The following is a 288,358-nucleotide window of genomic DNA, read 5'->3' as shown; positions in this document are numbered from 1 at the left end:
AAATAATAATAATAAAAATAGAAGAATTGAGAGCCCCAAAATAAACTCACATGTATATGGGCAAATAAGTTTTGAAAAAGCCAAAAAGCATACAAAAGAGAAAAGAGAGCCTCTTCAATAAATGGTGCTGGGAAAATTAAAAAGACATATGCAAAAGAATAAAACTAGTTTGCTATTTGTTATCATACACAAAAATTGAACTCAAAATGGACCAAGGACCTAAATATAAGACCTGAAACAATAAATTACATAGAAGAAAACATAGGTACTAAATGTATGGACCTTGGTCTTAGAGAATATCTTATGAATTTGACCTCAAAGGCAAGTGTTGCTCAGTGGGTTGGAGTGTCATCCTATAGACCAAAGGGCCATGGTTCAATTCCCACTCAGGGCATAAGCCTAGGTTGTGGGTTTGGTCCCTGGTCGGGGTGTGTGCAAGAGGCAACTGATCAATGTTTCTCTCTCACATCGACATTTCTCTCCCTTTCTTTCTCCCTACCTTCCCTTCTCTCTAGAATTGATAGGAATGTCCTTCAGTGAGCATTAGGAAAAAAGGCAAGGGAAATCAAAGCAGAAATAAATTAATGGGACTACATCAGACTAAAAATCAGAAAAAAATCATCCACAAAACAAAAAGGCAACCAACTGAATAGCAGAAGATATTTTCAAACAGCACCTTTGATAAGGGGCTAATATCCAAAATATACAAATAACTCCTACAACTGAATAAAAAACAAACAATCCAATTAAAAAAATTGGCAGAGGACATAAATGGACACTTCTCCCAAGAAGACATACAAATGGCTAACAGATATGAATAGATGATTTTCACTAGCTATTGGAGAAATGCAAATCAAACTACAATGAAATACCACCCCACACCTGTTAGCTTAGCTATTATCAACATGACAAGTTAATAACAAGTGTTGGAGAGGTTGTGGAGAAAAAGGAACTGTCATTCACTGCTAGTGGGAATGTAAACTGGTGCAGCCACTATGGAAAACAGTATGGAGATTCCTCAAAAAATTAAGAATAGAGTTATCATATGACCCAGCAGTTCTTCTTCTGGGTATCAACCCCCCAATATTGAAAACATTAATTCATAAAGATATATGTACTTCTATGTTCATTGCAGCATTATTCACAGTGGCCAAGACATGGAAAAAACTGAGGTGTCGTTCAATAGATGATTGGATAGAGAAGATGTGGGACATATATACAATGGGAAACTACTCAGCCATAAGAAAAGAAGGAATACTGCCATTTGTGACAACATGGGTGGATCTTGAGAACATCATACTAAATGAAATAAGTCAGATGTAAAAACTCAATAACCATATGATTTCATTCACATGTGGGATACAAAACTGAAAGCTACAAATAAATAAAAAGATAAACAAAAACTCATAGATGCAGACAAGGGTATGGTGGTTACCAGAGGAAAAGGGGGTTGGGTGTGAGGTAATAAAGGGTAAAGGGGGTCAAATATATGGTGATAAAAGAATATTTGGCTGGGTGGTGAACACACAATACAATATACAGATGATGTATTATAGAATTGCACACTTGAAACATATATAATTTTATTAACTAATGTCACCCCAATAAATTTAGTTATAAATACTATTTGTAATTATTGAGCATATAGTTGTAAACAAATTTTAACTAAGTTTCTACTGAGACACTGAGATGGGCTACATATCAGAAAACAAGTGAGTTGGGAGATAAACTATTCTCTAGAAATTTCAAAGCAGGTGCTTAAGGATAGGTTAGATTATTTAAATTCTTCACTTCTGTCAGAGATGCAAGAGTTAGGATGGAGAAGATCCAGTGAGAGGACTTTGGAGACAGTTACTAATGTTTGTAAGTCTCCTACCTCCACCTCCAGCCCCAGAGTACCTTTCTTTTACCTGAAATCTATCTAGCAAGGTCTCTCTTCTGCCGAGAAAATCTAGAGTGAGGATTGAGGTGAACTTTTATTCATGGGCAAGCTGAAGGCAGGTTTGAGTAACCTGTACTCCTGCATGGTGTCAGGGTAGAGGTTCTGTGATGGTTCTCATTATGCACAGGTGGGTCACACATGATTCAAAGTCAGTGTGGGGTCAGCTTTGCCCTTCCATGGTTGAGAAAGGAAGGAATCAGGAAAAGCAGTTAGTAAGATGGGGCAAGAAGGAGCAAAAAAGAGAGAAACTAGGCTATACTTTCCTTCCTGATTTTTTGGTTCTTATCTTGCAGCAGTCCCTGGGGTGTGGGTTGGGGATGGGGGTGTTGGTGTTTGGGGGGTCTTTGTTTTGAATAGGGTTTGGAGTGTTGGTTACTATAAGGACTGGAAATTTTGTATTACTGGATCAAAATTGTATTTCTCTTTTTTTGTTTATTTTATTTTATTAATTTTTGATCAATATTGTATTTTGCAACAAAGTAACCATAAAACCTTATATGAACTAAAAGTGGTCAAAATGATTTTGAGATAGCCTCACATTTGAGATTGCCAGGAGCAGAAGAATTAGCCCAATTAGATAAATTCAAACAAATAATGGAAGAAAAAAATAAAATTTATTTTTAAACATAACTGCATGATATAATGTATAAATTGCAGATGAGCAACAAAATCAGAATACTGTAGGTGAAGGAGTTCTCATGAAAGATTTCATAAAACATTTGGAAAGTCAAACCTGAGGAACAAGGAAGCCAGGCAACCATGTGGCTTGGGACTAAAGCACTGAATCTTTACATTTGAAATGTTAAAGATCTACACCATCTCCAAAGCAGAAGTTGACATTTTTTTGTTGTGCTTTGCAGTTAAGAGTTGGTTACCCCAAGTGTAACTATCCTTATTACATATAAATCAAGGTTGTTATTCCAATTTATGATTGATGGGACTCGGATTTTGTAAGAAAATTTGCAAACACAGAAATATGTGTAAGTTAAATTTAAAGGTGCTTTCTGCACTATTCTGCACAAAGGGTGCACTGCTAATCCACTGTTGGTGGATGGGCATTTTGAATTTCCAGCACTAAATTTATGTTGCATTCTCCACTTTCCCTTGCCTTGTCCTCTTTGTGAGTAAAAGCAGAAGTTTCTCTATCAGCTCAAAGGAGAGAATTTTTTTTGTATGTGTAAGTCTGGCCTATGTGGCAATCAAGTCAATGTTATATGACTCACCCTTTCCAGGCTTATGTTTAAGACCTTAAATGAAAATGAATTTCACAGAAATTCACTTGCTCTATGAAAAAAAACAAAAAGCTTAAAAAAAAAGTTTTAAGAATAATATGCCATTTAAAAATATAATTCCTTTTTTTCCTTTAAATTTAGATAATCCTCTGAAAGTTGAAATTTGACAACTTGAAACATTTGAGTTTTAGGACACAGCTGTAGAAATTTTCTTCAAATTGGTAGGTTGGTAGAGTGGTGGAGAGTGATTTTCTTCTGTTAAGAACCGCAGTGTAGGGATCCAAGATGGCGAAGGAGTAAGTGGAAGCTACACTAACCTCCTCCCAGGACCAGTCTGGACTTACAACTTAATTGTGGAGAAATCATCTGGAATAACCAATTGAACACTAGCTGGAGAGAAGTCTTATAACCACAGAGAGACAGAAAAGGCTGCTTCATCAAAATGTGACTGGTAGCAAGTGCGGAGACACAAAAAGGCTGGCTGGGCCCCCACGGGTGGCAGCTGAAGGGACTGAGAAACAGCTCAGCAGCTGGAGGTTCCCCCTGAGAAGGGCAGGGTCTAAACCTCCAGCTGGGCTTCCCAGCTTACAGCAACGGAGCGGAAAGTAAAATAGTATCCAGCTGTGAAAAGTGAAAAGTCACAAGGTTTCTTGCTAGCCTGAGAGGAACAGCTGGAGAAAAAGAGCTCTTAAGTGGATCACATATGAAAATATCTTGGCCCCCACTTACCCTGGGCTCAAGCAGAGGGAAGGCAGAGAGGACTAGAGACACTTGGGTAGAATTTGGGGCGGTGTCTTTGGGCGGAGAACTGGGGGAGCAGCCAGCTAGGTCCCAGTGCTGACTCATTCCCTATATGCAGGCAGACCATTCCCCTCCAAGTGGCATCAGCCTGAGAGGAAGCAAAAGCCGCACCTACAGGAATTAAGCTGCCCCACCCTCAGTCCTTAAGCTTGATGGCTGATCACAGATTGAACAGATTAACAACTAAAGGAGACAGACAAAGGCAGTAGATCTCTGGTAGTCTCCAACGGGCTGTCTAGGCCCAGACTGGTGCACGATCTGATGCCACCAGGGGCAGATCCAGGAAGTGCAGATCAATCTAAGAAGCAGAAACAAACAAGAAGAGTCACAAAAATGGGGAGACAGAGAAACAACCCCCCAACAAAAGGAAAGGAAGAATCCCCAGAAAGAGTGCTAAATGAAACAGAGGGAAGCAAACTATCAGATATGGAATTCAAAAGATGGATTATAAGGAAAGCTCAATGAAATCAGTGAGCTCAAAGAAAACTACAAAGAACTCCAGGGAAACTACAAGGAACTTACTGAGAATTACACCAGCATGAAAAAGGACATAGAAGCTATCAATAAGAGCCAGGAGGAAATGAAGAATACAATTTCTGAACTGAAGAACACAGTAGAAGGAATTAAGAGCAGGATAGAGGAAGCAGAAGATTGAATCAGTGAGCTGGAGGACAATGTAGAAAAAATTTCCCAGACAGTGCAACAAAATGAAAAAAGACTGAAAAAGAAAGAAGAGGTTTTAAGAGAGCTGCAGGATAACATGAAATGTAATGATATTTGTATCACAGGAATTCCAGAAGAAGAAGAGGAGGAGCAAGGGATAGAAAACCTGTTTGAGAAACTAATGACAGAAAACTTCCCTAACTTGATTAGAGAAAGAGTCACGCAAGTACAGGAAGCACAGAGGGTCCCAATGAAGATGAACCCCAACAGGCCCACTTTAAGACACATCATAATTAAAATGGCAACATTCAAAGCAAAGATAGAATCCTAAAAGCAGCAAGAGAGAAACAGCTAATAACATACAAGGGAGCTCCAATAAGGCTATCTTCAGATTTCTCAGCAGAAACCTACAAGCCAGAAGGGAATGGCAAAAAATATTCCAAGCAATGAAAAACACAGGCCTACAACCAAGAATACTCTACCAAGGAGGCTCTCATTCAAAATGGAAGGTGAAATAAGGAGTTTCCAAGACAAAAAGAAGGCTAAAAGAATACATCTCCACCAAACCAGCATTGCAAGAGATGGTAAAGGGTCTGCTTTAAGAAGATGAAGAAACAGAGAGAGACAAAGAGGAACACAAGTACAAAGGGCCAAAATGACAATGAATAAGTACCTATCGATAATAACCTTAAATATAAATGGATTAAATGCACCAATCAAAAAACACAGGGTAGCTGAATGGATTAGAAAGCATGACTCACACATATGCTGTCTACAAGAGACCAACCTCAGAACAAAAGATCTACACAGATTGATAATGAAGGGATGGAAAAAAGTATTTCAAACAAATGGACATGAAAAAAAAGCTGGCGTAGCAATACTTATATCAGACAAATCAGATTTCACAGCAAAGGCCAAAAAAAAAAAAAAAGACAAAAAAGGACATTTCATAATACTTAAAGGAAAAATCCATCAAGAAGATATAACCCTTGTAAACATATATGCGCCCAACATAGGAACACCCAAATATGTAAGAAAAACTTTGAAAGACTTCAGGAATGATATAGACAGCAACACACTCATAGTAGGGTACTTTAACACCCCATTGTCAACAATGGACAGATCTTTGAAGCAAAGAAACACCAAAGATATTGATGCATTGAACAACACTCTAGATCAAATGGACTTAGTTGATATATATAGAACTTTTCACCCCAAAGAAGGAAAATTTATGTTCTCTTCAAGTGCACATGGAACATTTTCAAAGATAGACCACATGGTAGGACACAAAACAAGCTTCAACAAATTCAAGAAAATTGAAATTATATCAAGCATCTTCTCAGATTACATTGACTTAAAACTGGAAATCAACCTCAAGGAAAAAAACTCAAAAACATTCAAACTCATGGAGAATGAATAACATGCTATTAAATAATGAATGGGTTAAAAATGACATCAGGGAAGAAATAAAAAAGTTTCTGGAAACTAATGATAATAAACACACAACAACCCAAACCTATATAATACAGTGAAAGCAGTCCTGAGAAGAAAGTTCATAGCAATTCAGGTCTACCTAAAAAGGATAGAAGAATCTCTAATAAAAAATCTAACCCTACAGCTACAAGTACTAGAGGAAGAACAACAAACAAAGCCCAGAGCAAGTAGAAGGAAGGAAATCATCAAGATCAGAGCAGAATTAAGTGACATAGAGACTAAACAAACAATTCAAAAGATCAACAAAACTAGGAGCTGGTTCTTTGAAAAGATAAACAAAATCGACAAGCCTTTAACCACGCTCATCAAGAAAAAAAGAGAGGACCCAAATAAATAAAATCAGAAATGAAAGAGGAGAAATCACAACTGATACCACAGAAATATAAAGGATTGTAAGAAATTATTACAAACAACTGTATCACAAGAAATTTGACACCTAGATGAAATGGACAAGTTTCTGGAAACATACACTCTTCCAAAACGGAATCAAGAAGAAGCAGAAAGCCTGAACAGACCAATAACAACTAGTGAAATTGAAGCAGTAATCAAAAAACTCCTGGCACACAAAAGCCCTGGACTGGATGGCTTCACAGGAGAATTTTACAAAACATTTAGGAAAGAACTAACTCCTATCCTTCTCAGACTATTCCAAAAAAAAATCCAAGAAGAGGGAAGACTCCCAAACTCATTCTATGAAGCCAGTATTACCCGAATTTCAAAACCAGGTCAAGACACAACAAAGAAAGAAAACTACAGGCCAATATTGCTGTTGAACATAGACGCTAAAATCCTCAACAAAATATTGGCAAACCAAATTCAGCAACACATTAGAAAGATCATACACCACGATGAAGTGAGATTCATCCCAGAAATGCAAGGATGGTTTAATATTCACAAATCAATAAACATAATACACCACATAAACAAAATGAAAGACAAAAACCACATGACCATATCAATAGATGCAGGAAACGTATTTGATAAAGTATAATACCCATTTATGATGAAAATTCTCAGCAAAATAGAAATAGAGGGAGCATACCTCTACATAATAAAGGCCATATACAAGAAACCTGAAGCCAACATCAACTCAATGGGCAAAAACTGAGAGCATTCCCCCTAAGATCAGGAACAAGACAAGGATGTCCACTCTCTTCACTCCTACTCAACATAGTCTTGGAAGTTCTAGCCACAGGAATCAGACAAGAGAGAGAAATAAAAGGCATCCAAATTGGAAAAGAGGAAGTAAAACTGTCATTATTTGCAGACGACATGACAGTGTACATAGAAAACCCTATAACCTCCACGTAAAAACTACTCGACCTAACAAGTGAATTTGGCAAAATAGCAGGGTACAAAGTCAATATTCAGAAATCGAAGGCATTTCTGTACACCAACAATAAAATATCAGAGATAGAAACTAAAAGAAAAATCCCATTTACCATAGCAAAGAAAAATAAAGTACCTAGGAATAAACCAAAGAGGTAAAAGACCTGTACTCAGAAAACTACATACTACTGAAGAAAGAAATCAAGGAAGACACAAATAAATGGAAGCATATATCATGTTCATGGATGGGAAGGATCAACATCATTAAAATGTCCATACTACCCAAAGCAATTTATAGATTCAATGCAATCCCTATTAAAATACCAGCAACATATTTCACTGACCTAGAACAAATACTTCAAAAATTTATATGGAACGAAAAAAGAGCCCAAATAGTCACAGCAATCTTGAGGAAGAACATAGTAGGAGGAATCACAATACCTGATATCAAACTATACTACAAGGTCACGGTAATCAAAACAGTCTGGTACTGGCATAAGAACAGACATATAGATCAATGCAACAGAATAGAGAGCCCAGAAATAAACCCAGGTCTATATGGTCAACGAATTTTTGACAAAGGGGGAAGGAACATCAAATGGAGTGAAAAGAGCCTCTTTAACAAATGGTGTTGGGAGAACTGGACAGGGACATGTAAAAAAATGAAACTAGACCACCACCTTACTCCATACACCAGAATAAACTCAAGATGGATCAAAGACTTAAATATAAGCTGTGACACCATAAACGTCCTAGAGGAAAACATAGGCAGGAAAATTTCAGATATCCCATGTAGCAACATTTTCACTGATACATTTCTTAAGGCAAGGGAAATAAAGGAAAGAATAAACAGATGGGACTACATAAAACTAAAGAGTTTCTGCTCAGCCAAAGAAAACATCAGCAAGATGAAAAGAGAACCAACCATATGGGAAAATATATTTGCCAATGACACCTCAGACAAGGGATCGATCTCCAAAATATATAAAGAACTTATATGACTCAAAACCAGGCAGACAGATAACCCAATTAAAAAACGGGCAAAGGACCTGAACAAACACTTCTCCAAAGAGGATATACAGAGGGTCCACAGACATATGAAAGAATGCTCAACATCACTAGCCATCAGAGAGATGCAAATAAAAACCACAATGAGATACCACCTCACACCAGTCAGAATGGCCATCATCAACAAATCAACAAACAACTTGTGCTGGCAAGGATGCAGAGAGAAGGAAACCCTGGTGCACTGCTGGTGGGAATGCAGACTGGTGCAGCCACTAGAGAAAACAGTATGGAATTTCCTCAAAAAACTAAAAATGGAACTGCCTTTTGAACCAGCAATTCCATTGCTAGGATTATATCCAAAGAATCCTGAAACACCAATCCAAAAGCATCTATGCACCCCTATGTTCATAGCAGCACTATTTATAATAGCCAACTGCTAGAAACAACCTAAGTTCCCATCTGCAGATAAGTGGATCAAAAAACTGTTGTACATTTACACAATGGAGTACTATGTAGCAGAAAGAAAGAAGGAACTCCTACCATTTGCAACAGCATGGATGGAACTAGAGAGAATAATGCTTAGTGAAATAAGCCAGGCAACGAAAGGAAAATACCTTATGCTATCACCTATTACAGGAGACTAGTGAACAACACAAACAAATGAGGAAAATTGAACCAGAGGTATGTAAACAAGGAGTAGACTAACAGTGACAAGGGGGGAGGAGGGAGGGAGTGAAGGGGGTAAAAAGAACATGTATAAATGACCCATGGACATGGACAACTGGGTGGGGACTGACTGTGGGAGAAGGGGTGGGCAGGGTGCGGGGAAGCAATAGGGAAAAAAGTGGGACAACTGTAATAGAAAAACACAAATTTTTAGTGGGGGAAAAAAAGAAAATATAAAGAATGAAAATGCAATTTTAGTGAATATTAGAAGGACAAGGATTTTCCTTCACACTGTATATTTTTCTCCCTACCTGATCCTTCCAGAATTTGGCATTCTGAAGAAGTAAGTAAAGACATAAGGTTCTTTGCATAAATCTAATAAGATCAGATGTTAATAGAGGGTTTGTTGACCAAGACTTTGACTAGAACGTCACGTTAAAGGAAACATGCTTGGGCTCTGGCTGTTACCAAAAAGCCCTGAGGAACCAGGATTGACATTCGAAGGTAATAAAAGCCCATGAGAAAAAAAGCCAGGTATCTTGGTTGGTTGTGCAGTTCATGGCAATCTTTCCAGGGAAGGAACGAAGGTTGCTTTCATGAAAGATGGCTAGAAGAGACCTTAAGGCACAATGGAAAACCTGAAGGACTTGGAAAAGACAGGTGTTTATAGGCAAGGCTGAATGGCAGGTATGTGGCTCAGCTTCTGTGCCCCGAAGGGCAGACTGAAGGTCACCCTAAATGTTCCTTGTGTAAGTTCCAGCAAAGCAGACTTAAAGATCATAAGAGATCATTTGCTGTTCTTGTTGTGTTTATGCAAATGAACAGGGTAAATTAAAAATGAACTTAATGCAGTCCCTTTAATGACAAGGAGGGCAATCTTAAGGAGAAAAATCATGATTCAAGGAAAATCACAATGCTCAGTGGTAGACTATAAAGTAGTGCAGCTGTCTTTAAAGTTTCTTTTCTTTCTTTATTTTTTTTTAAGTATATTTTATTGATTATATTGTTACAATAGTTCCAATTTTTTCCCCTTTGCTCCCCTCCGCCCAGCACCCCCCTTCCCCGACATTCCCCCCCCCAAGTCCATGCCCATGGCTCACGCTTTCATATATTCTTCTTCTTTTTTTAAAAAATAATTAATTAATTAGTTAAATATTTGAACAATAAAAAATAACAATCCCTCCCTCTCAGACTTAAGACCCTTTACAATCTTATAAAGGACAATGGACGAAGGTCTCGAGCTCCTCTAGCTGCTTCAAGCTGGGCATGGTCGTCGTCCTACCTACCCTTGGGTCAAGAAATCCCTAATAAGAGTGGGGGTGTGGAGGGGAGGGTGGCCTTCCCACAAGGGGAAGGATCGTGCAGACTCCAGGTTGGTTGGCTGTCTCTGGACAACGGCATGCTTGGTTTAACAGGCTGGCATCCTTGTTGTATTCTGGGGGCAACAGGGTTAAAGGACATCATTCAATCCGTAACCACTAGATGACAAAAGACAGGTATTAATTTTTCAATGTCCCACATTAGGGAAAAGAAGGGCTTCTTTAGAGGAAGGTATTCCAGGTACATCTCACCTGTCCAAAACCCTTTTGCCCATTATACTTAGTTTGGACTGAGGGAAATATTTTAGGTTTCCCCCCTCTCAGGCCTCTGGGCTCTTTCTATCCAAGCCATTAGGATAGGAAAGAGAAACCAGTTTTAAAGTGAAGCCCACAGACCACCCCATTCTTCACCAACCCAGCCACTTAGTTCAGCCAAACCATTGAGTCTCTGGAGGCAGCAATGCAGACAGGATTAAGTGAGGCCTATACGTACAGACAATCACTCAGGTAATGAGATCGTAGGCTTATGCCCTTTGAAAACAGAAAACACATGTTAATTTATGTAACATAACCCACACACAAGTTTATAGATCTGTAGGACTGTCTTATCGGAAAGACATCCAGTTGCAAGGCATTTGACATTCTTCTTGCCTGTAAATTAAACATCTTTGATAATGCCACAGACATAGTTTAACTTTCAAATGAAAACAAATTTTAAATGAAACTTTAAAGACGGTTAGCTGCACTACTTTATAGTCTGCCACTGGGCATTGTGATCTTCCTTGAATCTTGATTTTTCTCCCTAAGATTACCCTCCTTGTCATTAAAGGGACTGCATTAAGTCCATTTTTAATTTATCCTGTTCATTTGCATAAACACAACAAGAGCAGCAAATGATCACTTATGATCTTTAGTTTTGCTTTGCTGGAACTTACGCAAGGAACATTTAGGGTGACCTTCAGTCTGCCCTTCAGGGCACAGAAGCTGAGCCACATACCTGGCATTCAGCCTCGCCTGTAAACACCTGTCTTTTCCAGGTCCTCCTGGTTTTCCATTGTGCCTTAAGGTCCCTTCCAGCAATCTTTCAGGAAAACAACCTTCGTTCCTTCCCTGGAAAGATTGCTATGGACCGCTTATCCATCCAAGGTACCAGGCCTTTTATCTCGTGGACTTTTATTACCTTTGAAAGTCAGTCCCAGTTGCTCAGGGCTTTTTGGTAACAACCAAAGCCCAAGCATGTCTCCTTTAGGCATGACATTCCAGTCAAAGTCTTAGTCAAAAAATCGCTATTGACAACTGGTCTTATTAGTTTTATGCAAAGAAACTTAGGTCATTACTTACTTCTTTAGAATGCCAAATTCTGGAGGGATCAGATAGGGAGAAAGTATATACAGTGTGAAGGAAAATCCTTGTCCTTCTAATATTCACTGAACTTGCATTTCTATTCTTTATATTTTTATTTTTTCCCCCCACTAAAAATTTTTCTGTTTGTTTGTTTTTCCATTACAGTTGTCTCACTTTTTTCCCCCTCTTGCTTCTCTGCACCCTTTCCCTCCCTTCTCCCACATTCAGTCCCCACCCAGCTGTCCATGTCCATGGATCATTTATACATGTTCCTTGACTAGACCCTTCCCCTTTTTACCACTTCTCTCCCTCCCATCTCCCCCTTTGTTACTGTTAGTTTATTCCTCGTTTACATACCTCTGGTTCAATTTTGCTCATTTGTTTGTGTTGTTCATTAGTTTCCTTTAACAGGTGATAGCATAAGGTAATTTTCTTTTGTTGCCTGGCTTATTTTGCTAAGCATAATTCTCTCTAGTTCCAATCATGTTGTTGCAAATGGTAGAAGTTCCTTCTTTCTTTCAGTATTTATTCATTGTCATTTTCCCCCTTTGTACTCGTGTTCCTCTCTGTCTCTCTCTGTTTCTTCATCTTCTTAAAGCAGACCCTTTAGCATCTCTTGCAATACTGGTTTGGTGGAGATGTATTCTTTTAATCTTCTTTTGTCTTGGAAACTCCTTATTTCACCTTCCATTTTGAATGAGAGCCTTGCTGGGTAGAGTATTCTTGGTTGTACGCCTTTGTTTTTCATTACTTGGAATATATTTTGCCATTCCCTTCTGGCTTGTAGTGTTTCTGCTGAGAAATCTGATGATAGCCTTATTGGAGCTCCCTTGTATGTTATTAGTTGTTTCTCTCTTGCTGCTTTTAGGATTCTCTCTTTGTCTTTGAATGTTGGCATTTTAATTATGATGTGTCTTGAAGTGGGCCTGTTGGGGTTCATCTTCATTGGGACCCTCTGTGCTTCCTGGACTTGCATGATTCTTTCTCTCTTCATGTTAGGGAAGTTTTCTGTCATTAGTTTTTCAAAGAGGTTTTCTATCCCTTGCTCTTCTTCTTCTCCTTCTGGAATTCCTATGATACGGATATTATTACGTTTCATGTTGTCCTGCAGCTGTCTTAGAGCCTCTTCAGTCTTGTTCAGCCTTTTTTCATTTTGTTGCACTGTCTGTGAGTTTTTGTCTACATTGTCCTCCAGCTCGCTGATCCGATTTTCTGCTTCCTCTAGCCTGTTTTTAATTCCTTCTACTGTGTTCTTCAATTCAGAGATCATATTCTTCATTTCCTCCTGGCTCTTATTGATAGCTTCCATGTCCTTTTTGATGCTGGTATAGTGCTCAGTAAGTTCCTTATAGTTCTTCTGGAGTTCTTTGTAGTTTCCACTGAGCTCATTGAGCTTCTCCATAATACATGCTTTCAATTCCGTATCTGATAGTTGGCTCCCCTCTCTTTCATTTAGCACTCTTTCTGGGGACTCTGCCTTTCCTTTCGATGGGGGGTTGTTTCTCTGTCTCCCCATTTTTGTGACTCCTATTGTTTGTTGGTGCTTCTTAGAATGATCTGCACTTCCTGGATCTGCCCCTGGTGGCATCAGATCTTGTACCAGTCTGGGCCTAGGCAGCCTGTTGGAGACTTCCAGGGATCTACTGCCTTTGTCTGTCTCCTTTAGTTGATAATCTATTCAATCTGTGATTAGCCGTCAGGCTTAAGGACTGTGGGTGTGGCAGCTTAATTCCTGTAGGCAGGGCCTTTGCTTCCCCTCAGGCTGATGCCACTTGGCCGGGAATGGTCTGCCGGTCACGTTGTGATGTAGCGGCCTTTTCTGTCTCTCCGTGGTTATAAGACTTCTCTCCAGCTGGTGTTCGGTTGGTTATTCCAGATGATTTCTCCAAAATTGTGTTGTAAATCCAGACTAGTTCTGGGAGGAAGTTAGTGTAGCTTCCACTTACTCTTCCGCCATCTTGTTTCCTAAAGTTTCTTTTCATTTAAAGTTTGTTTTCATTTGAAAGTTAAACTAGATCTGTGGCATCATCAAAGATGCTTAATTTACAGGCAAGAAGAATGTCAAATACCTTGTAACTGGATGGCTTTCCAATAAGATAGTCTTACAGATTTAGATACTGGTTTGTGGGTTATGTTGCATAAATTAGCATGTGTTTTCTGTTTTCAAAGGGCATAAGCCTATGATCTCATTACCTGAGTGGTTGTCTGTACATATAGGCCTCACTTAATCCTGTCTGCATCGCTGCCTCCTGAGACTCAATGGTTTGGCTGAACTAAGTGGCTGGGTTGGTGAAGAATGGGACTTCACTTTAAAACTGGTTTCTCTTTTCTATCCTAATGACTTGGATAGAAAGGGCCCAGAGGTCTGAGAGGGGGGACCTAAAATATTCTCCTCAGCCCAAGCTAAGTGTAGTGGGCAAAAGGGTTTGGACAAGTATGACATACCTGGCACACCTTCCTCCAAAGGATCCCTTTTTTTCCCTAATGTGGGACATTGAAAAATTAATACTGCATTTTGTCATCTAGTGGTTATGGATTGAATGATGCCTTTTAACTCTGTTGCCAAATCTGTTTCCCCCAGAATACAACAAAGATGCCAGCCTGTTAAACCAAGCACGCCATTGTCCGGGGACAGCCAAATGACCTGGAGTCTGCACAGTCCTTCCGCATGTGGGAAGGCCACCCTCCCCTCCGCATCCCCACTCTTATTAGGCATTTCTGGACCCAAGGGTAAGTAGGACGATGACCATGTCCAGCTTGAATCAGCTAGAGGAGCTCGAGACTTTCACCCATTGTCCTTTATAAGATTATAAAGGGTCTTAAATCTGAGGGGGGTGGGATTGTTATAAAAAAATATTTATTTATTTATTTATTTAAAAAACGGTGTAATGTGGGAAAGGGTGAAGCCAGAGAACTTGTATGCACAACCACAGGGTATGGATTGGAGGTGGGGGTGGGATTGCTAGGGGAGGGTAGGTGCTGGGCAGAGGGGAGCAAAAAGGAAAAAATTGGAACTATTATAATAACATAATCAATAAAATATACTTACAAAAAAAAAAATAAGAACCACAGTGTAATAATACATTCCAATCAGATATGGCATTGCCAGGGCTACAGGTTTCCAAAATGTGGGCCATCATCAGACACTCACAGCCTTGAGCTCATGCTGGGTTCTGAGTCTGGACTTTAGAGGCAAATAATCAAATAGGATCAAACCAGATGGAGAAGCCTGCTCAAGGGTTTCAACCAAATATGTGTACAATGTTCACTAAAGAAAGTCTTATGTGTTAGAGAAAATATTCTTTTTTGTTTCAGAGAGATCCATAGCATGGTCAGAGGATAAAAGATCCCTACTAAATTTGGAGGTTAACATACATAGAGGATGCCTTTTTTTACTATTTAATAATTACATGCTACCTTCAAGAAAAATAACCAGGCTTCATAGCCTACTTTCTGCCCTGGCTGCTAACTTCTCAGTAAGCACCTACTATGTGCTAAATACTATGATAGGTGCTGCAGATACAACATTCTGTGAAACAGAGACTCTACCTTCAAAGACCTTGCATAAAAATACTTTAAATCCATTTTTTCCCTAAGAATAAATAGTAAAATATACACAGATTTATTTTATACTTAAATGTTTACTTGGCACCAGTTTTGCTTAATTTCAGCTTTTTTTCTTTTCTGTGTGTAGTTTCAGTGTGCTTTTTAAAGTTTTCATCTTTTTAATCAATTGATTAAAATAGATTGCTATCACAGTGAGTAGTATTCACAATTAGGTATAATCAGAGTCTGTATAGTCAAATAAGATATTTTCTATAGATAGGCAACAAATCCAAAATTTTCTATTTGGTCAAGTTTCATCATCCTATCTGAAACTAATGTAAATTCCATTGTTGTATGTTAATTCAGCAAATATTCACTGAGCACTAACTCTGCCAGATGTGACAGGGGTACAATAATGAACAAGTGACCCCTCAATCCCAGCTACTAGAGAGCTTGTGATTGGTATATCATGGGCGGGCCCACGGCAGATGATATCAGGACACTTCTTCACTACAGTGTCCTTTGGTTATCAAGGGGGACAACCTAAGGCCATTGGCTACGTGGTATTTTTATTAGAAAAGAAATGGATGGCAAGACTGCTCATGAAAGAGGATTTTTATAAAGAATTCACAGTAAGAGATGAAAGCGGTAAGATTTAAATAGGGGAAATGACTAAGCAGCTTAGAGAAGATGATTTTAGAGAACAAAAGGCAGAGGAAGAATTAGGTACTTATTTTTTCCTGTCATACAGCGGAGTATCTAGGAACTGCCAACAGTTTTTAAGAAACATTAATTGTTTTTAAAGGGAATAAAGAAATGGGAAGGTTTCGAAAGAAATGAGCCAAAACAGGAAAGTTAAAATGAGACATTAAATGTGTGTGTGTGTAGACTTAGAAATTAACAGTTGATAAATATTTTCTTGGTTTAGAACATCATGCTAAGTCATGTGTGAATTGGAATCATTGGTCATAAGGGCTCCATTACATTTTGCGATCCTGGGTTCCTTTGATCTCAGATTCACCTTGAAGCCCTAAACCATTTACATTTTACTGATGTTCAGTGATGATCCACTGGTGGTAAATGACACCTTCAAAATAAAAAATCATGCAGCCTAAAATCTTGAAATCAGACACTTCTCTCCTGGCATAACCCTAACCCAAAGAAACTTTGATGCCAGTTTAGAGAGCTAAACATTTTAATAAATATGAATATCTCAATGGATATGTATGAACATCTGATGACACCTCTATATCGCACAAAGTTCCAAGAACCAACAAGCAAATGTTAATTGATAATTAGAAATGTTATACAAAACAAGTTAGAGGATAAATGCCAGAATATTACAAAAGAGGAGTAAAAGTAGTAGATATATCAAAGAAAACATTTTCTAAAAAAATAATTTAGAAGTTTGAGTTCTGAGGAGGAAATTATTTATAATCTATCAGTCATTGTTCAGGGGCTTCTGATTTCTTTTCAAATTGTTCAGGGGCTTCTGATTTCTTTTCAAGCTCAGCATAAGTGGTAATGCTCGGCTACACAAATGTTCTAGGAGAGTTACCATTCTTCATTTGTTTAGGAATCAAATAGTGCAAGAGAGTCCAGCTTTCCAGAGCTAAAAGTTTTCAAAGCCAAACAAAAACAAAAACAAATGAAACACACAAATGCATGCTCTTGCTTCCCCCTCATATGTGTAGGTTAATATGGGAGTGAGAAGACCGATCATTTTGATTCCTGTGTCTCCAGGCTGCAGGTATAGATGGCTATCAATACACAAATGTTTATGATTGTTCTCTACTTTTCTAGGAAAATTTTCTTCTTAATTTTACTAATAGGCCACAATACATTTTAGGCAGTTCTTCGTGACATTTTCACTATCACTTCCCAAGGCAGTAATGAATAAAACAATATTATAATATGGTCATTTTATTCCTCAAAACTTCCTCAGAATCAACATCTACCAATCTAATGCAAGCATTTCATCTCAGACAGCTCCTTAGTTTCCTGAATTGCATTTATGCAGCTTGGTTTTCATTATTCAATGCATAGAAGGCTGTCTAGGACTAATCTACTATAATGATTCTCTGAAGAACACTGATTCATGTTACATATATTCAAATGGAGAGTACTGAGATTTTTTAAAATGTTTTTTATATTTTGATTTTAGAGAGAGAGGATGGGGGGTGGAGTGGGGAGATTTGTTCCTTTTATTTATGCATTCATTGGTAGATTCTTGTATGTGCTCTGAGTGGGGATTGAACTCACAAACTTGACCTATCAGGACAATGCTCTAACCAACAGAGCTATCAGGCCAAGGTCAATGAAATGTTTTTGAGACTGCTCTTACTATCTGCTATTAGCTCTGAAGTTAAATCACAACAGAGGTTTAATAAAGGGTTTTTGGCACTCAACTTATGGAAATTCATGTTTACATGTGCTCTTATTTCAGGTAATTAAGAGAAAAATCCTACTTTCTCCTGAGTTGGGCAATGGATTAACATGGGTCTACCTACAGACTAACTAAACAGCTTGTATGCTGACCTAGTATCATCTTTACAGGGTTCTAATTGCTCCCTCTCCGTGTTATAAATGGCATGGGCTAACCACAGCTCTTATTTCAATGACACTTAGAAGGATTAACAACCACAAATAGATGATAGTATTATAAGGAAATAAATCTGCATTAGACAGAGCAACACTTATGGGGCTTGAAGGTAACTGTTGTAAAAAAACTGAAAAAGGCAGCAGAGTTCAGGAAAAATGTGAAAGTGTCCGGAGACCAGGGCTCTAGTTGTAGTTCCACAACTGATGGTTTGACAACTGTGCCTCAGTCTTCCCTATCTAGAAACTGGGAGAGAAAAATCATTGTCTTGCTATTTGCTTCCCAGAAATAAATGTACTTTGGTGAAATAATACATGAGAAGTGTACTCAATTATGGGAAACTGAAATATTCTGCTTCAATTTAATAATTTAAAGTCAATTTTATAAAGGTTTTAAGCAGAACATTTTCAAATGAATCCATTCAGTAAAAAAATGCCTAACATATAACACAATTGTAAAATACTGTACATCCATAGTCCACTGGAAATAAGAGACAGAAACACGAAGAAAAACAGTATATGGTTAGGAATATCTGGAGCCTGATTTCCAGCCTTATTCTCAACACTTATGTCACAAATTCCACAATATTTGGCATGTAGTTTTTTTCATTACTTATAGAGAGAGAGGAAGGGAGAGAGAGACAACATTGATGCAAGACAGAAGCATCTATTGATTGCCTCCCATATGCACCTGGACTGAGGATCATATTAATGTGAACTGGGGATCGAACTGCAACCTAGGTATGTGCCCCGAAGGGGAATCAAACCCGCAACCTTTTGGTTATGGGATGACACTCAACCAACTGAGCCACAGCGGCCAGGGCTGGCATATAGTTTTGATTGAAATTTTATGTTGTATTTCAGGGTAGATTTTATCAGTTCCCACCTTGGCAAATAAATAAAGAGTTAGGTTACTAAGCGCAAACCTGCATTAAAAAAAAAACCACCTCACAAGTACAGAAATAAATGATTCAAATAAGAAAACAGTCTATCTTTCTTTTATTAGATGCTCACATATGTCTTTCCTCTTTCTCCTTTAGGGTAAACACTAGTAAGCAAGGATTTGTACAGATCGAACCATAGGATATTGCCTAATGGCTATTTCACATGTTTCAATCTAATGTAAAGATTGAGAGGAAATGGTGAGCATATCTCAGGCACATGAAATTGAAGGAGTCAGATAAAGGACAGATCAGAACCTAGTTCCTTAAAGTCTAAATCATCTCAAGGCTCAAATATTGAAAGAGCTCAAAGATATGATGGTGTTTGCCCAAACAGCTGAGGACTGTTAATGGACAACAGAATATCTAGTCTCTCTCCTTCTTTAAATGTATTGTTTTAGGTAAACCCTTGTAAACAAGGTTAACTGAGTTAACTACAGGGGTAATCAAGAACTTCAGATCCATGTGGATGGAGTTTACTGCATGACCCTTGGTTAATCTGTGCTCTACCTTCTAAGATTGCAGTGACAACCTTACCGAAGTCAGATGACCTGAGCATCCAAAGAAGAACTGAATTAAGCAAAATTATTTTCCTTACAGTGAAATCCCAATAAACACCTGAACCCAAACATCTTACCTGCTGGTTTGGTCTGACACTGACATCGCTGAAATTCATTTTTTTCCCCAGATCTAGTATCACTGCATTCTTAGTTTCACGGATGGAATCATCATTCATTGGCTGAGGAGACTTTGTATTTTTCTTCATTAGTCCCTGGGATGGCCTGTAAAATAAAGCCATACCTGACACACCCATGAAAAGCACTGGTCAGTGTAGAAAGGTCTAGAAATCAGAGTGGTTGAAATGGCAACCAGACACCAGGAGTCATCAAGCACTTAAGGATGGCATCTTGTGTGCAAAAGTTGAGCACTGCACAGAGAATCTGTGTTTGTAGAGGTGTTTTCAATATTTTAATTACTAAAAATATTTAAAGTAATTATGCCCTTCGTCCGAAGGTGTTCAAAATCCATTTTGTATCTAAGAGAGAGAATTATTCAGGAACCCACTAAATGAGAGTCCTGTCCCAGACCAAGCTATTTTATGTACGTGTCCCTTGTCAACTGACATCTTTTACACCAAGAAACTGCAAAGACACTTACGTGGATGGCGCACTTCTAGGCAGCCCCATGGCATTGGTGGGCGGGATGGCAGGGAGAGAAGGCAGGACGGAACTGAGGAAAGCCACTGGATTCTGAATGCGGCTGGTGGGGGACACAGGAGTTGGGGACACGCAGCGGGGCTGGAACTGGTTTCCGCCGGAGATGGAAAATGCGAGTGGCAGTTGTGCTGGCTCTACTGGACCTGGAGGAGGTGGCTCATTTTGAATTGAAACTGCTCCTAGAGACTTGGTTTGCACGAAAGGGTGAGAAACTAAGAGGTTTTCTTTGCTCACTGTCCTCTGAATGGTTTGAGGAGTGCTGCTCAGGGTGAACACTGGAGAGTTGGAAGGGGCAATGGTGTTCGTGGATGGGAAGAACTGCTTCGGCCGGGCCAAGCTGAACGTCTGTGTTGAGGGGGGCTTCACATGCTTGTTGGATGTTGTTGCTGCCTGGGGAGCAGTGGAGTTCAAGACACTCATATTGAAAGGAAAGTCCTTAGGAGATGAAGGAGATGAATTTTGCAACTGCTGTTGTTCCAGTAAGACTTGGTTGTGAAGCTGTTGGAGCTGACTGGAGTCGCTGTGCAATAAAACAAGAGTGGGGAGAGAGCAGGGAAATCATCACTATGTATTGGATAATTAAGAACACACAATCAGAGTTACTGGAAACTAGCTAATCAATTTCTTGAGTTGTTTTTCCTTCTTCTAAATCTGTGTTATTGTCTGTAAAAAGGAAAAAGCCAGGGTGATATATAACTCCAAGAGGCATCATTTACATTGTATTCTTTTGTTGGGACCCTGGAGTTGTGCAACATAGTGGCCCAATTTTAATACTTATATTGATGAATTAGAAAAAAAGAAATAGAAACTATGGTCCTTCTGTTGGGACTGCTCAAATTTCTGAGATGAACAGACAGTATTTCAGCTTTGGGACAGACAGTACTACAAGCTGATGTGAGTTATGGAAAGGGGTTGAATTCTCCAAGTCAATGTGCAGTACTCTTCACTTTGTCTTTTTTTAGGGCAAACCTTAACAAAGCAGCTAGATGTGTCTTAGCATTTCTCGTCCTCTCCTGACGACAGAGCTTTATTGAAAAGGTGACCATATGTCCCAATTCATCCTAGACTGTCCTGGTTTACGACTGTTTTCCTAGCATAATTATTAACAGTCTCTTTCAGTCTAAAAAATGTCATGGTTGAAATGATAAATTATATGGTCTCCCTAATTACAAACATTGCCTTAGACTTTTTTTTGTTCCTAAATGGAGCAAAGAGGTCAAGCTGGGAGTAGGTTCTTCATTTGTATAGGAGCCTGATTCACAGAAGCATTACATGATTTGCCTTAAGTCCCACAGTCTGATTTCTTTGAGTAAACCACTTATTTTTAATGAATAAAAATGTCTAAAAGTCATATATGCAGGAAGTTGTCAAACTTTACTGTTTAGGACAATCTGTTCTTAAATGAGTAACCATAGGAGATCTGCAAGTGACACTGCAGTGCTCCAAGGCCACCATGGTTTTATGCTCTTCAGAAATAGAGGTTGCTTCTGAAACACAGATGGTGATCTGCTGAACATGAGCTCTGTTAAAAATGGAAGGTTTTATATTTGCTTACCATCAAGTAAGTCAACACCAAGGGCAATAATTTTGAACCAGAAGGTTCTCCAAACCTTGATTTTTCTTAATTCTTGGAGTTTAACTTTTTTCTTTCCTTCATTAACATTTCTGATGCAAAATATATGGAAAAGTAACCTCACAAAATAGTAACCCATCTCCACTTTCATTACTGCTGTCAAATGCTACATACTGTGCAATCCTTTGTTCAGCTATGAAAACTTCTGTCTTCAGTTAAACTAAGAATTCCACTTACCACGGTAACTTCTTTCTCCTCTTTTTATTTCATCATAGATGAAAGATTTAGCAATTAAGAGAAGCAGAAATGTTTTTGCTAGACTATCCTTAGAAAAAGTTTATACAATTAATATCATTTCTTCTGGTGTTGACTTTCCTAATGGCATGAAAATACACAACTTTAAAATTTTTAATGGACCATGTATTCACCAGGTCACATTTTATGAGTGCTGTAGAATAGAGACAATGCTATGTAGTTCTCAGGACATGTTTGTATTGTCCTCTGAGTAAATTTTATCTGATAACATCGCATAAGTATTTTATTATGGTTATGGAAGTAGAAAAAGTAGTATATGAAAAGGAAATAATCTTAGAAAGATAAGGATGATAAAAAGGGGTCAGAAAGTCATTTACTATTATGTGATTCTTATTTTCCTTTAGTTCCCACTCTTTCTGTGGTTTTTAAAAAATTTTCTTATTAAAGTCTATCTTGTTTCAGAAGGGATTTAAAACAGCAGTTTGTATCCACTCATTCATTACATCAAGGCAAGGTGTCAATTTCATTTTTCAATGAACTTTTATTGAATCGTCTATGTGTCTAGTTTGCTAGGTACTATAGGAGATAGAAATATGCCTGAGATAGTATGAGCTATTCAGGGCTCAAAAATATTTCTATATATACATGTAATACAAGTAACCGGTTATTTACAGATAACATATAGAATTTACATATATACATATAACAATGAAGGTACAACTTAATGAAAAAATAAAGAAAGGGAAGATTAATTATAAAGCATACTAGTTCTAAAATCCCAAGTAACAGTCTTGTTCAAAGTAACAGCCTGTTATAAATTTCTATAAGCTTAGCTGCTATAAAGATTTATTTTATTTATTTATTTTTTGAGTTTCACATTAACCAGTATTTTATTTGCTTAAAACCTAAACATGGTCAGTTTGAGAAGAAGTCTACTGTGATGTATAGAGTTTGCCATTTAAATTCTAGGCTTTTTATTTTTAATTTTTTATCTTGGTAAAATTTTATCCAAGAAACAAGATATATATATAAACATGAACCATTAGAGAATAAAATAGGAAATTAAGCATGATTTAAGTTTTGGAGGCCCTTGTTTTATTTTTATTTTTTATTCTTTTAAAAAATTCCCTAAAGACTGAAGCAGAATAAAAGGATCACTGGCTCTGAATCTCTTTGAGCTACAAGTGATGAACTTTAGAAAAAACAACCCACACCCTCAAACAAGGTCAGGTAACTTACTCCCTGCCCTGCCCCTAAGGTAAAAAATAAACTTGTATTAGATGACAATTGATTTTTTTTTTGAAGTCTAAGTAGAAAAAGAAGCAATCATTTTTAACTAAAACAATTTATTTCTTTTATTACTGCTCAACTTGCAAAAAGCAACATTTCCATAGTGTTCATCTCAAATCTTACTGCTTTACAACTGTGGTATACCATCCATTAAAAATAAAAAGATGAAGCAGTCAATCCAGTGATTAATTTGACATGGCTTTCATTCAGAAAGCAAGGAAAGAGAGGGTGGTGGTAAAGAAAAGACCAATAAACAAAAAGGTAAATGAAACATACAATGGTTTTCTTAATTAAAAGTTTTTTTAAAAAGAGAGAAAATGTTATTTTCAACAAAAGGAAAAAAAGCACTGAAAGCCCATAATCAAGCCATGGCCTAAACCATGTTCTATCTTACGTAGGTTTTCTCCTCTGCCCATTTTTCCTTTCTTCCTCTTAAAAAAAAAAAAGAAGATTCTGTTCCAAACCACCATCACTTAACCCTCCCCAGACTGGGCTTCATCTTCAGACCCTTCATCCCCAGACTGCTCAGGTGCAGGGCTTGTAGGTTTCTTTTCTGGAGGGCTTTCTGGTTCCTCGTCTTTTATGGGAGGAGTCTTTTCCTTTGGATGCCTTTTAAGCTGTGGGGTGTCCCTTTACCTTTCATGGGATTTGGCTTCACTATAGCCTTTAGCCTGGTTTGGGCATTTTATTTTATTTTCTTTCAGGTTAGGACTCTTAACCATTTTGTCGTTTTTCTTTTTTGAACTGCCATAGTCACTGTCATCATCATCTTCCATTACAAAATCTTCATCGCTGCGGGCATCTTTCTCCTGGAATGGTGCCTCATCCCTCTTCCTGCTCTTCGCTGCCCACATCTACCGCGAGCATCGCTCTCTGTTTAGAAGCTGTTTTAGAAGCCGCCTGCCATCGCTGGCGCACATGTTTATGATCTTTTTCTTCTTCACTGTCCTCTGCTGAGTGGGAATCATCCTTCTTGGTTTTCACATTTTTTTCTTCCGAGTCTTCACTATTTCCTTGAAAATTCTTTCCAGACAGCCTCTTATTTTCAGCTTCTCGAGGAGATGATCAAATTTTCCTAGCTGGAGAGCCTGAATCTCTTCCGTAATCTTCATTGGCATCATCATATTCCTGAAACTGTGAATAATCAACGACCTTCCTATTTCTGACATGCCAAGACATGTTCACTGTTGAATCAGGACCGAGTTGAGAAGCCAAAGACCAGGACATCCCTGCCACCCCTGCACACTCGGTGTCTGCCCTGCCCCCGCAACTTTGGTGGAGGGGCTCAGATGCTGCAGAACCCCGAGTTACTGGATTCAAAATTTCTGTCGCTTCCTGGTTTAGAGACTGTTAAACAGAGGAACCCCCTGCTCCCCCATCTCTTCAAAATGGATGCATCAAACCAGCCCGGTATAAAGATTTCTGAAATCAGGTTTAGGCACAAATTTTCTTCCTGTGGATTTATCAGCTTTCTTGCATTACTTGAAAATATCTCTTCTGTTGCCACAAGTTAAGAATTATGCTAAAAAATATGGACTCTGAAAAAAAAAATGTATGAGCTCTGTAAACACACAGACTTAGGTCCTAATCCTGGCTCTGCCACTTGTTATCTGTATGGCTTTGGTTAGTTTCCAGACTTCTCTGACCCTGATTTCCCTGATTAAATAGGAATAAGTAATACCTCTTGTTTTTGTTGAGAGAACTGATAAATAAATCACCAAAACTGTATAAGTGATCAATAAATAATGGCTATTATACTTTTTGGTTTCTGAACTACAAATATAAATTTCCAGATTTGTAAAAACGAAAATCAGTTTCAGAATTACAAGGATGTTTCTTGTGATTTCTGGAATACAAAAGAATTTCTGAGGGATTTTGAACTGTCAAGATCAAATGTCAATGACAAACACAACAAAACAAACTTGGAATACTGTATCAAATACAATAGTCCCTCTATATTGTGGTTCACTTATCGTGGCCTCACTGTATTGCGGGATTTTTAAAAATATTATATTTAATTATTTATTGCAGATTTTTTGCTATATTGCGGGATTTGGCGGTACTGTATACTTATGTTGTCAAAGTTACATAGGTTTAAGAGTGTAGTATATGTTTAAGAACATAAGTAGTGTTTATGAAAGTGTGGAAAAGGTTAATAGGGGAGTGGGAAAGGTTAATAAGGGACTGGGAATGGTTTATAAGTGTGTGGGAAGGGTTTATAAAGCCTTAAAATATATGTAAATACTAAAATAAATGTAAGGTTTCTACTTCGCGGATTTTCACCTATCGCGGGTGTGTGTGTGTGTGTGTGTGTGTGTGTGTGTGTGTGTGTCTAGAACGTAATACCCATGGTAAGTGAGGGAATACTGCACCTTTTGACAGCAATTTTGGTATCAACAATTCTGGGCAGTGTGTGCTGGAGCCCACTCTGGAGAGCAGATTGTGCACATCTCATCCCTATTGCTAGTTCAACGACCTTTCTTTCGTAGCTTGCAATCAGTCAGCCATGGGAAAAGGAAACTTGTAAATGATACAATCAGGGCTTCCTAGGCTCTGTCCTTGTTGAAACATTTGCCAGCACAGCACTAATTAGGATAACTAATTCTGAGTAAATATGTCTTTGCAATCAGCTTTTAGCTGTGGTTTTAGCAGTAGTTACCTTGCTGTCTGGCTGTACATTAGAATCTTCTGGAAGGCATGAGACAAACTAACCTCATTGATTTAGGCATCCCGCTCCAGAGAGCCAATTAGTCTGAGAAAGGATCCAGATCTAGTTATTATCTTTTAAAATGGAGGTCAGTGGTTCTTAAGCTTAAATGAGCCTAAGAATTCTCTGGAGTCTCTTGTTCAAACACAGATTTCTGGGCCCCACCCTTAGAGCTTCCGATCTAGTAGGTGGCGTGGGGCCAGAGTCTCACCCCCAGACCAGTAGTTTCCAACCTGGCTGCAGATTAAAATAACCTGTGGAGAGATTCTGATTCAATTGGGAGAGAACAAATAAATATTTTTGAAAGCTCTATATTTTATTCTAGAGAGTGGCCAGGATGGAGAACTACTGATCTAGACCACTTGATATTCAAGTTGAAAATTTCAAAGTCTGAATTATCTAAGCTATGATGAGAAGTATTTAAAAATGACAGCTTCTCTTTCTGTTGCAGTTTTAAGATCTCCAAGAATTATATCTGTTGTTCATATGAATGGCAAATTGAAGGAACAAGCAGACAATTGTATCCTCAGGAAGATTATTTAGAGTCAACATATTTTAATGCAATACAAGATTAAAACAAAAGAGGCTAAAGCCAGTAAGACAAGGTTGTAGGCATGTGGATTCATTAAGGATACCTGTGGGGACTTCCAGCCAAGAGGAGGCCTAGACAGACATGCTGCGTCTCCCTCCACAACTAAGAAGGAAGACAACTACCTCAAAACTAGAGACAATCAGAAGTTCCAGAAAATCGAGGTGCATGTAAGTCCAACAAACAAAGATATAAAGAAGAAATACTCACACAGATAGGAGAGGTGGAGAGGACACGGTGTGGTAGCAGCAGCAGCAGGCCAGTGGAAAGTGCAGTCACACGTTTTAAAAAGTAGGGAGGGACACCTAGGGAGCACTCCCAGCACAAGACCAGACTACACAGCTCACAGTTTCAGCGCCAGAGAAAATAAAGCCTCATTGCTTCTGACTGTGCAAACCAGTGGGGGTTAGGGTAGAGGCAGAAACTGCCAGTCTCTCAGCAGAGTCCACTTGTTTAAAGGGCCCCCACGGTCCTAGAATGTCTGCAGACCCACCCCCTCTGGGAATGACAACCAGGGCAACAGCTAGAGATGTGCCAGTCCCATACGGAAGCGGGAGAAGTGTCTGGAAAAGGGGTAAGTACTGGGCAAGCGGCATTGTTCCTTCTCAGACACCTCCCCCACATACAGCGCCACGACGGGGTGAAACAGATCGCCTTGTACTGACGAATTCCTAAGGCTCTGCCCCTTACAACGTAACAGAAGTGACAGCTCTACCTGGGACACAGAGGCAAACACACACAGGAGACTTCCGGTCAAGATGGAGGCCTAGACTGACATGCTCCATCTCCCTCCACAACTAAGAAGAAATACAACTACTGCAAAACCAGCAATAACTGGAAGTTCCAGAAAATAAATGGAAGTCCAACGTATGAAGTTATAAAGAAGTGGTGCTCATCCAGACACATAGGAGGGGCGAAGCCAGGGTGGCGAGGTCAAGAAGCAGTAGCAACAATGGCGGGACGGCGGTAAGGACAGACACCCATATTTAAGGGGAGGTGAGAAGCACCTGGGGAGCACCACTGGCTGCAGGCCAAACCCGTAAGCTTGCGATTCCAATGCTGGGGAAGGCAGATCCCCATTGCCTTGGACTGTGGGGCCCAGAGGGGGTGTGGACAGAGGAGGAAGCTCCCAGTCTCTCATCAGAGAGTGAATGGCAAGAATCCATCTTAGACCCCTACCCCCACTGGAAACACCACAGAGTGGTGAGAAGTGTCGCCCAGTTGTGACGAGTGCACAGAGTTCTGCCCCCTGTAGTGGAGGAGGTGTGACAGCCTTGCCCAGGAAGCAAAGGTAAACACAAAACTGTCAGGATGGCACAGATCATGATAGAGATCCGGTGATGCAGTTGACCAGACTGCAAATATCTAATCTAACAAAGCAGCAGGTAGGAAATCTTCCTGAGGCACAGTTCAGAACTTTGGTTATAAAAATGCTTACAGACCTAACAGCAGATCTGAAACAAGATGGGGAAGGAATGAAGGCTAGTCCTGATGAAATGAACAAAAACACATATGAAACTAGTGGTGAGGGCAAGAAAACCAGGGATCAAATCAACAAATTGGAACATAGAGAAGGAACAAACAGTCAGCCAGTGAAGAAAGCAAAAATGAAAAGTGAGGATAATGAGGAGAGGCTCAGAAACCTATGGGACAGCTATAAGTGGGCCAACATCCGAATCAGGGTTGCCAGAAGGTGAAGAAGAAGAACTAGAAATTGAAAAAATATGTGAAAAAATAATGAAGCAGAACTTCCCTAACTTGGGGAAGGAAATAGACTTACAGGTCCAGGAAGCACAGAGAGTTCCAAAAAATCTGCACCCAGGGAGAACCACACCAAGACACATTAGAATCAAAATGTCAAAAATTAAGGATAAAGAGAATCTTAAAAGCAGCAAGAGAGAAGAGAATTATGTACAAAGGGGTCCCAATAAGATCTTCAGCTGATTTCTCAAAAGAAACTCTGCAGGCAAGAAAGGACTGGCAAGAAATATTCAAAGTAATGAAAAGCAAAAACCTGCAACCACCATTACTGTATCTAGCGAAGCTGTCATTCAGAATAGAAAGGCAGAGAAAGTGCTTCTAGGACAAAGTAAAACTGAAGGAGTTCATCAGATCCAAACCACTGTTATATGAAATGTTAAAGGGACTTGTTTAGGAGAAGGAGGATCAAAACTATGAACATTAAAGTGAAAACTGTATCACAACAACCAACAGAAGCTAGGGAAATGAAACAAAAGCAAACTAAGTAGGCAATGAGAGTGGGAAAAGAATTATAGGTATGGGGAACATTATGGGGGGGCAGTGGGGAGGGGGAAAGGGAGGGAGAGAATACAGGAATTAAGAAGCATAGTAGGAGGGAGTGGAGTAGACAGAAAGATGTTGAGAAGAACTATATGCACAACCAATGGGCATGGACTAAGGGGGGGTTACAACTGGAGGTGGGGGGGTCACTGGGTGGAGGGGAACAAAGGGAAAAGGAATTGGGACAACTGTAACAGCATAATCAATAAAGCATATTAAAAAAAAAAGGGAGTCTGACGTCAGGACTTTCACCCACTTGCCCTTCTTGCTGCTTGAAATGTAGGCGTGATAACCAAACCACTATCTTGGACCATGAGGAGACCTGGAGAAGTAGCCAGTGCTAAAGCCAGCCCATAATGGCCCCAGCTGTCCATCTAATTCCTTTTTTTTGAGAGACAAATAAACCCTCATGTGTTTAACCCACTGTTAGTTTGGGTTTTCTGCAACATGAAACTAAACCTAATCTGAACTGACATACCTAATAGCCTCTAAATAGTCCCTGGGTAAGAGGAAGCTCTACCAAGGAGGCAATTACCAAAGGAAATTGTTTTGGGTTACTTGTTCCCACAGATCCCCTCTCTGAAAAGTGCCCTGTCTGCCCCCTTCCAGTTCTGGAATCCATTTGACTCTTCTTCCCTCCAAACTCTGAGTCCTCTACCCTTGACCAGGCTGGACCAGGTGGTGTTTGGAATCGAGCTGTTGAGAATGATTTAGTTAGCAGTGGAACCTGACACAAATCGTGATGTAGAATGAGACATGGCATGATGGGCCAAGCATGAACTGATAGATCTTCAAAGAGGGAACAGTGGAGTGGGTATGCAAAAAGGAAACAAGGTAGTACTCAGGAAGCAAGGAGAGACTGGACTAACCGTGTGATCCCAGCTCCCAACTCTCCAGTTTGCCTTCTCTGTGGAGGGCCTGCTGTGCTTGGTTTCCCATTCCTGCATAGATCCCTGCAATATCCTCTTCCCCTCTTTTTACTTTAATTCAGTGGTTCTCAACCTTCCTAATGCTGCGACCCTTTAATACAGTTCCTCATGTTGTGGTGACCTCCAACCATAAAATTATTTTTGTTGCTACTTCATAACTGTAATTTTGCTACTGTTATGAATTGTAATGTAAATATCTGATATGCAGGATGTATTTTCATTGTTACAAATTGAACATAATTAAAGCATAGTGATTAATCACAAAAACAATATGTAATTATATATGTGTCTTCCGATGGCCTAAGGCGATACCTGTGAAAGGGTCTTTCGACTTCCAAAGGGGTTGTGACCCACAGGTTGAGAACCACTGCTTTAAGTGGATTCCTATTTCCTGGGTCCAGCAGAACTTTGAGGAGACAGAGATAATTCTGGCAATAACTTGCTAAGGGACATGTTTCATAACATTCAGTTTTATGCCCTGAGTTTTGCCTTATGTGGTAGGGAGAAAAATATAAAACTAAACAACACGAACTACTTGTGATGAATATCTTGTGGTAAATGTTGAGAAACACATGATGGAAGTGCTGAAACTATAGATTTTAATGCTGAGAGTTAAAGGTTTATGTAATTATAAACATAATGTTTATCATTTTTATGTGTGGACAAAACAGAACATAATAGTAGCATCATGTTCTGTGTTTGCTTTACTATGGATGGACATTAAACATTGCAACATGTCTCTGATGAGGTTCTCTAGAGGGTTAGGGCAACAACCACATCAGTCTCCTAAGGTGAGTCTGAAAATCATGACTTCTTTTGTGCATTAGATTTATACACAACCTTCTGGGGTTACTATAGCAGATCTAGAAATAACAAAGAACTATCTAAAAAAAAAAAAAAAAAAAACCAAAAAAAAAGAAACCAAAAAACAAAACTAAATATCCTTTCCATAATGACTACAAAAGCTTAAATTGAAGCAGAAATAGGAAATATAAGGATGAAATTACAGACAATTGGGATTATTAGAGGCAAGAAAGGGCTTCATAACAGCAGTTTAGAAGCATTTTACCTGGAGTCCTCTAATATTAGACAAACATATTTTTGAGCTAGTTTAGGTGTAACATTTTTTGGAGGTAGACTATCAATAGTAAGGATGATAGTAATAGTACACTTAGACTGATGTCAGGATATATGTTTTTTAAAACACTTATTTTCTCATTTTGTAAGTCCCCTTCTCAGCTACATCAGTTTTAGAAGGGATGACTCAGAGAAGCTCACAGGCACTCTTGATTATCCATTCTAATTTTTACTTACAGTTTGGGTTTGGCCAGGACTGGAGGAGGTTCTTTGACAGGTGAAGAAGGCTCAGAGATTTTTGCTGCCTGTCCGTTGAATTTCTCCAGGAAAGAATCAGGCCTGGTCTGGTTGGTGGCCACTATGCCACCCTCAAAGGATGCTTCACTTCCTTTGTCATCTTCAGGCAGGTTGAAGTGTACGCGGAGCCCAATCCTCGAGCTGGACCGAGGCTCGTTGTGGTTCACCAGAACCCCTTCGAGTTTGGGTTTAGGGGGTTGTTCCACAGAAAGAGGCTCTGGGTTAGGTGGGGATGGCTGTTGCTCAGTAACAGCCAGGTTGGTGGTGGAATTGGTTGAGTGAAGAGACCCATTATTTCTGAGGTCTTCGTTTCCTGAAACGACAATAATAGAACCTGAGCTGTTAGTCTTAATCAGTAAGACTGAGATAGGATTATAACCGTGAGTTGGGGAATGTGTGCAAATCAGATGATTATGCTAAAGGGGAAATGCTTGTCAAAAACAGAGAACATGATCTGAGGCATTAAAGAACAGTGGATACAGGGAAAAAACTAAACTAAAAATTTAAGTACTGTTTTGGAAAGAATATTAGAAGTTTATATAAAACCAAGATGTTTTCTTAGGAAGTATAATAGATAACAATAGGATGACTGGGTTAGTGGTGGTGGTTATAAAGGCAATAAGTTGAAAATTGGAAATAGTTCAAGAACTCTTTTCTCAATTCAATTTTTGAAAGGAGAGGCAAGTAAGCTTCATATGAAAACCAGGAAGGAAGGAAAATATAAACTCTCCACACTCATATTCAAAGTTATAATCTAACTTGTTCTGGCACTTAAAGAGCCCTTACCTCTTACATCTAGTTGTGCAATGCTTGACACTGTGCCGTATTTATTGCTTGCAGTACATGTGAAGCACCCAGAATCTTCTGCAAACACTTCAGCAATGACCAAAGTACAAATTTCCTCTAAATGCCAATAAAACAAAATGGTTACTGATGTAATTATGAAATGGAGTTATGCGATTTACTGATATCAGATGGTAATTCTATGTCAGTCAATATAAGAAGTTATTACATTGATTGCTTGAAAATAATCAGTCTAAACAATTTTTTAATTGAATTGACTGATTAGCAGGCTAAATGAGTCAGAGCATATAGAACAAATAGTCCATTTAGACAATCGACAAGAGAATTTTATGATAATATAATATATTATGTGGATTCTCAAATTATCTTCTATATTCATGTCATTAGTTCAGATGACAAAAATAGAACTGAGGAACAATAAACTTAAAAATCACAAAAACAAATTAGGAGTTGCAGCAAAAGGTGGTTTGTGTGAAATATAAGGATTAATAAAAATAAATTTTAAACAGAAGTCTCTCACTACTTCTGTGAGAAACTTTTGCAGTGAGTTACTTTTAAAAGAAAGCCACAAGTTAAAACTGGATAATTATTTTGCTTAGTTAATAGTAATTAGTCAATAGAATAACCTGAAATTCTGCATGAAAGACAAGTGAACTGCATTTTTCCCTTTGTAATACTATAGTAATTCTTATGGATTACTCCAATACAGAGCATGAACCCCCTTTTGAATAACTACAGAAGTGATTCCCGGATAGAACCATAATCTTACAGCCTAAAATTCTTATAGTTAGATATGCCTTGGCAGCTAATGAAGAGATAACTAAGACAGTAGTCTAAACCTCCAGTTATCATCAACTAGATCTGACACTAAAAACAAAATTAATAAAAGCATGGTTGTATAAGGAGAAACTTGGCATCTCAGTGTTTCATGATAACTGAATTAAATTAGCTGGACAACCTCTAGGAAAACTGAACGGGAGGCCACAGCAGACTGTGTTGAGTACTTGTTCAATAATTCTACATCCTCCTTCCTCCTTGTTAACAGATTCCTAACTTTCTCTACCCTCCTTGGAGTGATCATGTGCTTCAAGGCAAGCTGGCCTTGCCCAGCTTCAGGTGGTGAATTGGATTAGTCATGCTAGGCCAGTCATGCTAACTATTCTTGCTAAGTGATGGCATGTGACACACAATTCTGATCAATGAGATATTGAGGAAAGTCATCTGAGAGTTTCTGGGAAAGTTGTTCTTTACATGGGACAACCATGTTATTCCTTTTTTTTGCCTCTGAATATTGTCACATGCATTTAATATCCATAACTGTGGCAACTGTCTTGGGTATATGACTAGAACCAGCCTGAGAGGATACTCTGAGAATGGCAAATGGAATATGAAAAACAAACAAACAAAAAACGACCCCTGATGATATCTGAGATACTAAATTAATCAATCTTTAAGGCTGCCATTTCTTAGGGCACATTGCTATGTGAGGAAATACATTTTTCTTACTGCTTATGCCACTTTTACTTAGGTCTTCTTTACTTACTGCCCCCAAAACCCTATATTATAGGCAAAGTTTGGTTCTGGTGCCTCTCTGTCCTTTTTCTGAACCCTTGGCCTATGCTTCCTTCTCTGTGTTCCCCTTCCCAAATATCTGTACTTTCCTTTTTCAGTAACCTGCTCTCAGAAAATGATCTGATAAATTCATTCACATTACACTATGCCTGCCTGATAAGATAAAGCATTATGTTTCCAAAGGGAGCTTGAATTATACAAGATGGAAGGAAGAACTCTCTGACTGTGAGATTTTAGATGATGGAGCTGGGAAAGGCAGGGTTTGTTTTGGGCAGGGACCACTTTTAAGTGACTGAAATTATTTTGTATATGAGACTACCTAGTGAAAAGACCTGCTTTGGATGAATGTGTCAAAAGCCTGAAATATTTTCAAGGAGAAAAATACTTCACTACTACAAGCAATGCAAGAATAAGATGCCTCTAGTCTTTTCTACACATCCCCAAGAGCCTAATGCAGGGCTAGGCAACATAGATATTCAGTGTCTACTTCTGGAATGCCTTTCTATTCAGTTTTCAGATGAGAGTTATAATAATGAAATTCCAAATCATCGTTCTTACTCAGGGGTAAAAATACAATGTGATATTTCAGGGTGATCACGAAGAGGACATTCAGGTGTTTATGACTGGATTGTGAGTGACTTGTCTTTTTTAGAGGCAAGCTTCACCGAATTGTCACTATCATGTCATCTTAGTATCCTTCCAACTAAACCTAATGACATCACTGACATTGTATTGATTCTGCAAATTTCAAAATCTGATGCATAAGTTTTCAGAAACATAAGCTGTAAAGTTGGAATTGATCTAGTATTATGGAAATTGCTCTGCCCAGTTTTGGGAGGTCATGAGTAGGGCCAAAGAAAGAGGGAAGATATTCCCAAGCAACATTTCTCAATACCAAGAACTAAATGCATTCATATTAGGTATTGGATATAAACTCCAAATTTGCACATGCTCTTCTTTCTTTCTTCTACAGTAATAGCTAGGGTTGGTTTGGATTTTTTTCCTAAAACTTTATTTTTCACTTTTTCTTGACACCAGTGTAATTCCAATATGTTTTGTTATACATATCAAAGCACTAATTACATGCTAATAAATTAAAGTTAAAATGATCTTTACCTGGCTCTGCCATGGATCGAGGTTCTAAAAGGGAAAAAAATTAAAAGTCTAAGAATTTATTTTACTGAGAGACTGTATTTTCATCAGAAACTTTCTATAGAATTTCATAGTCACTTGCATACTCATGATCAAATTGTTAAGGGTAAGGTGTAAATGTTAAGTAAAATGGCTTAAGCACCAATGGCCTCCACAGGGACAAGATGGTTGTGACAGAAGGACAGCAAGAGAGCTGCTAACTAAGAGATGTTGCCGTATCTTGATGTTGCCGTATCTGGGTTCTACTTAGACATATAAACCTTAGGTGAAGAAAAGTTAGAGTTAGCTGCAATTCAGGAGTGACTGGCTACCCATTCAGTCTTACCTGAAAACAAACAAACAAATATAAAACCTTTGTGATGACTGAGAGATTATTCTTGCCTTTGGGCTTTCACATCCTAATAAAAGTAGAGTATACCTCTTGCTCTAAGGTTTCTAATATTAAGAGCCTCAGGATTAGATGACAGGTTCCTTGAGAGCTGGTCCTTTATCTTAAAATTCTTTGGTATTTCTGAAAGTGCCCACCTGTTACTGCACACAGGTGTTTAATTGATGTTTATCAAATTGCAGACACTTGGTAAGTAGTTGTTGGACTTAGTTACAATCTTCTACACTGACAGAATATTGAAGTTTTTTTTTTTATCAGTTTCAGTGGTACTCAGAATATATTACTGTTGCTGCTACTGCTGTTAAACTTGATTGTAATTTGATTCATATACCATACTGATCCAAGTACTACAGTTTTGTGATAGGCAGAAACAAATTAACAAAAAAAGCAAATGCATTTTATACTGAAATGGGTCAAGGTGAATGCACATACATGACAAGAAAAGAATTAACAACCACTTGAATATATAAGTAATTCTTACAATAAAAAATAAAAGTTTAATATAAAAATGAGCAAAGGACATGAACAGGTACTTTAAAAATAAGGAAATACAAAGACCAAATAAATATTTAAAAGAGTTCCATCCCACATCTAATTAGTAAAGTGCAGATCGAAAGAAGTGTTCCCATTTGGGGCCTAAAAATTAGTGAAGATAAAAGAAACATTTAATCCCCATTGTTAGTGAAAGCATGAGACAAAAGGCATTCCCATATGTTGCTGGTTGTAGTAAAACATATCTAGGACAACATGTGTCCCAGTTCAGCTGGGACAGAACTGGTTTATTCCTGGGATCTTTATGTAATTATTAACAGTATCCTCTTTCATTCACCAAAGTGTCTTAAATTGGATGATAAATTATGTGATCAATCTAGATTTAATTCAATATTTTGGGATGGTATTTTGGCAATATAATTAAAAGTGTAAGAAAAGTGAATTTACAATAGTAATTCTAATACTTGAATTTATTCTATATTCACAAAAATTTTCTCTGTTAACATGCATTGAAGAATAGTTCACAATAGTAAAAATTTGTTAGCAATTTAAATGTTCAACAATAGGATATTAAATAAATGTGAAATTAATTATATTAATATAATTTTAAAAGTATGAAAGGCCTATATTTATTAACATGGAAAGATGTTCATTAAATGTTGAGTGAAAAAATTAACTTACAAAAAGAGTATGATTTACAGTGTCATACAATATTATATCATTTCCTAATGTACAACCCAGTAATAAGACATTTATATAACTTACAAAATGCTCACCCAAATAAATCCAGTACTCATCTGACACCATAAAAAAAGAGTATGATCTACTTTCATTAAAAAGTATGCATGAAAAAAACCTTAGAGAATATACACCAAAATATTAATAGTGTCTAGTTTGGGGGATTATAATTACAAGTGGTTTTTATTTTATATATTTTTTATTATATTTTAATTAGTTAAGAATTATGAAAATAAATGTATACATTTATAAAAATTATCAGAAAAATAATTTTAAAGCATCAACTTACTTTTCTGTAAAATTCTAAAATCTGGAGAATCTTCTATCAAGGTCCCTTCTCTATACCACTCAACTTTAGGAGATGGAGCGCCTTTTACCCTGCATTCGAAGACAACCAGCTGACCCTCAGAGGCTGATAAATTTTGTAACATCTATAATGAGAAGAATATTATTAGAACCAAAAATGGTACATTTTTGAAATCTAGTTCCAGTGCTGAATTTTAGAAAAAAATGCCATTGCCTCTGTATTTGAATTTTCTCCAAATCTTCTACTTCTCCAGCAGCTTCGATTCTATGTATGTGCATTAAGTCTTTATGACTTTTTTTCCTCACTATCTTCTTCCTTTTCTTCTCTGTTGCAGTGCCATACAAGCTTATTAAATACTAGGCAAAACATTTTGAGGGGTTCCAAAAATGTTAATTTATTGGTAAGTACTTGTGCTCTTAAATGCCTATGTGGTTTCCAAAAATAACAATTAAAAAAATCTGCAGTGAGTATCTACTAGGTGTACTCAGCAAGGGAATAATGTATATTTTTTCCACACAAGAATATTGCAGTCCATGAGGTGTAACATCTCTTTGGCCCCAGTAACTGACTGTTTTCCTAGCTTTGCCTTCTCTACATTCTATAGTCCTGGAAATTGACTTTTGTTTTGCTATTTTGTTTTCCTTGTGTGTCCTTTACAGTATAGTCTCAACATGTGTTCAGGGATATAAACAATGACAATCTCTATGAACTCATAGTCACATGTCTTGGAGTCTTAGGTCATGATAAAATATCTTGTAGTTTTTTAAAGGTATTATTAAATGTTTTTCCACACTTTCACAAAAAAGTTTACAAAAACCATTTGGAACTGTAAAATGTCAGTATATTCCATAATAGTCTCTACAAGAGAATGGAACTCACATTTTCCTTTCACAACTAGTCTTTTGCTTATCATGATTTGTGAACCTAAAGTCACATATTCATTTGTGTAGTAGGTGTTTCATTTGATTATGGAATGTTTCTTAGGTATGTGTGTGAGCATATTTTTGTTTTTAATTTTGGATCAAGATTATAAACCTAGACAAGTTATGATTAATTTCCTCCACAAGCTTTTTTAGTAACAAATGCTGCAAGGATTTCTATTATTATAGTTTTGGGATCTGCAATCAGGAAATAGTGAGTAGTTCTTGCTTCAGAGAAGGGGATGGCCAATATATATATATATATATATATTTTTGCTTCTGTCATTCACTCTTATAAATATTTGGTGATTGTTTATAGCTCTTGTCTGAACAATTTATGGTATGTTGTGCCTGGCTGTATCATATTTATGTCATTTGTCTAAGGAATACTGGGGTGGGGATAACCATATGGTTTTAGCTACAGTAGGAGATTTTTATCTCAGAAGGGTGTTGGGATGGCCAGGTGCCATTGTAGTTCAAAGTTAGTGTTTTGTTCTTTTTAGTGTTTCCAAATTTGTTTGCTGAAGTAATTCAAGATGGGATTTGCACAGAGTGATTTCTGGATTAATAAGGAATGATTTGATTAAAAACCTCTTTACTCCTTGTCTACCCAAAACAGCATCTTCTAGTGGCAAGAATGAAATGCTTTCAGTAAGCAGGGAACATCAATGAGTCTTGAGTGCTCTTGGTAAGCTGGTAAATGTGGCCCCATCCTGACATCTGAGCAAGTAGAAACTTTGGGGCCTATTGAATACTTTAATGGCAGTCAGACATCTCCCTGGGATTCATATGTAATGGAGTTTCATTCTTTCATTAAAATTTTTTTTTTTAATTTATTTTTAGAGAGGGGAAAAGAAGGGAGAGAGAAACATCAATGTGTGAGAGAAACATCGATCAGCCTCTCACAGGCCCCCAACCAGGGACCTGGCCAGCAACCCAAGCATGTGCCATGATTGGGAATCGAACCCATGACCTTTAGGTTTGTGGGACAACACCCAAGCCACTGAACCACACCAGTCAGGGCTCCTCCTTTCTTAAGGCAAACAAATTAGAAAAACAAACAAAGAAACAATAACAACAACAAAAGGTGGTGATGGCTGAAGGGATTAAATAAATAAAATATGGCCCATTTTTAAAATAGATGTAAGCAGAATGAGGACAACTGATATGGTTTGACATGGCTTGCAGTTCAGTTCAGATATATAAGCCAATTCTCAATCTGAAGAGGTTACAGCAAAGTCCTGCTTAAAAAAGAACCTCCTTAAGAGAATATGTTGCTCACGATTGAGACCAATGTTATTGTTGTTATTCACTTGACATAGATGGCCAAGACCTGTGTTCTATGTGAGAGTCCAGCCAAGATACCTGAGTCACTGCAGTGTATGGAATACACCCACTAAATATCTGTGATGTAAGAGAGAAGCTCATTCCAGTGTGACACATCATCAATACTCAGTAAAGAAAGTGCCAAGGGATCATCTTACAAGCTCTTTAGAAAAAAGTTGTTGAAAGTCATAGCTTGAAGGACAATGATAGGTGTTATTGCTGAAAACTGCTCTTCTACAAAAGTCTCATGGGAAGGAACTGGCACACATTGCTGCACATCAGCATCCAAAAGAGTTGCACCATTTGAACACAGTGTAGATGGTGCCATGTTCAACACAGTAGTGGGTCTTAGGCTGTTACTAATGGCACAATGTGTACACTGTGTACAGACTTGATCATAATCATCTAAATTTTATGAAGACAATAAGGCATATGAAACATTCCCCAACTAGCAAAGATTAAGTTATTCTTAACTAAGAATTATGGGTTGGACTGAAGTCGCTATAACCCAACGCGTACAACTTCTTGAGGTAAACAGTATCCAAAGTGCAAATCTGTCTTGTGTATCATCACCATGCTGATCATCTGGGAAGACATTCTTTGTGGGATGACTTGAATACACAGAGCCTTGAGGAGCATGTCTCCCGTGGCCATTTGATAGTGGATTTTTTCCCTCTATATCCTCTAAAGACACTTAGACCCCACAAAGCGATAAAAGCAATAATACCTTCTTAGCTGAAATGAAAGTTATTCACCACTGAACAAATATGACTGTGTGCCTGCTCTGTGCCAAGCACTGTGCCAAGTGCTGTAAATGTGAGTTGAAAGGACACAGTTCCTACTTAGTGGATCCCACCCACAAATACAATGCAGGAACATCTTGAGGAAGGGCATCTTCCTTATTGATTAAAAGATGTCAGCTACAAGGTTCATATTGTCATTTTATTCCCTCTTTAATCTGGTTGATATTTTCTGCAACTTAAAAGATGCTGCAAATGAATGTTTTTAGGACTTTAGGCTGGAGTGGGGTCAGAGCACTTTTTACTGATAAAGAACTGTTTGATTGAAGACTGTTTTGCCTCTTGATTTTCACAGGTACCCTGTGCAACAGCTGAGTCAGAAAAGCCTCTGGAATTGTCAGGTTGGGGAGAGGGGCCCATGTAATCTTTAGAAATCTGGATCCAGTTACTGGTCCAGTTATTTCAGGGTTTCCTGCCTCTGATGTTATATAATGAAAGTACACTTCTTTAAATTCTCACTTCCCCTGCCCCCTTGCACTCTTCGAATTACTGCTGAAGCAGCTGGAGCCAGGGCTGCTGAAGCCTTGAAAGTCTGCCAGAGCAGCTGCTGCCCGAGTGGGAGCAGTGATAGGTGTAAGATTCTAATTTGACCACCTACCTCCCTTCACACTCAAGAAGTGCGAACACTGTTTTTCCCCCATAAATAGAGTGAAAGTGTCTTTGATACTGTATAGAGGATGAAGGATAGTCTATTTCCATAAAATATTTTAAAACACATGATTAGAGCAGTGAACTAACATACAGAACCTCAATCTTCTCTCAGATTCTACCACTGATTTGTTCGGCAGCCCTCTTATTTTATTTTAACCTTTTTTTTTTTTCTTTAAAGACAATACCAGTACTTCTCTATCACCAAATAAGGCACAGGGGGTTAAATAAAACTCTGCTCTTTAATTAATGCTTTTAAAAATTTGGCTTCTTGCTATTACTGTATTGGCAAAATGCTTTGTTGGGCACTATAGAAAGTGCGTCATGAGGGTTGAGATGCCGGAAGTTCCTAATGGAGTAAATAGAGCAGAAATAACCCTAATAAACATATGCAAATGATCAGTTAGCATGGCTCATGCCGCGTGATTACCACCGTCAGTGGCTCTGACTCAGAAATTTTCTAAGGACACTGGCAATGACTATGACATCAATCCTGCCTGCACTGATGGAAACTAATGCAAGCACACTGTTGCTGGTAAGTCTCTCTGGATCTGAGTCTCAGCCTTTCGTTGTCTCCCTGTTTGAACCATCCTGGTCCCATTTATGGAGACAAAAGCATACATCTGAGGCTCAGAAAGCCTGATCAGAGTTTGGGTCTTTGAATTAAGGACCATTTACCCACAACAGATTGAATGTTTTTGGAGATTTATCTAACAAACCTTAAAGACTAATGATTATTCATTTCTCCATTTTTATTCATCAAATGCATATATGTATCTGCCAATCAGAGCATCTAATTAGAAGGAGGTAATCAGGGTCACCACACAAAGGCAGCTAAACCTGTTGTTCTAACTGATCCATGAAAATAAAATGTAAAGAATAAGTGTTAACATCTTACTGTATTTTTTATAATAATAAAAGTGACTTTGGACCTATTATTACGTAAGGTAGGTATTAGAGATAGCTTTCAAGGTGCTTGGGAGAGACATAAAAGTAAACAATTTTATTACTGTGCTGAATGTTGTACCAAGGTTAGCACCAGGTGATTACAGATGCAGGGAAGACAGCACCTAGGAAGATTTAGAAGTGGGTGGAAGGAGACATGAACACCTCTCTGGTGTCTGGCTGGGCAGATGGAAGTGAGGAAGAGAAAAGAGGAGGGGACTTCAGTTAGGACTAGGTATATATTATTCTGGGATTTAGTTGCCTTTGAAGAGTCAGCACTGTCTCTAGGATGTGACAAATGGGCATGACAAATTAAAGTGTCCTGATTTCTGGGGCACTTAAGCTGTTTTAAAGCTAAGTGATGTAGCAGTGGGATAAGAGACAATTGCGATAGCTCTATTAACTATATCACACACACCTACACATGCACATATTCATGTGTAACTCTTCATCAAAGTCTTGCATTTGCCAAGTATAACATGTTGCTTTCCTACTTCAAGTCTTTGAAAAAAGCAATGTCAAAATTGTAAAAACAGGTTACGAAAAATGAATCTGAAAAATCAAGAGGCATCTTGTTTCACAAAGAATGTTGATCTAACTAATGTGCATACGGATAAACATGTCTCACTCAAGACTGGTTGATTTTGGAAAAGAATCTTGGATGAGCTGATAGGGTAGAACTTCCCTAAAAAAATTTAATGTAACTCAATTTTTTTTTTTTTACCTTTTAATTTATTGCCTTGTATAATACATAAACAAAGTCAATATTTTGCAAGCAAAAGAATATCGAGTGAGAATTGGGAGAGCTTGTTTCTAGTCCTGATTCTACTGCTAACTAGTTTTGTGATGTTGGATAAATTGCTTAATCTCTCTGGCCCTCCTTTTTTTGTTCTGTTTTTGTTTTTCCCTTTGTAAATGAATGTCCTTGAGTAAAACTTACAGTTCTAATACAAAGACTGTGAATCCCAGAATTAATGCCACCATAATAGCTGATACCAGGAAATAGACAAATAGGACTCTTTGTGCTAGAGTGAGTCTTTATCTTAAGCCTCCTAAGAACATTTAACTCCATCTCCTGGTGCACCAAAGACATTCTTTTGGTACAACTCAAAATTCTTTTTGAAAGTCCATCCAGAGAAACCTTTGGAGTATTAAGTGGTTAGAAACTTATCAGCTGACCCCTAGCTGTGGCCACAGTGTTTAACAGCAATAGGATGGCCATGGAGATCAATGTGGTGAGTGGGGAAGACATTTCTTTCATTACACAAATTGTTATTAGAAATCTGAGATTTGAATAACATGGTAACAACTACTAAAAGTCCCAAATCCTATATTGTACTTCTAACAGACCAAAATCCTGAGATAAAATCAGGAAATATTGGATCCTACAACTTCGGGCATTGTAGTATATTTAAAGCCATGACAGAAAGAAGTAATATTTTGATTACCTTTGTAAACACAGGAGCTGCAATGATAGGTTTTCCATCCAGTCCTTGCAAATAGTTGGTAGGGCTCTGACACTGTTAGAACAGAATGAATAATAGATTTATTGTCACTATCATCATCAGATAGAAAAAATAGATAAATGTAACACATGTACAGAATTTGGTGTGTGAAATTAATCTAAAACCAAAAGACTGACATTTTCTAAGTCTATGAATCACAGACTTCAAATTTTCTATTGAATTGATTGTTTTTCCCTAGATTATAGTTGCTGTAAAAGTGTGCCCACCACCTCACATACAGAGCTGTGTAGTTAACCCTAAATTCCTGAAGAGTTACCACAGAACTCCCGAACCTCCACAGATCACAATTTGGAAATTACTGGATTAGAACTAAAATGTGACCCCTCTGCATTACTAAATAGCTTAGATAAGTCACTGGTTAAGTTTTTTAAAAATGGTTTTAAGTCAATAAATATATCAATAACACATTACAAATATGTTTGCATTAGTATGATTTTATATTTTAAAAACTAGATGCATAACACACACACACACACACACACACACACACACATATATATATATGCCTAGAAAATGTATGAAATATCTGTTAGAAACTATTAAAAGAAGGTACCTCTGAGGAATGGGGGGCATGGGAGTAGAACCTTGACTTAAGTTTTTACTTAATACACTTCTCTATTTTTCTAATGCTTTCACACTAAGCATGTATTAGTATTATAATCAGCAGCAGCAGCAACATCAACTTGAAGGATGAGAACCTTTAATGTATTTTAAAAAATAATTTCAGTGTTTCCATCTTAGAAAGTAGAATTCTTTACAGCTCCATGAAACTGAATTTCATGATATAGAGTTGTCTTGGGCCATTGTGAGAACTGTATCAATTCCCTCATGCCAATAAAGCTGGAATATTACAGAGTAATTTGTAAATAGTTTTTTTCCTATGAAATTTGCTTATTTGCCCAAAGCCATAGGAACCACTGATACCCTACATCAGAAGTACAGATTATCACGATCATAGAATTGTGTTACCCAAGATCATTATGAAGGTACAACAGAGAACATGATCGTGCCATACAAGATGGTCATGGCCACAGTGCCCATCTGTCACAGTCCCTGGAACTTGTGTTTCACTTAGCTTCTTGTACCTGCTGGATGGTTGACACACTTGGCCGGGCCACCACATGCTGGGCTTGGGGTACTGCTGAAGGAATGGCTGCAGAAGTAGTGAGAGGGGGTGACACCTCATTTGGCTTCTGGATTCTGAGAAGTGATTAAAATATATATAAAAGAGACCTATCATTACTTGTGAAAATTCTCTCAGCAAAGTTAGTAATGTTATCCCTGCTTATAGTTAAATGTAATACAAATCTTTGGTTCACAATATTCCACGAAGGATTACTGAGAGCTTCTTTGCTACACACTTTGTTAAATGTAAACAGGAAGAAGACAAATTCCATTCCTATCCTTGAGTGGGTTGCTCTCAGCCAAACTGGAGACTTGAGGATATTTACAACTGTGAATCCAGACAATTGCTATGACAGAGCATGTGCAGAAGATAATTTTTGAGATTTGTTTTGTTGTTGCCCTCTGTATTTTTCCTCCCCCTCCTATTTCTAGTACAAGGCCAGGCCTTGTAAATCTTTGCTTCTGGGATTTTGGCATGGCAGAAAGCAGAAATAGACTGAGACAATGAGTTCTTCAAGTTAAAGAGATTATTTGAAGGGCAAGAGAGCCAAGAAATATTCTTGAAGAGGTTACAGAGGAGAGATTATTTTAGTTTTGTGAATCTTGCCAAAGAACCTGACAAGAGGGAGAACCTGAATCCAGAGGGGATTGTAACTTCTCTGATTAAAGGATGCCACTCTTGCTAAAGTTATCAGTACCCAAGCATATCAGGAAGCAACAAAGGACTGCACTTGAAGGGAACTTGAGGTCTGGAACATGTCTCCACAGTAACTTGTGGGGGTAGATGACTGATCACAGAATAGGCTCCTATTTTATTTTTTAAAGATTTTATTTATTTTTAGAGAGAGGGGAAGGGAGGGAGAAAGAGAAGGAGAGAGACATCGAAGTGCGAGAGAAACATCGATTGGTTGTGATTGGTTGCCTCTCACATGCCCCCAACTGGGGACCTAGTCAGCAACCCAGGAATGTGCCCTGACTAGGAATCAAACCCGTGGCCTTGCAATTTGTGAGATAGTGCCCAATGCACTGAACCACACCAGATAGGGCCTCTTTTGTTTAGATGTTATCTCTGTCTGCCTCAGCTTCCTCATTTCTCAAATGGGAAAATAATTGTTTACCTCATAGGATCTTTCTGAGGGTTAAATAAGGTAATTCATGTAAAATGTATAGAGCAATGTTTAACATCAAACACAATCTGTATCCATATCTATATCCCAAGGATCTTTCCACAATCATGGAGGAAGAAGGGGGCATCCAATAATGACCTATTAAGTATTTTCCTAGCCAGGTAAGTTAGGATCTCAGAAGCAGAATTATGTGGTGATACAGAGGCTATCAATGTTCCCAAAGCATCTATTTTCTTTTTCTACAATAACAGAAACCCTGATTTCTTTACATGGCTACTCTAAATAAAGACTTCATTTCCCAACTTTCACTGAAGATAAGTGTGGCTACATGACTACTTTCTGGTCATTGGCATATGAGAGATAGTGATGTATGTGATTTAAGAGAAATGACCTTAAAAGGGAGGTGGGCATGACCTTATTTCTTCCAATTTTAGACTAAGAAGATGAGACCACACCTTAGAATGACATGTGAAGTAGAAAGCTAGAAGCAGACTGAAACTCAGTGGACTCTGATGTAGTTTTACCAGCTAAATCCATATTTTCTATGCAAATGAGACATATCTGTTTTATTTAAGTCATTATTTTGAGTCTTTATTACACATAAGTGAAGCTAAAGCCTACCCACTACAAGTAGATGTAAAGAAAATAAACAAATGAGATATCTCTTGCTTATTTAAGCATGTATATCAAAACTCATACCCATTAGGCTTGTAACTGTTATGAGAGCCTTGAGGAAGGAGGTATAAATGTACAATGGAGGAGTAGTTTATTATAGAACTTGACTGGGCAGAGGAGGAGACAGGGCATTCCTAGCAAAGTGCACGACTTGCAGAAGGGGTGGAGGGGTGTGGTTAACCAGTTTGAGTGAGACCGCAGCAGTGTAGAGAGCTTGGGCGGGGGGCGGGGGTGGGCAAGAAAGCCTGACTGATACTCTACAAAAAAGGTTTTGTATGCTATGTTAAGATTTATTTTATTTTATTTTAAAAAATATTTTATTTATTTATTTTTAGTGAGGAGGGAAGGGAAGGAAAGAGGGAGAGAAACATCGATGTGCAAGATAATACAGCAATCAGTTGCCTCTCCTACGCCCCCCAACTGGGGACCTGGTCTGCAACCCAGGCTTGTGTCCTGACTGGGAATTGAATCAGCGACCCTTTGATTCACAGGCTGGCACTCAATCCACTGAGCCACACCACCCAGGGCTTAAGATTTTTTTAAAAAATGGTGTTGTTTATTTTGTGTTTTATTTTCCAATAGATAATTTTTTAAGCCAGGAAAATGATAAGATCAGAATTATCTTTTAGAGAATAATTGGTTGTATTTGGAAACTATAAAAGAGAAGAAGGCTAGGGCACCTATAAGGAGGTGACTGGCAATACAAAGGCAGGAAAAAAGGAGAAATTGAACTGAAGCCATGAGAATAAGGAGGTGAGTTGAAGGGAGAAATCATTAACTCTGGCTATGAATTTTCATATCTGCAGAAAAGCTAAAAACAAATGATCATTTCAGGGTAGGCATACATAAAGAATTTTGAAGAATAAGACATGTTTTCTGCCCTTAAGGAGTAATTTAATTACTCCCTGTAGGGGAGGACAGAATATGCAAACACAATTAACAACTCTTTAACCAGTCTTCCAGATATTACTGCTTGTTTCAGATAGTCTCAAGGAATGGCTATTGTCTGTTTCCAGTTTCCATGCCTTCTCTCCACAGCTGGCCAGAATGCCCTTTCCTCACTTGTCTGGGGGTGTCCACTTGTTACAGAAACAGGGGAGTCCAAAAATCCCCAGAGTTTGTTGCTGGGGGATGGGGAGAAGGAAGGAGCTTTCAGAATGCCTCCACATGCCTGAGGCTGGTGGCTAGTGTCTTTTTAATGCAAAATGGCTATAATGCATCCAAAGCCTCAGGTATATGGGAGGGGTCTTGAAACAGGGGACGGTATGGAGAAAGCACACAGAGCCTACTTAAAGTTCTGTGAATGGTCAGAACTGTTTGCAATGCCCACTGCAGCAGAGGACGCAGTCAGGGATATATAAGCAGCTGCGGACATTTTAGCTCTCTCTCTCACTCTCGCGCTTGCTCTTGGGCTCTTGCTCTCTCGCTCTCTTGTGTGCTCCCTCCACATGGCTTGGTGAAGGGGCCTTCTCCATGTGGCTTGGAGAAGGGGTCTCCAGTCTGCTTTAAGAGGCTCTCGCCATGAGGTTTTGAGGAGAGGAGATCCATGCAGTTTGCAAGGAGGCTGAGAATCCAGGCGGTTCTGCATTGAGAGCTGGAGGACACCACAGCACAGAAAGGACCTCCCCAATCAGAATTGAGTGATTGGCAGCTGCCGGTAAAGCTGAACTGTGTTTGGAAAGTAGGAAAACGGTTTCTCTAACTTTTCTAAAACTAGCCTGGTTCGGTAGGGGGGGAGGCAAGGACATGTGTTTGTGGGTGTTTTAAAGAGCATAAGACTTAACAACAGAAATCCACAAATAACTAAATCTATATAACTGTTAAATAAACAATTCTTTTTCTTTTCACTAAACTCTGGTATTGAGAGTTATAATTTTGGCGGCGGGCAATCGGGCCCCTAACTAAAGAGCCCATGGGTTTGTTTTCAATTGGAGCAGCCCAGGGGCTCTGTAACACACTTACTGTTCTTTTAAGCCTCAGCTGAAGGTCACCAACACTGCGTCACTCTTCCTGATTTCTTTCCCTCCTCAACCAATAGACCTTTTTTGCCAAGTCTTTTGCATCGGGCACACAATGATCTATTACACTTTATTACTCTTATTGTCTATGTGCTTGGTATACATTTCTTCCTATATTTGCTATATATTTCATTCTATGAGACTGTCATCAGGAAGGCAGGAAGTATCTGATTTTTCTTAGTACCCATTGCATCTAGTGAAGTGTCTTGTGTAGAGTAGGTACTTAGTGAAAAGTTGTGGAAAGTAATGAATAGATGGATATAACCATTCAGTACAATTGTTTAGAAAAAAGGTTATGGCTTGCCTAGATCACTCACATATATAATTTAGGATTACCAGACTTTATGTTTTTGTTAGTACTATTATTTAGTCAGAAAACATGAGTTTTTTTTTGAACCACTGTTGTTTTTTTCACTTTGTGGATATAGGTATGGTAATATTTGATTGGGGATACCTCATTTTTTAAATATTGGAAATATTAAAATTAATCTGCTAGACAAGACTTAAGCAGAATTAGAATTACCGATTCATTTCTTCCTTGTTAAGGTCCCCTTCTGAATCAGAAGAAGAAGCCCCTAGAAATATAAAAAGAAGACATGAAGTTTTTATGATAATTTTTAAAACTGGTTCCAAGGCATTTAAAGACCTATAGAATTTCAGACCTAGAAATGAACTCAGTGATTCCCTACATTAACACTCACTTTTACATATAAGGAAATAGACCCGAAGTAGTTAAAGGACTTGCTCAAGGTCACATGGTTAATTAGACATAGAATTCAAATTAACTGGTCCAAATTCCAAGTGTTCTTGTATATAAAATACCTTCTGATGCCTTTGTGTTACAGAGCAGGACCCCCAAAATCCCAAAAGCCTGTGGTTGAGGGATGGGGGAAGGGGACAGATTTCAAGAAGTCTTTGCATATCTACGGCTGGTAGCTAGTGTCTTAATTATGCAAATGGCTTTGGTTCTTCCAAGACCTCAAGGAGATAGGAGGGGTTTGACCATAGAATGGTGAGGAAAGAGCATATACAGCCTTCGCAAGGTTCTGCAAATGGTAAGAACCAGTTACCACACCCACTGTGTCATAGGCCACAGTCAGGGATTTAAAAATAAGGCGGCAGCCATTTGCAGGGAGAACCATGCAGCTTTGAAAGGAAAGAGGCGAGAACCATATGTGATCCAGTGCAACATGGCACATGTTTTGCTGGACTGTTATACGGAGGCTGATGACATTGTACCCCAGATCTTGAAGGAGAGAGCTGACAGATAAGGGATGGGGAGCTATTGGGCTTGGTTTTGGTTTATAGTCTTTTGGGGAGCAAGGGAAGTGCTGGGTCCTGTGGGAGAACAGGGCTCTGAGCAAGAATGCTCACAGCTCACCCCAGGTTGGAATATTGTAAATAAAGACCTGTTTTCCTCAACACTAATTGTTGGGTTTTACACTAAGGCACCATGTGAAAGAACCCCCTTTTGCTAGATAACATTTGGACTAACAAAACACTCTTTGCAGACATTAATATGGTATCCATCAATCCTCTTGCTCTCGACCTACACAGATTAAATAAAAGAAGGGATTACGTGTACATTGGATTCCAAACATTGTAGGTGTAGGTGGATGCTCTTCCGTCCAGTCCTAATATTAACAGTCACATTTCATCTTAGGAATGGGGGTGTTTGAAGCTCTGTTGCCACTAATTGAAAAAAATCAGCAATCCAATCTCAGCACTCTTAGCAGAGCTTTGATCCTGGATTTACTTCTCAATATAGTGAATTCCAGAAAGATTTAACAGATCTAAATTTGGAGGCATTTATTGTACTCCAAAAATTTGAGAATGAAAACATACAATATAGTTCTGTTCATGCATCATTCATTAGTAGTATCATTTTTCACACATCTGTTCAATAAATGTTTATCAGATACCCACTACGTACTTGGCACTACATTGGAGATACAGAAGAATGAGATAGTACTAGCCTTACAATCTAGTTTGTAAATGGGTATTTATACCACAATAATACAATATTTAAGTGCTGAAACCAAGTCACACTTAAGGTATTATAGCTGATAAAAGTGCTGAAGAATGGTTCCCAGAAAAGACAAAAAAATACAGGAGATGAGATAAATGGAAAAAAACCTTATCATAGATATATAGGGAACATAAATGGATTTATTCTCTAAAATTAGTCGTGTAAATTTGGTGCTGATATAAATGTCTTTCCAAGGCTCCCTAATGGTCTCCCTGCTTCTACCCTTGAATCCCTGTGGTATATTCTCATCCAGGAACCAGCATGACCCTGTTAAAAGCTATGTCAGATCATGTCATATCTCTGCTCAGAATTCTCCATAGCTTCCTATCTCCCTCAGACAGAGTAAAAGTCAAGTCCTTACAAATGACCTACAAGGACCTACATAATCTGCTCACCTTCCTCCTCCCATCTCAAGCCCATCTTGAACTTTTGACCTACCTGATCTTTCCTTCCTTGTTTCTTCCACCCTGGCCTCATTGGCTTATCTCTGTATCTTAAGACAGGCACATTCCCACCTCTGGGCCACTGCACTTGCTGATTTCTTTGCCTGGAGGTCTTTTCCCTTGAATATCCTTGTGGCTCACTCCTTCCCTTCCTCCAGGTCTTCACCTACATGTCACCTAGCTAGTGAGGCCTTCCTTGATCACTCTATCTAGAATTGCAGCCCATACACACTTCCTACCCCCTTTTCTTTCTTTCTACTCATATTTATTCCATAGTGTTTATATATATGCTGTGAGAAAAAAATATATTGATCGCTGCCCCTGGATCCTGGCACAGAGCTGCTAAAACTCTTAAAATTCCCTAAGTGATGAGCACTTTAGAGCATCTCTTTTTCTAATTTGTCTTTGACCCTATTCCTGATACAGGGCTCCTAAAACTCTTGTAAATTCCTAAGCGATAAGAGCACTAGGTACATCTTTTGTTCTAATGAGATAACTGGGTGGGCTCCTCTCTGGTTCCTGGATGGGAGCTGGTCACCAGAAAGACTAAACTGTGATTAGAAGCTTGGGATTTTCAGCCACATCTCCAATCCCCCAGAGAGTGAATAGGGGCAGGAAATGGAGTTAATAATTGATCGTGCATATGTGAGGAAGCCTCCTTAAAATCCCAATAGTATGGAGGTTTGGAGAGCTTTCAGGTTGGCAAACATATCCACACTGTGAAGGTGACACTCCCCAACTCCATAGGGACAGAAGCTCCTATGCTCAGCACCCTTCCAGACCTCACCCTCTTTATCTCTTTATCTAGTTGTTTATCTGTATACTTTATCAAATTGTTTAACAAACTGGTTACTTTTTTTTCCTGAGTTTTGTGACACACTCAAGCAAATTTATCAAACCTGAGTTGGGGGTCATTGTGTTACAGAGTGGGGGTCTCCAAAAATCCCCAGAGCCTGCAGATTGGGGGATGGGGAAAAGGGAACAGCTTATACAATGCCTTTGCATGGCTATGGCTAGTAGCTTAGTTTCTCAGTTATGCAAATGGCTTTGGTTCTTCCAAGGACCCAAGAAGATGGGAGGGGTTTTGACCATGGAATGGTGCAGAAAGAGCATAGAGAGCCTGCACAAGGTTCTGTGAATGGTCAGAACTGGTTACCACACTCACTGCATCACAGGACACAGCAGTCAGGGATTTAAAAATAGGTGGCAGACATTTTAGCTAGGATCTCCATGTGGTTTTGAGAAGAGGAGAAGAGATCCACGTGGTTTGCAGGAAGGAGAACTCCATGCGTCTTGGAAAGGAAAGGAAGATCTCCATGCAGCTTTGAGATGAAGAGAGGAGATCCATGCGGTTTGCAAAGAGGGCAGAGAACTCCATGCTGCTTTGAAAGGGAGAATACCATGTGGCTTTGAAAGGGCAAAGCACATGTTTCCCTGGACTGTTATACGAAGGTTGATGAGTTCGTACCCCAGATCCTGAAGGAAACAGCTGACAGATAAGGGATGGGGAACTTCTGGACATGTTTTTGGTTTCTAGCCTTTTGGGAAGCAAAGGAAGTGCTGGGTCCCATGGGAGAACAGGGCTCAGAGCTGAAGTGCTCACTGTCCTCCCCAGGTTGGAACATTGTTAGTAAAGACCTGTTTTCCTCAACACTAGTTGTTGGGTTTTACACCAAGGCGCCATGTGAAAGAACCCCCTTTTGCTCTGTAACAGTTTTGGCGACCCCAGATGGGACTAATGGAACCTGTAGCCAGGTTCACTCTGTAACAATGGGAACCTCTAATTTGTAGCCAAGCCAGACAGAAATGGTGGGTAACCCACAGACCTATTATTTGTGATTGACATCTGAAGTGAGGTGGGAGCAATCTACTAGGACTGAGCTCTTAACATGTTAGATCTGATACCATCTCCAGGTAGATGAACTTTTGACCTACCTGATCCTTTCTTCCGTGTTTCCTTCACCCTGGCCACATTGGCTCATCTCTATATCTTAAGACAGGCACACTCCCATGGCAGATGGTGTCCGAATTGAGTTAGATTGTAGGATACCCAACTGGTGTCATGGAGAATTACTTGTTGATATGGGAAGCACCCTGCCCCCTTGCCCCCTGCACATTGGAATTGGTGATATGAACCCCTTCATATACCTACCATATTGTATATTTTATTTATTTATCTCATTTACTTTATGTCTCCATTACAATGTAAATTCCATCTCTCCAGGAACCTAGGAATTTTTGTCTCTTTGGTTCACTGCTATTATCCCCACTGCTTAGAAGAGTGTGTGGTAAAGGAGGCCCTCAATAAATATTTATTTATTATAACTATATGTCTTATTAGTAAGTGCCATGCTCCAAGAATATTTTGCTTTACCTTCTATATAAATCTCAGCAGAAGTTGAATCGGTCCCATAGATGTTAGAAGCAAAGCAGGAATAGCGTCCTGTATCCTCTTCAAAGGCTTCAGCAATGGTCAGTGAGTGCAGATTTCCTGCCTGGACAATATGAATGTCTGGGGAATTTTCAAGCTCCTTGCCTTCACAATACCACCTGCAAGGAAGGGGATATGGGATATGACTGAAATGTGAGAATTAATACTATAGATGGTTCCAGATGTTCCCTAAGAAGAAAACTGTGACAAACTTAGAGTAAGTACATTAAATAATCCACTACTATGGTATAATTTAACTGTAACAATGAGAAGACCTGGAAGTATTCAAATCACATTGACCCTGTTCTCAGAAAATTAAAAAGTGAACTTCTATTAAGAATAATACAACTGTGAGAAGATAGATGAGAAAATACAGCCAGCCAACTATGAAGAGCAGGGTTTTTGATGTGGAACTTGGTTTCTCCTAAAAAGACTTATAGCTTTCTATAGTATGTATTGAATAAGTACTAGTTTAGCTTATTTGGAGAGGAATCTAAGTAGTATTAAAGGTTCGTGAAGTTGAGTGTGCTCATTCCCTACTACAGAATTTCATCTGACCTAGATAAATAAAAATTATTTTGTTAGTTACTTAAGTCATCAAAGTAAAGAGAATGGGTCATAGTTACCCAGGAGTGGCCCAACTCTGGCAAATAACCTAAATATATTTCTATAGCTTATGGTATTTTATTTTAATTCTTTAAACTTAAAGTCAAAATTTTTTATCACAACATAGTTTTTGACCAGAAGTTTACACAAAAAAACACATAAATAAAGTTTAATATGTGGAGGTGCATAATAAGAGAAAAAGACACTAAAACTACAGGGAAATACCATTTCCTCTGTAACAGATTGGCAAAAGTATAAGTTTGACCACTCTCATACACTGCTAGTACAAATGTAAAATGGTATGACTCCTATAAAAGGAATATGGCAACAACTGCCAAAGTTACAGATGCATCTGCTCTCTGACCCAACAATCCCACTTGTGGGAATCCATCATACAGACACACTTGTATACATACAAAATGACAATGTACAGGTTACTTGTTTAAATAGTAAATGATTGGAAACAACCAAAGTGTCCATCACTGTGGGACTGATACAGTCACACAGAACTATGCAGCTCTAAAAAGAGAATGAGAGAGATCATTATGTACAGATATAGAAAGGACCCCAAGATATATAGTTAACATTTTAACAGAAAGGTGCAGAATAGTGTGTATAGGGTATTAGCGCTGTGTAAGAAATGTGGCAGTTAAAAAATCTGAACACCAAGTGCCTACTTGAAAATGTCAATGATAAAGAGGCCAATTTGTGCATCAGAACTCCAGCAGGTTTCAGGATCTGGAGACACAAGTTTGGGGAGGTGGAAACACACTAACAACAAGGGAGGAGACATGAAGCTTAAAAAAGGGTAAGTTATTTCAGGCTTGGGAAATGAGCATTTAGATCCCCCCAGTGGGTGGGCACCCTCTCCTCAGGTAGGGGACACCCCAGAATGAAGGCTGGGTTGCTGGCTGCATGAGCAGCTGCTCCATGTTGGAAACAAGGCTTTCAGAGGGATTTCTCTAGGGAAAAACAAACAGGCCTGATGACTTTGAAACAGAGTATTTAGAAGATGTTTTACAAATGTATTGGAGACTTGAGACAAATTTGTGATGGGACCACAGAACTAAGCACATTAAAAAAAAAAAAAAAAAAAAAAAAACCAAGATAATAAACAACTCCAGGTCAGAAAAGCAGGAAGTCGTACCAGCAAGGAAACATTCATTTTACCCTGGGCTTGGCAGTGAATAACACATAGTAACAAAAAAGATAAATATTAAATCATTTTTTTTTTTTACTGTATTTTTGCCCATTACCATTTAGTGTCCTCATACTCCCCTTCTCCCTCGCTCTGCAATCACCACACTGTTGTCCATGTCCACGAGTCCTTTATTCTTTTTTGCTCAATCCCTGCCCTCCTTCCGCCCCCCCCCAGCTGTCATCCCGCTTTCTATCTATGAGTCTGTATCTTAAACCTTTTTTAAACAACAGTGTGCAATGATTACATTGAGGCAATGCAGGAAGGAACAATGGAGGTGCTGCTTTAGTGAAGGGGTGCTACACTCCCAACTTCTGGAAGAGGAAGTCAATAGAAAACCGCTAATATCAGCATAGCAAGCAAAAATGGCATAAGCATTACAGTGGTTCTCGAAGAGTAGTTCACTTTCTGTGAAGACAAAACTATTTTCATGTAATACTAAGATAGTATTTGCCTTTTCACATGTTGACATTTACACTAATGGTGCAAAAGCCACAGTGCGTAGGAGTGCTTTAGCAGCACAAAGTAAGGTACTATCAAAATTGACTAGTGGTCATTGAATTCTTCACCACCACACTCACAATTTTTAAAAAATCCAGTTTTACTTAAAAATATCCTTGATGAAGCAGTAAAAATCATTAGTTTAAAAAAATCTTAATCTTAAGTACATGTCTTTCTAACATTCTGGGTGATCAAATAGGAAGCAGCACAAGGAATTTCTAGTGGATATGAAAAAGCACTGCGTGGTTTTTTTTGTTTTTGTTTTTTTGTTTTTTTTAGTTAAACTAGGCACTGAAGAGTAACTAACAGATTATGGTTGTTCTGACTTGGTTATTCAGCAGTCATTTTCTCAAAAATGAAGAAAGTAAGCCTGTCATTTTAAGAAAAAATAACTGATAACATTTGTTGCCAAAGAAAAAATTCAAGCTTTAAATGAAACATAAGAGATTTGGAAAACCTGGATTCCCCACAGTAAGCTTAGGGCTGCCCAATACTTATATAGCTTTTAATGAAAACAATAATGATATTAACAAATGTGATTTTTACAAATATCATATAGTAAAATGTGTCAACATTTGGAATATCTGCATTACTCATTTTCCAAAGACAAAGGATTTTAGTATAGCATAGTATAAAATTCATTGGTATGGTTTCAGATTTCACATTGCTACTAACCTTAAAGAAACCAGTGCTAGTTGATTTGGATGTAGTATCAAATAAGAATAGCCACATTATCTGATAAGGCTGTTAAAATATTCCTCTTATTTCTAACTATATCTATATAAGGCTGGATTTAAAATATTTACTTCAACCCAAACAGCATATTAAAACAAACTGAATCCAGAAGCAAATAGAATCTAGCTGTCTTCTATGACAACAGACATTAGATTTGCAAAAAATATGAAACAATGTCACTCTTCTCACAAAACTTTCAAAAATAGTTATTTTTAATAAAATTATGTTAGCATATTTATTGTTATTAAAAATGGATAAGTAAATAAGTAAAACATTTCTCAGTTTTAGTTTCTAATATGATAATTATAGATACAACCCACATATTGAATCTCAATAACTTTTAAGACTATAAAGGGATCTTGAGAATGAAAAGTTTGAGAACCACCGGCATATTATTTAGAAATAGAGCTAAATAAATAGAACACTGCAAAAAGAGTTGAAAGTGGTCTGTTCTTTAATATTTGACTTTTTATGCAATGTACCTGTATTAATTTGATAAAGCAAATATAAATATTTCAAAACCAATAAACACATTCCTTTATGTAAATATTATAAGGCTATCTCATTTCTTCAACCCCGGCTGGTTTGGCTCAGTGGATTGAGCGTCGGCCTGCGAGCTAAGTGTCGCTGGTTCGATCTTCCAGTCAGGGCACATCAGAGAAGGAAAACTCTGACTCCAAAAAACCTCCGCTGCCTTGCGGCATACCTCTTCAGGGGAAAGGCTAAGGGAGTAAACCCCGACAGAAAATCCGGAGCCGGAGTCCCTAAGGCGGTTTGACGTTGTAGTCAACACCGGCAACTCCTGCGGCGCACCTGAAGCCAAGCTGTATTGACTCCGTCTTTCCCTTGGACCCTTCAGCTGCGAAGAGAGGGGGGGTCTGCTGCATGGGCAACAGCAGACCCTCCATATCACCCTGCCCAGGCTCTGTAGCTTCAGCTTCACTGGAGAGGACACTCCAGCGCCATCACAAGATGTCGATTCAACACGGGAGGAGACAGATACCGTGTCACTCCCGAGTTGGACTGCACAGCCATTCTCGGCGGTGCAGATAGACCCTTAAGAAGCTACACCATCGTCTCTCAAGACGGATGGCTGCCGACGATCTCATTTCTTTAGATAATGTTTCTCTTCCTTACCAAAATGAGAGTGCAAACAGCTACGAGCAATTTGACAGTCTGAAGGCGGTATGTGGAATATTTCAAATGCCCAAACACTCTGTCAGAAGCGTTTTTTTCCTTACTCACATGGCCAGGATGACTTCAGCCAACGACAAAGAACAATCAGTAACCGTAGCTGTGACTTTAATACCATGACCCATTCAGAAATAAATCACCAGGCAGGCGGCCTTCTGAAAAGGTATTAAAATTTACCCACCTACCCTGAATACTTTTGAGGGTAAGTAGGAAAACATACTCTTTTCAAACGTCTATCCATGTTAGGGAATGCTTTCATAGAAATGCCCTGGCCCAGCTGCATGTTTTAGAATGTCAAATTCTCATGATGGTTACAGAATAGCAGTGATTCATGGCTCAGCAGAAATGAGTCAGTGATCTGGGGAAATGGGACAGGCCCAGATGATAAAGAAAAACCCACCTTGAATACACGAAGGAAAGATCACCAGACCTGCTAACTTGACTAGCTACAAGCCTGAGAATGAAGACACCAGAGAGACAGTTTTCATATTTAACTGAACTTTTGGGTTGCGTATCAGTATTCTGCTGTTAGGTGAACCTTTTATTTAAAATGTGGCTTGGATAAATGTTATGACTCATTGCTTTAGCACATTAATAACTTCTAAGTGTAATTTGACTGTGTTATTCTGACTCATGAGTAATAATGCTCATTAAAAGAAGGATTACTCAGAGCCTTTCTTTAGCTCTGCTCCAGCCCTTCCAGTACCCTGTTCCACCTCTTATTGTTCCTGCCACTAATACCATGTTCATTTCCATCACAGCATCTATATATCAGTTATGATTATGCATTTATTTTATATACATATTCCTCTCCCTTACTGGACAATAAAGATCACATGGCAGAGACTAACACATTTGTTTTGTTTACCACTTGTTTATCTTGTTCTTAGCCAGATATGGCACATCCCAGCTGCTTTAAAAAATGTTTGTTGTGTACATGTTAAATGAATGAATTTAAATTAAGATTATTATAGCCTAAAGTCTGTTTTGTTTTCATTTTTCAAGAAGGCTTGAGGTCTAGATAGGATCTCTCCTTGATTGTCTATAACCATCTTTGTCTAACAATGGCCTGACCTCTTAAGTGAAGGGTGTAAAGCCTGAAACAGTTAAAAGGTAGTATATTTACTTATTGACATCTTCAGCTCTCTCTGTGACCAGAGTGACTGAGCCAACTGGAGTATGTTGGACAAAATGATAATATTAAATGTTTTCTAACAGTACTCAAAGTAATATTGGATTTCACAACACAATTTGGTATTTTTTTATGCTCTATTTGACTGTTATTGAGTTAACAAACAAGTTTTCATTTCCAATGGCTATGCTCCACTGAAGGGAGTGTAGGGGTACAAGTGGCAAGGACTTGTCTATGATTTAATTTTATATTAAATTTGAGTTCTTCCAGGTGATAACTTTTTGGTAACTTAAGAAAAGTATAAATAAATAGTTGGCTAATATAAAATTATTAAGATTACCCCTTACCACCTAGTTAACTTTAGACAACAAAAGGGAGGACAAAGAAATGTGGAGATGAGAATAATTTCTAAAATAATTTTTAAGGACTAATTACTTTGAGGAGGGATGACTAGAAACTTTTATTTTCTCCTTCTAGAATTCCTAATTTTTCTTTCTGTTATAGTTCTTCTTATTAAATTACTATGTAATTCACTTCTCTACCAAATTTACTCTTTATTGTTTAGTTCCTTCACCTCATCTAGAATAAAATTTGTCAGGAAATTTTGCTCTATTTACTGACATCCTAAGTGCTTGGAATAGTTCCTGATGCATAGTGACTACTGAATAAATTATTATTGGATAAATGAATAACCAAATGAATGTATTAAACTTTCTAGTTTTGTTATTAATGCAAGTACTTGTTTTTTCCAATGATATATTTAAAGTAAATTTCTTCCTTTATTTTGCTATATTAATCTATCAGAATAGATTCTTCTATTTATTCAATTTGGAGTTTTTTTATGATGTTGCATTTGTTTGTCTTGAGAATTCAAGTTTTGCTTAACATTATAAAATCAATATTCTTTACCATACAACACAATAAAGGGGGGAAATCAATAAAACAATATCAAGAAATGCAGAAAATTTCAACATCCATTCATGATTTTTATAAAATCTTAATATTCCTAAGCAAAATGAAACTATAACAAAATGCTACATAATGATAAAAAATGGAAGTCATTTCTTTAATATCACAAACAAGACTATAGTACCTAGTATCACCACTTCTATTCAACATTGTCCTAGAAGGCTTGGCCAGCTCAACACGGCAAGAAAATGAAATACAAGACACAGGATTAGAAAGAAAGAAGATCCCCCAAAATTATAGGAAAATTTTCATTGTAGCAAGGTTGTTGGTTAGAAAGCAAATATACAAAAGTGAACTGCACTTTATACATAACAAACATAGAATGTGATTTTTGAAAAGGTGTTTATAATAGCATAAAGTGAAATACCTATGAATAGATTTAAGCAAAGATTTCTAAGACTTAAAGTACAAATTACAAATCTTTATTGAAAGACATTAAAGGATATTTAAGTAGATGGAGAAATTCACCAATAGCCTGAATATAAGGCCTTAATATTTTATTTTATTAATTTATTTAAAATTTTTATTTATTGATTTTGGACAGATAGAAACATCAATTTGTTGATCCACTTATTTATGCATTCATCGGTTACTTCTTCTATGTGCCCTGACCAGGGATCAAACCCACAACTTTGATGCATTGGATCGACACTCTTAACACACTGAGCTACCTGGCCAGGGATAAGGTCTCAATATTTTAAAGATGTCAAATTCTCCCTAAATAAACCTACCACTTCTGTGCAGTTTTGAAAATCTTAACAGATTTTTAAAAATATCTTGTGTAATTTGACAAGATGATTCTAAAATTTATATTGCAGAGCAAAAAAGCAAGAAAAGCCCAAAATCCTTAAAATGAAAAAGGTAGAAATCAAGAACTATAAAAATTCTTATTATAATGAGATAAATAAGCCAAGGAAAAGAATAAAGAACCAAAACCAGACCCACACGTTTACAGTTTTGATTTCTGATGGAACTGGCATTACGATCAGTGGGGAAATGACGTACTTTCCAATAAACTAGAACAATTCATTATCCAGTCTAAAGAAAATTGAAATGGGTTCCCTGCTTCACACCTCACACAAAGTCAACTTTAAATAAATTAAGAGCTTAGTTCCCTTATACCCTTTCCCCCTAAATGGTAATGGGGAAAAAATAAAATTAAAATGTTGTTAACGAATAAAAATATTAAAAGCTTAAATGTGAAAGACAAAACTATAAAACTTTTAGAAGAAAATATACAAGAATATCTTTATTACTTTGAAAGTGGAAAAAATTTCTTGGACACAAACTATAAAAATCAAAATCATAAAAATAATTAATTTGACATTAAAGTTAAGAAAAGCCAACTATCAAAAGATATCATAGAAGATATAAAAAGACAAATCAAACTGGGAGAGGATATTTTCACAACATATATGTCATATGAATGGAATCTTAACCATATTTTTTAGAAGTCTTACAAATCAATAAGTAAAAAGGAAACTAACAGAAAAGTGAGTGAAAAATATAAACAGACCCTTCATAGAAAATGAACGCTGAACACTTAACAAATATATTTTTAAACATTCTCAACTTGTTAGTAAGTATGGATATGAAAATTAAAATCATAACAAGATAACACTTTATACCCATCAGATTGGCAAAAATTTTAAAGTCTTATAATATCTATATTGGCAACAATATAGAACAATCAGAAGTCTTATACAATGTTGGCAGGAATGTTAATTGAAACAGTTCTTTTGGAAAATACATTCACATTTTTATAAAGTTGAAATTGTACATACTCTGCCAGAAATTTCATGCCTAGACACACACACTCATGCATCAGGAGAATATATTAGAATGTTTATAATAACATTGTTCATATTAGAAAAAAACTAGAAGCAACCCAAATGTACATCAATAATATCTTCTAGAAGGGGAAGGGTCTAGTCAAGGTACTAGTATGAATGACCCATGGACATGGACAACAGGGTGGGGTTTGACTATGGAAGAGGGGATGGGGTGGGTGGGGCCGGGGAGAGCAATGGGACAACTGTAATAGAACACCAATAAATTAATAAAAATAACAATAATATCTTCTAACCTTGCAGTTAAATACTATATAGCAATGAAAATGAGTGAATTGGAGTTATATGCAAAACATGGACATATATTTTAGAGAAAAAATTGAAGTAGCAGAAGAATATATACATTATAATTCCACTTATATAACATTTTAAAAACATAAAACTTACTAATATCATTTTTTAAATATTTTATTATGGAAACTTTCAAACATACACAAAGTAGAGAAAGTGGTATAATAAACCCCTTGCACATATTACTTAGCTTCAACAAATTATCAGCTAATGACAGGTATGTTTCTTTTATATTCTCCACTTCTCCCCACCTTGGATAATTTTAATATAAATCCAGGATTTTTGTCATTTCACCTGTAAATACTTCTGTACCAGTATTGTTTAGGGACATAAATTAGCCTGGTTTTTCATCTCAGAACAGATCCTTCCTCAAAGCACCATGTGATATGGTGCAGTGGCTGCAGCAGGGTCTGTAGGGGTGTTCTGTTGGAGTAAGAACTAAGGAGCAGGTGCTAAAATGTTAATTGGAGATTATAACTTCTGGGTTAAGGAACAGAGCAGGTGTGAGGTCCCCACGGGGAGGTCCCTCCAGGTCAGGATATCTTTGAAGAAATTGCAAAAATGCTCAGCACAGAAAAAAAGAGCAGTTTGTTAAAATACAAATGTATGGGCCTCACCCCTAGAGATCCTGAATCAGTAGGTCCAAGGTGGCACCTGTGAGTTTGCATATCCACCAAGGTCCTGGGTGACGCTGACACTGCTGATCTAGGGACCTACTTTTAGTAGCATGTTCTAGGAGTATCCCAAAATATAGCCTCTGTTCCCTCTCTAAACTTATCTCAAAACCATTTCCTCTTCACTCTTTTATGTTCTGGTGATAACGTTTTCTTCAATTCCTTTGACAACAATTGTGTTGCTGCCTGCCTCAAGGGCTTCAAATTTACTGTCCCCTCACCCCACCTTGCTGGGCTAGCTCCTAGTCATCTTTTATGTCTTAGCTTAAACACCACTTTTCAGGAAAACCTTCCCTAATATACCTACAAGGTTTGGTCCATTAGCTATATGCCCCTCCTTTATAACATTTATCACAATTGTAATTATACAATTTGTGAAATTTTTGTTTATTGCCTGTATTCTTTTCTAGACTCTAAACTCCATGAAGACAGGGAATTTTTCTTCTTTGTTCCTTTAAGCTTAGTGCCAATAACAGTACCTGGCTCGTATTTTCACTTAATATTTGTTGGATGAATGAATGAGTGAAGGTATCTAGATTTCCCCATAAAAAGAAGCCCCTAAGTAATGTAATATTTTAAAATATTTACATAATATTTTACATTATAAGTATATATACACATGGTGGGGCAAAAGTAGATTTACAGTAGTCACATGGAAAATAATACAATAATTAATCAATAATAAAATAAATTGTGTTTCACATACTCACAACTGTAAACCTACTTTTGCTCCACCCTGTATAATTACTTAAAATACTTTAAAGAATTCCCTGTCTTTAAGATAAACAAATTTTTCTTTATAACTAATTTATTTCCTCAGCACATTACTTGAAGGCATAGATCCAGAAGTACCAATAGAAAAATTAAACAGCCAAAGCAAGCATTGACCTGTATAAAAGGTAAATTTATACTGCTTCAGAAGGTTGTGTACAAGCAAATATACTTAGTGTGACCCAGCTGTACATTCTTGGGGAAAGAATTAGGAGTCAGGATACAAAAAGTGATAATGGCCATTTGCTGCGAATTCCTGTAGACTCTTTCATTTGTGAGTAACACATGAATATATTTCATTTTCTAAGACAAATCCCCCAAGATTAACAAGCTTTCAAAAATGCTAGTGATACAGGATTTCCTACAAAAACATTTACAAAACAAAGCAATTTTCACCCACTTCACCTGGAAATCAACAAAGATATGTAAAAATGATTTTTCAGTGTGCTAAACAGGGGTTACAAGAACATAAGTAAAATACTAATTATACACAGGAGCATATAACTACAAGGTTAGAACCCTGTTTCCAAGAAAGCTTATTATATTTCTTTGAAAAAATAGCGAAAGGATGCTTTTCTTATTGACTTTTGGTGTTCCTATATGGCAACCCAAAATGTCTCATTATTATTTTAATGCTTATTTATTTACTAATTTATTTTGATTTTATTTATTTATTTTTAGAGAGATGGGAAAGGAGGAAGAAAGGGAGAGAGAGAAACATCTATTGGTTGCCTCTGATTCTGACTGGGGACCAAAACTGCAACCCAGGTTTGTGCCCTGATCAGGAATTGAACCAGCAACCTTTTGCTTTGCAGGACAATGCCCAACCAAATGAACCACATCTGTCAGGGCTATTTTAATGCATTTTTAAAGAATCCTCTGAATCAGAATCGATGTTCCTGGGTTCTATGGAGATGTCTTTGTTTCCATGGTAAGCAAACATGTAGTGGCTGGAAGCTCTTTCAACCCAACCCTCTTCAATCCCCAAAGCACTAATTTTATCTTTTAAAAAAGTGTGTGTGTGTACAGTATGTACTGGATAACATGTAACAGACTTATTGTGAGGAGACAGTAGGAGGAGTTACTGCTAAAAGAAGGTTGGAAAACACTATTCCAGTCTAGCATTACTAGAAATTAGTTCTAAGAATTACCTGTATTTTTAGTCCCTTTGTAATTACAGAGATGCTGTGTCAGACTTTTCCTGGTGTTCATGTAATTCCATGGACTGTCCCCAGTTCCACTGCCCTCTCATTTGACCTTCAGTCCTGCATTTCTGACAGCCTATTGAATATGGTCCCTTTATCTCCTCACACTTAAATAATCAACCTCGTCCATAAATCAGCCACCGCTTCCATTTTCTCAGTCTTTACCTGTGACCCCATCACTGTATCAGGGGCCCAGCTTCAGACATGTAAATTTTTTTACTCATCCTTCCTAGCCAGTCAGTCACCAGTTCAGCTTGATTTCTTTTCTCCTAAATATTGCTCATTCATGTTATTACTTTCCCAGTGCCCCCACCCAGTCCTATCAGAGCATTTGATACCCAGAATAGCTTCCTTAGTGGCCTCATTGCTCCATTTACTTCTGGTCTAACTCATTCTTCCAGATGGGTACTACCTAAATGCTTCTTTCCGTGTTGTTACTTTCCTATACACAACTGTAGATGGTATTCACTTGGTTCTGAAACCAAGTCTAAACTATTCTGCTTTGCTTTCAAGGCTGTTCAGAACCATCTGACTCCAGTCTTCTTTCTAATTAGATCAGTCTCCTTCTTGTCACACAAAAATATTACAATTCCAGTGTCTGTACCTTCATATGAACATGTTGAGTGGTCCTAGCCTAAAACGACCCACTCCTCTGTCTGCTTCTTCTGTCTTTTCCTTCATCTTTTCTCACCTGTTACCCCATGTTCTTCACATAGCCAAGTACTTGCAGTTGCCTGAAAACACTTGTCTCTGGGCCTTTGCACTTGCTTTCCTCTTCCACCCTCGGTCTCCTCAAACTGAAGCAGCACCTCTAGTGTTAACTCTTCTTTCATCCTGCACTCCAGGTAAAGTAATCACATTTGACTTTGACTTACTGCATACTATACATACTTCTATTATAGTTCTTATTACACAACATTGCAATGTTTTGATTGTGTTTGTCTGATTGTTCTGATAGATTTTGATCTACCCTCTCAGAATAGTTTTAGACTTGGTTTCAAAACAAGGTCTTTGACTTCCAGTTGTTGGCAGCCGTCTGTCTCGAGAGACGATGGTGTAGCTTCTTAAGAGTCTATCTGCACTGCGGAGAATGGCTGTGCAGTCCAACTCGGGAGTGACACGGTATCTGTCTCCTCCCATGTTGAATCGACATCTTGTGATGGCGCTGGAGTGTCCTCTCCAGTGAAGCTGAAGCTACAGAGCCTGGGCAGGGTGATATGGAGGGTCTGCTGTTGCCCATGCAGCAGACCCCCCCTCTCTTCGCAGCTGAAGGGTCCAAGGGAAAGACGGAGTCAATACAGCTTGGCTTCAGGTGCGCCGCAGGAGTTGCCGGTGTTGACTACAACGTCAAACCGCCTTAGGGACTCCGGCTCCGGATTTTCTGTCGGGGTTTACTCCCTTAGCCTTTCCCCTGAAGAGGTATGCCGCAAGGCAGCGGAGGTTTTTTGGAGTCAGAGTTTTCCTTCTCTGTGACTTCCAGTAACACACAATTATTTTGTATTCCTGGTGAGTCACTTTAGTAAATTCACAGGTATTTGCTTAATGAATGAAGGAAGGAAAGAAGGAATGTGTAAATTTCTACCTAAATCCTCCTCACTCTTCAAGGTTTAACTGAAACCCGAATATGTCTTTGAAGCCTTCTTTGACCTTTCTAGCTCTCCATTTCTTCTCTGAAGCCTGATAGTTCTTAAGGTTGATACTATAAAAATTAGGATCATTTCTTTAACTGATTAGCAAACTCCTTAAGGGCAGGGACACATCTTATATCTATACTGTCACTGTCACTGCACTGATCACAGTATTGAGCACATAATAAAGTCAAAATAAATACTTGCTTTCTGACTAGAATTATGTAAATTCTATGCTTAGGAAAATAATGACAGCTAATAGTCTACTTGAAAAATTCGAAGTTTTTTCTTAATATTGTTTAATTGCAGTTATTAAATTAAGCACTAATTGATTCAAAAATATTTAGTGAATACCAAGTAATTCCTGGCACCAAACCAGTGGTTGGGATACAGGCATGGATTTTATCAGTAAAGAAATTCTTTCCAGGGACAGGGAGAAAAAAAGAAAAAAGAAATTCTTCCCAGGTAAAATTAATATTGCTTCATGGAAATTGTGTGCATTTTTTTCACCTTTAAATTTGTAAATTTATAATTGGCTAGCTAAGTAGCTTTTGAGTGTCCACCAGATTACTTCAAAAGGATCTTATAGTTCTTCTTGGCTGATTTTTCTCATAGGAGCACTGAATCTTTTCTTTTCTTTTTTTTTTTTTTTAAATTCTTACCTGAGGATATATATTTATTGATTTTAGAAAGAGAGGAAGTGAGGGAGGAGAGAAAGAGAGAGAGAGAGAGAGAGAGAGAGATTGATCAGTTGCTTTCTGTATGTGACCTGACTGGGATTGAGCCTGCAATCTTTTGGTGTACAGGACAACGCTCCAACAGAGACACCCAGCCAAGTTGTTTTTTGTTTGTTTGCTTGTTTGTTATTTGATGTTGTCATGGTCAAGAAATGGAGAAAACGAAATGAAATGAAAGAAACGGAGAGAATGAACTCTGAATGATCTGGTGTAATTTTTTGGTCCAGTTTATATCCATAAATTAGTGGTTTGGGTAAAACTAATCTAAGTAAGTTGTGTGTATACCATAATGTGAGTGCTCACCAGCTTGCTTAGATTCACCAGATGCCACTGATTGGTATCCCTCATGGTTCTGTGATGACCATCTCACCAGAGTCCCAGGGAGTGTCATCAAGCATGCTCAGAGTAGAAGGGTAGACACTGCCCTGTGTTGTTCAGTTTCAACATTTTGCCACATTTTAAGCCAACCGTCTCACTTCTGATTTCATCCTGAATTTTTTGTTTTCCTCTTTCTTTATGGATTAGTTTACTTAATATTTCTTAGTAAATACTATTGGCCAGAAGCTGTGCTTGGTGCTCAAGATACAAAGGTAAAACGATAGAACCTCTGCCCTCAAGGAGGTTATTTAGATAACCAGAGAGTAGTATTATTTAATATTACTTTATGTTGCCTTTGAAAAGGAAATTCAATACATGAATATGACTTTGGACTAGAATTCCTTGAATCAATAGGCACATATAAATAAAAAAATTATTATTAATACTACTGTTGTCCTGTAATAGGAATATTCTGTGAGAAAAATATGAGAACTGCTTACATACCTAGAATAAGTGTTAAATAGTAAGAAAGTCATGTTCTAGTGGTAATTCAGTATTAGGGAGGAAAAGAAACTCTTACAGGACTCTACATACCAGCAATTCTCTACAAAGGTAATATATTTCAAGCACATTATTCACATATTATCACATTGTAGTATTACAGGTAGCAAATGTCATCCTGGGGCTACACCTGGATCCACATTTTGTGGGGCCTGAAGCTCATAAATATGGAAGATCCACATAAAAAAATAAAATAAAATCAGAACACAAAATTAGGTATAGCTTATGCTAATGAGGAGCCCTGAAGATTAAGCTTCATTTCCTTCACAGAAAAGCTGACTTGTAGGCATATAAAAGATACATATTCTCTCTAGTCATCTGTTATACTAGAGAAAGACTTGGGCATTAGGAAGAATAGTATTCATTAAACTTACATCAAAAAATTTATAATAAACACAATACCTGTAAAATAAATCTCTAAATTGATCTTAGCAATATCCTCATTCTGCCTTTATTCTATCATCTTTTATTCTATTATTTGGCTTTTTTAAAATTGAAAAAATATCACAGGTATGCATTGAGTATAGATCATAAATACTTTCTTCTTTAAGCTTCAAGTTAAGCCTGTAGACCTGTGCTGTGTGATACCACAGTCATCAGCCACATGAATTTTAGACACTTAAAATATCACTAGTACAACTGAGAGACTCAACTTTAAATTATATTTAATTTTAATTAAAAAAACTGATATTTAATTCAGTTATTACAAAAATCTTAAGTTTGTTTGGGACTTGACATACAACTTGTGTATGTCAATCTACCTTTTTAACTATAAATTTTATAAAATAGTAATGCAGTTTAATTATTTCCTAGGAAAATTTAGTAGTCAAATTGAGATGTGCTGTAATTGTAGAATTCACACTGAATTCTGAAGCCCTAAGGGTGACAAAAAGAATGCAAAATATAATATTAATAACGTTTACATTGATTACATGTTGAAATGATAATGTTTTCATATATTTGTTAAATAATATACATTTAAAAGTTAATTTTGCTCAGTTCTTTTTACTTTTTATAAACATGGCTACTAGAAAATTTTAAATTGCATATATGGATGACATTGTATTTCTATTGAACAGTGCTGCTTTAAACTCTGTTTTTCTTAAAAGAAAGTATATAGCTTTGAAACCACTTACTTACAAATAAATTTAGGAGAATTATGGTAGATGGAAAGCAATTACTAAGCATTACTGATGGGGCATTTTTACCTTACTTGAGGTGGTGGAATTCCTACCACTATGCAATCCAATTGTACTCTGGTTCCTTCTGGAACTTCTCTGCTCCATAACTTTTGAGTGAATCGGGGAGGTTGCCCCAGAGGTTCTTCATAGTACAAGGATGAAGGTGAAGACCCTGGAGTGGTGTCTCCACCAGCTGCCTCACTGGCAGCCTGCTCAGCTTCACGCCGCTTAGCTTCCTGCTGTTCAAGGGCATGATTCACTTCATTATCTCTAGTATCTGCAGGGATCGGGATGGGAACAGAAGCTCTTTCTCTCCTTTCTGATATAGCTGAGAAACTGGAGCTATTTTCCTGCATCACTTTGTTTTGAGATTCCAATTTGCTCTTGTGGTTTTTGCAGGTACGAGGTCTAATCCTTTTGGAGCTATGGGCTTTGAAAAGGGAGGACAGCTCTTCAATAAAATCAGCAGCCTTATTTAAGAATACTTTTTTGGACTGTGCCTCAGAACTATATTGTAGCTTTGTTGCCTCCTGGGGACTCTCTTTGGAGCTGGTAGGACTTCGAGAGTTATCCTGGCAGAAGTTGGGGTCAAAACTTGATTTAGATGGGTGTTTCATCTGATCAGAAGAAAGACGTTTTCTAGCTTGAGCTTCATCTGCTTTCTCCAAAGGGTCATGATTGATGGCCAATCTTGCCAAATTGACACTTTCATCTAATTCTTCTTGGCTCAGAAATGCAGAAAGATCTGGAAGGTCATCCTGCCCTCCTCCTCCTTCAGCAGCTCCAGAAGGACTGCCAAAATGGAAAGGGTTGGAGGAAGGCTCCGCTCGACTCCTCTCATTGTTGCCACGGTGTCTAGTTTCTGCTAAATAGCTCTCTCTTAGAAGCTGAGAAATGGAAGTAGAAGCTTCTATGCTGTCGTCTTGCATGCTGTGACAAAATAATAATGATAATAAGTTTGGATCATTTCTAGAGAATAACAAGTCTATGTTTATTACGGCATGATGGATTATTAAGAACTTAAAGCTTGAAATTTTAAAATTGCCTAATTTTAATACATTTACAAAATTTACTATAAAGACTTAAAGATAATTTTCAAATTGTAAAATGAAGAGGAACTGAATGAAATTTTTATTGAAATTTGAAATAAAACCATAGGCATTACCACTTTATTAAATTCTTTAAATACAAGTTCAATTGTGAAAGCTATGCTATAGCTATAATGACATTAAATATAATTTCTAAATTTTGATAATATCTGTAAAGGGCTTTTAGTTATAAAGTACTCTCATATACAAACAGAGATTTGCTCTCCATTCTCTCCCCTTTACCTTGAGTGTAATAAAATAATAGAAATAGAAAGATATTGACCCTGACTGGTATGCCTCATTTGGCTGGGCATCGTCCTGCAAAGTGAGAAGTCACTGGTTCAATTTGTGGTGGGGGCATGCGCCTGGGTTGCAGGTTCAGTCCCCTGATCAAGATGTCCTGGCATGTTCGGAGGTAACCAATCAATGTTTCTCTCTGACATCAATGTTTCTCTCCCTCTCTTTCTCCCTCCCTTCCCCTCTCTCTAAGATAAATGAATTTAGGGGGGAAAAAGATATTGACCTTATAATCTCAACTGGTTAGTGAAAATATAAACTTGATCTAGTTTATGAATATAAAGAATGCTTTTTTTAAAAAAATTGAGACAATTTAAGTTCACTCTTGTTTATAAGATCAATCTGTTCTTGACGATTATAATGATTTAGCCTTTTTAAATAAGGTATAATTTAATTTCTACAAAGATATGAGTTAGACCCTAGGTTTTAAAATATCTCTTAAATTAACACTGGTGAAGAAGGGATGTGGCAGACAGGAAAATGGGGCCTACACAGGACACTCTTCACTGTATACCCTTTCCCGACTTTTGAATTTTAATTATATGAATACATCATCAATTCAAAAAATAAATAATTTTTAAAGTTTTAAGAAAATGGTTTAGTTCTAAGTTCCTTGGACTAAAGATTTTAGTAATGTCAGCCAATTTTATATTGTTAATATATCTAGCTATTCATTCACACACTTACTAGAGGGATGGCAAGCTTGTGACCCATAGGCTGTTATTCCTCTCTCTCCTCCTTAAAAGATGCAGCTAACTGATTACAGTCCTCTTCCCAGTAACCTTAGCTTTCTTAACACTCCACTCCATCTGCCATCACCAATCAGAGATGGTAATGGAGATGGAAACTATTTACCATTCTTGGTTATTAAGTACTTTTTGTGCTGGGAAGATGGAGAAGAAAGCAATCTCCTGTCTTTTCTAGCTTTAAGATTCTATGACAAAACTTATTTCAGTTCATTCCTTATATGATAGCCTCACTTATATCACAAATAAGGCTTTCTAGGAACTGCTTTAGTTCTCAAACTTTCAGAGTGTTAATCCAAAACTAATCTCCAAAAATGGCAAAGTAGGCAGTAACCTTGAGATGGCAATCAGAGATGGCTAACAGGATCACCTACAGCAAAATATTTTTCCACATGCTTTTCACAGACTGAGATTGCTGCCACTACTGTACCCACTTGTTGGGGTGACGTTATTGTGTCTTTAAAAAAGTATTAATTGGGGAACAAGGAGGTAGAAGAGGGTACAGGGGGGATAGATGGTGATAGAAAGAGACTTTAACTTGGGGTGGTGAACACAGAAGACAATATACGCATGATGTATTATAGAATTGTACACCTGAAACCTATATAATTTTATTAACCAATGTCACCCTAATAAATTCAATTTTAAAAAAGAAATAAAGAGGGACCAAGGGAAAAATTGATGAATTGAAATGTAGAAGTATTGGATGGATACAAAGATTTATCTACAAAGATATTCATCATAGTACAGATAATATTAAAAGAAATTGGTGTGGGGGGAGAATGGGTGGAGGTGAGAGAGGGTATAAGGGGGAATAATTGATAATGGAAAAATACAATAAAAAATAAATAGAAAAAATAAAAAATTGGAACTTCGTTTAATAAGAAATTAGTTAATTAAACTATGATATACTCATCAAATAGAACTACATGGCTATTTGAAATTTAAATTTAAGGTGAATGCTATACAAAATAGTATATAAAAGTATAATTGATATCCCAATTGAAAATTTGTCTCATTTTTGCATTAACTATGTAGAAGGACAGTTAAAGATATATGAAATCAGCTACAAAATGCTATTTGAAAATGTAATTACTGTACTTATTGAAAATCCTTCTCATTTGTTAATCAACTATTTCATTAGCCTAGTTTGAGTTTCTATATATATTTTAATGTGAGGAAGAAAATTAGGTGCATTATAACTCAGGATGGCCTTCTCCCTGTTTGTTGGACATTACCGCATATTGTGTTTTATTTTATTTATTTATTTTTTAATCTTCACCCAAGGGTTTGTTTGTTGATTTTAGAGAGAGAAAGGGGGAGGGGAGAGAAAACCATCGATTTGAGAGATAAACATCGATCAGTTGCCTCCTGTACATGTTTCAACTGGGGATTGAACCCACAACCTAGATATGTGCCCTGATGGAGAATCAAGCCCACACCCTTTTGGTGTACAGGATGATGCTCCAACAAACTGAGCCACCTGGCCAGGGGACACTGCAATTGTGTTTTAATGTTACTTTGTTTTTAAAAATTTTAAGATGGCTTTTATTTTGAGCAACATGAAATGAGCTTTGGCCTTGGAATCAGATCTGTTTTCAAATTCTGGCTTTATCTCTTAGCAGTTGTGTACTTTGAAAATTACATAATTTCTCTGAACTTTGGATTCCTCAGCTGTAAAACATTGATAATATCTATTTCTCAGGGGGGTGAGGATTAATAACATCATGAATGCAAAGCCCTTAAAAATAGGGCCAGACACTATAATGGGCACTCAAACGAATCAATACTTAGGTAAAGGTGACATTAATGTTGAAGAACTTTTAAGCTTATATTTATGATAGAAATATAAAAGAAAACACTCATATAAGTAATCACTGCTTTCTGCAACTATTTTTTTCTTTTTTAAAGAAAATAAGCTAATTAATGTGTAAATTTGTGCCTGTTCTGACTGTTATGGTCATGAAAAATTATTATAACAAAACTTCCAGGTATTCGAAATAAAGGATCTCTTTAATATTTTAATGTAATATTTATTACCTAACACTTAGAGTTAGACAGATATGATTCTAATCCAAGTTCTGACACTTCTTAGCTGTATAAACTCAAGAAAATTATTTAACTTCTGTAAGCTGTAGTTTACTCATCTATAAAACAGGCATGGTAATAGTAGCCATCTCATAGGTTGAAGTAATTTTTAAATGTGTTTGGCATTTAGTAAATGTTCAATAAATGGTAGTTACTACTACTACTACTACTGCTACTACTACTACTACTATTATTATTTAGCACATACCATGATAAGAAATGGAAGGAGAACTAGTAAAGTGACTTGATCCAAGGACAAACTTTAAAGAGAAACTGATTTGCAGTTAATTCAGCACTATCTATATTCCATTGAAATACATGTAGTTTCATGAGCAAACTTGGCTGCCTTCAGATCTTTGTACATACTGTCTTTGTTCCCTGTCCTCACCTCCCTTTACTACGTTACCAGTAGTAACCAGTCCTACATGGTCTTCAGTTCTCAGTTGAGACATCCCCCAGGGATTTCTTCTTTTCTCTGAGTGGGGTACCTCTCCAGTGAGTTCCTAAAGCTCACTGTTCTTATCTCCAAATGCAGTGGTTATTACAATATACTGAAGTTGCCTGTTTACTTCTCTGTCTGCTCACTTTGTTTTATACACCTCATCTCTGTACACACACACACAGCACATAGAAGATGACCAGTAGATATCTGTTGAATTCTATTTTTCATTAGGATATCCTGCTAAATCAATTGCTGTTTATCTTTTCTCTTAATTGCAGGAAAAAATAAGATAGATAAACAGAAATCATATTTACAAAGAAAACTTACAGACTCAAATAAAAAATATAAGTACATTTTATATATAAATGTAAATATATGAATAACTTCAAGGTGACTTTCAAATGAATGTGTGTTTATAGTGGACAAAATAAATTGTGGAGTTATGCTTTGTTTTCATACCAGAAGTATCAGAGAACATCTGATTATAATCAGAAACTTGTGTTTGTATCTCAGCTCCAACATGAATAATTTTGCAATCTTAAACAAGTCATTTAATGCATCTGAATTTCAATTATTCTCATCTATTAATAGGATAATGACAATTCCATCGTAGAGGGTTCTCAGATGCAAATGAATATATAAATTGTTAAACTGATAAATATTACCTATAATAGGAGATATGAAAATGTATCACTTTCTCTTTAAAGCCTCAGTTGAAAATTTCTTATAAAATTTGTCCTTTTAAAAAGCTCAAAAAGATTTAAAAAACAAAAACAAACAAAAAGCCCAAGTGCTATCATGGATACCCTAGCTTTTAGTTATTCATCCAATAAATATTTATTGAGCATCTACTGTGCGATGTTCTGGGCACTGTGGATTCAACAGTGAACCAAAGATAAGGCCCCTGCCATTGTGGAGTTGACACTAGTGGGAAAGATGTAAATGTTGAGGGGAAAAAAAAAAGTAGGGCAAGGGAATAGAGAATGATGAGGGAAGAAGGAAGGTGTGCGCTTTTAGGTAGGAAGGTCAGGGAAAACTTCTGATGCAGTGTAGAAGTTAGCCATGTGATCATCGTGGGGGAAGAATGTTCCTGACTGAAGAAGAAAAAAGTGTCAAAGGCAGAGTAGGTGACTGTTTGCTATGTTTGAGTAAAGCCAGTGTGCCAGGAGGGGAGTGAAAAAGAAGAGCAGAAAAAAAAGAAGTCACAAAAGTACAAAGCTAGATCATGTAAGGCCTTGCAGACCATGGGAAGGGCTTTTATTAAATGTGTGAATGGGACATCATTTTATAGTTTTGAGAAGCCGATGACATGTTTTTGAAAAAGGCTGGTCATGGCTGCTATGCAACAAATCAAGTTAAAGGGGTCAAATGTCGAAGCAAGCAGATCAGTTAGGACACTATTGCAATATACTATGCAACATATGGTGGCTTGGATCAATGAGTGGTTATCAGTGGGAAATGGTGAGAGATGGTCCGATTTGAGATATCATTTGAAAGTAGAGCTGGTGTGATTTGCTGATGGATTGAATGTGGACTATGAGAGAAAGAGCAGAGTTAAAGGTGACTAGTATGGACTGAGCAACAGGTGAGTGGTGGAATGATTTACTTGAATGAGCCAGGAGCAGGTTTCAGGAAAGGAAATTAAGTGTTCTCTTAGATATCTCATCTGAATTTTTCTTTTTTTTTTTCTTTTCTTAAAGATTTTATTTTATTTTATTTTTAGAGAGAGGGGAAGGGAGGGAGAAAGAGAGGGAGAGAAACATCAATGTGTGGTTGCCTTTTGCATGCCCCTAACCAGGGACCTAATCTGCAACCCAGGCATGTGCCCTGACTGGGACTCAAACTGGCAACCCTTTGGTTCTCAGGCTTCTGCTCAACCCACTGAGCCATATCAGCCAGAGCTTGAATTTTCTTTCTTCCTTTCTTTCTGCTTCTTACAAAATTAAAACTTATATTTTATGCTACTTTCAAAATAAGAATGAGTAATTGCCCTTGAAAACAGATCATGGTTTTGGTGTAGTGGTACTAGTTTGAAAAGGAAACAATTAAGGTGGCATCAATAATCAAGACAGACTTTAGTAAGCCATGTAAACTAATCTGGCCACATTGGAAACTTATGGAATGTTCTTTACTTTGCTAAATATCCCTATGTTTTTTTCCTAGGGTTTTTCCTAAAAAGAGAGGGTTTTCCCTAAAAATATGCTGAAAATGTAAGAGTCTGGTTCAAACAAACAAAACCTGATGCTGATATCTTTGGGCATACAGTCATGTGCCACACAACAATGTTTGGGTCAATGATGAACAGCATATTCAATGATAGTCCATAAAATTATAGTAGAACTGAAACATTGCTATCACTTAGTGATTGTGTTGCCATGGCAATGTCGTCATGTTGTGGTAATGTCGTAAAGTCCTAAAGCAAAGCATTACCATTTTAAGCTGTCTCAGGCTATCAATATCAGCTAGAAATGCCTGGGGACTCACCTGGACCAGTGTGAGTTTTCCCATACACACCTCTTCTTTCTAAACCAGTGTAACAACTGGACCAACCCTTGGGGTTCTTATTATGAAACAAGATGTTTTTCAGCAATAACCTTTAAGAGACTTTGAAGAAAAAAATTTTACAGGCCCTGGATGATATATACACAGAATGCCAGGGGCAACAGTGAGTTTGGGGGGTTGGGGTAGGGGAAGACCAGGGGCCTAGGGTTTTGTTTTTACTGGGGTGGAGGGTGAGAGCCTAGATTTTCATGAATTCACTCTTTATTGGTGAATTTAAAACTTAAGAGCCATAACTTAAAGCATGGGAAGAGGAAAAAAAGCAAGTAGCCCAAATGGTCAGTAAAAAGAAAAGATTTCTAAAACAAAAGCAGCTCAGTGGGGTTGAGGCAGCTTGGCTCTTTATCTAATCTTGAGGCTGACAATGCATTTATTCTAGATAGCCTTAGCTGAAGTGGATGCTGGGCAATCAAAGCCTAAGTCAGGCCCTCACATTACCAAAAAAAAAAAAAAAAAGCCAAATATCAGGGCTCACACTGTAATTACTCATGTGCTTATGGTGATGCTTGTGGAAACAGACCTACTATGATGCCAGTCTTATAAAAGTATAGCACATACAATTAAGTAGAAGGCTATCACATCCAGGCTTGTGTCAGTACACTCCATGATGTTTGCGTCACAACATTGCCTAATGACGCATTTCTCAGAGCATTTCCCCTTGTTAAGAGGCACATGACTGCATTTCTCAATTCATGTTAACTCAGCACTACTCTTCTGTAGGCTCTAGGAAGGTCTTTTTGGACATGTTATGTGGTATAAACTAATCTTTTGATTATAATATGAATATTTAAACTGGAACATTGGCCAGAGAGTTGGCAAAACCTAATATGAAGTAACTTAAATTCCAATATAAATAATAAAGTTTTCTAGCTATGTAGTATTCTTAGATATTTAAACTAGAGAACAAATCTGGTTAGGGCAACACAAAAATAGCCTAATACTTAATAATAATTTTCTAGAGCAATGGAATAGGAAAAGATAGACACATTTAAGTGACTCACCTCTAAATTCAGGATGAACAGAACTACTCTGCTTACTTCATAGGTTTGTTTGGGAAAGCACTTTAGAAATTGAGAGCACTATACAAATTTAAAGTAATCCTTTTCTGTTGATGTGTAATTATTATGCTTAGAATGTTCTTTAGGAGAAGAATAATTGACAAAATTAGACTTTGCTCCCTTTCTTTAATGCTGGTATTGACTGGTTTGTCTTACCTTCTATACCCCATGATATCACACAGAAGAAGTATCAGTTCTTCTGGAGAAACCCTTGCTGGGCCAAGAACCAAATCCTGTTACTTATAGACTAGTCCTGAAGAGTTAGGCACCGATCACCTTTTTAAAATTTGGCTGCAGATTTTACTTTGATGTAAATCCTTCTTCACTGCTGCAGATTTTACTTTGACGTAAATCCTTCTTCAGTGTTATAATACTCATCCCCTCACTATGACATTGAGCATCCCCAACTTAGTTTTATTTCGATTCTAATTTTTGTATAAGTGGCATTAGTATATTAGTATATATGGCATTACCAGAGTAAGAACTTGAGATAAGTGAGAATACGTCAATAACAATATAGAAATAAGTCCCATTCTTTTAAGTTCTCTTTCAGTATTTCTTTCTCTTTCATTTGAAAGAGGAAAAACAGCAGATAAAGACAAATATAGACAAATGAAATGTATCCATTAGAAGAGAATGTTGAGATAAAGAGACAGCAGAAGTGATACATAAGAGAATTAGTGGGAATCTGTTTAATTAAGGACATACCTTAAAGGACAAGGATTTAAAATAGGCTAAAGGTGAATAAGTCATTCTCTAACATTGTTTTAATTAAATTCATAAAGGTAGGAAGGTGGGAAAGTGAAGATTTAGTTTGAGTGAGAGAAGGAGAGGTGCAAACATGCTATGTATGTTTGCATGTACAGAAGAAGATAAGCATGCAGAGAATCACTAGTGTAAAAGATACTGAAGCCAGAGCCCAAAGTTAGTATTTAATCTGAAAGATAGCAAGGAAATAAGTAAAAGTAAATTCTACAACCCATAGAAAGGCTAATGAACGAAGACTTCAGGAATCTAGGACCAAAAAAGGTTTGGTGGTAGTCACAAAAATGATAGGCATGGGAGGTTTTATATCAGTCTCAAGATCTCACTATTCATGATGAACTTAGCTATTTTATAGGAAATCCCAAATGAGAAATGGTTGTCAATCCCCATGAACTCAAAGATTCATTTTAAATAAGAAAAAAATTAATATTTTGTACTCCTACAGTTTCTTAATATTTCTCTCTCTCTTTCTCTCTAGTAAGGATCTGAAAAGTGATAACTTTCCTAATTAAATTGACATAATACATTTGTTAGATGGGGTGAGGAGCAAGTGTCCCAAATAGGCTCCTGATCTCAAGATCTAGTCCTAGTTCAAGAACTTGGTGGGCAGGCTCTGAGGGCTCCTCCCACAGTGTGGAGTGTATTGTGACTCCAAGCAGAGGTATGTGGAGCTTGTCAAGGTGACTCTGGTTACACATGAGCTCTAAGGACTCTTTAGTGACTGCAGGTTTAGTCACACCAACTTTTGTGCACACCAAAAATGTATCTGCTGAAAATATGTTCTTAAATTTCTAAGCAGACCATTCTGTCTTTACTTGAATTGTTTTCTTTAAGCAAAAATACAATGCTCTAGTAGTTTTAGAAGCTCTTGTCAACTATGAAGCAGTATAAAAATTTAAGAAAATACCTTCATCGTACTTGATTTTTCTTTATCTCTTAGGAGAGGGAATTAAGTAAAATCTTTTCATTTTTTTGTCTTGTTAAAGGCAATAACACCACGAGACAAGCAATGCCTTTGTCAAATCTCAATGTCAATGAAAGAAACTAATTATTCTAGGGTTAGCAGTATTATTTGTCTTATACTTTTAGGTTAGTGAGCTGAGTTCATTACTCCTATCGCATATAGGAATTAACTGTTAAAATCTTTTATTTAAAAACTGTCATCTTTTCATATACTAACTTTAGTTCATTAAAGACCTTTCACAACGAAACCTGATTTACCTAGTGTCCAATTTCTTCCAACACAAATTTGAAAAACTATCTTTATGAATTTTAAAACCTTGTCTAGATAAAAACTCATTTAATTGCTTTTGAATTCATGAATTGCAGTTCTGAGTCTATTCCAGTGAATATGTGCCTTAGTAAATACATTGTAATAGAAACGTAATAGAGTTTGTATTCTAAATTGATATAAGGAACACTGGTGCTTTAACACATTATTATGAGTTCCCATAACATTAGCCAAACTCTATAAGTGGGAGTTGAGACAAACTTCCAGAATTTGGATAGTGTCCAGTTGTTTGTTTCATATCCATTATTATAAGATACTGTAATGTTTATAATTTTGTCTCTTGACAAAGTAAGTGTAGTGTCCATGTATTTCAGATTTCCTAAGATGGCCTTGATTTTAAATATTTTGCTTGTTGTTAAATCATATGTCTGATAGCATGTTTTAATTCTTGTTTAAAAATACATTATTGTAGCTATGAGCATAGACAATCTTGATTTCCTAGAAAAGGATTATAAATTTTATGTGAACTTAAGAGTTATTGTTCAGGAGAGACTAAAAAGTTATGACAATTTTTAAAGTTAGAGCTTGTAGAATTCATTTTATCATTACCACTGTTAAAGTGATTGAATCATAGTAATTTTTAGAGAAAGGACAGGATAGCTGTTTTGTTTCTTTCAAAGTCTTTGATGCCTGCATCATTAACAGTATGAGTGAAATATGTTGATATGATAAAATTTCTTAGCATCAATACTGTGATGTTCACTTTTGGGAAATGAAAATACAGATTAACCCATGTTCTCTTTTATTCGATTATATAGTTTTTAAAATATAATTCAAGATACGCATTTAATTACTGCTAATAATGCAATGTACCACACCAAACATTTGCTACTAACTATCACTGTCTTTCTGATGTAGCTGAAGAGGGGAGGAGAGAGAGAGAGAAGAGAAAGAAAGAGCAATGTCCTCTGAGCAAGACTTTCTGCAGCTGTTGTGTACATTAATCCAGGGAGCAGATCTCCCAACACTAAATATAGCAGGCCTATCCTCTTACATGATAAAAAAATATAAAATGAAAATCTTTCACTATGGAGTCACATTATTTCAGATTTAATTTTCTATAAAAAGGAAATAGACATGCATACATATTCTTTATACAAACATTTATTTTAATAAATGAATGTGTGGAAAATTCCAATTACATATTCAGCATGTCATGGCTTCCTCTGTTGAAATATTTTTCATTTGTACCAAAGTAGTCTCTGATTTGTGTGAATTTCATCAATCCCTTCCAAAATCTTTTCATGTGGAGTATTCTATTTCTCATGTAATTTTGTGTCCCTTAATACATCCTTAGAAAGTTATCCTAGGTTTCCTCTAAACAATAGTAATCAGGTCTCTGAAATATCCCCTTTCCCATTGTCAGTTCCCTTTATCAAAACACACTTGAGAACTTAAATCTGAATATTACCTTTCTTTTTTTAGTTGACCCAGATGAGGATGTCCAACACAGGCACTCCACTGTGATGATAATTATCCAAGGAGAACTTTTAGATGAACACACAGGAGAAAAAGAAAAGTCTTCACGCCCTTGGAAATAGAAAGTAGCTGTCCATAGAGAGTGAGGAGTTAACCTTAGTTTCACTGAAGATGGCTGTAAGAAGCTGAACAACCTGTCACCACTGGAGCCAGAGCATTTGTCAGCTCACAGGTCCCAAGTTATTTTGAGCTGTATAAACCATGTGCCTGTCAAACATTCCACCTGATTGGACAGGAGAAAATTGAGCAAAGGGATTCCATAGCAGGACAGCACCTATGGGTGGTGGTGGGGTCAATCAATTTTTCTACCTATAGAATTTCTCTTATAGCTAGAGGCCCAATATTTATTGGTTTATGTTTGAAATTAATATTGAATTTATCATACCACATTCCATTTGTCAAAACATGGCATTTTTAAACATGTCAACATTTTTAATTTTTAAGGGCCTTATTTTAATTAATGGGAAATTTACTCTCATTTTTATCATTGATTCATTTTAGAAAATTTGGCTATGAAAATGAATGAACCAATATGGAACTGAGAGTTTTTAAATGATTTGTCCAAAGGCAAAGCAAATGCAGAGAATATAACTAACATTAAAAGTTGTTAATTAGATATCACAAAAAGATGTAGAGGAAAAAAACAGTAGCTTTAGAATAAACCCAATAACAAATTAGTTTAAACACATTTCTTCAGGAAAAAGAACTAATCACATACTATTTAAAAGTCAAAATTACTATTTAATACAATATGTTACAACTCTTACTCATGTGTTAGTACCTGGAATAACATTTTCATGTATTATTCTATGCCAGATGTCTTCTTTCATAAACACTACCAATCAATAAAAAAGAATTCTTAACCAAACCAACATCTGCTTAAAAATCTATTTTGTGAAAGTATAGATTCTTTGATATTAATTTCATATATTTTCAGAATATGAATTTGGAAAGAAATGGTTAACTCCATGGCTTGGTACAGATGAAGAGTGAAATAACATCACCAATCTTGATCGAAGCCTGCGTTTTGAAAATTCAGAAAAATGCCATTGTTTTTTTTTTTTTTTAAAGAATCATTCCTAGATTTGGATAATATGAAATACATTGATTTAAATCTGGCTTTCTTAATTAAATCACACAGCTTCTTGTAGGATTCTTTCCATTCATTCATTCAACAACTATTCACCTAATGTCTACCATGTACTGGGTAGTGAGTATAAAGCAGTGCATAAAATATATCAAAATTCCTGACCTCATGGAATTTACTAAGAGAGCTTTTTATCCTTTTCAGTCATCTTGAGACTCCCTGTAGGATACTGAATAGATATAAAATTTCTTTGTTTATTGTGATCACATCAGAGGTTTCACATCACCTTATGTTACGGGGCTTTTTATTTACACTGCATAATGAAAAAAAAATTCAGGAAAACTTTAAAATAATCCAGGTTAAAAAAAAAAACTGAGAAGGGAAAAGGGCATAAGAAGAATTGAATCATATGAATAGGTTATTTTCATTGCCACAGTAATCCAGATCGTCAATGTATGGGTTCATATGCTCTCTTACCTAATCCCATGCTGATGCTAACCTCAAGGCTATTTAATTGTATTTCTGCATTTTTAATTTATGTAGATGTTCCAAGATTTTTTGCATATTTAAAGAGAGAATCTTCTCCCACTATCCCACTCAGATCTTGAGGCATAATCAATATACGTGTTACCAGGTCTTAGGCAGGGACATGGGAAAGTGGAATCTCTATTCCAGGTAGCAAATAGATGTGCTGCAATTTGATTTTCAAAAAAAAAAAAATGCTTACAAAAACTGTAAGTGAACACATTTCTACTTTCCCACAAGCTCTGCCATGATAAGCCTGATACTCTACCTTTCGCCAGGTATAGAATTTTGAGGTGGGAGGAGACCCATACTGAAAGATAAAATATAGTTGGTTGGGCAGTGGAATTAGGAACCAATAGGAATAATTAAAATAGGTTTAAAATGTGTAAAAGAGTTGCAGAAGAAGGAGCAAAATAATTTCTGAATAGCAGTTATTTTTCTCTTCCATATTTACCATTACATTTCGTACATAGTGTACAAATATTTTGAGGTCTTTGAAAATAAAGGTGGATATAAATACTTTAAATAAATAATACTCAGGAACTGTGGGCACCTTGTTTATAATACATCAAACTTATATTCTGGATTCTAGATTTAAAAAATTAGTTTCTGCTCCCAAGGAATGCAGCCCCTGTCCTGCGTACCATCATTACTAATTGGGTATAGAAACTAGTGGGTTTCTATACCAGAAAACTACTAGTTCAGATTTTACCAGAGTTCATTGGTACAAAGAATAATTTTTAAAACTTAAAAAAATCTAACTTAGTTAAAAACAAATTTCATAAGTGACAAACAAACAAAAGGTTACATGTCTTAAGCCTTGTCCGTAAAGTTGAGTGGCCCATCCAACGCATGTGTTTATTGTGGTTTGAACATGATCCTGTGCTTGCCTTCAGCTGTTTTCTTAATTCAGTCACTCAGCTACAAAAACAATTTACTCACGTTAGGGTGACCCAGGGGAATGTCAAAGAATCTGGAGGATCTCTGACAGAGGAAGTCTTCACTAGGAAAAGAAGCATGGGAGAATTTCTGTGCTAGTGGATTCATATAAAATTTTTGTATTTGCTGTTTTCCATATTGCTATAGATTCTAACTCTTTAAATCACTCACTTATACCAAAGTTTTGATATGTTTTGTTTAAAAGATTATAGATTTATATTGAGGTACACCTCTCTAGTATCATGTGAAAAAATAAAACCCCACTATTTCTTAAAGAACAGAAGCATGTCTATATATTTTAATCTTTGTTAATGATAAAAACGTTCACACCAGAGACAAGTCTTCTACCATTCAAAATGATATATGTATGGTGTAGGATCTTATAGAAACCCCATGATATAATGTAATTGAGAAATACAGTAAAATCCTTAAGAAAGTTATTTTTCATCTAAGTGGTACTGAAAACACTGTCTAAAACTAAAACTGAAAACATTTTTAAAAAGGTAGTCCAAAACCTATTTAGTTTTAAAAATAACAACATTTTTAAAAACTATAAACAGAATTCCTATTTTCAAACATTATACCAAAAAACAAATTTTGGGTTACCTGTCTCAGAAGAAGCACCGTTCCTATATCAATCAACGAGGATCACCCAAAGTTCAAATCTCACTGCCTAACTTGTGTCAGCCACAAAAGCAGCATGAGGAAATGTGATACTGCCCTGCCAGAGTAATGAAGGGTATTTACAGGGTTCCGTGGCAGATCCAGGGACAGTCATTTAGAACAGATTGCTCTTTCAGATCAACTTTAATAACTCACTCTGCACGATGTTCTTAGCCTGGAGGGATGGTGGGGGTGGATAATGACTAAGAAAGCAGACTTTCTGGATCTCTCCTTAGGCTAGATGGAAAGGATAATAATGATACAATTTTTAAAAATAAAGCATAAGGAATGCAAAAATATCCATACATAGAATGCAAATGACATGTGTAAATACCTTTATTTGATACAAGACTGAGAATATGGTAAATATATATTTTTTAAAATCTTCACCTGAGGATATGTTTACTTATTTTAGAGAGAGAGGAAAGGAGAGGGAGAGAGAATGAGAAACAACCATCAGTTGCCTCCCGCACATGCCCCAACAGGGAGTCCAACCGTACAACCTTTTTGGTGTAGGGGACAACATTCCAACCAAATGAACCACCCAGCCATGGCTGGTAAATATATTTATTAAAGTAACTATGAAAAACAACCAACTATATTAATATTAATGAGATGAAAGCTTTACTACGTAGTTTCTATGAAAACCCAATAAGGTTTCCTTTACTTGAGTTTTTGATATGTAGCACATAACAAAGTTTACACTTTGTAGAAAGTATTATTTCCAAGAAGAAAATATTTTCCCAGAAAATTTAAAAAGAGCATCCTGTGGTTATCGTTAAGTTATTGAAGAAATCCAAAACAATTAGTATCAAGTATGTACTCCTCAAGGTGTACAATTGATTCCTACTTTTCACCACATTAATAAATGATTATATTAACAAACATAAATACATATATTATCACCTAGGTAAAAAGAAGGTAATATTCTTTAGCTATGTGCTAGGCACTATGCTAAGTTCTTTATGGACATAGTGCTTTATTTTACATATTCCTTCAGCAATCTATGAAGTAGGTAATTTTTTTCTTACTTTATTTTATTTTATTTTTTTATTTTATTAGAGAGAGGGGAAAGGAGAAAGAGAGGGAGAGAAAGAAACATCACTGTGTGGCTGCCTCTCACTCACGCCCCCAACTGGGGACCTGACGTGCAACCTAGTAATGTGCCCTGACTGGGAATCGAACCAGCGATACTTGGCTCGCAGGCCGACACTCAATCCATTGAGCCAGAGCAGCCAGGGCTAGGTAATGTTTTAATTCTCATTATACAAATGAGAACCAGGGCTTAGAAAGAGGTTAAAAATTTGCCCAAAGTCACACAACAACCAAGTGACTGAGCCAGGATTAAACCCAAGGCTAACTCTAAATCTATGCTCATAACCACTGCAAGTAATTAAATGTTCTCCTTTCTAAGGTACCTGTGAAAAAAAAGGAAGGATAAAAATGAACATACAACAGACTCTTTCTTTTAGTATTTTAAAGGAACACTATGTAGAATTTTAAGTTTATATTTTTTCTGACTGAAACCAACCTGGAAATCCTTTTGTATGACTAAACAAGCAAACAGAAAAACAAATATAGGAGAAAAAAAATGCTTTCAGATACACTCTAGCTGCAATATTTTGGCTGAGAACATGAATTGATATGCATTAGGCATTACGTAATGCTGAAAGGCAGGGCATTGGAAGGCAGTCCGAATGCTTTGACAGACCCATTTTTTTGTTTCTTTCTATGATAGTCATTATGCAGAGACAATTAAGAGATTTTTTCTTTTGAAAGTAAATTTAAATGTTTTTCTATTATTTCTCAGCACATCAACACGGGTCAGTGAATTTTTTTGCAAGTTAGGGGTAGAAAAATAACAGTTGGAATATTCTCTGTTCATAACCTTAGCATTATATATCTTAAATGCCAGTGTGCCAGCCTCTGGGTGATTTCACTCGGATTCTATTTTGGGGCCGCACTGATGTCTCAGAAAGCTGAAAACAAAGTTTTGTGTTCTTATACATGACCCAAATAAGTACACTAACACCAACGGTGCGAAGGAAGGGAAATGGGAATTAACTTTTCTTCCTAGTACACTCTAAGCCGGGAGCAGCCTCAGTTATCTCTTATTTACTATTCATAGCAACTCTGCAAGGTCTGCATATTACAAGGAGAAAACAGAGGTTTAAAGAAATTTAGCTTTCTCAAAATTACTCAACATTTTGCTGCACAACTTGGTAAATTCAAACCTAGGCCTTTTAGTTTAAGACATATTCTCTTTTCATTGTCCTCTACTGCCTTCTCAAAAGAATGATACCGGTTAGTTCAAACATAAAAAATTACTCAAAGGACGAACTTCACCATTATTTTTACATGTATTGATGGGCAAAGGGTTATTAAAGCTATTAATTTGATTTTAGGGACTTAGTATTTATTTAACAGAAATCAGAAGAGAACTTGAAAAACAGCATATGACTAAGTGTAGGGCTATTTTCACAACGAAGACTCAGTGAAATTGGTTACTGAAATAACAAGGGCGATACATATTTCTGATAAATTATCATCTTATTACATAAAATCTATCATAAAATTAGTTAATGTTGAGTGAAAGCAACTTGTTGCCAAGGAGAGAAGAGCATAGAGGAATTGGTTAGAGTATATAAACCACAGAAAGTTCAAAAGAAAATTGTATTTTATATCCCTAGTCAAATTCACATTTTTATTTGCATATGGATCTATCCATTTGGTGTTTACTTGTTTCAGCAAACTTCCTATCAAATAAAGGCAGCATACCTTAATGTAGAAAGACCTGGAAATGCTTTTTTATTTTGCCTCTTCATTCATTCTGCTTAACTCTTAATTGTTCTTTATTCTAAATTGAGAATGGATTAGTTAAAACCTAGTCTAAATAAAGTCCCCTGTTACTATCTAAGTTATCCTCTCCTTTCATTTGCTAACTTAGAAAAATAAGCTTTAACTAAAAATGTGGGTGATAATGTCAATAAAAAGAATAAGTAAACAGATAATTTCCCTGAGAAGTTCAATAAAAAACTTTACTACAGTGTAAACTGAGCTAAAGATAAACCTATCTGTAGACAGTCCACTGGCCTGACAGTATTATGCAAATTTTAACCAAGAATAAGAAATGCCTTGGTATAATCACAAGTGTGGTATCCTGAACCTATAAAACATAAACAACCTTTCTGGTCTTCTGAACAAAAATTCTTGTCTCCCAACAAAAAATTCTAGCAATATTTCATTGCCTTCTTTCTTCCTTGCCTTTGCTCAGTTTTTTCCAATTACTATGTAATTAAACTACTAGTGATTGCAATATTTCTCATATTGCTGAGTTAAATTAATTTTTCTTTTATGAATTTTATGTTTTATCTATTTAACTAGACCAACTCCTTGAGAATCAGAGCCATTAAAAACTTCTCTACAGGCCACACAGTTCTAACCTCAAGACGACACAAAATAGGCACTTAATATTTGTCCATGGTATGCCACAAAAATGATACATTAATTATTGAGTTGTTCTAAGTTATTTACTAAATTCAACAAATATTTACTGAACACTTATTGTGTGCCAGGAAAGAGCAAATGCTCTAAGCTCTCAGCAACATTAACTGATTTAATTGTAAGCAATGGTTTTCATGTTAGTTTAACACAGAAATACTATTAAGAATCAATTTCTATGAGGAAGGTAACTAAAAATGATTAGGGATATTCACTGTGCACTAGTAACTGACTAAAGAATACATAGTATATATGTTTTGGCTCAGTGGATGCTCACCATTCCTGAGATAATTGACATGGGGGACCCTTGCTTTTGGGAAAGGCTTGGGGCTGTTGATAGCACCCACCTTACCCAAGAGTTTTCCCATAGGTGCTTCAGAAGAGGCATCCTCCTGAACTAGCTTACTACCATTTTTTTATGACGACCTTTGTAAAACCTTTGTTTTATATCAGGTCCTTGCTTTCTGTCCACCCCATACAATCAGACTCTTTTTTGTTTCCAGAGACTGCTTCTTTGGAATTTTGGTTTCAAGACCCTACCTCCCACATCTGAGAGGCAGTTTAGTCCACTCTCATGTCCTGGTTTTGAGGATACGAGCTTAAGTCACCGATGAGCTCCCTGTTCTCCTAGAAATAAAGAGTACACTTAAAACACATTATATTTTTCCATTTAAATCAAGATTTCAACTGTTTGTGACGGACTCCAAATTAGACTTCTTAAAAGGCAGATAAACCAGAATGAATTACTTAGCTCCCTGAGTGACCCTAACTGATCCAGCCCAGTGTCCACACCAAACAAGCTCTGTCATTCATGTTTAATATATAATTTAATACAACAACCCAGGAAGAATGGGTCATTATCTCCATAAAAGCCATTGTAAAATCAAGATATTTAACTACCTAAGCTGAGAATAATGATGCATCTAAATAAAATATAAGAAAGATATAGTCTTTTTCAGAAAAAATAAACTAGTGCAGGAAGATGAATAGTTTTAAAGTTGGGACATTGATGTGTGCCCTGTTTGGTTTGAGCACAGAATTTTTATATGTATATATCAGTGTATGTATATATATATATATATAAATCGTCGGCAGCCGTCCGTCTCGAGAGACGATGGTGTAGCTTCTTAAGAGTCATGTATATATCAGTGATATAGTAAGATGGTAAAAGAAGAAATCAAATAGGTGCTTATAATTAGGCAGAGAATAAATGTAGTTAGAGCTGATTCCCACTTTGCCACTTACCTGAAAATTAGGCAAGTTATTTAATCTCTTTGTGCCTCAGTTTTCTCAACTCTAAAAAATGGGGAAAATAATAGTACTTAACTCTTACGATTGCTGAGAAAATTAAGGTAATATTCTTAGAAAAATTTTTGACTCCTAGGAAATGGACTATAAATGTTAGCTACCATTATTATTATCAAAAAGATACTATTTTAAGTGAACATCTTTTAATTTGGTTTTGTGAAGTCACACAGAGTGAAGAATATGCAGTTGCACTGAGCTGTAAAACTCTAAGGAAAGGCCAAAGGCTGAATGGGCCATCTAGACTGATGACTCAGACACAGCAGCAGTTCAGGTTTCCAGAGTGATTAAGTCAGTCCTTGGCTTCTAGCCTGACGCTGACAACAAGAATGCCAATTAGAGCCAAGAGTGATGAGTTTTTGTAACATGGGTGCTGTTCATTAGAGATTGAAATCAGATCACTTACAGTTCATATGGAATATTAATAGTAATCAACCAAGTTCATATTTAAACCAATGACAAAGAGGTAAAATGTTTCATATCTGTTACCATGCTCCTGAACCATCTGCTTCTGAATTCTAAATTTTCAACTCATCCACTGCCAAGGGGCTAAACATAGCTAAAGGATTTAAATTATAATTTGATCTGACAACCACGTATCAAACAAGCCTTCTTTAGCCAAATAAGTAGAGTGGTGACAAATATCACAGCAGTATATCCACTCTATGGTATGTGCATTATGACAAGAACATGACAATTGAGGGTACTGGTAAATATCTTACTTCTCATCTGATCTAAGAAAGGATGTCAGCATAAGATTCGTATAAAACTTAGGTAAACAGAACTATTGCTACGGTTAAGAGAGAGATTTAGTGAGGAGACATCTAAGGAAGTGAAGAATATCTTAGTCTTTCCATGACCCCGAATTGTTTAATAAATAAATGTTCGATACATATAAACACCATGTGGAACAAGATAAAGCAGATTTAGATCTGCTAAATAAATGTTGCTAATGATAATGGTGATGAACTGGGGCAGAGGCCAAATACAAAGAACAGTGATGTTTACAATACTATTATTTAAACACTCTTATGTATTAACACTGTAATTGAAGTGTTTTATTGCTTTTTATTAGAGATTTCTCATGAGTCCTGTCAGCAGGTATGCTTTAATACTCATGTTTTACATATAAGGAAACTGACACGCAAAAAGAATAATTAACTAATTAAAGTTACACAACTTAATACAGTAGGTCCTTGAATAATGTCATTTCATTCAATGTTATTTCCTTGTTTCCTTATAATATTGATAAAAGAAAAAAAAGTCGATTCCTGGAGGAAGGGCCACTGTGCAGAGTTGGTACAGTTCTCCCCATGTCTATGTAGGTTTTCCTTCAGGACTCTGGTTTCTTCCCACATCCAGAGGATGCACATGTGAGGTCAATTGGCATGTGAAAATGTCCCAGTATGAGTGAGTGTGGGTATGGGTGTGATACACCCTGTGATGAAAAGGCGTCCTGTCCAGGTTGGGTTTCCACCTTGCAGTGCCCTGAGCTGCTGAGAGAGGCTCTGACCACTGGTCCTAAACTGGAAAATAATGATCTTACTTGTTTTTATTAATATTTCTTAAATGCATGTATAGCTTGCATTTATATCAGGTTTGGGTTTGTTATTTAGAAGCTTGATGAAGTTTTTGACCAGAAATATTCCATAGAACCTAACTTTTATTTATATCAATTAGCCTATAGTAAAATTAGTTATAAGTCATTATATTTAAAGTTGTAGTTTCCAATTTCCAAGAACCTATTCATTAAGTTATGTGAGGACTTACTGTTCTAGAAAAAAAAAATCTGAGTATTAAGTTATTTATATAGATTTCTATTTTCTTTATCTTCAAGTTTTTGTGAATTTTGTGTCCACATACATAAGATGATATGATTTAGGAATTATTAGAAATATTTGTTAATTTGTATATATTATCTTTTACCCATCTCTGAATAAAATTCATACCCCCAAAATGAAATGTCTTAGCATAATTCTATTCTACTTTGATTTTGTGAGTAAAAGTCCTAATGAAAAGTCTATTTCAAAATTTAATCCGCAAGGTAACCTATTTTTTTCAAGTTATTTTTTAAATATATTTTATTGATTATATTGTTACAATAGTTTCAATTTTTTGCTCCCTCCCACCCAGTACACCCCTCCCCCAGCAGTCCTACTCTCCCCAAAGTGATTTTTAATGGTGGTATAATATACATAAAATAAAATTTACCAGTTTAACCATTTTTAAAGGTGGCATTAAGTATATTTCATGTTGTGCAATGATCTCCACCTTCTATCTCCAGACTTTTTTTATCTTGCAAAACTGAAATTTTACCTATTAAACAATAACTTTCTATTCCCTTCTACCCCCCCCCCCCCAGTCCTGGCAACCACCATTCTACTTTCTGTCCTTATGCATAGGATTACTTATAGTTACAGGTAATCTATTTATAACATTAAGAAATGTTTTTTTTTTTTTTTAAAGAAGGCTTGGACTTCCGGTCAAGATGGAGGCGTAGACAGACATGCTGCATCTCCCTCCACAACTAAGAAGGAATACAACTACCTCAAAACTAGAGACAACCAGAAGTTCCAGAAAATCGAGGTGCATGGAAGTCCAACAAAGATATAAAGAAGAAATACTCATTCAGACAGGTGGGAGGGGCAGAGCTGGGGGTGTGGTGGGTGTGGTGACGGCAGTGGCAGCGACAGTGGCAAGCTGGCAGACAAAGCAGTCACACATTTTAAAAAGTCTGGAGGAACACCTGAGGAACATTCCAAGCCCTAGACCAGACCACACAGCTCACAGTCACAGCTCTGGGGAAAATCAAGCCTCATTGCTTCTGACTGTGCAGACCAGTGGGGGTTGGGGCGGAGGAAGAAACTGCCAATCTCTCAGCAGAGTCTGCTTGTTTAAAGGGCCCGCACAGCCCTAAAACGTCCGAAGACCCACCCACTCTGAGAACAACAGACAGGGCAACAGCTAGAGAAGTGCCAGTCCCATACGAAAGTGGGAGAAGTGCCTGGAAAAGGGGCAAGTGCTGAGAAAATTGCATTGTTCCCCCTCAGACCCCTCCCCAACATACAGCACCACAATGTGGTGAAACGGTTGCCCTGTACTGACAAATACCTAAGGCTCCACCCTTTACAACATAACAGGAGCGACAGCTCCTCCTAAGACACAGAGGCAAACAAACACAGGAGCCTGTCAAAATGAGGAGACAGAGAAGTATGGCCTAAAAGGAGAAAGGCGTCAAGGTTCCAGTGGGAGAACTAATTGACAAGGAGATAGCCAACCTAACAGATGAAGAGATAGCCAACCTAACAGATGCAGAATTCCAAACACTGATGATAAATATGGTCACGGGCTTGACAAATATGCTTGAGTACAGCAGATGCATATGGGAAGAAGTGAAGGCTATGCTAAATGAAACAAAGAAAAATCCACACAAAACCAATGGTGAAGGAAAGGCAACCGGGGTTCAGACCAATGATTTGGAACATAAGGAAGAAAAAAAAAGGTCAACCAGTACAGAATGAGGAAACAAGAATTGAAAAAAATGAGAGGCTTAGGAACCTCTGGGACAACTTTAAACATGCCAACATCTGAATCATAGGGGTGCCAGAAGGAGAAGAGGAAGAGCAAGAAATCAAAAGCTTATGTGAAAAAATAATGAAGGAAAACTTCCCAAATCTGGTGAAGGAAATAGACACACAAGTCCAGCAAGCACAGAGAGTCCCAAACAAGCTAGACCCAAAGAGGACCACTCCAAGACACATCATAATTAAGATGCTGAAGGTTCAAGATAAAGAGAGAATCTTAAAAGCAGCAACAAAAAGCAGAGAGTTGCCTACAAAGGGGTGCCTATGAGACTATCAGCTGATTTCTCAAAGGAAACTTTGCAGGTAGTAAGGGACTGGCAAGAAGTGTTCAATGTCATGCAAAGCAAGGACCTACAACCAAGATTACTCTATCCAGCAAAGCTATCATTTAGAATGGAAGGGCAGATGAATGCTTCCCAGACAAGGTAGAGCTAAAAGAGTTCATTATCACCAAGCTATTATTATAAGAAATGTTAAAGGGACTTATTTAAGAAAAAGAAGATCAAAACTATGAACACTAAAATGATAACAATTTCACAACTATCAACAACTGTATCTGAAAAATAAAAACAAAATCCAACTAAGCAAACCAGAGTAGGGAAAGAATCATAGGTATGGGGGTCATGTGGAGGGTTATCAGCTGGGAGGGGGAAGGGGGAGATATGGGGAAATGGTGCAGGGATTAAGGAGCATAATTGGTTGATACAAAATAGATAGGGGGAAGTTATTAATAATATATGAAAGGGTGAAGCCAATGAACTTATATGCATGACCCAAGGACATGAATGAAGGGGCATGGGATTGCTGGGGGAAGGGGGGGTACTGGGTAGAGGGAACCAAAGGGGGAAAAAATTGGGACTACTGTAACAACATAATCAATAAAGTATACTTAAAAAAAAAGAAAAACAAGATCAAAACTATGAACACTAAAGTGACAACAAACTCACAACTATCAACAACTGAATCTAAAAAAAAAAAAAAAATCCAACTAAGCAAACTAGAATAGGAACAGAATCATAAGTATAGGGATCATTTGGAGGGTTATCAGCTGGGAGGGGGAAAGGGAGAAATGGGGAAATGATGCAGGGATTAAGAAGCATAATTGGATTGTGCAAAATAGACAGGGGTAAGTTAAGAATAATAAAGAAAAGGGTGAAGCCAAAGAACTTATATTCATGACCCATGGACATGAACTAAGGGGGGTGGGATTGCTGGAGGGGAGGGAGGTACTGGGCAGAGGGGAGCAAAGGGAAAAATATTGGGACTGCTGTAACAACATAATCAATAAAATATACTTTTAAAAAAAGAAAGCTTAAGGGAAAAAGTACTTAAATTGTTCATTCTGATTAGTGTCTGAAGTAAGAATCAGTAAAGGTTCTGCCTCAAGGATCCACATTAGGTTGGTTCTAGGTACTGAGCTTTAGTAGAGTTATGAAATGGTTAGTACATCAGATGGGAGGCAAGATCTTCCAGTCTGCAATGTGATTTATGATGGCCTCTCCCACCTTGCCAACACCCAGGATACTTTTGTAAACTATGGCAAGAAAGAGTTATTCACACGTATTGTTTTTCATGTCTCACATCTTCACATCTTACATCTTTACACAGTTTCAACCACCTATTCTTTTTTCTTTTAAAGTTCTAAGGAACAAGACCCAGTAAGAATATTTCAGGGCAGCATAATTCTTATCATGGGGGCAATTTTATTTTTGATAAAATCCTGCTGACTATATTTTTACAGCATGGTTTTGTCAAGAGTTCTCAGCCATGTTATGATACTTCAGAGCAAATACAGTGAATCCCAAAGGCTGAAATCATTGGTTCCTAATTTTTTTAAGTCAAGAATGCCTTTCCAACATTAAAAAAGGTTGTGGATCTCCCAAGAGATGATAAATGCATTTTTTATCCACTGATTTAAGAAATACATAAACAAAAAACTACCATTAATTTAATACTTATTTCCAACAAATTGGTTTATTAATTGTAACACTTTCTAAAAAAACAAAATGTCTACAGTATTTTGTTTCCAGACAATGCTTGATGCGCACTTTTGGACTCTTTACAACTGCCTCATTACCCTACAAGGGTCTTGCTCACAAGAGAGAAATTTCTGCACTGCTGGGTGACTCGGTTGGAGTGGCTTCTGATTTTCAGTCAGGGTAATATATCCAGGTTGCAGGTTCCATCCCCAATCTGGGTGTATATGGGAGGCAACTGATTAACGTTTCTCACATGGATGTTTCTCTCTCTCTCAATCTCTTCCCCTTATTCTCTCTCTAAAATCAATAAACATATCCTTGGGTGAGGATTAAAAAAAGAGAGAGAGAAATTACTAATTTAAGAAAAAAAGAATCTTCTAGCCCCAGCTCTCTCACTCACCAGCTATATAATCTTGAGAAAATCATTCCATATGCTTTAGTTAACTCATTTTTTCAGTTACTGAAAAGTGAAGAAGAAAAAATTTTTTTAACTTCAGGAGATTGCAGTTAGTATAAAAATATAATACATAAAGTAATTAAAAATATAAATGTGATGTATAAAACAAAATACTTTTAAAAGCAATGTATAAATGTGAAAGAATTTCAAATTATAGGAAAAACATGGAGAACCTTGAACACTAATGATTAAAATAGGAAATCAACATAAAAAGATTAATATAGGTAAATTTAGACACCTTAAGAAAGGAACTAACATTTCAACATAAGTATGAGGATGTTTATAAAGAACTGTTTGTAATAGGATAAAATTGGAAACAACATATATTTTTAACATGGCACAATAATTATGATATATAAAAATTTTTAAAGTTTCCAAAACAGTATTTATAATATGACCTCACATATATATTTATTTATTATTTCTTAATTACAGTTGATGTAGACCCTATTTTATTTTTTTAAAATTCTGGAGTACAATATTCCAAAATTTTAAATGGTATATCTAGGTAGTAGAATTATGAGAGGTTTTTCTCTCATATTATTTCTTAACTGTACTTTTAAAAAACTCTTAAAAGGGTGTGTTATATTTTCATAGGGAAAATATAGTAAACATCTCCCTTCAAGCCAAAAAAAAAAAAAAAAAAGCCCAAAATACAAGAACAAAAAAATCCCCAAAGCCACAAGTACACCAGAAGAAAAAGCAAAACAAAAATTGTCTGTTGCCTAATTGATGGTATCTACATAATTATTGATCAAATATATGTGTATATATAAATATAAATTTGTGTCTATATTTCTATATCTACAGTATCTACATTTGAGGAAGTAATCAGAATGACAAGTAGGAAAGGGAAATCAAAGAAGAAAGAATCAGTAATGCTCATTGAAGAGAGCCTTATCTGCTCTTGATGGTAGAGTTTAGAGCCCCAGTCCAACAATGCCAAATGCCATGACCAATTTAAATTACCTGCCTTGCTGTAATCCGTGCCCATGCAGCAGCATTCTAATCTCAATTTAGTTTTGCTTTAAATTTTTTTCTTTATTTCTTTTTTTTCACTTTTCAATTTAGTTTTTGTAAAAAATAGATTGCCTTATTTAGAAAAATTATGTTGATCTAAGAACATATTTGTTTTGTTCTAAAGCTATCTTTTTCATGGTAAATTAACAAATTGGAATTCTGGCTGCTATATTACCTTGGGAGTTTGGCTAATGTTAAGTAATTTGCTAAAGGACTAGATCACTGTACGAATTTTTTAAAAACAGTTTGGCAGGTGGGTGCAGAAATCTACTGGTCTTGCAGTCTCCAAGACAGGCCTTGTAGACAGCTCCTGTACAACAGCATACAAGATGTGGTGGGTGTTGTGGCTCTCAGTCAGCCAACTGGAGGGGAGAACCTACCAATGAATGAGCCAACAACAACCAAGACCCAATAACTACAAGAGCCCTCATAACTTGCATAAAGAGCATGCCTAGAGTATCCAGTTCAGTAGTTCAAGGAGACTGTACTACTGAGCCCCACAGAACTCCTACCACAGAAGGCAACCCCATGAAGATAGGGAATAAGAGCAGATCAATCTAATATGCAGGAAAAAACAAAAACAAAAAGAGTCACTTAAAATGGGAAGAAAAATAAACAACCCCCGATCAAAAGGAAAGGAGGAATCTCCAGTAAGAGTCCTAAATAAAATTGAGGCAAGCAGTTTATCAGACATAGAGTTCAAAGTAATGCTTATAAGGATGCTAAAGGGACTCTGTGAGAACTATAAGGACCTTAGTGGAACTACATCAGCATGAAAAAGGACATAAAAACTATGAATAAGAACCAGTAGGTAATGAAAAATACAATATCTGAAATGAAGAATATGCTAGAAGGAATTAAAAGCAGACTAGATGAAGGAGATGATTGAATGAGTGAATTGGGAGACAAGGTAGGAAAAAATATGCAGTCAGAGCAATAAAAGGAAAAAAACTCAAAAAGAATGAAGACAGTTTAAGAGAGCTGCAGAACAATGTGAAACGCAACAATATTCTCATCATAGGGATTCTAGAAGGAGAAGTAAAGGAGCAAGGGATAAAAAACCTGCTTAAAAAAATGACAGAAAACTTCCCTAACGTGGTAAGGAAAAAAGTCATGCAAGTTCAAGAAGCACAGAAGGCCTCAATCAAGATGAACCCAAAGAGGTCCACTCCAAGACACATCATAATTAAAATGACAAAATTTAAAGACAGATAGAGAATCTTAAAGGCAGCAAGGGAGAAGCAGCTAATAATATATAAGGGAGACCCAATAAGGTTATCAGCTGATTTCTCAACAGAAATACTACAAGCCAAAAGGGAATGGCTAGAAGTATTCCAAGTAATGAAAAGCAAAGACCTGCAACCAAGACTACTCTGCCCAGCAACACTCTCACTTAATATGGAAGGCAAAATAAGGAGCTTCAAAAAAAAAAAAAAAAAAAAAAAAGGCTAAAAGAGTGCATCTCCACCAAACCAGCATTGCAAGAAATGCTAAAGGGACTGCTTTAAGAAGATGAAGAATAAGAAAGAGAGAGAGGAATGTGGGTACAAAGGGGGGGGGGATGGCAATAAATAAATAGCTATTATTATTATAATCTTAAATGTAAATGGATTAAATGCTCCTATCAAAAGACATAGGAGGTGAATGGATAAAAAAACAAGACCCACATATATGCTGTCTACAAGAGACCCACATCAAGACAAAAGATCTACACAGGCCAAAAGTAAAGGGATGGAAAAAAACGATTCCAAGCAAATGGACATGAAAAAAAAGCTGGGGTAGCAATACTTATATCAGACAAAATAGACTTCAAAACAAAGACCATAGCAAGAGACAAAGAAGGTCACTACATAATACATGAGGGAGTTGTTCAACAAGTAAATATAACCCTTGTAAACATACATGCACCCAACATAGGCGCACCTAAATACATAAGGAAAATCTTGGAGGACTTTAAGAAAGAGATCAACAGCAATAGAGTCATCACAGAGGATTTTAACACCCCACTGTCAACAATGGATAGATCATCCAGACAAAAAAATCAATAAGGATATTGTGGCATTGAACAATACCCTAGATCAAATGGACTTAATTAATGTTTACACAGCATTTCACCCCAGGGAAGCATTACATTCTTGTCAAATGCAAATGATTATTTTCAAAGATAGACTACATGGTAGAACCCAAAACAAGCCTCAACAAGTTCAAGAAAATTAAAATCATATCAAGCATCTTCTTGGATCACAATGGCTTGAAACGAGAAACCAGCCTCAAGGAAAAAACTCAAAAACATTCAAACTCATGGGGAATGAATAACATGTTATTAAATAATGGGTGGGTTAACAATGACATCAAAGAAGAAATCAGAAAGTGCCTGGAAACAAATGAAAATTAACACACAACTCAAACCCTATGGGACACAGTGAAAGCCATCCTGAGAGAGAAATTCATAGCAATACAGGCCTACCTAAAAAGGATGGAAGAATCTCAAATAAAAAATCTAACCCTACAGTTATAGGAACAAGAGGAACAACAACAAACAAAGCCCAGAGGGAGTAGAAGGAAGGAAATAATAAAGACCAGAGTAGAATTAAATGACATAGGGACTAAAAAAACAATTCAGATTCATCAAGAAAAAAGAGAGAGGACTCAAATAAAATCAGAAACGAAAGAGGAAAAGTAACAATCAATATCACATAAATAAAAATGATTGTAAGAAATTACTATGAACAACTATATGCCAAGAAATTGGACAACCTGGGCAAAATGGATAAATTTCTAGAAACATATCTTCCAAAACGAAATCATGAAGAAGCAGAAAGCCTGAATAGACCAATAATAGCATGAAATTGAACCAGTAATCAAAAAACTCCTGGGAAACAAAAGCCCTGGACTGGATAACTTCACAGGCAAATTTTACCAAGCATTCAAGGAAGAGGTAACTCCTATTCTTCTCAAACCAGTCCAAAAAGTCCAAGAAGAGGGAAGATTCCCAAACTCTTTTCATGAAGTCAGTATTATTCTAATTCCAAAGCCAGGTACAGACACAACAAAGAAAGAAAATTACAGGCCAATATCTCTGATAAACATAGATGCTAAAATCCTCAACAAAATATTCTCAAACCAGATCCAGCAAATTAAAAAGATCATACACCACGATCAAGTGGGATTCATCCCAGGGATGCAAGGATGGTACAATATTCACAAATTAATAAATGTAATACACCACATAAACAAAATGAAGGTCAAAGAACAACATCATCATATCAATAGATGCTGAAAAAGCATTTGATAAAATCCAGCACCTGTTTATGATAAAAACACTCAGCAAAGTGGGAATAGAGGGAGCATACCTCAACATAATAAAGGCCATATAGAAGAAACCTACTACCAACATCATACTCAATGGGCAAAAACTAAAAGCTTTTCCCTTAAGATCAGGAACAAGACAAAGGTGTCTGCTTCCACCACTCTTATTCAACATAGTACTGAAAGTTCTAGCCACAGTGATCAGATGAGAAAAAGAAATAAAAGATATCCAAATTGGGAAGGAGAAAGTAAAACTGTCATTATTTGCAGGTGACATGATAGTGTACATGGAAAACCCTATAGTCTGCATCAAAAAACTATTCGACTTAATAAGTGAATTTTACAAAGTAGCGGGATACAAAGTCAATACTCAGAAATCTATGGCATTTTTGTACACCAACAATGAACTATCAGAAAGAGAAACTAGGGGGAAAAAATCTCATTTACTATTAACAACAAGAAAAATAAAGTACCTAGGAACAAATTTAATGAAGGAAGTAAAAGACCTATACTTGGAAAACTATAGAACACTGAAGAAAGAAATTGGGGAAGATACAGATAAATGAAACCATATACATCATTAAAATGTCCATACTACCCAAAGCAATCTATAGATTCAATGCAGTCCCTATTGAAATACCAATGGCATATTTCAATGACCTAGAACAAATACTCCAAAAATTTCTATGGAACCAAAAACAACCCCGAATAGCCTCAGCAATCTCGAGAAAGAAGAATAAAGTTGGAGGGATCACAATACCTGATATAAAACTATACTACAAGCCCACTATAATCAAGACAGCCTGGTACTGGCATAAGAACAGAAACATATTAGTGGAACAGAATAGACTGCCTAGAAATAAACCCATGTCTCTATGGTCAATTAATATTTGACAAAGGGGGTACAGGCATACAATGGAGTAAAAATAGTCTCTTTAACAAATGGTGTTGGGAGAACTGGAATGCCACATGCAAAAAATATTGAAACTAGACCACCAACTTACACCATACACCAGAATAAACTCAAAATGGGTAAAAGACTTAAATATAAGTTGTGATACCATAAAAGTCCTAGCAGAAAATATTTCCAATATCCCACATAAGTCCATTATCCAAAATTGCAATTGATATCAGCTCCAACTTGAAATTATAATTGGTCCCTCCTTGTTTAGCATATGAAACTGTTTTATACAGTCTTTATGAAATTGTGTCACAGGTGTATAATGCATATATCCATGACTGAATTGCCCTTCCCTGTTTTAATAAGCATTTATTAACTACCATGTTCAGAACACTACGCTAGGTTAAGATTTTCTTCAAATCTGCTCTACTCTATATGTTTTATAATATGAGTAAATGTTTAACATCAAAAGTAGAGTGAAGGAAGATGTGGCTGTTTACTAAGAACCTAATACTTGGCAGGCACTGTTCTAGATGTACTATATCTTACTTCATTTATTATTTACTAAAAGCTTAGGATATGGACTATATAAGTTTTTAAATAATATTATAAGTGGATTGCACTTCATCCTATCAGGTCATATTCAAGGTTATCATCAAATAAAGATCACAGATACTAAAAAACATTTTTTAATCATATAGTTTTATATAGCACTGTAGTACCACTATAACTGAATAATTTGGGAGTAATCGATTTTAAATGGTCACTCAGAATGGAAACTGGAGGCAATGAAAGTTTCCCTCTATGATGAGTCAACAGTTAATACTACCAACAGAAGAGTTTTTCTTCTCTCTTGTTATGCACTTAAGCATTCCCTTAAAATAGTAAAAAAGAAAAAAGAAAAATGCTCTCAAAAGACCACATATTATGGTATGCTTTCATATATAGGAAATATTGAAATAGGAATGATTGATAAATGATTATGAGTTTTTTGGAAGGAAGATGATGAATGTTTTAAAATTAATTGTGGCAATGGTTAGGAAACTCTGTAAATATACTAAAAACCACTGAATCGTACACTTTAGTTTAATTATTGTATGGTATGAGAATATATCTCAATAAAGCTGTAATTTTTTAAAAGTTCTGTTTTGCTGTCTAATTATACAATACCTTCAGAGTGACCCTGTGAGACACCCTCTTAATAGCACTAGAATGTTTTACCGTTAAGGAGTTGTAATTTCAAAAGGCAATAGGTAATATTAAAATGAATTCCAGTGCAGAAGACAGGAATTTATAGACACCATGGAGAGTGACAGATAAATACTCTGACTGGGAATAACTCATATGCATTATAAAGTAAATCAGTGATCTAATTCATTATGAAATAACGCTGAGAAAATCCTGTTGTCTTTGATCGGCTCAACCTCTGTACTTCATTCATGAAAAAAACACTGTTGCCCATTTGTGTAAATTCTAACCTTTCCTTTTTGGCTCCGCAGTAACTCATATATATATATTTTAATATTACTTAGAGGTACCCTTTCCTCATTCCTCTTCCACATGGTCTTATAAATTTTTTAGGACAGCCTCCATCCTGTACACTTGCAAAACAAACAAACAAACAAACAAACAAACAAACAAAACAGTAGCTACACACCCCAGAGACCCAATTCCACAAGAAGAAAGAGGGTGATTCAGATGAAAACCTTGGGTGAGGATGGAAAGAAGAATACTTTTATTGTTCCCTTTAACATTAGATTCCTGGAGGCACCAAGAAATTTCCTAGTAAAATTTACTAGGCAATATTAAATCTCTCAATTTTCTGGACACGCCCTTTAGAAATCTCTTGGTTTGCCTCTCAGGGTGATTTCCCAGTGAAGGCCTTACCTGGCACAAACTGCAGTGGAGCTCGACAGGCTAAGGGAGGGTTTCGCAGCGGGGCTCCCAGCCCCTCACCTCACTTGTTGTGGGCAGGGAAGGCTGCCTGATTCTCCCTTCCTGGGCTTGCCCATCCTGCTAATTTTAGGCTGCTTCCTCATGCGGCTGCCATGGGTATCAGACCATGTGGCTGCCCTCCGAGGAGCTATTTTCTCCTATGAATCTCACTTGTTTGTTTCCAGTTTCTCTCCCTTCTCTACCCATCCCTCTCCACCTCTGTGGGGTTGAGCTGTTTCATAGTAATAAATAATATATCTTTCAGCGTTATGCTAACTCTAAACTAATACATACAAAGATAAACTTTTTGTATTAAATTTTAGTTGTACCTTCCAGTAGCCATAATTACAAATGATGTGTATCTAACAAATATTTACTAGGTTTTACTTTGGATAAGATGTTGCCTTAGTCACAGGAATATAATGATGAGCAAAGCAGATATGTATTTCACTGAGGTAATCTTGGTAACAGAGATTTATCAAACTTCCAGTGTTCAGTGTTCTGTATTAACACCTGGGAATATAAAAATCAATAAGTTAGAGCCCTTGTCACCAACGATATTTCAATATACATAGAGAGTCAAAGAGGCAGCGTTTATAAAATCCTGTTGATATTTAATTTTGATATGATGATTCACTCATTCAGTGAATCAGTAAAAAATGACCTGAAATTATTCTATTAACATAATATTCTGCTAGGCCTCAGAGAGAATTTTTTTTTAAGTATAGTATAGGTTTCTCCCTTAGAAAGATTATAATCTAAACAAGAAACAATTACTCAATTGACAAATATTTAATGGATCTTTAGTATGTATTTTACATGTTCACAGTCTTCTTCACTGAGGGCTTCTTAATTATCTTTTTTTCCGAGAGATATTGTTTTGAAAGATTTTGTACAGAAAAGATTTTCTAAGAATTTATTTCCATATTTTATTACTCAAAGAAAAAAATTGTGGCGACTGCAGCTTCTGAATAACATGAAACAATTTATATTTGTTCATTGTTGGGGCTATAAGGGTGGAAAATCCCAAGTTCCTGACTTTGAGCTAGCAGTCTAGTGATGGAGAAGAAAGGCAATTGATTATGTTGCAATGTGGCAAGTTGTACAACAAAGTATGGAACCACATTTGGGGGTGGGGGTTCTCTCTACTGTCATAGACAGGTGAAGTCTTCATTAAGAAAAAACTGCCTTGGACTTCTGGCCAAGATGGAGACCTAGACAGACATGCTGTGTTTCACTCCACAACTAAGAAGGAATACAACTACCTCAAAACTAGAGACAAGCAGAAGTTCCAGAAAACTGAACTGCTTGGAAGCCCAACAAACAAAGATATAAAGAAGAAATACTCATCCAGACAGGTAGGAGGGGTGGAGCCAGGGCAGAGAGGACGCAGTGCAGTGGCGGTGGCAGCACCTGTGGCGGCAGCAGCGGTAGCAGCGGCGGCGGCAGCAGCAGCAGGCCAGAAGAAAGTGCAGTCACATGTTTTAAAAAGTTGGGAGGGACACCTGGGGGTTGATCCCAGCACCAGACCAGACCATGTAGCTCATGGTCCCAGTGCTGGGAAAAACAGTCTCATTGCTTTTGACTGTGCAGATCAGTGGGGATTGGGGCGGAGAAAGAAACTGACAGTCTTTCAGCAGAGCCCGCTTGTTTAAAGGGCCCCCACAGTCCTAGACGGTCCGCAGACTCACCCACTCTGAGAACAATGGACAGGGCAACAGCTAGAGAAGGGCCAGTCTCATACAGAGTGGGAGAAGTGCCTGGAAAAGGGGTGAGTGCTGAGCAAGCCACATTGTTCCCTTTCAGACCTCTCCTCCACACACAGCGCCACAACCTGGTGAAACAAGTAGCCCTCGACTGACGAATACCTAAGGCTCCACCCCTTACAACGTAACAGGAGTGACAGCTTTACCTAAGAAACAGAAGCAAGCAAACACAGGAGCTGTCAAGATGAGGAGACAGAGAAGTATGACCCAAAAGAGGGAACAGATCAAGGTTCCAGTGGGAGAACTAAATGACAAGGAGATAGCCAACCTAACTAACGAAGAGATAGCAACCTAACATATGCAGAATTCCAAACACTGGTGATAAAGATGCTCACAGGCTTGACAGATATGCTTGAGTATGGCAAATGCATAAAGGAAGAAGTGAAGGTTATGCTAAATGAAACAAAGGAAAATCTACACAAAACCCATGGTGAAGGAAAGGAAACCGGGGTTCAAATCAATGATTTGGAATATAAGGAAGAAAAAAACAGTCAACCAGTACAAAATGAGGAAACAAGGATTGAAAAAAATGAGGAGAGTCTTAGGAACGTCTGGAACATCTTTAAACATGCCAACATCTGAACCATAGAAGTGCCAGAAGGAGAAGAGGAAGAGCAAGAAGTCAGAAACTTATGTGAGAGAATAATGAAGGAAAACTCTCCAAATGTGGGGAAGGAAATAGATTTACAAGTTCAGGAAGCACAGAGAGTACCAAAAAAATTAGACCCAAAAAGGATCTCACAAAGACACATCATAATTAAAATGCCGAAGGTTCAAGATAAAGAGAGACTCTTAAAAGCAGCAAGAGAAAAGCAGAGAGTTACCTATAAAGGGGTGCCTATAAGACGATCTGCTGGTTTCTCAAAAGAAACTTTGAAGGCAAATAGTATTCAATGTGACGAAAAGGAAGGACCTACGACCAAGATTACTCTATCCAGCAAAACTATCACTTAGAATGTAAGGGCAGATAAAGTGCTTCCCAGACAAGGTAGAGCTAAAAGAGTTCATCATCACCAAGCTAGTATTATATGAAATGTCAAAGGGACTTACTTAAGAAGAAGATCAAAACTATGAACACTAAAATGACAAAAAACTCACAACTATCAGCAACTGAATCTAAAAAATAAAAAGAAAATTCAACTAAGCAAACTAGAATAGGAACAGAGTCATAGATGTGGGGTTTATTTGGAGGGTTATCAGCTGGGAGTTGGAAAGAGTAGAAATGGGGAAATGGTGCAGGGATTAAGAGGCATAATTATTGCGTACAAAATAGACAGGGTTAAGTTCAGAATAATACAGGATTGGGTGAAGCCAAAGAACTTATATGCATGACTCATGGACATGAACTAAGTGGGGTGGGATTGCTGAAGGGAAGGGGGGTACTGGGCAGAGGGGAACAAAGCGAAAAAGAATTGGGACTACTGTAACAACATAATCAATAAAATATACTCCAAAAAAGGAAACAACTGTCTGAGCTGAGACTTGAAAATTAGTAATCTCACTAGGTTGAAGGAACAACATGAAAATGTAGAAAGGCGTGAGAGAGCATATTTCATAGCTTATAAAATAAAGATAAGCTGTAATTTTGTGGATGTGGCAAGAATGTGGTTGCAAAGGATGATAAAGAATTATATAGGGGTGTTGAATGCCTAGATTATAGATTTTAAAGATACATGATCAAATTTGCATTTTAGAAAGATCACCCCAGTGACTGTGTTGGTGGACCTAAGAGCCAAGACTATAGGTGAGTCTACAGCCATGGCAGAAGTCTAGGCTAAAACTGATGATAGTTGGAAATTAGGTAGTGATAAGAATGATGAAGGTTTAAATAATTATGGCCATAAGCAAAGAAATGATATCTTCACATGTTATTGGCATAATCAAATTGCTTATTAATTTAAAGAATACAAATAAGCAAATGCAGCCCTGGCTGGTGTGGCTCAATTGGTTGGAGAGTCATCCCATAAACTGAAGGGTTGTGGGTTTGATTGGTCAAGGCACATACCTATATTGCAGGTTCAATTCTCAGTCAGGTCATGTGCAAGAGGCAATGCATCAATGTTTCTTTCTCTCTCTCTTCTGTCTTCTCTCTCCAAAAGCAATGAAAAAATGTTCATGGGTGAGGATTAAAAAAAAAATTTAAAAAGAAAAACAAATGTAATAGATAAGATACATATGCTAAACAGCATCTCAAAGTTCTCCTTGATAGCCCCTTGAGCATTTTTGCTATTCTCTGGAACCAGAGGGATTGGAGAACCTGGAAAAGCCATTCTAGGCAGTCAAAATACAGATGAGGATTATTCATATAACAAGACACATCTGAATATATTCAATTTAAGATTTTTTGAGGTAGTGGAGGTGTTAATTTTACTGTGGTAATCACTTTACAATACATATGTGCATTGAATCATCACATTGTACACACTAAACTTACACAATGTTATATATCAATAATATTTCCATAACGCTGGGAAAAAAAGACGACCATAAAATAAAGCAAGTACAGGCATACCTTGGATATATTGAAGGTTTGGTTTCAGACCACTGTAATAAAGCAAATATCGCAATAAAGCGAGTTGTAATCTTTTTGCTGGTGGAGGGTCTTGCCTTCGGTTTGTGAAAAACGCAATTCCTGTGGAGAGCAGCAAAGCAAAGTGCCAAAAAAGAGGTATGCCTGTAGTTATATTCTCGGATGGTGCAGCACTTAAAAAAAGAAAGGTGTTTTCTACACCAAGAACAATTCTAACAGTGTTTCTATTTTATTGTCAACACTCTCAGAGCTTGTGAATAAAAACAGTTTGGAAGCTGCTTTTTGGAAGTTAGCTTCCTTCTAAAGACTGAACAGGTGAAGTCTATTGTTTGTTGAAAGTCAACAGCTCAAAACACTTAAATTCACCTCTTAATATACTTAGTTTACAAAGATTAATTCTCCCTTTTAAAAAGTAAAACAGCAGCTTGAACTGCATGGTATTTTTCTTGGGCAAATATTTTTGTCATTTTAATATAGTTAAATTGCATTTTGGTAATGTGGAGATGGCAGCTATAATTTGTCTTCTAGAAACACTGTCCTTCTTAGTCACCACTTCTCTATTCCTTCAGGCTGTCACATCTTACATTGAGACTATAAGAATACATTTTCAAACTCTAATAAAAAATCTATTCATAAAATGTTTGTTTTATTTATTTTTGGTTTTCAACTATTTTGTGGTCCTCTGTGCTGCTTTCATAAGATTTTTAATGCTTAATTAAGAGTCTGAAATGTGTTGTCAATTTCCCTTAAAAAAGGTGATAATCAAATTATATGTATAGCAAGGCTGTTTTTTATTATACCATTACTTTGAAAGTTATTAATAAAGGATTAAATATATGAGCATAATTATTCTGTGCCTAATTTTTATCCAAAGAAGTAGTACTGTTAATATGACAAAGACTTGTGGTTACAATTAGTTTTAGTCCTGATCCTATTTAAAATCAGTGAGACTGTTACTTAAATACACACACACACATATACTCACACACTTAGGTGTATATATATACATATATGATCTTGTCTTTTGACTTACAAAGGTTATATGGGACCAGTCATGAGGAAAAAAATTAAGTGAATTTCCCAGATTTCATATTTCTGATGGTAAATTAAAACTTTCCAACCTCAGATATCTTTATAAGACCCCTCAAAATCAGTAGCAACTAAATAGTTTAATTTGCTACCCAAAAGTTTGACTGTTAAACTATAGTTGAAATTCCTCCTCTTTATTGCTATTTTAATTGTTTCCTTTAAAAGAAAAACACAGAGACTTAAAAAAGATTCATATAAATAGATCCCAAACTTCATACTGTATTGCTTTGGTGATGTTCTCGTTATTAATTAGAACTTGCAGAATATTCCTCTTATGCTCGCTGTGTGATAAAATTAATTTTAAAGCATAGTTTATGATACAGTTGAATCTTTTGTTTTTAAAACAACTTTTTATTCTTTACAAACACACACACACACACACACACACACACACACGCACACCCCAAAACCAGGGCATCTTGAGCACTTTCTATGTTCAGAAACTATAGTAACTGAAGTAATCACACTGTAATTTCAAAAACATGAACACATCCCCACATACTGGTCAAGGGCCACATTACATGTGATTTTTCAGGCTTATGCTGGTTTCAATGCCAGGTGAATTTCTTATAATTAGGGGATGAAGAGCAAACACAAAGAAGTCATAAAGAATTATAAAAAGAATTTTATAAATGTTTCAGATATTCATTATATCAACATTACTACTATTTCACACTGAGATAAGAGAAGGAAATTTCAGCTAGAATGAAAATTTGGAGCAGGAAAGGATGTTAGTATAATTGCAAGAATGAAAGTTGAGAAGGATTCTATAATAAATATCCATAATTATTATTCTTTATGTTACAGATTAAGTGGCATATATCATAAAAGATAATATCAGGTCAGAAAACTACCAGTGACCCAGCATTCTTCCCATTCTCTGATTCCCTAGAAACCATCCATGACAACCTTGTTAACCCTATCCGCACAGTATGTTTTAAATCTTCTTTCTTCACTTTATCTCCATCACAACCACCTTAGTTCTCACCACTATTCTTTCATTTGGATTATTGCAAAATGCTGCCAAACAATCTACATCTTCCATTTTGGCCCTCCTCTAATTCAGCAATTCTATCCTGTTCAGTAGTGAACACATATAATTGTTGCCCCTACTGGTATAAAATCCTTGAGTAGTATGTAGAATAAAGCTCCTTACTGTGTGCTACTGGATCTGGACTCTGACTGCCTATCACCAAACATATCTAGTGTCCCTGTGCTTCATCTATATTAATTTCCTTTCAGTTTCTGGAAATGCCAAGTTCTTTCTTCTCTGAGGGGCTCTGCTTTCCTCCCTCCACCTAGAATGTTTTTTCACTCCTCTCTTCACAGGGCTTGGTCCTTCTCTTTGTTCTCATTTTTTTTCAATGCCACTTTAAGTTATTTATTTAAGCCATCTCCTGCCATAAGCAAAGAGATGGAAGATGAGTATACTCGAGTCATCATTTGATACTAGGAAAGAAGGTCAGCTTAAGGTCTCATACACTTTTGGTCCATGAACAGAATAATGGTCCAAACCAGTGCTGTGGCCTGCACTGGGTAGTGGTCCAGCTTTTGTTTATTCATCTTCATAGCTAGTTGGATGCAGATTCACATGAAGATTATGGGATAGAGTATGGCTACCATCTCCCCAGGGAAAAGGGCTTGGACCAGGCGAAGAGATGGGGGGTAGGTGACAAACTCTCCTGTTCTCTGCAGTATTCTCAGTTTTAATAGTGACTCTTCTTTGAGGCCTTCATTGTCCATTCTATTTCAAGGACTTTATTGTTATTCATCTCTACCCCTTGTCTGTACCTTTTTATTAAAATCTGAAATACTTTTATTTCCTTGTCTAGTTTTCTTCTTCTTCTAGAATTGGGAAGGCAGCACAGAGTAGGTGCTCAGTAAATACATATTGAAGAATCTCGTAAAAGAACTGCATTGTATACACTTCAGGCTGAAGCAATAATGCTAGCTCAAAGGCCAAGGAGAAGTGATGACGGGGCCCATGAGACAGGGAATGAAAAGAGCAGAACTCTCTAGTCCTTAGGGATTCACCAAGGGACCTAAGAAAGTGTGGCTGTGTAACTCCTTGATAAAATGGAGACTCTAACCTCAGAAAGCAGAAGTGGGTAAAATGACTAGAGGAGGCTTTTCCAGTTGTCCAGTCAAGGTGAATCCCATGATTTGGTGGTAACTGGTGACAAATTATTTGGACAATACCATTCTGTTCTTTCAAAGTTAAAAATGAAAGGATTAACCTTGCCACTCACTCCATTTCCCCATTGTTGGAACCTAAGTTCTTTTATTTTTAATTTAATTTAATTTTATTGATTATGCTATTACCGTTGTCCTGATTTTTCCCCCTTTGCCCCTCTCCACTCAGCACTTCCCATTCCATCAGGCAATCCCCCCACCATTGTTCATGTCCATGGGTCATGCGTATATTTCTTTGGCTATTCCATTTCCTATACTGTACTTTACAACCCCATGGCTAGTCTGTAACTACCTATTTGTACTTCTTAATACCCTCATCTCTTCACCCATTCCCCACATCCCTCACCCATCTGGCAACCATCAAAGCATTCTCTGTATCCATGATTCTGTCTCTGTTCTTATTCGTTTAATTTGTTTTTTAGATTCAATTGTTGATAGATATGTATTTTTTTTGCCATTTTATTGTTCATAGTTTTGATTTTCTGCTTTTTCTTAAATAAGTCCCTTTAATATTTCATATAATAATGGTTTGGTGATGATGAACTCCTTTAGTGTTTTCTTGTCTTGGAAGCTCTTTATCTGCCCTTTGATTCTAAATGATAGCTTTGCTGGGTAGAGCAATCTTGGCTGTAGGTACCTGCTTTTCATGACTTTGCATGTTTCTTGTCAATTCCTTTTAGCCTGCAAAGTTTCTTTTGAGAAATTAGCTGACAGTTTCATGAGAACTCTTCTGTAGGTAACTAACTGCTTTTCTATTGCTGCTTTTAAGATTCTCTTTTTATCTTTAACCATTGTCATTTTAATTATGATGTGCCATGGAGTGGGCCTCTGGGTTCATCTTGTTTGGGACTCTCTGTGCTTCCTGGACTTGCATGTCTACTTCCTTCACCAAATTAGAGAAGCTTTCTTTCTTTTTTTTTTCAAATGGATTTCCAATTTCTTGCTCTTTCTCTCCCCTTCTGGCACCCTTGTGACACAAACGTTGGAGTGCTTGAAGTTGTCCCAGGGGCTGCTTAAACTATCCTCATTTTTTTGGATTCTTTTTCTTATTTGTGTTCTGATTGTTTGTTTTTTGCTTTTTTATGTTCCAAATCATTGATTTGATTTTTGGCTTCATTCACTCTACTATTGTTTCCCCGTAATTTGTTCTTTATTTCAATTAGTGTATCCTTTGTTTCCGACTGGATCCTTTTTATGCTGTTGAGGTCCTCACTAAGTTCCTTGAGCATCCTTATAACCAGTGTTTTGAACTCTGCATCTGATAGATTGCGTATCTTCTTTTCATTTAGCTTTTCCTGGAGTTTTGATCTGTTCTTTCATTTGGACCATGTTTCCTTGTCTCCTCATTTTGGCAGCCTCCCTATGTTTGTTTCTATGTATTAGATAGAACTGATTTGATTCCCTGTCTTGGTAGTGTGGCCTAATGTAGTGGGTGTTCTGTAGGGTCCAACGGCACAGCCTTCCCTATCACCCAACCTGGGAACTCAAGGTATGTCCTTTGTCTTGTAGTTAGGCCTTGATTGCTATTAGCAGATCAATGGGAGGGATTCTCCCAGGCTAGTCAGCTCCAAGGATTGGCCATGACCACTTACCACCACCTTCCTCCTTCCATGGAGGATCAGCTGTGCAGGGCCAGGGTGGTGGTACTCCAAAGTGGTCTGTAGCTGTCCACTGAGTGCACTTGCCCTGGGGTTTTCTGGGTGGTGCAGACCTAGGTCAGCCTCCACCTATGTTTTGCCATGAACAACCCTGCGGTCTGAGATGGCTGCTGCTTGTGTTGAGCTTGGAGATTCCCAGGCAAAACCAAGCTGTATCTCTAGGCTGGCTGCTGCTAGTACTGGGCCTGGGGCTCACTGTTGCTTGTTTGAGAGGATTTATAAAGTTGTGTTTCCTGAGCCAAGACCAGCCACTCATATGGAAAAGCAGATTGAGTGGTCCCATAAGTTGGGTGTGGCAGAGTCTCTGAGGATCTCCAAGGAAGGTCAAAGAGTGTTAGCCAGGTATATGGAGTCTCAGATATGGCACCAGCTTGCCAGCTCTGTCGTGGGAGGGTTTAGAAAAGGGACAATGGCCTCTGCTCACCTTGATGCCAGACACTTCAGTTTCTTCCTTTGTGCCACTGGTGCCTTTCAAGCTGCTACTACAGTACTAGAGCTCAGAGGTAGTGTGTCTGAATAGGTGAGTCCATGTGTGGATTCTTTAAGAGGAACTGCTTGGGGCTCCAGCAGTTTCTTCCACTGACTCACCCCCCACTGGTTTTTGCAGTCCAAAGCTATAGGGACTTATTTTTCTGGCACTGAAACCTTCAGCTGGGGGCCTGGTGTGGGGCTGGGAATCCTCACTCCTGAGATATCCCTCCTGAATTTTTACCCACCACACATGAGTGTGAGGCTAGCCTGTTCTCCATCTGCACCCCTCCTACCAGCCTGGATGGATGTGGTTTGTTTAATTCCATAGTTGTCAGACTTCCATTCAACTCAATTTCTGATGGTTGTTTTATATTTTAGTTGTAATTTTGATGTGGTTGTGCGAAGAGGTGAGCCATATCTGCCTATGCCACCATCTTGACTAGAAGTCCTCTGGAACGTAGGTTCTTTTAAATGTTTGCTATTAGAAAGAACATTACAATAAAAACTTTGTTTATTATTTTATTTTCCTGCCTCTGTTCTTATGTACCCCTCTTATTAGAATTGGGAGAGTGACACACAGTAGTTGTTCAATAAATATTTGTTGACTACATCTTGTATTTCCTTCAGACAGAGTCCAAGAATTGATGTAATACAGATAGTTCAGTACAATATCTCACAATAAATATTGCTATTATAATGAACTGTTAAGTGAAATTTACTATCTCTTGAAACATATTACCAAATTTATTAAAAGGTTGTGATAATTCACGATGCTACCAGCACCATTAATAATTTAATAATTTTTGAGCACATGCTGTACATAGTCCAGAAATTATATATATTTGATTATGTTTTTATTTATCTATATATTACATATGTAACATTAAAATACCAGGTAATGTAAGTGGATATGAAAGAAAATAAAGTACTGTAAGATTAAGAGAGTGAGGGAGTTGTTTTTGTTTTTTTTGGATAGGGTAGTCAGGGAAGACTGAAGAGATTACATGAGTAGAGAATTGAATGAAGGAAGTGAGGTGAGGTCCAGCATGAACCATATGGCTAGATGGAAGGGAGCAGCAAGCTAAGAGTAGTCCAAATGAATATCTATTTTAGTGGTATCTCAACAGTCTGAAGATTACCTTTTAAAATGAAAATAACGCAGTAGGTAAAAAAGTATTTAATTTTGTTCTAAATTAAAATTATTTCATTATTGGTGATATGGAACACTTCCTCAAATGTTCTTTTATTAGTTGTAGTTCACAAGAGATATTAGTAATAATGACAGCTGTCATTTATAAAACACTTGCCAGGTTCAAGGCACTGTATGTGTTATCTTACTAACTCCCCATAACAACACTGTGAGATATGAATTAACATCCTCCATTTATAGAAATTGTACTGAGAAGTAATTTTCTGTAAAATAGGTAATTAGTAAATTGCTGTGGGTGTGTTTTGAAATAGGAGAGATTTGAGGTGCCCTTTAGACTCAGGTTCTGAATCCAGACAAACCAGCACCAGAGGCCATCAATATCTCATGCTGCTTTTATGCAGAAATTTTACATTACCCTAATACCCCTCTGACCCTATAGTCATCTCATTTTAAAGATAATCATAGGCTATTTTTTAAGATCTTACACCATTGTTTCATAGATTTATAAGGTTAAGAGGAACATGTAGAAATGTTCATTCCACTTTCTACAAGTAAGACCTATTTTTAAAAATATTCCAGAGAGAAGAGCATTTGAGATCTTGCCCTTGGCATATGTCCCCAATTTGGCTCAAATAAACTCATAAAAATTCTCTACAAAAAAAAAAAAAAGAAAAAATATACCAGAGAGAGAGATGCCTCCATGTGGTGGAGGCAGCTGTCCACCAAGTCAAGTTCTCTCTTCCACGGCATAAAGTAGTACCTGGGAACTCAGACAAAGATTGTTTCTCAGTCCCCTTGCAACTAGGTATGTAGTACTTGCTAATGTTATGTATGCAGAAGTAATATGTGGCACCTCCCAGATAAGGATTTTAAGAAGCTCCCTGTGCCCCTATCTCCTTGGGTTCCTGGAAATCACCTTTCACTCAGTAGGAACATCCACTTGAACTGTTAAGAAGGTAAAAAAATATACAAAAAACACACCTTTATTATGTTAAGCCACTCAAATTTTAGTATTGATTTGTTGCAGCATCAAGTACATATCTCAAAAATCCCAAATTCCATAACTTCCCCTTTAATGACACACAAGGCCTGTCTGGAAAAAGTCCAGCCACTGTTAATATAACAAGAACATTTTGCACAACATTGATGTAACCTGGCAGCAAGGAGAGTGGACTGGAATGTGCATGTGTGAACTATGATGACTTCACTGTTCCAGTCAGTGGGGGCAGTAGAAACCCATTGAGTGAGCATGTGTACTGTGTGGCCATCACATTCAAAATGACTGAGTACAACAACAAATCTGCAACAAATTTTGCATTAAGCTTGAACATTCCCCCATGGAAATAATTCGGATGATTCAGAAGGCCGCAGCTATGGGCAACTGGTGATTGGCAGCTTCATCACATCTTACACAGAGTTCTTCGGTCAAACATTAAATCACCCAGGTGACTCAGCCCCCGCCAACGGCCCATATTTGGTGCCCTGCAACTTCTGGCCTTTCCCAAAACTAAAATCGCCTTTGAAAGGGAAGAGATTTCAGACCATTGATGAGATTCAGGAAAATACAATGGGCAGCTGATGGCAATTAGGAGAATTATGTGAGGTCCCAAGGTGCCTACTTTGAAGGGGACTGAGGTGTCATTGTCCTATGTACAATGTTTCCTCTATCTTGTATTTTCCTCAATAAATGTCTCTTTTTCATGTTACATGGCTGGGTACCCTCTGGACAGACCTTGTATTTTGAGGCATCAAGTCCTTAACATTAAGAGAACAAAGGTCCTATACAGGTACTGAAGCTATCAAAATAAGAATAAAGTATGTTTTGTGGGTATTTTCATCATGCCCAATATTGAAATTATGCTTTCTTTGCTTAAGCATTTTGTCATTTTTACACTTACTATTAATTTTTTTAGATTTCATTTATTTATCTTTAGAGAGAGGGGGAGGGAGAGAGCAAGAGGAGAGAAACACTGGCCCGCAATCCAGGCATGCACCCTGACTGGGAATTGAACCTGCAGACTTTTGGTTTGCAGGTCACTGCTCAATCCACTGAGCCACACCAGCCAGGGCAACACTTTTTTCGGTAATATACTGTTGTTGGTTGAATTGGGTTTCCCCAAAGAAATTTGTTGAAGTCCTAATCTCCACTACCAGAGATTTACCTTATTTGGAAATAGGGTCTTTACAGATGTAATCCAGTTAAAAGGAGGTCAAAATGGTTAGGGTGGGCCTTAATCCAATGACTGGCATATAAGAGGGAAATCTGGACACTGAATAATGCTCAGACTTGTTGAGACACACAGGGAAGTACACCATGTGGAGATGGAGGCCGAGATTACAGTAAATGTCAAGGATTATCAACACCACCAGAAATTATGACAGGAGAATAGACGAAAAATTATCTGAGACCAAGAGGGAACCAATCCTGAGGCCACCTTTTTTTCAGACTTCTGGCTCCCATAACCGAGACAATAACTTTCTGTTGTTTTAAGCCATCCACTTTGTGGTATTTTGTTATGGCAGCCCTAGGAAACTAATACACATACTTATACATATTCTACCCCATACACTAACTAATCTGAAATATACTTTTCAAAGAGATAAAGAAACATGACCTATTGTGGAATTCTTTCTAAGTCTCAACACTCACTCTGAAGTCACAGGTTCTAGCAAAGTCTAACTTAAGTTACCCAAAAGTGCCTTGTTTCGTTTCCTCCTTTTAAAGAGATTATGTTAAATAGACTGGCAAGGGAAATCCAAACTTTGTTTCTGCAAAGCAGAGACTGTAGCCATATGTACTATTTAATTTTCTCTGACTGAAGGTTATTCCGCAATGTTTTTATCTTCCAGGGGAAGAGCAGTGAGGACGGCCATCACTATGTCAGAAGCCTAAATGGTGGTGTTGACATTTAATGCCACTGTTATGAATGTACCTGTCGTCCTCAGATTAGCTCCAGCTGAGGCAACGGAATAGAATAAAAGGTTTTCCTCGCCTCATAACTATATTTATATTTCACCTGCTACCTAAAATTCTCCTTGGAAAAAGGCAAAATAAAAGACTGGGATCTACAAGCAAAAAGACAAACCGAGAAACCAAGGAGTTTTCTTCACTAAAAGGCCCCTGAACACATTTGGAGCGATATTATAATACACGCCCGCACCTCCGCTGGTCTCCGCGAACTCTCATCTTCGGTGTTTCGCACAAGCCTCTTAGAGCAACGCAAAGCAGCACATCACGCAGGCGCCCGAGGCGGTGTGCCCAGGAGGGATTCCGGCGCAGACGCGCGGGCCCGGAAGTGGGCGGGCTTGCGCGCCTGCTCCAAGGCTCACTTCCGGTCGGGCCCTCCCCAACCTCCCCACGCCTAGGAACCACCCCCTCTCCCTTCTCCCCAGTCTCTACCCAACTCTACCCTGCCTTCGCGCTCTCCGCTCTGGTCGGCTACTATCCTTCCCCCCTCACTCCATCCTAGTCACTGAAGGCTGATTCTGGACTAAAGAGAGCTGGCGGCAGCTTTTCTCAGAGGAACCTGGTAAAGTTTCACAGGAGTCCGGGAGGGGAGCAGCGAGCAGCAGCACCGACACCACAGGAGCCCTGCCGGGTGTTAGCCGCCACTGGTTAAAGGAGGAGGGTCGAAGAGCTGGAGAGCTGCCTCAGCGGCCGCGCTGCGTCGCTCTCTGGGGAGGGACCTCCGTCGCCCAGGGCTTCCCTGCCTTGAGGGGCCGGGTGAGTCCTTGCCTCTGTGGGTTCAGGGGTGAGTGACGGTGTTACGGATGGGGCAGGCCGGGCTGGGCGGATACAGGCCAGCCAGACGCAGGGTGCTTTCTCAGCGCTTCCTCGTGGTGGGGGGCGGGGGACGAGGACAGTGTCAGGGCTCCCTGGCTGGGGTTGGAATGTCGCACCTCTGGGGAAGGGCCTCCTCGGACTGAGGTCGCGGAGGTGCCGAGCCTCGACCACGGGTCTCTGCGACTTCTGAGAATTGGCGGCTGCCGTAGTTGACTGGTCGACTCGCGAGGTTGGGTGTGTGGAGACGTTTTCTCCTGTAGTTCCCCTGAGCTGATCCGAGGGGATGTTCGGGGAATATAATGGGACTAAAAGCTGCTTCTCATTCCCCTACCTGTTGCTGGCGTGAGGACGCCTTTCTTAAACCCCTTCCGAATTTCTAAAAATATTGCTTAAACCTCGTGCGCTGAAATAAAGGGGTATTTTCCTGTCCTCTCAAAAAAAAAAAAAAAAAAAAGACAATGCAAAGCTCTCGGTAACTATAGAGTTCTGATGTTCCAAAAGAATGAAATCAAACTTCTGTGACTGGATAGGGTCATGGAATGGGACAGCTTTCAGCACTTGGTAACCCGAACGTAGGAAAAGTTGGGTTTTGAAATTTCTCAGGTTCTGTGTAAGGAAGGTGGGTAACTACAACGGGAATAAGGCTGAGTTCCTGTAATTGTGTTATTTAGTAACGCGTAGTGTTTTAAGATGAATGTAGATTTAGATCAAGCGGTCTCTTGTTATCTGTGTCTTCACAAACGAAGGAATACTCTGTGCTGGAAAGTTCTACAGATTTCGCCACCAAACTAACCATGGCCCAGCCCCCATCCCTAGTCTTGAAAAATCGACGGCGCTGGGTTACTTGCAGTTTTTTCCCCATTTCAAATAAGCATTTCAGAGATATAGATAGATATTGATTGCCCAGGGGAAATATTCTTAAGTCGCGGTTACCACTCATAATAGAAAATGTTGAATTTTGAGGAGACTCTTCAGATTAAACTGCTTATTTTCTTTTTTGAGTATTATAATTATGTACATTGATTTAGTTTTAAAATTAAACTTGTAGTGAGGTCGGGGTGTTACTATTCCGATTTTTTTTTTTTAAATAAGTATGATCATCGGAGGTGATTGTCTTAAGATCAAGGCTTGACCAGAGAATAATTTTCTCTAGGGCCTCAATACTGGCACGAATAATTGGAAGTCATTTAAATTGTGGGAAATTGAAAGTTTCCATTATTGGTTTTCTGTTACAGATAAGAACTTCAGTATTCTGTTGATGTGGAGGTAGGTGTTAGAAGGTTTAATTATGCTATGACTTGAGAGAGATTTCAGGGCTTTTATGTTTCTGTAGTTGGTTAAATTTTTCTCTGTGTAATTACTTGATGTCATTTCTTTTGTTGAAATTATTTAAAGCAAAAAGAAAGGATTAATTTCATCAAGGTACTTAATATTTTTAGTAGATTATCACAAGATAACAAAAAGTAAAAACTAAATGTTTTAAATTTTACAAAGAATCATGGAAAGTGATTAATTTCCCCTAATTGTTTTTATATTATATACTTAAAAACAACTGATTGTTTTTTGAAAATCATACTTATATCTAGCATGTTATAAAATAGATTTAATGTCTAATATAGGATTACTGTAGCCTTGCTGTTGAAAGAGCAACAATACATTATATTTCCTTGGAAGTCATCTTAACTTTTTTTCTATCTCCTCAGACATAGTGATACCTCCATCTTTCCACTGTTTCAGAAGGGAGTTTTTTATTGAAACTGGAAGACCTAAAGAATTACAAACATGTTGTGCTGGGGAAATGCATCTTTTGGACAGCTAGGTTTGGGTGGAATTGATGAAGAAATTGTATTAGAGCCCAGAAAAAGTGACTTTTTTATAAACAAAAAGGTCCGAGATGTAGGATGTGGACTCAGACATACTGTATTTGTTCTGGATGATGGAACAGTGTACACATGTGGATGTAATGATCTAGGACAACTAGGTCATGAAAAATCCAGAAAGAAACCAGGTAAGTTGAAAATTTGTTTGGTTAGTTCTAATAATTATATCATTTAATTTTGAAATGTCAAATACTTTCTAGTCCTTAAGCCATGTTTTAAATCAAGCTTCAAAAGCAAACCAGGATTTAAATATATCCTTTACATTTGCATAGTTCTAAGTACTTTAGTTTGAGGTTTCCTATTTTTACTACTGCTGTTTTAAATCCTTATTGTATGAAGCTTTGGTTTCAGAACATAATTATGGTAATGTAAAACAAATAGAGAAAACCAGTCTGCATTGTTTAGATTTTGGTACAGAGTATATAGAGTATGTAGTATGTAGGTCTTTAACAAGTACTGTTTAGTCACCTTGGGCTGATTTTAAATGGCATATTTTACTCTTGTTTTCCATACATTAGAAAGAAAAAAATTTATATGAAAGCATTTTACTTGCCTAAAATATATCCTGATTCTCCTATGTTTCTCCCTGTGGTAACATTTTAAATACATTATTTTATTTGGCTTAGTTTGAAATATTTTTTGTTCCCCTAATCATCTAGTTTCAAGTAGCATCACTAGCTGTTAAAAGTTTTGTGACTATGAGATGTCCTGATTTTGTAGAAGCCATACAACCAAATTTAAAATAATTTGTGGGGTAATGAGAATTTTGGGGAATTGGGTCACATTTTATGTTGTTTTCCTGGCTATACGTATTTTACTTTATTTTAAAATTTTTACTGATTTTAGAAAGAGAGAGAGGAAGGGGGAGAGAGAGAGAAAAACAGAAACATCTACCCATTGCTCCACTTATTTATGCATTCATTGGTTGCTTCTTGTACAAGCCCTGATGGGGAAATCACTCTGCAACCTTGGTATATCGGAAAGACAATCTAACCAATTGAGCTACCCAGCGAGGGCCAGGCTATACATATTTTAAAATCAAATATTACCACACCTACAACTATCATTATTATGTGAATTTTGTTTTAATTATAGCAATTGAAAATTAACTGTTAAGATGGTAAATTCAGATAAGAATGTACCTGTATTGATTTACAGTTTGTTTTAATTTCAACACTGGCACTTAAATATTTTCTGTGGCAGTTATTTTTCATTACAACTTCATTATTTAATAGGTTTCGAGTGCTAGTATATTTTTGAGAGGTTTATGTCGGTATAAAATATTAAGGTATTAAGGCATGTTATTCATCTTCTTTGCAATCTCACCACCATGTCAAACTTTACTCTTCTATCTTGTAAATACTGTATAGTTTTCATACTTTCTTGTTGTTGAATCTTAATCTCTTTTCTTCTGCCTTAATTTGTACTACAATTTTTTTTGGATGAATGGTAATGATGCTTAACACAGTAGGTTTGATTATTGCAGAACTCAAGGTAAATATAAGCTTTCTTGTACTTTACCTCACTAAGAATATTTTATGAAATCTTAGGTATGGAGGTTTTATTGGTAGATATGAGTGGTAATTTACTGATAAATATAACTGCTGGAGGCAGATAAAATCCTTTAGTTTACCTTTTTTGCTTAGCTTGGAATGCTGCCTCAGGTTGAGATTTTCAGGGAATGGGACTGTTGCTGTTCTTATATTTAACAGGTCTCATAGAAATAATTGAACATATCTCTGTATTGCTTTAGTAATTTCTGAGAGGCTGCAGGGCAAGTAGAAAGCACAAAGCCAGCACACAGAAATTGCCAATATTATTATTGAAATTTAGTAAGCTTTAAAAATTTTGAATGTTATTAAATACCTGTTCTATGTCCAGGACAGAGGTAGACACGGCACAAATAGTATAATGATTATTGTGCCTGGAAGAGCTTTTAACTCACTAGATGAGATTCTGAGAAACTAAGATATCTAGAATAAGCTTCTTTATAGTCACAGTGACATTGTGATGATTGCATTGTGACATTTATATCACCCTGTTGATTCATCCTGGAAGCATTATTTGGTAACATAAGGTTGGGAGGGTGGGTTTACCAAATTTATGATATCTCTTTAGAATTGCTGCATTGTCCAGGGTACATCATAGTCTATGGTATAGAGAAATGAAAGGCATGAACTTTATCTTTGAAGAATTTAGAGCCTGGGTGGGTTGGGGGTTAAGGCACACATAAATGAAATAACTGGAGAGAATTGAAATTTGACATGATGTTATATGTAATTTGAGTCTAGGAAATTTAAATGATGGGCAGTGTCATTGTGAGATAGAATTAAAGAAAATACTTCATTTTCTCCCAGAAATCTAAGTTAAATTCAATCATTAATTACACAAATAGCCAGAAAATGAATCTGAGACTGGAATAGCTTAGTTTTTTTGGAGGGGATCCCGATTCTGAGAAAAGCTTTTTATTACCAGAAGTCCTGGTTCAACGATACATTGAAGTGTACCTGGGTTACAGAGGTAGGAAGAAAGTAAAAGTTCAAGAAGAGGTAGTTACTCTGATAGGAACTTTTAACTTCAGATTTAAGGTTCTTGAGTGGAAATTTTTAATGCTTTTAACTAAAATTATTTTCCTTTGGAATAATTCCTTAATGATTTAAATGTACCCCTTCTCCAACTCTTTTTGAAATTTGTGAGTTTGAGGACTGAATTAGAAGATAAATTCTTATTTAATTGGTTTTAAGGGCCTCTGGTGGTTGAGGGAGTCTGGTTGAATTTCTAGGATCATGTTATAAACATAGTAATTCATTTCATCAGAGCTTTAAACTTGTGTGGAGGGAGTTAAGAATTATTTTCTTACAGGATTGGCTTTATAATCATAGTAAATATTCTAAAATAAAGAGAAACATGGCCTCATTCATTAAGGATGAGCTATTCTTGAGGGTCATGATAACCTTCTGGAGGACTCAGCCTTACAGTGTAGTTAAATTGATTTGACCTATTAACCTATTGGGAGACATTTCCATTAGAACTTTTTAGAAACCACATAGTAATGTTTCAGTTATTTTTCTTATTATACCAAGAGTGCGTATTATGTTCATGTTGAGCTTCATTCTCTTATATATGTATACCCCTTGCTATTATTACCAGCTCTTTCTCAATTACTTCCAGAGAAGCAAACATCTATTTCACTTTCATGTATATATTTTTCCTTCATTAAGAATTTTTTTTAACTTTTTTTTTAGCTAGTGGCTCTCAGTTTCTTTATTCATAGTTAACAGGTAGCTATATTAAATCTTCAATGTGCTAGGCCAGAGCAGCTAAATTAATTGTTTTATATTTTTACTTCCAAATTCACTTCTAAGGATTTTAAGATAACATAGGAAGTATAATTTTCTTAACTAGATCATTTACTCACTGTATATCAAATCGTAGGTATAATACGGTGACCATGGTCCTAAATGCGTTTTCGTGCATATATTTTCCATTTGTTTCATGTAAGAAACAGTACTAAACTATTTTATGACCATAATTTGTAAATAATGTGATACAGTACTGTTAAAAATGACTGTTTTGATAGCTTTTTATGGTTTGGAAAATTCTTTCAAGTAGATTATCTCCTTTAATCCTCACAGTAGTTTTGTATGGAAGCTGGGGTAGATTTTATGGTCCCCATTTTGAGGAAACTGAAGTTAAAAGAGATTAAGTGACCAACCATTACTACACTAGCAAATAGACCACTCTAAATTCTGTGGTTTTACCTTTATCCCACAAAGTTTTTCCTTTGCCATATTTAGAAGATAAAGAATATGTATTCACCTAGGAGAAAACTAGTTTCCATCAGTATTTTAATGTAATTCTGAGTTTAAAAAACTCTCCAAAATTATTTTATAACTAAGGTTATACAATGAAGATATCTCCCCCACACACCTCCATGCATAAGTTCAAAGAATAGCCATTTTAGGAACCATATGTGAAGGTTGAGAGTTCTATTTTAAAGATGTAATATTGCACCAACACCAACTAAAATTTTTAATATATATTTTATTATTGAACCAAAGGCTTACTTGATAGGCAAAGCCAGCAATAAAACTTGGAATAGTATGTTTATGCTCAATTCTTCTATAGGAGATATAAAGATTATGAGCATCAATTCTGTTTCCTGTAGCCCAGAATGATAATTTCTACTGTTGAGTCATTCCAATAAAGTATTTCGATCACATAGCAGTGATTACTTGCTTGGCTTTCTTGCTTCATTTTTCTCACTTGCTCTCCTTGTTCATAAAACATAAATCTGTTGATGAACTCCTTAACGTTTGAAACTTAAAAAGTAATAATAGGAAATTAAATGTATAAATATGGAAAACAGAAGCATTCACTTAAAAGTGGATTAAAAGTACCAGATTATTCCACATATTTCTTATTGAAACCAAAAGCATGTAATACCGAAGATGTCATTATGTTTTATAAATCCTAATTTTAACTGTACCTACTAAGGAAGAGAAAAATATGGGTGATAGATAGAGACTTGAAAAAAGTAATTACTTGAGTCAGGAGTGGAGGCTTGCTTTGGACACATTGAGAAAGGTTAGTGCCCAAGAACCAGAGTCTCAAGGGTAGGAACAAAAGTCATGATACAGACAGATGACTACTGTTAGAGAGATGTATAATACTACTTTACTTTGTGTAGGACCCTACATCTGAGGAATTTCAAGAGCATTACACAGTAATTCATGGTTCCTTTCAAAATGCTTGTGACACAATTTGCAAGAATTATCCTCATCTTAGGGGATAAATTTACGGAGAAATGGCAGCACAAGTTGGTAAGTAACTTGTCAAAACAGCAGGTGACTGGTGAACAGCTATAAATTGAATCAGAAAATTTATGTCTACCAGTCTCCTACCTTATTCACTAAATTGTGCTTATGTATAGAATTATTTACAGTAATATCTTCTATTTGAGGCAGATCAAATACTAATGCACAGATTGTTTCTTTGCCATTCTGTTTGATGGCTTATTGAAATCATTATTTTAACCAAGATCTTGCATCGCGATACCACTTTGGTACTTCATTATACCCTTGTGTGGTATGAAGAATATTTAAACAAATGAACAAAAATCCTTTATGGTAACACCCAGTATTTCTCTTTCCTGTTATTTGTCATATTCTATATTCCTTTATCATCTAATGCTGTGCTGTGCTACAGTCCAAGTCCAGAGTAAACTGCCAGACGTGATTGATTTGGTGGCTAACTTTGGAACTTGGATTAGTTGTGTTTTATCAAGTCCCCTTGCATTTCTGTAGAATGCCTTGGTTTGGTGAACGCTTTATAAAACCTTTAACCCACAGAGAAGACAGTATTAGCAGTAGTTATCTAATCTGAAGTTTTGCAAATAGAGGCTTTTTAAAAGGATTTAAAAGCAGTGGTTTTTCTCTCGATGTTTGGTATGTTGATGTTTGTATCTGATTGGAAGTCAGCCATATGCTTTCCTTGAAAGAACCAGAAGTATGGTATGATAGATTTCAGTTTCTCAGTTTGGACATTTATTAAGGATTCTTGTTGCACATGACAGCCTAAGTGGTCTAGTTTCTGTCATCTCCTTAGGAAGTGTACTTAGGGTTCTATGTCCCTGATATTCTATACAATTGTAGCACTGTTGAAGATCATTTCTTATAAATCCCATGTATTTTAAAAATTGCTTTGAATAAATTAAGTCTCACTTAATAGATATTTAGTTTTCTTAAGCTGTGGGATACCTATTAAAGAAAACCTAATAGAAGAAATATATCCAGATATTGTTACAAGGTTTTTTTTGTTTGTTTGTTTTTTGGTTAGGATTGTGTTAGTAAGTAGAAAAGTGGGGAAGCATTAATGAAGAGATTATGTCAAAGAGCCCATGATTTAATTCTCATCAGCTTCTGTTTTTTTTTTCCATGCTGATAGAATTTAAGACAATAATTATTTTTATATCTTAACAAATTGTGTTAATTACCTACAGGATAAGTCTGTACTGTGTACAATTGTATTGTTGGAGTTATTTTTGTTAAAAGGGACATTTCTTGAATTTTGGTGACTCAGTCTTTAAACTAATATTTACCTGAAATTCCTTATTTTTCTTTAGTTATATAGCATGGCAGAATTTTAGTTTAGCTTCTCTTGATCATAAGTAAAACATTTCAGAATTCTTTAGTAATATGTTTTTCACATGTTCTAATTATTTCTTTTTTTAATATCAAAGTTTAGTCTCATGTTATTCCTTTGCAAGTATCATACTATGCTGAAATAACACATTTTTGTTGTTTTCTAATTATAAGAGTATTACATATTTTTTGGTAGAGGATTTGGGAAATAAGGAAAGTAAAAATCAACCATAATGTAGTCATGCATAAATAAATGCCGTTGTCATTTGACACTTTTTCTGTACTCGTAAATGTTTGATTACTGACTGGAAGTATGTTTTATATCTCAACTTTTTTTCCTGTAAAAATTGGATAAAATTTAGTATTTCTCCATTTACCCCTGCCCCCATGTTTAAAATGTTTAGGGATATTAATGATAATTTAACTTCTGATCATTTAAATATAGCAAAATTTGCCCTAGTTGGGTGGTTCAGTTGGTTGGTGCATCGACCCATACACCAAAAGGTTGAAGTTTAATTCCTGGTCAGGGCTCAATCTTGGGTTGGAGTGTGTCCAGGAGGTAACCTATGGATTTTTCTGTCTTTTTATCTCTCTCCCCGCCTCCCTCTCTCCCCGCACCAATCTCTCTCCCTTCTTCTCTCTCTAAACTCAATAAATGTATCCTTAGGTGATGACTTAAAAAAATTAAAAACCAAAAATGTATCAAAACTTCTTTGGGTTCTCTTTTTTTTGGAATGTATTTCAAGGTTTTTGTTATAAGTAATGTTGCTTTGAACATATACATAAATTTAGTCTTTATTTGCATCTGTTTATTTCTTTAGGAGAAAGACATCTTTAATTTTAGCAAATGTAGAAGGAATGATAACTAAATTCATTTAAAAATTTTAAACACAGTTGTGCCTCACTTCACCATGTTGATAAGCCCATAAGAAGATAATTGCAAATGAAAGTTTAAAAATGTGTTTATTTGACAAACTTTTGAGTATAATGTGATAAATATCATTTAAAGATTTAGAAGGGAAGATAAAGCAAATGTACAAATAAATAGAAATGCATATAAATATAAAATGTGCTAAGTCTCATGCATAAACAGTGCTGTGTAGAGATGAATATTGTAACCATTTGGGATGAAGTGGAGGTGAGTTTCTATAGGAAAGACAGCATATGAGCTGGAATGATATGTAGTACTTCAAGGAGGAAAGAATGAAGAAGAGTGCTTTATAGGTAAAGCAGCTCAAATGGCACTAGCCAGATTTGAGGCCTACTGAGGGAATTGTAGTCCATTTACCTGAAATTTCTGAGAATAGTAGGCAAGAAGGTTAGAAAGGTAAAACTGAGGTCACATTATAGAATTAATCAAATTAGGGAGTGTGAATTTAATTTGATGGATAGCCACTGATAGTTTGTAATAGGAATAATCAGGTTTTTATAAAGCAGGGGAAAGAATTTGGAGGTAAAGTAGTTAGGTATATTAGTAGTCCTTTAAAACAAGAAGGGAGTAGGTAGATCAAGGAGTGATCAGGGAAGCAGAAGAAATGGACAGGTTTTGGTAACCAGATGGAAGTGAATAATGGTAAAGGGGGGAGCCAGATATAATCCTAGGTCGAATTAGTACTTAGTAGAAAGAGAGAATCTAGGAAAAGGGGGAATGTTAACTACTTTGTTTTAGGAAAAGAGATTTGGTAAGGTGAATTTTATTTTGAACTTGATAACAATATTCATTGATAGTAAGAACTTTAAAAATGTAAGCAGGGAGAAAGATCAGGGCTAAAGTCATGAAATATTTTATTTCTAGTTGTTTTTTTTTTAATCTTCAAAGTAGGCTAACATTCCAACCACAAATTACTCCCTAGTTCCAACCTTTCAAATAATTAGTAATCATTAACAATACTTAATTTTGTGCTTTTGAGAGAGACTAAAGTATCTGATACTATAACATCTTTGTAAATTTAAGGTAACCTGAGTGGTTGTCCACTCTATTTCATCTTTTTTATAAACTTGAATTTTTATGTATAGATAAATTTAAAACATTTATTTGCCAGGTATCATCTTTTAGCCTGCTTATTTGAATTTTATTAATAGGTTAATTTCATATTCTTGCTTAATTGACAGAAACCTATAGTTATGTCTGACTCTATGACTTCCAGGGTTTACCAGAAACAAAACTTTTGAAGACACAAGATACAATTACATAGAAGTTGCCTTTAATTCCACTGATAGCTGAAATAATTGTAACTATAAATTGTATATGTGCTGGCATGTAGAAAAGAGCTCCAGGGAAATGTTTCATCTAAGATATTGTTTGTTGCTTCTCTCTTTAAGGAAATGGTAGTGGAGAAGGGACAGGGTCAGACTAAAAGAGGCCCTAAGGAGCAGAATTAGAAGCACCTGAAAACAATTAAGGGAAAGTTTAGCTGCTTTACATGTTATTTTGAAGAAGTTTGTGGCTTTTTTTTTTTTTTCTTAAGTATGGTGCGATGAAAATAGAGCTTAAATTGCTTCTCACAGTTGATCCCAAGTATTTATCAGTTAGCACATGTATACTTTCTGATTTCTGGTCCAGGTATTGCTCAGCTATAGATTTCCTAACTAGGCTCTCTAATAGGAATGGACTTAAGGGACCTACATTTATCTTCTGAAAAGTAATTAGAGAAAAGTCTGACAGGTTGGTATTACCGCTGGCTAAAGATGGGTCTATTTCTACACACACTGGGGGAGTAGCCTCTGCAACTGGGAATAGGGGAAAAGGGGACTTTAGAAGTTATTATGAAAATGTAAAGGCAGAAGAAAGATACAAGCCTCATAATTGGAAAGAAAAAAATTAAAAATAACAATCCTCACTGGAGGATATGCTTTTTAGAGAGAGAGGGAAGGGGAGAGAGAAAGAAAGAGAAACATCGATCTGTTGCCTTCTGTACATGTCTGGACTGGGGATTGGACCCACAGCCTAGATATGTGCCCTGACAAGGGGTCGAACTCGCCACCTTTTGGTATATGGGACAACACTCCAGCCAACTGAGCCACCTGGCCAGGGTGGAAAGAAATTTAATAACGAGAAATATTATTTAGAATATATTATGTAGATATTAGAATGCTGATATTTAGAAATAATAACAGTGACATGTTGTGTCAAGCACTGTGCCGAATCCTTTGTGCCTTATCCAGAAGTCTTAAGACCATCTTGTAAAAGATCGTATTAGCTTAGTTTCATAGGTGGAGGAACTACAACTTCAAGAGGTTGAATGACTTGTCCAAAGTCAAAATTCAAATGCAATGGAAACAAGAACTAATTACATATCAATAGCAAGAAGAAGATAACATGACCTAGAAATAACCTAAGAAATGTGCAGGACCTATATGAAGACTCGGAAGTACTTCTGAGGGACACAAAAAACTTGAACAAATGGAAACCACATTTGTGGATAAGAATACTCAACCTACATAAACCTGCCAGTTTTCTCTAAAATTAATTTGTCAATGTGATCCTAATAAAAATACCAAATGGTGTAGTTTAGGGTATTGGCTAAACCTGTGCAGAAGCATCCAGGAAGCCGCCGATATAGGCAGCGCACGAGGAATGTATGAGGGTATCAAGAAGGCAACAGGCCCAATCCCCTCCAAGATCGCCCCCCTTAAGTCCAAGACAGGTGAGGTCATCACTGACCAGGAACAGCAAATGCGGCGGTGGACCGAGCACTACCTCGAGCTGTACGCGACGAGGAACACCGTAACAGACACTGCTCTTAACGCCATCCCAGACCTACCAGTCATGGAGGAGCTAGACACCCCACCTACTGCGGCAGAGCTCAGCAAAGCCATCCACTGCCTCGCTTGCGGGAAAGCACCAGGAAGCGACGGAATCCCTCCAGAAATCCTAAAGAGCGGGAAACCAGTCCTGCTACAGCCACTCCACCATTTACTCTGTCTCTGCTGGAAGGAGGGTTACATCCCCCAGGATATGAGAGACGCCAACATTATCACCATGTACAAGAACAAAGGAGACCGCAGCGACTGCAACAACTACCGGGGCATCTCTCTCCTCAGCGTCATCGGCAAAGTATTCGCCCGGGTCGTTCTTGCCCGCCTGCAGACCCTTGCTTCCCGCGTCTACCCAGAGTCCCAGTGTGGCTTCAGAGCTGGCCGATCAACAGTGGACATGATCTTCTCCCTACGCCAGCTGCAGGAGAAGTGTCACGAGCAGCATAAACCACTCTACCTCACCTTTATCGACCTCACGAAGGCGTTTGATCTGGTCAGTCGAAGCGGACTCTTCAGCTTGCTACGGAAGATTGGCTGTCCACCACATCTGCTTGCTGTGGTCATGTCCTTTCACGACAACATGCACAGCACGGTGTCCTACAACGGCGCAACCTCTGAGGCCTTCCCAGTCAGCAGCGGAGTAAAGCAGGGCTGCGTCCTCGCGCCTACGCTGTTTGGAATCTTCTTCTCCATGCTCCTCCAATACGCCTTTAAGGACTGCAGCGAGGGTGTCTTCATTCACACCAGATCCGATGGCAAGCTCTACAACCTGGCCTGTCTACGAGCCAAGACCAAAGTCAAAGAGGTGCTCATCCGTGAGATGCTCTTCGCCGGCGACGCAGCCTTGACATCACACTCCGAAGAGGGACTCCAGCAGCTAGTCACTTGCCTTTCCCACGCATGCAAGGAGTTCGGACTAGCCATCAGCCTGACAAAGACGAACGTTATGGCTCAAGGCACGGGGACTCCCCCATGCATCACCATCGACGGGTACACCCTGGAGGTTGTCAACGACTTCACTTACCTCGGGTCCACCATCTCGAACTCTCTGTCAGTTGACTTGGAGGTCAACCGGAGAATCGCCAGGGCAGCCACAGTTATGGCCAAACTGAACCGGCGAGCGTGGAACAATTCCAGCCTCACTGAGAAAACCAGACTGCACATCTACCAAGCCTGCGTACTCAGCACTCTCCTCTATGGCAGCGAGACGTGGACCACCTATGCAAGGCACGAAAGGAAACTCAACAGCTTCCACATGAGGTGCCTGCGACGCGTCCTGCATGTCGCCTGGCAGGATAAGGTTCCCAACACCGAGGTGCTGAAGCGAGCCAACATGAGCAGTTTGTATGCAGTTCTTAGCGAGAGACGCCTCAGGTGGCTCGGCCATGTCAAAAGAATGGATGCAGGCCGTATCCCCAAAGACCTCCTCTACGGCGAGCTAGCAGAAGGCAAGAGGATGACAGGGCGCCCAAAACTGCGGTTCAAAGACATCTGCAAAAAGGACATGACACAATGCTCCATCAATCTCAACACATGGGAAGTTCAAGCAGACGACCGCCTAGCCTGGAGGCTCGCGGTCAGGCAAGGTACGTCAGGCGCAGAGGCTGCGCGCAACGAGGAGGCGGTCCAGAAAAGATCGAGGCGGAAGCAGCGTCAACAGCAGCAACAACAGCCATCTGCCTTCACCTGTAACAAGTGCGGCAGGGATTGTCACTCCCGAGTCGGACTGCACAGCCATTCTCGGCGGTGCAGATAGACTCTCAAGAAGCTACGCCATCGTCTCTCGAGATGGACGGCTGCCGATGATGAGTTTAGGGGAACTAGACAAATGGATTCTCTAATTCCTATGGAAAAAATAAACCAAAGTATTTGGGAAAACTGAAAATTAAGAGCAGAAATAAATATATTAACATATTTTAATTTAAAGCCTTAATAGTTATAATTGCCTCACAAGTAGATATATTAAAACAATAAAACAATATAAAGATATAGACCCAAGTCACCATAAATCAGTGGGGAAAAATTCAAGTGGAGGTTGTTCAAAAAATGATCTTGGAATAAGAGCATTATTTAGGGAATTAAAAAGTTGAATTAATACCTCACTTCATGTATATATTTGGATAAACTTCGAATGAATCAATTATTTAAATGTAATGATTAATATGCTCAAAGACAACATACATACATTTTATTATTTTGGAGTAAAGAAAACCTGTAAATTGCGAAGAGGCATAGAAAAGAAAAACTACTTGAAAATAAAGTAATTTTGTTAGGTAGAAATCACTGTAAACAAGGTTAAGACAAATGGGAAAGTGTTTATGACTCATTACAATCAAAACACTAAGCTCCCAGATATAAAATGCTCCTAAAAAATGGCGAGATAAAGAGACAGTAATCCGGTAGCAAAATGGACAGAAAATATGAACAAGCATTTCACAGAAAAGGAAAGAAATACAAATGGCTCTGAAACAAATTCATATCTTTAACTTCATGCATATTAAGAGAAATGCAGAAAACTAAATGAGGTACAATTTTTTCACATACCAGGTTAACAAAAATCCTTAATACAGAGTGTATGGTGAGACTTTTAATAAAGAAGTTTTCATAGGTTGTTAGTATAAATTGGTAAATTCTTATGATACATTCTTTCTCCAAAAAGTCAGAAGAGTATAACTCTTGCTTTAATAGCTACATCTGTATATGTACAAAATGGCATTACTACAACATTGTTTATAATAACAAAACATTAGAAATGACCGTATGACTATCTTTTGGAAACTGGTAAAATAAATAATGGTCCACTCGGTGTAAAGTAACGTTATATAAATGTGAAAAGAATGAAAGAGTTCTTTGTGTACTAATACAGAAAGATCTCTAAGATATAAGGAAAAATAGCAAGGTGTAGAGCATTGTGCAAGAACCTATATTTTGAATTAAAAAAATATACACACACACACTTGTATTTGCTTATAGATATATAAAGTTACCTGGAAGGATACATACAACTAATAACAGTGGTTACTCTTGGTGCAGAGGTAGGCTAAGAGATGAGAACTCCTTTGGTAAGGAAGTGGGTGGTAGCCACAGATTTTTCACTGCATACCTTTAAAAAAAAAATATATATATATATATATATATACACACATATATATGTATATTCAAAGGGGTTGTCTTTGGAAATAGTGTTTGGATACAAATCCTGGCTCTGTTACTTTTTAGCTATGTTCTCTTGGGCACATTGCTTAGTTACTCTGTGCCTGTGTTTTCTTCTGCAAAATCATGCCAGACTCCTAGGGTGGTTGTAAGGATTAAGTGAGATAACACCTGAAGTGCAAAGAACAATGCCTGGCATGTGATGAGTGCTCAATAAATGTTTGCTTAAAAGATAAGAGCTATTAATATTAGAATGGGAGTTTAATTCTTGGTCTGCCTTACACTGACGTGAGTAACATGCTCTTTGTATATTTGCCTTCAGATAGATAATACGTATCTTCATTTACAACTGAAATTCAGGTATTTAATCCAAAAATGAGTGTCTTCCTACTATGTTCCAGATATTGTTCTTAAGCATGAAAGTACTTCTTTAACTTTAGTCTTCAATTATGCCAAAATTGTTGGAACTTGTATTAAAAAATTATGCCAAAAAATGTATGTTTGTCATGCTTAGAGGTAATGCTATATTGGAGCAAGTTAGAAAATGAATTGGATTCCTTTAAAGCTATAATGATACAGAAAAAAAAAGAATTATACATGCCTTTTTTTGTTCTTCTGAGAAGCACATAAATAATGGAAGTTAGAGTTGTCATTTATTTTCAAAAATTTAATGATGATTAGAGGATGTTTTAGTCTATTCAGGCTACTATAACAAAATTATTATAGTCTAGGTGGCTTAAGTAACCAGCATATATTTCTGGCAGTTCCGAGGCTGGGGGGTCCAAGATCAAGGTGCTAGCAGATTTGGTGTCTGGTGAGGGACCCCACTTCCTGGTTCATAGAAGGCCATCTTCTTTCTCATTGTGTCTTCACATGGCAGAAGGGCTGAGGGAGCTTTCTGGGAGAAGGCACCAGTCTCATTCATGAGGGTTCCATCCTTGTGATCTAATCACCCTCAAAGTCCACCTCCTAATACTATAGAATTGTGGGGTTACGAATTTTGAGTTATGGGAGGGCACAGACATTTAGTCTGTACCAGAAGGTGTATTTTGTGTACCATATGTTGAGGAACGTAGGTGCTTGAATAAATTCTAGTTATTCACATCTTAAAATGCCCCTCCCCAAAAGATGCGTTTGATTACATTTTTTTTTAACAGTTGTAGCTATTTTGACAACAACGCCTAAATTTATTTGTTTAGTATATAAATATGTTGTGAATAAACAGAGCATCTGCTGTATATATGGCGCATGACTATCGAAGACATTTATACATCACGAAAGACAAATAGCCCTGGCCAGTGTGGCTCAGTTCGTTGGAGCATCTCCCATATACTGAAAGGTTGCAGGTTCGATTTCTGGTCAGGGCACATATCTATCTGGGTTGTGGGTTTGATCCCCAGTCGAGGTGTGTATGGGAGGCAACCAATTGATGTTTCTATCTCACATCGATGTTTCTTTTTCTCTCTCCCTTCCTTTCTCTATAAAGCAATGAAAAAAAAATGTCCTTGGGTGAGGATTAAAAAATATATATATATATTTCTGAGATTATAAATATGATAAAATGTAGAGAACAAAAAAGGGGCATTTTAAATAGGAACCATTGTACTGTACGTTAGCTTTCTCAGTCTCTCTAAAATAAACTGCAAAAACAACTTCTTGTTTATTAATGCTTCTAGAATTCAGTTATGCTCAGACCTTAGATTCATCTTAGGGTCTGCTTTCTAGCCCATAGCACCAATGTTGATTCAGTTGCCAACTCTTATTGGTTCTTTTCTTAGTAACTCTCATATTTCATTTCCCTTGTAAGTGCTAAATATGTGACCGTCAGCTAGTTACTTTAAACTCTTGGGCCAATAGTGTCCTCATATCTTAATCTAAAATTATTTGTTTTTATTTTAGTTAGATCATTACTGATCTATGTAAAAACTGTGGTAATAACTTTCTAACTGATATTCCTGTTCCAGTCTATTCTTCTTATTCAGGGTTAATTTTTCTAAGGCAGATTTCCATTTCTGTCTCTTGAATTTGTCCAGCTGAAGTACCATCTACATCTCCTTGGTCACTGTTGTTGGAACTCAAGTCTCATGTTTTGTGTAGTACCAAGTACAGTTACCTGGTATTCAGTAAATAAGTTGATTTGCTGTCTTATTTTATATAATAATTTGTATAAAATCTTTACCATGTTCTTGGAGGGTAGTAACCTTATCTTATGTATCTTCATACATAGTGACAACACTATGTACATATAGAAGTAACACAGGGTTTAATCAAGTGCACATATGGTCAGTGTATTTTATTGGATGTGCCATAAGAAGGGAAGAAAATACAGACTTGTTTCAATGCGCTTGATGGCCATCAGCTATATTATAACCAAAAATTTTAAATTTGAAACTGTTCTAAGAATGTACTTGTTGGACATGATATAGTAAAGTTGGTATGGTCATAAGAGGTAACAAGAATGAGGCTTTGAAGAAGTTTATTATATTCTGATCCCAGAGAGAGGAGTCACTGCATGCCACACAGGGCCACAGGGAAAGACATTAGGGTAGTCAGGAAGCAAAAGACAAGAGTGCCAAAGGAGACCTTAGCTTATAGCATTTATAGTAGTTTCCTAGGGAAAGGCAAGACTGGGCAGAATAAACAGTTCAGGATTGTCTAGTTTGATTAATTCTTGTAGTTTTAAGTTATAGTGTTGGTTTCTAGTTTCCTGGTACTTGGCCCTGGGCTGATTTAGGTTAAAGGAAATACTGGCTTGATGTGTAAGAGAGGTAGATAAGAACGCAGTTGCTGGTGTAAGCTCTGGATTGGTTGGTTTGTGTATGAAAAGTTTGCTAATAGGCAAGTTGTTATCTTCAGGAATTTAATTAGCCCTGGAAGGGGTAATCTCTTCTTTGCTCTGTAAGTGCCCCAGTACCCTCAAATTCAGAGCATTAAGAATAGAGAAAATAAGAAAATGCATTGTTATAATTGGCCTTGTGATGAATGAGTGCCAAATATATGAATAAAGAAATCTTAAAACAAAAGAAAACAAAACACCCAGAACAAAAACTCTGCTGTTGTATTCTGAAGGTTGGTTCATTCTTGCTGGTATTCAATAATCTCAAGAGGTTAATGTCATCTTTCAAAAGTCAGAATTATAAAATGCATTAACCTACACATTTAGTTGTTTAATTAAATAAAGAACAATAAAAGAAAAAAATGACTTGTAGATAGCCAGAGTTGACAATTTAGTTTTTTTTTTCCCATTCTTTTTTCTGCACACGTATTGGGGCTGTGTGACATTTGAAAACAAGAATGGAGTTACATAGCACCTCTTTAATTTCGTAAAATGCTTTCGTGAAAATTAAATGATTAAGAGATGGATTTTAAGTGCACTTTGTATTGCTCTTTTTAAAGCGCGGAGCTATTCAGAGAGAAGGAAAGAGGAAACATATAACAACTAGTAAGGCATGGTAGGACAGAGGATTTTGAAACTTAAGCTCTGGCAGAATTAGTAGGGAATTGAAATGGTGCCTCTTTAAATTAGCCATTTAACAAAGTGTATTTCTTAGTTTTAGAATTATCGACATGACTGCATTTGTTGGTGTTCTTAATAATATTGTTTTTTAGAACTTATAACTTGAACATAAAATATCAACAGAGATTTTTGTTTTCTATATAAGGCATTGAAAGTCAAACTTCGTTAGAATTCATTGTTTTAAAATTAATAATATATATAGGACTTCATTAAACTCATATACTGCGTGAAGAGTTAAAATTGATTGTGGACTTGGATCACACCTGGTAATAGTGCTGTTGTTACCAGATAGTTCCTGATTTATGAATGAATTGTGTTTTGAAAAACTTCTAATTTTTTTCTTTGGCTTTGGAAATGTTGCTAGATTTCATAAATAGGTTTTCAAACAAATTTCTTTAAAACACATTATACCTAAGTGTACTATTTTATTAATAATTATTTTAACTGACCTATGTAACATTTTTTATAGAAAAATTCATTTGCGTTTTAAATTTAGATGTCAGAAATTTATCTGCACTCTTCACCTATCCTGGCTTGTTTAGTTTTCTTGCTTTATCAGTTCCAGAAAGTTCAGGATAGATATTTGTGGGCAGCATTTAACTTAACTGTACATCACATTTTAAAGATAAAGAGTACCTTACTATAGCCTAGGTAAGAAATTCTGTCACTCCAAGTTAATTATTTCCTTAGTGTTTGGATTTTGGGCAACAGGACATTTGTTTCTGTGAGGTTCAGGGTCACTTTATAAGATGGGACCTTCTATACCTTAAAAAATTATTTTATTTTATTTTTCTGATTACCAAAATAATATATGTACTTTTTTTTTTAAACTGTAGAAATGTGTGATTTAAAAAGCAGAAGACAACTTTTCCCCCTGCATTTTAAAGAGGGCTACTACTATTTGTTTATATTTTCATGTCTCTTGCACCTGTATTAAAAGACATAATTTTATACACATTTACATAAAAGTCTGTGGTTCGCTTGTTATTTAATGTATTTATCTTTTCATGTTACTATATAGACATTCTTTTTAATAGAAGCATTGGTTTTTATTACATGGATATTCCATCATTTATTTACCTACCCATTACTGGAAATCAGGTTATTTACTGTTGTTTTTTCTGATTACAAACTATGATTCAATAAACACTGTTTTACAGTGTATAATAAATTCTTAAAAGCAAAGTTTCTGGGTCAAAGGGCATATCTATTTAGAATTGTAACACGTATTGCAAAATTGCTCTCTAAAACGTTTTTTTTTGTTTTGGTTCTTTTTTGCTTATTTTTTGCCAATTTTTTATAAATATTTTTTGCCATTTTTTAACTGTTTGGCATGGAAATAATATAATTATGAACTAGAAATTTCAAGATTTCAAAATCAAGTTTATCTGTGATTGAGTTATTCATTGTAAGTTAATTCTTTATGTGAATTGCCTTTATTTTTTGTTTTAGTTTTTCAGTTATAGTTGACATACAATATTATAGCAGTCTTTTCACTGCTTTTAGTTTCTTTTGCTATAACAGATTGAATTTTCTCAAATGGGTACATGGAATCTCTTCCTCTTTTTTCACCTCAGGACTAAACTGAAGTGTCAGTGTCTTCCAGAAGTCTACCTAGTATCTTTCAGGGCTTTAATAATTCCATGTCCTTTTTGTATATCTTTATCTTAGGAATTTAATCACAGTCCTTATGCTACATGTTTTTCTATAGACTAAACTTTTTGAGGGCTAAAACTTTTTTATTTATCTTTGTGTCTTTAGAACTTGGCAGCACAAGACGTATATTCACTACATATTGTTCAGTATGAATGATTATTTCTTTGTTTCTTGGATTTTTGGTGCCTTTAATTTTATAGCCACTGCTATCTAATTTAGGTACTCTCATTTGTTATTGTTTAACCAAGCAGTCTTCTTCCTGTTATCATCTTGACATTTTCCACTCTTTACTCGTTTCCCTTGAGGATTGTTTTGGAGAAACATTTACTTATTTGTGGGACCTCTGTGAGAAAGTACGGTACTTCCGTGTGTTTTCTTTCTTTCTTCATAATTAAGTTTTACTGGAATGTTTTGATATAAACAAATGATGCTATACTTCTAAGTCCTTTCACTTAGTTTTTGTGGGGACAACATGTTTTTTTTTTTTGTTTTCAATTTTTTTATTTTGTATGTTTCTGCAATTTAATTTTATAAAAACATACATACAAAAAGTGAGAGATTAGTATAATGAACTTCCATGTCAGCATCCTCTTGTTATTAACTCATATAGTACTTTAAGGTAAGTACTTAAAATATCATTAAGAGTTGTACAATGATGCTGGCAGAAAAGGGAGGTGTATGTGTAATGCTTGGGGGGCAGTGTTGCACCTTTATCCCTAATAATACAGCCCCTGATGAATCTATCACTAAGGCTCTGCAGAGACTGACTACCTTAGCAAATAAGCTAGCAGAAAACTCAGGTATTGATAATCCCATAACAGGATGGTTAGAAAACTGGTTTGGCAACTGGAAAGGAATGATCTCATCAGCTCTGGTATCCCTCATAGTGGTAGCAGGTGTCCTCACAGCTTTAGGCTGTTGTATTATTCCATGCGTCAGAGGTTTGGTTCAAAGGCTAATTGAGACTGCACTAACTAAACAAATGCCAGCAACTTTTCATAATCTCCTCCTCCGAGAGACCAAAGGGAATCCTAACCATGAGGAAGAAAGTCAAGAAATCCTCCTTAAATTTGGAGGAATAAATAGAATGGTTTGAGTAGTCAATTTTCCAAAAGAGACAGGGGGAAATTGTTAGAAACAAGGTCATAGTGACTCCCAAACCAGTAGCAAAGTCATTGGTAACAAAAGGCAAATGTAATTAAAGGGTCTTAAGGGCAAATGTAATTAAAGGATCTCTGAGAAGGGAGTGGATAATATTAGCATATTCACAAATCACAATAGGGGCATTTAGATGAACGCGTTAGATTGTACCTCCTGAGTATCCGGTCATGGAGAAACGGGGAAGGAGGAGAGGGGAGGGGAAACTAGTTGCGCTAAGGTGGGGAAGCTAAGACTATAAAACCAGGTTCCTTTGTCTACTTGGGGCGCACATTCTCCTGGCTATGAGGGTGCGCCCGGCTCTGCAGACTCGTGAATAAAGGCCTCGTTTTACTGCTCAAAAAAAAAAAAAAAAAAGAGTTGTACAGTTTCCTAGAGGTTATCTAGGGCTAACATCCCACCCCAAAATGCAGGTTAGTAATCGAGATACAATTTGAATTTCTCCATACATAAGGATTTAAATCTCGTTAATATGATCTGTGTCATTATTGAACATCTGCATTTGTACACAGAGCTAAAATATGCTTCTGGAGAAACCCTGATTGTTTCAGTTTTAATAACACTTCAACACGAGGCTTTCAGTTTATTGAAGAGAGAAGTCACAGCTTTCTTATTAAGCTAAAAATTAATTTTAAATGGCATCTTAAAAAAATCTTTTGATGGTAGACACTAGTAAAAAACTGATAGACATTACACATTTTAAGACTAAGGAAACTGTTTCAGTTTCTTTACTGATCTGTCAGTGGTTACTGACAGTCTTATGAAAGGCCAATATTTAGAATTAGTTCCTGGTTTAAAACTTGAGCATGTTTTAACTACATATGGAGTTTTTATATCTTTGATGCCAAAATGGCATTCTATAACCTGAAACCTATTTGTTATGGTCACATTGCCTTTCAGTACTCTCCTCAGCATATCCAGTAGATGCTTTATTTTGAGCTCTCTAAAAAATTTGTTTCTTATCAGAAATGCCAATTCAGATTAGTATTTCATTAAGTTCAGAATCACTTCATAATAGTATCTGTATGGTAATGTATGTGTGAGTTATGATTTTATTATTAAAAAACTAACAGCCCGCTTATTGAAATGATTTTCTTTTCAGCTAGACTCTTATATTGGTAATGGCTTTGATGAAGAGCACTTTCTGAGAGAATCTTTATAAACCCTTAACATCTTCCCCGAAATGTTCAAGTCACTTAATAATCTGAGTCGATTATGTTCTATGATGTATATTTGTATGTACCACAATGGAAATTTTGTATGGAACATGTTTGTTAGATTTTTCAGAATAACTAGTTATACCTGGTCTATATTTCATTATTTCCTTAGCTTTTATTATGCAAGATTAAGATTGTGTTTTATGCTCATTGGTAGTTCAAACTAGACTATAAATGTCTCTTTTCATGATTTCTGTAGAGCAGGTTGTCGCCCTGGATGCCCAGAATATTGTAGCTGTTTCATGTGGAGAAGCTCATACGTTAGCACTAAATGACAAGGGCCAGGTGTATGCTTGGGGTCTTGATTCTGATGGACAGCTTGGCCTGCTAGGATCAGAGGAATGTATCAGAGTACCCAGGTAACAAAGGTGACCAAAAAGAGGTCTTGAATAATCTTTTATCATAAATTTGTTATTAAATTATTTTGTGTACTGTAGGCATGTAAGAGTTGACAGCTAATTATTTCTCCTCCTCGAGTTCTTAAGATTACTAGTTAGATTCTTGCCTTTGAGTCAAGTGCCCTTTTTTATATACTTTGTTTTCCCTACATATTTTGAGTAGCCCAGCTTTTGACATATTTATTAAATATTGGTTGGTTGCATGTTTCTCTAGCTTGAATTTTAGTCTTTATTTATTTCATACAGAAGATCCACATGCAAAAAAAATTTTTTTTCACATGTTTAGTGTAAAAAGAATTCAGTTACTTTTCACTTTTTTATATAGCAGTGACCATGATTTCTGTTAACCATTAAATTCATAGTATTTCTTAAAAATAAAAAAGTAAACAGTGCTTTATTAATGTTGTAGTCTCATAGATTTACATAGGGCATAACCACTGTTTTAATATTGAAATTGTAAAAGCATGGACATAATCTAGGCAAAAAATAAAAATTTAAAGAAAATAATCCAGTTTGTTTTAGATAAATAATACACTAACGCATGCTTATTTGTTTTTAAAATTATACAAGTTCTTGCCTCATTACACTCTTATTCTTTCTTACTAATAGTTAATAGGGACAAAAGAGAACTCTCCAGGGAAACAAGGAATTAAGCTAATTTTAGATTTATTTGAGTTAGTACTCTTTAAACACATTTAGATATTTTGTTTTTAATTTCAAATTGGAATGTTTGTTTCAGTTTAAGAAATACGATGTAACTACTAGGATAAAAAAATGGAGTAAAGGAATTAATATATTTTCAGAACAGAAACTATCATTGTGAGAAATGAGTTTTGTTTTTTTTTAAAACTAGGAAAGAGCTCCTTTAATAAGCTTATAACCTTCCCTATGTTGTAACATATTAAAAGTTTTTAGTCTTTTATATTTTTTTTAGTAATGGACTGTCTGTTGAGACTTTTGGATACATCACAATCATCTTTTTTTATTTCATTAAAAATTTTTTTAAATTGAACTTGTAACTGAATTTCACAAAACTGAACAAATTTCTTTTTCCTTGTTTTTTCTTGTGATAACAAATATAACACTTGGGGTGATGTGAAACAAACTATTGCCATTGTGCTTTTAATATCTCTTAATGACGGTGCTTTTGGGAAAAACTTTTTTCCTTAAGCTAAGTAAATAGAATTTTTTTAGTCTTCAATTTTTATTTCTTTCAGAAAACAGTAATTTGCAACCAAACAGTTATTGGCTAGGTAATACAAAGCATTCATGGAAACATAGTGACCTCACCTTTGTCATATCCTCTACTGGTTTCATTTTCTTTCACAAGTAATTGCTGTAGAATGGGGTTTTTAATTTAAGATTTAAAAAAATTTGTGATTTTAGGGTTGAAAAGGGATTTATATGTTAGATTTTCTAAGTTAATATTCTCAAGACCATGGTTCATGACAGAGCTTTCTTTCTGGTTTCCCTCATTTTTACTCCACTGTTCTCTTAATTCTCATACTTATATTTTTGTTTCGGTTCCCTTTTAGTATAAGAGATTTCAGTCAGTAATCAGTAGATTTTATTAAATTTTTCCAAAAGGTAATTTAGGAATGAATTTTATTATATGACAATTTATTTGAAGTTGCCCAATAATAAATTATTTATTTGTGACTTTACTGTCTTATGAACCTGGATGGGGATGTGAAAGAATTCTTACTTGAGCCCTTTGCTTTAAAATTCACTGTTTTTATATTTGGTAAACATCTATATTAACTTTAAGCTGTATATTGTCATTTCTCCTATTGTAGCTCATGCATTTTTCGTGGACTGATCTGAGTTATTATGGCATATACATAGTTTTTACTAGTATTTTTGTGTTTTAAAGGGTAGTTTAGTATTTTAGTATAAGAATACATTTTTATGAAAGACTGCCATTTTTAAAAAGTTTCAGTACCATATTTTATAGATGCAAGGCTTTTTTTAGATTCTTAGAGATGTCAGCCAGCTTTCTAAGTTTCACATACATTTTGAATAAAACATGTAGAAGACAGGAGGAAACTCAAATATATTTAAACAGGTTTTTAAAAATTAGTGTTTATGGTTTTCCTAAGAGTGATCAGAAATGTGAAAATTCATGTTAGGCTGTACTTTCTTGAGAACAAAATTCGTTTTTATACCAAAAGATAAGAGTGTGTAAGTTAAATGGTACTTTAAAATTTTAAAAGAAGAACGTAAAATTAATAGTAAATAGATTACTTGAAACTTATTAGTTTGAGAACCTTTTTCTACTAATTTTGTTGTGTTTTGAAATCATTACTTCTTGGAGAAAGACTGAATTTATTCAATATCACTGGTTTCTGTAGACCTCAATTTTTGGCTAGTTATTACTTTTTATATAGGATATATGTTATACCTTTATTTAAAAAAAAAATTAAGCCTGATTGTACTATCTTTTAATGTAAGTTGAAATATATACTTTTCTATGCAAATTTAGAAAAATAATTGTTTGTAATAAAGTTATAGTTTATTTTTTAGTTTTATTTCTTGGACATGCAATAAAAATTATGACAGGAAGGTGTGATATGATCCTTGTGAGAACAGCTGTTTTCTGTTCTATAAAGTTAAACATCTTGGTCAAAAATAAAATTCATTTTCTTAATTTTACTTAGTTTTAAATATATATTACAATAGTTTTAATACAAAAGTCTCGAAGACTTCACAGATTCACTTATCCTTTAACAGAATATTCATTACATACCTTTTTTGCAAAGCACTATGGTAGTTGCTAGGGATTCCAAGGTTATAAGACACATAGTATACCTTCAGAGAGCTTATTGTTTAATGGGTAAATAAGTGTATAAGTATACCAGCAATGAATAGTGATAAATGCTGTTGGGAAAAAACACAGGGTGCTATGACAATGTAGTTTTTGAAATGTTTTATTTGGTCTTGCAAATTATACTTGATTAATTCCCGTTTTTGCATTGCCAATGTTTGGTTTTGCTAATTGCAGAAAAATGACATTTTGGTACCTTTTAAATTCTGAGGGTACATTGGATCCTGCTAATTTGTTGGATTCTGCTGAATTGTAGAAGTACAGCTTTCAGATTCGTAGTTAAGAACATAAATCCACTAAATAAAAATATTTTTAATACAATAATATGGGATTATAGTAACTCATCTTTCTCCTGCTCAAAATTTGATTTGCTGAAGCTGCTTCCCGAAAATCATGAGTATGGACTGTCTGGTCACAACTTGCTCTGGACTTTCATGTGGCAGAATCAGGTCAGGTGGCAGTATCAGGTAACAGGAAATAAGAAACATATGTTTCCTTCCCACTTTTTATTTTTTAAATATTTATTCAGTAAAAACAATAGAATGACCAGGCAAAGGGAATTAAGAAGAACCTGGGATATTTGATGCACAGCCACTTGATTTTTATAATATTCTAAAAATTAGCCCTTAGAATCACATTGCAGTTATGGAAAAATCAGAAATGGGAGAAAAAAGAAATGAGAATAATACAAGGAAAAAACAAGATAGCAGAAATATGACTGAACACACCAGTGATCCTAATAAATATGACTTGATTAAATTTCCTTAGTAAGGAATTGACTTGAATATCACTGATTTAGATGTAAAGCAAAGGATCGCCCCAAAGGGGTTAGATTTCATAATGTGTGAATTGGTAGTACTACATGATAGGACTGTTAACGTGTTCTTAAGGAGCCTGGGAGAAGAGAAAATATATTAAACTAGGCCAAACAACAATATTAGACAAATCAGATCATGAACATTTGTTTACAAATATATTGCAAGTTTTATGTGTTAAGCTAAAGGTTTTAAAAATTTTGGTAATGAAAGAAAACTTCTGAATTGTAAAAGCACTCTGAGGGGTATTTGAGGTGTATGCATAGTTTGCTTAAATGTTGTTCTTTCAAAGCATTTTTTCATCACTTAATTTTTTTCATATCTAGATTTTGTTTACAGACTTAAGCATAAAGTTTTGGTAAATTGGGCTTGTATAAAAAATAACATGAACTGCTAGGTTGGTAGGAAACTATTTGGCCATAGTAGGTGATCAATAAATAGCATATAGTATACATTTATTAGATGGAATTAATTGATTCTGATCTCTCTTCTTCTTTTCTAGAAATATTAAAAGTTTGTCAGACATCCAGATAGTACAGGTTGCTTGCGGTTACTATCATTCACTTGCACTCTCTAAAGGTAAGCATTGTTTTTATTTTCCTTTTCAGTTTTATTACTTGATACTTTAATTGAGCAGAAAGTCCTCCAGCTTTGCTTTTCTTATTTAAGATTGTTCTGGTTTTTGATTCTTTTTGTTTCCGTATACATTTTAGAATTAACTTGACAGTTTTCACAGACACACAGACTACTGGGATTTTGATTGGGATTGCCTTGTCTCTTATAAATCAATTTGAGGAGAGTTTTTACAATACATAGTCTTTTAGTTCTTGAACATGCTATAGCTCTCCATTTATTTTAATCTCCTTTTAATTTTTCTCAGTACTATTTTGTTGTTTTCTATGGAGTCTATGGAGTCTTACACTTTTTAAATTAATTTTTCTATAGGTATTTAATATTTTTTTGTTGTGAATGATGTCATTGTCAAATTATATATTGTAGTATGTTGACATGAATGCAGGATTTTTTTGTTTTTTTGTCTAATTGTTGAGTCTGTTAAATGCTATTCCTTCACAGCTGGGAAAAGTAATAACTTGCCCAATCTCATTTGATTTCACAGATAAATGTTTATAAATAAAAGCAAAGAAGGCCAAGATTCCTGTTAGCTTTATTGCTTTCCTTTCTTATTCATTTAATATTTTCATCTGCCAGCTAAGGATTGTAACTTGGATTAGTAAGGAGCTTGCCGTATGTTCATTTTCTTACCATTAAAAAAAAAAAAAAAAAATCTCCAGCAGCTTCTCTAGTAATATTATTTTAATTCATTAAATGTCTAGTGAGCCCTCTTATGAATGAAACAATAAGCTAGAGCTGTAGGGAAAAACAGATAAGTAAGAGACAGTTTTAGAGGAACCATAGCACCTAGTGGAAGAGGCAGATTATTCAAATAAATAGTTACAGATCAAGGCAGAAAAAAGTACTACTTTGGTTAAGGTAAAAGTAAAATGATAGAGATATCAAGAAAAAACTGTAACTAGTTCCAGTCAGTAGAATTAGTAACAATAAGGAAGGGATTGGTATTTGATTATAGCTAGGGGAAATGTTGAGGATTAGCTAAGGTGATAGAATTAGTAAAGGCATAGAATCAGGAAAGTATTTCATTTGAGTATTGACATGTATTTTTATATGGGTATTGTGAGAGAATGGGAGACATACTTCAGCTGAAACTGAGGTAAAAACATATCTGTTAAAAAGGCCTTAAATGCAGTATTAAGGAATTTAAGCTCCTACTGGTAGTGGGAGGCTGGCATCCCTGTAGTCATTGTTACTTTGCCAGCTCTTTTTTCTTCTTAATCCTTACCCTAGTATATTTTTATGTATGAGAGAGAGAGAGAGAGAGAGAGAGAGAGAGAGAGAGAGAGAGAGAGAGAGAGAGATGTGAGAGCAAAACATTCATTGATTGCCTTCCATACGTGTGCCCCAACTGGGGATCAAACCCGCAACCCAAGTAAGTGCCCTGACTGGGAATCAAACCTGCGACCTTTTGGTGTATGGGATGGATGCTCCAACCAACTGAGCCACCCAGCCAGGGTACTAACTCCTCTTTTAGTAATAGATTCAAGATAAATTAAAACCCAGAGGTTTTACTGTTAAGGGCAGTTTTTTATCTTGACTCACGGGTAAGATATTCTTTTGCCTTGTTCAGCTTTATGCTTAGCACAGTATCTTGTTCGTTTAATGGGTTTTTTTGGGGGGGTGGGGACTTCACTTAGTATGAACTAGGCACATTAGGATGTACAGTCTGAAGTGGTAAGCAGTACACTATCGACCCTTAATGGTACAGTCACACAAATAGCACTATAATTACACACTATGAAAAAGGACTGTAAAGAAAAAGGTTTAGGATATTTAGGATGTGTGATGAGAACTGAACTTAATCTTGGAAAACAGAGAGGCTTACTGTTTGGAGAGAGTAGAAATGAGCTAGACAAAGATGAAGGGAAGGTTTAGGCATAGGGAATAGCAAGTGTGTGAGAGATGAGCATTGAAAAATGTAAAGGAAGATAAGTATGGCTAGAGTATAATGAAAGAAAAGATTGGTATAAAATGAGTTTGGAAACAGATCACACAGAACCTTACAGATCTTAACTAAAAGTGTTTATACCAAGAAGTGTAAATGCTTCTATACTTCTTATATAAAATGGCAGTGAGAGGCACTGATATTTTTTGAGATGAGCATTACCAAATCTGCATTTTTATAACATTTCTATGTATGTACAAATGTCTGCTAGTACCTGCATAGAATATTTCAGGAAGTATGTATCAGTAATTTGTAAGAGTAGTTGTCTCTTGGCAGAGGAACCCAAGATCTAATTTTGGAGGGAGACTTATTTTAAGTGCTTAATATTTTATAGTATGAATTTTTAAAAATCAGTTGTTAGTGTATTGGTTATTAGTGCCATTTAATAAAAATAAGTAAATGTCTAAAGTTGCAAAAGAGGGTGACATTGGGGGGAATCAGACAAAACTATTACAATAACCAGGTGAGATGGTGGTGAGTGGATTTATTTGCCATATTTTTCTTTAGAAAGAAGATTGTATATAGCTTGGTGATAGATAATAGATTGATACCAATCTCTTGATAAACTAAGAGAGGTGAGGAGTATTTAAGGATGACTTCCAATGTTTATGACTTGTGCTACTGAATTAGTTACAATGTCATTTAATGAGATGGGGTACACTGGGAAGAGGTACAGGTATGGGAGGAAGGTCATGAATTGAGTTGGGGTATACCAAGCTGGAAGTGCCTTAAAATATCCAAGTGTAGGTGTCAGGTAAACAGTTGGATACGTGGGTTTATTGCTCAGAGGAGAGGTCTGGGCTAGTGATACTAAAAAGAGATGGTTTTCTCCTGAGGAACATAGCATTAGGTGACTTAGCCATTCATCACTAAACTCAGTCAACTTAAAGGGTACTAAATATGGAATGTTCTTCTAGGTAATACTTCTTTGTATAAGAAATAATAAAGGAGGAATATGTATTTCCATCTGATGAGAGGAAGAATATCTCAAAATAACCATGATAATCTTCAGATATAACTTTCGGTGTATGAGAAAAATTGTTAATTTTATGATTTTTGTTTTACAGCAAGTGAAGTCTTCTCTTGGGGACAGAATAAATATGGCCAATTGGGTTTAGGCATTGACTGTAAAAAGCAAACTTCGCCACAGCTGGTTAAGTCTTTGACTGGAATCCCTTTCATGCAAGTTGCAGCAGGAGGAGCCCATAGTTTTGTACTCACCCTTTCTGGAGCTATCTTTGGATGGGGACGCAACAAATTTGGTCAACTAGGTCTTAATGATGAAAATGGTAGGTTCTCATTATGATAGATGTACTTTTAAGAAGAATCCTGTGAGATGGATTAGTGATTCTTAGTGTCAGAGAGAAATGTATTTCAGTCTTCCCTGATACAGAGGTGGGGATGAGAGGTAAATTTAAAAATTCCATTTGATAATAGTTTTAGTGGATGGTAGAAGGCCAAAAAATACTAATTTATCATAAAATAAACTATAGAAAATAGTTTTTAGCACAAAAAAATTTTTGCTGTTGGATGTTCATTAAAAGAAAGTTGAAAAATGTTACTTCAAATTGGTAACCTCATTATTGGCCAACTTTGGTGGAAAGAAGCAATAAAATTATCCTGGAAAGTAACACGAAGTGTTAATCTATTTGAGATTTTCAAGGAAATATTTAAATAATCTGAGTCATTAAATTAATCTTCAGTTTGGGTTTCACTTTTAACATTGATGCTAGAGTCTTGGAAATAAACATTTTGAATTTAGAAAGTTTTAACTACTTGAAACAAGTTGGGATCTTGGAATTGATTTTTCATAACTGAGTTTGAATGCCAGTATTTGAAATACAAAAACTAATTTCATGAAATCAACATAATTGTAATGACTTAAATGGACAAAAGTGAGTTGTTGATCTAGTAATAACTGGTATGATAAGCAAATAATACTCTCAAAAAAGAATTTTAAAATATTTTTTTCTGCAGAAGAATAGATTAGGGCATTATCTTTTTCTCCTAGAAAAAAAGCAGGAAGTATAATTTTCAAACGTAAGTAGCATGCTGTGAGCTTAATTATCATGAAGTGAATATGAAGTATGATATGTATGAATTAGAAGCATTCAAATAACTTAAATTTTTTGATTGCGGATTGGCATTTAGGCAGTTTAACACTTAAGTTACCCTTTTTAAATCCCTTCTTTATCAGAGTAGAAAGGTCTGGGAACCTAACTTAGTAGGCTTGTGCAAAATCATTGAATTGTGGTTAAAATTATTTAGTCATCATTGTACACTGAGCCTGGGAAGCTGTAGAGGAAACACACTTTAGAAGAGTTTTAATTTAAAAAGTATTGTTAACGTCTCTTATTGGAATTTTCAGATAGGTATGTTCCTAATTTACTAAAGTCACTAAGAACTCAGAAAATAGTTTATATTTGTTGTGGAGAAGATCATACTGCTGCACTAACCAAGGTATTGTACTCCTATAAAAATTCTTTATTATTGCTCATAGAAGTTATTTCATAATAAGTAAATGTTTTCATAATATGTACATTAAAACTTGAGTGTAATTGATGTCTAAAATATTTAGTTTAGAAAAAGGACCTAGATTATTCTCAAAAACAATTTACCTTAATTTTCAAATTTGTTTTATATTGTGAAATGTGAATTGTAATCTTCTGTTAAATGTGATGACAACATATGTTGTTAAATTTGTCAACTTTGTGTGAAATACTGCTTAATATTTTGAATGAAAGAATTCTATTTAAGTTTGTAAGGCCTGCCATGCTGTATATATCAGTCCCACTTAGGCATAATTCTGCCTAATTTTAATTTAGCTCCCATTTTGCTTATAATGTTATATAACAAGTAATAGAGTATATAACAAGTAATAGAGGGATTATTTGTTATTATCCATAGGCCAAGTATTATGCAAGCAGTTATAATGAGCTTTCATCACAATGTTGTTGATGGCTTTAAGTCTGACATCTCACTTTATTGGGTATGTGCCAATTCAGTGTCAGTACTGCGTAGTACTTTTCTAATGATTAGAAGTAAAATGAAAATAAAAACATTAATCTTTACCAGGAATATTATTTATTCTAGTCATGTTAACATAAAGGAACTGGCAAGTTTTCATTGGATAAATTAGACATCAATGTTTTTGCTTTTTCTTAGTCCTGCATAGTAGATAAAATTGGCAAGAAAAAAAATAAAATTCTAATCAGACTTTATAAAACTATATACTCCCACATTGGAATTCTAGGAGGATAAGAATTATTCTTTGTCAGTATCAAGTACTTTAGTGTACTCATTTAAAAATATTATAATGACAATTATAAAAGTTAATTTAAAAAAATTTTATATTGCCCTATCGTAAGGAAGTTTTACTGTACCTATGTGCTGATATCATCACTATAGTTTATTGATTGTTATAATTCAGATTACAAATGTAATCACTAAAATCCTATTAAATCATGTTGGCAAGTTATATATTTTAGTCATTTTCTTTTGTCATTGGCATTTGGGAGAAATAAGGCTGTGTTGAAATATTTTTTGCATGATATCATTCCTTGAGACTAATTTTGTGGTTGAAAGATTCACAGTATTAATGCTTTTAAAATTTAATCTTTTAAATAATTATTCATCTTATTTTCCTAGGATGTATATTTACTGAGGTTTTTTAAAATGTGAGTTCTATTAATTTCCTGTATTCCTTTCCAATAAGTAGCTGGTGATACTTACTTATTAGAGTTTTTGATGTATATTATTTTTAACAAAATCAGTTCATTTTAAATATCCCCAAAATAAAAGTTTATTGTGCCTTGATTTACATTAGAATAGTTGCATATCTATATATCTTTTGCTTTTCTAAAAGAATTCTTTTGCAAATGAATTAAGATTGCTTTACAAAGCAGTTTGCATAAAACCTGCATTAGGAAGATGACATTAGGAAAAATGTTAAAAGTCTTTTAAAAACTACAAATGAGGGGGAAAGATAGGACAACTGTAATAGAGCAACAATAAAAAAATGGAAAAAATAATAAAACAAAACAAACAAAACTGCAAATGAGATGACGTGCATGATAATGGATGAGGACTACTATAAAGGTGTCAAAAATTTTTGAGTTTTATTTGCAAATCACATATAAATATACATTAAAAAAAAAAAAACCCTCGCCAAGGACATGTTTGTTGATTTTAGAGGTGGTGGGAGGGCGAAAGAGAAAAACATCGATTGGTTGCCTCCTTGCATGCACCCTGACCAGTGTTTGAACCTGCAACTTAGTTATGTGCCCTGACCAGGGATTGAACCTGCAATTCCTTAGGGCATAGGATGATGCTCAACCAGCTGAGCCACCTGGCCAGAGCATATATACCTTTTGACTTAGCTATCCCACTTTTAAGAATCTGTCACAAAGATAGGAAATTCTGTATTCATGAGACCACTTATTATGGCATTATCTTAATAGCGAACGAGTAGAAGTATCCTAATGTCCATTAATAGCAGCCTGTTTTGGATAAACCGGGGTAACTCCATGCCATGGAATACCCCGATCTATAAAACAGAATGAGGAAGATCTCTATATTATGATGTTGAATGATCTTCGGGATATATTTTTAAGGCAAAAGAGGAAGGAATAGAATAGTTTGCTTTTGTATAAGAATTGGTAAAATATAAACGTTACACATTTTATTTACATTTAAAAAAATACTGAAGCTAGACCAAATGTACCTGCCTTACAGTTTGATTCTGGAACCTAGAAACTATTATAATAAAAAGCAAATATATGTACTTAAACATTTCTTGAAATTTTCAAATGAAAACAACTAGTGACACAACTACAGAAAGAATAATTCTTTTAGATTGTAAGTTAAAATATTTTGTTGTATGTCACTAATGGGAAATAGCCTGAGAATAAACAATGCACAAAGAAAGGTTAAACTGCGTTCTGTCATCTTATTGTTAGTATAATTGGTAGTAGTTATTTTTTTAATATATGGAGAGTAAGATAAGCAAATGAATATTTATTTTACTGTCATTAGAAACTGATTTCCAGCTTCAGAGAAAAGAGATATACAGTGGTAGGAGTTAAATTAAAATCCTGTGATCTAAGATAATGAGTATCATTATAAACTCTTTTTCTTATAAATATGAGAGGATTATTTTTTATTTTTTGGCCATGACCATATTAAGGTCCTAGAAAAGTCATTAACAATGTAAAGTCTGGAAGCAGTGATCATTCCTAGATTGTCGTAGACTCCATACTCAAAGGATTTCTAGGTAGGAATAGTCTTGGACATTGTATGTTATGAAAACTCAAAAAGTCATGTCATAAGAGCATCTTGATACTTTCATTGATCTACAAAAAGAAATAATGACTGCAGTAAATGAATATATAAAAACCCATTACTTTATAATGATACTCTTCCTCAAATTAATAAAAAGCACACTTAATTGCTTATCTCGGGAAGTTTCTAGGACAACAACTCCTTTTTCTAAAGATTTTGAATAAGAACCATTTCTCCTGCCTCTTACTAGCAAATTGTATTTCAGAATAACTTAATAGTTGATGAATTAAATTCTCTTTAGAAGAATTCGAACTAATAAATCCAGAAGAAATAAGAGTAGAAAACCTCCGTTTTATACTTTGTAATGAAATAATGATCTAGGTAAAGATCAGCAACGTTAAGCTTAATGAGGATGGATTTGGCTAAAAGCACAGTGACTTACTTCAAAAACATTAGTTGACGTACAATTTAAATTTTTTTAGACCTGCTTATTTTTAACATCAACAACCGGACACGATTTCTGACATTATGTAATAAAATAACCAGGAAAATTTAAACATGTTCTCAGTATTAGATGATATTAAGAAATTAATAGTGAAGGGGTCAATTCATCAAGAAGATGTAACATTATACCTCTGTAACACCCAGCATAGGAACACCTAAATAAGTTAAGTAAATATTAACAGATTTTTAAGGCAGAAATCGACAAAAATGCAATAACAGTAGGGGACTTCAGTAACCTTCTTTTAACAGTGAATAGATCATCCAAAAGAAAATCAGTAATGAAATACTGTACTGAACTGCACTTTATATCAAGTGGACCTAACAGACATATACAGAACATTTCATCTAGCAGCAGCAGAATACATGTTTTTCTCAAACACACAATGAAACATTATATAGGACAGACACGTTGGTCACAAAAAAGTCTGAACAAATTTAAGAGGGTTGAAATCATGTCAGTTAACTTTATTAGCCAAAATGATAGGAAACTAGGAATCAGTAACAGGAGAAAAGCCAGAATATTTCCAATGTGTGAAAATTAAAAAGTATACTCCTGAATAAACAGTAGGTCAAAGAAGAAATAAAGGGGTAATCAAAAACTATCTTGAGAAATGAAAATGGAAACACAGCATACCCAAACTTAACGGGATTTAGCAAAAGCCCAGGACCAGATGGCTTCCCTGGTGAATTCTGTCATTTAAAAAGTTATAAATGCCAGTTTATCTCAAGCTATTCCAAAAAATGGAAAGGAAAGTAAATCCTCTAGACTTGTTTTATGAGACCAGCATTATCCTGATACTAAAGCCTCACAAAGACACCACAAGAAAAGAAAATTACAGTCCAGTATCTCTCATAAACATAGATACAAAACTCCTCAACAGAATAATAGCAAAATCAAATTGAACAGCATGTTAAAATGATAATACACTGTGATCAATAGGGTTGTATTCCTGGGATGCAAGGATGGTTCAGTATCTGCAAATCAGTCAGTGTTGTAAACCACATTAACAGAATGAAGGATAAAAATTATCTCAATAGATTCAGAAAAAGAATATGACATAATTCAACATCCATTTGTAATAATAATTCTCAGCAATTTAGGTATAGAAGGAGTGTAACCCAGTATGATAAAGGGCATATATGAGAAAACCACAGCTCACAGCATCATTTAGCAGTGAAAAGCTGAAAGCTTTTTCACAAAGATCAGGAATAAAATGAGGAATGCCTGCTCTCACTACTTCTATTCAGGGTAGTAGTGGAAGTTCTAACCATAGCAGGCAGTAAAAAGAAAGAGAAGGCATCCCAATTAGAAAAAAAGTGAGAGTATCTCTGTAGGTGACATAATTATATATAGACAATTCTAAAGAATACAAAATTATGTTAGAACTAATAAATGGATTCAGTAAAGTTGCAGTATACAAAATCAATATTCAAAAATCAGTTGAATTTCTATACACTAAGAAAAGTCTATCTGAAAGAGAAAGTAAGAAAGCAGTCTCATTTATAGTAGCATAAAAAGAAATACTGGGTTGGCTAAAACAGCAGTCCCCAACCTTTTTGGCACCAGGGACTGGTTCACTTGCTTACCTCCTGCTGTGTGGCCTGGTCCATGGCTGGTGGGGTTAGGCTCCCTGGGCGAAAAGGTTTGTTTGTTTGTTTTCCGTAAGATGACTCTAGTAGTGCTTAGTTGTCTTTAATTGCATTCAAAACAATTTTGTAAGATTGTATTGTGACAGCTGTCATATCAGCGTGCAGTTTAAGAACAACTTACCAAAATTGTTGAATTTTTGTGTAACCATTTTAATATTGAAAGAAGAAAATATGCAACATTTTCAGCATATTATTTCAGTAAAGGTAAAAGCGCAACTGAAGCGCAAAGAAATACTTGTGCAATGTATGGAGAAGATGCTGTGACTGATTGAACATGTGAAAAGTGGTTTGAGAAGTTTGGTGCTGGAGATTTCTTGCTGGGTGATGCCCTGTGGTCATTCGGTAGATTAGTTGAAGTTGATAGCTATCAAATTGAGACATTAATTGAGAAAAATCAATATTCTACCATGCGGGAGATTGCTGACATACATACCCAAACCAAGCGTTGAAAATCACTTGCACCAGCTTGGTTATTGAATCGCTTTGATGTTTGAGTTCCATATAAGTTAAGTGGAAGAAAAACCTTCTTGACCCTATTTCCTCATGTGATTCTCTATAAATGGAATGAAAACATTCCGTTTTTAAAACAAATTGTTCTGGGCGATGAAAAGTGGATACTTTACCAAAATGTAAAATGGAAGAGATCATGGGTCAAGCGAAATGAACCACCACCAACCACACCCAAGGCCAGTCTTCATCTGGAGAAGGTGATGTGTATATGGTAGTATTGGAAGGGAGTCCTCTATTATGAGCTCCTTCTGGGAAACCAAACGATTAATTCCAACAAATAATGTTCCCATTTAGACCAAGTGAAAGCAGCGTTTGACGAAAAGTGTCTGGAATTAGTCAACAGAAAATACTTAAATCTTCCATCAGGGTAACAACACAGGACTGCATGTTTATTTGATGACCAGGCAAAAACTGTTACAGCCTGGCGGGGAGTTCTGATTCATCTGCTGTATTCACCAGACATTGCACCTTCGGATTTCCATTTATTTTGGTCTTTATAAAATTCTTCTAATGGAAAAAGTTTCAGTTCCCTGGAAGACTGCAAAAGGCACCTGGAACAGATCTTTGCTAGAAAGATAAAAAGTTTTGGGAAAATGGGATTATGAAGTTGCCTGAAAGATGTTAGAGGGTAACTTCTGGCCAAGATGGAGGCTTAGACTGACATGGTCTGTCTCCCTCCACAACTAAGAAGGACTACAACTACTGCAAAACCAGAAATAACCAGAAGTTCCGGAAAATAAAGCTACATGGAAGTCCAGCGTATGAAGTTATAAACAAGTGGTGCTCATCTGGACGGGTAGGTGAGGCGAAGCCAGGGCGGAGAGATCAAGCTGTGCTGCCGGTGGCAGCTGCAGTGACGGAGGCAGGACAGCGGTAAGCACAGACACCTGTATTTAAGGGGAGGCCAGAAACGCCAGGGGAGCTCCCCCAACTGCAGTCCAGACCCGTCAGCTTGTGATTCCAACACCTGGGAAGGCAGACCCCCATTGCCTCGGACTGTGAAGCCCAGCGGGCATGAGGATGGAGGAGGAGGCTCCCGGTCTCCTAGTGGAGAGTAACAGCAGGAATCCATCTTGGACCCTGACCCCATACAAAGCACCACAGTGTGGTCAGAAGGGTTGCTCAGTAGTGTTGAGTGCACGGGGCTCCTCCCCCTATAGTGTAGGTGTGACAGCCCCGCCCAAGAAAGAAAGATAAATGAAAACGGTCAGGATGGCAGGAATCATGATTTAAATACCAATCACGCAGCCGACAAAAAGCAAATATGTGAATTAACCTATGAACAAATAGATAATCTTTCTGAGGCTCAGTTCAGAGCTATAGTCATAAGGCAGCTTACAGAATTAACAAAAGATATTGAACAAGACGGGGAAAGAGTGAAGGCTAGTCATGCTGAAATTAACGAAAACCCATGTGAGACAAGTGGTGAGGAAAGGAAAACCAGGGATCAAATCAACAAATCGGAACATAGGGAAGGAACAAACAGTAAACCAGTGCAGAAAGAGGAACCAAAAAGTGAGGTATATGAGGAGAGGCTCAGAAACCTCTGGGACAGCTATAAGCAAATGAACATCTGAATTCTAGGGTTGCCAGAAGGTGAAGAAGAACTAGAAATTGAAAAATTATGTGAAAAAATAAGCAGAACATCCCTAACTTGGGGAAGGAAATAGACTTATAGGTCCAGGAAGCACCGAGGGTTCCAGAAAAACTGGACCCAGGGAGAACCACACCAAGACACATAATCAAAATGTCAAAAATTAAGGATAAAGAGATCATCTTAAAAGCAGCAAGAGAGAAGAAAAGAATTATGCACAAAGGGGTCCCAATTAGACTATCAGCTGATTTCTCAAAGGAGATAATGCAGGCAAGAAGGGACTGGCGAAAAATATTCAAAGTAATGAAAATCGAAAACCTACAACCGTGATTACTCTATCCAGCGAAGCTGTCATTCAGAATAGAAGGGCAGAGAAAGTGCTTCCAGGACAAAATAAAACTGAAGAAGTTCATTAGATCCAAACCACTGTTATATGAGATGTTAAAAGGACTTGTTTAGAAGGAGGAGGATCAAAATTATGAACATTAAAATGAAAACTATCACAACAACCAACAACAGAAACTAAGGTAATCGAAACAAAGGCAAACTCGGCAACGAGAGTGAAAAAAGAATTATAGGTATGGGGAACATATTGGGGGGAGGTCAGCGGAGAGGAGAAAGGGGGAAAAGAGAGGGAGATGATGCAGGAATTAAGAAGCATAGTAGGAGGGAGTGGAGTAGACAGGAAGATGTTGAGAAGAACTATATGCACAACAAATGGGCATGGATTAAGGAGGGGGGGTCACTGGGTTGAGGGGAGCAGAGGGAAAAGAAATTGGGAGAACTGTAACAGCATAATCAATAAAACATTTAAAAAAAGATGTTAGAAGGTAGTGGAACAAAATGGTAAATATGTTCAATAAAGTTATTGGTGAAAATGAAAAATGACTTGTCTTTTTACTTAAAACTGAACTAACTTTTTGGCCAGCCCAATACGTAGGAATAAATTTAACCAAATGAGGTGAAAGACCTGTAAACTGAAAGCTATAAGGCATCAATGAAGGAAATTGAAGAAAATGCAAATAAATGGAAAGCTATTCCATGTTTTTGGATTGGTAGAATTAATAGTATTAAAGTATCCATACTACTCAAAATGATCTACAGATTCAGTGCAATCCCTAGCATAATTCCAGTGGAATTTTAAACAAATAGAACAATTAAAAAATTAGTAGGGAATCACAAGTGACCCAGATTAACCAAAGCAATCTTGAGAAAGAAAAAGCTGAAGGCATCATGCTTTCTAGTTTCAAATTATAAAAAGAATAACTGAAACAGAACTGTATGACATAAAACCAGACATATAAACCAGTCAAAAAGAATAGATAGTTCAGCAGTAAACCCACACATAGAGGGTCAACTGATCATTGACGGCACCAAGAACACACAGTGGCAAAGGATAGTCTCTTCAATAAATGGTGCTGGCAAAAACTGGATCCCTAGCTTGCACCACTCACAAAATGTAACTCAGAATAAAGACATAAACGTAAGCCCTGAAACTGAAAAACTTAGAAAACATGGTGGGGGGGGTGGGGGGAGAGGATCTCTTAGACATTACTCTTGGTAATCATTTTTTGGATATGACACCAAAAGCACAGGTATCAAAAACAAAAATGAAAACAAATGGGGTATTACAGCAAACCATAACTATTTTACTGCAAAGGAAAGTCAACAAAATGAAAAGTCAACCAATGGAATGGGAGAAAATATTTGTAAATCATCTGATAAGGGTTAATATTAAATATATATTGTCTTTAATATTTATTTGAAATTTTCCTTGGTAAAAGTTTTAAAAACTCAATTTACTTAATAGCAATATGTATAAATACTTAGGCTATTAAATGATAAAGCAGGATATAAATTGTGTTATAGCTAAAACTAGGGAGAAAAACAATTGAAAAATACTAATTGTGCTTGTGATTACTTTTATATATGTAACCCCTAATCCAATTATATACTTTAATAATAAAATTTTTAAAGACCATTTATATTGTGTGCTAAACATAGCTGTATTTGTGCACTCTGGATACATACTATTTGCAGAGCTTTTATGTTAGAAGTATAATAATTTGAAAACTGAAGATGGTATCACTTCAATGGTTTGTCAGATTTTATAGGTGTGTACTTGGGATTCAACAAGAGTATAATGAGAGTAAAAGGCAGTGCAAAAATAATTATTAGTTAGTATCTGTTTAATTATGACTTAAACTAAATATAATGACAAGACCATAATTAAATATTTAAAAAATATGTGAAAATATTTAGCCGTGAGCCTGGAACTCTTCATTTTCAGACATTTTACCTTAAGATAGAGGTTCTCAACCTGTGGGTCGTGACCCCTTCGGGGGTCGAACGACCCTTTCACAAGGGTCGCCTAAGACCATTGGAAAACACATATATAATTGCAATTGTTTTTGTGATTAAACACTATGCTTTAATTATGTTCAATTTGTAACAATGAAAATACATCCTGCATATCAGATACTTACATTAAGATTCATAACAGTAGCAAAATTACAGTTATGAAGTAGCAACAAAAATAATTTTATGGTTGGGGGTCACCACAACATGAGGAACTGTATTAAAGGGTCGTGGCATTAGGAAGGTTGAGAACCACTGCCTTAAGAAGTTGGGTATCTGTTAAATTGTGAAGATAAAAGTAAAAACTAGCTCCATATTAAAGATTAGTTTATATCCTGAAGATTATTTTCGTTTATCAGGCCTAATGATAAAGGGTTTTTCTCTCTTTTTAGGAAGGTGGAGTGTTTTCTTTTGGAGCTGGAGGGTATGGTCAGTTGGGCCATAATTCTACTAGTCATGAAATAAACCCAAGGAAAGTTTTTGAACTCATGGGAAGCATTGTCACTCAGATTGCTTGTGGAAGGTAAGCTATTATGTAAGAGTATTTTGGTCTCTATAACACAATTATGTAGGAGCTTTTTAAAAAAAACGAGAGGCCTTTTTTTGGACACCTGTTATGTCGTCAATTCATAGGGAATACGTTCCAGCAGCTCAAGCTTCTTTCCATTGGTTCTCACAAAGTGTGAATCTCTGGTGGGGAGCAGGCTGGCACTTCAGTTGAACCCCCAAGTACCTTTTCCTTTGGCATACTTTTGTTTTTGATCATTTTCCTTCACATGTTTCAGCTCTTAGAGTACTTAACATTCTCAATACATACATTCTCTTTGCAGGAAAATTTTGCCATTGTTTGTTTACAACAAAATCAACAGCATGCTGTAACACTGTAGACCTGCCCGTTTTTGCCATCGTAACATTTGTGAGACATTTCTTTTTGAACAGTGCCCTTCCCTTGATGTCTACAGTATCACCTTTTTTTTGTAAATTTCCATGTACAATGGAACAACTTCATATTTTCTGAAAGTCCTAGGGAACATATAGGGGTGCCTCTCCTCTTTCTTTTTGTGTTGGTCATTTTTAAAAGTATATCATATTGATTATGTTCTTAAAGTAGCCCCAATTATATTTTTCCCTTTGCTGCCCTCCGCCCTGTACCTCCTTCCCTCCAGCAATCCTACCCTCCTTAGTTCATGTACATGGTTCGTGCATAGAAGTTCTTTGGCTTCTCCCTTTCCTATATTATTCTTAATATCCCTTGTCTATTTTGTACCACCCAATTATGCTTCTTACTCCCTGCACCATTTCGCCATTTTTCCCATTTCCCCCTTCCCAGCTGATAACCCTTCAAATGATCCCCATACCTAGATTCTGTTCCTATTGTTTGCTTAGTTTGTTTTTGTTTTTACTTTTTAAATTCAGTTATTGATAGTTGTGAGTTTGTTGTCATTTTAATGTTCATAGTTTTGATCTTTTTCTTAAATAAGTACCTTTAACATTTCATATAATAATGGCTTGGTGATGATGAACTGCCTTTAGCTTGACCTTGTCTGGGAAGCATTTGATCTGCCCTTCCATTCTAAATGATAGCTTTGCTAGATAGAGTAATCTTGGTTGTAGGTCCTTGCTTCTCATCACATTGAATACTTCTTGCCAGTCCCTTCTTGCCTGCAAAATTTCTTTTGAGAAATCAGCTGATAGCCTTAGAGGCACCCTTTTGTAGGTAACTCTGCTTTTCTCTTGCTGCTTTTAAGGTTCTGTATCTTTCACCTTTGGCATTTTAATTATGATGTGTCTTGGTGTGGTTCTCTTTGGGTCTCGCTGGTTTGGGACTCTCCATGCTTCCTAGACTTGTATGGCTATTTCCATTGCCAAATTTCAGAAGTTTTTATTCATTACTTTTTCACATAAGCTTTCAATTTCTTGCTCTTCCTCTTCTCCTTCTGGCACTTCTATGGTTCAGATGTTGGCATGTTTAAAGATGTTCCAGACGTTCGTAAGACTCTCCTCATTTTTTTCAATCCTTGTTTCCTCATTTTGTACTGGTTGACTGTTTTTTTCTTCCTTATGTTCCAAATCATTGATTTGAATCCCGGTTTCCTTCCTTTCACCATTAGTTTTGTGTGGATTTTCGTTCATTTCATTTAGCATAGCCTTCACTTCTTCCCTTATGCGTTTGCCATACTTAAGCATATCTGTCAAGCCTGTGAGCATCTTCATCACCAGTGTTTTGAATTCTACTTCTGTTAGGTTGGCTTTCTCCTCATTGCTTAGTTCTCCCATTGGAACGTTGATCTGTTTTCTTTTTTGGGCCATACTTCCCTGTCTCTTCGTCTGGACAGGTTCCTGTGTTTGTTTGCTTTTGTGTGTTAGGTAGAGCTGTCGTTCCTGTTGCATTGTAAGGAGCGGAACTTTAGGTATTCGTCAGTAACAGGAGACCTGTTTCACCACATTGTGATGCTGTATGCGGGGGAGGGGTCTGAGAGGGAACAGTGCTGCTTGCTCAGCACTCGCCCCTTTTCCAGGCACTTCTCCCACTTCCGGTATGGGACTGGCGCCTCTCTAGCTGTTGCCCTGGCCGTTGTTCCTTGAGTGTCTGGGTCTGCAGACGTTCTAGGACCTTGGGGCCCTTTAAACAAGCGGACCCTACTGAGAGATTGGCTGTTTGCACAGTCAGAAGCAATGAGGCTTTATTTTACCTGGCGTTGGAACCGTGAGCTGTGTGGTCTGGTCTGGTGCTGGGAGTGCTCCCCAGGAGTCCCTCCCTACTTTTTTAAAACGTGTGACTGTTTTCTGCTAGCCTGCTGCTGCCACCGCTGCTGTTGCTGCTACTGCCACCACACCGCGTCCTCTTCACCCCCTCCTACCTGTCTGGATGAGTATTTCTTCTTTATATCTTTGTTAGATTTCCGTGCAACTCGATTTTCTGAAACTTCTGGTTGTCTCTAGTTTTGAGGTAGTTGTATTTCTTCTTAATTATGTAGGGAGAGAGACATAGCGTGTATGTCTAGGCCTCCATCTTGGGCGGAAGTGCTGTGTTTATCATCTTCAAATTAGTGGAAGACGGCAGTTCCAATTGAAAGTAAGGAATTTTTTTTTTAATCCTCACCCAAGGACATGCTCATTGATTTTTAGAAAGAGGGCAATGGAGTGAGAGAGACCTCTAGCCTAGGCATGTGCTCTGACTGGGAATTGAATCTGCGACCTTTCAGTTTACAGGATGATGCTCCAGCCAACTGAGTTACATTTTCCAAAGCAAGGATTTCTTTTTAATAAGTTGTTTAAGAATCTAGTAATCTATAAGAACTTCACCTCTAAATGCCTAATTTGTTACTAAGGAGTCAGAGTAACAGGAGAAGCATCTTTTATACTGATTATTTCACCTTTCTTTATCTGAGGCAAGATATTAATAATGTGTGTATAATATTGTATTTATTGTCTATAGCATCACACTTGAAGGGAAATTATAGATCCATCTTTTCACCTCCTTTTTTTAAAGAATGAGGAAATTGATTGATTAATTATTTAACACAAGATTAGTTAGTCGTAAAAGTTGAATTAGAATACAGATCTCCGGATTCCTGGTTGTTGGGAGTAAATAGAAGAGTCAGAACTTTGAAATTGAGCTTCACCTTTGGTGGTTTAAATTAGACCCCAAGAAGCAAAATATACTTTGACTAGTTAACTCAGTTTGAACTTTTTGTTTAATTTTTTTCTACTTATTATGTATTCTTATACAGTATAGTTTTACCAACTGTTAGCTTCAGATACATGGGATCACACTGTAGGTAGCCTTCAAAGACTTTTTTTTTAACGTGCTTACCTGATTATCCATATGTGTGTAGCTATGGCTCCTCATCGTTAAGTTTCATTGCTGTGTTTTATTTTATTTTATTATATGCATATAGCCCTGTCTGGTGTGGCACAGATTGAGTGCTGGCCTGCCAAACTGAATGGTTACCAATTGATTCCTGGTCAGGGCACATGCCTGGGTAACGGGCCAGATCCCCCATTCAGGGCATACAAGAGGCAACTAATCAATGTTTCTCTCCCTCTTTCTTCCTCCCTTCCCTTCTCTAAAAATAAATAAAATCTTTAAAATTAAAAAAATAATTGTATACATATATAATTTTGTACTCATTGCTAATAGGCATTTGGGTGCTTCCAGTTTTTGGCCATTACAAATGATATTGCTCAGAACATTTACTATATGACATACGTAAACCTTTGTATTTCTAAAGTACATACCTGGAATAGAAGTGCTGGGTTATAGAGGATAGTTAACTTGAATTTTGCAAGTTAATGTCTCCCTACTTACCAAAGTGGTTATGCCAGTTTATTGTATATTCCCATTAGTATTATATGAGAATTCCTGACAGTATCTTTGTCACCATTTGGTATTGTCAGACTTTTAAAAATTTTGGATATGTAGTATTACTTAATCATGATTTATAGGAATTGCATTGAATCTGTATATCACTTTGGGAAGTATTGATATCCTGACAGTATTAAGTTTCCCAATTCATGAATATGGGATTTCTTTTTATTTATATCTTTAATTTCTTTTAGTAATATTTTATATTTTTCATTTTCTTTTACCTTTTTGCTTAAGTTAATCTTTAGTACTTATTCATTTAGATTCTATTATAAATGGCATTTCTAAAAAATTTCTTTTTTGATATTTTGGTATAGTGTATAGAAATGAAACTGAATTTAGCATGTCGATTTTGTATCCTGCTTTGGTGAAATATTTATTAGTTCTGATAGTTTTTTTTTTTTGTGTGTGTGTGTATAGAATCTTTTAAGTTTTCTACATATGAAGTCCTATAATCTGTATACAGAGGTAATTTTACTTATTCTTCGATTTAGACACCTTTTATTTCTTTTCCTTGCCTAGTGCCCTGACTAGAACTTCTAGTACCAAGTTTAATAGAAATGGTCAAAATAGGCATTTTTGCCTTGTTCTTAATCTTAGAGAGAAATCTTTCAGTCTTTCATTACTGAGTATGATATTTGCTGTGGGTTTTACATATATGGCTTTTATTATGTTGAGTTAATTTTCTTCTATTCCTAGTTTGAGGGCTTTTATTATGAAAGAGTGTTGACTTCTGTGAATTTTTTTCTATGTCTTTTGAGGTGATCATGTAAGTTTTTTCTTTATTCTGTTTAGGTTGTATTGTACCTTGATTGATTTGTATATGTTGAACCATCCTTGCATTACAGGAATAAATTTCAGGTGATTATGCTGTATAGTCTATTTTAATATGCTATTGAATTCAGATTGCTAGTGTTCTGTTGAAAATTTTTGCATTGATATTCATAAGGGATAATAGTCTGTAGTTTTTTGTAGTGCGCTTGTCTGGTTTTGATATCAGGACTGTAATGGCCTCTTAGAATGAGTTAGAAAGTTTTCACTCCTCTTCAATTTTTTGTAAAAGTGTAAGGAGCATTCGTGTTAGTTCTTTAAATGTTTGATAAAATTCACTAGTGAAGCCATCTGGTGTAAGTCTTTGTTGGGAGATTTTTGATTATTGATTCAATCTTTTTACTAATTACATGTCTATTCTGGTATTCTTTTGCTATTGATTTAGTGCCAGTAGGTTTTGTATTTCTAGGAATTTTTCCATTTCATTTACATATGAGATCTAATTTTCTGTTTCATCTACATATGAAATGTAATTTTGTTGGCAAATTACTGTTTATAGTACTTTCTTATGAGCATTTATATTTCAGAAGCATTGGAAGTAATGTCTCCACTTTCGTTTCTGATTGTAATAATTTGAATATTTTTTTAGTCAATCTAGCTAAAGTGTTGTCAATTTTGTTAATATTTTCAAAGAGCCAGCTTATGGTTTTGTTGACTTTAGGTATGTTTCTATTCTATTTTTTATTTATCTCAGCTCTGATGTTTATTATTTTATTTTAACATGGGGGAAAATCAAAGTTTAATACAGATGCATAGGGAATTCACATAGGCATGAAAATTCCACTGGGCCAGACATTTTGGATAAAGGGGTATGGAGTATTAGATTTCAGAAGTGAGAATGGGTGATTTACAGGTTGTTGAGGAAGAGTAGAGGACGTGAGAGGAAAATCCTTGCTAGGTGACTCAAACAGTGGGACACAGGGTGTCTAGCTAACAGGTACCTGCCTAAAGCTCTCTTATTTACCATACTTTCAAATTAGGCTAAGGCTACGTCCTGAGATCTTCCTGAAGCAGGTTTCTCTCTCTCAATCTCTTGGGATCAGCTCTAACCTTTATTACTTCCTTTCTTCTGCTAGCTTTGGGTTTAGTTCATTCTTTTTTTTTTTTTTTTTTTTTTTCCTTACATTGTAAAGTTAGGTTTTTATTTGGAATATTTTTTGTTTTGGAAATCTTGTTTTTTAATGTAAGCATTTATAACTATAAATTTTCTTCTTAGAACTGCTTTCCCTGCATCTCTTAGGTTTTGATATGTTATATTTCCATTTTATTCATCTCTTATATCTTTTATTTTTCTTGTGAGTTCTTTGATTCATTGATTGTTTACGAGTGCATTAATTTCCACAAGTTAACTTCTGGCCAAGATGGAGGCATAAGTAGACAACGCTTCGCCTCTTTCCACAACTGTAAGAGGGATTACATTTACCCCAAAACAGAAAAACAACCAGGACTACCAGAAAATCAAACTGCATGAAAGTGCAGCAAACAAAGATAGAAAGAAGTAATACCCAGATAGGTAGGGGGCAGAGCCGGGGAGCTTGGGCAAAAAGGACTCAGTGTGGTAGTGATAGCGGCAGCAAGGCAGTGGCTGTGTCCGGCTGGTGGAAAGAGCAGTCACACATTATAAAAGCCAGGAGGGATGCTTGGGAAGTAGTCCCAGTCCCAGGCCAGATTGCACAGTTCATGGTTCCAGCGCCAGGAAAATAAGGCCTCATTGCTTCTGGCTATGAAAACCATTGGGGATTCGGGTGGTGGAAGAAACTGCCAGTCTCTCAGGAGAGTCTTATCTGGAGGGCCTCCACCATCCTAGAATGTCTGCAAACCCATCCACTTTGGGAACCACAACCAGGGCAACAGCTAGAAGGAGCACCCATTACATAAGGAAAGCGGGGTAAGTGACTGGAAAAGGGACTAGTGCTGAGCAAGCAGCATTGTTCCCTCTCAGACCCCTCCTCCACATACAACACCACAAGGTGGTGAAATGGGTAATCCATCACTAATGAATACCTAAGGCTCCACCCCTTATAAGGTAACAGGTATGACAGCTCTACCTAATACACAAACAAACATAGGAGGCTGTCAAGTTGAGGAGACAGAGAATATGGTCCAAAGGAGGGAGCAGATCAGGGGGGTCCAGAGGGAGAATTAAGCAATGAGGAGATAGTCAACCTAACAGACACAGAGTTCAAAACACTGGTGATAATGATGCTCACAGATATCAGTGAGTACGGCAAATGCATAAGGGAAGAGGTGAAGGCTATGCTAAGTGAAATGAAGAAAAATCCATGCAAAACCAATCGTGAAGGGAATGAAGCCAGAGTTCAAATCAATGATATGGAAAATAAGGAAGAAATAGTCAACAGATACAGAATAAAGAAACAAGAATTGAAAAAAATGAGGAGAGGCTTAGGAACCTCTGGGACAACTTTAAACAAACCAATGTTCAAATCTTAGGAATGCCAGAAGAAGAGAAAGAGCAAGAAATTGAAAACTTATGTGGAAAAAATAATGAAGGAAAACTTCCCTAATTTGGTAAAGGAAATAGACATACAAGTCCAGGAAGCACAGAGAGTCCCAAACAAGCTAGACCCAAGGAGGACCACACCAAGACATGTCATAATTAAAATGTCAAAATTTATAAATAGAGACTCTGAAAAGCAGCAAGAGATAGTTACCTACAAAGGAATTCCCCATGAGACTGTCAGCTGGTTTCTCAAAAAAAACTTTGCAGTCAAGGGGACTGGCAAGAAGTATTCAGAGTGATGAAAAGCGAGGACCTACAACCAAGGTTACTCTATTCTGCAGAGCTGTCATTTAGAATGGAAGGGCAGAATAAAGTGCTTCCCAGACAAGGTAAAGCTAAAGGAGTTTATCATCATCAGGCCATTATTACATGAAATGTTAAAGGGACTTATTTAAGAAAAAGATCAAAACTATGGTAATAAACTCACAAATATCAACAAGTGAATCTAAAAAATAAAAACAAAAACAAACTAAGCAAACTAGAATAGGGGCAGAATGATAGGTATGAGGATGATTTGCAGGGTTATCAGCTGGGAAGGGAAGGGGGAGAAATGAGGCTATGGTGCATGGAGTAAGAAGCATTATTGGTAGGTACAAAATAGGGCAGTTAAGAATAATGGAGCAAAGGGTGAAGCAAAGAACTTATATGTAGGACCCAGGGTCATGAACTAAGGGAGGTAGAAATGCTGGAAGGAAGGGGGGGTTACAGAGCGGAGGGGAGCAAAGGGAAATGAAATTGGGACAACTGTAACAGCATAATCAATAAAATATACTTAAGCAAACAAATGAACCTAAAAAAACAAACTAAACAACTAGAAGAGGAACAGAATTATAGGTATGGAGATCCTATGGAGGGTTGTCAGTGAGGAAGGGGTTAGAGATCATGGAGAAAGGTACAGGAATCAAGAAGCATAACTGGTAGGTACAAAATAAATGGGGACGTTAAGAATGATATAGGAAAAGGAAAAGCCAAAGAACTTAGAGCAAGAGCCATGGACATGAACTAAGGGAAGGGGGCATTGCTGGAGAGAAGGGAGGTACTGGGCAGAGGGGGCAAAGGGGAAAAAAATTGGTACAACTGTAATAGCATAAGCAATAAAATATACTTTAAAAAAAGTCCACAAGTTATTGAATTTTCCAGTTTCTTTATGTTATTGATTTCTCATTTTATCCTATTTTGTTTGGAGAAGATATTTTGAAGGTATCTTAAAATCAGACTTAATAGCTGACTCAATATATGGTCTATCCTGGAGAATATTCTGTGTGCATTTAAAAAGAACGTGTGCATGTTGTTGTTGGGTAGAGTGTCTCGTTAGAAATAGTTGGTGTATGGTTTTGTTCAAGTTCTGTATTTCCTTATCTTTTGTCTGGTTTTTCTGTTATTGAGAATAAGGCATTAATGTCTCCAGTCATTAGAGTAGAACTATATTTCTCCCTTCAATTCTGTCAGTCTTTGCTTCATATATTTTAGTGGTCTGTTATTAGATATAAAAATGGTCTTAGTTGTTTTTATCTTCTTGCTGTATTGAGTCTTTTTGTTAATATATAATGTTTTTCTTTGTCTCTTGTAACCTTTTTTGACTTAAAGTTTATTTTGTCTGATAAGAGTATGGCCACGCTGTTCTCTTCTGGTTATTTGCATGGAATATCTTTTTTGTCTTTTCACTTTCAATCTAAAGTGAGTCTCTTGTAGATAGTATAAAGTTGGATAATGTTTTTATTTATTTTTTATTCATTCTGCCAAACTCTTTGAGTGTATCATTTACGCTGTTTACATTTAAAGTAATTACTGAGCTGTATGGACTTCTATTATTTTGTACTTGCTTTATGTATGTCTTATTTTTATCCCTCATTTCTTGCATTACTTCTTCTTTTGTATTTACTTTATATTTTGCAGTAAGATGTTTTAATTCCCTTCAGATTTCCTTTTTTTTGTATATTCTATAGCTATTTGTAGTTACTTTGGGGATTACATTTAATATCCTAAAGCTATAATACTAATTCAGATTCATACCAGGTTAACTTCAGTAACATACAAAAACTCTGTTCCTATATAATTCTGTTCCCACCCCCTTTCAATTATCGATATGTAAGATAAATTATTTATACCTTGTGTATCCAAAAACAAATTAGTAATTTTATGCAATAGTCTTAAATTATGTAGAGAACAAAATATGGGGGGAAAATAGAAAACAAAATATGGAGTTATAAACCAAAGTTACAATAATACTAGCTTTTATAATCACACATGTATTTATCTTTATTTAGATAGTTACTTTTTCACACAGCTTCAGAAAGGTTTTTCTGGAAATCAGATTTTTGGTTGAACATTTTTCTTTCAGCATTTTGAATATAACCCCTTAGCAGATGTATCAGTGAATATCTTTTTCCATTCTGTGGGTTGTTTTTTTATTTCGTTGATGGTTTCCTTAGCTATGCAAAAACTTTTAAATTAGATGTAGTCCCATTTGTTTATCTTTTATTTTCTTCCTTGCCTGAGAAGATATATCAGAAAAAATATTGCCATGAGCAGGGTCCAGGATTTTACCACGTATGTTTTCTTCTAGGATTTTTATGATTTTGAGTCTAACATTTAAGTCTTTTATTCATTTTACATTTATTCTTGTCTGTGCATAAGAAAGTGGTCTAGTTTCATATTTCTGCACATATCTGTCCAGTTTTCTCAACAGCATTTATTGAATAAACTATATTTAGCCTGTTGTATGTGCTTGCTTCTTCTGTTGAATACTAATCGACTATAAAGGTGTTGGTTTATTTCTCGGCTCTTTATTCTGTTCCACTGATCTATGTTTCTTTTTATGCCAGTACCATGCTGTTCTGAGTACAATGTCATTATAGTATAGTTTGATATTAGGTAGCATGATTCCTCCAACTTTGTTCTTCTCAGGATCACTTTTGCTATGCTGGGCCTTTTGTGGTTCCATATAAATTTTTGAAATATTTGTTCCAGTTCTGTAAAATACATCATTGGAATCTTGATAGGAATTGCATTGAATCTATACTGTCGATTGCTTTGAGTAGTATGGATATTTAAATGGTGTTAATTCTTCCTATTCATGAACACGGTATGTGCTTCCACTTACTTGTATCTTCTTCAATTTCTTTCTTCAGTGTCTTATAATTTTCTCTGTACAGGTCTTTTACATCCTTGGTTAGGTTTATTCCGAGGTATTTTATTCTTTTTGAAGCAATTGTGAGGGGGATTGTTTTCTTAATTTCCCTTTCTGTTAGTTTCTTATCGGCATATAAAAATGCACCTGATTATATTAATTTCGTATCCTGCTTTGCTGAATTCATTTATCAGTTCTAGTAGTTTCTTGGTGGAATCGTTAGGGTTTTCTACATACAATATCATATCATCTGTACATAAAGACAGTTTTACTTCTTCTTTTCCAATTTAGATGCCTTTTAATCTTCCTCCTGTCTGATTGCTGTGGCTACGACTTCCAGTACTATGTTGAATGAAAGGTGAAAGTGGACATCCCTGTCTTGTTCCTGATCTTAAGGGGACCGTTTGAAGTTTTTGCCCATTGAATATGATGCTGGCAATGGGTTAGTCATATATGGCCTTTATTATGTTTAGGTATGTTCCCTCTATTCCCACTTCACTGAGAGTTTTTATCATAAATGGGTGCTGGATTATATCAAATGCTTTTTCTGCATCTATTGATATGAACATGTGGTTTTTGTCCTTCGTTTTGTTTATGTGGTGTATTACATTTATTGATTTGTGAATATTGTACCAAGCTTGCATTCCTGGAATAAATCTCAATTGATCATGGTGTATGATCTTTTTGATTTGTTTATTGCTGTATTTGGTTTACTAATATTTTGTTGAAGAATTATGCATCTATATTCATCAGGGATATTGGCCTATAATTTTCTTTTTTTGTGAGTGTGTTTATCTGGTCTTGGAATTAGGATAATGCTGACCTTGTAAAATGAGCTTGTGATCTTCCCTCCTCTTGAATTTTTTTGGAGTAGTTTGAGGAGAGGTTTTAGTTCTTAGAATGTTTGCTTAAATTCCCCTGAGAAGCCATCCTGTCCAGGGCTTTTGTTTGTTCTAGGAATTTATTTCATCCAGGTTGTCCAGTTTGTTGGCATATAGTTTGTAATATATTCTTACAATCCTTTGAATTTCTTTGATGTCAGTTGTTATTTTTCCTCTTGATTTCTGATTTTAGTATTTAGGTCCTCTTTTTTTCTTGATGAGTTTGGTTAAAGGTTTGTCAATCTTTTTCATCTTTTTCAAAAACCAGCTCTTGGATTCATTGATCATTTGTATGGTATTTTAAGACTATTTTGTTTATTTCTGCTCTACTCTTTATTATTTCCTTCTTTCTATTTACTTTGGGCTTTGTTCTTTCATAAGTTCCTGTACATATAAATTTAGATTGTTTGAGCTTTTTCTTGTTTCTTGAGATAGGCCTGTAATGCTATGAATTTACCTCTTAGGATTTCTTTCCCAGTGTCCCACAGATTTGGATTGTTATGTCCTCATTTTCATTTGTTTCAGGGTATCTTGATTTTTTCCTTGATGTCATTGTTGACCACATTTATTGTTTAAGAACATGTTATTTAGCTTTCATGTCTTTGTGTATTTTTCAGTATTCTTCTTGTGATGGATTTCTAGTTTCATAGCAGTATGGTCAGAGAAGATGCTTGATAAGATTTCAGTCTTCCTAAATTTATTGAGACTTATTTTGTATCCTAATACAGTATTCCCTCACTTATCGCAGGTATTACATGCTAGACCCCCCCCCCCCCCCGCGAAAGGTGAAAATCTGCGAAGTAGGAACCTTACGTTTATTTTAGTATTTATATTTTAAGGCTTTATAATCCCTTCTCACACACTTATAAACCGTTCCCAGTCCCTTATTAACCTCTCCCACTCCCTTATTAATCTTTTCCACACTTATAAACACTGCTTATGTTCTTAAACATATTCTACACTCTTAAACCTACCTAACTTTAACAACATACATATACAGTACCGCAAAATCCTGCGATATAGCGTAAAATCCGCGATAAATAATTAAATATATATATTTTTTAAATCCCACGATACAGTGAGGCCTCAATAAGTGAACCACGATATAGAGATCGACTATTGTATGTGGTCTGAGAAAATGTTCCACATGCACTTGAAAAGTATTCTGCAGCTTTGTGTTGAAATGCTCTGAAAATATCAATTACATCCATTTGATGTAGTGTGTCTTTTAAAGCCTCTGTCTCCTTGTTGATTTTCTGTCTGAAAGATCTATCCATTGAAGTCATTCGGGTGTGAAAATCTCCTATGACTGTATTTCTGTCGAACTCTTCCTTTATGTCCATCAAGATTTGCTTTACATAGTTAGGTGCTCCTATATTGGGTACATAAGTGTTTACTAAGGTTATATCCTCTTGTTCTATTGTTCCCTTTATCATTATGTAGTATTCTTTGTCTCTTACGATAGTCTTGGTTTTAAAGTCTATTTTGTCGGATATAAGTATTGCCACCTCAGCTTTTTTTTCCTTTCCATTTAGATGAAGTATTTTTTTCCATCCCTTTACTTATAGTTTGTGTGTATTTTTCACACACGTATATATGGGTTTTGTTTTCTTATCCATTCAGCTACCATATGTCTTTTGATTGGAACATTTACGCCATTTACATTTAAAGTGATTTTTTGATAGATATGTATTTATTGCCATTTTATTATTTTTAAACTATTCTCTGTAGTTTCCTAGTTTTTGCTTTCCTTTTTAAGCAAGCCTTTTAACATTTGTTGCAGTACTGGTTTGGTGGTAACAAAGTCCTTTAGCTTCTTTTTAGCTGAGAAGCTCTTCATTTCTCATTTACCTTGCTATGTAAAGTAGCCTTGGTTGTAGGTCCTTGCTTTTCATCGCCTTGACTGTTTTATGCCAATCTGTGTGGCCTCAAATGTTTGTGTTGAGAAATAATATGGCAGTCTAATGGGAGCTCCCTTATAGGTAAGTAACTGCCTTTCTCTTGTGGCCTTTAAGATTCTCTCCTTGTCTTTAAGCTTTGTTTTAATTATGATGTGTCTTAGTGTGAGTCTCTTTGCCATCTTGTTTAGGACTCTCCGTACTTCCTGAACTTGTGTGTCTTTTTCCTTCACCACGTTAGAGAAGTTTGTGGTCATTATTTCTTCAAATAGGTTCTTAATCCATTGCTCACTGTCTTCTCATGGTATCCCCATGATGTAGATGTTGTTATGCTTCATGTTGTCCCAAGGGTCCCTTATTTTTCCTCATTTTCAAAAATTCTTTTTGCTGCTCTACTTGGGTGTTTTTCTACCTTGTCTTCCAAATTGCTGATTTGATCCTCTGTTTCATCTAACCTGTTTATTCCTTCCTGTGTATTATTTATTTCACATACTGCGTTCTTTATTTCTGACTGGTCCTTTTTTTATGATTTCTATGTATTTTCATGGTGTTGAGCATCCTTATAATCATTACCTTAAACTGTATATATCTGATGAATTGCTGGCTTCCATTTCAATTAGGTTCTTTTCCTGGAGAATTCTCTTGTTCTTTCATTTGGGGCCTACATATTTCTATTTGGCTGCCTCTGTATTTGTTTCTATGTAATAATAGATAGATGTGCAAAGACACTGGTGCAGGCCCATGACAGACATTCCCTGTCTCTGGCCCTGGGCAACCTATTTGGAGCTATCAGCAATCCACAGCTTGTGGCTCCCTCTGCTGAATCTGGATATGTACAGAAAGAATCCGACTGTGCACCAAAGCTGACTTTTCCCAGCACTAGTCCTAGTGGGAGGTCAGCTAAAGTTTCAAAGCACCCCAAGGTCCACCACCACCTTCAGGCTCTGTTAGGCTTAATCACTGAAAGTTCCTCCAGCTGTACTCCTTAGCAGCCAGGCTAAAGCTCCACAGGGTGGAGTGAGAGAGTTTCCTGCGGTGGTGGTCTGTTAGTTTCTCCCCAGGCTGATGCCACGTGGAGGGAAGTGCTGTGCCTGAGAAAGATGGCCTTTGCAGTATCAGGAATGGCTGATTGGGCACAGAGATCCTGGCAGCTCACTCTTCAGCTCTCTCCCCATAGCTGCCAGCTTCAGACTCTCATGCGTGTCTGGTTCACTCTGCCCTACTTCTGGTGGAGTCCAGAGTAAGAGGATACAAATGAAATTTTGTTCATTGGTCCTTTAAGAGGCACTGTGCATATTTAGCTGTCTGTCCCTGGCAGACAGAAACCCCGTTGCTTTTCATAGCTGTATGTTATTTGGGTTTCTTTCCTGGTTCTGGTGCTCTAGGCTGGGGAGCCAAGCTTGGGATTTAGACTCCACACTGCTCAGGGGACCCCTCCGCCACCTGCCGGCTGCTGAAATATGTCTCTGGAACTTCAGCTGCCATCTATGGGAGCCCAGTGAGCCCTCTTGTGGCTCTGCACTTCCTATCATTCTCATTGTGGTGATGTGGTTTCTTCTGTATGTCTTTGGTTATAAAGGCTTTTCTCCAGCTAGTGTTCAGTTGGTTATTTAGGATGATTTTTCTGTAATTTAGTTGAAATTCCAGTTTGGTCCTGGGAGGAGGTTAGTGTAGCCCACCCGTTCTGCAACCATTTTGGACCTTGAAAAAATTTTTCATCAATGTTTTCAGTTATGTTAGTTTTCAAGCTTACCTTTTATTTCTTGGACATTAAGTAACTATCAAACATAGTTGTTCTTGATTCTTGTATTTGATACTTTCAATATCTGAAGTCTTTAGAGATCTATTTCTATTGTTTTTTTCTTTCTGCTGGATTTTGTTCATCATACCCTGTGTTTTGGTATGCCATTTTTGTGTGCATGGCCATGTATTTGAAAAATTATTTATGGAAATGAATTGACAGAACTTCCCTCTTCTCGTATATGAATCAATCTATTAGAAAAGCTAAACAGCAGTTCAGTATGTAAATGAATGGGAGTGGTAATATCAAAATCTTTTTTCGACTGTTAGTTATACTTGAATGTATAGATTCTAAAGTTTAGAGAGTTTGTTTTTTTCTTTTTTGTTACCCACTTCATGTGTAATTCATTAAAAGACTATAAAGCAGTATTATTTTAACGTTGTATTGGGAGCGAAATCTTGACCAGTTTGACTTCTAGGCAGTTAGTACTATAACAACTATGTATTACTTACTTATTGAATAATTGTCCATAAACCTTCTGAAGGAAGCAGCCAAGGTACACCAGAAATGTGAATCCATCAAGGAGGTGATCCAAAAGCAAAAGGTTTCAAATTCCAGTAATATAATGTAGTGTTCTTGAGCTATAACATTCAATCAGAGCTTAAGATAGTTATGTTTGTTCACGGAGTCTCAATGCTGATTTCATGCTATAATCCCTTAGAGAGATTTTAGAAATATGGATTGTTGCCTAGGCTTCCTCTTGGATGATTCCAATATGCAGCCAGGATGAAGAACCACTCTTTCAGTAGACCAGTTTGAGGAAGAGTTTAATGAACTAATATCTATATGTTCCTTTGAGGATGTCACAATGTCTACTTCCTGAAGGAGGCAGATGGGGCATTTGTTAACTCCTTCAACCAGAGTAGTTTGTCTGTTTTATATGCTAAGATTCCATTTAACATTTTCTTTGTTAAAAGAGTATCCTTAGTTAAAAAATTTTTGGTTGACTGTTGGCTGATATGGTTCTGAGGTAAGATGGTTGGTAGGTTCTACTTAGTTTTCCAGTAATATGACAGATTGAGAAACTTGAAAACCCTTTTGAATCAAAATACCTTTTAAGTAACATAGATTAGTTTGCCAGGAAGGAAGGAATTTCACAGAGCAAAAACAAAGAAATCTGAAAACCATAGCTGTTAGTTTAAACCGACTCTCTAGAGCTGCCCTGAAAGAGTTTGCCAATCTGGATGATGTATTAATTAGCTTATATTGCTAAACAAACCACCCAAAATGTAGTAGCTCAGAACAATTATTTATCTAGCTAATGATTTTGTAAATCAGTATTTTGGACTGGGGTTAGCTAGGCTGTTCTTATTTTAGCTGGACTCGGTTGGTCAGCTGATGATTGGCTAAGGGCTGGATAGTCTAGGGTAGCTTTAGCTGGGACAGCTTGTCTCTGTTCCAGAGTGTGTATGTCATTCTTCAGTCGCTAACCTTAGATTATTTTTGTGATGATATAGAGCAGGGTTCCTAAAGAGAAAGAAGGAAAAAGTACAAAGCCATTTGTGAGGCATAGGCTTAGATCTGTTACACTGCCATTTCTGCTGCATTGTGTTGTTCAAAGCAAGGCCCAGGTCAGAGCCCACTTGTAGGACATGGAGAAATAGATTCCCTGTCTTTGTGGGTATAGGGAAAGGAATAATTTTGGCCCTTTTTATAAACAATATACCATAGATGGCAAAGGGGTTTGGGACAGGAAACAAGACCTAAAAACTGATAGAGGCAGTAATAGGACCTGAGAAACCATCTTCTCCCAATAAAACTACCTCATGGAAAGAGTTCACCATGTAATAGTCCCTTGTGTGAGAAATGCTCACAGTAAAACACCAGGACACAAGACTTAAGCAGTAAATGAGGCATTTGTTTATTCACGGATTTCCAAGTCCAGGCGCAGCCTAACAAAGGGTGCGCTCAGAGGCTCAGAGCAGGCTGCTTTTATCCTAACACGAGTAAACCCCCCCCTTTCCTCTCTGTTTTTCCCTATTGGATACTCTGGAGTTAAAATCTAACGCAATTGACTGAATCAACTAAGGGTAGTAATTAACTCATGAATAAGTTTCCTTATTTCGCTGACCGTGCATAGTTCCCAAGTGATAAATATTCCATGATGGATGCCCCTCACACTTGGTTAACTCTGACTGTTTCTGAGGTGATAAATATTCCTTAACTCTGACTATCTGTGTCTCTAGCCCTTCTTGAAAGTTTTCTTAACCTGCTTATCACATTTCTCTTTTGCTGCTAATCATTTCTTACCGGTTTGAGTGTCACTTATCTGTCCCTCACAATTCCCCCTGTCTCTTTTCAGAAATTGACTACTCAAACCTTTTTATTTTTCCTCTCAAACCTAAGGAGGATTTCTTGACTTTCTTTTTCATAGCGAGGGTTTCTTCTGGGCTCTAGGAGGAAGAGATTATGATACGTTGCCGGCATTTGTTTAGTTAGTGCAGCCTTTGAATTAAATCTCTGATGCAGGGAATAATACAACAGCCTAAAGCTGTGAGGATGCCTGCTACCACTATGAGAGATACGAGAGCTAATGAGATCATTCCTTCCAATTGCCAAACCAATTTTCTAACCATCCTGTTATAGAATTGTCTATACCTGAGTTTTCTGCTAGTTCATTTACTAGAGTTGTCAGTCCCTGAAGAGCGTTAGTGATAGATCCATCAGGAGCTATATTAGTAGGCATGAAGGTGCAACACTGCCCCCTGAGCATTACACATACACCTCCCTTCTCTGCCAGCATCATATCCAGTGTCATCCTGTTCTCCCAGGCCACTTGACTGGTTGTGTCTAGTTGTTGAGGTATTCCTCCTATAGCATTCCTAGTATAATTGTTAAACCTATGCTGGTTATAATAAATATAGTTTATCCAATCGATATTTTTATTAATGGTTGACCTCCAGAAGAGGACTGACTCAAACCCTGCTGCTGTCTGATTTCTAACCTTAAACTCATCCAGAACTACTCTACGGTCCCCAATAGCATCAATGTAAATATGAGGGTCAAATGATCCACCAGGCACCATTGACCTCTTTTTCCTAGCAGCATTAGACTGGTCCGGTTTTGGAAATGCTATGGTAATGGGATAGCCAATTGAACCAGGGCGCAGGTTCTACTCCACCTGTCTGGCAGAACTTTCCAGAGGGCTCCTCTGCCCACAATACCACCAGACATCTGCTCTGGGGACTCGGAGGGGAGAATAGTTGCCTGCCCCACTGTTGAAGTAGCTCGCATTTCTGGTATGAGTGCATGCTAGGAGTTCTCCCACAGGGGTACCCGAATTCACTTCCCATCTAGAGAGGCAAGAAGAGTAACTCATGGGTCCCACTGAGTATAAAGGGAGGGATTGAGTTTCATCACTCCTTATAGAGGGAAAGAGGAGAGACAAGCTTTTGCAAGTCTTGTTTCCCATGCATTCTCATCCTGGTAGAGAGCAAGCATACAGGCCATTCCCGAGGGGTCAGAGTCCCAGCCTAGTGGAAATGGTATGACCTGTGCCTGGGGTCTCCCTGAGGTACAAGCATAACAGTTGCCTTTATTTAGGGATTTAACAGTAAATTTGACCCATTCTACCCAGGCATTTGTGTCTCCGTATCCAATCACTATCTCTAGAGTTTGCCTAAGATCTAATACCTCAAAAACTTTTACCTTAGCTGGGTCATTCTGGGATCCTTTCTGAGACAGGAAGGTTGATGGAAGTTAGATTTTCTAAGGAGGGACGAGTTTTCACTAAGTGGAGACCTAGCCGCCCTAATGGATCTTTACCAGGTATATCAGCTCCTAAGCCATAAACTCTGGTAGCCACATGGTGTTCTTGACTTAAGGCCTGTGGCTGGTTAAGTGTTAGAAGAAGAGGATTGCACCGGAGAGGCTGGCAGTTCTGGGAAGGAGTTCCTTTGCTAAAAGATATTTTAGTCTGGAGTGATTTTACTTGCTCAGGGCGGGTGGCCGTTTGCCCATCAGGTTTTGTGGTCCACCAAATATCATCCCAGGTAGGGTAAGGGCCTTTCCCTACATACGTAAAAATTTCATTATTTTCTAGATAGGGACAGAGATATTTTTCCTGAGATGACAGCCAGTGCTGATTGGTAAGGTCCCCACAAGGCAAAACTTGACATGCGTCAGACTTTAGGGTTTGGGGACCTATACTTTCAATTACATTTATAATTAGGGTTATTGGCCTAACCCAACTCAGGGCACCCTGAAAGAATACCGTTACCCAGCAGAGCCTTATGAGCTCACACCACCTCCTAGGGGACCTCATAGCCTTTTTCTGAGAGTTAATTTTCAAGGGTCCTTGCCCTGATTTGAAGTAACTTCCCACTTACCCCTTGCTTTTTCTTCTAAAGATCCCTTTACCCTAGTGTAATGAGTCCACCCCTTTTCAGCAGTTCTCATGGCAGTCTTGGTGGTCAGGAGCACCTGGAATGGTCCTTCCCACATGTGCTGAAGTTTCTCTTTTCTCCAGGACTTGATCAGAACCTCATCACCAGGCTGGAAGTGATGAACCAGAAACTCGAGCAGTGGGGTCTGGGCAAGGAGACCTTTCATCTTGAGAGAGGCAAGGGTAGATGAAACAGCCAATATATAATTCTTTAAGAACTGATCCTTGTTGGTCTCTAGGGTGGGTAGCTCAGTTCCCCTTACTAGGTAAGGAAATCCATATAAGAACTCATAGGGCGATATTCCAGTATCCTTCCTAGGAGCTGTCCTAATCCTGAGTAGAGCCAATGGAAGACACTTGGTCCACGATAGCTTGGTCTCCAAGTTTAATTTAGTTAGTTGTTTCTTTAGGGTCTGGTTAATGTGTTCTACTTGGCCTGAGGAAGGAGGGTGCCAGGGGGTATGATAATCCCATTTGATATCCAGACAATTCATGACCCTTCTTAACACCTGGGAGGTAAAATGGCTCCCATTGTCTGAGTGAATATTTTCAACTAGGCCAAATCTGAGGATTATTTGCTCAAGGATTATTTTAACCACCTTACTTGCTGTGGCCGATGGAAGTGGAAAGGCCTCTGTCCACCCAGGAAAATGATCCACTATGACCAAGAGGAATTTCTGATTACCTACCTTTGGCATTTCAGTAAAACCAATCTGAATGCTTTGGAAGGGCCTGAGTCCTGGTGGCCTTCCTCCAGTCTGCACCTTGCGTAATGCCTGTTGGTTACCTTCTGGCATATAAGGCATCCATGGCAAACCTGCTTAGCTGTAGTGTAAATTCCAAATCCCCCATATTGTCTGAGGACTGTATCAAAGAGAGCCTGAGGTCCCCAATGGCTGCCTTGATGTAGTGTAATAATTTTCCTGAGGACCTGCTTGTTCAGCATTTCCCTCCCATCTGGGAGTTTTCACTTCCCAGTTACATCATTTGATGCTCCTATCTGAGTTAATCTCTTTGTTTCCTCCAAGGAAAAGGTGGAAGCTATTGACACTGGAGGGAGACATGGAACTAGATACAGGATTTTGCTTTCTTCTTCTAATGCAGCCTGCTTCCCTGCATTATCAGCGAGCCTATTTCCTCTAGTCTCATATGATCCCCCGTTAGGAAAAAAATTGCCTTCTTTAGCAGAAGGCATGCAAGGCATGTCACACCTGATCAAAGCCCTTTGCCCACTAAACTTAGTTTGGGCTCAGAGGAATATTTTAGGATTTCTCCCTTCTCAGTCTTCTGGGCCCTTTCTGTCCAAGCAATGGGACACAAAGAGAGAAACAAGTTTTAAAGTGAAGCCCATAGACTGCCCCACACTTTACCAATCCAACCACTTAGTTCTGCCAAACCTTTTGAGTCTCAGGAGGCAGCGATGCAGATGGGCTTCTTAAGTGAAGCCTATATGTACAGATAATTATTCAGGTAATGAGATTATAGGCTTATGTCCTATACAAACAGAAGGAAGAATATACCTGTTAATTCATATAACATAACCCACAAACCAGTTTCTGAATCTGTAAGACTGTGGAGACATTCAGTTACAGCGCTTTTTTGCTAGAATGATATTTAACAGTGACAGTTTGACAGGTCTTCCTTGCCTGTAGATTGAACATTTTTGATGATGTTACAAACCTAGTTTTAACTTTTAAATGAAAACAAACTTTTAAAGACAGCTCTACTAATTTATAGTCTACTACTGAGCATTGTGGTTTTCCTTAAATCATATTTTTTCTCCTTAAGATTACCCTCCTTGTTATTAAGGGTACTGCATTAAGTCCAGTTTTAATTTAGCCCATTTATTTGCATAAACACAACAAGAGCAGCAATTGAGTATATATTATTTTTAAATCTGCTTTGCTGGAACTCACAGTAGGAACATTCAGGTTGACTTTCAATCTGCCCTTCTGGGCACGGAAGCTGAGCCACACACTTGCCATCTGGCCTTGCCTATAAACACCATGCTTTTCATAAGTCCTTTAGGTTTTTTATTGTGCCTTAAGGTTTCTCCTAGCCATTTTGCAGGAAAGCAGCCTTCGTTCCTTTCCTAGAAAGATTGCCATGAACCGCACCACCAACCAGGGTGTCAGGCTTTTTCCGTCTTGGCTTTCATTAGCCTTGAAAGTCAATTTCCATTCTCCAAGGCTTTCTGGTAACAACCAGAGCCTAGGCATGCCTCCTTTCGGCATGATATCCCAAAGCCCAAGCCCTGATTGACGAAACCACCATTAGCAACTGGTCTTATTAGTTTTATCTAAAGAAACCTTACGTCATTCTTATTTTTTAGAATGCCAAATACTGGAGGGATTAGGCAGAGAGAAAAATACAAAAGCGTGAAGGAAAATTCTTGTCCTTCAAAAATGCATTTCCATGCATTATACCTTCCATTACTAAAACCATACAGTTTCTTTTCAAAACTTTCACAAATTTCTAACAAAACTTTTATATACCTCTTACAGACCTTCTTTATTTCCATGCCTTACATGTTTCCTTGTTTACTTTCCTACATAGTGTGAAGTTTTAACTCTCCCTGGGAAACCTTGATTTGTTTTCCAGAGCAGAAACAAAAGATCAAAAATAAGCAGTTGGGGTTTCTTTTTATTCAGGTTTAAACTTCTACAGCCTTTTCCATTTATCTTTTATAACTTTCCACAGATCTTCTGCAACATTCACAAATTTTCTAAATACCCTCTACTTCTTTAGATTTAACCATAACATGTCTTCAATCCTTGTTCTTTTCCACACTATGAAGGATTATACTCAAACTCAGTATTTGGCAGCTAAAAGTTTTTAGATATGCAGAGATATTCTGCAGCTTTTTGAATTTTTGCCTCTCCTTTTTTCTAACCTACACCTTTGAGCTTTCCTGAGGAGTTTTTTAATTGTTCTATCTGGCCCATTCATTTATCTTTTGCATTTTTTTTTTTTTTACAAATATCTGGCCAGCCTTTGTTACAAGGGCAACTTTTAAGAGTCCCTGCCCTACCGTGTTCTCTGGATCTAGACCAGAATACTTTGTCATTTGGTCCCTGAGCTTCTGTAGGAATGCTGATGGTGTTTTATCTCTTTCTTGCTGTATTTTAAATGCCTTGGAGACGCTCTGTGCTCAGGGAACGGACTCCTTGATTCCCCTGATGATGAGACTCCTAAGGCCTTTCCTGTGGGCCCTGTCCTCCCGCCTATTATTATCCCATTTAGGATCTATATTGGGAAACTTTTGTTTGGCCAGGACAATTCCCTGACCAGGAGAATGCTTGCTTTTCCATATTCTTATAGCAGTCCATCTGATTATTACTCTTTCTTCCCCACTGAAGAGGCTGTCTAGACAGGACATTAGTTCTGTCCATGTTTAACAACACTTTTTCTTAAGATATAGGCATGTCCCTCCTGCTGAGGCAGTGAGGAGGCTGAGGGCCCTCCCGTTACAGCCCTAGAGGTGGTGTTGATTGGCAGCCAAGCTGCTACCACTGCCACTTGTACCACAGTTTGAAGAAAAGTGGCCTGAGTTTTAGAAATGTCTTTTTTTTTCCCTCTGTGTTTGGAGAGGCAGACATCCTGCTCTTTCTGTAACCTGTAACAAGTTAATTATCCTATTGTTCTCAGGACCTAGTAGTAGCTTTTTAGGGGATTAGATGACCACTTGGCTAGCAAACTTAATATTGCCCCTCCTTGCAGCTCTAGCTGGGAGTATTCAGATGCAAATTGAATTGCTGGAAGTTACCTGGGGTGGAAAGAAATGCTGCAAGCAATTTCTTTGGGGAAATTTTCAAGGTCCTGTTTGTATTGCTCTGATTTCTTTCTTAATTTAGAGTAAATTTTTGTCAGTGCCCTGATGGTTGGGCACCTGTTAGGTGTTCCCGGCCTGATCCGTCTGTACTGTCTGTCTGCAGTGCCTCTGCCTGGTTGGCTGTCGGCTGGCCAGGACTATTAGGTGGTGGGAGACTGGACAGAGGGTCCAGGGTTTATCTTCTTTTTCTCTTACAGGGAAGAGACCTGTGGGTCTGCTGGTAGGTGGTGATCTGCAGAGAGCATATTCCCCCTCTTCCTTAAAAAGGCTGATGCCTGATTACTCACATATAAGACCAGAACAGATTGTCTCTTAACGGATTCTTTTGGCCAAAGGAAACAACAATATTTTACCATTTTCTGTTTCTTGTTATTCTGGGTCTGGAGATCTTTTCCTTGCTAACCCCGCCATGAGCTCAACCTCCCATACTGGAAATTTGTCGCCCACGGCCCGTGAACTCAAACACCCCCCCCCCCACCAGAAGTTTCTTGTCCACGCCCTGTACATTCTCTCTAATAGACTGTGTATTGGGCACAATGTCCTTGGGGCCTTCCTTGGCTCCACTTCATTTCCCTAGGCCTAGAATTTTTATTTCCCATCCTCAGTCTACTCCTGTGGCTGAACCCGGTTGTGTTCTCAACCTCCTTTACCAGAGACTTATTGAACACAGTCCCCGTGAGCTCAATTCCCCTATACTGGAGAATTCCTGCCCACACCCTGTATACTCAGCCCTCCTTACTGGAAGTTTATTGTATATAGTCCTGTGTGCTCAACCCTCTTACCAGAGACATTGCACACAGGCCAAGACACTTTGTCCATCTCTGGCCATTTCCCTTGCGGGAGAACGGAACCGCAGAGGGGCACTCCACACTCCTTTTGTATCTTGAGATATGTCTCAGCCACACACAGTTACTCGACCTTCTGAGGATGCCCAACCACCAAGGTAGTACTTAATACTTAAGTCCAATATTCTTACCTTGGTCTGTGCATGAGGTTTCCTGGTTGCCATGGTGCTTGCCTTTGTTTTCCCCCTGTGTCAGTCCACTGCTGTCCCAACAAGAAGTCTTGGGTTGTTTATGGACACTGTGAGGCGGGTGTGCTCTGTGTCAAGTGAGCCACCCAAAAGCGGGTAGGACTCATCTCCCCACCTCAGCTCAGAGCCCCTTCCCGCACACAGGTAGAATCCTGGACAAGCCCCCAAATTGTGACAAAATAAAACACTGGGTCACGGGGCTTAAGCAGTAAACAAGGCATTTGTTTATTCACAGATCTGCAAGTCCGGGCACAGCCTAACAAAGGGCGAGCGCTGAGGCTCAGAGCAGGCTGCTTTTATTGTAATGCAAGTAACACACACACACACACACACACACACACACACACACACACACACACACACACACACACACACACACACACACACACACACACACACCACCCCCCCCCCCACACACACACCCCCCCCCCCACACACACACACACACACACCCCCGCCTTTCCTCCCTCTCCTCTCCCTCTGTTTTTCCCTACTGGATACTCCAGAGTTACAATCTAACACAATTGACTACATCAACTAAGGGTAGTAATTAACTCATGAATAAGGTTCCTTATTTCGCTGACCATGCATAGTTCACAAGTGATAAATATTCCTTGATGGGTGCCCCTCACACTCTGTTAACTCTGTTTCTCAGGTGATAAATATTCCTTAACTCTTGACGATCTATGTCTCTAGCCCCTCTTGAAAGTTTTCTTAACTTGCTTACCACATTTTCCCAGGTTATAAATATGCCCTTTACACTCTGGGTTAACTCTGACTGTTTCTGAGGTGATAAATATTCCTTAACTCTTACTATCTGTGTCTCTAGCCCCTCTTGAAAGTTTTCTTAACCTGCTTATCACAGTTCTCTTGCTGCTAATCATTTCTTACTGGTTTGAGTGTCACTTTTATCTGTCCCTCGCACTTGCTAGCATAAGGAGACTTTTCTGTCCTTAGCCCAGTTTCTGTTTTGAATCTCCTCTCAGAATTTGTAGTTACAGGACAACTGCCCTAAGGTAGGTTTGGGGCTTTTTGCAGTAGTCCTGAGTTGGTGTATATATATGATATTTCACAGTATATAAAGGGCTTTTAAATGAAATAATAGGTTAGCAGTTTTGGGAAAAAAGAAACTTCTAGAAATGGGATAAAACAGTCATTAAAATTTAAAATTCAATTGATAGTTAAAACAGTAGGTTAGACACATTGTTAAAGAGAAAAGTAGTGATTTGAAAAATAGATTCAGGGAAATTACTCACAGATGAATATGGGTAGAAAAGAAAGGATAAGAGACTGATAGGATATATTGGGAAGGTACAGTATTTGTCTAATACTATCATGAAGAGAATTGAATAAATGAGAGAGTATAGAAATACTACTTAAAAATTTTCTAGACTTGATTGAAGCTACAAAACAGGAGATTGAGGAACACAAGACCTGAACTGGATAATCTTATTTAACTCATTCCTAAACATACAGTAGTGAAATAACAGAGGGAGTTGGATAGACTCCCTGATTAATGAGATTTCTTTAGCTTCAGTTGCTTGCACTCTGGTACCTACAGAGGAGTTTGGGTGCATATATAAAAGGATCAGTTTCTTTAGAACAGTGATTTTCAACCTTTTTCATCTCATGGAACACATAAACTTAATTATTAAAATTCTGTGGGACAGCAAAAATATGTTTTTTGCCAATCTGACAAAAGAATAGTACCAGAGGGCTGCTGTTGTCATTTTTTTATTTGACAGTCTTAAAGGAAAAGAGGTCAGTGCCCCTGACTAAATAGTCAGGTATTACATGTTTTAAAGATATCAGTGTGCCTCTTGCCTGCACACCAATTGAAAATTGCTGCTCTAGAAGAAAGGAAACATTGTTTTATCATGCATTTCTCTCTGTCTCGCTCAGAAGTAAATCACACACATGCACACACACAGTATATGCAAATCTGTGGTCAATAATGGACTACTTGCCCAATTCTTATCCTAAAACTTATGAGTGGTGCCTAAGTGGTGGACCCTCATGGACCATTGCTCTATATTAGAACCTGATGGTTAGGGAAAGGAGGCTGGGGAAAGGGGGAACCTCCTCAGACAACATAGTTAGATGCTATCTCCAGTGCTAAGTTGTCTGTTATAAGGGATTTCAATATAGACATGGGCCTTTAAAATTTGGACATTTGTAGAAATTTCCTGGACCATGCTTATGTATCCTGCCTTATATGGTACAAAATTCATTAGGGTAAAGCTACTAATAAATATTTTGTACAGAATATTTTAGAACTGTAATGGTTTTATTATGTTTGAAGAGGAATGTTATTCGTTAATACTTGCTTTGCTTTTCTAAATTAAATTATTTAGAAGGTAACATTAAGTCTGAGGTTTTCTGTCATTTTACTCTAGGCAGCACACTTCTGCTTTTGTTCCTTCATCAGGACGAATTTATTCCTTTGGACTTGGTGGTAATGGGCAGCTGGGGACTGGTTCAACAAGCAATAGGAAAAGTCCTTTCACTGTGAAAGGAAATTGGTTCCCTTATAATGGGCAGTGTCCACCAGATGTTGGTAAGTTCTGTTATATTAAAACTTTGCTATGCACATTAAAGTTATTGTTAAAATATTGCTCTTAAATCATGAAGTTTTCTGTTTGAAATGAAAGAATTCAAGATATAGTGTTTAGTGAAAATAAGAAACAACAGTGTATATGGTTGCTTAGTTTATTTGCTTATATGTGTAAGGGAACTTTGAATAAATAAAGTAATAAAAAGTGGTTTCAGAGACTTGGACATGTGGGAGCTGGGTAGTGGCTAGATACAGGGGAAAGGAGTAATTTGTTTTTTATTTTTAATTGTGGTAAAATAGACATAACAAAATTTGTAAACAAAACCATTTTTATAAGTGTGCAGTTCAGTACTGTTAAGCACATTTGCATTGTTATGCAACCAATCTCCAGAACTTTTCTTCTTTGAAAACTAAAATTCATTAAACAACAACTCTCCATTTTTACTCCTCCCACTGGCTGGCAACCACTATATTCTACATTCTGTCTCTACAAATTTGACTTGAACTAGGTACCTCAGAGAAGTGGAATCATATACCGTAGTATTTGTCTTTTTATGACTGGTTTATTTTATAAAGTTAGGCATAATCTCCTGGAGGTTCATCTGTGTTATAGCATTATGTCAGATTTTCCTTTTTAAGGCTGACTAATATGTTAATACCACCTTTTGTTTATCTGTTTATTTTTGATGGGCAATAGGATTCTTTTCTCCTTTTGACTACTGTGAATAATGCTGCCATAAACATGGATATACAGATACCACTTTGAGACCCTGCTTTCAATTCTTTTGGATATATTTGGGACTTTAGAATTGATAACGTTTTCTTTTTTTTTTTTTAATATGAATATATTGCCTATTTAAAATACTAAAATTTTAAAATTTGCTTTGTATATCCCTACTGCTTTAGCCAAATATGTAATTTATTTTTCTTTTCTATTCTTTTAATAGAGTTGGTTATTTTTCATTGTTATTAATTTATTCCTTAAAGAATTTGAAATATTAAAAGGCTGTTTTCTCATTCACCTTTTTTGACATGCTACAGCCAAAATGTGCTTGCATATATATGCTATGTTTCCTTTACCGTCCTAAACTGTTCTTCAAAATTGTTTTCTTATTTTATCTATGTCTGGTTTTCTTTGGAATTTTTCTCAGTTGTAGGACTTGAGTCTTTTGAGACTTTATTCAGTGATGAGCATGCTATGAAGATTGACATTTGAAAAGGTTCATAACTTTTTATGAATAATCTTGAAGATTCTTATTTATTTTTGGTAACTAAATGATTATCTCAGTTATGCTTCTATTTCACAGGATCAAGATGTGATAGTCTTTCTTGTTTTTTGTTTGATTTTTGTATTTAGGCCATGGCTTCATTTTCTTCCTGCTACTCTTAGGTTTGGAACATGTATCTGTTTTAGTAGTAGTGTTCTTATGTCCTCAGCAGGATGTTGGTGTTTCATCATACCAGTTTCTTCCATAAAAGGCACTAATAACCTAACAAAAGAGATTTTATATTTTAAAGCCACATGGATAGTGTAAGGAATCATGTATTTTGTTTACATACCGTAATTTTGTAACTTAGGAATGCATGTTGTCACTTTTGAAACTGTATACCTTGAAGTCATTTGCATTAAAATGGGAAAGGAGATGAAGTTTTAAAATCAGTTATATTGCTATAATTTAGTTTCACAAAAAAAATCATTGATTCACAGTAGGCAAAACGTGCAAACAACTCAAGTGTCTATCTACAGATGAATGATGAAAAATTGTGGTACATACATGTAATCAAATAGTAGTCAGCCATAAAAAGGAATGAAATTTTGATTCATGCTACAACATGGATGAGACTTGAAAACATGCTAAGTGAGATGCAAAAGGACAAATATCATATGACTCCTAGACAAATTTATAGAAACAGAAAGTAGAATAGAGGTTACCAGGGGAGAAGAGGGAGAATGAGGGGTTGTGGTTTAATGGGTACAGAATGTGTATTTGGGATGGTGAAAACGTTTTGGAGATGAATTGTGATGATAGCTGCACAGCATTGTGAATGTACTTAATGCTGCTGAATTATATACTTTAAAATGGTTAAATTGATAAATTTTGTTATATATCTTTTCCAAAATATATATTTATAGAGAGCGTATATACAGGATAGGACAAAAGTAGGTTTATAGTTGTGAGTATGCAAAACACAGCTTATTCTTATATTATTATTAATTATTGTATTTTTTCCATACAAACAACTGTAAACCTACTTGTGCCCCACCTTATATAAGGGTTGATCATTATTTTGCAATATACTAAAGCTGTGTAGCATAAACACTAGTTAAATATGAATTTAATTTACCCAGCCTATCTAGAGGTGAAAACCCTATGGCCCCCACCATAAATCACATTGCTAGCATAAACTTATCTGGTGTGGCCTCAAGGCCACCTGTAAACAACACTTTTAACAGGACATTCCAAAGACTTAGAGATTATTTCCTTGGAGCTGGGCAAAGGGCAAACCTTTTTTTAGAAGGTGTATAGTTTGGGCAGCTGCATTAGTGTGCTAGCGCTACTGTAACTAAACTAGGTGTTTTGAACAACACAAATTTATTGACTCACAATTCTGGAGGCTAGAAGTCCAAGATTAGGTATTAGCAAGGTTGCTTTCTTCTGAGGGCTATAATGGAGGATCTGTTCCATGTGTGTATTCTAGCTTCTGGTGGTTTACTTAGCAATATTTGGCATTACTTGGCTAGTAGATCTCTGCCTTCATCTTCATGTGGCTTTCTTTCTATGTGCATATCTGTCTCAGTTTCCCACTTTTATAAGGGCACCAGTCATCTTGTATTTGTGGCCCACCCTACTCCAGTATGACCTCACCCCAACTAATACATCTCCAATAACCCTATTTCTGAATAAGGTTATGTCCTGAGGTACTTGGAATTAAGAGTTCAACATAAGGCCCTGGCTGCTGTGGCTCAGTGGATTGAGCGTCTGCCTTGCAAGCCAAGTGTCGCTGGTTTGATTCCCAGTCAGGGCACATTACTAGGTTGCACATCAGGTCCCCAGTTGGGGGCGTGAGTGAGAGGCAACCACACAACGATGTTTCTCTTCCTCTTTTTCTCCTTTCCCCTCTCTCTAAAAATAAAATAAATAAGCAAACAGACAAATTAAAAAAAAATAAGTTCAACATATGAATTTGGGGGAGATAAATTTAACCCATGACAGTGTCCAGATCTGATGATGAGTTAATCCTTTACTGCACTGAAGGCCTCATAGGCATTATTCCTTAAAATGACTTGTCATATCAAATTCAGCAGCCATCATTAAATCAATTATGAAAGAAGTACAAACTAGTAAGAAGGGAAACAAATTCTTAATGAATACATGCAAATAACCGTTGGAGAGCTAGTAAGAGTTTGAGTTCTTACTGAGATCTGGAGATCAGCAAGATTCAGATATAACTCAATTTAAGGACCAGATATATGTCAATTAAAAAATTATAACATTACTTATATTCTAAATTATAACGTAGTGACTCAGTTTTCTACGTATTGCAAAATGATAACCACAGTAATCTAGTTAACATCCATCACCTTCATTACAATTTTTTTCTTGTGATGAGAACTTTTGATTTACTCTCTTTGCAACTTTCAAATATGCAAAACAGTATTATTAACTACAGTCACTATTATGTACATTATTTCCCCGTGATTTATTTATTTTATAACTGGAAATTTTTACCTTTTGACCCCTTTTACCCATTTTGCCCACCCCCTGCCTCTGGTAGCCACTAATCTACCAGTCTATTCTTTGTATCTATGAGTTTTGTTTTTGTATGTGTGTTTTTTTAAGATTCCACATATAAGTGAAATTATACGGTATGTGTTTTTCTCTGTGTGATTTCATTATATGGCAGACCCTCCATATCACCCTGCCCAGGCTCTGTAGCTTCAGCTTCACTGGAGAGGACACTCCAGCATCATCGCAAGATGTCGATTCAACACGGGAGGAGACAGATACCGTGTCACTCCCGAGTCGGACTGCACAGCCATTCTCGGCGGTGTAGATAGACTCTTAATAAGCTACACCATTGTCTCTCGAGACGGACGGCTGCCGATGACACCTGTTCATGGACCTGTTGGCCATCTATATGTCTTTCAATGTCTATTCAGATCCTCTGCTGATTTAAAAATCAGATTATTTGTATTTTTGCTGTTGAGTTGTGAGTTTTTTATATGTTTTGGATATTAACCCCTTATCACATACTTGATTTGCAAATATTTTCTCCTATTCCATAGGTTGCCTTTTCATTTTGTTGATTGTTTTCTTTGGTGTGCAGAAGCTTTTTAGTTTAATGTAGTCCTACTAGTTTATTTTTGCTTTTGCTCTCAAATCCAAAAAAATAATCAGCAAGGCCAGAGTCAAGCCACTTATGTTTTCTTCTAGGACATGTCTTTAATCCATTTTGAGTTAGTTTTTGTGTAGAGTGTAAGATAATGATCTAGCTTCATTCATTCTCATGTGGCTCTCTAGTTTTCCCAACACCATTTATTGAAGAGACAGTTCTTTCTTATTATTCTTAGCTCCTCTGTTGTGAAGTAATTGACCATATGTGCGTGGCTTTATTTCTGGGCTGTTTTGTTCCACTGATCCTATGAGTCCATTGTTATGTTAATATCATACTGTTTTGACTACTATAGTGTTGTATTATAGTTCAATCCTGCCTTAGCTCTTGGTTGTCTCTCAAACCTTTGTGATTGTCCAAGCAATCTATTTTATTTTTAGTGGCCCCCAGTAGTTGAGGGTGTGCTAAGGCCTGTCAGTATTTCAAAGTGGAGGGTCCCAGTCCGCACCTATATTGAGACCAACTGGAAGCCAGATTTTCAGGCACCAGCTGTAAAGTATGCAAATAGTACAGTCCTGTCGGACTAAGTCCCACTGGCCTCCAGAGGCAGGCAGTCTAGAGGTATCCCCTGGGCATCAGCCATTAAAATCAGGGACACTGGACAGTGATACTGGGTCCTTTCCAGGAGATCCAGTAGACTTGGAAGCAAGGCAGGGGAGAGCACAAGGTTGATATCCACCAGTGTGTATCCCCAGAGATCACTTAGTAGGTCTCTAGCTATGTTCTAAACCAGAAGCCTGTCCCTCAGGCTGAAGCTCCAGGACAAGCAGGTAGGCCTTTTTCACAGAAAGTCTGGGGTTATGTGTCAGTCTGCTGTTTGCACTGTGCACTGGGGGTGGTAGCCAGCCAAGAACTATATCTGATTTTTATAGTTCCATGGGACCCAGGAATGCATGCCCCACTGTCCACCAGAGCCAGGCAATCTTGCAAGGGGTGTCCCTGTGCAGCAGCCACTGAAACCAGGACACCAGACATAAAAATCAGGGTACTAGATGTGTATAAAAGCTCCCGTCTGAAAGATACTGGGGCCCTGGAGAGCAGCAGAGAGAAAACATGAAGATAGGGCCCGCCCTCTGAGGTTTCTGGAGAGGATTACAGTAGACTGTTTAATGCACATTTAATCTGAAGCCTACCTCTCAGGCGACAGCTATGAAAATAAGGTAATAGGCCTCTTTTACAGAAAGTTTGGGTGCTTCAGTCTGTTGCCTCTTGCTGTGTCCTGAGGATGGCGGCCAATTAACACTTTTCTCCCTTAGTTAGAGTTCTGTGGGATCTGTGCACATTGGGTTTCAGAGCCAAGTGACCTAGAAGTGTTTCCCGGGTAGCAGCCTTAAAAGTTGGGGTACCAAATGAGGATATAAGATCCTTTCCAGGAGATACTGGCAAGCTGAAGACGGGTAGGAGGAAATACCATTTCATTTCAGCTTACCAAAGCAAAATTTACACAATTGTGAATTAGGTAACTTTAGAAGGAGAAATTTAAAAAAATTAAAAAGCAAACATTATTGCAAACAGATAAGTACAATAAAATTTTCTTTTAAGTTCGTTCATTCTTGTCAAATGAGTTCTTATTCTGCTGGATATTGGATTAGCAGTTTCATGAAATTGCTTATCTTTTTAAAAAAGAGAAATCTTTTTTTAAAGTATATTTTATTGATTATGCTATTTCAGTTGTCCTAATTTTTTTCCTCTTTGCCCCCCTCTGCCTGGTACCTCCCTTCCCTCCAGCAATCCCACGCCCCTTAGTCCACATCCATGGGTCATGCATATAGGTTCTTTGGCTTCTTCATTTACTTCGCTATTCTCAATGTCCCCCTGTCTATTTTTTACCTATTAGTTACGCTTCTTGATCCCTGCATCTTTTTCCCTGTTTTCTCCCTTCCCCTCCCCACTATATCCCTATATATGATGTCCATATCTCTGGTTCTGATCCTGTTCTAACTGTTTGCTTAGTTGGTTTTTGATTTTTAGATTCAGTTGTTGATAGTTGTTTGTTGTCATTTTACTGTTCATAGTTTTGAACTTTTTTTTTCTTAAGTAAGTCCCTTTAACATTACATGTAACGATGGCTTGGTGATAATGAACACCTTTAGCTTTACCTTGTCTGGGAAGTACTTTGTATCTGCTCTTACATTCTAAATGATAGCTCTGCTGGATAGAATAATCTTGGTTGTAGGTCCTTGCTTTTCATAACCTTGAATACTTCTTGCCTGCAAAGTTTCTTTTGAGGAATCAGCTGATAGTCTTATAGACACCCCTTCGTAGGTAACTCTCTGCTTTTCTCTTGCTGCTTTTAAGATTCTTTCTTTATCTTGAAACTTTGGCATTTTAATTATGATGTTTCTTGGTGTGGTCCTCCTTTGGTCTAGCTTGTTTGGGACTCTCTCTGCTTCCTGGACTTCTGTGTCTGTTTCCTTCGCCAAATTTGGGGAGTTTTCCTTAATTATTTTTTCAACTAAGTTTTCAGTTTCTTGCTCTTCTCTTCACCTTCTGTCATCCCTATGATTCGGACGTTAGCACTTTTGGAGATGTCCCAGAGTTGTCTTACTCTTTCCTCGTTTTTTTGAATTCTTGTTTCTTCATTTTGTACTGGTTGACTTTATTTCTTCCTTATGTTCCAATTTATTGATTTGAACCCTGGCTTCCTTCCACTGTTGGTTCCCTGTGGGTTTTTCTTTATTTCACTTAATGTAGCCTTTATTTCTTCCCTTGTGCATTTGCTATACTCAGTGAATTCTCTGAGCATCCTGATCACCAGTGTTTTGAACTCTGCATCTGATAGTCTGGTTCTCTTCGTTTCGCTTAGTTCTTTTTCTGGAGTTTTGATCTGTTCTTTAATTTTGGCCTCAGAACATTCTTGTTACTTATGGATAGTTTGGTCATATTAATCTTCTGAACTTTGAAGCTGTTATTATGTTCTAAGCTAGGTAAATAATATTTTATATTATGAATTTATATTAACAAATATTTACTGATTTTTATAAGTAAAATGTGTGTTTGGTAGGAGAAATTAATCAAGAAAATTAAGATGTGGTCCCTTCCTTAAAAATTTATAATTCTGTAGCAACCATGGTTGCAAATAATATATGGTGAAGAATTAGTCAACTAAAGGGTATAGGATGACAGAAATGGACTATATTTGGAAATAACTAGCCTTAAGTTATAATATAGAGCTTTGGTATGTTGCTATGTGGTACTCTTAAATACTAGCCCCCCCGCCCCCCAGTATTTTTGATGATCCTCTCTCCATTTTGAGGAGAAAAGTCTTTGAATATCTTTTTGTAAAGGAACTTCATTGTCCTTTCTTTACTTCTACTAAGTGTGTGTATAATTTTTATATTTTTGGACCTGATTTAGGTTTTATTGTTAAATAGTTGCCACGAACGACCTTACTTTTGTACAGCTATAGTCAAAGAGAAAATAATTTTGTATTGTGAAGTATTTATTCAAGTTTTAAAATTTACTTGTTGTCATTCTTTTTAAAAATGAATATTCTTAATTTTTATTTTCTCCTGAACTGTCTATACCTTTCATTCAATTTTTATTTCATCTTCAGTTTAAAATTGTTGAGATAATAAAGATACAGACTAGAAAACACCATTTTTTTGTGTGCAGGCCAGAAAAATAACTTGTAAACTTACCAAATGCTTCTTATGCTTGTGGGATCATTTAATATTTGTCACATGGTCAGTCTTAATTTCCATAACAATTAGAATATATCAATGCATTTTATACCATTGAGTACATGAATGGGGAGTCTAAGTTAAATGATTAAGAGAAAATTCAGTAGCATATTTGATGCTTTGAATAATGTGATACAAACTTGATTTATTTTTTACATTTTATTTTTATCACAGATTCTGTAGAATATTTCTGTGTAAAAAGAATTTTCTCCGGTGGAGATCAAAGCTTTTCACATTACTCTAATCCCCAGGTAATATTGATCATATAAGTAATTACTAAGCTCAAATAATTTTGATGAAATTTTTAAACCCATATTAATGTTCTTTATATGTTATAAAGTAATTGTTGTAAACTTTTTTCTTAAGCCTACAAAGTTTTTCTAATTCATTTAAAATTTTGAGGTGTTCATTAGATATTTACTTCTGTTTTTAAAAAATTAAATACATAATGTATTTGATTCTATGTCTACATCTAAATTATATACATATCCTCCTCCTGACTAATCTGCTTGTTTTAAAATTTAGAACTGTGGGCCACCAGATGACTTTAGATGTCCTGATCCTTCAAAGCAGATCTGGACTGTGAATGAAGCTCTGATTCAAAAATGGTTGAACTACCCCAGTGGAAGGGTTCCTGTGGAGATAGCTAAGTAAGAAAAACATTTTACCTGCACAAGCACAACCTCTCAACTCACTGATAGAGCAACCTATACTTAGGAGTTTTTATTTCAATAAATATTTTATTAAATATCACTCACTGAAAAGTTTATGTACAAAAGTGAAAATGTCTAGGGTTTCTGTAATGATGAATATTTTAAGAGAACTTTCATCTAGATTTATAGTTCTTTTATACACATAATGATATATGAAGTGACAAAATATTAAATATAACCACTTTAGGATTAGGTCTGAAATATGTTTCTTCTATCTTCATAGTGGTCACTGTCTTAACTTTTATACTCTCTGGAAGATTTGAGTATTTGTTGAGTATTTTGCCTGTAGATGAACTTGTTTAATACTTAACATTTTTCTAATTATATGTTGTGTTGCTGTTTGGGATAAGGGGCTATAAATGATAAGTAGTTTACTTACTCTATATTGTTTTTCTAAACTAAAATTCTTCTTAAAATAAGCCAGGCTTCAAAAAAATAATTTCCAAGATTAGATTTACCACACTTCAATTTAAAAACAGTGCATGTTTTTTAAAGGAACATCAAATTTGTTCAATGAACCAGAATGAAAGTAATATTTGAGAAAAGGGTATACAGTAATACCTATATCAAGAATTATTTAATCAGTCTTTAATAATTTTAAAATCTTGATTATTCTAATTGAGTGTTGGTTAGAAGAATGCTCATAGCATTAAGTAATAAAGCATTGATTTTAGCTTTCATTAAAAATAAAGACACAGATTTCTCATTTTGTGATTTTTAAATTACTTTTCAGTGAAATAGATGGAACATTTTCTTCCTCTGGTTGTCTAAATGGAAGTTTTCTAGCTGTCAGGTAAGTGGCAATTCTTTGGTATATTGAATTTTTAAAATTTATTATATTCATTGTATTAAGAAGTAAAATAACTTAAAAGTTATTTTTTATTATTTTCTTTCTCTCTCCTTAATAGCAATGATGATCACTATAGAACAGGCACCAGATTCTCAGGGGTTGATATGAATGCTGCTAGGCTTTTATTTCACAAACTTATACAACCTGATCATCCTCAGATATCTCAGCAGGTTTGATTTTTAATTACTTTATATTTGTATTATGTAGCCTGTTGAGTTTTGTATTCCATGTTACTTTATATTTACAGCCTGATTACCTTTACAGTTTCATACTCTTCATTATGATGCTCTTTCTCTGGTTTTATTAAATACATAAATATGAGAATTAAAATAAGACATTATTTTAAATTTTGTAATTTAGCTGTCAAATATTTGTAAACCTTTCAGATGTCTGACGCAGACCCTTAATTACTCAACATTACCATGTTTGTTAAGTCTTTAAATAAATATAAGTATAAAGGTAGATAGTTTAAATGACACTTGCATATGAGAATTCTCTCAGCAATGCTTAGGTGTTCATTTTTATTGTATTCCAGATACATTCACTGATTCATTGCAAGACTTTTTTTCTTTCATCATTTCATGTTTGCTGTAGTATAAGAGTATCTTTTTTTTGTTCCCATTCTTTTGGGGAAAATATACATTTATTTTAAATGAAGTAGGTTTTACTTTTTGTCATAATATAGGTGGCAGCTAGTTTGGAAAAGAATCTGATTCCTAAACTGACTAGCTCCTTACCTGATGTTGAAGCATTGAGGTTTTACCTTACTCTACCAGAATGTCCTCTGATGAGTGATTCCAACAATTTTACAACAATAGCAATTCCCTTTGGTACAGCTCTTGTGAACCTAGAAAAGGCACCACTGAAAGTACTTGGTAAGAATTTTAATATATTGTTTTCTTTTATAACCTTTTCTCTTTAAATGAAAATACTTTGAAGTTCTTTTTGCTGTTTGAAATTTTGCTACTCTGCTTATTTGACATTGTCTTAGGGAAAAATAGACCTGTTTTTTCCTTTTGTTGCTTTTTTCTAATCATCTGATGCTAGTTGTTGGAGGCAATGTTGAAATTTTAATCAAACACAGTGGCAAAGACAGTATCGAGGAGGATAAGATTGTTTTTCATATTCCCCTCCTCCAACTCCCCCAGAGGGATCATGCTATTAAAGAAGTAAAGGAGGAGGAACAATTAAAACTGAACGCACATGGGTATTAAATCTTCCTTGAACTTTGTTAACGCTTTATTGTCTTCTATTTCCCTCACTTCCTAATTTCCTGGTGTTTGATTTATTTCTCTGCTAGTAGATAAGATTCTACTACTTATCTGATCTTAGAATTCTCTCTCTGCCTGCTCATGATATTTGGCCTTAACTGTTCTTACCTTAATTTCTCTTAATTGTAAAGATTTCATCTCTATCTCCTGGCTGTTACAGTTTGCCTGCTACATTTTACCCAATGTTTTCCTTCCTAATAGTTTTTGTTGGGTATGTGAAGCTGAGAAATATAGAATAAAATTAGTACAAGAATTTTTAGGCTGTAGGTTAGCAGAGGAAGCAACAAGTAAAGGATAGAATCCTGGAATCCTAGGCAATTAGCTAGTAGTAGAAGAGTGAAGCGGGAACTCACAAGATTGTTATTCCATGTTGTCAGAAGCTTTTATATTCTTTCTGTCTTCATAGGATTGTGGTATTTGTAGTTAATAACAACAAATAGTGAATATGGAGGACAGACATGTTATACTTTATATTGTTCAGATTCTGTATTTGATTTTACAGAGTATCTTGCATTTTAAAGGTGGTACTTCATAGTATTTCAACTTTGTGTGGAAAGAGAAAGCTTGGAAAGATCCTTAAGTGTTGGAGCAATACAGTTTTAAAATTCTTTAAAATTAAAATTTAATTTCCGAAGCACTTCTTTTTTTAAGTTTTTTTTTTAATGTCTTTATTTATTTTATTTATCTATTTTTAGAGAGAGGGGAAAGGAGTAAGAGGGAGAGAAACATCAATGTGTGGTTGCCTCTCACGCACCCCCAGCTGGGGACCTGGTGTGCAACCTAGTCATGTGCCCTGACTGGGAATTGAACCAGCGACATTTGGCTCGCAGGCCAACACTCAATCCACTGAGCCACCAAAGCACTTTTTAATAACTGGTTTTAATATTAGGTATAAGGGTGAGGTTTTTAATTAACTTACGAAACCAAATATATAGACCTTTCTTGCTTTATTTTTGCTTCCTTTTCCTTTTTATTGAATATATTGGGGTGACACTGGTTAACAAAATTATACAGGTTTCAGGTGCACAATTCCACAACCCATCATCTATATATTTTTACTTTTGAGAGCTTTTAGAACAGTATTCTTTAACTTGAGGGTGAGGTGAGGTCTATAAACCCTAGAAATGTTACATAAAATATTATGTCATGTGTATCCTCCTAGGATTTTCAAAGGGTTAAGAGCCACTACTTTAGAAGAAAAGTCAGTATTATTTTGAAAATCATGATTCTTTAAATTCGTTTTATTTGTGTGTTCACCTTTTAATAACAGAAAACTGGTGGTCAGTACTTGAACCTCCACTATTCCTCAAGATTGTAGAACTTTTTAAGGAAGTTGTGGTACATCTTTTGAAACTCTACAAGATTGGCATTCCCCCTTCTGAAAGAAGAATTTTCAACAGTTTTCTTCATACTGCATTAAAGGTTTTAGAAATATTACATAGGGTATGTCCAATAGTTTATTTTCCTCTTTCCCCATTCCTACTAACAAATCAATGATGTTTCTTTTAACATTAATATATTACAGATTTAAATTGGCATAAAAGATACATAGTAGACATTTGAAAAGGTTATCTGAATTTTTCTTTAAAAGATACAGTACATCTGTATTTTGGAGCTTTGATCTTATTTGACTTTGTTAGGCATTTATGGATAACTTGTCTGTAGTTGGACAGAACGATAGCATACTAATGAATTAGAATTCTCTTTATATTTTCTTGTGAAGAACGTAATTTGTTAGTTTAAATTTTTTTTTGTTACTTATATGTGGTTATCATATGAAAGAGACTGAATTCTTTCCTTCCCTTCCTTTCAGTGTAAAGTAATAGTACCCTTTATACTTGTAGCAGTTCAAAGTTATATGAAGAAGTCGTCTCAGCTCTTTCAGATGGATTTGAGATATTCCTGACAGTTGGTAGATATATCTCTATTATGCCATTTGGTATTCTTGGGATGCTGTTTTCTTTTTGGGAGACATGACCTAAGGGAGAAGCTATATTTCTAGCCCCACAAATGACTAATGAACCTTTACTCTTTAGGTTGCTCCCCTTAACAACTTCTTGAATGTTTTCAGACCCTTCTTGCTTAGTGCTGAGGTAAATGATAAGAGAATAAAGAGGTCAGTCCTTCTGTTCTCATAAGAAAGAACCCTTATGGAACATTTATATTTCCTTTTTATTCTTTTATGAAATTCCAGAGTATTTTCTAAATGACTTTTTGAAATTACTTTTTCTATTGTATTTAAAATGTCGAAGATTCCTAGGGAAAAAAGTCATTTCTCTTTATAATCAAAGAAATGATAGCCATTCCTTTCCTAGGAAACAAGTCGTTCTCATGTTTGCCCTTTTCAGAACCACCCTTTCTTATAGCATTTTAGAGTTAACTGGATTCTGCAGTAATCTGCTATTAATAGGATCCTCTAACTTCATGGGTCGATCCTCTACTTTCTGTATGCCTTTTGTCTCTGATTTAAGAGATTAATTAGATTTCTTTTTCTTTCCTCTGGACTCTTTTCCTGTTCCAGTGAACCATTCTTGTCAGCTGGACCCTATTCCCAAATAATTATTTACTCTTTTCCTTCCTTCCTTATACACGTATCTTTATTACCCCTTTAAGTAAATATATGTATTGCTTTAGCTATGTCTTTTACCACAAGTAAAAGGGACGGTAGGAGAAGAGGAAGGAATTGAATATTTTGTCTTTCATAATTACAGACAGAATTTGAGCAAGTAATTTAAGTTATCTGCTTATCTCGGTAGCCTCAATCTCTATTGAAGAAGAACCCTATAGGGTTCCATCTCCAGAGACTTTTTTGATGGAGCCATGCTAGGTACTAGTATCCTGAGTTTTCACTAGTTAAAATGGAAGAGAAAAGGATCTAATAGTGGCCAGGATTAAAACCTCCTTTCTATATTAATTCATGTGAGCACTTTATATATATTCCTCATTTAACTTTTTCAACTCTGTGTGGTTGATATTTTGCTCCTTAATCTGAATGTCAAAGGTCATAAACCCAATAAGTAGTAGAGTTGAAATATAAATCCAAGTCTACTTCCAAAATCCTTGCTGCTCCCAATGTACTTCTGTATTGGCAGATATAGTAATATATGTTTGACAGGGGATTTGCTTTTATTTTAAGCCCCTAGATCTAGTGGTTCCTATTTCCATAATAGTTGATCATGTTATATTGTCAAAAGATCCTGTTTCTAACTCCATTTGTGCTGTTTCCTATTCTCTATAATTTTTTATCAGGTCTTTTCTTTATCTCATATGCAAATAGAGAATTATTTATAGAATAAGGATTAAAATACTGGCCTAATAATTATTATACCTTCAAATGGCAGTGATTTTTGTTATCACTATTAGTACCACTTAGATGGGAAACTGCTACTTTTGATTCATTGGTGTATATAAAAACTAGGTCCTTATTTGAAATTGTTACATAATCAAAAGCAGAATGATAATGTATCAATTTCTTAAGCATCTCTTACTGGGAGTTCTTAGAGCAGTCATTTATCTTTCTTCTACCCTCTATTTGGAGAAAACTTTCCTTGGTCCTAATCTGCCATAAATGGATACTTATGGAAATTAACTATTAGGGGTGATTTATTTTCATCTTTAGTGAAACTCAAGTTGCTTATCAGAAATTTGTTTTTTCAAAAACGCTTATAACTGACAACTGTATATATTCATTCTCTCTGCTGCATGGTTGAGAAATAGATGTTTCCTCAAATGATTTCCTTCTTGACCTGACCCTAGGGTAGGATTAGGAACTAGAGAACCAGACTGTGTGTTTCCTAATCATTTTGTGATATATGGATGACTTGTTCCTCCCTTTGCCATGTCCTTTGGAAACTTTTTGAATTAAAAATCATATCCAGTGCTCTAAATGGCATAAGAAAGATAGCTTTGGTACCTGCTGTCAGGAATGAATGTATTACCACATAAATGAGTTTACTGGTGAGTAATTGGCTTATTTAGTAGTTTCTGAGTTTTCACACAGTACATTATAGAGTTACTGATATTTCTAACAAAAAGACTTACTTGACCTGTCTAGTGTAATTGCTGCATATCATGCTAATCTTCTAAATAAGTGATTTTCAAAAAAATTTTTTGCAAGGAACCCTTAAATTAAACCAAACAAATAAGAACATCTCTACTTACCATATACCATCTTTGAGATGAGGTTTATAAACCAGAATGCTAAACTGTAATTAAAATGTGAAATTAAAGTATTATGACCAAACATATAATTTTATTTTGTCCATTTCAGTCAGTATACTTAATATATAAGTTTTGAACCACCATGTGATTTCTTCTTTTTTAGTTCATTTTATAAATATTTATTGAGTGCCTACTATGTGCTTATCATTGTATTAGTCATCAGGGTTGCAGTGATAAGTAAAAGATGTGATTTCTTCCCTTTTTAAGATTATACATTTATAGCGGTTGTATACATACAGGCAAATAAACATTTATATTATTGCATGATAAGTGCTGGATTAAGAAAAATGAAGGGTGCTATGAGAACACATAGAAGGGCACATAACTCAGAATTAAGGAACGCTCCCTGGATAAAGTAATGTCTTCATATCTACTGTACAAATGTATTTTTATGTTTTCTTAAAACTGTTGATTTTTATCTGTAAATCTGTATATACAGGTCTTCTGGATTAATCTTCTGTTCAGTGTCTAATTCCCCTATTTTTACAGCATTGCTAACTGATTTTTCTCTTTAGTAGTTAAATCACTGTGACTAAATTAGCAGCTATAATTTTTCCTCTAGTCTAAGTTTGACTGCAGTTTGTCTGTTCCTGAACCAAATTTGGTTTCTGAATTGTTAATTTTTATTCAAACGTAGTATTTCTTTTCAAAAACATATTTGCAGGATATATGGAATACAAACACTGGTTGCTATTGGTGATGGAAACAGCAGTTTATGTTTTAAAATATAAAATAGTTAAAGAAAAATATGTATCAGTAATCAGTGGAGTATGAATCCTTTTCTGCAAGTGTCAATACATTTTAAGAGTCTACTGTGATAAAAAGTTAGTGTGTATATAGTCATACGCTATTTAACGACAGGGATACATTCTGAGAAATGCATTGTTGGGCAATTTTATCGTTGTGTGAACATCATAGATGGCACTTAACAAGCCTAGATGGAAATAGCCTACTACAAACCTAGGCCAGTTCTTATATAGGCTGTTACTCCTAGGCTGCAAACTGGTACAGCATGTTATTGCACAAAACAACATGAGATTAAGTCAAAACACAAGAAGCAATGATGCAATCAAGAGATGTGGTAAGCTTGAGATATACAAGGAGGGAGGCGGGGAAAAAAAAAACCCAAAATTATCTTCTGGAGGGTGGGCCCATTATACTACAGGCTTACCCCACTAGGAGACTGTTCTAGGAACCCACCTGTATCAGTGTACCAGCTGGCATTGTTGGGAGAGGCTGCATTGGGCTTTAGTGAATTTGTTTGAAGACTCAACACATTTGCCTGTTTCATAATAGGGTATTTACTAGCACACCTGCCCACACCATGCTGAGTGTTCAGCAGTTTTTGACCAAAAATGGCATGACCTTTGTGCTGCCCCACCCTTTCTATTCACCCAGTCTCACCCTGAACCACTTTTTTGTTTCCCCACATGAAAAAGTCCTTAAAGGAAATCATTTTGCTGATGTGGAAGAGGTGAAACAAAAAAATGTCAAAATCACTAAAGGGCATCAAAATCGATGAGTTCAAAATTTTTTGAACAGTGGAGAAAATGTCTCAATAGGTGTATTATATCAAATGGAGAATACTTTGAAAGTGACTGAAGTTAAAACATGTAAGAATAAATACACAGTTTTTATAAATAAGTTCTGGGTTTTTTTTTGGGTCACCCCTCATATGAGGCTGCTTGCTGCTAGTATCACATGGCCTGGTGTTTTACACCCAACTGTTTTTTTTTTTTTAATAAGTAAGAAGACTACACTGTAAAATAATGATTAAAAGTATAGAATAATAAATACATAAAGCAGTGATATAATTGTTCATTATCATTATCAAATTTTACATACTAAATATAATTGTTGTGCTGTACTTTTATACAACTGGTAACACAGGTTTATTTACACCGGCATCACCACAACATGAGTAATGCATGAGTAATCATCCATGAAGGCTGCCATGTCACTAGGCGAAAGGAATTTTTCACCTGTACTATAATCTTATGGAACCACCATTGTATATGCAGTTCGTCACTTACTGAAACATCCTTATGCAGCTCATGACTGTATTTATAAACAAATATTGGAGGCAGAAAGCTTAGACATTTTTTGTATAATTGTGTGTATTTTCATTTTTAGTAGAGTTTGACTAGACTCTTAAGTCGTCAAGGGTCTGCAAACTTCCTCTAAAGGGCCAGATAGTAATATATTTACAATTTGTAAGCCATGTGGTTTCTGTACAACCAGTCAACTCTCAGCTCTGCTGCAGACAGTATGTAAATAGATGGGCATGGCTGCTTTCCAATAAAACTTGTTTTACAAAAAACAGTCTAGATAGGGTTTGCCCATAGACTGTAATTTGCTGAACCTTGCTCTAAGATCAAGGTTTTGATATCCAGATATAAAACATCTTTGTTTTGTTTGAAAGCCAGGAATAGCAGTTTTACTCTGGTCAGTTCCTCTCACAGATATAAATTTATCAAACAGTGAAAAGAACAAGCTCAGCATGCTTTTGTCAATCAATAGAGTGAATAAAAGTATCAACTTCAAGAATGAAAGTAGTAGTATTAATATGTGTTTCTTAAACTGGGTTATTTGTATCCCCAAGAGTAAACCAGAGGCTTAACTGTTCGTTGTACTTGACATAATTTTAAACATTATTCATAAAAGGAAGAAAAGAACATGTGTTTTTACATATATATTCTAATACAATATAATTAGAACAATGTGTTCTAAATATATTGCACACATTTATATGTACAAATATTCACATATTTTTGTGTGTGTATATATAATATCTTTCAGAATTTTAAAGAATAAATGAGATAATGTACATGACATCTACTTAGTAAGTGGACCATAGTGATAGCTATTATTTTATTAATGGGACATCAAGTCTGAGTGGATTTTAAGGTAAAATCTGCAATTGAATGAAAATTTTAAAGTGCTGTTAGAAGCATGAACTAAGCCAACTGAGCCTTAGCAGCCAGGAAGCTTTAGCTATTGTTACTGTTATTTAAGTCCCATCCCCAACCAGAAGTCTTAGTTTCTAGTTTATATACACTCTATGTATGTTAATTGTGCTTATCTCATACTGTGTGTTATATAAATATTTTTCATTTCTACTGGGTTTTCAGGTACTGAATGCATATATTACATCTTACCAATCTGTTTTCCATAGCACTTAACTAGTATATTGCATGTAGTAGGCACTCAGTAAATTTTTTTTATGAGAAGAGAAAATTAGCTAAGAAATGTTAAGCCTTTTTCTATTAAAACATTTTTTAGCCTTTCTCAGATACTAGTTAAGCTTAATGTTAATGACATTTATTTATTTCTTTGTAGGTAAATGAGAAAACGGGGCAGATTATACAGTATGATAAATTTTATGTACATGAAGTACAAGAATTGATAGACATAAGGAATGATTATATCAATTGGGTTCAACAGCAGGCCTATGGAGTGGTATGTTTCTTATTGTATTTTATGATTGCATTTTTATGTGTCATTTGTCCTAATATGAAAAAAAAAATTGCTTGTGTTTGAAATGCTGAAGTTGTTTTAGAGTTTTAATACAGAGCTTATTAGTGAAAAAATACATTGCAAAGGAGCGGCCATATATTACACGTATTTATAAACAAACATTCCAGTCTTATACCAAAGCCAAATCAAAAAGATAGATTACAGTTTTCTAAAGAAAAATACAAATTTGACATGGATTTTAACCCCCTTCTTGTTTCAGTGTGATTGCCTCTTAATTCTCTAAAAATTGAGAATACTAGAGTCCCTGATAGTGGAAATTTAAGGCTATACAGAGGTGGGCAAAAGTAGGTTTACAGTTGCTCATATAAAAGAAGACATGCAGGTTATAATTATTACAATAGCTTTATTAATCAAAAGAATGTCAGTCACAATTCTAAACCTACTTTTGCTCACCCTGTATTATTGTCATGAGATCAGTGCCTCAGAACTACTAGAGGAGAGCCCTAGGACTTTTGTTGCTATTTTTTAATTTTTTCTCTTTTACATGTTTAAATTTATTTCCGATTTTGTGGTGTATATCCACATCTGTACATACTTCTTTCTGTGTGACTAAATCTCTAATAATTGGATACTTAATGTCCCATTAAAATAAAATTTGAATTAAGCAGATAATTTAAGCATTATGTATAGAAGTTAATAGAAGGGTGAGTAGCCTTTCATTGCTTGCCAGGCACCAGGTACAAGCTCCTTGTGGATAGGCACTCTGTCATTCTATTCACCAGCACCTTTAATATTATCTGGAATATGTCTAGTAGATACTAAAAATGTCATATAGTTTTTTAATGGTAATGTGGTTGGTGTGTGCTATTTTTAGGATACTCTCACCTATAGGTATCAGATCACTTCTAGAATATGTTTTGCTTCCCTAGGTACTTGGGTCTGGACTGGGAGAGATTTGTTGATCCAACCCTCACCCCCCCGAATCACTAGGAATCTAGGTCAGGTTTATAGTTATTCTACAGATTTAGGTATACTCATTTGTTCATTCAACAGATATTTATTGGGAATCCCCTATGGAACAGGCACTTAATTAAGTATTGGAAATACAGTGACGAACCAGATAGTTAAGGACCCTGTTTTCATAGAATTTATAATCTGTTGGGCAAGATGGACAATAATCAAGTAATGCAAAAAATATTATTTAATAATATACCCATATAGGTAATTAAAATAGAATGTAATAAAGACTGGTTTCATGCAGTTGGGTAATCAGAAAGTCTTGTCTAATGAAGTATGAGCAGAAGTCTGAATGATAAGAAGCAGCCATTAAAATGAGAGTACAGAGAATTTCAGGAACAGTGAACATTGGTAAAATACCTTGGGTAAGAAAAAGCTTGACGTGTTTGAAGGATAGAAAGAGGCCAGTATGGTTAAAATATGGAGAAGGAAGACTTCTGGGAAAGGATAAGAGAAGTGGGCAGGTGCCAGATCATGGAGGTTCTATAAATTAGGATCAGGAACTTGGATTTTATCTGAAGTGTTGTGGTAAACCATTGGAGGGTGGTAAGCACGGGGGATTACAGTGTGATTTATATTTTAAAATCATCTTTCTGTCAGCTCTGTGGAGAGTGGAGTGAGGGGAATAGAGCAAAAATGAAAGAGGGGAGACTAGTTAGAAAACTACTAAAATAGGGTGGTGGGGTAAGTAATTTTGGAGCTTGGCTGCGGAGGGTCTGTCTTCATCTGCCCTCAACCCTTCCTCTCCCAGAGGTAGTGAAATGCCTTAGTCTGTGAGAGCAGAGGGGCATGGGCCCTTTTCACTCACCTTTGTGTCTGTGTAGATGTCTCCTTGGTTGTCCCAAGCTTGGCAGGTGCCTGTCCACAGGTAGACTGTGGATCCCGGGGGCCTGGAGAGACCCATGCCCCTCTCTGTCAAGGGGCTGATGGTATCTGTGGCCTTTCGAAGTGGTAAGGGAGGGAGAATAGCATCCCTAGGGAATTGTGCTTTCTTGGGTACCAACCCTCTCCCCTGCCCTGCCTGACTTCATCCTTGTATTTAATTAAACAAACCCTTTTCTTTTTTTGAAGTATATTTTATTAATTATGTTGTTACAGTAGTTCCAATTTTTTCCCCCTTTGCTCCCCTCTGCCCAGTACCCACCTTCCCTCCAGCAGTCCTACCCCCCTTAGTTCATATCCATAGGTCATGCATATAAGTTCTTTGGCTTCACCCTTTCCTATATTATTCTCAACTTCCCCCTATCTATTTTGTACCAAACGATTATGCTTCTTAGTCCCTGCACCATTTCCCCATTTCTCCCCCTCCCCCCTCCCAGCTGATAACCCTCCAAATGATCCCCATACCTATGATTCTGTTCCTATTCTGGTTTGCTTAGTTGGATATTTTTTTTAGGTTCAGTTCTTGATAATTGTGAGTTTGTTGTCATTTTAGTGTTCATAGTTTTGATCTTCTTTTTCTTAAATCCCTTTGACATTTTATATAATAATGGCTTGGTGATGACGAACTCCTTTAGCTTCACCTTGTCTCAAACCCTTTTCTAAACTCAAACAAAACAGAACAAAACCTATGAGTAGTCTATGAGGAGATAAAATGATTGGTTTGAGTAGGATGGTGGTTGTGTAAATGGAAGAGAGAAGTGGACTTGGAATATGTCTCGGAAGTAAAAAAAGGACAAGAATTGCTGATGGTTTGGAGATGAAATGAGGAAAGGAGGGAAATCAACAAAGGAGATTAAGGAGTGGTGGGTAAGGCAGGAAAACTAGGAGAGAGTTGTGGAAATCAAAATTAAGGAGAAAAAAAATTAAGTGAAGGAGAAACTGTTGAATGCTGCTGAAAAATAGGATAGAATCAGAATTGTGCAATGAATTTGGTTACATGAAGATTATTGGTAACCTCACTGACTAATGCTAGTATAGGTTGAGTCATACTTAAGGTAAATTTGGAGGTGAGGAATAGGATGCAATAACCATAGGCAATAACTTCAAGAAGTTCTTCATTAAAGAAGAAAGAGCAAAGAACGTGGAGTGGTAGCTGGAGTCCAGAGACAATACTTTTTGTTTGTTTGTTGCACTTTTATTTTATTGTTTTTCAATTACAGTTGTCCCAATCCCCCCTCCCCCCCGAAAATACTTGATCTCGGGAAGGTTTTGAATAAATATTTCCTTTTCCCTATTTAAATCTCTCACTTAGGCAAAGCTTTTCAAACTCTTTTGTCCACAGCACCCCTAACCAAGAGCAGGGAAAAAACCCTATTCCTTGAGGTAACTTTCCCTCGGCGAGACTTGTTTGATATCTCATGTTCTCTTAGAATGAACAGATTTTTGGACATAATGCAGGGGTTGGCAAAAGTAGGTTTATAGTTCATATGAAAAATTGTATACTACAAGAGTTAATAATGTGAGAATAAACTCTGTTTTGTGTAGTCACAACTATAAACCTACTTCTGCCTTTCCTTGTATTACAATAAAAAATGGATTTAAATTATTTACCATTGAGGAAAATTGATACTTCTGTAATCAAACTTTGTTCCAAGATTTTGCATATAAACTCTAATATAGTCGCTAGAGTACTATAGGTCTTTGAGCATTATTTTTGAAACTGGAGTGATATATGAACGCCTGATAAGACAATTTCTTAAGAAGCCTGCTGTTCACTTACATGATTGTTTTGTTTAAATATGTACAAACCCTAAACTAGTTCTGAACTCACAATTTATCTTTTTTTTTTTCACATATATTTTATTGATTATGTTGTTACAGTGGTCCCAGTTTTTTCCCCTTTGCTCCCCTCAGCCCAGTACCACCTTTCCCTCCAGCAATCCCTCCCCCTTTAGTTCATGTCCATAGATGGTGCATATAAGTTCTTTGGCTTCTCCATTTCCTATACTATTCTTAACATCCCCCCGTCTATTTTGTACCTACCAATTATGCTTCTTGATCCCTGTACCTTTTCCCCCATTCTTCCCCTCTCCCTTCCCCACTGATAAACAACCGTATGATCTCCATATCCATGATTCTGTTCTTGTTCTAGTTGTTTGCTTAGTTGGTTTCTGTTTTTTACATTCAGTTGCTCATAGTTGTGAGTTTGTTGTTATTTTACTGTTCATAGTTTTGATCTTCTTTTTCTTAACTAAATCCCTTTAACATTTCATATAATAAGGGCTTGATGATGATGAACTCCTTTAGCTTTTCCTTGTGTGGGAAACACTTTCTCTGCCCTTCCATTCTTAATGATAACTCTGCTGAATAGAGTAATCTTGATTGTAGGTCCTTGCTTTTCATCACATTGAATACTTCTTGCCAGTCCCTTTTTGCCTGCAGAGTTTATTTTGAGAAATCAGCTGAGTCTTACGGGAACTCCTTTGTAGGTAAACTCTCTGCTTTTCTCTTGCTGCTTTTAAGATTCCCTCTTTATCTTTAACCTTTGACATTTTAATTATGATGTGTCTTTGGTCCAACTTGTTTGGGACTCTCTGTGCTTCCTGGATTTGTATGCCTACTTTCTTCACCAAATTAGGGAACTTCTCTTTCATTATTTTTTCAAATAGGTTTTCAGTTTCTTACTCTTCCTTTTTACCTTCTGGCATCCCTATGATTTGGATGTTATTACTTTTGGAGATGTCTTAGAGTCATCTTACTCTCTCCTCAATTTTTTCAATTCTTGTTCCTTCATTCTGTACTGGTTGACTGTTTATTTCTTCCTTATGTTCCAAATCATTGATTTGAACCTCAGCTTTTTTCCCTTCACTATTGGTTCCCTGTGGATTTTCCTTTATTTCACTTAGTGTAGCCTCATTTCTTCCCTTATGCATTTGCCTGTACTAAATGAGTTCTCTGAGCATCCTTATCATCAGTGTTTGAAACTCTGCATGTGATAGGTTGGCTATTTCTGTTTGGCTTAGATCTTTTTCTGGGGTTTTGTTCTGTTTTTTCATTTGGGCTATATTTTTTTGTCTCCTCATTTTGGCAGCCCCCCTATTTTTCTTTCTGTGTATTAGGTACAGCTGCTTTGATTTTCCGTCTTGGTGCACCTTTATGTTGTATTGGGCAGAGCCTTAGGTCCTCATCAGTACAGGGCAACCAGTTGCACTGCTTTATGACGTTGTATATCGCAGAGAGGTTAGAGAGGGAACAATGCTGCTTGCTCAGCACTTGTCCCTTTTCCAGTCAGTTCACCCGCTTCCTGTATGTGACTGGTGCCGCTCTAGCCATTGCCCTGGTGGTGGTTCCCAGAGTGGTAGGTTTGCATGCATTCTAGGACTGTGGGGGCCCTCTAAACGAACTCTCCTGAGAAGCTAGCAGTTTCTTCCACCGCCCCAACCCGCACTGGTTTTCACAGCCAGAAACTATGAGTCTTCATTTTTCTGGCTCTGGAACCCTGGGCAGTGCAGTCTAGCCTGGGACTGGGATCGCTCCCCAGGTGTCCCTCCTGACTTTTATCCACAATGTGAATGTGGGGCCACCTATTGCGTTGGCCACCGCCGCTGCATTGCCACCACCTTGCCGTTGCTTCCTGGGCACTGCAACACTGTTTCTTCTCTGCCCTGGCTCCCTTTCTCCTACCCATCTGGATGAAGATTTCTTCTTTAAATCCTTGGTTGTTGGACTCCATACAATTACATTTTCTGGCAGTTCTGGTTTTTTGTGTGTTTTTTTAAGTATATTTTATTGATTATGTTGTTACAGTTGTCCCAATTTTATTTTCCCTTTGCTCCCTTCAACCTCCCTTCCCTCCAGCAATCCCACACCCCTTATTCATGTCCATGGGTCGTGCATATAAGTTCTTTGGCCTCACCCTTCCCTATATTATTTTTAACTTCCCCCTGTCTATTTTGTACCAACCAATTATGCTTCTTAATCCCTGCACCGTTTCCCCATTTCTGCCCCTTCCTCCTCCCAGCTGATAACCCTCCAGATGATTTGCATACCTATGATTCTGTTCCTATTCTGGTTTGCTTAGTTGGATTTTGTTTTTATTTTTCAGATTCGGTTGTTGATAGTTGTGAGTTTGTTGTCATTTTAATGCTCATAGTGTTGATCTTCTATTTCTTAAATAAGTACCTTTAACATTTAATATAATAATGCCTTGGTGAGGATGAAGTCCTTTAGCTTGACCTTGTCTGGGAAGCCCTTGATCTGCCCTTCCATTCTAAATGATAGCTTTGCTGGATAGAGTAATCTTGGTTGTAGGTCCTTGCTTTTCATCACATTGAATACTTCTTGCCAGTCCCTTCTTTCCTGCAAAGTTTCTTTTGAGAAATCAGCTGACAGTCTTATAGGCAGCCCTTTGTAGGTAACTCTCTGCTTTTCTCTTACTGCTTTTAAGATTCTCTCTTTATCCTTAACCTTTAGCATTTTAATTATGATGTGTCTTGGTTTGGTCCTCTTTGGGTCTAGCGTGTTTGGGACTCTCTGTGCTTCCTGTACTTGTATATCTATTTTCTTCACCAAATTTGGGGATTTTTCCTTCATTATTTTCTCACACCACTGCCTTGCGGCATACCTCTTCAGGGGAAAGGCTAAGGGAGTAAACCCCGACAGAAAATCCGGAGCCGGAGTCCCTAAGGCGGTTTGACGTTGTAGTCAACACCGGCAACTCCTGCGGCGCACCTGAAGCCAAGCTGTATTGACTCCGTCTTTCCCTTGGACCCTTCAGCTGCGAAGAGAGGGGGTGTCTGCTGCATGGGCAACAGCAGACCCTCCATATCACCCTGCCCAGGCTCTGTAGCTTCAGCTTCACTGGAGAGGACACTCCAGCATCATCGTAAGATGTCGATTCAACACGGGAGGAGACAGATACCGTGTCACTCCCGAGTCGGACTGCACAGCCATTCTCGGCAGTGCAGATAGACTCTTAAGAAGCTACACCATCGTCTCTCGAGACGGACGGCTGCCGATGATGAATGATTTTCTCACATAAGCTTTCAGTTTCTTCCTCTTCCTCTTCTCCTTCTGGCACCCCTATGATTTGGATGTTGGCATGTTTAAAGTTGTCCCAGACGTTCCTAAGCCTCTCCTCATTTTTTTCAATTCTCATTTCCTCATTCTGTACTGGTTGACTGTTTTTTTCTTCTTTATGTTTCAAATCATTGATTTGAACCTCAGTTTCCTTCCCTTCACCATTGGTTTCATGTGTATTTTTCTGTTTCACTTAGCATAGCCTTCACTTCTTCCCTTGTGCATTTGCTGTACTCAAGCGTGTCTGTCAAGTTTGTGAGCATCTTTATCACCAGTGTTTTGAACTCTTTATTTGTTAGGTTGGCTATCTCCTTGTTGCTCAGTTGTCCCACTGGAACCTTGATATATTTCCTCTTTTGGGCCATATTTCTGTCTCCTCATCTTGACAGGCTCCTGTGTGTGTTTGCCTCTGTGTCTTAGGTAGAGTTGTCACACCTGTTACGTTGTAAGGGGCGGAGCCTTAGGTATTCGTCAGTACAGGCGACTGGTTTCACCACGTTGTGGTGATGTATGTGAGAGAGGGGTCTGGGAGGGAACAATGCTGCTTGCTCTGCACTCGCCCCTTTTCTAGGCACTTCTCTCACTTCTATATGGGACTGGCACCTCTGTAGCTGTTGCTCTGGCCATTGTTCCCAGAATGGGTGGGTCTGCGGACATTCTAGGATTGTGGGGACTCTTTAAACAAGCGGACTTTACTGAGAGACTAGCTGTTTCTTCCTCCACCCCAAGCCCCACTGGTTTGCACAGTCAGAAGCAATGAGGCTTTATTTTCCCTGGCTCTGTAGCTGTAGCTGTGTGGTCTGGTCTGGTGCTGGGAACGCTCCTCTGGTGTCTCTCCTACTTTTTAAAACCTGTGACTGCACTTTCCACTGGCCTGCCGCAGCTGCTGCTGCCGCCGCCGCCACTGCTGCCACCACCACACTGCCCCTCCTACCTGTCTGGATGAGTATTTCTTCTTTATATCTTTGTGTGTTATACTTCCATGTAGCTCGATTTTCTGTAACTTCTGGTTGTCTCTAGTTCTGAGGTAGTTGTATTTGTTTATGGAGGGAGATGCAGCATGTCTTTCTAGGCCTCCATCTTGACCGGAAGTCCCTAGTCATTTTTAATGGAATTAATACTTTGCAGACTCTTGGACTGATTCCTTTTGCATTGGGTTACCGAATCGTATTTATGTATTTTTTTCATTTTCTTCAGGTTTTAAGTGTCTTTTTATTTCTGTTTAGCCATCAAGACCTTGCATACTTACTTGCGTTACTTCAGTAACTTCAGTATCCTTTCTTTGTACCTTCTTGAAATAATCCTATATTATGCCCTTAAATCAAGAAGACATCAGCAATGGTATACTGTTTTGCCATAAGTAATTAATTGAAATGAAAATGTGCCAAGGAGCTGCATCTTTCTTGTCCATAACCAACTGTAACCATCATTAACCATTGGTATTAAAAGCCTTGGGAAGTCTGCTTTAGACCATGAGACTTTTGAACAATCCTTCAAGTCTTTTCTTATTCCAGCTTCTAGGACATAGAGTAACTTAACATTAGACATGCTTTGACTCAATTTCAGGGCCCCCACACTAAAAATAGTCAAAAGTTAGTGCTTAAATATGTGGATTTGGAGCCAGTAGTAGGTCACGCGTTGAATGGTATGTTGAATTTTTAGCAGTAGACCTTTGGTTGACTTTATATGTTTTATAGTACCTTGTTCCATCCCTTAAAACACTTTTTTTCTTTTAAATTTCCCTTGGAAATACTCCTTGACTGAATTAAATTTGCAGCTACTGTAACAACTACCTTGTGCTTTTGTCTTAAGATACTAAACCTTTAATTGAAATTTCTAATAATGATTTTAATCTGTTTGTCCCTCTCTGTCTCTCAGGTAAATCATTTTGCTTGATAGCTAATAGCCTCTCTTCTTTTCCCAGGTTTTCCACATGTCCCGTTATTTTTCGTATTCCTTCCAGTTAACATCTCTCTTCATAATCAAACTTATGTTCTGCTTTAGTCACACTATAAATTCTAAAATAATCTTATCAGCTCTCCAGTACATAACGATGTGCATAGCACCTTTATCTATTTTATATAGTAGTAAGGAAATAGTGCATATATTAATGTTTTATTACTTAAGAATAAAATCCATCTCCTGAGATATAACTATTTTGGTATCTAATATAATTATCAAGAGGCCATAGATAGTAAGAAAATACTAAAGGTGTTTTTTTGCTTATTCAGACTTTCTTAGTAGTAATAGAACTTTAAAAATGTCCCATAGGATATACTATAAAAGGATTTCAGATATTCCTGTTAAATTGCTTTCAAATTAAACTTAGTATAATCAAACTTAGTATAATCTAAAAGGCTTTTTTTTTGCAGAACAGCTTCCAGATACATTCTTGTTAACATTGCCAGTAGGGGCACCTATGTAGTGATTACTTGGTATTCTGAGTTTTTTGAAAGAAACAATTATCAATAATTAACTTTCTCAGAATAGGATGTGTATAGTCATATTTTGCTTATGCTTATACTGCTTTGGCTTTATTTAGCACAGTGTAGTGAGAGAACCCTAAGTCTTTGCTAATATTTTAAAAACCCCAGTGATACCCCAGAAGGCATGTGAGAATTTAGCCAACTACAAAATTACAGGGAACAGTCCACACAAGATTGCCCTCACTTCTAATACCGGGTGCAAGTTGGTATTAGAACCACTCTCAGGTTCAGTAATTTTCTACAAGTCTTCAGAGAACTCACTGAAAACTATTATACTGATGTTTACAGTTTATTCCAGGGAAATGATACAAATTAAAATCACTCATGGGAGGAAGTACATAGGTGGAGTCTGGGAAAGGTACCAAAAGCGGAGCTTCTGTTTTCTCCCTCTGGTCATGGACAAGTTATTTTCCCAGCATTTATGTGTGACAGTCCTCACTGAGTGGTTCCAACCAAGAAATCTCACCAGAGCCTTGGTGCCCAGAGTTTTTAGTGAGCCTCGATCACACACGTCCCATGTGTCTGACCTTTAGTCTCAAGCCTTTCTGGAGGCAAAACTGGTAATCACATGGCCCAGAGCCCCCAGGTAAACAAAGACAATCCTATTAGGAGACATTCCAAACACCTATACATCACTTCCCAGTAGTAGAGGACAAAGTCAGACCTCTCTTCAGGTAAGATTCACCTTCACTATACAAACTACAATCTGCAAATTTACTAACGTTTTTGGAGATTCTAGCACTTCATTTGAGTTTATACACTGAGCATATGTGAAAGCTTTTTACAAGGAAGTGTACATTTCTGTTCTTTGAAGTGGTGAGCTTTCATGATAATTTCCATTATTATTGGGTTGGCCAAAAAGTCTGCATGGTTTTTTTCCATAAACGAAAGACACATTTTTCATTTTGACCAATAAGTTTATTGATTTGGATATTTTTAATATGTTGCCTATCCTCCTGCATGGTATAACGCTGATCGTTCTCCAATCATTTCTTGATTTGATTCCTATCAATTTCACCTGGTCTGCCCTACTGTGGAGCATTGTCCAGCATAAAATCTCCAGCACAGAACTTCGCAAACCACTTTTGACACGTTTGGTCAGTCACAGCTACAGCACAAACCATTTTTTTTTTTTTTTGCGTTTCAGTTACGTCTTTACCTTTCTTGAAATAATAAAGCATAATATGCTAAAAGTATTGCTTATTTTCTTCCATCTTCAGTATTGAAATGGCTACACAAAATTTCACCAGTTTGGTAAGTTTTTTTTGTTTTGTTTTGTTTTTAATGCACACTGATACGACGGCTGTCACAATACAGTCTTACAAAATTGTTTCAAATGAAGTTAAAGACAACTAAGCACTACTAGAGCCATCCTTCGAAAACAAACAAACCAACCTTTTGGCCAACCCAATATTTCCATCCTAAATATCTCTTTCTCTATTTCTTCCTTCTGCTTATCAACCCCTGTGCCCTGTCCTATACGTTACATTTTAAGCCATAGTGTTAAAGAATCCGTAATACAAGATACCTATGTTTCACTGGTTATTCCTGAAAAATAAAAACTTATGATTTATTTTCTCACCTTGTTTCCACATAGCATTTTACTCTGCTAACCACTTTTCAAAGATTTTGTCAAGATTAACAAAGTGTTAAACTTTGAGGACTATTTTTTCCACTTGCCAGGTAGAAAAACTGAGCCCTAAAATGATTTCTTCAAGACTAAGTTAGGCTAGGATTAGTTTTCCTGTTTTACCTGAATTCTTCAATTGAGGTGCTTAGTAGCTGAAACCAAATTTATTATGTTCAAGCATCAATAATTTTATGATCACAAGTTGCCTGAAATAAAAGTGTTACATTTATAGATCTATAAGGTACATGTGGAAAGGGTAAGTTTTGTTATAGATGTATTGTGGTTTACTTCATTAGTTCAATATTCTTCTGTAGCAAAATATATGAAATGCTACTTGGAATAGAAATAGTTAAAACTGGACACTAACATTACTCTTTCCTCATTATTGTTACATTCTGCACTGCTGATTTAGGATGTCAACCATGGATTAACTGAGGTAAGTTTGGTATCATAGCCTCATGTTCAGAGTAAAATACACTGCTTTGTCTTAAGTGATTAGGAGTGCTACTTTATATATACATACACACACATATATATATATCGGTAATTATTTATGAAAATGAATGTTTAGAAATTGTCCTGTATAACATCTCAGAGAAATTTTATGAATAAAGTTAAAGCCTCTGCTTTAATTTAATATTACACTTCTATCATTCCTTTCAACAATATTTGCTTAAAATTAGTTCCTATTCTCCTAATGTCTTTCAGCATAAAATTGTGTTCTCAGAATATTAAAAAACACACTTTAAAATTTGACAGATGCCTACACAATAAATCAGAAAACATTTTATATTAGAAAAGTAAAATGACCATCAATTTTTAAACTAACAATTGATACTTGAAATAGTCATAAAATTAAATACATTTTTGGTATGATTATCTTCCTCACTTTGCATTATATAGTCAGCAATCCTAAGCCTACCTTTTAACACCTGGGAATCTTGTAGTATAATACTTCCTTTATACTTCTGTTTTGGGCTGTTTTGTTGTTTTGTATTGCTTTGCTTTGCTTTTTTCCCACTTGAACCAACGAAGCATTTAGAGTTAGCTTTAAATTATAGGCCTAGCATTGTTTGCTTCCTTGTTCTCAGATAAAATTATCAAATACAGTTGTGGACTTTCCAAAGGGAAAAGTCTTTTGGAGTTTCAGAATAGTTAAATGAGTTTCCATCGTTAATAACTAGTTAGTGACACACATAGAGATTGGAGTTAAAAATTGTCATATGAAAAATAGTGAAGAATAATTTACTGTAAGGTTAATATAATTCAGGTGTTGTCTTACCTGTTGAGAACAGAGAGTTGATATTCCGTACTGATTGGGCATTATTGGTTTGTTTTTGGTTTTTGTTTTGTGGCCATAGCTAAGAGAGTGTTAGACAAATTGAAATAGATTTAAAAGAATGCAGTTATGATATGGAAAAGCTGGGAACCATATTTTCAGAATGGCTTAGAAAACTGGGAGTATTTAGTGTGGAACAAAAGATAGCTTAGGGAGAGAGCATGAGGACTTGAAATATTTAAACCATATATACTTCCCTGTAGAGGCAAAATGAAGACTGAAATATAAGACAAAGTTATGCACAGTGATGTATAAAAAATGCAGATTCAAGCTAATATAAAGAACTTTCTAAGCATTTAAAAAGAAATGGTCTGTTTCATGGTGTATTAAGTTTTCCCTAGAGGCCTTATAGCAGGGGTGCTGTGTCAGGGCTGGCACAAAAGGACTGCTTTGTTGGGTAGGTGGTAGGAATACATCTTCCTCCAACTTCAAGAATTGGTGACTGGCAGTTCATAGTTTTTTGTATTTTTGTGCACTATTAAAACACTTAGCAATCCATTACTGCATTACCTACCTGCAAGGATAAGGAATTGTCTATAAGATGGCTAATGTATGATATACTATGTGTAATAATAGATCAGTTCTCCCAATTTTAAAGGTTATGTGTTAAGTGAACAGATTGTTGGACTCATTAATGGTGGAACCCTAATAGTTAAATGAATAAATAAGTAGATTGCTTTACCATTCGCCTCAGTTGCTAGAGTAGCCCTAGCATATAAAAACTAAGTACTGTATTTAACTTGACGGTTCCTTGTTTAGAATAATTTGCCATCTACTTCACTGAAACTTGGAGTTAATATGTTAAGGAAAAAGTACTTGTAATTTATGATCTTGTGGACTGTTAAGAATAATTCCTTTCTAAAGTTGGGAATTGGGTTATTCTAATACCTCATCTCATTATCAGTAAAATTTCTATACAGGCATACCTCGTTTCATTGCACTTTATTGTGCTTCACCATGTTTCATTTTTTACTAAGTCAAGGCAAGACCCTCCACAACAGCAGAAAGATTATGACTTGCTTTTTTGTGATACTTGCTTTATTCCAGCTGTCTGGAACTGAACCTGCAGTGTTTTTGAGGTATGCCTATATTTGGAAATAAGCAACATGTTTTATTTATAATTCCTGAACAACACAATGAATAAACCAAGAATGCAATTAACTTTACAAGAAGCGACAATACCTATAATAAATACAATCACTAACCAATTTGTATTAAGTTAATTTTTTATTTCCAGTTGGCAGATATCCCTGTTACAATCTGCACATATCCATTTGTATTTGACGCCCAAGCAAAAACAACTCTGTTACAAACAGATGCAGTCTTACAAATGCAGGTAAAATATTGTATAATACTAACCTGATTTGAGAGTGGATTTTGGGTTGTTTTTATGAAGTTTTTTAAAAGTAAATGTTTGTAATTTGCTTATAGTCAGTAATCTTTGGGCCATTTTGTACCTGTGTGGTCTGTCTTTTGCAGAGTACCTTTGGTACCTATAAAGAGGACTGTTGTATGATACATGTATATTCTTATGAGGGCTACTTACATATATTTAAATGAAAATAGAATAATTTAGCCATTAATCATTATACTGTATATCTAAAAATGGTATAAGCCTCTTTCATTACAAAAATATGCAATCTTTATAAATAATTCTGTTAGTTCACTTGATTAAATGTTGGTTTGTTTCTTGTCGTGCTTTTTATGTTTCCCCTGTGTATATACTTGGTAAAAGATGGAAGTGACTAGAGGTGAGATAATGTTGAAGTAGGATTCATTTGATCATTTGTTTAGGAGGATAATGAAATTTCCTTGAAAAAAGTTTTAGTAAAAAATATTTTTTAAGCTTGATTGTCTCCTCTTCCTCCCTCTCCTTTCTCCCCCACTCTCTATTTTACATTATGACTTTGAAGGGCTACAGTAAGTTTGCTTTATCATTTGAACCTGTATAAAATAAAAAAAGGTTTTTGCGTTTCTTTTTCTGGTATAGAATATCTGACTATAGAGACTGGGGACTAAGGAAAGAATGAGAAGAGAGAGACCTTGGGCATTTAATATTCTAAAAGTGCTTTAAAAAATTAACTCCTTCCTCAGATGTTGATAGCTATTTTCATTCCTTTAAAATTAATGCATTTCATATTCTAAATTTCTCCAGGTATTTAAATAATAGATACTAGGGAGTATTTTAGAGATGTGCTTATTTCCATTTTCATCAAGAGAAAAAAAATAAGTATTTGGGGGGGGTTCTCTACTAACAGCTCATAAACCACTTTTTTGGCAGCCTTTGTTAAAACCAATAAGCTAATCACTTGGTGCATTTACTATAGGATATTCCATTTTAGACAGGAACGGAAAACCATAGGAAAAGAAGAAAGGCTTTAAATGGTAAAAGCCAAATGCTTGCTTTCTGAGCACATATGGTGATCACTCTACCAGATGAATTGCTATACCTCCTTATTTAGCCAGGCTGTTTCTTAGTCTCTTTAGAGGTTTGTTTTAATGCTGTTTTTTTAAACCACAGTCTCCATCTCAATTCTCTTTTGAGAAACAAGAGTGTTCAGATTTATCAGTATTTACAGTTCCATGCTTACTTTTTTCTTTTATTAAAGTAACTTTATTATTATTATTATTTTTACTCCTCACCCAAGAATATGCTGTTATTGATTTTTAGAGAGAGAGGAAGGGAGAAAGAGAGAAACATTGATCAATTACCTCTGGTTCATGCCCCGACTGGGGACCAAAATCCACAACCTAGATTTGTGCCCTGATTAGGGATCGAATCCGCAACCTTTTGGTGCACAGGACAACACTCCAACCAACTGAGCCATGGCTCCATGCTTACTTAATGGTATCATTAGTTATATGTTGATATTAAAAATTCAAAAGGGTACTTTTTTATGCTCAAAACACAGTTTCTTAAGCTCTTATAATAGATACTGTGTTAGCTGCTACATGAATTCAGTAGCATAGGAATTATTATAGGGATTATAGGACATCTAATTAATAGGTAGAGGTTGGTTTATTTAGTCACAGTAGCTTCTTTGTAGCATTGCTATTAAAATTTTAATCTTTTCTTTTCTAGATGGCTATTGACCAGGCCCACAGACAGAATGTCTCCTCTCTTTTTCTCCCAGTTATTGAATCTGTGAATCCCTGCTTAATTCTAGTGGTACGTAGAGAAAATATCGTCGGAGATGCAATGGAAGTCCTTAGGAAAACAAAGAATATAGACTACAAAAAACCGCTCAAGGTAATATGACATTTTCTGTTGTATAATTGGGACTTTTATTCAGAAAATATGTTTAAAGTTTTCCTGTTTGTTTTTTCTGTATCTTTGGAACTTAATAAAATTGATGTACTTAAAAAATTTTTTGAACTGTTAATTGATGAGCATTAGTTTGTAATCAGTAACATGTTGTAAGGTCTCCAGAATATACTTTCGTTTCTTTACATTCATTGTTTGCATTATGCTATCTTAGGTTATATTTGTTGGAGAAGATGCTGTTGATGCAGGAGGGGTACGCAAAGAATTTTTCTTGCTCATCATGAGGGAATTATTGGATCCTAAATATGGCATGTTTAGGTATTATGAAGATTCCAGGCTCATTTGGTTTTCTGATAAGGTAAAAAGCCCAACCATCTAAATTACTTCCTGTGTATATACCTGTGTATCTACCTACATGTATCAGTTAACTCAGTAAATGAGAGTTATTACTGGATTCCTAACATACTTGATTCAGAAATTGGCTGTATTGCAATTTGAAAAATCATAAAGTTTGAAATCAAGAGTCATCAAAACACTAATACTTACCACACGTTTCAAATTAGCAAAATAAGTTAAGGAATGACCAGCCTAAAAATGGTGTTGACTTTTTCATCTGCTGATTTAGAATTGAGGACTAAATAGTAATTACCAGATTAACTTTTCATCAGGGAAGAATTAACTTATCATTAGGGAGTATTGATTTCTCTACCTTTATCACTTAAGGCAGTGGTAACTGCTCAACAAACTACAGTCTATGAGTTAAGTTTTTCCCAGCACATGTTTTTGTAAATAAAGTCATGCCCATTTATTTATCCATTATCCATGGATGCTTTCTAGCTACAACTGCGGAGGCAGAGTTGAATAGTTACGACAGAAACCCTATGACTAAAAAAGCCTAAAATACTTACTATCTGTCCCTTGACAGAAAATGTTTGCTGACCCCTGATTTAGAGACTATGGATGAAATGGATGGTTCAGTCTGTAGAACTCTTGAGTTGAAAGAAATGTAAATAGAATATTTACTATTAAATTTAATATTTACTACTAATATTCTTGATGTATTATTTATTCATTTGTGATGTTAGCAGTCATTGAAGATCGGTGTTTAGACCCTGATTTATTAGGGGTTGCAAAATGGTGCTACTCTAATTCCTACCCCCCCCCCCCCCCCATTTTATTAGCTTGGATACTTCTACAAATTTCCCCATATCAACTATTTGGTTCCCTAGAAATACAGTTTATATGGGAACCATAGTCAAGTGGTGACAATCTGAATTTTTGGTTTTGTTTGTGGGTTTAAACATATTTGATGTTTTTCAATTCATTGCGGTTGTATCTTTATTGTTGCTCACAGTATCCTAACTTTGTCTAGGGAGAGCTTTTCTAGTTGGTGCCTGAGTCCTTTGACACCATCTCGTTAACCTTTGGTAGCTTCTTTGCTACCTAGTGTTACTTAGTATGATAAAATGTCCCAGACTTACACATTTACTGCCTGACAGTACCAACATTATGTTAAGTGAAAATAGTTGCTGAAAATTATTTTTGCAGTTTTTTTTGTCTATTGCGTATACCCCAGGAGAGATACAAAAGAGCAATGTTTGGATATCACTTGAAATTGCTATACTCTGTTGTTATACCACCAAGTGGTACACACTTAGGTTAACTGGTTTTAGTTTTGATTTTTAGGGATTACTACTTTAAATTCAATTTAGTTTTGTAATTATATAAAATATTTACATAGTTCTAAAGTCAAATCTACAAAATACCTAAGAAATCCAGCTTCTGTCTCTACACCCTCCACCTTATTTTTCTCCTTCCTCCTATGGGTGGTCTTTTTAGAAGAAATATTATGGCTTAGCCTTTTTAAAAATAAATATAAGTACATAGATAACAGTATATATAAGTGTCAGTTTCCAGGTTTTGACCATGTTTGTTTAAGCTGTTATCATTGGGAAAACTGAATGAAGGGTACATGAGAAATCTGTATTTATTTGTGCAATTTAAAGTATTTAAAAATAAGTATTTTTTAAAAGAAGTGGTATATTATACATACTTTTTGTCCATCAAGGGTATTTTATTTTACATGGGAAATTGAAGCATGTTCACATGTTTTTATATTAATTACTCAAAAAATAAGAAATCAGGAGGGGATATCAGTTGCAGGAGCAGAGTTCTAAAGTTGTTAAGGAAGAATGGAGCGTAGTACACTTGTGGAGGATTAACTATAATCAGACACATAGATCCATAGTAATATATTAGGGTAAACCATGTGTACATGTAAACACAAATCTCTTGGTAGATTTGATAGTAGGAGATTGTGAAGGTTCTTTTAGAATTCTTTTTACTTTATAGTGAAATAAGATGCAAAGTCACCAGAGGGTTAGGGTGAGAGGAGGAAGGGTGTTGAAAATTTGAAGAGAAAGGGAGGTTGTGAAATAATCACTTTAGGGAGTTGGGAAATAAGTTGACTATGTAAAAGTAAGTGTAGGATTAGACTGGCAGCATTGGAGGACCATTTGTGACTTATGTTCATGAATTTAAAGTGAGACCAGTCAACATGATTGTGTTTTCTCTTTTAGTCACATGTTGCTGCAAAGGTTGAGGTAAGGGTGAGGCAGACAGTTGATCTTAATCAAGTTGGGCTTTTATCAAGTGAGTCAGGGTACATCAGAGAAGGAAAACTCTGACTCCAAAAAACCTCCGCTGCCTTGCGGCATACCTCTTCAGGGGAAAGGCTAAGGGAGTAAACCCCGACAGAAAATCCGGAGCCGGAGTCCCTAAGGCGGTTTGACATTGTAGTCAACACCGGCAACTCCTGCGGCGCACCTGAAGCCAAGCTGTATTGACTCCGTCTTTCCCTTGGACCCTTCAGCTGCGAAGAGAGGGGGTGTCTGCTGCATGGGCAACAGCAGACCCTCCATATCACCCTGCCCAGGCTCTGTAGCTTCAGCTTCACTGGAGAGGACACTCCAGCGTCATCGCAAGATGTCGATTCAACACGGGAGGAGACAGATACCGTGTCACTCCCGAGTCGGACTGCACAGCCATTCTCGGCGGTGCAGATAGACTCTTAAGAAGCTACACCATCGTCTCTCGAGACGGATGGCTGCCGACAATGATAAACAGAAGGGATTAAAGGGCAAGGAAGCGATTATCTGGATGGATCATGGAATTTAAGCTTTACAAGGAGCAAAGTATGAGGACTTGGTTGCGGGGTGGTGATAGAGTTAAAAATATTATGGTGGGGTCAATGGATTGTAGATGCTGGTGGAGTTCAGTTGGGGTATGAGTCCAGTTATTAGAAGAAATGAGTCACAAAGAAAAGAAATGATGGCTAGATAGGGAATGCTTGAGATTTTGAAGGGTTACAGTTCAATGTAATACATAACTATAGGAATGGGTGTTTGAGATGTGATGGAGGACAAGATTGTTGTAAATAAGCAAGTGGAGGAACTGAGAACCTAGTGTCTTGGATGCCCTTTTTGCCTGGATATTAAAATCAGAAACAGTGGCAGGAATAGTGTCAGAGAAAGAAGGCATAAAATAGTGCCAAAATCTGTGAGCGAGGAAATTGGAAGGTCTTCAGATGACGGCACAAGGTACAGCAGCAGGGGACGTGGTCAGTTGGCGTTTTAGAAGGGCAAATAGGGGGAAGTCTAGGAGGGAAGAACCAGAAGACCTACCTCTAGCCCCAGTCATGTGAGAGATTGGAAGAGAAAATAAGACACCATGTATGTGAGAGGAAAATAGGGTCCTTAGGGACAGTCTTGTTCATTTAGAAAAAGGGAAGAAAAATCTAAAGAAGTTTATGATACCAACAGTTTTCCAATTGATAGATTGTGAGTGTCAGAGCAAGCAGTGAAAGGGTTTGGGGAAGCAAGGACAGTTGTAAGATTATTCAGATTTTAGGGGCTATACAGTGCCACATGGAGGTGGGATTAGGGACATGCTGTGAGTTCTGGGGCTTCCTTTGTTGATAAATAGACAATGTAAGACATGTGACATAGTGCTGATGGCCTTTGACGTAGGTGGGTAATCTGCTTAAGTTATGGTCTCATTCTTGGCACTGGTATTTTAAAGCATTTTGCAGTGGTATAGCAGATAGAATTTGAGAGGGTACAGGGCATGGAGGCCTGTCCTGCTAGGAATACAAATTGTTCTGTGGGCCTTGATTCAGTTCTGCAAAGAAGTAATGTTCTGAGACCACGGGAGGGCAGTCTTAACAAGCTAGCTTTATCATGGATCTCTATGAGATGAGACCTTTTCAATTATATCTTAATTTGGTCAGTGGGAGCTTCACAGAGCTCTATTGGGTATATTTGACATGTCCCCATTGTTCTTTAATTATTCTTTACATTTGGTTCAGTGAAAAGTTCCAAGTCTATCTTGTGTTTTGCCTGCCCCAGCCTTGCCATTTGCCATTTCTCTTAAGAGCTGTGACTTCTCCAAGTGGGAAATGGTGTTTAGGAATCAACTGTGGATGCTAGGTATAATTTTACTCCCAGTGAATCATTGCTTTCAGTTTCTCACAACAGACAGAACTAGAAACTTTGTGTGTATATATGCACGCATACACACGTCATGGCTGTTGAAAACCATTAGATATACTGATACCTTTAATTCTATGCAGACACCACAGTTTACTCTAGCTTTTCTCCCTTTCCATTTTATGTGACAAATCACCAGTGGGAAACTTCATAGCTATCATTTTTAAGGTATTTACTCAATATACCTTTTATGTAGCCAGTGTTGTGGCTACATTGGCCAAGAAAAGCTCATCCCTGACAAGGGGAAGGAGAAAGGCAGAGGGCTTGTATGTTCTCTTTTATAACTTTTTAAATAAGGTAAAATGCACATAATGTTATCTCATTGTGGTATTGATTTGCATTTTACTAACGGCCAATGATGTACTTGCCTGGTCGTTGTATATCTTCTTCAGAAAAATGTCTTGTTAATTGGAATCTTTTTTAGCATATTTTATATATTCTGGATACTAGACCCTTATCAAATATACGATTTATAAAAATTCTCTCCCATTCTGTGGGTTGTCTTTTTACTTTCTTGATAATGTTCTTTGATACACTAAGGTTTTAAATTTTAGTGAAGACTTGGTTGTCTATTTTTTCTTTTGTTGCTTGTGCTTTTGGTATCATAAGGAAGAAACAATTGACCAAATTAAGATCATGAAGATTTACCCCTGGGAGCTTGTCTTAAGAGTTTTATAGTTTTAGCTATTATATTTAGCTAGAGGGACACTAGTCCCTTATGGGAAGTGGGAGTAGTACCTGGAAAAGGGGCGACTGCAGAGCAAGTGGCATTGTTCTCTCTCAGACTCCTCCCCTACATACAGCACCACAACGTGGTGAAACAGGTCGCCCATACTGACAAATACCTAAGGCTCTTCCCCTTACAATGTAACAGATGTGACAGCTCTACCTAAGGCACAGAGGCAGACAAACACAGGAGCCTGTCAAGATGAGACAGAGTGGTATGGCCCAAAAGAGGGAATGGATCAAGGTTCCAGTGGGAGAACTAAGCAACAAGGAGATAGCCAACCTAACAGATGAGGAGAGAGCCAGCCTAATAGACGTAGAGTTCAAAACACTGGTGATGAAGGTGCTCACAGGCTTGACAGATATGCTTAAGTATGGCAAACACATAAGGGAAGAAGTGAAGGCTATGCTAAATGAAACGAAGGAAAATCCACACAGAACCAATGGTGAAAGAAAGGAAACCGGGATTCAAATCAATGATTTGGAACATAAGAAAGAAAACAGTCAACCAGTACAGAATGAGGAAACAAGAATTGAACAAAATGAGGAGAGGCTTAGGAACCTCTGGGACAACTCTAAATGTGCCAACACCCAAATTGTAGGGGTGCCAGAAAGAAAAGAGGAAGAGCAAGAAATTGAAAGCTTATGTGAAAAAATAACAAAGGAAAACTTCCCAAATTTGGGGAAGGAAACAGACATACAAGTCCAGGAAACAGAGTCGCAAACAAGCTAGCCCCAAGGAGGACCACAGCAAGACACATCATAATTAAAATGCCAAAGTTTCAAGATAAAGAGAGACTCTTAAAAGCAGCAAGAGAAAAGCAGAGTTACCTACAAAGGGGTGCCCGTAAGACTATCAGCTGATTTCTAAAAAGAAACTTTGACATGCCTGGATTCTGATTAGAAATTAGCTGTTAGCCTCATTGAGAAGCCCTGCTGTGTGATGAGTTATTTCTCTTTTGGTGCTTTCAATACTGTCTTCATAATTGGTTTTCTACGCTTCGTTTATGAGGTGGTTGGGTGTGGATCTCACGTTTCTTGTGCTTGGAGTTTGTTGAGCTTCTTGGATATTAGAATTACGTCTTTTATCAGATTTGGGAAGTTTTCAACCATTTCTTCAAATATTTTTCTACCCCTTTCCTCTCCTTCTAGGACCCTACTATTTGTATGATGGTACACTTGATGGTGTCCCACAGGTCTCTTAGGCTCTGTTCACATTTCTGCTTTTGTGTGTGTGTGTGTGCTGTTATTTTCAAAGTAGATAATCTGAATTGACCTATCTTCGGGTTTGTTGATTTCTTCTGTCTGCTCAAATTTCCTTTTGTTACACCCCTCTAGTGAATTTTACATTTCAGTTATTGTACTTCTCAGCTCCAAAATTTTGTTTTGGTTTCTTTTTATTCTATCTGTTTACTGTTATTCTCTGTTTGATGAGACATTATTATTCTACTTTTCTTTAGTTTCTGAGGATTTTTTTTGTTTTGGTTTGGTTTTTTTTGATGATGATTCCTTAGCTCTCTGAGCATATTTAAAAGTCGATTAAAAGTCTTCATTTTGCAAGTCCGATGTCTAGGCTCATGGGCGGTTTATATTAATTTATTTTTTCTTATGATAAACTGTGTTTTATTCTTTTCTTTGCAAGCTTAATTTTTGTTGAATACTGGACAATTTTTTGTTTGACACAGTTTCTTCTTTGTTTTCCACAGTACCACTTATTCCTTCAGGGTTTGGGTTTTGTTTTTTTGTTTGTTCGTTTTTGTTTTTGGTCTTTTTTATTGCAACCCTTGGCTATTTATTCACATTTAAGAGTGGGACACTGAAAAGCTACCTAGGTACTTTATGTTTGTAGTCGTACACTTAATGATTTACAAACCTTATTCAGAGTAAGTAAGTGGGGGCCTTTCAAGGAGGAACCCTTAAATGTCAGCATATAATGTTTTTTAACCTGTGGAATTACAAGAAAGTTATAGTCTTGGCTGTCACTGTTTTAGTAGTCTCAGCTAACTGGAAAGAGAAGCCAGGGTTCTTATTGTTCACTGTACAGACCTTTATTTGATACCTTTCAACAGCTACCTCAGATTCAGAGTCTCTTTTGTTCATTTTCTCCAGAAAGGCAAAGGACTTCCTACCAAACTTCTCCTTTCAGTCCCACTCTAATACCTCTGACATTCAGAGTCTTATGTTTTGCCAGCTGAGCTAGCTGGGCTACCTCTGACTTTACAAGTATTGATTGGTACTTCTAATTCCTGAGCCTGTAGCACCAAATAGCTTGTTTTTCATTGGCTTTCTTCCTACAAGCAATTATTGGAGTTTTTCTGCTTTACCAAATCAGTTACCAGCCATTTATCTATTTTTTATATTTTGAAATATTATCATCTCTTGAGTGCTATTAAAACCCTCCCCTAGCGCTGGCTGGAGGGTGGCTCACTTAGTTGGATTGTCATCACATACACTAAAAAAAAAAATGGTTGCAGATTCGGTTCGATCCCCATTCTGGGTGTGTACAGAAAGCAACCTATCGATGTGTCTCACGTTGATGTTTCTCTCTCTCCCTCTGTTTCTCTCTGTCTTCCCCTCTCTCTTTCTCTCGTCAATGAACATATCCTCAGGTGAGGATTTAAAAACAAAAAATTCTCCCCTACTTTTCTTCTTGAGTTTTTGCCATTTTTCTTCCTTTATTTTCACTTAAAGGGATTGCAGAAGGAAGAAAGAGTAACACATTATTCAACTTGCCCTATTTAAGAAGGGCTTTCTAAACTTAAGCACAGTGTTAGATATTACAAAGGAAAAAGATTAATTTAACACTGAAAAATATGAAATTTATGCATAACAAAAACATAAAAAGCTCATAATAGATGGGATATATGTAACAAATTAACACAGGGTAATTCCCCTAATATATGAAGAATTAAAATACAAATATATTAAAAAACACTAAAACCTGGAAAGATAAATGGGCCAAGTACATGAAGAGGCACTTCACAAGTACACACAAATCCCTAATTTTCAGTATAACTAATAGTCAAAAATATCTACTAAAACAAGTCATTTTTAACTTAGACAAAAATGTGTGTTTGTAGTGTATATAAGTAGATGAAAATCTAGAAAAATAGGCATGTCTCTGGCTATAAATGGCAATATAAACTGGAACAGGTGTGAAGGATAACAGTTTAGCAGTATGCTTAATTACCTTTCCACTTTGTAATTCTTCCTTACAAAGCAGAAGTTCTCTAATAAAATATTCCAAACTGTGGACCAAAATATATAAAAAAGAGATGCCCGTCTATTTAAAATATTACTAGCTAGTTAAAATAACAAACATGTATTAAGCCTTTTCTCTGTGCTTCAGGAGCTGCGCTAAAAGCATTTTATGTACGTTATCCCATTTAATCCTCACAGCTGCCATGTGAGATAATTATTATTTTTATCTTTGAAAACACTGAGACTAAATGATGAATGACCCATGTCTGGAGCCCCAGATCTACTAGCGTGCCCATAGGCTTTTCTGTGACCATATATTACCTCTCTAAAGATGGAGGGAGAGGTGGATAAAGTATTGTTTTCAGTGTTTTAATAATCTAAATGTCCAATTACAGTAAAATGGCTACTTTAGCAAATCATGGTACTTTCATATGATATAATACACAGCCATTAAAAACCACGTTCTGGGGAAGAATATTTGATGACATAAAATACTTGAAGTTAGAAAAAAATGAGAAAACCTTAAATATCTTTAAAAAATAATTATTTATTTATTTGTTTGTTTATTTATTTGTAGAGAGAGGGGAAAGGAGAAAGACAGGGAGAGAAACCTCACTGTGTGGTTGTCTCTCACTCGCACCCCCAATTGGGGACCTGATGTGCAACCTAGTCATGTGCCCTGACTGGGAATCAAACCAGTGACACTTGGCTCGCAGGCCGACACTCAGTCCACTGAGCCACAGCAGCCAGGGCCTTAAGTATATTAATATTATTTTTCTGAACTTAAAGTAAATGAAAATACATAAAAGTGTTTTAATTGTTTCTTGAGTTTTTATGCTTTTTTATTTTCCATGTTTTGAATGTTGTATAATTTTTTAAATCAGGAAAACATTCTAGTCATTGTTTATTAATTTAATGTTTAATAATATGGAAATGTTTATATTTCTGGGGAAAAAGCCAGTTGTGAAGTATGGTCTCAGCTAGATTTTAATTTTGTCTTAGAGAATACATCAGATGAAAATGTATAAAAATACTAACAGTGATGTATCCCAGGGAGATAGGAATGCAAATGAACTTTTTGCTTGTTACTCATTACTTTTTTCTGTATATCTTAAATTTTCTACTACAAGTATTTGTTTTTGTAATCAAAAATATTTACTCTTTTAACTTGGAGAACTCTAAGTCTTTACTTTTTTCCCTTATTTTTTAGACATTTGAAGACAGTGATTTATTCCATTTGATTGGTGTTGTCTGTGGATTAGCAATTTATAATTTTACTATTGTGGACCTCCATTTTCCTTTGGCTTTATATAAGAAACTGCTAAAAAAGAAGCCATCCCTGGATGATTTGAAAGAACTAATGCCTGATGTTGGGAGGTTAGTTGTAAAAAGTGGCAAGGGTGGTGTTTAAGAAATAGGGAATGTACAGAAAGCTTTCCTTTTAGGAATAATTGTGTCTTCTTGTTGTTAATTTCCAAAGTAAAAGCTGTTCTAATAAAGGAAAGCCCAATGTGTTACTCGATCCAAAATTTTCTACTGAAAGACTTAACAGGTATAAAACCATTTGCTAAATTTTTAGTGGTTTAACAATACTTTGTGAATATCAGATAATAAATTTAGGAAGGTGTTCCCTAAGAATACTTAAACGATTTACTTAGACTTTGATCACTGTCATGCCTAGCTGAAATATGTATAATTTCTTATTTATTACATAAAATGGAATAAAGAGTGTATATAAATAAGGACAAATGTTGAAAATAGGTGGATACATGGCCTTTGTAAACCGAAGAAAAGATAAAAATCTCAGAATTATTATTTTAACTTCAACAATGCTATTGTACATCTACCATTCTGAAACAAATATAAAAGTACAAATTAGTAAAAGGATTTTATCAAGAATGAATGAGAATTATGTACTTACTCATAAGCAAAATAGTCAAAATACCCAATAATGTTTTACCTAAAAGGAACATTTTTTTGTTTTGCAGAAGCATGCAACAATTACTGGATTACCCAGAAGATGATATTGAGGAAACGTTTTGTCTTAATTTTACGGTAAGATGGAAAGCCATAGGGTAGCCCGATTATTCATCATCTCTTTTATCTAACAGTGGTGCTTATGTTATTTCTTTATTTTGGTGGATGGAATTCTTAAAGAACCCTTTAGCTAACATTTATTGAGCATTAACTATATGCTAGTCCTAGTACATGCATTATTTCATTTAATCCTCATAACAGTCCTATGAGATTGGTATTATTATCTTTATTTTACAGATGAAGAAAACTCAAAACAATCATTACATGTCAGAGGTAGTATTTATACCCAGCTTTGTGACTTCAAAGCTATGTGCTTTATCATTCATTAGGCTATAGATCTTCACAAATACAAGGGGTCATGTTTATTCAAGTGTTAATTTTTGAGCCTGCAATTACAAAATGTTTAGAGAAGCAAAAGTTATTGTAACATGAGAATATTCACTAATGAACTTACCGTTTAAAAGATTAATTTCCACTCAGACTTCCCTTTCTGTTTCACACCATTATTTGTCTTTGCCAATTTTGTCTTACCGTTGACTTACATACATAGTAGAAATGAAAATACATTGGAATATTTTTGGGGAAGTGAAATTGCAAATCTTATAAAAGATAAAGAATTATGTTAATTTTGTGAAAGGGGATGTTGAATAACTAATCCAGTCACATGCAAAGCCATTGACAAATCAGGATCTGGCAAAAGTAGACCAGTTGACAATCAAGGATTATGATAAGGCACTTCAGAAAGGAATGCTTTGAATATTATAAATTAGACTCTTGTGAAAAGGTAAAACCTTTAGGGTTTTTATTTTTAAACCTTATTTGCATATTTGTTTGTTTTCCTCCCGAACAATCCTCTTTATGATCTTGTGGGCAAAGCTACCAAAAGATACATATTCTGCTCACAGAATTTGCCAAAAAAAATTGTGTCCTGCTCAGAAAAATTTATTTGATCATTTTAAGAATTGGCACATGGTGCAATTTTTAAGAAAATTGGTAGGTTTAAGGTAAAATAAATTTATTTCAGTAATTATTTATGGGAAGAAAAAATCTTCCTTGGACTTTTTCTTTATGTAACTATGAAATTTTGATTCCCTTTTTCAATTAATTCACTTAAAAGCATATAAGTTGTTTTTGAATCTTTATTGATCATCTTAATTGACATAAACGATGTCCAAGCAATTTAATTTCTAATTTATCAATCACCAAATTTGTGAATGCTTAGTATACCCAAGAACTATTGTAATTAAAACATTCCCACTGCCATTGCTTTCCAAGAGATTTTTAGTAGCTCTTTATTGCTTGCTGAGTAACAGCTTTAGAGTGGGCTTGAAAGACATTTATAATCTGACTTTCTAACTTGCATTGTATTCTTCCATGCATACTAAGTTTTGTCACAATGCATAGTTTTCTTTCACATACCTTACCTTCCTGTTTTTTAGTGCCATGCATTTTTCAGAACTTGATCTACTTTCATATTTTTCCTTTTGTTCAATCTATACGCTCAGTTGGAAATTCCACTCCCTCCGAGCTTTTCACAGCCCTAGTGAAAAATGACTTCAAATGACATGTCTTCCTCAAGGTCTTTCATGCTTCTCCAGTTGGAAATAGGTTTTCTTTCCTCTGTGGACTGAGAGCATTTTGTTCATGTCTCTGTTATGGCATTTACTTTATTATAATGGGTTGTTCACATTTCTCCTCCTTTACTAGATAGTAAACGCCAGAACAGGATTTAATTATCTTTTATCATGTCACTCCAACTACAGTGTTTTTTAAACAGCAGGTACTAAAAAAAAAATTTAATTGAAGAGGATAATATTCCAAAAAGGGGAAATAGAAAGAGAAAAGATGCAAAGGTGGGAATGGTAATATTTATAGGAAAGTTAGCAGACTAGTAAGGGAAATAAAAAGTTTCAAAATAACCAAATGTCTTTATAAACCAAGTTAACGGCATAACTGGAAAAACCACCTGTGATCAAGAAGGCAGCAAGGCAGATGAGCAGTGCAGGACTAGCAGCTTTCCTGTGGGAAGACTGCACAGCTAGTCTAAGCTAAATGCATTCTGACACTTGAATTCTATTACTTATTCAAGGATAACATCCTTTCTAGTATTTTAACTCCTGTAATAACCGGTCTAAAATTTTATGCACGGTAAATACTGTTTCTATTCTTCACTAACCAAACACTTGGTAATTTGTAATTAGCCTTGGTAGGATTTCAAACTACTAGAGAAGATGAAAATTTGTAGATGTGACTTTATGCAAAATTCAAATAAGCTAAATGGTAGCAGAATTTTACCTCAAATTTATTAGTTCTTATATCTAATGAGAGAAAGGTAGAATATAATAACAGGTTATTAAAATAATTAATAGATTTTGGGTCTGACATTGACTTTTTTTAAAAATTTAAATAGATCACAGTTGAAAACTTTGGTGCAACAGAAGTGAAAGAGCTGGTTCTAAATGGTGCAGACACAGCTGTTAACAAACAAAATCGGTAAGTGAATTATAGCAGCATCAGTGGTAGTAATAAGATTCAGTAGGCTTTTTTTTCTGTATTTAGAAACATGTCACAACCTTAAGTTTTTACTCAGATAAAACTCAACTTTTTTCATGGTCAGATAGGAAGTAACTTGCCTTTTGCCCCTGAAATCCCTTCAAGATATTAATAAAGGGTTAAAAAAGAACATAAACAACAAAAACAAAGAGAAGGAGGAGCAGAAAACAGCAAAGGCATTTTTGGAAGCTAGAAGACAGTGGTAACTAACTTTAGCCAACTAGAGAAAGCCTCAACATAAAATGGACTGGGAGGAGCCAAGAAGGTATCCAGTTCATATTGTAGAATAAAGGCTCTGGAATTGAGAATAAAAAAATGTTAGAAAATGTATGGGCCTTATGGGAATGCTAGAAACTGATAGATTGGCTGTTTACAGAACATAGAAATCCGTTTACTTTTATTACACCAGTAGCCTGGAAGTTTGCCTTCTGGAGAGATTGAAGTGAAGGTACTGTGGGTTTTATGACTGTTAGACACAGCCGGGGGAAAGGGGCTGAACCGAAAACTGTGTTTGGGAATCTACAGTTCTTTCCTATTTGACACTGTGTATCGTAGGGTTCTTCTCTGGTAAAACTGCTTAACTTTTAAATGTGAATTGATAGCCAAAGGTCAGTAAACATTTAAGGAAAGACCAGAACAGTTGAAAAGAATTCCAAGGAAACAGAAGCAATGCAGAATGAAGACGCTGAAACTGGTATCCTCAAAATGATAAGGATAACATCCATAAGGACACTATTAAAAATTTAAAGAAATGTATGGGGGGGGGGGGGAAGAAATGGAATGAATGAAATTTATCAAAGAAGTAATACTGAAAAACTTCCCAGAACTGAGGTACCTTTAAGATTGAAAGCATGGAAGTGAAAAAAAGATACATACCAGGCAAAATACATGAAATTTCAAAATTGTGGAATAAAAGGGACCCTAAAACACTTCCAGGAAAATAAAAGCAGACCACATATAAAGAATTAGAGTCAGAGTAATAGACTTCTAATGAATGACACTGAAGCTAGAAGATCAAAATTCTGGGAGGAAATGATTTTTATCTTAGAATTCTATATTGAAGCTATCAAGTGTGTAAATACATTTTTTAAAAAAGCAAAACAAAAAAAACGTTTTTACACATGCAGAGTCTCAGAGAATTTCCTTCCAATGAATTTTTCTCAGGAAGTTACTGGAGGATGTGTTCTACCAAAACAAGCAATTAAACCAAGAAAGAGGAAGACATAGGATCCCTCCAAAATAGGATCCAATATAGGAGAGAGGCAAAGAGGATTTCTGCAGGAACAGCAATATGTAGAAGGAATACCCAATCTGGGTTAGAACAAGAGGGTGGAGGGCTTCAGGATGTTTGGTCTCCAGGAGGAAAGTGCACCTGATGCTGCCTAATACACTTGTGTTGAAGCTGGGAATGAAGTAGCAAACTAAGGGAAATGAACTTTTTTTTTTAAGAAAAGAAAGGTAACCACCAAATACTCTTTAGCTTAGTCGTGACTGATAGTCGTAATAAAAATGTTAACAGTGAATACTGAACTAAAAATTGTTATAATGGGAACCTTCAGGGAGGTGGGCAATTAAATAAAAGGTAAATCCTCACTTTTCACAATAGATATTCAGTTCTAGTTAATATTTAAATTTGAAAAGTCAAGGAATAACAATAGAACTATGTTGTTGAAGGTTGAAGGTAAATACCAGGAGGAATAGCCAAAAGTTGCCTTTGAATAGTAGGAATTTCTGGTGGAAAGGTGTAGGACAGAGAACTGCTTTGTTCTCTTCTTTCTGTTCGGTTATAATTCTTTAGATAAACTAACTTAATGGCTGTTGCCAGGAATTTCATCCCGATGATTATAATCCATTTCTGCTCCTTAATTTAGGTAAATTAGCTTATGTCTCCATGCCTCAGTCTCCTTTTCTGTAAAATGGGATGGTAAATGGTACCTACTGCATAGAGTTATTTTGAGGATTAAATAAGGCAATAATTTTAAGATGCTTAGAATAATACCTAGCACATGTATGTGCTCAGTAAATGTTGGCTGTTAGAATTATTACTGTTTGACAATTTTAACTGTGCATATATCTTACTTTGCATAAAAATGAAGCTGTTTCTAAAATAATGTGAAAAAACTAGGGTTTCTAGCTGTTTTTTTAACCTTGGTTTTGAAAATTTTTTATTATATTTTTCTGATTTTTAAAATCTCTGTTGTTAGACTCTCTTACGTTTCTAAAAAAAAATTATTTCACATAGTTTACATACTTTAGAAATAACTTGAAGAATTTTGACCCTTGTACTACCTACCAGTCCTACTTACATAATAAAAATGTTGGAGACAAAAATGTTAGGCCTTGGCTTGTGTGGTTCAGTGGATTGAGTGCCGGCCTGCGAACCAAAGGGTCGCCGGTTTGATTCCCAGTCAGGGCACATGCCTGGGTTGTGGGCCAGGTCCCCAGTTGAGGGTGTACAAGAGGCAACCACACATTGATGTTTCTCTCCCTTTCTTCTTCCCTCCCTTACCCCCTCTCTAAAAATAAATAAATAAAATCTTTTTTAAAAAATGTTAACATGTAAACCAATATAGCCTTTTTTGCTTAAGGGACTTTTAAGAGATGTACCCAGGATAGATAAGTTTGACTTTCTAATTAGGTGAATTATAAAATTATGCATTACAAAATTGTGTTTCTTCTCATCAGAACCTAATATCATATCTTATATTTTACAGTGGCCTCCTTTAACTTTTTATTTCTCTTTGTAAATTTAGTTTGGAAATATTATTTCCTAAGGAAATTATCTGTAGATGACAGAATTTGCCAGTATTTCCATTTGTAGAATCTTTTTTTTTTAATTAGGAGGATAAGACTACAAAATATTGAAATCATCTAGTACCCATTATTTATTTGAGCAGATATCTTCATAAAGTGTTTGTGGCTAACAGAACAAAATTGAATAAAATTATAATTCAATTACTGGGTAAATGGGTTTCCTTTTTTTCCTTTGCAGTTTGCTTTTGTATCATAACAGGCAAAAAAGCATCAGAACTGTGTGTGTGTGTACATACATGTATATATACAAAAATATGTACATATATCCTAAAAGAATGCTTAACTATGCCCTTTGGTGTTTAGTTTTTAAAATAAGTTTCCTTCCAGAATTCTTAAAACCCAAGGGAAAACAGACTATAGCATGTCAAATAACCTGAATCCTAAAGCTGTCATTTTTCATCACGTAATACCTTTAACATATCACTCTTTTTAGGGATGCATATGGAATGATGCATATAAATTATAAATAAGTGATGACTATTTTGAAATTATTTTGATAGCCGTTTGCATCATCTTTCTTCCTATTAGGAAATGACATGTTTCACTTAGGAATAGTCTAAGAATGCCTGTGAATGATTGATAAGTGTACAATGCCTCATAGGTATAGTTTTGTATAGAAAGAATTATAAACTTCTCTGTAAAGACTTTATCCTCTTTGAACCCTATTCATATTTAATCAGTTTTGTAGATAAGCAGCAAAAGGGACAGGATCACTCAAAGTTTTAATAAGACTATAGTATGTATTCTCCTTTAACAATGATTTTTATATTCTTTGCATGTGTGATTTTTCATTTCTAGGCAAGAGTTTGTTGATGCTTATGTGGATTACATATTCAATAAATCGGTGGCTTCCTTATTTGATGCTTTTCATGTGGGCTTTCATAAAGTCTGTGGAGGAAAAGTCCTTCAGCTCTTCCAGCCTAATGAACTACAAGCAATGGTTATTGGAAATACTAATTATGATTGGAAGGAACTGGAAAAGGTAGGGGAAACACTTTTATGATATTGTTTAAATGGAGAGGCAAAAGGAAAACTTGTTTGTTGATAGAAGTCTTCTCATTTGTTTTCCATTTTACATTATTACTGTAACTTTTATAGGAAAACACTGTACTCTTCTTTACAATGAGTGGGTTTTAACTGTGTATGAATTAGATAGCATTTTTGTATTTGTGGTATTGATGGTGTTCATATAGAAAAATCTCGTCTATAACAGAGGTTGGATAGAGCCCTAGCTAAAACTGAATGGCTAAAACCATTAAGATAGCTAACATTAAAAAAATATAATACTAAGACGACAAGGATACAAAGAGCATTGGGAACTCTTATACATTGCTGGTGGGAATATAAATGGTATAGCCACTGGAAATAGTTTGGAATTTTTTTATAAGATTAAACGTACGCTTACTACATGACCTGGCAGTTCCAGCCCTAGGTGTATTAAGTTGTGTTTACAAAAAAATCTATAAGCAAGGGGGGAATAGGGAGTTATTGTTTAATGGGTAGAGTTTCAGGTTTGCAAGATAAAAAGATGTCTGGAGAGGGAGGGATGGTGGTGATGGCTGCACAAGAGTGTGAATGTGCTTAATGCCACTGACCTGTACACTTAAAAAGGGTAAAGAGAGCAAACGCTATGTTTTATGTATTATCCCACAATTTTTCTAATACTGTGTTTTAAAAAAATCTTCAATCAAGTCAAAAACTAGAAACAACCCAAATGTCCCTCAGTGGTTGAATGGATAAACCAGCTCTGGTGTATGCCGTCGAGAGCAAACGCTATGTTTTATGTATTATCCCACAATTTTTCTAATACTGTGTTTTAAAAAAATCTTCAATCAAGTCAAAAACTAGAAACAACCCAAATGTCCCTCAGTGGTTGAATGGATAAACTAGCTCTGGTGTATGCATACAGAATACTACTGAGCAATAAAAAGGAATGTACTATGGACACATGCAACAACTGGGCTGACTCTTAGCATCCTTACGCTTGAGTGAAAGAAGCCAGTCTCAGAGGATTTACATACTGTATGATTCCATTTATATGACATTTCTAGAAAAGGCAAAACTATGGTGAACAGAGGCTAGGGATAGAAGGCGTGCGTAACTGCAGGGCGTGTAGCACAAGAGCATTCTTTAGGATGATGGAGCTCTTCAATATCCTGTTTGTGGTAGTGGTGGTTACATGAATAATGTATACCTGTATTTAAAAGTCATAAAAGTATATACACACCCAGAAAAAAATCAATTTTACTGTGTAATAATTCAGAGAATAAAACTTTTAAATTAAAACATTTTTTAGGATTTCTAGTTAAACATAATGTAATAAACACACATCTGTCTTTGCTCACTCCCAAAATCTCCCTAGAATGACAATAAAGGAGTAGAAATAGAAATACAAAGACCAAAAAAATTTCTTTAAACAGTGAACAGGAGAAAAAGAAGTTTTGGAAAATGGAAAGTAGGTAGATGAATTTATGAGTAACCCAGAGCAAAGAAAATTGAACTCTAAGCCTCTGGAAGGACAGGATGCAACCCATTTCACACCCTAGAATCTCTGAAAGGTTCAGGAATTGTTTATTTCATGTTACTGTGATGGCAAGGATATGGGGTTGGACTAAAAGCAATAGAATTACTTTAGAGCTAATTTAAGGAATTTTTAGACCCTTTGTGTTCCCTCTCCTACCCAACAAAAGACAACTCTGTAGAGAGGATTTGGGACCTGGAGGACCAGGTAGAACTAAGGATGGCACTGAGAAAGATGGTAACCTCCAGAAAAGGAATTGAAGGATTCTTTTTTTGTTGTTCTTTTTTGTTTTTTTAAGATTTTATTTATTTTTAGAGAGGGGAAAGGAGGGAGACAGAGAGGGAGAGAAACACCATTGTGAGAGAGATTGGTTGCCTCTCACACACCCCCAAACAAGGACCGGGCTGCAACCCAGGCACGTGCCCTGACTGGGATTCAAACCGGCAGTTTTGATTCAGTTCACAGCCCGGTGCTCAGTCTGCTGAGCTACACCAGCCAGGGCTGAAGGTTTCTTTTTGAGGGTAAATTGATCTGCTGAAAAAGAAGAAAGCTATACTGTAAGGAGACTCCCAATAGACATGGATCTCATCTCCAATCACCTGAAAGTGAAAATGATATAAATGGCCTCTCATTACACTTTAGATCCTACACAATTTGTCCTTTTACTTATCCTGCTTTAGGATTATTGGCTTCTTTGCTGAGCCTAAAGCCCTCCAGTAACACTCCAGTCTTGGGGTCTTTCTATTTGCTATTCCACATGCCGGGAATTCTCTTCACCTTCATAATTCCAGATGCTTCTTTCTCTCCCTTTATGTCTTTATACCTTCTTAGAGACCTTCGCTGGATAACTTACTAAAATAGCACATGCACACACATTCTGTCTCCTTTCTCTGCATTATTATTTATTATTATTTTAGGTTATAATCCTTTATTATCATTATTTTGTTTACTTTTTTACTTATTGATTTTAGAAGGAGAGAGGGAAGGAGGGAGAGAAGGAGAAACAGATTTGTTCCACTTATTTATCCATCCATTGGTTATTTTTTTTTTTTAAGATTTTATTTTTTAGAGGGGAAGAAAGGGAGAAAGAGGAGAAAAACATTGATCAGTTGCCTCTCTCATGCCCCCAACTGGAGACCCAGCCCACAACCCAGGCCTGTGCCCTGACTGGGAATCGAACCGGAGACCTTTCAGCCCACAGACTGGCAGCACTCAATTCACTGAGCCACACTAGCCAGGGCTCTTACTATTTTATTTTTTAATTACATTTCACATTCAGTATTATTTTCTATTAGTTTCAGATGTACAGCATAGTGGTTAGATAATCATATACTTTATAAAGTGTTCCCCCTAATATCTCAAATACCCACCTGACACATAGTTATTATAATATTATTTACAGTATTCTCTATGCTGTACTTGACATTCCCATGACTATTTTGTAACAACCGATTTGTACTTCTCAATCCCTTCACCCTTTTCCCAGTACACTGCCCCTCTCCGGCTTTATTTTTCATCTTCAAATTTGACTTAATATAAATTTTACTTAATTGTCTTTACAGTCTGTTGCTCTTTTCCCCTCATTACATATAAGCACCATGAAGGCAGGGTTTTTTGTCTTTGTTCCCTGCTATATTCCCAGAGCTTATCACTCAGTAACTACTTAAAACCTTGCCTGAAGATAGAATTCATAGTAGTATTAAGTGAGACTAATTTTTTTAGTATATTTTAGTATACTTATCCTTGGTATGTTTTGTTTTTCTTCCATTGTATATCAGATTCATTATAATTTTAGTGATTATAATTTGTGACTTGAAATACTCTCTCTTCATCAGGACTGTGTACACATTTCTACAGAATCACCTAGAGGTTTAAAAAAAAAAAAAAACTTCAGCCATTCTCACCCTGGCTACATTACTTGGTTGGAGCATCATCCTGTACACCAAAAGGTTGCAGGTTCAATCCCCAGTCAGGGCACATACCTAGGTTGTAGGTTTGATTCCTGGTCCAGGTGTGTACAGTAGGCAACCGATCAATGTTTCTCTTTCACATCAATATTTCTCTCTCTCCCTTCCTCTCTTTCCCTCTCTTTTCCTCTCTCTAAAATCAATAAACATATCCTCAGATAAGGATTTTTAAAAAACTTTAGCCATCCTCCTTTTATTCCCCACTAACATACAGAATTTAATTCAAAGTTAACACAGTAACTTCTGTAATTCAGGCCATTTTCTCCAAATTATATTTCTGCAGATTACTAGCAAATATTTTGCATATTTCAAGAGTTCAGTCATTGAGATAATCATGGCTACAAATAGAGGCTAGAATTCAAGTCCATTAGCAAATAGGTTTTGAGCCCTTGCTGGATGCCTAATACTTTGCACGAGATTAGGGGTACAGCAGTATTAAGATTGAGACATGGTTTTGCCCTCTAGTAAGGACACTAGACATTAAATCATTGAATTGTGATGAATGCAAAGGAATAGAGTTCAGTGGAATGGTATGTAAGTAGCCGAAGCTATGCTACACAAATCTGGGAAAGCCTCTTACTAGATGGTAATTTTCAAAGGTAAGGACTTGGTTCGTTAGGACCCAAACTTTGACTAAAACTCATTTAATATTTGTTGAATGAGCCCTGGCTGCTGTGGCTCAGTGGATAGAGCGTCAGCCTGCGAGCCAAGTGTCGCTGGTTCGATTCCCAGTCAGGGCACATGATTAGGTTGCACGTCAGATCCCCAGTTGGGGGCGCGAGTGAGAGGCAACCACACAGTGATGTTTCTCTCCCTCTCTTTCTCCTTTCCCCTCTCTCTAAAAAAATAAATAAACAAAAAAATCAACAAACAAATAAATAATTTAAAAAAAAAATTTGTTGAATTAATTAGGTGACATTTAATCTGAGCCCCAAAGGATAAATAGAAATTAGGCTGATGAACAAAGAAAAAAGAAGATGTTTCTTAAGGTTCTTGCTAAGAACTACAAGTTAAATTAGCTGTGGCTTGATTTTAAAAAAAGAAGAAAAAAATGCTTCACAGTGTAGACTTAATTCTCTCTTTCCTCCCTATTACCCCTTTTGCTTAGTGCTAATACTTTTTTAAAGGAGAAGTTGCTGCAAATTACCTGAACATTTAGTGGCTTACAAATAACAGTGAACACCCTGACCGATGTACCTCAGTTGGTTGGACATTGTCTCAGAAAGCGAACAGTCATTGGTTCAATTCCCAGTCAGGGCACATGCCCGGGTTGTGGGCTAGGTACCACAACCCACCCCACCCCACCCCTGCAGGGTGTGTACGAGAAGCAACTGATGAATGTTTCTTTCTCCCTCCCTTATCCTCTTTAAAAAATAATTTTAAAATGTTTTAAAAAATAACATTGAATATTTATTGTCTCTTAGTTTCTGTGGCCAGGAATTCAGGAATGGCTTAGCTGGGTGGTTTTAGCTCAGGGTTTTCTCATGAGGTTGTAGCCCTGTTACTGATTGGTGCTTTAGCCATCTGAAGGCTTGAGTAAGGATAGTGCCCAATGCCCCTTTCAAGATAGTTTACTCATGTGGCTGTTGGCTAAGCCCAGTACCTTAACAGGAACCTCTCCATAGGGATGTTTGAATGTCCTTAAAATGGCAACTGGCTCCCTGCAAAGTGAGTGATCAAAAAGAGGCTGAAGTCACAGTTTCTCATTATCTAGTATCAGAAGTCATGTATTTCTCATATCTGCAATATTCTAATGATTATAGAGGTCAGGCCTATTCAGTGTGGGAGGGGATTGCACAAGAGCATGAATAGCAGGAGGCAGAGATCATGTGGGGCCATCTTTGAAACTACCACAGAAAATTATTAGTATTCTTAGTACTGTTTTTTTGAGGGAAGATAGAATGGAAAATAATTAATTTAACTTGTTAATGAATATAGGAAATTTTTTAACAATCACAGGTAATTAATTCCATATTGCACTTTAGTAATTCTAGTTATCCTTTAGATATTTACTTTTAGAGATATTAGTCCTGTCCATGTTCCTCGAAGTGGTGGAAACAACATTTCTGTCAATTCATACATATATTGGGTTGGCCAGAGTTCATTTTTCTTTTTCTGTAAGATGGTTCTAGTACCGCTTATTAGTCTTTAACTTCATTCAAAACAATTTTGTTAAATTGTACTGACAGTTGTCATATTAGTGAGCATTTTTTAAAAATTATCAAAATAGATATATTTTTGTGCAGCCATTTTAATATTGAAGAAGGAAGAAAATACTTAACATTTTTGGCGTGTTATACTGTATTGCTTCAAGAAAGGTAAAAACACAACTGAAACACAAAAAAAGGTTTGTGCAGTGTATGAAGAAGGTGCTGTGGCTGTGTGTGTCGAGAGTGGTTCAGGCTGGAGATTTCTTGGTGGATAATGCTTCACAGTCGGGTAGACAAGTTGAAGTTGATAGCGATCAAATGGAGACACTGAGAACAATCAGTGCTCTACCACGTGGGAGATAGCCAACTTACCCAAAATATCCAAATCAGCATGTGTCTTATTTTATGGAAAAAACTAAATGGACTTTTTGGCCAACCCACTATTTTCTTCTCTTTCCTCTGGAACTAATAGTTCCCAATTACAAAGTGCTCAGGAAAAAATGATGAGCGTCAAACACCTGGACAATGTTTATGTGCTGAGGAAGTGAAGCCAATTTTTCAGACTCAAGACAAAACTAATATTCCTCAATATTAATAAAAAAAATTTTTTTTCTTTAGAATACAGAATACAAAGGAGAGTATTGGGCAGAACATCCTACAATAAAAATATTTTGGGAAGTATTTCATGAATTGCCATTGGAAAAGAAAAAACAATTTCTGCGTAAGTATTTCAAACTATTCTGTTTTGTGGAGATGAAATCTAATTATTAAACTTAATCCCATAGGCAATTGATTCACTTCAGTGGATGTTATTTTTTTATAGTATTATTCCAAGGTCCTGTTTATTACATGAGTTTTATTATTTTGCCTCCAAAATAGAATTGGTTCTTTCAAATGAAAACTGTAATACTATAATAAACTAAGGTTGTAATTAATCCCTTTTAGAAAAAGACATATGTTTTTATTTTCTTTCTGCTTCTGCACCAAAATTGTAGATTTCTATAGAAAATGGAATTTTTCCAGGACATTTTCTTATTTATAACTTAATCTGTTTCTTTCATCTGTTAAAATCTGCATACTAATTAAAATTCCATGATTTTAAATAAAGTTGTCAGAATTTATGTAACTAAATCGTTGACATGCCCTTTGATGCTGCTGCTGTTGCCAGGAATATTTTTGTCACTTTTTTTGATAATTGAAATGAGAATCTTGCTTACTTTGCATATTTTAAGGATGACAGGTCATTCTTAAAGTGATATAAATTTACAAATGTTTGTTTAAAAATGAATTGTTGCCCTGGCTGTTGTGGCTCATAGGATTGAGCTCTGGCCTGTGAACTGAAAAGTTGCAGATTTAATTCCCAGTCAGGGCACACGCCTGGGTTGCAGGTCCCTGGTTGGGGGGTGTGCAAGAGGCAACCAATTGATGTTTCTCTCACACATTAATGTTTTTCTCCCTCTTCCCCTCTCTCTCAAATCTCTTTTTAAAGTGACCTGTCAAAACAAATCATAATCAAAAATGCATTTTGTATTTGATTTATAAACTAGTTCTGAATAGCTATTTCCAAGAGCCCCCAAAATGTTTGTGTCAGGGACAATAGTCATCCATTCGTCAAACATTTAGTAAACATCTTTTTTAAAAAACACTGTGTGAAGCCCTGGCTGGTGTGGCTTGGTGGACTGAGCACTGGCCTGCGAACCAAAGAATCAGTGGTTCAGTTCCTAGTCATGGCACAAGCCTGGGTTGCTGGCCAGGTCCCCATCTGGGGGTGTGCAAGAGGCAACTTATTGATGCATCTATTGCATATTGATGTTTCTCTCCCTTTCTCCCTGTCTTCCTCTCTAAAAATAAATCAGTAAAATCTTCAAAAAAATAGTGTGGATATGTCACAAAAATCATGTTCACACAAATTCTAGATAGGCTTCTACAGTAGAGCAAATGTTAATGTATATGTATGTTAATGTTAATGTATGGTCTCTATAGTGACCATAGAGAAGAATTTGGTAATCTGTATAGAATTTTTAATGAAAGTGGTTGAATGATTTTTTTCTTGGCAGTATTTTTGACAGGTAGCGATCGCATTCCTATTCTTGGTATGAAGAGTCTAAAACTAGTCATCCAGTCAACAGGAGGTGGTGAGGAGTATCTCCCAGTTTCTCATACCTGTTTTAATCTTCTGGATCTTCCAAAATATACAGAAAAAGAAACTCTACGCTGTAAACTGATCCAAGCTATTGATCACAACGAAGGCTTCAGTTTAATATAACTTTTACTGCAAAAGCATTCAACTAGTGTTTTCTTGTGGGGGTGAATTCAGCAATGTTAGAGGGAGGGACTGTTATAATTCTTACTTGCAAAATATTCAGTGTTATTCATGAAAGCCAAGAAATATTAAAGGAAAAGTACAAATTGTGTTAATCTTATTGAATAGAACCATGGATTTTCTTTTTTTTTTTTTTGCCATTCCCCCAATAAACATACAAGTATTGTGAATACACTGAAGTTTTACTAATTAAGTTTTAAGTTTTAAGAATCTGCATATTTCACAAATGATCTGGTGTGTGAGTGCATGGTAATGATGCTTGATTTTTCTTCAATCACTGGGTGAAAAAACCTTTTAACTTTGGCCTGCAATAGTCATTTGATTATTTTTTCATTTTGTAAATAATGTTGTTTTGTAATAAAATAGTATGTTCTGATACCAGTAGTTTCTATGGTTGTAATTGAACTGAACTGACTTTTAAGGGTTAAAAAAAAAATTATGATTTAAACCTTATTCTAAGAATTTTAAAAGCAAAAAATTAGCATGGTGTAAACACAATCTTTGCTTTTTTGCTAGAATAAACGTCCTTGTTCAAACCTAAATTATGGACAGTAGTTATCTAAACTTGTATTTCTTTCCTTTTGTGATAAATGGGAAGTTATCAGAAAGCTTAATATTTAGTAGTGTAAGAACTTTGTCCTACAATTGCTAGAAACAGACATTGGCTACTACGAGAGCCTGTCACTGGCTTATAGCTTTCAAAACTATTGATGCTACAGACTAGTCAATATTCAGTGCTTTAAAACTTTCCTTGAATTTTTAAGAAACAAATCTTAGCAGTTTTATGGTGCTGATGTTTAGTTATCTCCTGTCATTAAATTGTAACAGTTGATGCAACACATGTGACTTTCTGCTATAATGCAAATATTTATTTTTTAAATTTATAAAAATATGCTGTGAAAACTGTTCAAATAATAAAGATTTATTGGTTTAATATTTAAATTTTCAGTGGTTCTCATACAAGATTCAAAATTCTTCAAGAGTGATATCTCAGGGAAGGTCTGTTAAATTTTGGATTGTTTCCATTCCCATACAAACTTGTCTTTTATAGAGGTCCTCAAGTTTCATAGCTGTAATTCCAAAATCAAAACTCTTTAAAAAATTTGCATGTCTCATTTTACAGCAAAACCTAATGTGAATTGTTGCAGTTATTTATGGTATTAAATGGGACTAAAGGGGATTATTTGTACATTTTATTGTGGGCACTATTAACATAATTACTTGAGTTTGAGTTAAATGCTGCCCAGACCCATATGGGGTGCTACCATGTGCTTAAAAAATTCTTTAACATTCATAATTCCAAAATGCAAATGAGCCCAGGGTTTTTGGAGAAGAGATTGTGGATCTGTACTTCTCAGAAGTTTAACCTAAAAACTTCTACTGGTGAGCCATAGGTGTCTTTTTATATAGATGGAAGCCCTAAAACAGTATTTTCATTTAAGGTATTTTTCCTCAAAATAGCATTCTTCCCTATGAAAATTAATCCATGTGCTTGATACTATACTGTTTCCCTGTGCATCCTTTCCTTAAGGTAGTGATTGTTCACATCAAAAAACGTGTGTCAGGTGCTTTTTTTTCTTTAGCAACCAATCTCAGTATGCTGTGAAGCTGATTTGTGAGACAGCAGTCGCTTTGGAGCAATTCAGATGGAGTACACTGGACAAATATTTTAATAACCTGTTACCTTATCTGGGAACGCAACAGTACAAGGTTTAATTTGGGTAAGTCTGATATTCTTTTCCTGCCTCTGTCGTGCAGACACACAATAACATTACCAGAGATTCATGGTAGAAAATTAAAATCAGTGACAATTTTTCAAATACCCATTTGCATTTTAAAACTAAAACAATAAAACTACCTTGAGCTCTGTAGACCAGAGTAGAAAGCAGGCAAGTACTGAGTTCACTAAATTTTAAGGATCATGATTAAAGTTGGCTAAACTTGAAAATATTTGGCCTCCCCACAGATTTGTTTGTTTGTAAGAGCAACCTGTCTTAAATAGTAATTTTAACCAGTAGCCATTGTTCAGGCTTAGAAAGCTAAACCAAGACATGCCTCTAAAGTGGTATGAAATAAAAGCAGGACACAGGTTTTTTAACTGAGAGTCCCAGCCTTCTCATAGGTTCCACTCATAAGGACCATTCATTGGGGTTCATTTCTACTAACAGCTTAAATTTTAGCCTTCCTGACATGTTACTGCGATTAGTTTAACAAAAAGCCCCAAATCAAAGTGTAATATGCATAGGGCAGTCTTCTCCTGAAGAGCATATGGTGAGCTCTCCGAAAGCAAGAGAGTTCTGGTTCTCAGTCTCTTCATACTCCCCAGCCTTTTACAATTTGGCCATACAAACTCGCGGTAGTTTTCTCCTTGTGCTAAAGAATTCACCCATTTCAGTAGGCACCCACTCTTGCCAGTGTTAATTGGTGAACTATTTCTAAAGAGAAATTGGGAAGTCTGCCTATTTTATATAAGTCAACCTTCGCTGTTACACCATCCATTGGAAACTTAACTGCAAAAGGTTGGTTCCTTATTCCTTTCCTGTCTCAACCCTTGCTATACTTTTGAATCACCTGGGGACAAGCCCCACGTTATGCCAAATAGATCTTTATCTCAAAGAGGTGATGCTCAGAAGGTTACACATTTTTAATTTCCCTGTTGAAAGCTACTCTGTTTCTGCTAGCACTCTAGCTTCAGTTTGAGGCTTAGGTTTATGGTAATTCATTTCTAAGTGGAGAGGTTTTGGTGTGCTTATTAGCACACTGCCATTTTAAATTAAAAGGCTATGAGTTGAGCCTTGTTTCAAATAAATAATCAAATCATAGGTGGATGATGTGAAACACCATTGATTGACGTTACACCATTATTGTATAACATCTGAGGATGTTGTTTTGCAGGTAATTTTTCTAGTGCAAGCAGGATATACCAGGGCAGAATGCTTTAATTCACTTCAAAAGTTTGTGGGGAAGGCAGGCAGGAGACCTGACAGCAGTCAAGGTTTCATTCATTACATGTACTTTTAAGGGGTGTGTTCCTGGCCTCTTGAATAGTAGTACTTTCTCTCTCAAGAATTCAAACAGACTAAGTAGTTATCCAGGTCAGCCTCAAAAAGTTCAAACCCAGTAAGGTCTGCAGTCTTTTTTTCTTTTTGTCCATTCCTTCTTGCATGAAGATTTGGAAGATCTAGCACCAGGAGACTAAGTTTCACATTAAACCTGGCTGCTTTTACAACATGAGCTTTGAATTCATTACATGTGCACCATTCCTTATTGCCCACCCCCAAGTATTTATATATCAAGTTTTTCTTAAGCCCTGTCTTTCCACCACATTTTATCTACTAAGGCCCCCAACCTAGAATGGTTGAAACAGTTTTGAAACTTTTGGTGATATACCAGTTGCTACAAAGAGCACTATCAACGTTTGCCTAAGTACCGTTCTGGTTAGACGATTATAAATTGAATGAAGAAATTTACTATGAAAAGGAAGTATCTTATTAGCCCTCAAAGCTGTACAAACTGCAAGATTTTAAAATTTTATAACTTGAGCAATGTAAGTTAATGGGAAAAAGGTCAAATGACAATTTTAATAGACTTTAAAACAGTGTACAAGTATAAAACACTGGTTTTGTATTTCAAAAGTTGGAGGAAGATATCCAGTCATTAAACAGTCTACAAAACATATGCCAGTAGATTACATAAAAGACTATGTACAATATAAAAAGAGCTGAAAACAGTCTTCACTGTAAAAATAATTTAAAACAAATTTTTCAATTTAAAATATATCTATAGCACAAACACATCATGCAAATGAAAAACTAAATATACTGCATTCTTTAGTGTAGCCAAATAAATTTCAGATCGAGACAAATAGCCAGGGAAGTGGCCGTTCAATAATTTTTTTTTTTTTCCTCTGGCAATAATGGTCCTAGCTGGATTTTATGTTTGAAGAACAGCTATATTTTCAAAGTCTTTTTAAAAATCGTAATAAATACCAAAGCATAAGAATACTTTAATTTGGGAGTAATGTTGGGAAAAGTCTGGAAAATAAATGTTTAGTGTGCAATTTTATAAAGTATGAACTTATTTGAAAGGCTAGAAGCTTCTGCAGCTGAGAAAGTTGATCTCTACTTTTAAGGCAGGCTAAGCTTTTAAATAAAGACACAATAGAAACTAATTTCATTCATTCAACTCTGCTGCTATTACAGGTTACATCATGTTTCTCTCCATAATACTAGGCTAGCAGTTTGGTGTTTATTGCACCAAATACTCCCAACAGGAGACATGTACTTACTGGCTTAGTATGTTACTACTTTGGAACCATATTCGGGGACCTGTCACTCTCCTCATCCGTGGAAAAGCAAAGCAACAGTCCCCATAATGTCATACCCTCCCCAAAGTACCATTTATATAGATCATAAAGGCTTTTGCAAAGTCAACATCTTGGCAGTTTAATACTTGTGGGAAAGGATCAATGTAAGCTCTACCACAGTGATAGGTATGCAAACAACAGTGGCAAAAATTCTTAAATTAAGGGGACCCAGGCAGGCACTATTGTTTCTAAAGCAATTGAAACATTTGCAAAGCATTTATTTGTTTTACAGGTTCGTTTTATGAGCCAATATAGACACCTCTACATGTCCACAGGTAGGTACAAAAGCCATCTTCACTTGAACAGTACAGTATTCGTGAAACTTAGCACCTGGTCTTACTTTAAAAAGCAGACAACTGAGTGCTTTCCCACATATTGTTGAATTCCTTCTACTCACATTGCATGTCATGAGATTCTTTTTAAAGTTAGCTGCCACAAGTTTTGGAAAATGCCAGTGTTTAAAAATAGGTTATTGTGCTAATAAAGAATCAAAAGTTTAGCAGAACAGAGATTTGAGAATTTCAAATCATTCAATGTTACAGAGAAAAAAAGTGAAAATACCATTCTTTGGTCTAGATAAGCTGTTCCCTTTACATTTAATTTAACATTCCAATGGCTTTTTGAAAACTTTAAAATGTTGAAATTCACTAAGCAAAATGCGTAAACAAAATTATATATACATATGGATGTATCATACAAATGAACTTCTGAAAGAAAATCTTGACCAAGAGCAGATTAAAGATACATAGTACCTTTACAAAAAAAGAAGTTAGTGTTGAGTGTAAAGTACAGAAATAAGGAAGTTAAAAATTACCCATGGGGAAAAAAAATCTATTTTACTAGTCTATAAATATTACACCTTTCTTGTTTCTGTTGTTCTATCATGTTCACAAGTAAACATTCATTTTGACATGCTAAGTTCTTAATGCTGGTGGAACAATTCCTGTACCTGGACAACTACATTATGACTTGTTTGATGGATAGTTAATGTCTATTGCTTCCTGTTTCATAGATACAGCTTCATTAACCGCCTCCTGATCACCTCCATCAGCTCCAACTCTTTCATTAATATCAGCATCATCTTCCAAACCATTGTAAAATTCTTCAATCTCACTTTCATCTTCCATGGGTTCTTCTAAACTTGGACTCTGGCATGTTCCACTATCAGTATTACTGCCACAAGAACTAGAGGATAAGACGTCATCTTCAGAGTCTGAATAAACCTCAGCACCATGGAAAATATAACGATTTGGTGGTAAAAACAGATATTGATTACCTGGAATACAGTAATAAAAGAAATAAGTTATTTCTCATTTTATAAGACTAATACAGTCTGGGCAGTCTGGATTAACTGTAGGCTCAAACTCTTGACTTTCATCTGAATATCATTAGTAGATGCTGTTATTACTAAAGTGCTTTTCAAAAACGAGTTAAGAGACTCAGTGCTGGATGGAAAACTTGGTCTATTACTCAACAGAGCTTTGTAAATTTGGGCAGTTATCTGCCTTAATTTCCTCATCTAGAAAAAAATGTTTTTAACCCAGTGAAATAAATTATGAAAAATGTAGAGAACCATGTTCAATGTTAAACAGCTCCTTTGAACAGATTTGATGAGATGAAGTATCCAGCCTATCCTACATTAGATACCTAATTCATGTTCACTGAATATAACTTCTCTAAAGCACACATGCTTTCAAAGCATCTTTATTAAGTATTTTTATTTACCTTTATTATAAATCTAAAAATAGTCTCAATATGGCTTCACTATTTATTCAAAGTATTGGGTTGGCCAAAAAGTTTGTTTGGTTTTTTCTATAAGATGGCTGTAGTAGCACTTAGCTGTCTTTAACTACATTTGAGACAATTTAGTTAGATTATATTGTGACAGCTGTCATATCAGCATGCATTTTTTTTTAAAAAAGAAACATCAAAATTGGTGAATTTTTGTGCAGCCATTTTAATAGTGAAGATGGAAGAAAATACACAACCTTTTTGGCACATTATGCTTTCTTATTTTAAGAAAGGTAAAAATGCAACTCAAGCACAAAAAATAAAAGATTTGTGCAGTGTACGGAGAAGGTGCTATGACTGATCGAATGTGTAGGAAGTGGTTTGATAAGTTTCAGCCTGGAGATTTCTCGCTGGACAATGCTTCACGATTGGGTAGACTAGTTGAAGTTGATAGTGATCATATTGAGACATTGAGAAAAATCAAGTTGTTATATACCATGTGGGAGACAGCCGACATACTCAAAATACCCAAATCAATAAAGTTATTGCTGATAATGAAAAATGTGTCTTATTTTATGGAAAAAACTAAACTGATTTTTTTGGCCAACCTGATAGTCTATAGACACTGGCAGCATCACCTGACAGTTTGTTAGAAATTTAAACTCTTTGCCCCATTTCCCACCTACTGAATCAGAATCTATTTTTTTAAAGAGTCTTAATACACATTAAAATATGAGAGAGGAGCAGTCACCTAGCAATGTATTTTAACCTTTTGCCCCAATCACTCCCAATTTTAAATTTACAGTATGTAAGTTTGACCTATAGTAATAAAAGCTCCCCACCCCCAAGCCACAGACCCCAGGTCAAGAGCACATCCTCTAAGATGTTATGAAGAGCACCAGTTTGCATCTATGAACACTATAAAGAGTTGTAAGTCCCAGCTAGGTCCAATTTGGTTCGGGTTTAGCTTCTTTTGTTTAGATTGTAATTTTTGACAATGTATGGGGCCATAAACATTAATAATGAAATTTTTCTACCCTTAAATTCACAAGAACAAATAGCTTCTAATATAAGTATTTTCACACATTATAAATGTTACATTAACACTATATCGCATTCACAAAAGCCTGACTACATAATTGATCTGCAGTGACATGCCATCTGCCAAGCATACCTTAGTTTCTCTTTGAAAAGGCTTTCAAATTTTTTTCTACCCCATCACAACCCAAATGTGACAATTCTGATCAGAAGCCACAAAAATGACTTCACAATCCTCCTAATATATCCCAAATTGCAATGTAAAAACCACTTTCTTCTGTTCCAGAACAACAGTGTATTCTTCAGTTTTCAAAGCCACTAGTATTAATTTCCATGATCAGAGGAGGGAACCAAGAACTTGTATTGTAGTTGCTAACAGACAACCCCATCTGACACTTCTTAATAGGGCCATCTTTAAATGACACCCAGTCTTTTAAGGGGTGCCAGGTCTCCGCCCCAGCACGTGGTTGTGCTACATTGTTCTAATAGTTTTGGTCCATGGTTCTAAGAAAAATGCTTTATTCCACTCTAGGCTCTCACAAAAACTGAGTAATCTTCGCAGTTCAGGTACCCTATGACTGACTTTGCTCTGTTCTTGGCAACCACGATGACACATTTAGTTAGTTTACCTCATATATGCTCCCACTTCCTCCTTTTCAGCCTTGACCTCACGACATAGTGGCAAACTAAAATGAGTTAGTCAAGTCAGGTGGTTAACTTGGCTTTAACAGCTACAATTTTACCCTCTTTTCATCAGTTATCTCTAAATTTTCACAGTGCTGTCTAAATTCTCACAGTGCTGTAAAGTATGTCTTATTTCCATTTTACTGATTTAAAAAGTGGGAGATCAAATAACTTTGCCCAAGGTAGACCTGAGACAACTCTGGTCTAATTCCAAAGCCTGTACTTCTAAGGATAAAAAAAAAGCCAAAGTATAATACCAAAGAGACATCTCCAGGTTTAACTTTGTTCACTGGGGCAAAGAATTTTGTATGTTTGACCTATCCATCAAAAAAATATTCAAAATCTCCAGTGCAAAAGTCTTCCAGTGCATGTACAGCTTAAATTACCATATACAAAGTCTGCCTAAGATTGCAGCATCTAGGTTAAAGAGTGTGTTTCAATTTGATTACATTAGATTTTTCACCAGATGTTACTTGGACTTAAAACGTTGATTTCCAAAAAATAGAAAGTGATTTTACCTATGTTAATACTAATTGGTAGAGATGTTCCATGTGGCAACAGGATAGATTCTATTTCTTAAAATTAATGGAGAAGAATTAGGTGTTTTCTAGATCGGAGACAACACAACATAGTGGTTAAGGGGGCAGGCTCTGGGGTTATGCCTGGAATCCAATCTTAATCCTAGTTGCTACCTTGCATAAGGTATTTAACCTCGATGGTCCTCAGATTTCCCACCTGTAGCAGAGATGTAATAATATTGGGTTGGACAAAAAATCTGTTTATATATAGTTTTTTTTCCATAAAATAAAAGACACATTTTTCATTTTCACCAATAACCTTCATTGTTTTCTATGTTAGCTAGCCCCCACTATAGGCTTGTAATAGGTAGAGACTGGGGTGCTCAGTACTACCAAGAAATTTCACAAACCACTTTGACATGTTCCAACAGGTACAGCACCTACTCCATAAACTCCACAAATCATTTTTTAGCGTTTCAGTTGGGTTTTTACCTTTCTTGAAATACTAAAGCATAATACACCGAAAATGTTGCATATTTTCTTCCACCTTCCAACATTAAAATGGCTGCACAAAATTGACCAATAATTTTTTAATGCATGCTGATATGACAGCTGTCATAATACAATCTAACAACCTGTTTTGAATGAAGTTAGAGACAGCTTAGCACCACTACAGCCATGTACAGAAAAAAGTAAACTTTTGGCCAACCCAATAGTTCTACTTCATGAGATTAAAATCAGATATTGTGTATAAAGCAGCTAGCTGACCTACAAAAGTACTGAAATCTCAAGTTATCATTTCTGCCGGCTATCTCTCTCACCAGACAATGGCAGAGCACTCAATACTTCCCAATTTTTTTAAATTTAATGCTTACCTTCTTACTAAGTACTAAGCATACTTCACATACTATTTCTTCCCCATATTATTTAGGATACCACTGTTTATCTTTCTCTAGCAGGACGACTCAACTTTGTAAAGTTATGTTTAGCTACATAAAGTTGTCCAGTCAGAAAACCTGCCAAAGTTGCTCATTCCTTGCAAATATTTTGTTACAATAATTATACCTTCCAAAATAGTTTCTTACCATCAAGTCGTTTACTAATCTGCTCCTTTGCGAGCTTGGATGGCCAGCACTTTCTCACTGTTTCAGCTACTGAAGTTCTTTCATCCTTCTCCCCAGTGTTGGCACCAATGTTCTTCAAATCTGGGTTCTCCAACTGTTCAGTAACACTTTCAGTGCTGCTAGTAGTCTGTACTACCTGTGACTTTTCTTCCACACAATCTTTTGATTCAGACATATCTGGATCAACATTACTCTTTGTTGCTTGGTCTAAAAACGTGACAATCACTGAAGAATCTGGTGGTGAAGTTCTTTCTGGTGAACTTGAGCCTTCTGAAATATTAAGAGGTGTGGGTGGCAACTCTGACAAATGAGCCAACTCTTTTTGTGTTCGTGGAGGTTTTTCAGTAATTTCTGAAAGCTTTACAGGGTTGCAGCAAAGTTTGGCATATTCACCACCTAACCTATGACACAATTCATTAATTATGACATCACAGTCTCCAAGAAGCTCTACATCAAAATGCAGATGAGGCAAAGGTTCCCTATTAATTAATATCTGAGGCACTTCATGGGGTATGGAACCTAAAAATAGGGTAAAAAGAAGAAAAAGGGAAGGAGGTAAGCAAGCTAATAAATCTACAATAAATGCACGATGCAAAAATCTAACATGCACCCAATACCAAAAAAGGAAACTGGCCACTAATGCCCAACTAACGATTAACATTTCCTCAAGCTATCAAGGAAACAGATGAGCAGTTAACCATCTTTCATAAAATTTTGGTTCCTGCTTCTGTCCACCAGGTTTGTCTCTCAGCAATCTGAAGACTTTTTTACTCTGTACCTCAATTTCCTTGTCTGTATAATGTGGATAAAAACAGTACTTGTCCATAAAGTTGCAGTGAGGATTAAATGAGTTAATGATGTATTTCAAGTGCATAGAAGTGTTCTTGTCACATAGTGATTGTTATTTTACTGAAATAGCTCCTGATATAACTTCTGGTGGCAGAGTAGGTATACTCTGAGCTTGCCTCTTCCCACAATCACATCAAACTTACAACTATATTATAGAACTATGAGAACCACCTAGAGACTAGCTTAACATTAATTCCTTATAAGGATATAAGCCACATTCAAGACTGGTAGGAGGAGCAGAGACATAGAACAGGCAGTTCCCAATCCATGAGATGGACAGCTATACTGCAGAAGTCCCCCCCACCACCACGGAAGGAGCAAGGGGTCCAAGTCCCACATCAGGCTCTGCAAGCCCATGGCACCAGTGCCAAGAAGAGGAGTCCCCATTAACATCTGGTTGTGAAAACCAGCAGGGATTGCTTTGGAGAGTGATAAAAGCTGTGAGGGACAGTGGCACTGCTGTTAAATGACCCATGCTCTAAGCTCCAGCACATGGCAGCAGCTTGAAAAATGCCAGGGACATGGGGAGGAAGTAAATGATCTAACATCAGGGTTAGGGCTGGAGGGCCAGGCATGAGGGTCAACTTTCTTCAGGGATAGAAGTGTTAGCAGACACGTTACTCCTTTGTTGAACTCACCTCCCACCAGCCCAGTGTAGGCAGATGCCATATCTGCGCTCTCCATTAACCTAACATGGTTCACCTGGCCCTGGTGATTCTGAGACCCAGCCCCACCAACTCCCTTACCTGTCCAGAGCCTCTCCTACAGGCTCCTCCACACAATTGGCCTGCCTCAGTTGGCACTGCAAACTTTCTCCAAAGTTCAGACACCTCACACAAGTGTTAGCTGGCCTCAGCTGGTGTTACAAACTCTGAAAGGTCCACAAACCCCACACAATGCAGCAGCCAGCATTGTCATGCACTGTAGCTACTGCCAAGTGGCCGCTTGCCTGGCATAAGCACAACCAGCCTCACCTAGCATTCTAACTCCAGTCAGGTGCCTGCAAGCCTGGCTAAGTGGCCATTCTATGTAACGTCACTCCAACTAAATGGCCACAGCCTAACACAAATGGCAGCTGGGCTCATCTGACACTGCTGTCCCCACCAAAGGGTGCTAAGTCTGGCACAAGTGGCAGCCAGCCTCAGTACATACCACAGCCTCTTCCCAAGCATCTCCAAGCCCTGTACAAGTGGCAACCCACCACTGATCACTTTATAGCTCTACCAAGTTGCCCCAAAACCAGTTCAAGCCATGATTATTCTAGGCCTGCACTGGAGTCCCTCCCAAGAGGCTCTGGACCCAACACACCTGGTGGGTGGCTTCAGACCACTGAGCCCACTACTGATACAACCAAAAGGTGGCCCTCATCTGGCACCAGAGCCCTGCTGAAGTGAGTCACACTCCCTGGGGTCAGCCCACACACAGCTTCTGCACTGCAGTTGCTGCTGGCCCCCACGCTAATCAGCTGGAGGGTCAACCCCACCCACTTCTCTGCAGCAGCAGTGAAGGCCCAACTACAACAGAAAAGAACACAACCCACACAGGGGACACCTCTGGAGCACCCTACTCAGGTGACCGAGGAGACCATTGGAGTCCACAAAACACCTACATAAGGTCACTCTGTCAAAACTTGGAGATGGTCCTGGCCAGGTAGCACAGCTGGTTGAAGCATCGTCCTGATACACCAAGGTTGCAGGTTCAAACCCCGGTCAGGGCACATATAAGAATCAACCAATAAAAACATAATTAAGTGGTAATAAATCCCTGTTTCTCTCTCTCTCTAAATCAATTAATACATAGAAACAGAGAGTCAGCCAAATGAGAAAACAAAGAAACATGTCCCAATGAAAGAACAGAACAAAATTACACAAAAAAGAGCTAACAAAATAGAGACAAGCGATCTACCAGATAAGGATTTCAAAACTCTGGTTGGTTATAAGACTGCTCAATGAACTTAGGAGAACAGATGAACTCAGTGAGAACTTCAAAAAAGAGCTTAAAAAGAAACAGAAAACAAAGAGACCCAATCAATACTGAAAAGTAACTTCAATGCAGAATACACTACAGAGAATCAATAGCAGATTAGATGAATCAGAGAGTCAAACACGATCTGGAAGGCAAAATTGGGAAAAAACACCTAACTGTAACAGCAAAAAGAAAAAAGATTTTAAAATGAAGATAGTTTAAAGGACCTCTGGGACAACACCAAAGATACTAAATTTGCACCACTAGGTTCCCAAGAGAAGAGAGCGAGCAAGGGACAGAAAACCTATTTGAAGAAATAATGACTAAAAACTTCCTGAACCTGACAAAATTGGACATACAAGTCCAGGAGCCCAGAAAAGTCCCAAACAAGTTGAACCCAAAGAGGCCCACCCACACCAAGACACATCATAATTAAAATGCCAAAGTTAAAGACAAAGACAGAATCTTAGCAGCAAGAGAAAAGCAGATAGTTCTCTAAAGGGATCTCTCAGAAGAATGTCAGCTGACTTCAACAGAAACTGCAGGCCAGAAGGGACCAGCACAAAATATTCAAAGTGATGAAAAGCAAGGACATAGAACCATTACTCGAGCAAGGCTATCATTTAGAATTTTAAAAAAGAGCTAAAGAGCTCCGGCGTCAATTCGGTGGCGGCAGTAACGTCCCTTTCTGAGAGCATCTGCCACTTTCATGCAGTAGGTCTTCACTGGAGCCAGGATGGAAAACCAAACAGCCGCCGCCGCGCCCGCGGACTCCAGAGAGGAAAGTGGGCCGCCGCCGGGCGCCGGCGCCCAGACGCAGCCCGAGGACCCCATAACCCTGCTGCTCAGGTTGAGAACACAGACAAAACAACAACTCTTGGAATATAAATCAATGGTTGATGCCAATGAAGAAAAAACTCCAGAAGAAATCATTCCAGAAAAGCAAATTGAAACTAAAATTGAAGAACTGGAAAACGAAATTGAAGAGGCAAAAACGACTTTTGAAATGAAAAAGCTTGCATTAGGATGCAACTTTCGACGGCACTTAGAAAAAACCTAGAGGAAGGTAACATTCAGAATAGTGAGCTCATGGATAACATGAAACACATATTAAAGCTAAATAAAATAATAATGAAATCACAGCAGGAATCTCGTGGTTTGGAGGAAAAACTGCTTGATGTTAAAAAGAAGAGATTTGAATTAAAACGAGCTTCAGAACGTAAGTTTTTAGAAATACAGACTGAAAAGAACAAACAGAAGGATGATTTGGACAATATGGAAAATTCAGACAAGATAAAGATCTTAAAACAAAAGCTACAGATGGAGATACAAATTACTACAGTTATTCAACATATGTTCCAGAACCTCATTTTGGGGAGTAAAGTCAATTGGGCAGAGGATTCTGCTCTTAAGGAAACTGTTCTGCAGCTTGAGAAGAATCTCACCATGATCTAATAAGAATTCTATGTTGGCATTATTTGTTTTTGTCTTCGACATGTCACCTAAATAGCAAACTTTAGGTGAAATATGTTTTTCATTGTTTTTGTTTTAATAGTTTATTCATTTATTTTTAGAGATAGGGGAAGGGAGGGAGGAAGAGAAAGGAGAGAAACATGGATTGGTTGCCTCTCTCACACCCTCAACAGGGAACATGGCCCACGACCCAGTCGTGTGCCCTGACTGGGAATTGAACTGGTGACCTTTCAGTTCTCAGGCCAGCACTCAATCCACCGAGCCACGCCAGCCACCGCTTTTCAGTGGTTTATACTGCAATTTTTATTTTTTAGCTTAATACTATAACATGGAATCTATTGTTTTAAATATGATAATTAAAGTGACTGGCATATTCTAAAAGAATCTGAAAATCCTAGTTTTGCAAGGTTTCAGAAAGACATCATCTAATCAGCTTTTCACTTAATGTGGACATTTTTTCTATAATATTCCTGTAAGTCCCAACTCTCATTTAGAATATGTCTGTGCATTTCTTTGTCCACCAAAATACTAGAAAAATTAGAAAAGCATATCCACATCTCTATTTTTTACCTGTCAGTTGTATTTTATTCAAATAAATCTTATTTTAGATTTATGAAACATTGTGTAAGTTTTAAGGTATACAATGTGTTGAATTGACCACCGTGGCATTAACTAACATCTCCATTATGTGTTAATTATTTCTTTTTTATGCTGAAAACATTTAAGATCTAGTCCCTTCGCAACACTGAAGTATATGATACAGTATTAACTATAATCACAATGCTGTGTGTTAAATCTCCAAAACTTAATCATCTTCGAACTGTAACTTTGTAGCCTTTGACCAGCATCTCTTCAGTTCCCCCAACTCAGGCCTATGCACATCTTTAAACAGTCCAAAATAAAGCACCTTAGCTTTGAAAAAGAAAAAGATATCCAAAGGATTAACAGTTGTCATTATTCTAGAGGAATTGTGACTTTTCTTTTGTATGTCTGTATTTATCACGCATTGCTTTTACAAGTTAAAAAATAAAAATAAATGTTGCTCTTCTAAAAAAAAAAAAAAAAAGAGCTAAAGAGCTTACCAGACAACAAAAATCTAAAGGAGTTCATCACCACCAACCAGTATTACAAGAAATGTTAAAGAGACTTCTTAGGTAGAAAAAAAAGATCAAAAATATAAATAAGGAAAAAAACCTCACTGCCAAAGGCAAACATATATAAAAGCAGTGGATCAGCCCTGGCTGGTGTGGCTCACTGGATTGAGTGCTGGCCTGCAAACCAAAGGGTTGCCAGTTCAATTCCCGGTCAGGGCACATGCCTGGGTTGCAGGCCAGGTACCCAATTGGGGGCACACGAGAGACAACCACACATTGATGTTTCTCTCCCTCTCTTTAAAAAAATAAATGAAAAATATATTTTTTAAAAAGCAGTGGATCAATCAATATAAAGCTAGTACAAAAGTTAAAAGACAAAAATAGATCATGTATAGCTACAACAATAAATTAAGGGAAACACACAAACATACATGCACAAAAGGAGTAAAACATAATAAAAAAAAGTGGAGGGGATAAATAAAAACTGTAGTAATTTTATTTTTTAAGAGAGGGGAAAGGAGGGAGAAAGAGAGGGACAGAAACATCACAGTTGACACTTGCACGCCCCCAAGTGGGGACCTGGCCTGCAACCCAGGCATGTGCCCTAACCAGGAATTGAACAACTGACCCTTTGGTTTGCAGACCAGTGCTCAATCCACCGAGCCACACCAGCCAGAGCTGTAGTGATTTCAGAATGTGTTCAAACTTAAGCAGTTATCAACTTAAAATAGACTGCTCTAAAAACTTGGTATATATTAAATACAAGTAAACATAGTACGAAACAATCAGAAAACAACAAAAAAGCAATACTATATAATTATCAATAGTTACTTTAACGGTAAATTAGGACTTCCAGCCAAGATGGAGGTGTAGGTACACATGCTGCATCTCCCTCCACAACTAAGAGGGAATACATCTACTTCAAAATTAGACACAGCCAGAAGTTCCAGAAAACTGAGCTGCATGGAAATCCAACAAAGACAAAGAAGAAATACTCATCCAGACAGGTAGGAGGGGTGGAGCCAGGGCAGAGAGGACGTGGTGTAGTGGCGGCAGCAGTGGCAGGCCGGCAGAAAGTGCAGTCACACGTTTTAAAATGTAGGGAAGGACACCTGGGGAGCACTCCCAGCATCAGACCAGACCAGACTGCGCAGCTCACAGTTCCAGTGCTGGGGAAAATAAAGCCTCACTGCTTCTGACTGTGCAAATCAGTGGGGGTTGGGGCAGAGGAAGAAACTGCCGGTCTCTCAGCAGAGTTCGTTTGTTTAGAGGGTCCTCACAGTCCTAGAACATCCGCAGACCCACCCACCCTGGGAACCACGGCCAGGGCAACAGCCGGAGGGGCATGAGTCCCATAGAGGAAGAGAGAGAAGTGCCTGGAAAAGGGGCGAGTGCTGAGCAAGCGACATTGTTCCCTCAGACCCCTCCCCACATACACAGCGCCACAACGTGGTGAAACGGGTCACCGGTACTGATGAATACCTATGGCTCTGCGCCTCACAACGTAACAGGTGCAACAGCTCTACCTAAGACACAGAGGCAAACAAACACAGGAGCCTGTCAAGTCGAGAAGACAGAGAAGTATGGCCCAAAAGAGGGAAGAGCTCAAGGCTCCAGTGGAAGAACTAAGCAACAAGGAGATAGCCAACCTAACACACAAGAGTTCAAAACACTGGTGATAAAGCTGCTCACAGGACTGACAGATATGCTTGAGTACAGCAAAAGTACTTCTAAGTACTTTTCACTAAGGCTAAGCTTAGTGAAACGAAGGCAAATCCACATGAAACTAATGGTGAAGGGAAGAAAACTGGGGTTCAAATCAATGATCTGGAACATAAGGAAGAAATAAACAGTCAACCAGAAGGAGGAAATAAGAATTGAAAAAGAACAAGGACAGGCTTCAGAACCTCTATGACAACTTTAAACATGCCAACACCCAAACCATAGGGGTGTCAGAAGGAGAAAAGGAAGAGCAGGAAGTTGAAAACTTATTTGAAAAAACAATGACGGAAAACTTCCCAACTTTGTCAAAGGAAACAGACATACAAATCCAGAAAGCACAAAGTCCCAAACAAGGTAGACCCAAAGAGGACCATACCAAGACACATCATAATTAAAATGTCAAAGGCTGAAGATAATCTTAAAAGCAGCAAAAGAAAAGCAGAGAATTACCTACAAAGGAGAACCCACAACACTATCAGCTGATTTCTCAAAAGAAACTTTGCAGGAAAGAAGAGAATGGCAAGAACTATTCAAAGTGATGAAAAGAACCTACAACCAAGATTACTCTATCCAGCAAATCTATCATTTAGAATGGAAAGGTAGATGAAGTGCTTCCAAGGCAAGGTAAAGCTAAAAGAGTTCATCACCACCAAACCCTTATTATATGAAATGTTATGTGGGCTTACTTAAGAAAAAGATCAAAATTTTGAACAGTAAAATGACAACAAACTCAAACTATCAACAACAGACTCTAAAAAATAAAAACAAAACAAACTAAACAAACACCCAGAATAGAACAGAATCACAGATATGGGAATCATCTGGAGGGTTATCAGCTAGGAGAGGGAAGAAGCAGAAATGGAGAAATGGTGCAAGGATTAAGAAGCATAATTGGTTGGCACAAAATAGACAGTGAGAAGTTAAGAAGAATATAGGAAAGGATGAAGCCAAAGAACCTACATGCACAACCCATGGACATTAAGGAAGGAAGGGGATAGGTGGAGCAGGGCAAAGGGAAAAAAATGGGACAACTGTAACAGCATAATTCATAAAATATACTTACAAAAAATGAAAAGACAAAAAAAAAGCTGAGGTAGCAATGCTTCTATCAAACAAAATAGACTTTACAACAAACTCTGTGAGCCCTGGCCTGGTGTCTTGGTTGGTTGGAGCATCATCTCAATAAACCAAGACTCCTGATTCGATCCCCAGTCAGGGTACATACAAGAAGCAACCAATGAATGCATAAATAAGTATAACAACAAATCGATGTTTCTTTCTCCCTTCCTCTCTCATAAATAAATAAATAACAAAGGCTGGAACAAGAGACAAGGGCGTTTCACAATGATAAAGGGACCATTTCAAGGAAAGGATATAACTTGTAAACATTTACATTTCCAATGCAGGACCACCAGATCTATAAAGGGAGCGATCGACAGTAATACAGTAAAAGTATAGGATTTGTCCTGGCTAGTGTGGCTCAGTTCACTGAGTGCTGACCTGCGAACCCAGTCAGGGCACATTCCTGGGTTGCAGGCCAGGTGCCCTGTTGGGGACACGCGTGAGAGGCAACCGTACATTGATGTTCTTTACCTCTCTTTCTCCCTCCCTTCCCCTCTCTATAAAAATAATATTAAAAAAAAAAAAAAGTACAGGACTTAAACATCAATGGATAGATCATTCAAACAGAAAATCAACAAGAAAAGTGTCTTTAAATGTATTAGACCAGATGGATTTGGTTGAGATTTTTTTGGAATATACGTTCTTTTCACGTGCACATGGGTTATTTTCCAGAACAGCCCTCTAAATTTAAGAATGAAATCATATCAAACATCTCTGATCACAAAGGTATATACTAGAAATCAATTAAAAGGAAACCGAAAAGCACACAATCACACGGAGGTTAAATAACATGCTAGTACACAATGAAAATACCTTACACAAATGAAAACACAATGGCCTGAAGTCTATGGGACACTGCCAAAGGAGTTCCAAGAAGGAAATTCATAGCAATACAGGCTTACCTCAAGAAATAAGAAAAGCTTTAAATAAATAATCTAACCTTACATCCAAAGGAACTAGAAAAAGAACAAAGACTAAGGTGAGTAAAAGGAAGGAAATAATACAAATTAAACCAGAAACGATGCAATATAATCTTAAAATACCAAAGACACCAAGAGCAGGTATTTGAAAAGATAAATTTAATCATCCTTAAAAAACAAACAATAATCTTTCAGCCAGATTCATCAAGAAAGAACCCAAATGAATTTCAAAAATCAGAAAGAGAGTTGACAACCACAGAAAAACAAACGATGATGAGAAAATACTACAATTATACGCCAACAAACTGGACAACCAGGAAGAAATGGATAAATTCCTAAAAACACAAGCTTCCAAGACTGAATCAGAAGAAACACAAAATCTGAATAACTTCTAACAAAACTGAAATCAGTAATCAAAAAACACTCAACAAATAAGTCCTCAACCAGATGCCTTCACAGGTGAATTTTCCAAAACATTCTAAAGAATTAAAACCTATACTTCTCAAACTATTCCAAAAAATTGAAGAGAAGGGAGAGGTCCCAAATTCATTTTACAAGGCCAGTATTACCCTGATACCAACACCAAAAACACTACAAAAAGAAAAAAAAAGAAAAAACTATGCATAGTATCCCTAATAAACATAGATGCAAAAATCCTCAATAAAATATTAGCAAATGAATTCAGCAATGCATTAAAAATATCATACACCATGATCAAGTGGGATTTATTCCTGGGATGCAAGGTCTGTTCAATATCTACAAATAAGTTCATGTGAATAACCATCAACAAAATGAAAGATAAAAATGACTTCCGGCCAAGATAGAGGCCTAGACTGACATGCTCAGTCCCCCTCCACAACTAAGAAGGAGTACAACTACCGCAAAACCAGAAACAACCAGAAGTTCCTGAAACTAAAGCTATGTGGAAGTCCAGCAAACAAAGATATAAGGAAGTGGTGCTCATCTGGACGGGTAGAAGACGCAAAGCAGGGGCGGAGAGGTCAAGCTGTGCTGGCAGCAGCAGCTGTGGCGAAGACGGCAGGACCGCAATAAGCACAGACACCCATATTTAAGGGGAGGTGAGAAGGGCCTGGGGAGCACCCCTGGCTGCAGACCAAACCCATCAGCTCGCGATTTCAATGTCAGGGAAGGCAGACCCCCACTGCCTCGGACTGTGAGGGCTGGAAGGCATGGGGATGGAGGAAGAGGCTCCTGGTCTCTCAGCAGAGAGTAATGGCAGGAATCCATCTTGGACTCCCGCCCCCACACAAAATGCCACAGTGTGGTGAGAAGGGTCGCCCGGTTGTGACAAGTGCATGGGGCTCCGCCCCCTATAGCATAGGAGGTGTGACAGCCAAGCCCAGGAAACCAAGGTAAACACAAACTGTCAGGATGGTAAGAATCATGATAGAGATCCTAATCACGCAGCTGACCAGACAGCAATTATATGATCTATCGGACCAGCAGATAGGAAATCTTTCTGAGGCTCAGTTCAGAGATCTGGTTATAAGAAAGCTTACAGACCTAACAGCAGATCTTAAACAAGATGGGGAAGGAATGAAGGCTACTCCTGCTGAAATGAATGAAAATACATATGAAACAAGTAGTGAGGGAAGGAAAACCAGGGATCATATCAACAAGTCAGAACACAGGAAAGGAAAACACAGTCAACCAGTGCAGAGAGAGGAAACGAAAAGTGAGGAAAATGAGGAGAGGCTCAGAAACCTATGGGACAGCTATAAGTGGGCAAACATCCGAATCATAGGGTTGCCAGAAGGTGAAGAAGAACTAGAAACGGAAAAATTATGTGAAAAAATAATGAAGCAGAACTTCCCTAACTTGGGGAAGGAAATAGACTTACAGGTCTAGGAAGCACAGAGTTCCAAAACAACTGGACCCACGGAGAACCACACCAAGACACATTATAATCAAAATGTCAAAAATTAAGGATAAAGAGAGAAGAAAAAATTTATGTACAAAGGGGTCCCAATTAGACTATCAGCTGATTTCTCAAAAGAAACTCTGCAGGCAAGAAGGGACTGGCAAGAAATATTCAAAGTAATAAAAAGCAAAACCTACAACCATGATTACTCTATCCAGCGAAGCTGTCATTCAGAATAGAAGAGCAGAGAAAGTGCTTCCAGGACAAAGTAAAACTGAAGGAGTTCATCAGATCCAAACCACTGTTATATGAAATGTTAAAGGGACTTATTTAGGAGAAAGAGGATCAAAACTATGAACATTAAAATGAAAACTGTATCATAACAACCAACAACAGAAGCTAGGGAACTGAAACAAAGGCAAACTAAGTAGGCAACCAGAATGGAAAAAGAATTATAGGTATGAGGAACATATTGGGGGGAGGTCAGGGGGGAGGGAGAAGGGGGGAAAGGGAGGGAGATGGTACAGGAATTAAGAAGCACAGTAGGAGGGAGTGGAGTAGACAGGAAGATGTTGAGAACTATATGCACAACCAATGGGCTAAGAAGGAGTACAACTGGAGGGAGGGGGAGTCACTGAGTGGAGGGGAACAAAGGGAAAAGAAATTGGGACAACTGTAACAGCATAATCTATAAAGCATATTTTTTTTTAAAAATGAAGGATAAAAATCATATGATCATATTGCCCTGGCCGGGTAGCTCAGTTGATTGGAGCATCACCCTATACACCGAAGGTTGCGGGTTCAATTCCCAGCCAGGGCCCATACCTAAGCTGCAGGTTCAATCCCTGGTTGGGGTGTGTATGGGAGGCGGCAAATCAATGCTTTTCTCTCACATCGATTTTCTCTCTCTAAAAATCAATGCACATATCCTTGGGTAAAGATAAAAGAAATTCTCTGCCTTACCATTAAGGAGGAAAAAATAACTCAAAAATAAAGGAGTTTCTAAATTTTCATGGTTCATTTAATTACAAATTGTCGTATATTGTAATTTAATAGAATTTCATAATTTTTTAGGGAAGAGTTATACTGCTAAAAGTAACTACATATAGGGTAGGAAAAAGACAGCATTAGTGTTTTACTCCTTGTCTCTGTTTACTCTAGCTGCCTATTCGATTGCTGGTGTAGGAATCTAATTTAATTCACTAAGAGTTTGATATTCTTTTTCTCCTTCCCTCATTTTTAGGGCACACCTGATGCAACTGAGTTAGTCCCTTTATCTTCCTCCTCTCCCTTGCTTCCTCACTAGAGGAAGAAAAAAAGGTTGTATAAGAGCATGTGTTAAGGAAATACTCCTAACACATAGGGACTGCAATTGTATTTGAGCTTTTTTTATACACACAAATACCATTATGGATAAAGTAGATTCACATACAATGATTATGACAAGGCATGACTGTTATTTTTACAAAAACAAACCAATCATTCTGAATCCGCAAATTCTATCTTATTTAATGTTACAATTCTGTCAAGCCATACATTTTAACTTAAAAGTTGAACTGTTCCCCATTGTCTTAATTTTCAATTACATTATAATTTGACATTATTTGTTTTGACACTCCTCTCCCTCCCCACGCCACCAAAAAGTCCAATTACCTAATCTTCATGAATAAGAATATCTCCTAAAAAACAGTTTGGTTCTTCACCACTCTTTCAGAAACAGAATAAGATCACTGGAGTCAATTGTAGACTCACAACCCATGGCAATATATATGGAAATATTCTCTCAAAATCATCACCAACTTACTTGGAATTAGTGCTACTGGTCTTACTTTCAGGGAAGACCCAATAACAATGAGGAGATCAACTTCATCTTTGTCATACTTCATGGCTCTATGAAACTGTTCTGGTAAATTTTCACCAAAAAAGACAATCTCTGGTTTCATAATAGCGAGTGGTTCATCAGCTGGGCACCTAGGACATCGAGGAACCACCTGCGCGATTCAGATTTTGGTTGAGGTAGGGAAGAAAAGAAAAGGTAAAGCCCAAGTTAGTCACTTCTTAAGAATTCCACACTTCTTAAGAATTCTATTCAAAAATCATCAAAGAAAACAGAAAAGCTGTGGACAAATAGCAGGGAAACTGGATAGAACCTATACATCAATGTCAACTGTCATTGATCATTTGTTTATTAACATACAATGGAATAACAATGTTGCTATTTATCTGTGTATGCTATTACACACCTGTACAAACCTACATTTGATATTTAAGGGTTCACTGTATATTAAAAGGAAAAACCAGCATGGTGTGTACATATGTACATACACAACACACACAGAAAGACTTAATCCTTTAAAAGTTTGTAAAACACAATGATTCCATTTTAACATACTATCCTCCTTATAATTTATATGATTACATATACAGGTAAATAGAATTTATTTCTGGATGGTTTTTATTCTTTGCCTATTTTTCTTGCAATATTGTGGCAGTGAGCATACATAAATACCTTTGACAATAATTTTTTTAAAAGAACTGCCCCCTACTATAAGATTCTGAATCTGACAAGCACTAAAAAACGGAGGGTAAGGAAAAAAACTAATAGAGCAAATACCTCACTTATAATCTGGGTTTTTATTTTCATCTTCAATATTAAAGAACTAATTTCATCATTCTAGACATTTTGGACCAATACTTTCAAATTAAAGTATTGAAAGGTTGTCGTGTATTTCACCAGAATTCCCAATGGTAACACTCTCTTTCTGGATCTTTTTGTACCACATAAACCCTTTCAGAAAAAAAAAAGGTTTGAGAGGCAAAAGAAGAAACAAATCAGAGACATGCACAAGTCCTAAATTATGGGTGATAAATTACCTGATTAAAAATATCTCCTCGTACAGCTTCACAGTCAACTTTGTATTTACAAATCAGGCAAGATGCTGTTGCAAAGGAACCTAAAACAACCAACATGTTATGTGTTTTATTTAAGAAATGTTTCCATTTATTAAACATACTACAAAGGTTGTAATATAAAATAAACTAACCAGAAATGTTAAAGATTTCAGAGATTCCTTGGGAGAATGTAGGGGATGAATACACAGGGGTACAATTTTTAACATAATTCCTGGTGAGTTCGATTTTTCAGTTGTTTTATACTTAAATAGGCATCCTGATTTCAAAACTGCAGTTAGTTTTCTTTTATCACGTCAAGTTTTTTCTGTACAGCTTATCTTAATGCAACTGCTCTAGGCTGGACCGAGCCTGGATTGAGAGGAGCACTAGTGCTCTCCTACTGGCTGAGAGCAAACCTCCCTCAAGTGGGAAGGGGTGGGGGATGACCTTGGAGACCAGCGACAGGTTCATACTAGTCTAGGCTATTCAGTGATATATGAGACAGTGTGGTGAGAGGTTGTGTGCCACTCTATATAGTGAATCGTATTCCGAAGTGTAGTCTGAGTTCTTGTCTACATACAAGGAGTTAGCAGAATTTATTTTTTATTTACATACATATTTCCTTTCCTTCAGATCATGTCTGCCTCTGCTATTTCTCGTCCTAAGTGCCTGAACAACCCTGATTCGTTTTGTTCTATCTGTGGCAGTTTCACCATTCCCAAAGGACAAACAGCGCATTTGTCAGGCAAGCCTGTTTTGCATATTTTAAAGTAAAACTTGGTGATAAAGGTAAGTCTTGGGCCCCTGACAAGGTGTGCACTGTGTTGAGTTTTTACGAATGTGCACGAAGGGAACACCTGATCAATTGCCATTTGGTATACCTACAGTTTGGCGAGAGCCCAGAGACCATTCAAGTGACTGTTACTTTTGTATAGTGAAAACGTCAGGATATAATAAATGTAAAATAGTGACCTAGTCTACCATCAGCTATATATGCAGTGCCTCCTTCAGTTGAAATCCCAGTGCCAGTTTTCACTGAACTACTCTCTCTCAGAAAACAGAAGTATGGTGAAGGACTAAGTGACAGCAACAATGAAGATTTTGAAACTGAAGATGACTCAGTTCATAAGAGATTTGATCAGCATGAGTTGAATGATTTGGCACAAGATTTGGGACTAACCAAAAAGGCTTCAGAACTCCTAGCATCAAGACTGCATGAGAAAAACTTGCTTAGAAAAGGAGCAAAGACATCCTACTTTCAATCAGGAGTAAGTGGAGTTCCGTAGTACTTTCGAAGTGATGGTGGCCTTGTGTATTGCCATAACATACATGGCAGGAATTGGGAATTCCAATCTATAATGCAACTGAATGGCGACTGTTCATAGACATCTCAAAGCAAAGCTTGAAGTGTGTCCTCCTCCACAATGGCAATTGATTTGGTGCAGTCCCAATTGGCCATTCAGTTTGTTTTTGTGAAGAATATGAAGACAGAGAGTGTCACTGATCTGTTGCAATATCACAAGCACAATTGGATCATCTGTGTTGACCTTCAAATGGTCTCCTTCCTTCTTGGTCAGCAACGCAAATACACCAGGTATCCCTCTTTTCTGTGTATGTGGGACAGCAGAGCTCGTGAGTAGCATTGGGTGGAGTCAAATTGGTCTCCAAGATCTGACCTCAAACCTGGTGATCCAAACGTTCTACATGAGCCACTTGGTGACAGAAAGAACATTATATTCCCACCTCTGCACATAAAACTGGGTCTCATGAAGCAATTTGTGAAAGCTTTGCCAACTGAAGGAGACTGCTTCAAGTATCTCATTTTGGCATTTCCTAGCCTGTCATTTGAAAAGACAAAATACCTTAATATGTATGTTTGGTAGCAGAACTTTACTACTTGTACATAACTTGACTTACAGTAACAATATATAGCCTTTATATGAATACAATAACTCTAAACAGTATATTCAGGTAATTTTTTTCTTTATTTTCCTTTGTATGTAGATTTTATATGATTTTTGAGACAAAGGGAGGGTATACTGTACCTTAAAAAGTTGACGTGATAAAGAGAAAAACTGAGGTCATGTTTGGATTCAGATGCCAGAAGTTAGTCAAAAACAAGTGTCAGATCTAACTCAACAAAAATTGTGTTCCCCAGTGTAATTAAAATGCTTATATAATAAATATGGAGCAAATCCAATCATCAGTTGCTAACGTGCTGAGGTACTTAATCTACAATTGATCATATAATGAAAGTAAATAATAAAGATCATTCTCCATTCCTGGATGGCAGCCTCCTTTCTAATCCTAAATTTTCTTAGAAAACAAAACTAACAGCAATCCTGAAGTTTACTAACCATGACACTGAATTATCCTTTGGATTCCTGCAACCTGTTCCAGTGTATCTATGTTCTGAGTGTAGTTGCGAAGTAGTTTTCCTTCCTTATCTGACAAGGCTATGAATTTGTGACAGAGAGATGGTTGGAACTGTCCAGGATATATTTCCTATATAATGCAAAAGCAGAAAAAAGATTACATTTAAGAAATTAGTATAACAGATGTCATACATTTAGGTTTAACAAAAAAACTACCAATGATAATCCCCCATGTATAAATAATTTTTAAGACTACATGAGCATCTCAAAGCATCTAGATGGATGCAACACACACCTACAAAAGGAATGTTGTAGAAAACTCAGCAATTAAGTGGAGAAAGGGGTAAAGTTGACCCATAAGCATCTCTAATAGATGTTAACAAATATTTTAATAAAAGTCAGAATACATACTAAGGATAAATCTAACTTTTGTTGGCTGCAAATTCAGGGTTGTTTGTTTTTGTTTTTTAAGGTAAAAGGGGAATAGTTTAACCTGAAATTAAAGCTATCAAAGGTATGGTGACTTTTTTAAAACTAAAAAAAGGTACTATCAACATAAGAATATTAAAATGTTTTGAGTCATCATTCATTATAAATATCAACCTGTTGGAAGTTTAAAGCTAAAGTTTTAATTCCTTACCAAAATTGTTTTCCTTCCACTGCACAGGCACATACTGGTATAGTATAGAGTTGCTCATGAATGCTGAGTTGCTGGATTTTGTGTGTGTGTTTTTCCCCCCAAATAATGCTTCAATGCTGTTTCTTCTTTAAAAACAAAGAATTCAGATATACACATGGCAAAAAGATCAGAGAAAAAGTATCAATTTTGGTCCTCTCAACTTTTGACAAGTGTTTTATATTTCATTTAGTAAGTGACTATGGCAAAGGAAGTTTCTTCTCTTTTTCTATTAAAGTAGTACTACCTACTTCCTTACCATTCATTACAGCCTCTAACCTATTACGGTGCCAACAAAAAACTAGACACAACCATATGTCCATTAATAGGGGACCGGTTGTAGATATATGGTACCATCCATAATAGTGGAGTATGAGGTATTAAAATAAATAAGGGAGGTTTAGGTGCACTGACCGGAAGATGGTCCATGACATACATGAAAAAAGCAGATTAGTCACTGGTGTTTTGTTTTTATTGTTTTGTTATTAAGCAAAAATGGAATGTGCACATGTATATATGTTCATATAAGCATCAAGTCAGGAAGGATCCAAACAAGCTATTAACAGGTGGGGGAACTTTCACTTCCAATTATCATACAAAAAAGTTTAACAAATTATAGATGACTTTACTTTTAACCTATTTAATTATTTCAAATTTTAAAAAACTATCTATAGGGATACCTCTTAAGCAAATCTCCTTATAATACTGTCACATACACGTCCATATGCTGCTGAAAATATTTTATACAAAAGTCCAAAAATTCTGCCTCACATTCCAATTTTTATGATAAAATTTCAGGAGCAAGTCTGTAATTTATAGACAATGCACAAAAAGAAAGAAGTAACTAGTAAAGAGCTTGATAAAGCTAACGTTTATAAAAAAAACTGAAAACTACATTGTGTTCTAAGCCATTGGATTGTATGATACTATCTGTTGTTTTAACCCCAAGATGCTTTGTTCTAGTACATTCATATTTACAGTTAGAAGATTAAACACCATAGTATTTTATTAAAGTTCCCACTGGTAATAGCTGTTAAGAGTGTTTTAACAAATATTAGCATACACTACGCAACAGATAAAATAAGATCTAAAGTAGGAAGAAATGTGGTAACAGCATGCCAAACAAAGCAACAAATGACCTCCAGAGTGGATCAGGGAGCAAGAATACCAAGATGCCAAGACTTCACACTCCTGAAATGGACTTTTGTGTGCCTTATCCCCTACCCCCGCTTTTAAAGGGGAGAGTAAATGTAGACTCTAGATCCAGGTCTATGCTCCAGTTTCCCTTCATGTCCAAATCATAACAGTTTAGGGTAGTTTAGCCCTTAAAGTTATGAATCAATTCCTATAATTGGGAATCATATTTATGAAGTTTTTTGTTGTTGTTGTTTCATTTTATAAGCCTAAGTTTTATGTGTTAGAACCTAGGTGATTTGAATCCTGGCTTTGTCTATTTCCTTTCAAATGTGCAGTGGACCATGTCTAAATCATTACATTTAAATATTGTGTTCAAACTAAGGAAGATAATCTGAAATAATGAACAAAAAATTATTCTGGATGGACTGTTTTAATAGAAACTACTCTAAGGCAGGCTTTTTATGAAAAGTTACTAAAAACCAAATGGCTGGGGATAAAACTTGCAGTTAAAGTATGGTTTAATTCTTCCATGCTGGAACTGTGGCGTGCTAGCCCTGTTCTAAGCAAGACAGGCTACTCCCAAATATGATTATCCTCAATGTTTGTTAAGGAACCAATCATGTGGACTGGACGAATCTGTTACTGCCACAGGGATCCTCACACATGAGAGAAAGTAGAGCTGGGACCAAACAGTCAAGACACTTAAAAAAAAAAACCTACTGCTTCCACACAACTGTTTCCAGAAATGAACAAACAATCCAGTAATTGTCCATAGGCAACCAATGTGGTCTGAACTAAAGCTTAGAATTACCGGCCATAGTGAGTTTTCACATGAAGTAATGGCTCACTGCTTGGTTTCTTCTCAAAATTTCTAGCAATACAAATGAAACCCCAAAGGCAAAGATATTAACTCAACCTCTCAAAAATAAAAGGATTCATCAAAATTTGGGGCCACTATTTGCTAATATCCTCCTCCTCCACAAAGCAAAGAGAGGCAGTAGGAAGAGTTGATAATAAACTAGAACCTAAACTCTCCACACTGCCAAAAAGAGAAGTGGAACTCCATCAATCCTGGTTAGGAAAATCCTCATAAAACACTGTTTCATTCATTCCTCAGAACCACACTTGAATAGACAACTCAATATCTTACCTAGTCAGCCCTTACGACGAAAGTCACCTGAAGAGAAATTCAACTGCTCTTTTATTTTTTATTTCTTAAAGTCTGGTTCCCTGATGAACTCAAGGTTCAGCAAACTTTGTCCACACAGGGACACCAGACAGTAAATATTTAAGGCTTCGCAGGCCTTACCATCTTTGTCCGCCACATGCTCTCTGTTGCAAACACTCAATATTCCACTGTAGAGCAAAAGCGCCATAGACAATATGCAAATGAATAAACATGGCGGTCTTCCAATAAAACTTTATTTATGGTCACCAACATTAGAATTTCCATATCATGTTCATATGTCATAAAAAACGATTCTTTTGCTATTTCCCCTATTTAAAAACTTACAGCTCACGGGCTGTATGAAAACAGGCACTGGGCCACATCTGGACTGGGGCTGCAGCTGGCCAATCCCTGCACTAACCTAACCCAAGAGAATTTCAATTATTCAAGCTATCGGTTCCCACTTAATGAAGTTTTACTATGCACTAGGCATAACAGGAGCAATTTATTTTAACACTATAGATGAGGCTGAGGGCTGGGTTTTTACATTTTAAAAGCTTGCACAGAAAACAAAGAACATATGACAAAGCTCTTACATTATCCACAAAGCAGGTCACATTTACTACCTGGCCCTATAAAGTAAAGACTTGCTGACAATACTGTAGGGTATATATCCCCATTTTGTAGATGAAAAATCCAAAGCATAGAAGTAACCTGCCAAAAGTCACAAGAACCAGTAAGTAGCAGAGCTATCATTCAAAACCAGTTTTGATACCAGAGTGTGGCTCTTAACCACTATGCAATACATTTTCAATGTTTGATCCCTCAACCTCAAGTTTCATATTTTTCTTTTAGGCTAAGCATCATTTCTGTTAGATATTGCTAACTAGTCTAATAAGTATACTTCATTTTGCACAACCTCATGGGATTAACTGGAGGCTAGAATTCCAATCCTCTATCATGAAAACTCTTCAAGAATACATAATGTTCCCACATATCATCAGTAAAATAAAAACATCCCACTGGAAAAAATATCTAAGAACAATCAGATGATTCAAGGATATACACATAGCCAGTAGTAGAAAGCAATCATGCACACTAAGAAACTAAAACAGAACACTAATGAGAAAAGATGCAACATTTGTTCTATTAAACTGGTAGTTTTAATTGCCTTAAAAACTCTAGATTTCCATTAACAGAAGACTGATTAAATATATTGTGGTACAACTATAAAATACAACCTTTTCTTAAAATAAGTTATATCTGTTAAGTGCCATTATGAAACTATTTCCAAGAATATTAAGTGGGAATAAAGGTTAGAAAAATGGGCGTATAATTCTGTTAGCAATCACTTTTTAAAGATTTTATTTATTATTTTTAGAAAGAGGGGAAGGGAAGGAGAAAGAGAGGGAGAGAAACATCAACAGACTGACTCACATGTGCCCAAACCCAGGACAAAACCTGCAACCTAGGAACATGGCCTGACTGGGAATTGAGTCGGTGACACTTTGTGGGACGCCACCCAACCAAATAAGCCACACAGGTGAGGGCAGCAATCATTTCTGAAGCATTACTAGAAACTTACAATAATAACCCTACACACACACACACACACACACACACACAGTCAATTTTTCTCCCTCTTGGAAGGCCCCCCCAAAAGGTAACCTTTGAGGAAAGTGATTAAGAGGTAGGGAAGATTAAAGGAAGAGGCCAACTAATGTTTGGTATTCTCTCACTTATCACGGGTATTACATTCTAGACACCACCACCCCTCGCAATAGGTGAAAATCCGCAGAGTGGGAACCTTACATTTATTGTATTTATAAATATTTTAAGGCTTTATAAACCCTTCCCACACTATAAACCGTTCCCCAGTCCCTTATCAACCTTTCCCACTCCCTTATTAACCTTTTCCACACTTTTTTAAACACTTATGTTCTTAAACATATTCTACACTCTTAAACCTACGTGACTTTTAACAACATACATATACAGTATCACAAAATCCCGCAATATAGTGAAAAACCCGCGATAAATAATATATTTTTAAAAATCCCGCGATACAGTGAGGCCATGATAAGTGAACCACGATATAGAAGGACTATTGTATATTGTTCTGTTTAAATTTCTCTTTAAACCATATTCACAACATACACAGTTTTTAAAATATTTTAATGCTAATAATGTATTGCGAAGGGCTTGAGGGAGTGTGCAGAGGCATACTAAATCAGCCTTCTCATATACTTCTGATGACTGTATTTTATTAAACCTTCACAGGCAGCAATAGAGCAAAACCAGGACCCTTAGAAATTTCCTTTTCAGAAGTTTATCCTAAGAACATTGTAAACACCCCAAAATGGATAATCAAAGCAACACTATTTGTAATAACAGGAAGTAGGAAATATTCAAATGTATACTTACAGAATTAGTTTCTTTCAGTATACTACTTGAACATTATGACAATTATATTCAACTCTCTCACAGGAAATATTTATTAAATAGAAAATACTACAAATCCAAATCAACAGGAAAAATAGCCCAATTTTTATAATAAAAATGTAATATATATCTAGCTATAATACTTTATACACATATTTACACATCTGCAATCTACAGAATTAACATAGTGTCTTCAGGTAAATGGCACTGAAGCTACTGCAGAGGCTTTTTTGAGTTTTAGGTAATGAACTGGACTTAAGATTCCTTAACTTTTATAATTACATAATCTGGTATGTTAACACATGATCAATAAAATGAGCTTTACTGAATATAAAGATACATTTTTGGAATTAAGTAAAATTCAGTTCACATTTCCCCCTCTACTCTTTCTTGAGTTTTAGTAATTTTAGGGGGAAAGGATTCACTGAAACACAGGATAGCAAATAAACGCTGGACAAAGTCTTTTTTAAAAGGGTTTTGTGTTTTTGTTTTTTTTTTAACTTAATACAACCACTCAATTTTATTAGCATCAGTCAATTATTCTAGACTTCTGGGAGCCCTTATTATGGAGGAGGATAATGGTTCAGGATGTGGATATACAGTTTTAATGTTGGCCTTAATTGTTCTTGAGTAAAAAATTTTAAGGTGGTAACATAGCTAGGTACACTATATTACAATGGTACTCAAACACGGAGCAATTTTGCAGGGGACACTTGGCAATGTATGGAGACATTTTTGATTGTCAAGACTAGGGGTAGGGTGTTAATGGCATTTAATGCGAAGAGGGATGATGCCAAATACCCTAAATGCATAGGAGTTTCTCACAATTACCCACAGACTGAGAAACTGCTCCACTGGGCCAATAATCTCTTTAACACACCTCACCATTTGGAATTTCTAGTCTAAATTAAATCTAAGTTTCTTCTCAATAATTATATACAATTAAGGAAATTCTTTCCTTCCAAAATGTCCAAATTTCACCAGTGATAGCTTCATATTTCAATCATTTTCTCTCATAACTAGCAAAAAACATAAACAATCCTAAACTTTCTGCCTACGATAGCAATTGGTAGAAAATTTTAATCATTAGTATTTCATTTATTTAATATCTTATGAATCTAGTAAAATACAATATTTACATATCCTCCCCATCTTCCATTTTTTGGATACTATACTTCATTTCTTGTCCTTACTTATTTCTCCTCAACCTTTTCCACCAATTAGTTACTTTTATGCCTAATAATAACTCAGTCTCTTCTACCTATTACTATTTAAGTGCTACTTCAACAACTAGAAGCTTTCTTTTAGGCAGTTCCTAAAGTGAGAATGATAGTACAAGAGTTCTATATAAGTAGTAGTTATAAAGGTTGTTTTTTATATTAATTTACTTTTAGTGAAAGGGGAAGGGAGGGAAAAAGACAGGGACAGAAACATCAATGCAAAAGAGAAACTGATCAGTCGCCTCGCCCACATGCCCTGGCCAGGGACCGAACCCACAACCGGGGCATGTGCCCTGACCGCAGTGACCCTGCACTTTCTGGGATGACGCCCAATCAACTGAGCCACACCAGTCAAGGCATAAAGGTTAATTATTTAACTCTTAACATAATTTAAATTAAAACTCAGAAAAATAATCAAGCAGTATTAAGTTTATATGAACTTTTTCCATTTTATGAATAAAAATATACATAGTCTTAAAACTTTCATAGAAAAGTGAAAAATACCACCACCTTCAAGCTTTTCTTCTCCCAGGTGGTATATAATCTATACACAGTGGTTAAGAACACTGTGACACATTAACAGTGTGCCATTTTTACTGTAGTGTGCCATTTTTACTGTAATTCACATTTTACTTTATCTTATGTATTGTCTAGATTTCTATTGTGTACTTTTTAAAATTCTTGTAATGTGTCTTTATCATTGTAATTCTGAATTGCTTCAACAGATTCTCACATGTCAAAGCTAGTTAAAACTATAAAGGAATACACAGTTTGTACATTAGGCAACTAAGGTTACAACCTTTCTCACCTTGCTATTTCTGTTCTCAGTTACCGCATTTTTCCAAGTGTCAGGTTACGACTTAACTAAGCAATTTAGTACATACTGAAGTAAGGAGACGGGTGGTGGAGACTGATAAGTTAGTTTGGGTGGCATGTTTTGTTTCCTCTCAGAACACAGAACGACAGGCCCTAGGCCCAGTACTTCAATTGGTTAGAAGAACATCAACTCAATGCACCAAGGTTGTAGGTTTGATCTCCAGTCAGGGTACATACAATAATCAACCAATGAATGCATAAATAAGTGGAACAACAAATTGATGTTTATCTCTCTCTCCCTTCCTCTAAAACTCAAGGAATTAAAAAAACACAGAATTACAGCAAGTCTTACAAGCACTTTCTAAATGGACTAGTGAATCAAACTTTTATAGTCATATATAAGATCAAAGTAATTTCTAGTTACTTGCTGAAACTAAAAGTATTAATTTCTGCTAACTAGAACTGTTATAATGCCAGTATCTTAGGAAACCTATAACTAAGTGATATTTCATTGGTCTGCAAAATCAGGCATTGGTACTATTAGTACCAATAAGTTTAAACAGTGTATCTTTACTAATTCATAATCTTGTAATTTAAAAGAAAACTGTAAAAAACTAACTTTACATTATTTATGTGATTCTGTGTGAACCAGGTGTCTGTTCTAGAGGCTAGATATAAATGACCATCATTACAAGTTTTAAGCTGTTGGATAGAAAAATTAAAAATTCTCTTAGGAACCTGAAAAGTTCTCAAATTTAGCTTTCAGTTTTGGTAATTAAATCATATTCAAGAAATTTAAATGATTTCCACATTTTACTCTAATTCCTATTTACAACCACACTTGGATGAAACAAAATATTTCTTTAAAGACAAGTCAACCAAATTAAACTCCATTTATTCTGAATTAACAGAGCTTTTCCTATAGTTATGTAAATAGTGACATGGTTTGAAAGTAGCTTAAGTTACCCTTTAAAATTCAGGTTCATTTAATTTCTAGATTCACTAAACACAGTCACTAGTACAAAAGACCCTTTTTTAAATATACTGAAGCTCAGCAATAACAATTTTACAAACCCCTTCCAAAAGACTAAACTATGGAGAAAAAAATAAGTTTTCCAATAACTAATCTCTTGGGCTAGATACAATACAGCAATTTTCAACCTTTTTCATATCACGGCACACATAAACTAATCACGGAAATTCTGCAGCACACCAAAAAATGCATTATATCCCATTGTATTTTTTTGCCAATATGACAAAAAAAAAAAAAAACCACAGGATGGTTATTGTGCTGGCTGTTGTCATTTTTTATTTGACAATCTAAGGGAAAAGAAGTTAGTGCCCCTGACTAAAGTGTATTGCATGTTTTAAAAATTCTGTGGCATATGGGTTGAAAATCACTAGCATAGCCCTAGCCGGGTAGCTAAGTTGGTTATAGTGTTGCCCCAATATACCAAGGTTGTGTGTTCAGTCCCAGTAAGAATCAACCAATGAACGCATAAGTTAAGTGGAACAACAAATCAATGTTTCTCTCCTCTCTCTCAAAATCAATTTTAAAAAAAGAAAGAAAATTGCTAGTAAAATGTAATATATTATCAAGCTTTGTACTCTATACAGAGTAGAGCTGCCCAATAGAAATGTGAGCCATGTAATTTAAAATTTTCTAGTAACTATATTAGAAGCATGACAATTTCATAATTTACTACCCAATATCAAAGGTATCATTACTTCTACATATACAGTATTCCCTCACTTATCACGGGTATTACGTTTTAGACCCCCCCACCCCCGTGATAGGTGAAAATCCATGAAGTAAAAACCTTACATTTATTTTAGTATTTATATATATTTTCAGGCTTTATAAACCCTTCCCACACACTTAAAAACCATTCCGAGTCCCTTATTAACCTTTCCCACTCCCTTACTTTTTCCACTTTTATAAAACTACTTATGTTCTTAAACATATTCTACACTCTTAAACCTACATAACTTTTAACAACTCTGTATACAGTACCGCAAAATCCCGCGATATAGCAAAAAATCCATAATTAAATATAATATTTTTCAAAATCCCGCGATACAGTGAGGTCGCGATAAATGAACCACGATATAGGGGGACTACTATAATCAATATTTGTTTATATATAATGAATAAAATTAATGATATATATTCTATTTTTCCCACACTAGGCTTCCAAAATCCGGTTCATCTTCCACACTTACATCACATCTCAATATCCTTAGGTATTCAATAGCCCCATGTAGCTAGTGGATTCTGAACTGGACTTTGCAACTCTAGAGACTCTAGAGCAGAACAGGGCACTCTTGACTAAATAAAATGCAACCTTAGAATCTTCTCCACACCAATTACAAATTTTCAGACACATCCCTGTGTGAAGATCTGGCTAACATAAAGCATACCAAAGCAGATGTTAATATGTTTTCTGGTTGTTTCATTGAGTCATAAACATACCTTTGCGAATTTGAAGAACGGTCTTGGATCTTTTCTGAAATATTCAATATCAAACATTGCTTGAGGATCTGGAAGATCTGGGAAGTCTACTGCAAGGCGAGCATAAATACCATCTCTTGACCTGAAGTCAGGTATTCCACAAGAAACAGAAACCTGCAATATGTATGGCATAATTTGTGTAATTAAATCTTCTACCTCTACTTCTATAATTGCTCTCTCATTCAATTAGAGGAACGAGTTGAGAAATATTTTAGTTTTAAACATCTTTGGGGGAACAGAAATACTACCTTATTCCAATTTAAAATAGAAATAAAACACTCCTACAACAAGTATTACTAAATTCATGACAGTGCATTCATAATGGGGTAAGGAATTTTAAGTCAGGCAAATTTTGAACCTTTAAGCGTTTAACCAACAAATTAAAGCAATAGCAATTTAAGAGGGGGTAAATCATTTCAAATTATTTTAACTAGTAAGCAAGCAAGAATTTCTAATACAGTCAAGTATATCCAAAAAATCTCTCATCTGGTCAAGGGCCTAGTACTTCAAGAACACTAGGTTTCTTTATTTCCTTTAAAATACTATGTTGTGTAATACTTCAATTTTTAATGTTTAAGAATAGATTTAGACACTATTCTTTTTCTACAAATAAATCCTGACATTTCGAATGGAGATTTCAGGGTTACCTTTTAGTTTCACAATTTTACCTGAGTCGACTCCACTTTGACCTCAGAGTAAACCAAACTTGTCTAAATCATGTCTGGGAGCAAAGCATTACTATTCCTGATGATCATTTAAGATTAAATGACATCCTCCCTTAACTCAAAAAGAGCAGAAAGCAAGACTCAATTTTATTTCAGCAATGATCTGGTGACTAACCAATATATTCTGTATTTAACACAAAAACACACTAGCCTTACATAGCTAGTTAACTCCAACCGCATAGTGGACAAATAATGTCAAGCCACCACAATCATCGTCGTCGGCAGCCGTCCGTCTCGAGAGACGATGGTGTAGCTTCTTAAGAGTCTATCTGCACCGCCGAGAATGGCTGTGCAGTCCAACTCGGGAGTGACACGGTATCTGTCTCCTCCCGTGTTGAATCGACATCTTACGATGACGCTGGAGTGTCCTCTCCAGTGAAGCTGAAGCTACAGAGCCTAGGCAGGGTGATATGGAGGGTCTGCTGTTGCCCATGCAGCAGACACCCCCTCTCTTCGCAGCTGAAGGGTCCAAGGGAAAGACGGAGTCAATACAGCTTGGTTTCAGGTGCGCCGCAGGAGTTGCCAGTGTTGACTACAATGTCAAACCGCCTTAGGGACTCCGGCTCCGGATTTTCTGTCGGGGTTTACTCCCTTAGCCTTTCCCCTGAAGAGGTATGCCGCAAGGCAGCGGAGGTTTTTTGGAGTCAGAGTTTTCCTTCTCTGATGTGCCCTGACTGGAAGATTGAACCAGCGACACTTAGCTCGCAGGCTGACGCTCAATCCACTGAGCCAAACCAACCAGGGTTACCACAATCATATCACGTTAATTTAAATGGAAGAAAAACCGGAATCTGTCATCTTCCTAACACTAAGTTCTTCACTTGTGAATATCAATTAGGTTCCTGGTCTCCCCATGAAGATGGAACAAATACCTAATTTCTCTTATACACCCTGACACACTTCAACGCAAGCAGAATTCTCTGAATCTCCTTTAGGACCTGTGGTGTAATGTTGGTAAAAATCTTCCCTTAATTCCACTTACCTACTGTACTAATAAACAGAAGCAAGTCATTTTTAAAGTTGTTGGAGGGGTTTTAAAAACTCAACCAATTTAGCAACTGCTGCTGCACTCCCTTTTTAGTAGTTTCCAAACACAAATGCCCATTTTTATTTAAGGATAAATTCTTCTACACCAGAAAAATATTTAACTGGAAAAGGCATGAGAAAAAACGTTTACCACCTCCTCTTTTTCACCAGTGTTTTATACATATTACATACCCCAGCTCCAGTTAGAACTATTATCTTTTTGCAGTCCTGTAGTAATTTCACAGCATCTTCAATTGTATTAATATCTTTTCTTTTTTTCCTTTTTGGTGGTTCTGAAAGGATATTAATAACAATCTGCCACAGTGTCATATCATCCAATTCAGGTGGAGGAATTGTTTCTGGGAGTAAATCTTTAAGAATTGTTCGAGGATCTGTGCCAATCATGAGATGTTGCTGAACAAAAGCATATGGACCTATATTAAGAGGGCAAAGAATCAGATCAAATCCAAATCTAAGTAATTCCAAATCTCATTTTCTGAAGTAATAAATTAGTAATCTTTAAGGTTTTTTAAAGTAATAAAATACAACATAAAGGTATTTCATTCTCACAGCATCCTCAAAATTAATGCTTTATCCCAATGAAATTAGAAAGAGTAAATCAATTCTGCCCCTTGAAATATAAAATATACAGTATGTATTTTAAGAGTCAAACTAATTACCAGAGTTAAATTTTGATGGTTAAAAATCTAGAAACATACACCATAATTAGTAACAGGAGTCTGTACAAGGGTTCTACATATCAATATGGGAAAGATCTTACCATCCCCAAACCCCATACTATTTATCATTAAAGATACAGGAAAAAGGAAGCCTGTATATCTATCTAAGGAAATTTATACAAAACTAACACCTTTAAAAATTTTCCCCATAATGATATTCAATTTGATCTTAACCCATCTCCCAAAATGATACATATAATACTTATGTTTTAAGCATTAACATTTCTTTATCCCGACATTTCTTAGATCAGCTTTCTAGCTTGAAAAAACCAAAAATACAGTAATATTATAGACATTAAAGAGGAACTAATCATCCCTATATTTAAGTAGTCAAGAATGAAAGCATATTAAGAAAAGACCATTTCGAGATGGTCATATTATAACTTTGGTATAAATACGTGAGTGTTCTCTACTGCTAAAGCAGATTTACTGTTGTGAGTACACAAAACACAGAACTTATTCTTCTGTTATTATTAATTACTGTACTATTTATTTGCATTATAACTGCAAACCTACTTTTGCCCACCCTTGTACTTTCCCATTTCATCCACAGTTAATATTTACTGAGCACAAATTATGTGCCAGGCACTTTTCTAGAAACTGATAAAAGTATACAAATCCGTCTCCAGTAGGACTTACATTTTAGTACAGGAAACTCAACAATAAAAAGTTAAGATACAGAGCTGTTAAGAAATGATCTGTTAAGAGAAAATGAAAAACAAATAGGAAGTGAGAAAGCAAGACACTCTAACTGCAGGAAGAGCATTCCACAGAGGGCACAAGTGAAAAGGACCCAAGGGCCCGAGGTATGAGGACCTGGTTGAGAAATACAAGAAGACAGCTTCCATGGACCTGAGCTGTTTAAAAACAAAAACAGAAGCACTAGACTTTCCCTAGAACATAAACTGATGTTAAATCTTAGCAAGCACCTAAGGAACCTCACCACCAGGTATAAGGGAACAGAAAATTTATATTTTTAGTTGGCATAATGTGAAAATAAAGGAAAAGACAACATTGACTCTCTAAAGCTGTGAAACCATACCTATCCGTGGCCTAGGAGTCCAGTCACTAGAGCTTGCATGTGAGGTTCTATCATCCTCATCACTTTCACACGAATGAAAACCATTGGTGATTATTTCATCATGAAACAGGTTATCTGCAATAGAAACCAAATGTAACTCAAGGCTGCTGAAACAATCTGTATGTAAAATGTATGAGTCTCTGTAATGGTTATGATGCACCGATTTTCACTGAATAAAACACTTAACATTCACACAGCCTGTGTAAAGAATGCCTGGTGGATTGGCTAGCATGGTTCATGGGCACAGTACATCGTCATTTTCAGGGCTTGTAACCACAATCGAAGAGTTTCAGTTCATCAAAAATTTAGATATAAATTAAAGCCTACTAAATCCAAATACAAAAAACAGTAATCTAGTTAGACTGAATTTATCAATCACAAATAATTTTATAAGGCTCACAAGCCCTGGCTGAGGTAGCTCAGTTGGTTAGAGCATCATCCCCATACACCAAGGTTGCAATTTGATCCATGGTCAGGGCACATACAAGAATCAACCAATGGCCCTGGCTGGTACCGCTCAGTGGATTGAGCGCCAGCCTACAAACCAAAGGGCACTGGTTCGATTCCCAGTTAGGGCACATGCCTGGGCTACGGGCCAGGTCCCCAGTTGGGGGCGCGCGAGAGGCAACCGCACATTGATGTTTCCCTCTCTTTCTCCTTCTCTACCTCTCTCTAAAAATAAACAAACAGAATCTTAAAAAAAAAAAAAAATGAATCAACTAATGAATGCATAAATAAGTGAAACAACAAATCGATCTCTCTTCCCCCTCTAAAATCAATAAATAAAAAATTAAAACAACTTTTCAAATAAAAATTTACCATAAAAAGCTGTTGAATCTACAGCAATTTGCACTTCTCTAAACATACAAAGATATGTTTGCCTTATTAGGTTCCCCTATTAAACTTTTTCTTGAAATGATAAGTCTTTTGACTAATCCAGTCCCTAATGTACATGTTTCTATAATATGGTCCAACAGCCCACTGATTAGATATACTGATGCAAATATTGATGGATATGCATATCTATCCAGGATAGAAAGTCTTCAGATTGGAAATAAAAAGCCTTCAAGGATGACATGACATATACAACAAAAACAGCTAATTCACTATACCAGAAAAAAAGTCAATTCGTGTTTCAGGGTTACATATACACAATAAAGAATTATTCCTAATTGTAAAACTATTAGAAGATTAGAGAAAAAATACTACTCGTGTAAAGTACTCCAAAAGTACTACTACTCTCCCAAGCCCACTATTAATTGTACCACAGAAACAGCTGTGCTCTTGAAAATTTGGAGGCTATGACTTCAGAAGCAGCTTTGCTTTTTAAAATTTAAGATCCTCCAAAAAGGGGAGAGGAGGGTGTCACACATTGCACAAGTGTCGGTTTGCAAAAAGTCGGTGCAAAAAGACAGGCAAAAGTTGCAGATTTAAGTGTGCTGAGGCGGGGGTGAGAGGTGGGAATTATGTTTAACAAAAGCGAGATACTAAAAGAGTAGGAGGGGAAAAAACCTTATTTTAAAATCAACTGCGTGCGAGAGCTTCGCGGCCCGGCAGCTGCGCAGAGCGCCAGGCCGCCCGGGCGGGCCCTGGACGAAGGGAAGGCGGGGCGGAGGGGGAGGGAGAGAGCCCGCGGGCCGCTCCCGCAGCCGGGCCGGCAGCCCCGAGGCGCTCAGCTGAGGGCCGCGATAAGGAAAGGAGCGCCACAGAACCAGCCCTGAGCCCCCACCTAGCCCGCCCCAGACACCCCCAGCCTCACCCTACACCAGAAGGGACCCCGAGTGAGGGAGGAGAGGAGATGCGCAGTCCCTGCCGCCCGCGCCCTGCGTACCTCGGTACCCAATCTCCGCCGCCGCCCCCTCTTCCTCCTCCTCCTCCTCCTCCTCTCCCTCTTCGTCGTCGTCGTCGTCATCATCGTAGTCGTCGGCCGGTGGCGGGTCCCGGGGTAGGCCCTGTAGGCCCAGCCCATTGTCTCCTACTCCGCCTGCCATCGCCTGGGCCTCCCGCTCCCCACCGGCTGCCACCGCCGCCGCCGCTGCCGCCGCCACCGGGCCGCCCCTGGCCACAGCCAGCACCTCACGCTCAGGAGCTGCCCCATCGGGCTCGCCCGGGCTCCGTCCGAGGCCGGGGACGTCTCTCCGCGGCCTCTTGCTGAGAGGCTCCCCGGTGGGCGGCGGCGCGGCCTCCCACTCGACCGTCACTGCCGAAGGGGAGCCGCCGGACTGAAGGGCGAGCGCCACCTCGTCCGCCATCTTCAAACTGCCTCTCTGGCCCTCTTCCCTCGCCTCCTCTGCTCCCGCTTGCACTCGCGGCACTGGCGCCCCCGCGGCTCCGGCTGCGGGAGATTTAAACCCAGTCACGTGACCCTCCCGCGTCGCCCCCGCCTTCTCTGGGGCTCCCGCCACCCCCGCGCGCCCGACCACAACAAGGCAGGTCACGTGGCGGGCGGAGGCGGTGGCTCGGACCGAGAGAGAAGCCTGGCTGTTGCTGCAGCCCCAGGGCTTGGCGGTGGCAGCGCAGCGCACCCAAATTCCCTCCTTTCTCAACCTCTTTACAGTCGTCGTGTTATCAGTGCCGTTGGTACGGCTCAAGTTCTGGTTCTCATTCTGGATTTCCACTTCTGTCTCAAGTGCACACTTTGCTTGCTCTAGATTTAAGCTAAGGGTTAAAACGTAGTCCGTGAGAGGCAATACGGAATGAAGCTAACCAAGGTTACACTTGGTCTTGTTAAGGGTTGAGTAGAAGCAAAAAAGACACTTCACTCCTCACACCATTCTGACAGCTCCTCTTTGGCTCCTCTTTCTCCTTAGCTGATTTTCTCTCCCACCCTCTATCACTTACAGCAGTGGATTTTCACATGCAATACTTACTTTGTCAAGGGCAGTGACCTCTTTTCCCTTAGATTGACAAATTCAAAAATGGCAACAGCCAACACGTTAGCTGTCCCGTGCGAATTAATCAAAATTATACCTATTTTTTGTCAGATTGGCAAAAATGTTTTTTGTGTCGCAAAATTGTAATAATTGGTTTACGTGTGCCATGAGATGAAAAAGGTTGAATATCGTTGACTTACGGGGTAGTGTACATTGTCAAATCCATAAAGGCATGTGCCGTGCCTTGGAAGACCTTTGAGCAGGGCAGGATGGGAATCAGCCAATCTGCTTTCTGGCCCCAATTTGGCTCCAAATGTTGTGAATGCTTCTGAGTGGACTTCATAAAATGAGTGGGAGAAGAGCGCAGAATGAGCAAGACATGGAACCTGCATACATTAGGGTTTGAGTTACAATTTGATATTCCTCCTTTCTAGCTTGAGCAATTTATTTAGCTTTTCTAAACCCAATGGTGATAATAGTAGAACTCAAGAGTTAAACGCTTTAAACTTCGTTGATAGGCTTAAATGATTAATGTATGTGGAAAGCTATTACTCCAGGATTTGGAATGCATGACCTATGTGACTCTGGGAGGTCAACAAGCAATTCAGCCTTTGTGCCCCAGGGTGTGTGCAGGCGCTGCAGATGGTATCTGAGTTGTTGATAATCTGATAAAGTAGTACTAGAAAAATTGCCCTGGACTGCTATTCTTATCTGATTAACCTTTTTTGCCCTGGCTGGTTTAGCTCAGTGGATTGAGCGTCGGCCTGCGAGCTAAGTGTCGCTGGTTCGATCTTCCAGTCAGGGTACATCAGAGAAGGAAAACTCTGACTCCAAAAAACCTCCGCTGCCTTGCGGCATACCTCTTCAGGGGAAAGGCTAAGGGAGTAAACCCCGACAGAAAATCCAGAGCCGGAGTCCCTAAGGCGGTTTGACGTTGTAGTCAACACCGGCAACTCCTGCGGCGCACCTGAAGCCAAGCTGTATTGACTCCGTCTTTCCCTTGGACCCTTCAGCTGCGAAGAGAGGGGGTGTCTGCTGCATGGGCAACAGCAGACCCTCCATATTACCCTGCCCAGGCTCTGTAGCTTCAGCGTCATCGCAAGATGTCGATTCAACACGGGAGGAGACAGATACCATGTCACTCCCGAGTCGGACTGCACAGCCATTCTCGGCGGTGCAGATAGACTCTTAAGAAGCTACACCATCGTCTCTCGAGACGGACGGCTGCCGACGGAACCTTTTTTCCAAACCCTTTACCTACCCTTCTTATAAAAAGGTCAACTTGAGATGAGATGTGAAGATAATTTTTGAAGGTACATTACCCGCCTAGATCTCCAGCATCTGAATAAAGTGCCCCTAAAGAGTAAATCCTTGTCTCTATTTATTTGTTCTGGTAGTGATAGGCAGCACAAGCACTGACTTTTCTGATTTCAGTAATATTGTACCTATTTTGTAGGCTTTGTAGTGAGAATTTAATGAGATAGCCCAATGTAAAGTGAGGGGTACATAGCAGCTCAAAAATATTAGTTTCTTCCCTACTTGAGGCCCCTCTGATTTCCACTTTCCCTGAAATTGCAGGATTCTGTCATTCCATGTCTAGCCTTAACTAAGGACCTGTTTAACACGTGGCAGACCTAGAGCTAATACTTGGTAGTGTTACAGAGTGGGAGTCTCCAAAAATCCCCAGAGCCTGTGGTTGGGGGTTGGGGAAAAGGAAACAGCTTTTAAGATACCTTTGCATGACTATGGCTAGTAGCTAGTGTCTTAGTTATGCAAATGGTTGGCAATCAGGGATTTAAAAATAGGCAGCAGACATATTAGTGAGAAGGACTCCATTCGGCTTGGAAAGGAAAGGGAGAACTCCATGCGCTTTGGGAAGGAAAGGAGAACGCCATGCGGCTTTGAAAGGGAGAGGAGAACTCCATGCTGCTTTGAAAGGGAGGATACTATGTGGCTTTGAAAAGGACACAGAGAGAACCTGCGTGATCCAGTGCAACACAGCATATGTTTTCCTGGACTGTTATACGGAAGCTGATGACATCGCACCCCAGATCCTGAAGGAGAGAGCTGACAGATAAGGGATGGGGAAGTTCTGGGCATGTTTTTGGCTTATAGCCTTTTGGGGAGCAAGGGAAGTGCTGGGTCCCGTGGAAGAACAGGGCTCTGAGCTGAAGTGCTCACTGCCCTCCCCAGGTTGGAATACTGTAAATAAAGACCTGTTTTCCTCAACACTAGTTGTTGGGTTTTATACCAAGGCGCCACGTGAAAGAACCCCCTTTCTCTCTGTAACAGTGGGGCATCTGCCTCTGGAGCATGGCAATTTTATCCCCTTAAAGTACCTCTCTTTCCAAGCTTATGATAAACTGTCCCTTAAGCTTAACATGTGTGAACATAAACAAAATTACAATGTTGGAAATAAATCTCTAAGGTCCCATCTAAGTCTTTGTACCCAAAGTAAACTGAGAATCTCCCCTTAGAATCTGTCACTTTTAATTTCTAAAAGTAATGATCTCTTTCTTCCTGGAATCATCTTTGTTCCTTCAGGTTGATGCTCTATCCAGTCAGTAACCAAATCCTGTTCTTCCCTCCTTCCCACACTCTCACCAATTCCTAACTACACAGGCACTTCGCCCTTCTTGGCTGGCATACTTAACCCTGTTTTCTTTCCACTTTATCTTATCTTACACAATAGTTTTTTAAATTTATTTTTTGAGAGAGGAGAAGGGAGGGAGAAAGAGAGGAAGAGAAACATTAATGTGCAAGAGGAACATCATTTGGTTGCCTCTCACATACCCCAAACCTGGGACCTGGCTTGAAACCCAGGCATGCATGTGCCCCAACCGGGAATCAAACCAGTGACCTTTGGTTCCTGGGATGCTACCCAACCCAGTGAGCCACACCAGTCAGGGCCCTACAAAATATTTTATAAATTGATTCTAAACCACATTAGTGAGATGTAATATATAAAATGTCGAGAGTCAGTATCCCATCAAAATAGAAATGAAATTCCCCCTTTTT

General features: G+C 36.8%; 3 protein-coding genes and 2 pseudogenes across 6 annotated transcripts in view; 2 read left to right on the top strand and 3 right to left on the bottom strand.

Moving 5' to 3' along the window:
- Positions 1–80,098, bottom strand: part of MYPN (myopalladin) — a 112,176-nt gene extending 32,078 nt beyond the window's left edge. Inside the window, exons 1-12 of the mRNA XM_090278098.1 lie at positions 79,881–80,098; positions 68,163–69,065; positions 52,528–52,703; positions 48,205–48,256; positions 43,822–43,936; positions 42,659–42,730; positions 36,554–36,695; positions 34,611–34,634; positions 31,905–32,021; positions 31,059–31,431; positions 20,042–20,620; positions 19,521–19,665 (exon numbers count right to left, since the gene is read on the bottom strand). Coding sequence (XP_090134224.1) covers positions 19,521–19,665; positions 20,042–20,620; positions 31,059–31,431; positions 31,905–32,021; positions 34,611–34,634; positions 36,554–36,695; positions 42,659–42,730; positions 43,822–43,936; positions 48,205–48,256; positions 52,528–52,703; positions 68,163–69,064 — 2,697 coding nt within the window. The 5' untranslated portion in view covers position 69,065; positions 79,881–80,098. The remainder of the gene's footprint in view (positions 1–19,520; positions 19,666–20,041; positions 20,621–31,058; positions 31,432–31,904; positions 32,022–34,610; positions 34,635–36,553; positions 36,696–42,658; positions 42,731–43,821; positions 43,937–48,204; positions 48,257–52,527; positions 52,704–68,162; positions 69,066–79,880) is intronic.
- On the bottom strand, positions 23,692–24,397 carry LOC150010177 (nuclear ubiquitous casein and cyclin-dependent kinase substrate 1 pseudogene; annotated as a pseudogene).
- A 35,279-nt stretch (positions 80,099–115,377) lies between the features above and the next one.
- HERC4 (HECT and RLD domain containing E3 ubiquitin protein ligase 4) lies at positions 115,378–243,299 on the top strand. 4 transcript variants are annotated; one of them, XM_090278093.1, is made up of 26 exons: positions 115,378–115,734; positions 117,030–117,060; positions 117,498–117,802; positions 138,477–138,636; positions 142,817–142,893; positions 145,960–146,181; positions 147,261–147,352; positions 157,181–157,311; positions 183,865–184,025; positions 192,275–192,351; positions 192,626–192,750; positions 193,547–193,606; positions 193,722–193,833; positions 194,349–194,538; positions 196,205–196,377; positions 202,495–202,614; positions 214,139–214,162; positions 216,303–216,401; positions 218,148–218,315; positions 218,545–218,688; positions 228,015–228,181; positions 228,793–228,859; positions 231,252–231,334; positions 235,007–235,190; positions 241,465–241,567; positions 242,904–243,299. In XM_090278093.1, exons 3-26 carry the CDS (start codon positions 117,577–117,579, stop codon positions 243,110–243,112), a joined length of 3,174 nt encoding a protein of 1,057 aa, XP_090134219.1. In that variant the 5' UTR covers positions 115,378–115,734; positions 117,030–117,060; positions 117,498–117,576; the 3' UTR covers positions 243,113–243,299. The 4 variants fall into 4 exon arrangements, with proteins under 4 accessions (XP_090134219.1, XP_090134221.1, XP_090134223.1 ...); XM_090278095.1 differs by lacking the exon at positions 117,030–117,060; XM_090278097.1 differs by lacking the exon at positions 214,139–214,162.
- A 4,437-nt stretch (positions 243,300–247,736) lies between these two features.
- SIRT1 (sirtuin 1) lies at positions 247,737–284,884 on the bottom strand. The gene is made up of 9 exons (XM_090278092.1): positions 284,299–284,884; positions 282,429–282,542; positions 280,839–281,080; positions 278,857–279,009; positions 268,907–269,054; positions 266,532–266,611; positions 265,462–265,648; positions 252,592–253,149; positions 247,737–248,811 (listed from the first exon to the last, which is right to left on the bottom strand). The coding sequence occupies exons 1-9, from the start codon at positions 284,717–284,719 to the stop codon at positions 248,498–248,500; spliced, it is 2,217 nt and encodes a 738-aa protein (XP_090134218.1). The 5' UTR covers positions 284,720–284,884; the 3' UTR covers positions 247,737–248,497.
- On the top strand, positions 256,181–257,183 carry LOC150010174 (centromere protein H pseudogene; annotated as a pseudogene).
- Positions 284,885–288,358: the final 3,474 nt, after the last annotated feature.

This window comes from Furipterus horrens, unplaced genomic scaffold (genome assembly GCF_987537825.1).
Source record: "Furipterus horrens unplaced genomic scaffold, mFurHor1.1.pri manual_scaffold_5, whole genome shotgun sequence".
Taxonomy (NCBI): Eukaryota; Metazoa; Chordata; class Mammalia; order Chiroptera; family Furipteridae; genus Furipterus; species Furipterus horrens.
This window is presented reverse-complemented; position numbering and strand designations above follow the sequence as displayed.

Coding starts and splice junctions, on each gene's coding strand:
- SIRT1 (XM_090278092.1), bottom strand. CDS start 284,719: ATGGCGGACGAGGTGGCGCTCGCCCTTCAGTCCGGCGGCTCCCCTTCG. Junction 281,081..282,428: donor GACTCCTAGGCCACGGATAG/GTATGGTTTCAC, acceptor CTCTTAATATAG/GTCCATATGCTTTTGTTCAG. Junction 265,649..266,531: donor GAGGAGATATTTTTAATCAG/GTAATTTATCAC, acceptor TGAATCGCGCAG/GTGGTTCCTCGATGTCCTAG.
- HERC4 (XM_090278095.1), top strand. CDS start 117,577: ATGTTGTGCTGGGGAAATGCATCTTTTGGACAGCTAGGTTTGGGTGGA. Junction 138,637..142,816: donor GAATGTATCAGAGTACCCAG/GTAACAAAGGTG, acceptor CTTCTTTTCTAG/AAATATTAAAAGTTTGTCAG. Junction 193,834..194,348: donor ATCCTCAGATATCTCAGCAG/GTTTGATTTTTA, acceptor GTCATAATATAG/GTGGCAGCTAGTTTGGAAAA.